Below are 222,741 nucleotides of genomic sequence, written 5' to 3' on the forward strand. Positions count from 1 at the left end.
AGTTTATGTAGTAGGATGAGGGTGAATGATACCCACAGAAGTTCCAAAATGCCTTGGAAATGCATTTCTTGGCATATTATGTTTGTTTTCCTATAATTAATAAATTATGCATCCTATCAAACATTGACAGCTCCATGTGTGTCAAATTTTGAAGCCACTTCCTAAAACATTTAGCACCTTTTAGGAGTTAGATTTAATGCCAGGTTGGTTAACAAATGCTATCCTGTGCAGTGATTTGGGTAGTCCCCCTTTCTCCAAGTGCTAGTGTAGCAAAAATATGAACATAAATGTACAAATGGTTCCTTGGAGAACAGTAGCTGCCTAATTTCTTTGTCTGCAATGACATCACAATTCTAAAGGAAAAAAATACTATTGATGGGAACTTCTCCCCCACCTGCCATAAAGCAACTCCGTACTTAAGTGTTAATAGGCTTACTTCTGACTTCAAAAGGGAAATAAGGCCTGGGTAGGGATCACTTCTTCCACCATCAAAATGCAGTAATCTGGGAAGTAGAACATGCTAGCTATTTAACAGTGCAAAACAGCTGTGTCCAGGAAGTGAAGAATTTCACCATAAGCAATTGAAACTGCAGGGACTTAGTCCTAGACACCCTTTAAAATTATTCTTGTTTTCCAGGGTAGACTCCACTGAGCCATACTGACTGTTCTAGAGAGAAGGAAAAACTTTCATGCTGCACAATGGCAAATGAAAGGGGCTAGGACTCTAGATTGGCAGAGCCTACCCTAGTTACTAGAAGTGGAACGTGGCTAGGACACCTATACTACAGCTCATCCCATAAGACTTTGGCTGCAAGTGCTGTTCTTGGTGAGGTGTAATACAGAGAACCCCCTACATGCCACTCCAGGGGCCTGGTTCAGCACTGACTCAGGTAAAGGTGTGTGCCACTGCTGAATCATCACTGCTTTCTGCAGCACCAAAGAATCCTCTCATGTGAGCACTGACCTCATCTGACCTTCAGGGGGCAAGACCTGATGGAATCACTTACTTTAACCTGTTTCCATGTATAGATGTACAAACCAAAAGAGGAGATGGAAATGGAGAACTGCTTCCATGGTAAATAAGAATGTGTTCTTATTTAGCAGGAGATAGCAACAATAACTGTCTTCCTGTGTAAAGTTTTTATTTCCTTTCTAGATGCTGATTATAAACTTACTCTTAGCTCTGGCAGAGAAAACAGCATGACTGTAAGCTTCACAATCACAGGTGAGACCATCTTGCAGTCTGCCATCAAGGAGCTGCTGTACTTGAAAATAAATGTCCAATATAAATATAAAAGCTTTAGCTCTGATTCAAGACTGATGTAAATCGTGAGTTATTCCACTAAAGCTAATGGAGCTAGAGACAGCTGTAAGCAGATTGTGACTAAGGCCTTGGCTACATTTGTGAGTTACAGTGCAATAAGGGCGCCCCGGCTCACTACCCATCCACACTGGCAAGGCAAGTAGAGCACTTTGGCTCCGCGGCTACAGCGCTGCTGGTACTCCACCTCGGCGAGTGGGATAATGTTTGCTGCGCCCTCGCTGGAGCGCCACGGCGCCAGTGTGGAAGAGGTGTTGCATTACTGTGCTCTGATCAGCCTCCAGAAATGTCCCATAATCCCCTTAAGTCAAGTGGCTGCTCTTGTCATTGTTTGGAATCGGCTGTAGGAATGCCCGTTGAAAGCTCCATTTCTGACAGCTGGCTGCTTATCTCCTCTGAGACAAAGCAACCATTAGTGTGGCATGGTGTGTATGTGAGAAAGCGAGGCGGGGGGAGGAGGGTCTGCTGCTGTCTGAACTTACAAGACGACATGCTCTCAAAAAAACACTCTCTCTTTCCCCCCTATCTATACAACTCACTCCACGCTCCCCCCCCCCTTGAAAAGCACATTATAGCCACTTGCATGCTTGGATAGCTGCCCATAATGCATGGCTCCCAATGCCGCTGCAAGTGCCGCAAATGTGGCCACGCCAGCGCGCTTGCAGCTGTTAGTGTGGACAGACTGCAGCGCTTTCCCTACTGCGCTCGCCGAAGGCTGGTTTAACTCAAAGTATGCTACAGCTGCAAGTATAGCCATGCCCTTAGAAAGTCAGTGCTGAAAGCAAACGGGAGGGCAGTTCATTGAGATGAAAAAGGGCTTCTGGGGAGGGTAGAGGTTCTGCACCCAGAACAATGAAAGGGTAGAAAGGCACTTTTTATTCACAGGTGGCTGGCTGTCCAGCCAAGTTCCTGCCTGACTTGTTTATGTTGTGTTAGTGCTACAGCTGTGCTAGATGAGGTTTTTTTTTTAACAATTTGTGAATAAAGAAAGGACCAGGATTGCAAAAAAAACATGCTGACATTCTGTGAAAACACGCCCAGGCCTCGCAGAGAGCAATCCAGAACTGGTGTTAGATCAGACTTTTCAATCTGCAAGTGATTTGACCATAAAGCACTCATTTCCCCATCTGCTGCTCTTACTGACACAGAAGCATACTACTCTGTAAGGAAGTTTCAGAGTAACAGCCGTGTTAGTCTGTATTCGCAAAAAGAACAGGAGTATTTGTGGCACCTTAGAGACTAACCAATTTATCTGAGCATAAGCTTTCGTGAGCTACAGCTCACTCCATCGGATGCATACTGTGGAAAATACAGAAGAGGTTTTATACACACAAAGCATGAAAAAATGGGTGTTTATCACTACAAAAGGTTTTCTCTTCCCCCCACCCTACTCTCCTGCTGGTAATAGCTTATCTAAAGTGATCGCTCTCCTTACAATGTGTATGATAATCAAGGTGGGCCATTTCCAGCACAAATCCAGGGTTTAACAAGAACGTCTGAGGAACGGTGGGGGAGGGAGGGCACGGAGGAATAAGCAAGGGGAAATAGGCTTGAATAGAGACTGGGAATGGTTGAGTTTTTCTAAAAAGTAACCTAAGTTAATTGTATACAATTTGCAAATTAATTCCAATTCAGCAATCTTTCAGAGTCTGTTTTCGAAGTTTTTTTGTTGAAGGATAGTCACTTTGTGATCAGAAATCAAGTGACCAGAGAAATTGAAGTGTTCTCCAACTAGTTTATGAATGTTATAATTCTTGACATCTGATTTGTGTCCATTTATTCTTTTACGTAGAGACTGTCCAGTTTGACCAATGTACATGGCAGAGGGGCACTGCTGGCACATGATGGCATATATCACATTGGTGGATGTGCAGGTGAACGAGCCTCTGATAGTGTGGCTGATGTTATTAGGCCCTGTGATGGTGTCCCCTGAATAGATATGTGGGCACAGTTGGCAATGGGCTTTGTAGCAAGGATAGGTTCTTGGGTTAGTGGTTCTGTTGCGTGGTATGTGGTTGCTGGTGAGTATTTGCTTCAGGTTGGGGGGCTATCTGTAGGCAAGGACTGGCCTGTCTCCCAAGATCTGTGAGAGTGTTGGGTCATCCTTCAGGATAGGTTGTAGAAGTGTCATTCTTGCTGACTTCAGTGGTGCTACTCAGTACAAGGAAGGGTGGCACAGTTGATGAGGGGTGCTTTTTTCTGTATTGTCTGTAAAATGACACCCAACCCTTGTCCCCTGCCTGTTTGCTGCAAGGCTATTTCTTTTAGCTACCCCCCCCCCCCTTTTATTTAACTAGAGGTGTGGGGGGGGGCAGGGGGGAGATGCTGAACTCCCACCTTTTGTCTATTATCTTTGTCCACCTAAGCCCTTTTAATGCACCTCTCACACTGTTATCTAGGAAATATCAGCCCTGTATTTTAAAACCAGGGGCATTTTTTCCTGTTCTCGTCTCTTGCCTCTTCCTAGATTTACACTCTTCTCTGTTCTTCAGTCTCCTTTAGCTCATCATCCCATTCCCCAGTGTCTTCCTACCCCCTTCTTTGTTTCCTTCTCATGTTCTGGGAGTGTTGCCAATACTGCTTTGAAACAATCTATGATCCCAGTTTTACTTCATGCAGAGCACTAATCAGAGGGAGTGAAAGGTACTAAACAATATTGGACCAGGAGACGCCACTTCTGAAATGCGAGATACAGCAGCTCAATGTAGTGAAGCCCCAGGAGTTAGAGAGATCATATGAGTCACGTGAGATTGCATGGAAACCTTTTGAAGAATGCAGAGGAAATGCTGAAAGCTAAAACACTGCCGTCTCCTAGTGCCATACACTGTGATGTTGGAGCATTGCACTTCGATTAGATGGATTTAACTCTCAGAGAAGTGATCTGAGGATAAATGTACTCCTACATTTGTGAGGAACAACTAAAGACTTCTTCCTATACCATCTTCTATTCTCTCACTTCCCTTCTTCACCACATTAAAGTACAAACTGGCATCAGAAAAGAAGGCTTGGCCCGAGATATTTTTAAATGGGAGCCTTGATGTCAACAGGCGCTACCGGGTGCTCAGACTTCATGACACAAGTCACTTATTTAGGCCCCTAAATACAGAATTAGAGACAACTTTAGGCTCCCATTTTTTGTCTTGGTCTTATTCCCTGAACACAGTGAAACCAGTCTTGAGAGACCACTCAAGAGATTGACACAGATCTGCTGTTTCATTAGGGTGACCCTTCATCAAAGTGGAGTAGGACTTTCTAAGCTCTGGCTGAACCACAAGTTACAAGGAATCAACTGGTAAAATTCTCTGGCCTATGTTACGATCATAATGGCCATTTTTGCCTTTAAAAATCTATAAATCCATTAACTATTCTCAGCATGCTTAGGGCTGCTTCTTAAGCTAAAGGTTGCTCAATAAGGGCTGTCTTTTGTACTAGTTTCTCTGTAATTAGTGAACATGTTATTTTATCAGTAAAATCTTGCCTTTATTAAATAGATTTTAGTTACTCATGAGAACATAAGAATGGCCATACTGGGTCAGACGAAAGGTCCATCCAGCCCAGTATCCTGTCTACCGACAGTGGCCAATGCCAGGTGCCCCAGAGGGAGTGAACCGAATAGGTAATGACCTAGTGATCTCTCTCCTGCCATCCATCTCCACCCTCTGAAAACAGAGGCTAGGGACAAGAGCATTCCTTACCGATCCTGGCTAATAGCCATTAATGGACTTCACCTTCAGGAATTTATCCAGTTCTCTTTTAAACCCTGTTATAGTCCTAGCCTTCACAACCTCCTCAGGCAAGTAGTTTCACAGGTTGACTGTGCACTGAGTGAAGAACTACTTTCTTTTATTTGTTTTAGTCCTCTAAATAAGGACAGGGAATGCTCTGTGGATTAACTATCCTGAAACTGCTTCTGAAGGCAGGATCTATTAGCCTCGCCTTTCCACATGGAACTGATTTACCCTAGTTTTTGGGCCCTTCCAAGTGAATTATAATAAATCACCAGAACCGGATGGTATACATTCCAAAGTTCTGAAAGGGCTAAAGGAAGAAGTCACTGAGCTCCTACCAAAGATGTGCACAATTTATTATTTAACACAGCTATGCTACAGGAAGAGAGGAGGGTCACCATCATTGCACCCATCTTTTAAAAAGACATGGAAGGTGACCATAGGAATTACAGATCAGTAAGGTGTCCGTCCCCCGGACCAGGATCAGTACTTGTGAGAATGCTTAAAAGACACTCAAAGTACCTAAATGTGTACAATATGTTCAGACTAATAGGGAGTGTGTATGGGCCAGTCATGCCTCTCTCATCATTCTGAATTCTTTGAAAAAGATTATTTAAAAAAGGAGATAAAATTTGTTTACACTTTCCAAGGATTTTAAGTAACAACTTCCCTAACAAGAGGCTGCAAGGAAATTTGGTAACTATGGTTTGAGTTCCAGTCCATCAATTAAAAACTGTTTAATAAAGGAAAGGAATGGGGCAGTCAATGGCCAATTCTCAGCACAGAAAGAGGTTACTAATAGTATGTCAAGGATTGGCCATGTAAGCAACAATAGGACAGCGGAAATTCAATGCAGATTAATATTAGCTATTTCATATTAAAGGGCGCAATTGAAGCTACCTATTCACATTTGGTAGAATGTGTAGATGTGCCTTTGTTAGTTGTAATCCCTCAGGAAAGGGACCGCTCTGTCACTGTGGGCAGATCAGTTACAGTTAGGAAAACTTAAAAAGTTCAGGTGAGATCCTCAACCCCACTCTTGGCATTTTATGCTAGGTAAAAAGTCTGGAGCCTCATAAAGGGCCCTAAAAGACCCACAGCTGGTTTGGGGAGGAATCTCCCACCGTTGGCACTGTAGAGAAAGCCATAAGGGCTCCCTCTGAGGGCCCCCTTGCAAACCCTTGTGTAGGTGGCATGCTTGTCCGCAATCAGGGCCTGCAGCAAAGGGGGTATCCTGGTAACCTCACAAGCACAGCTGAGCTGCAGCAGGGCGCCTGACTGGTTGCACTGCTTGATTGGTTGGAAAAGTCAGCAGATGGGCTCTTAAGCCCACCAGGAACAGTTCACCAGCTGCTTAAAGCACTTGCTCAAGGTTGTGATAGCTCCTGTGTCCACCTTGGTCCCAGCCCTGCTCCTGCCTTTCCTCACTTCAGGTAACCCAAATCTGAACCTGGGCTCCAAATCTTAGCACCCTTGGCTCTGGCATCTACAGCTACTGACTTCTGTTCTAACCACTAGGTATGACTCCTGCTCCTACGACTAGGCATGAATGTCCATATCCCGGTCATGACGGAGAGTTGTCAGGTTAGAGTTACAGCATACAACAGTGAAGAGATTCTGGGCACCGCTGGGGCCACAAGAGCATACCTGGGAGGCTGCCATAACAGACAAGCCTCCAGAGCTATGCGATTTATGCTGGAGGCCCCAGCACAGTCTAGGATCAGGAGGACACAAAGGTAGCTTAAAGCCACCTTAGGGCCCCGCACCCATTCCCCATGGCTGCCTCTTAAGGTATCTCTGCACAGCTGCTAGGAGTGAGCCTCGCAGCCCAGGCTGACAGACACTAGCATGTGAAAAATCACAATGTGAGTATTCTGGCTTGGCCAGGAGCTCAGAGGCCAAGGTCTACACAGCAAGACCTACAGAGCTCTTTTTACAGCACGGATCTCATGTTCTCTTCAACCAAATTCTAAATTCTTTACAATGGAAAAACAGACACATCCCTCCAGGCACCTACCCACAGGGACTCAACTTTTTTCTTTTGTTACACGTAGCATCATCAACAGCCATAGGACAGACTCATGCAGGCCTTTCTACCTCCTACATAGGATAGTCCTGGTAGAACCATACTGGTATGACGCATGTGTACTATAGAAACAATGTAGTGAAACCTTCTGAACTCAGATGTGGGACTAGAACGCACTTCTGGATCTAGAAACATCCTTATCTCCCAAAATGGGAACCCTGAAAGTGTGTGTTACTTGTAGCTACATGAAGGGTTTCGAAAATATTAGCCACTATTTTAACAGTAAGATTTTGGGACACTTTAGTGAAATAGAAAAACCCATCTGTAATACAATAAAACAGCCAAACACTAAACTTGGCTAGTGAGCAGAATAAAAAGCGCATCTATACTTAAATCACACTATGTGCAGTATGAGTAATTGGTGTGTCAGAAATATTCTAACAAGCCAAACTGGTTGTTCAAATATAATAATAAAATAATATAAAAACAGTATAAAAATACAGTATTTCCTCTGTCATCCTCTGTCCTCATCCACTCCTCCCCTCCCTTTTTCTGCACTCAGGATAACTGGACAGCTCTTTAAAATAAGTCGTATTGACGTAGTTAACATTGTTTTCTATAGCTCTGTGGTTTTAACTTGTTCTTGTTCATTTATGTTAATTTCACTCTGCCACCTGCCTCTGATTTCACCATGTATGTTTCCTTATAGATTCAATTAAGTTAAATGGCTATAGTGTAATTTGACCCCTCCTTTTCATTTATATGGCTAATTCAGTCCACATCATTCTGATTTACGGGCCAAGTCCTGCAGTGATAACTGGGCCTAACTATTTACCCTAATTGTGAGCTCAACTGTAAAAGGATATGTGAAAGCTCATACGATGTCACAGTAACCCATAATAACAAATGTTGATGGGAAAAGGTACAAAATGGAGATGGACTCAACTAATCCAAACAAAGAGGCCTACTGACATAACTCAAGGACTGTTAAGATCATGCCTGGGAAACAAGAAAAGTATGGGATCAAATCAGTGAGCCAAAATTTGTATGTGGGAAACCAGATCTAACCGGCAGGCACATGAATGAGGGGATGGGATATTCTATCCACCATTCCCTTAGTGGGTCCTTAAGGAAAGAGACTTTGGAGAGAAAAATTGGCTACTGGAGTGAGCTTCACCATTGTGGTTGCCACCTCAGTGGGACCCCAGACCTTCTGCATCCTAATCCTGAGAGATGTCCTAACCAGAGACAAGGACTCGGATAAAACAGCACCACCTCTGCTGGCTCCAGCTGAATCCCAACCACCACCTGAGATGAAATGGGATCAGACTTCAAACAAAACAAAATAAGCAACAAGAACAGCTCTAGGTCTAAGTTCCCTCTAAGTTGCATGGCCGTGCAGCAGGCTATCAAGGGCTGCGCAGGCAGGGAGGGGCGCCTCTCCCCCGGCCATGGGCTGCTGTGGCAAGAGAGGGCTGGGGAGAGTCCTTCCCCCACCCCCCTGCAGGCCTGGGGCAGCCTGCAGCCCAAACCCTTCATCTCTGGCCCCACCCCAGACCCCTCACCCCCAGCCTGAGCCCTCACCCTTTACCCCAACCCTCTGCCCCAGCCTGAGCCCCCTCCCACACCACAAACCCTCATCCCCAGTCCCACCCCAAAGCCTGCACCCCAGCCAGAGCCCTCACCCCCACCCCACCACCTCTGCCACACATCACCTCTATATTGGTGCACATAGCAAAATTCATTCTGCACATGGACGTTAAAAATTAGAGGGAACGTTGCAGAGTCCAGGCCATTTCAAGTAACACCTCCCCACACACAAAAGGAAACTTAGATGGTATCAAAGATGGAAGGTACGAATGCTGTCAAACAAGGGGTTTCCTCCCCTTAAAAACTTGCCAGCTCGAGGGAAAGGGAACAAGGGATGGTTTTTAAACAAAAGCCTTATTCAATACATTTCAAATGCTGTAACTGATTTTCCTTTTCTTTATCTTTAATAAAAGATTAAAAGGATTTTTAATGGTGTTTGTGCCAGGTGTTAAGCAGGCTGAGGTCTCTATACTAAGCCCTGAACCTTTTTTAATGCTGGATAGTGACTGAGTTATGTTAACACCTTTGGCCCATTCACTCCACCTAAATTAATACAACAGTCCTCAGCTGGTATAACCTGGAGTAGCTTGACTTACTACACTGATTTATACCCACTGAGGATCTGGCCCCACGTGTCACTTCAAACCACTGAGTAGAAGTAGTCAGCTTGTTATACCATTGTTCAGAGGTGGGATCACCTCAGATCTAAACTGTTATAGTTCAGCATCCATTTTATAAGCTTCTTCCAAATGTACAGAAATAGTAGCTAATTACTACAGTCAGTATGTAAACAGCATCTTTTAAGCTGATATACTCTCTTCTCCCCACCCTGTCCCCACTAATGTAAATGAAGACCTATAACTCTGCCCTATGCTCTCCCTGCCACTGGGTTTACAGAAACTCCTGCATGTCAAGTCCATGGTGAGGGCTCTGTAAGTTGGGAAGAGGCAGAAGTACCGTATTGCATCACTATGTAAAAAGGAAACCAGAAAAACAGGTATAACTTGAATTTAAAACCAATGTGTACGTTGAATTGGCCACAGGTAAACTGGAAAAATAAATATTGACATTTAACAACAAAAGAAAGTAACTGTGTATGATAGCACTGATTGCTACATACTGAATCCCCAGTCCAAAGCAATCTTCCCTCTGGGTTGGTCTCACAGTTTCAAGGTAACTGAACCTGTATCTCCCCCTGCCTCTGTGGTCCACTGCAGGAGTGCCCAGATGGGTGAGAGCTGGAGACCTGTCTCTGGGCAGGTACCCTTGTCCCAGTCACTTCTGACCAGGGGTTTCAAGGCGGCACAGCTCCCTGCCTTACACTGTGATGTCCCTAGCAAACCAGTCTGCCTCAAGGCCAGCACCCGTGCCTTGCTTTCTCTCTGAGGGCTATGACTAGGGCCCTACCAAATTCATGGCCATGAAAAATGCGTCATGGATCATGAAATCTGGTCTTTTGTATTCTTTTTCCCTATACTATACCGATTTCATGGGGGGAGACCAGCATTTCTCAAACTGGGGGTCCTGACCCAAAAGAGAGACGAAGCTGGGTCAAAAGATTATTTTTGGGGGGGGGTCGCAGCATTGCCACCTTTACCTCTGCACTGACTTCAGAGCTGGGTGGCCGGAGAGTGGCAGCTGCTGACTGAGGGCCCAGCTCTGCAGGCAGCAGCGCAGAAGTAAGGGTGGCAATACCATACCATGCCAGCCTTACTTCTGTGCTGCTGCTGGCAATGGCTCTGCCTTCAGAGTTCGGCTCCCAGCCAGCAGCTGCCTCCCTCCTGCTGCCCAGCTCTGAAGGCAGTGCCGCTGCCAGCAGCATTGCAGAAGTAAGGGTAGCAGTACCACAATACTCCGCAATAATCTTGTGACCAGCCCACATACACAACTCCTTTTTGGGTCAGGACCCCTACACCTACACCACCATGAAATTTCAGATTTAAATAGCTGAAATCATGAAATTTATGATTTTTAAAATCCTGTGGCCATGAAATTGATCAAAATGGACTGTGAATTTGGTAGAGTCCTAGCTATGACCAGCATACTGCCAGCAGTTACAAGTTAACACACAGCTCCTTTTAAGCAAGCACATTAATCCTTAAGGAATCATAGAATCATAGAATATCAGGGTTGGAAGGGACCCCAGAAGGTCATCTAGTCCAACCCCCTGCTCGAAGCAGGACCAATTCCCAGTTAAATCATCCCAGCCAGGGCTTTGTCAAGCCTGACCTTAAAAACCTCTAAGGAAGGAGATTCTACCACCTCCCTAGGTAACGCATTCCAGTGTTTCACCACCCTCATAGTGAAAAAGCTTTTCCTAATATCCAATCTAAACCTCCCCCCCTGCAACTTGAGACCATTACTCCTCGTTCTGTCATCTGCTACCATTGAGAACAGTCTAGAGCCATCCTCTTTGGAACCCCCTTTCAGGTAGTTGAAAGCAGCTATCAAATCCCCCCTCATTCTTCTCTTCTGCAGGCTAAACAATCCCAGCTCCCTCAGCCTCTCCTCATAAGTCATGTGTTCTAGACCCCTAATCATTTTTGTTGCCCTTCGCTGGACTCTCTCCAATTTATCCACATCCTTCTTGTAGTGTGGGGCCCAAAACTGGACACAGTACTCCAGATGAGGCCTCACCAATGTCGAATAGAGGGGAACGATCACGTCCCTCGATCTGCTCGTTATACCCCTACTTATACATCCCAAAATGCCATTGGCCTTCTTGGCAACAAGGGCACACTGCTGACTCATATCCAGCTTCTCATCCACTGTCACCCCTAGGTCCTTTTCCGCAGAACTGCTGCCTAGCCATTCGGCCCGTAGTCTGTAGCGGTGCATTGGATTCTTCCGTCCTAAGTGCAGGACCCTGCACTTATCCTTATTGAACCTCATCAGATTCCTTTTGGCCCAATCCTCCAATTTGTCTAGGTCCTTCTGTATCCTATCCCTCCCCTCCAGCGTATCTACCACTCCTCCCAGTTTAGTATCATCCACAAATTTGCTGAGAGTGCAATCTACACCATCCTCCAGATCATTTATGAAGATATTGAACAAAACCGGCCCCAGGACCGACCCCTGGGGCACTCCACTTGACACCGGCTGCCAACTAGACATGGAGCCATTGATCACTACCCGTTGAGCCCGACAATCTAGCCAGCTTTCTACCCACCTTGTAGTGCATTCATCCAGCCCATACTTCCTTAACTTGCTGACAAGAATACTGTGGGAGACCGTGTCAAAAGCTTTGCTAAAGTCAAGAAACAATACATCCACTGCTTTCCCTTCATCCACAGAACCAGTAATCTCATCATAAAAGGCGATTAGATTAGTCAGGCATGACCTTCCCTTGGTGAATCCATGCTGGCTGTTCCTGATCACTTTCCTCTCATGCAAGTGCTTCAGGATTGATTCTTTGAGGACCTGCTCCATGATTTTTCCAGGGACTGAGGTGAGGCTAACTGGCCTGTAGTTCCCAGGATCCTCCTTCTTCCCTTTTTTAAAGAAGATTTTTTAAAGATTTTTTTAAAGAAGATGAAAAAACATTCCAGAGAAAACATAATAAAAACAATACCTAGATTTAATCATACCCTAAACATGCCAGGAGTTATCCATCAGTGTTGTGAGACAAAAGTCTTTCCAACCCTTCCACCATGCCTGGGGGCCCCTGCCAAACCAAAAAGTCTTGCCTATTTGTGGGATCAAAAAGGAGTCCCTGAGTCAGTTTAAATGCAGCCTTTTTTCTGCCAAAAGCCCTTTTTTTGCCTTTTATCCCTGGAAAAACCCATTTTAACCAGTACGTGCAAGCTTCCCCAGGGGGTAGTACCTCTTTGGAGGGTTACAACTTATCTGATTCCCCTTAAATCACACAATCACAGCTGTTTTTAGTTCCTGGAGGAGTTGTGGCAACCCACCCACTATGAAGTTGCACACGTCTGGTCCACAGTGTTACACAAACTTAATACAATTTGGCCCCCAAAGATATCATGGGATTGCAATATCTGACTCCATTAGTTCATCATGATATTAATGGTACTAGTTGGAAATTCCATCTGTCAGGTAAGATATAGCTTTTAAGTCCTGGACATAGCAATCCATAAAGATTCCATGGCACTTTTTATAAGAAATGAGGCAGTGGGTCATATACATAGTACATGGGTAGTGGGAAATAATGGCACCTAGTTCATAGGTGTATGCAGATTCCTTCCCTGTACAGTGTAGAATGTTGCTATTGGTAGTTAACTGTTGTATTCCACCACACAGTAGTGCTTATCAGTGTTGCCCATAATGCTGTTTATAAAGTGGTTTTAAAGCACATTGGGATCCTTCTGAATTTAAGTTAAAGTAATTGAAAATATTGTGGGTTTCCCCCCTCCCCTTCTTCTTCCCAATAAGACTCATGGCCAAAGTGCTCCAGCAGGGAGGAATTCTTTTTCTGTATCCTCCAAAAAATAAATATAAGCACTGAGCTCATGCATTCCTTGGCATTAAGCCTGGTTCTTTTGAAGTTTAGTCCTTTTCTCTATAAATCTATTGACTAAAGGGTTGATTTTAATAGTGCATGTCAGCATCTACTATTTTGAGCACACATCTTCTGCATATGCATCTACAAGGGATTTTTGCACAGAATGCATGTGGCTAGATAGATGGCCATCTAGCCACCCGTCCACAAAAATCCCCAAATTTACTGTAGGCGAGCTGTAAGTGTGCAAGAAAAAAATGTGTGCATGAAGTGAGACTCTATTTTTTAAAAATCAGACCCCATAAATCATGTGTGTATATTTCAGCACACACAGTATAGGATCAGCTAACTGAAGAAAATACAACCAAAAAAAATACTACAACAGTAAAGTAAATAGAAAACCAGCATTGAAAATGTCTCTTTCACTTAAAAGTGTTCATTCTCCTCTTGATTTTCTTGAATCACATCCACTAATCTTGATTCACTGAAGCTCAGTGGGAGATATTTTCTGAATGCACACTCACTTGGAGAGGAGACTATAACTCAATGGGCTTTAAATAAACGAACATAAATGGGAGCTATTTATGTGAAGAATGAGAGCTTCATTCCCATCCCACTCAATTTTAAATGTCTCTTTAAGGACTTATCTGTTCCTTCTTTGCAATGCGAGTTCTGCATGGTCTATTATAGGGCAAGAGAACTGGATACCTGTATAATTAAGATTTATTTCCGAAGCATATCTGGAAGAATCTGAGGCAAACATTTTCTCAAGAACTAAACCTTATTGCATCACAAAAATTCTGCCTCTGTAGGATGTCTTGCTTTGACTTTACTCCCGCTGCACCCTCACTACTCTTTTTCCTCTCTCTTTTTTTTTAAATATATCCATGAGTTGTCAAGTCTGAAAGATAATTTAAAAAAAAAAGTTAACTACTTCTTTTGATTAGTTCTTTGCATTGTAATCTGCTTCCTGCACTACTCTTGACATTTTCCAGACTGCACCTTTCTCTGGCTACTTAGCTAGCAAGGGTACCTTAATTGACAGGGCAATGTGCAGATTCTGAACAGTCAGTAAATGTCTCTACTTCCCAAAATATGGAAATTCAGTAGTTTAACCTAGGAGTAGAGGAATTGCTATAGTGCATCAGGCCAATGGTCCATCTAGTCCAACATCCCATCTCTGAAAACGGTAAGTAACAGATGCTACCGAGGAAAGTGCAAAACCCATAATGGAGAATTCTGGCACAATCTTCTCTTAGAATTTTCTTCTGATTGGTTGGTTCTTGGAGAAAAAAAAATGACCACCTCCAACCACCACCACTGGGGCAATCCATTAGACACTACTGCACCTGCCTTTTTGTACTAGGGGTGTTCACGGTCTATCAGAAAAAGAGCCCCATTCAATAAAAGTGCCAATTTAAATACTGTGTCTTTGTGTGTGAAGATCAAGCAATTCACTTTAAAGCTGGTGATTCTCTTTCACTTGGAGCTAAGTATTTAGTTTTTTCTTTAGAGTGCTTTGGAAAACTAGGCACGAAGCAGTGGAAAAAATTCTCCTCACTCTCTACTCCCTGTGGCTTCCAAGTCCTTTGAACATAACAGGCACACCTACAGCTAATTATAAACATGCCAGTCTGGATATTCAAACAAACAACCAACAAAATCTGGTTGTCCAGTCACTATTACTGCCTAAATAAACACAGTCTGGCTAATGCCAGCTCATCTGCACATAATTTTGGGATGAAGAAAGGCAAGTTTTAAAACAGCTGCTGTTACTGAAAATAGTCTTTTAATAGAAAAAGGGCTGCATCTGTGAGGGGAGTGAGCCTGCTTCTCCCTCTCAAGTACTGTACACACAGAGTTAAAAATATACGGACAAAGAGGTGAAAGAGAAAAACTACAATGGCAGTATTTCTTATTAGTAATGGTATCAAATAGCTAGCATTCTACCAGAGCATATCATAGCCATTTCTAGTAAAAGCTCCAAGCTTGAATCCAAAAACAGATAAACCACAGATCCAGTACTTGAATCTGGAACCAGACAGGCCTCTAAGCCAGTCTGACTCTGGAGCCAAATGGCTTCCTATCCAACCATCTTTAGCAACTGAACCTGAAGTGCTTATTCACATGAGTAGGCCATCAACAGCCTGCAGAATTGGGCCTTTAGGCCCTGATTCAAAAATGTAGTCAGTGGGACTACTCATGTGCTTGAAGTTAGGCACCTGCTTAAGTACCTTATTGAACTGGGGCCTCACCCTGTTTTACTATCCACAAAAGTTATTTGAGCGAAGTGCAATATTAATATGAATTACCTAGATCAGTGTTTCTCAACCAGTGGGTTGTGATCCCTCAGGGGTTCACAAAAAGCAGGGGTGGGGGTGGTCATGAAGAGCTGAAAATGTTGTCATAATCAAAAGCAAAGAAAATCTTGCTCCCCACCCAGACAGCTCACCTTTACCTTGCAAGATCAAGTATGCTCTGTCAGTCTCTTGAAATGGGCATGCACACACACTATACAGCTTTAGCACTATAAACATTTTTTACTCTTACTTTTATAGCAAATGTAAGATGATTGTGACCACTGACTTCAAATGAGGGATTATCAACCTAGAAGATTTGAGAAACAGTGACCTAGATTAAACTGTATTAGACTGCAACTATAACAAAGTAACAGATATTTTCTGCACAGAAAGTCCTGTGTACAACTAAAACAACTGTAACCAGATGGAAAAGAAATGACTTTTCCTCACTTTCATTGCAAATTAATATATTTCAGAAGAGGTTTCATTTTTTTAAATACAGCTAATTTCAGTGTAAAATTTTGGTCAGTTTCTTTAGCCTAGAAAATTAAGATACATAGTTTTGTGTATTGGCAGTCTGGTTATTCATTCTCTTGCAATGTCCTATTCAGGAACAGCTGTTCTGCCTCATTTCCTCCCCAGCTGACTAAAGGCAAAAGTTCTGGGAAAAGGAAAACATTTCAGTGATATTGTGGGCACATAGTTTTCTGATTGAATTCTTAATCATATGGCCATAAACCCATTCTAGGAAATGCTCCAGCACTTGATCACTGATGTTTAATTTCAAAGTTCAAAAGAATTGTCACTACTCCTAACTGAGTAAAGCTTGATTCAAACTACAATCTAGTTTGCTATTTTTATTTTAAACATTAAAGCATCTTTTTTTGTATTAGCAAAGGCTATTTAATAGTGCATATACAGATGGTCAAGGCTCATGGCCCGGCAGCGTTACAATACTACTACTGTTAGTCCAGGATGTGGCACTCACACAGCTCTGCCACGCCAGTCCACCAGAATGCTAACCAAGGCTCCCTACTATTCCAGCATGAGCCCCCAGGCTCTCTCTAACTCTGCTAATTCCTGCACTGCTGCTGTTCCACTTCTGGGCCTCTCATAAGCTTCCTGATATACCTACAAAGCAACGTATGCATGAAGAACAGCAAGCTTGACTGTTTTGATTGGCTGTTTTGTCTCCAGTGGCTCTGCAACAGATCCTGATGAACCTCTGCTGCTACAGGGTTGAAATCATTATAATGCACAGGGTGCTTCAGAGGTGCACAGTGAAGGGGTATGGAAATCTGAACCAAAGTGAAGAATGACCCAGAGGAACATGTACTGTAAATTACAGTTTCTCTTGGGCAGCTTTGCTTTAAACACCCATTGGTTTTTCAGCTGAGATAATAGCGGTATTGCCCACAGTAGCTGAAGAACTGTGTTTAAAATCCTGTTGAAACACAGTCCAAACCTGTCTGCAGCAAAACTGATCTGGAAACAAAGGTGAGTAAACAGGGACGGGGAGGGTGAACTGTGTTTTTAAAAGCATGCAAAGATTATTATTTTTTAAATGCGTTGAAACAGTTTGTTAAAAGGAGCTAAAGAAAGCTCTCTCTCTCTCTCTCACACACACACACACACACACACACACACACACGGATGAGAGAGAGAGAGAGACTCCTGTAAAACTGCTCATCTGTTCTCTCTCAGCCTGAGATTCCCTCTGTGCCAGCTACACCTGAAGCTGCCACCTAGCTGGTGATGCTCTCTACATCTATTCCCTCGTAGCTAGCAAGGGTGCTGGTAAACGATGGTGAAAAGAGGGTGGGTGGGGGTAACTGCCAGGGGAAGGAGGAATGATGGAGAACCACAAAAAGGGGCTGAAGAAGAGCCAACATAAGTGGACTGAGGTGGAAGGAGGGGAGCTATCTATAAGGGAAGGTTGAAGAAAAGAAGGCCACCAAGAATGGAAGATGAACCGAGGAGAATAAGGCATTGAGGAGCAGGGATGGTGTGGCATGGATGAGAATGGACACTTTGGGATGAGGGAAAGGGAGCATTTCTAAGATGGAGAACATTTCCCTTGAATATGGAACCCAGTCATGTGCGACAACACCCATATACAAACTGGGCCACAGTCAAAGATAGCTGGTGTCAGAATGTCAATTAGAAGGCAAACTTCATACCACAGTGTTTTCATTACATTACATGAAAAATGGATTTACATACAGTGCATAAGACAAGGTTTGTGTTATTCAGATATTCTGATTTTGTATCCTATAAAATAAAAAAAAGTAAACCTTTGCAAACCGTTCCAGTATATATTTTAACAAACTGTCCAGCTTTCTTCAGCACTTTTCTCTATTAAGCAGCTTATGCTAGTTGCTCTCTTAGCAATGTAAGATTCCACTGTAGTTGCCTTTGAACACAAAGTCTATTTGAAGGACACACTACTTTTTCAATGACCAAAAAAAACATGCCATCCCACCCACGAACAAAGTATCCATCAAGTGAGAGAATGTGTTAATGGAGAACTGCTCAGAATGTGAGCTCCCTTAAAGAGACTAATGCCTTTCCAAAACATGAAGTAAGACTCCCATAAAAACAGATTTATAGACCATGCTCAACTGTATTGCACAGCTAAATTGTTTCCAATACTCCATCTTCACCTGCCTCTGCTTTTACATTTTGTTCTCTGAACCTGATTTGTTGTGCTTAAAAGAAAGTGTATTGTTACCACCCCAGTCCTATGCCAGGCAAGTATTTTCTTTAACAATTCAGATATTGAGCTCTCTGTTAATAATCCTGACTGGTGTCTTCATGTCACTAATGTTTTCTACTGCATATTGCAAGTACAAATGAATTACAACCACAGGTACTATTGAATCTCTGACATGTCATTGTCCTCCAAGTGACAGTACACTCCTAATGATGTATGGGAAGAGTTTAATCATGAGAACAGGATGCTCTAGCAATCATTCCTTGAAGGCAACAGACACATTTATACATAAGTGAATGATACAGCACCAGATTTACAAAAGAGCATGTTACCTATAAATCAACCTTCCCTCATCATCTAGGATACTGAATTATTAGGCAACTCTGATCCCACATGCGAGACTGCTGCCACTTAATCATAACTAGGGAAAAAAGATCATGGGGAAAGATGACAAAGATGGAAATAGATTCTTGGCCTGCCTGTCTCCCTACAAAAAACCCATGGTAAGAAAAATGTCCCTGTTCTGTTTAGGATGTGAAATGTTCATACTATTCAGTGCATTTCTTACATCCAGTGAAAACAAACTTTGAGCTGCACTTGTATATCCTCTCATCCTGGTCACTGACATACCCCACAAAGCATTTAATTTGAGTGACTTCCTATAGGTTAGCTCTCACTCATTCACCTAATCTTACATACTGTCCCAAGAATCCTAATCCAGACACAATGCCAAATTTAACACTGAAACCTACTGTTTCCACCAGATCCCATTACCATTTTCTTTCTTGAAGGGGCCCCATAAACTTAAATGTGATTTTTTTTTGTCTTTTTCTTTTAACTATTGCTACTAAGGTCTGGTCTACACTAAAGACCTATACTGGTATAACTACATTGCTCAGGTTGGGCCATGTGTACACTAGAGACCTTACAGCGGCACAATTGTATCAATGCAGCTGCACCACTGTAAGAGTGCTCGTGTAGCTGTTTTATCCCAAAAGGAGAGATCTCTCCCATTAACATCATAAAACCACCTTAACAAATGGCAGCCGCCGCGGCCGGTGCTTGGGGAAGGACAAACACCAAAGGAGGTTCCCAGTAAGTGGCTATTATTTTGGGAAGGAAGTTATTCAGTGTGGACTCTTGGAGCGAGGAAGATTAGGGCTGCATGCACGCCTAGATGCGGAATAGGGCGTTGATGTGCTCTCTCACTTCGCAGTAATCGGCCTCCAGGATCTCTTCAAAGGTTTCATCCAGAACTTGGACAATGCGCTTGGGCAGGCTTCTCGAGAGAGCCACTGTGGTCCTTGTCCCAGTCAGGCTAATTTGTCTTCGCCACGGTGCAGTGAGGGGCGGGGGGACCACTGCTGCAGAAAGGCAAGCTGCATATGGACCAGGGCGGAAGCCGCATTGCAGTAGAAGACCCTCCCTTGATTCCCAGGTCACCCACAGCAGTGAGATATCTTCCAGGACGAACTCCCATGGAAAATGTGGGTACAGTGTTCAGTATAGAGGCTCCCTGCCACTGTTGGCTCTCCCCAAGGCACAGAAACCCAGAGGACAGTACAGCTGTGAAACAATCAGTCACGCTTGACCCTGTGCTTACTCCCATTTTGGGCCTCCCGTGGGTTATGTGCGCTTGCTTTGGGATGGGCAAATTATGCTATTGTGTAGACTGTGCTTGCCCTTAAGTACAGGGGAATCATTGCTCCGTCTGGTGTCAACAATGCTGCCTCTGTTAAGTGTTACATTTTGCCTTTACAAATGCAACCTTGAGATCTCAGCCATCCGTGTTATCACTGGCCGAAAGACTCCGAAGAATCAGAAAGAGGCCACATAGAAGCAAGGAAGACATGTTGCATGAAGTAATGCATCATTCAAGTAATGAAAATCAAAAAGTGCAGGAGTGGTGGGACAGTAAAAGGAGGATCCGCCAGCAGAATGAGGAACGCCAGCACAAAAGCGTGGAGCTCCTGCAGCAAAGCACAGATCGGCTGATAAGAATCATGGAGCACCAAGCGGACTCTATCCAGGCACTCGTAGCCATGCAGGCAGAGCACTACTGTGCCTGCGCCCACCCCCACCACCCTTGTCCTAAAACTCTTTCCCTTGTGCCCCCACGTCACCTCCAACCCACTTTCCCCAATATCTGGGTTCTTATCACCACCAGCTGCCTCCAACACCTGCAGCTTCACCACCCAGCCCTGAAAACTACGACTCTTACCCGCTGTACTCAACCCCCATCACCATGCAGTATAGCCACCCTGAAGTGCAACACTCATTGCACAGCACTCCAGACAGGAAGGCTGAATATGAGAACAGGACATACGCAAATCTGTGATTGACCGTTCCCCACTGCACCACCTAGCCCTTTCTGTTTCCCAAGCAGTTGTGTTTCTTTTCAATAAATGGATTGTTTGGCTTTGAAAACATTCTTTATTATTGCATAAAGTAAAAGATACCTTAGCCCAGGAAAGAAACAGGCACTGCAAGTCAGCGTAGCAAATACAGATTCCTACTAACATTGGAATCACTGCACTTCACTCCCATGCAGGGCACCAGACATAACTGGTGGCTTTCAGCCTCAAATTGCTCCCTCAAGGCATCCCTAATCCTTGCAGCCCCACGCTGGGCCCCTCTAATAGCCCTGCTCTCTGGCTGTTCAAATTCAGCCTCCAGGTGTTGAACCTCCGTGCCTGAGTGAATCGTTCACTCTTCCCTTCTCAAATGTTATGGCAGGTATAGCACACAGATATAGCCACAGGGATGCGGTCATTGGCCAGGTCCAGCTTCCCATACAGAGAGCACCAGTGGCCCTTTAAACGGCCAAAAGCACACTCCCCAGTCATTCTGCACCGGCTCAGCCTGTTGTTGAACTGCTCCTTGCTGCTGTCAAGGTTCCCTGTATAGGGTTCCATGAGCCACAGCATTAAAGGGTAAGCGGGATCTCCAAGGCTCACAATGGGCATTTTGACTTCCCCTACGGTGATCTTCTGGTCTGAGAAAGAAGTCCCGGCTTGCAGCTTCCTGAACAGGCCAGTGTTCTAAAAGATGTGTATGTCATGCACCTTTCCAGGCCAGCCTGTGTTAATGTCAATGAAACGCCCACGGTGATCCACAAGTGCCTGGAGAACCATAGAGAAATACCCCTTCCGATTAACGTATTCTGAGGCTAGGTGGGCTGGTGCCAGAATTGGAATGTGTGTGCCATCTATCGCCCCTCTGCAGTTAGGGAAACCCATTTGCGCAAAGCCATCCACAATGTCATACATGTTACCCAGAGTCATGGTTCTTCTGAGCAGGATGCGATTAATGGCCCTGCAAACTTGCATCAACATGATTCCAGTGGTCAACTTTCCCACTCCAAACTGATTAGCGACCGATCGATAGCTGTCTGGATTTACCAGCTTCCAGATTATAATAGCCACCCACTTCTCCACCGTCAGGAGAGCTCTCAATCTCGTGTCCTTGTGCTGCAGAGTGGGGGTGAGCTCCTCACACAGTCCCATGAAAGTGGTTTTTCTCATCCGAAAGTTCTGCAGCCACTGCTCGTCATCCCAGAATTGCATGACAATGTGATCCCACCACTCAGTACTTGTTTCCCAAGCCCAAAAGCGGCGTTCCATGGTAGTGAGCATGTCCGTGAATGCCACAAGCAAACTCTTGTCATGTGTGTTACTTGAGGGCTCCGATCATGATATCGGCTCACTATCAGTTTAGATCTTAAGGAGTAACTCGACTGTGACATGCTGGCGAGACTCATCAACATACTCCTCAGCAGTTCAGGCTCCAGTCCCGCAGACCGAAAGGGAAGACAGAGCGCGCAGTACAAAAAACGTTGAAAGATGGTGCCAAATGTGGCAGAAGCACAGGGATTGCTGGGATGCAAACCGATGCATCACGGGGTATTGGGACAGGACCCAGAATGCCCCCCCCCCTTCCCACAAGCCACAGTGCCGGAATGGGAAGATGTGCTCTGTGGGATAGCTGCCCATAATGCACCGCTCTTTATGCCACTGCAAATGTGGCCACGTCAGTGCGCTTGCAGCTGTCAGTGTGGACAGACTGCAGCGCTTTCCCTACTGTGCTCTACGAAGACGGGTTTAACTCAAAGCGCTCTACATCTGCAAGCGTAGCCATGCCCTATGTCTGCGGGAGAAGCTCTCCTTCCAACATCGTGCTGTGCACACTACCACTTATGCTGGTGAAATTTATGCTACTCAGGGGTGTGGTTTTTTTCACACCCCTGAGCACCATAAATTTTACTGATAAAAATGGTAGAGTAGACATGGCCTTAGAGTTCTATAAACAGATTTCTTTTTTTTGAAGTTTGTTGAAGTTGAACTCCATGAGACTGTATTTACACTGTGTGTCCATAAAGGGACTAGCACACTGGAGTCTTGACTAATGTCCCCAGGCATTAATAAAAAGCAAATAATAGGCAGCATTTTGTGTTTCATTGTTTCCCTGAATACTTAAATTGGGGTTCATCCACACTACAACTACAGCCACAATTGTTTTGTAACTGGTTAGAAGCACAGTCACCTCAACTGAGGTTAAGTAACCTACTTCTGTTTGTTTCCACATAGCCAGCAAAGCTGTGTTTGCATATTTGCATATCCACCCACACCTGCCTTGCTATCTGTTTGTATTAATTGCATTCTGGGAAAATCTGGCAGCTCTCTTTTAATGACTCAATAAGGAAATATCGGAGGAACACTGCACTACTAGAAAGCGAAGGAGGTTCCTGGATAAAGCTAGGCAAATAATGGGATTTTTTTTTTTAAGTAATTGGCAATTTTAAAAAGTTCTTTAAAAAGTTATTTTGAATCAATCAAAATTTTTGGAAAACTGAAAAGTAAAAGCAAAACAAAACCACACACACATTTTGGGCTGAATAAAACTGTAGATTTCAAACTTTTTAATAAATCAAAGGAACTTTTGAAACAAATTTGTTTTCCAAATGAACAATTTTGCAAAATCAACAAATTTGTAAAAAACAGTTCATTGTCACCGAATCTGCATTTTTCTCCAAAAAAAGTTTCATCTTAATTTTTTTGCCAAGCTCTATTCCTGGACATTGTTAGAAGAAACAAGAGAATTATTAATTATAAAATAACATACATGTATATAGCATCTTTCAGCCCAAAGCATTTTACAAACTAGGGGTCAGAGCTGGCATTCACTTTGAGTGTGCAAAGAATTCTAGTATCTACTTACATAAATATAAGTCACCTGACCACTGAACTGCAGCCACTTCTGGAGAAAAATAGGGGAGCTGTTTAATAAGGCTACACAACTGTTTAGAACAGGAAGTGAGAAGCAATACAAGAAAACTGCCTGGGAAAATTTACCATTGTTGTTTGCAGCATAGTAGCGGTGTTGGTCCCAGGATATTAGAAAGACAAGATTTTATTGGACCAACTAAAAATTAAAAATATTTTACCTCACCCACCTTGTCTCTCTTGAGAAATTTAGGCAGGCGGGAGCTTGACTTCCACCAGTGCAGCTAGGACCATCCCAGGTTCTCAATGGTAAAGGTGTGTTTAATGGATACAAGGTTGGCTAGGATAGATGTTCTGTCTGTACCAATATGAAAAGTTCCCTATTGCGTGGATTGGCATTCGGCATATTTTCATGTGATATGTTGTTAGGATTTTTAATCACTCCTTAGCTTACCTTGTAAATTATTTTATGCCCTCTCGTTATTAGTTCACGTTTATACAACACTTTGGGCGCCCCACTTGAAAGACACTAGATAAGAGTGCGGTATTGGTTGCTGTCCGTCAGGGATGCAGCACGCGGTGCAGTGTGGTGAGAAGTTTTGCTTGTTGGGATCCAGATCTGATCTGTGTCAAAGTTTCGGAGTCTCTGGATCGTGCCTGTCTCATTAGCTCCCCAAGCATGAGCCTGGAACTGCCACTTCACTTCTCCAAGTCAGGCGGGTGCCGGCTGTGGGACGGCTCTCCTCGCCTTGTTTTCTTAGTCTGGGAGCAGCGCAGCAGCTGCCTCCTCCCCGCGGAGCTGCGATTCCAACCCCGCCCTTCCCGCGGGGCGGGAGACAGACGGGCAATGGCTTTTACCTGTCCCGGAGCGGGAGGAGCCGCCGCCGCTGGAGAAGGGAGGAACCAAGTCAACGCCTAGTTTACACGGGACCGGCGCCGCGGGGAGCGCGAGAAAGCGAGGCGCAGCGGGCGGCCGCTGGAGCCAAGGACGCTCCGGCAATCCAGCCAGGTCACCCTTCGCCTGGGGGAGGGCTGCAAGGAGCCGGGGCGGCGCTGCGTTGGCGGGGAGGGGAGAAGGAAACAGCGGCACTTTCTGTTTCCCCGCCGAGTTGCTGGAGACTTTTTCGGGGCTGGAAGCTCGCGGCGAGCCTGGTGCGCCCCCGGCTCCCCTTCGTGTGGGGGCGGCTCTGAGCCCGGCGAGGGGAGACGCGGCGGTGCTTTCTCTGCCCCCAGCCCACTCGGTGACTTTGGGGCGGTACTGCAGGGAGCCGTGTCTCTCCTGGACCCCAGGGAGGTCCCCGGAAGGGGGGAAGCGGCGGCGCTTTCTCTGCTGCCCGCTCCCCGTTGTGGGTGCCTCGGTTTTTGGCGGGGAGCGGGTCCGTTCCCCTGGCACCTCCTGCGCCTTGCTCCCCATGGCCAGCCGCCCCCATGGCTCCGACCAAAGGGCTGCGGCTGCTCTGGAAGCAGGAGCCGGCTCCAAGCGCCCTGCTGGAGGCGCGCAGCCGCCGCGACTGTCTGCTGCTGGAGGCCGGCACCGTGGCCACCCTCAGTAAGTGCCTCTGGCGGGCAGGGCGCGGGGCGGGTTCATGCCGGCACAGACCAGCATCGAAGGGCTAAGCGTCCAGAGCCAGATTTCCAAAGAGCTCAGCTCCCAGTTAGGCACCAAACTAAGGGCAGATTTTCTAATGTGCTCAGGGTGTCCCGGGCTGGATCTGCCCTGGGCTGGGCTGGGCTGTTGTTATCAGGATCCCCTACACGCCTGAAAGTTTGGCCTGCTCTGCAGAGGGCTAAGGCTCTGACAATTACACCTGTCGGGGGGCTGGTGCCTCCTCCCCACTGCGGGACAGTAAGGCCAGGGAGACACAAGACTTCCCCTTCCTCCCCCTCACTGTAATTACTGTTGGCACAGCCTCATCTGCAGTATCAACAGTAGGGGTACTAGTGTAGAGGTGGGCCCAGAGCCTTAAAGCTCCTAGGCGTTACTCAGAGATCAGCACTGTAATGCCTAACCCCAGCTGCCTGGCCACCTGGTGAAACTTTCAGCCCCAAATTAGGTGTTCAGGTTCCCCATATTAGTGACTCTGAACCTTTCCAGACTATAGTTGTCTTGTGTACCCCTAAGTTGCACCTCATTTAAAAACTACTGGCTTACAAAATCAGACATAAAAATACAAAAGTCTCACAGCACACTATTACTGAAAAATTGCTTACTTTCTCATTTTTACCATATAATTATAAAATAAATCGGAATGTAGATTTTGTACTTATATTTCAGTGTACAGTTTATAGAGCAGTATAAACAAATCATCGTATGAAATTTGTTTGTACTGACTTTGCTAGTGCATTTTATGTAGTCTGTTGTAAAACTAGGCAAATATCTAGATGAGTTGATGTACCCCCAGAGATACAAGTACCCCACGTTGAGAACCACTGCCCCATACAGTGCATGGAGAGAGGGAGGTGCTCAGGGAAGGGACTTTCAGAAGCTGGCCACCTACTGAGTTCTGGGAGCCACCTGAAGCTAACCAGGAATGAAATGCAGAGGAAAGGGGAGGAAGAGCGTAGGTACCTAAGTGGCTGGCATGGTGCACCTGGCTAACAGGCCAGAGGTAGGCACCTTCTGCCACTTGGGATCGTTAGCGACCACCCCTTCCTGAAGTTAGGTACAGAAACCAGGTCTACTGCTTAGGTAGTCTATGTCCTAGCAGCCAAAACCATCTGTGTGTGTCTGTCTCCTGCTCAGGCATCACACCTTTCTCATACTCACCCTACATTTCCTTGTGTTCCAGCTGGCTTTTTTGCAGATCTAGTGTTATCCCTGCACCTTTCAGTAGTCTGTCTCTAGCTCTCCTGCAGCAGGTTCTGATGGGCATCTGATGTTAGATAGAACCCAGCTCAGAGTACACCTGCATGATCAGGCCTCACTGGCAAGATAAGCATTCCCCTGCCTAGTTTGAGACTGCCACCTCTGGGGCTTTGGCTTGAGCTAGGGCTCTGAGCAGCTTGTTAGCTGTGGGTCAGCTCAACATTTAGGGGACAGTGCAAATACTGACCGTTGGAAACTTAAGCACCTAGGGCATTTTGGCCCCTGTGGGGTAAGGTCAGTGCTTAATTTGTACCAGGGCTGAGCCCTGGCACCTCTAGGCTTGGCAGTTCGTAGCCCCAGCACCTCTGGGCTTGCTGTGTCATTTATGAATGTAAAAAAAATTGTTTGAGCCCCAGCATCTCTTTCATTACAAATTAAGCACTGGATAGAGTGAATGAGAGCTTTTGGAACATCACAGGCACCTAAGTGGAGAATTTAGGTGTTGAAAGAGGTAGGGAGGTGCCTGCGGATATGGGCCCAGGTTGCCAGGAGTCACCTGCATATTAACCATTGTGTTTTCTAGAGAATGCATTGTTAAAATGTGGATAGCCTGTATACACCAGTGCTCCCATTGTTGTTACCAGCAACGGGGCTGCACTGCTTTCTACCAATAATGGAAAATGTAAGGAGGGAAAAAAGACAAGGTTCCAGAGTAAAGGGAAGGGTTTCTGAGTACATTCAGAAAATTCACATTGGTGTAACTACATCAAGGAAGCTACATCTGGTGCAAACCATTAAGGTAGACATGTGGTATCAGTTCAAAGTAGAGTTTACACTAATGTGATTTACTTCAGTTTGTTACCAGATTAATCTACTTCAAAGAAAGCCCTGCTTTGAACTAGAGCAGTTTGTGGTTTGTACTGTATGTAGTTAGGCTGGTGTGAATTTCCTTAATGAGGACAGGGCCCAAATACTATCTAATTGGAGTGTAAGAGGCTCATTTTAGAACTGAGGGTTCTAGGTTCAACCCTTGCCAATGGCCCAGGTGTCATAGCCTCAGCAAACATTTCTGTACCCATGTATTATACATCCTGTGTAGGTAGGTTTTGACAGTTAACCTATTTTAATGCAACATTAAGGTTGCAAACTGGTCACAACAAGGTCAGGCAACTGAGAGGTCAAAGTTCAATAGCAATGTTAACTTTGATCTTGTTGCACATATAGTATTTTTGGTTATGAGGCTGTTAAGTCTATAACAGTTAGGTCCTGTACCTGAAGTTGGATCTGTGTGAACATATCACTGTGGCATGTTAATCTGTATCCACAAAAACAACGAGGAATCTGGTGGCACCTTAAAGACTAACATATTTATTTGGGCATAAGCTTTCGTGGGTAAAAAGATCCACTTCTTCAGATGCGTGGAGTGAAAATTACAGATACAGGCAAAAATATATTGGCACATGAAGAGAAGGGAGTTACTGGTTCTCCACTTGTAAGGTGTTGACAAGGCCAATACAGTCAGGGTGGATGTGGTCCACTCCCAATAATGGATGAGGAGGCGTCAATACCAAGAGAGTGAAAATTGCTTTTGTAGTGAGCCAGCCACTCCCAGTCCCTATTCAAACCCAAATTAATGGTGTTAAGTTTGCAAATGAATTGTAGCTCTGCAGTTTCTCTTTGAAGTCTGTTTTTGAAGTTTTTTTGTTGAAGGATGGCTACTTTTAAATCAGTTATTGAATGTCCAGGGAGATTGAAGTGTTCTCCTACTGGCTTTTGTATATTACCATTCCTGATGTCTGATTTGTGTCCATTTATTCTTTTACATAGAGACTGTCTGGTTGGGCCAATGTACATGGCAGAGGGGCATTGCTGGCACATGATTGCATTAGTATCACATTAGTATCACATTGTCACGGTGGAGCACCCATTATTTTCATTGTGGCTCTGTCCAGGAATAGAAGTCCACATACACAGGGCAACTTACAGCCTTAGACTGTAAATTCTTTGGGGTGAGAACTGTGTAATATATGCTTTGTACAGTGCTAAGCACATTGTCAGCACTTAACAAATAATAATGTGCATTACCATACAATGTATGTGATGTGACTGAGTTCATGTTATAAACGTTAAGATTTTTATCATTCTTTGATAATTTAGAACTGGTTGGGGGAAAAAAAGTCTTTTTTTCTGTGGAAAATTTGGACTTTTTGGCAAAAAAATTGAAACATTTCAGTCAAAAACAAAATACTATTATTCTGAAATGTTGTGGTGCCTCATGGGAGTTGCAGTTCAAGTGTCTTATACTCCCATTCTTCTGTATAAGATGGGCTTTCTGATTGGACTACATCTCTCATAATGCAGCATGGTCTCCTTTCGTGGTGAGGTGATGCCTCATAGGAGTTCCATAACCGGGGTGCATCATGGGAGATGAAGTCCTGCTGGGAGCCTGGCCCATAGAAGAGAATGGGGACATGAGGAAACTGAACTTCAACTTCCATGGTGCACTATGGAAACACATCCAAATTGAAATATTAACGTTTTCAATACGTTTTTGTGCATTCTTTTTTTAATTAAAAAAACCTAAATTTTCTGTGAAAAGCAGACACATCAGGAAAAATTTGTTTAATGGAGAATTTTTGGCTAGTCCTACTGCTGCTGATTTGTTATTGCCTCACTCTATTGGAATATTTACATCAAAGGATACTTTATTTCTTGTGGGGTTCACTGCTGAATTTTTTTGTGTGTTTCAGATTTACAGCCTGAAGTTACGTTACCTTTGGCTTGGTTATCTAATTTCCCTATCCTTAAAGGAAGATAAAAACAAAACCAAAAAATACCTGTGGCACTATAGAGTTGTGCAATTGTACTTTTGTGCAACTTCATATGGGTTTAAACTTCCATGTTCTTTAGAGACAAAAACCTACGCCTGCAACACTGATGTGCAACTCTATAGAGAAATATCCTCTTATATACATAAAATGGTGAGAAATTCTTTGCTGAACATGGCAAAAATAAATGTCAATCCCTAATAATTTTATTTAAAAATATTTTTTCATAGTTATCAAGCAACCATTAGTCATTGAGGACTAGGGCCAGGGGACATTTGAAGTTGGTTGTTTTTTTTTTTGAGGGGGAGGGTGTCAGTTCCTTTGTTTATTATGCACAAAAAGAGGCTCATACTTTATTCTTTTCCCATTTAAAAATATATATATATATTTTCCCTTCCCCACCACTATTAGTTAAAATGGCAGAATGGAATGATAGCAAGTATGGAAACAGGGATTTTACAAGCAAAAAATTTAAAACAAAACTAGAAACTGATCTAAGCCCAATGTTTCAAGTTTGTAAATCTTTGGCCACCTCATAACTTAGAACATCTTTGTTTTGTACAATGAAAAACTTAAAATCACATTCAGAGCAAATGACTGGACACTCTTTTTCCCCTTGCAAGCCTCTGAATTAATCAAAATTACAATTTCCGTTGTCCTTGTGTCTGTCTGTATTTCTAGTGTGTTGTACTGCATACAATGTCTTTTTCATATTTCCAGATAAAAAATATAATAAAATGGAGTTAAGATTGGCATACATATCTGTAATGGGAAAGGCTCTATGAGGCTGTTGTAATTATCTCCAAAGCCAACATTACAAGCCAAGGAAATTTAGAGTTAAATTTAATTTAAAAGATATATTTAGATATGGAAATGCATCTATAGCATTCAAACAACCTTAACTCCTCCCTATAGTGATGCCACGTAATAGCCAGACAATTATGGTTAGTGCATAATAAATAGTGTTTGTAGTCCTAGATTAGATTAAATTGATATTTAAACATACATTTGATTTTTAATTGTTTTCCTTATGGTGTCCCCATGGGGTGAAGTTAAGGTTGTTTGGGTGCATTAACAGTGCATTTTGAAAGAGGGCATTTTGCCAGTGGCAGCCCTACAGCTTCAGTCTCATTTTAGAACAATGGAAGAGGGCAGCCATTTTGAAAGAGAACAGTTCTTCATGGAATTCACATTAGAAGAACATTAAGCGTTAGCCTCTGCTGAAGAAGCAACTTTCACTTATGAAGAATAGTGGGGAAAATTATTATTATGAAAAACAAATCTCTCAAAGATTGCAGGTTGGAGAACATAGAGGCAAACACTGTCCCTGCCTTGAGGACCATACAATCTGTGAAAATGCGCAACATACTAAGGCCCCAGAGCTGCAAACATATAGGCATGTGCTTAACTTTATTACTATGACTGAATCCAGTGAAATGATGTCAATGGGACTACCTGCAGTAATAAAGTTATGCTAATACATAAGTATTTGCAGGATTGGAGTCAAAGGATGTGAGACAAGGGTAAAATTCAGTTTGCAACCTCTTTGGGGCAGAGACTGCCACTTATTATATGTTTGTACAGTGCCTAGCACAATGGGGGCCCACCTGCTTTTGGCCTTTAGATGCTACTGCAATACAAATGCTTAATAATCATAGGTTTCAGAGTAGCAGCCGTGTTAGTCTGTATTCGCAAAAAGAAAAGGAGTACTTGTGGCACCTTAGAGACTAACAAATTTATTTGAGCATAAGCTTTCATGAGCTACAGCTCACTTCATCAGATGCATTCAGTGGAAAATAGACTCCATTGAATGCATCCAGTGAAGTAATCTGTAGCTCACGAAAGCTTATGCTCAAATAAATTTGTTAGTCTCTAAGGTGCCACAAGTACTCCTTTTCTTTTTAATAATCATAATAATTACACATTTTATATACATCTGCTATTTTAAAACTAATTTTCTTTGTAATTGTACATACAGTTCTTTCCCTAGCTGCTCTTAGTAGTCAAACAAATAATGCACAAACTATTTGACTGCTGTACGTTGATTAACATGTAATTTGAACATGTTTTATATTTACTAAAATACAGAAAAGAACCCACAGTGTGATCCATTTTTCTCTCCTGCGGAGATAATTATATGGCAAAGTTCAAAACTGTGTTTGCATTCTTAAAACTTTGTTTGCATTCTTAAATGTCAAATTATCCTTTTATTTTTGGAATCTTTTGTAGTCTGTTGGAACATGTTCTATATAAGCACTGATGCATTGCATTGTGTGGGCAAATTGTTGAATACATGTTTTGTGCACTTGAGGGTGAAGCTTATTAGTGATGAATGTAGTCTATAGGATTCATATTTGTTCTACATTAGAAAACTATGCTAATTATGCATAAATTGTTCCTGATGGGCTAGGTCTACATGTCCTAGCAAGTTAGATATTAAAATAATATATTGCCATGTTAAGATAACTAAGCCACCACAGTCACAGGTGTTTTATGACTTGAATGTTACACAACAGTTGGCCTTAAGTTCATCAGAGGAGTTTCAGAGCGGGCTTTTGCTATGTATGCTGCCATGTTTACCAATAGACTAACTCATGCTACACGTTACACAATGTGTTTTCGTTATTCTATTACCAGACTTTTGTTGGGATGTTAAATTAAAAAGTATATACTATGGGGTGTGTGGGTGTGTGTGTGTAAATCAGCTTGCTAGAATGTGAATATTTCCAGTATAATACAGAAGCCCTAGGAACTAACCTCTCTGAAGTGCTATTCCTAGGGCTTCTTTTTGGAGTGATAATGTTTAGTTTCTAGAAAATTGCTAAATCTGATTTTTGTTAATTTAACATCCTAATGCACTGGCAGCAATCCTGGCCCAAAACCTCATTTTGTAAAGTGATAACATTTTCCTTGACCTACATGGTATTACAAAATAGACCCTGATTGCTGAAAGCCTGTGTGGAAGGAAGTCAAAGCTGATCTAGCAAGACTGCATGTGGGATAGGAAGATTTTTAGTGGAAAAAAATAATAATTTTGTTTGTTGGAACTGGTAGAAGGGGAGTATGTGTAATGTCTTTTGGTCTGTTTGGTGAGGGTGGCAGAAAAAAGTCGGAATCAGCTTAGTCCCTCTAAATCTACCCTATTTACAGGATGCCGCGAAGCACAGTCCTAGGTAAAAAGAAAAGGAGTACTTGTGGCACCTTAGAGACTAACTACAAGGTGCCACAAGTACTCCTTTTCTTTTTGCGAATACAGACTAACACGGCTGTTACTCTGAGTCCTAGGTAATATACTGACTGTATTGTTTCTCACAGTGTGATGACACATGATCGGGTTCCTCTTTGTTTTGCTTCTTGTTGAAAAGTTCTCACCTTTCTCTGGTTAGTAGGAGAAGCACAGGTGAGGTGAACAAGCTGCTGCTGCCTTCACCTCAGCACAGCTATGATCCTGAAAATGCCGACCCCTGTTATAGAGCAGGGGTCAGCAACCTTTCAGAAGCGGTGTGCCGAGTCTTCATTTATTCACTTTAATTTAAGGTTTCACGTGCCAGTAATACATTTTAACGTTTTTTAGAAGGTCTCTCTCTATAAGTCTGTATATTATATAACTAAACTATTGTCGTATGTAAAGTAAACAAGGTTTTCAAAATGTTTAAGAAGCTTCATTTAAAATTAAATTAAAATGCTGATCTTATGCCACCGGCCCGCTCAGTCTGCTGCCAATCTGGGGTTCCGTTCACCTAGGCTGGCAGCAGGCTGAGTGGGGCCTGCGGCTGGGACCCCAGACTGGCAGTGGGCTGAGCCGCTCAGCCCACTGCCGGTCTGGGTTTCTGTCCGCTGGCTCCTGACATCCAGGGTCCCGGCTGCCGGCCCCGCGCAGCCCACTGCCAGTCTGGGATCCCGGCCCTGCCCACATAGAGTGGATACCTACCTTCTAGCCATTCTCTTCCTCTCTCTCTGCACTGAGCTGAGGGTGGGAGTGCACTGAGCACAGGGCTGGGGGTGAAGGAGCAGGCTGGGGGTTGGGGTGTAGGGTCTGGCCAGGAGCTAGAATGAGGGAGGGGGCTCAGGGTTGGGGCAGGAGGTTTGGGTGTGGAGCGCTTACCTGGGCAGCTCCTGTTTGGTGCTCAGGGTGGGGGTGGGAATGTGGGGGGGGGTGCAAGAGTCGGGGGATGGGGGCATGTGAGGAGGGTGCAGGAGTCAGGGCTGGGGGGCTGGATATTTGTGGGGGGGGTGCCAGAGTCAGGGCTGGAGTTGTGGAGGGGTGCAGGGGTCAGGACAGAGGGCTGGGTGTGTGTGTGGGGGGTTCAGGGGTGAGGGCAGAGGGCTGGGAGTGTGTGGGGGTGCAGGGGTCAGGGCAGAGGGGTGGGGGTGTGGGCTGGGGTCTTGGGGGTGCTCCCAGCCCCCTGCCCAGAGCAGCTCACGGCAGGGGGCTGGAGGGAATATGCCAATTCAAACCCCTTCCCCAAGGCTCTCCCCCTCTGTGGCAAGGGCCGCCAGCTGATCGGCAGCAGGGAGGGAGAGAAGGAGGGGGAAGAGGTAGGGGGAAGGGGAAGCTTGCCTGCCCTGCAAGAGGTGAGCAGTGGGTGGGGGGTGGAGAAGAGCAGCAGCGTGCCATTAAAAATTGGCTCGCGTGCTGTCTTTGGCATGCGTGCCATAGGTTGCCGACCCCTGTTATAAAGTTTACACACACGAGTGCATAGAGTAAGCAGGTATGTAAGTGTTTGCAGGATCAGGACCTAAGTAGGCAGAGGGAGGAGCTAGATCCTGCCACTGGGTGCCAGGCTCTCTTCTTCCTGCTCTTTTCTTGAAAAGCCACTTGCCTCTATGTCAGCCAATGTTTTTAGGTGTACCCAGCACCCACCCCAATTTAGCTGCAGGGACTGTGGTCTCTCTCTGCCTTCTTCCTACTGAGGCACTTATAAAAGTACCAGTAACTGGGGTTTCATACATTTAAGTCCCAATTCTGCTCCCACGGCCTCCTCTAAACCAGAACAAAATTGTACTTACTGGTGCAGAAGTGAATAGTGTATGTACAAACACTGATAGGAAAGATAATCTTGTATAAACACTAGTGGGTAGCTTCATTAAGGCGTGGTAATTACTAGAAGCATTGTCTGGTTCTTGTAACAGTGATTACAAAATAGATGACTACAGTATGTATTTGGAAACTACCCTTGCTCATCCATCCAGATGAGTAGGAAGCTTCCTGGGTGAGTTCCAGCAACTGCTGGAGCATGTAAGTTTTCATTTAAAAAAAAAAAAGTCTCTCCTATTGGTTGCAAAGAAAGGTTTCCAAATGTGAACAGAGTATAACCCAGTGCTGTGTTGTTTTCTACATTTGCAAGCAAACAGCTCCAGGTACCTCTGCTGGTTGGGGCTTTTGCAAGCTGCTGTAGTGTGAAACGGACTCCTCAGTACCCCATGAGCAACAAGGAAACCAGCATGTATCATGTCAGTTTGTTGCTACTCAGGAAAGCTTTCAATACTTAGCATTGGACCAGCGAGAGAGATGCAATTGCAAATATGTTATTCAACAGATGCCAGGGAAACTTATCAAATAATGTAGTCCTGCGGTTCTCAAACTGAGGGGTCGGGACCCCAAAGTGGGTCACAACCCCGTTTTAATGGGGTCACCAGGGCTGGCGTTAGACTTGCTGGGCCCAGGACTGAAGCCTAAGCCCAAGCCCCACCACCCGGGGCCAAAACCAAAGCCCATGGGCTTTAGCCCTGGGCAGCGAGGCTTAGGTTACAGGCCCCCACCGCCTGGGGCTGAAGCCCTTTGGCTTTGCCCCCCCCTCCCCCCAGGGCGGTGGGGCTCAGGCTTTGGCCCCCCTGCTCGGGGCAGTGGGGCTCGGGCAAGCTCAAGCTTCAGTCCCCTCTCCTGGGGTCGTGTAGTAATTTTTGTTGTCAGAAGGGGGTTGCAGTGCAATGAAGATTGAGAACCACTGGCACTCAACTAACATTTTTTGCTGCTATTAGAGCCCTAGTGGAAAGTTACTTTTAAAAAAGTAAAAAGTTGACTAATAATTGTATAATTTAAATACAGTACATTGCTGTTTTATTCCTTTAAATTGCCAGAGGTCTGGTTTGGGGTTTCAAAAAGGGTTAATTTAAACATAACTTTATATTATAAGCAGAACTGGTAGTTGCCATCTTATGCATTGATACTTCTCATCCTTAATAAAGAAAGGAATTGAAGCTAGAATGTTTAGGGTGTTATGTGATCTAGTGAAAGTGGAAAAATGGTGCTTGAAAGATTACTTTCAGGTTGAATATTATATCAGATGTAAAGCACAAACATCGTTCCCTGTGTTGCTCAATGATACCTTAGGGTTTTACAACTAAAAAAATTTTAAAGTTCTACAGTAGTTTCACTACTTGGACTGTTTACTCTTTGTGCTTCATCCAGCTTGGACATCCATAGACACGTTAATCTCACTTTTGTTTTTAGACATTCACATTCTGGTTCTAATTCTCGTGCCCAAGCATGAGTTGCAAACACTACAGGGCAATGTTTCAATCCAGACAAAAACTCCTGGCTTTGTGTACATTTATTTTACATTTCATTAAAACATTCCTATTAATTTATGTTTTATAAATGCTTTTTCTAAAATAATAAAACCTAAATGTTGGGCCTAAACTGTCTGATCGTGTCCCTTTAACATTGCTGTTTGGTACCCGAGCTGGGTGAACATACTATTATCTGTGCAGCTCAGCAGCATGGTTGTTGCTGACCTCAGTTGATGGGAGTGCCCCTCCCCAGGGCTCTTGTAACAGTAACGTGTCAAAGTCTAGCTCAGACAGAATTCTTTCTAGGGCTTCCCATTGCACAGAGGGAGCACATCCAGTACTGCATCGCTTCAGGAGGGCTGCATGCTACCTCTCGCACTCTGGTCTGGTTCTGCAGGCTGGCTTGAAGTGGGCAAAGGGTAGGCCATGCCAGGGGACACACAGACTGAACAGTTCCTACTCTCCCCTGAACACAGCGATTGTAATTGTGACTGGCCTTTATACCTTGCAGAGGGGAAAGACTCGTAGTGCCCTACCCCTGCACTGCATAAAGGCCAGTCACAATCTGGCCCAGTGACAGAATCCTGTTTCGGAGTAGCACTTGTTGAACCCACTGATGGGAATGCACTGCTAGTGTAAGCAGGCATAACCCAGTTGAAATCAGCAGAGCAGAGCCTATGTATATCAGGGTACGTCTACGCTGCAAAAAAAAAAAAAAAAGGCAGCCGGTGGCAGTGAATCTCAGAGCTGAGTCAGCTGGCTTAAGCTCATGGGGCTTATGCTACAGGTCTAAAAACAGACGTATAGATACTTGGGCTGGAGCCTGGGCTCTGGGATGTGTGTGTCTCGGAGCCTGGGCACCAGTCGGAGCAGGGACATCCACACTGCTATCTTTAGACCCGTGGTGCTAGTCCAAGTCGGTTGAACCAGGATCTTTTGCAGTGTAGATATACCTTTAGTGCCCAGTGAATTAGGCCCAGTGACTAATTTGCTATTCACTTTGATACCATCTGGCTTAATTCAAATTCAGTCTATACCCCTTTCTCCACTCAAAAAATAGTAAACCAAACACCGTTTTGATTTTGGACCGCGCACTTACTCAGGGCTTGTCTACGGTAATATGACAGGTTTCAGAGTAGCAGCCGTGTTAGTCTGTACTCACAAAAAGAAAAGGAGGACTAGCAGCACCTTAAAGACTAACCAATTTATTTGAGCATAAGCTTTCTTGAGCTACAGCTCACTTCATCGGTTGCATCTGATGCAGTGAGCTGTAGCTCACGAAAGCTTATGCTCAAATAAATTGGTTAGTCTCTAAGGTGCCGCTAGTCCTCCTTTTCTTTTACAGTAACAGTGCTGCAGCTGAACCGGTGCACCTGTGCCGCTGTAGCACGTAGTGAAGACACTACATACTTAGCTTAGCTACCGCCTCGGGGAGGTGGAGTACCTATGTTGGCGGGAGAAGCCCTTCCATTGACGTAGCTGTGTGCACTGGGGGGGGGGGGGGGTTAGGGCAGTATAACTACATTGCATGGGGTGTGGATTTTCCACACCCCTGAGCGATGCAGTTATACCAACATAAGTTGGTAGCGTAGACCAAGCCTTAGACTGTAATGTCTTTAGGGCGGGGGCTGCCTCTTTATCATGAGTTTGTACAATGCCCAGCACCGTGGGGATGGGGCCTCTAGACTCTACCACCCAGTACATATCGTAATTTGGCACAAAGACTCAATCTGTACAGACCTGTGGACTTTCCCACCCTCCAGATTTGTATAGCCCCCATGTCATCAACTACAGCTGTGTTTGGCATGTTGTTAGTTACTGTGTTCAGAGGCAACTATAAACGTGCAAGGTTCAATTCTGGGCTGCATCTCCAAGGGACGCAGCACAGAAAATGCAGCCTTGGGATGGAGGGATGGGCAAATGCGGCTTGATGCTACATTTGTGCCCTTTGGATTCGGAGTTCCTCCAGGGGACACAATGGTGCCCAGCAAAAATTAAAGCAGCCCCCAGCTGATATAATTTATGCCAACTCACCCTGGGTTGCCTGTAGATTGCAGCACAGCCTAGAATCCTCATAGTGCCATGTCCTGTGCCCAGCCCTGCCCCAGACACACTCCCTGTGCCAAGTCTTGTGAGGGGAGCAGCATAGGGCCATTTCTGGAGCCCCTATGTTGTACCTCCTCTGGGTGGATTCTCCCCCAGACTCTGATGGCCCATTAATGACCCCTGTACACTGCTAGGGCAGCATGTAGGGGCTGGAGCAGGGGAGAAAACATGTCTGCAGCTCAGTACTTTGAGGAGAATCACTAGAAAAACTCCTGATAAGTTAAATGGTAACATTTTATTAAGAAAGCTAGGCCACCAGCAGGTCTGTACCATACAGCCCATGAGAATAGCTCATGCCTTGGGTCTTCTCTCAGTGAGAAGGCAGCCAAAGCAGCTCACATTTAGCTAATTGGGAGATGTCAACACACAGTCTACCTTCCGCAGTCCATCTCCTGTTCATTGACCTGCTAAGCTAAGGCCTAGTCTACACTAGAAGAGGTTTGTTAGTATAGCTATACTGGCTACATCAGCAAACCCACACAGGGTAGTGTAGATGCAACTTATATCAGCGGAAAAGGGGGTTTTGCAGGTATAGCTTTCTCAGGTTCTGTGAATGAAACAAGCCATGCTGCCAAAAGCACTTGTCACTGGTATAACTGCCTACACTAAGGCTGTTGCCAGTATAGAAATGTCATGAAAAATCACCCCTTTGACCAACATTACAATACCAACAAAAGTTTCTAGTGTAGATCGGGCCTAAATGACGGGATATATCTGCAGCACTGTATGCAAAACCAAGCTAGTCCAGGCTTAACATCTGATGCTTGCTGAAACTTCCATCTCTGTTCCAAGCTCTGTTAATATGCGCGCAGTGTGTTGGCTCGCCTTGCCAATTTTTGTGGCTTTTCTACACACGGCAACATCAGCTGCTGCTTGCCATGAGCTGCACGTGGTGTCATATTTATGTATTGCTTAATCTCACATTGATACACATACTGTACACTTCAGTCTTTAGTTTAGATCATGCCCTTAAAATAATGTTGATGTCGCACATTCCGGTCCCTGGTTCTTGAAGAAATATCTCCATTCTCCCTGCTGCCTCTTGTGTCTAGCCTGCAAATTTGTTAATCTGACCTCCACCCCCATCAGTTTGTTATCTCAATCTCTTTAGCTATTTCTGTTATCCTTTCTTTTAGTGAAGGGTCCTGAAGGTTGCAGTGTTCGGGGCAAGGATTTTTCTTCTATCATAAAGTGTGCTTCTGCTGCCATTAGTAAAGGAGGAAAACGGTTTTCTGCCCCTTCTTCATTTCTTTATGATCTATAAAGATGGCCTGAGAAGATTTACTCCAGATTTACACTGATGTAACTAAGATCAGAATAGGTTCTCTTGTTTACTCTGTTGTAAATTTACACTGACTTGCTCTTTTGCCAAATAGTTTTGACTTCAATAAAATACATTTTTTGACTCTCAAAAACTCATTTTTGCCATGCTGCCTATATTGAATCTTGTTGCCTTGTATAAAAAAAAATCCCGGTTTGTTGTTCCCCTTCCATGTCCTCTGTCTGTCTTCAGTCTGACTGTGAGATTGTTGGGGCAGGGATGGTCCCTTCTCATATGTCTGGAAAATGCCTAGCATGTGTGAGTGCTATTCAAACAAATAATTTTTTTTAACAGCTCTGGTCTTAGGACTGTATGAATTAATCGTTTGTGTTTTTATTCTGATAGTGATAGGCCATTTGCTGGTGTCTGCACCATGTGTTAGTAGATGCAACAATTAATTAATGATCTGTGGATTTACAACTGGCACCTCTCTCTTTCCTTTGTGTGGTGTTTGAACAGGCGTGTTTGTACCTTTTAACACTCAGTCTTTTATGGGGATGTTCCATTAACTTTTAAATAGCTTCCTAGTTTAACACTGTAAACCCCACATACTTATTCATGTGTTATCTAATTGTCTTGTTTGTTGAGTGAGATCTCCTGGGAGGGTTTGGTACAGGACTATACCAGTCTGAAAACTGAATTGGGTAACTAAGGCTTGCTGCCTTTTTATTGTGTTTCTTCTCAGCTCCTGAAGAAAAGGAGGTAATTAAAGGGCAATATGAAAAGCTCATGGATGCCTATGGCTGCTTGGGAGAGCTCCGGCTAAAATGTGGTAAGTAGCTTTGACGATGAGGACAGTTGTTAGATGCCCATGCCCAAACAAACTTCGTTTAATCCCAGTGACCAGAGAGTTGCCTGATTTCTGTCAGTTTTGGAAGACATTTGGGCTCTTGCCCAATATAACCATTTTATTGATAGGTTTATTGATGCAAACATATTTTTTATAAGCTGTGCATTGGGTTAAAAGCACACTGTAAAATATTATCTTAAGAGTTTTTAGGTTAAGTATTTTACGTTCCTTTGTTTCATGAGACCCTCTTAACAGCTTTCAGAGGGGTAGCTGTGTTAGTCTGTATCAGTAAAAACAACGAGGAGTCCTTGTGGCACCTTAGAGACTAACACATTTATTTGGGCATAAGCTTTCGTGGGCTATAACCCACTTCATCAGATGCAAGGAGTGGAAAATACAGTAAGCAGGTATAAATATACAGCATATGAAAGATGGGAGTTGCTTTACCAAGTGGGGGGGGGTCAGTGCTAACAAGGCCAATTCAATTAGGGTGGATGTGGCCATTCCAACAGTTGACAAGAAGGGGTGAATATCAACACGGGAAATTACTTTTTGTAGTGCTAATATGAGGCCAGTTCAATCAACGCAGATGTGGCCCATTCCCAGCAGTTCACGAGGAGGCATGAGAATCAACAAAGGGAAAATTTATTTTTGTAGCCTCGTTAGCACTGACCCCCCACTTGGTAAGGCAACTTCCGTCTTTTCATGTGCTGTATATTTATACCTGCTTACTGTATTTTCCACTCCATGCATGTGATGAAGTGGGTTATAGCCCACAAAAGCTTATGCCCAAATAAATGTTTTAGTCTCTAAGGTACCATAAGCACTCCTCGTTGTTTTTTGTTAACAGCTTGCTGTTTTTCCTACCACTTTTGTATAATACAAATATTGATTTTTCCCCTCCCCTCCTTTTGTTTTGAATTGAGCTAGTTTCAATAATGGCTCTTATGATTACTAAGGGCCCAGTTGTGCAAACGCCAAAGTACATGAATGACTTTACTCACATGAAAAGCCAAATTAACTTCAAAGAGCCTTCTTGCATGCATGAGTGTTTTCTGAATCAGCCCCATAACTTCAAGTAACACACTGCAGAATATCATTATGCATCAGCATTGTTGTTAATTTTCATATGCTTTCAGGAATCTTGAATTAGCAAAGAAGTTGCTGCTACTCTCTACAACAGGAACATAAAATGAATTTTTGTAGTGCTATAGAGAACAGAGCCAAATGACACTGATTTGAGGGCGCTCAGTACCTTGCAGAATTGGGCCCAATAAAATACATTTCAGTTCACTGCTTAAGGTGGTTTTTAAACCAAATATTTAAGTAAATTTTAGTGCTTGTAAAATGTGCCTCATTTACAGCTTCAGAGACTGAAATTCTCCATGTATAAAGCCGGTAATAGCTGTACAGACTTCCCCACACTGCTCTGGCAATGAGCCTTTACCTTGACTTGGAGGTGTGAGACTACTACTTTTCCATTCCGCATCTACTCAGTCCTTGGCCTCTTTAATGAACCTGCCAACAGGGATAACAAACATAGTAATGGCTGTACACTAGGAATCATATAAGATTATGTACTTAGGCTTTGTCTACATTAGCACTTTTGTCAGCAAACGTTTTGTCAGTTAGGGGTGTGAAAAAACACCCCCCCCCCGACCAACATAAGTTTCACCAACAAAAGCGCCGGTGTGGACAGCTCTATGTTGGCAGCAGAGTGTCTCCTGCTGACACAGCTACCGCTGCTCTTTGGGGGTGGTTTAATTATGTCGGTGGGAGAGCTCTTTCCTGCTGGCATAGAGTGGCTACACAGGAGACCTTACAGTGGTGTTGTGCAGACATAGCCTAGCTCATTACATATAGGGCACTGAACAGCTGTTAGGAGGTAATGACTTCCATCTACTACAATTTGGGATGGATTTGAAGTAGTTACTTACAGATGAACACTCTATATCACGGTGTAAATCTGCAGATCTATCTCACTACTTGAAACAAGAAGGGGATTTTTTGTTTGGTTTGTTCAGTTTCTTGTGGGGTAGTTGAGTAATTCTGTTAAACTGAATGTCAGTTTTGTTCATGCACTTGAAAATAAAATAGATAGTGTATGGTCCATTTTTCTTGGCACATAGAACTATGTTTCCTGAGAGCAGTTCAATTAAATCTGTTGTTGTGATAGTTAAGGGATGTGGCGAATAAATACGAGCAGTTCAAACCACAGCTATAGCTAGTTCCCTCTTTGCAGAGGGAAACTAAATCAATCACAGGTGGCACCTCAGTCCCTCCTGTTCTCTGCCTGTGACACACAACAGTTCAGTTGTCTGAAGTCACTAAGCTCAAGAGAGGTGTATCTGGATAAAGTTCTGTGATACACTACGATACAGAGTAGGTCACACTAGATCGGGGTGGGCAACCTATGGCCCACGGGCCACATCCAGCCCTCCTGCTGGTTTAATCTGGCCCTCGAGCTCCTGCTGGGGAGCGGGGTCTGGGGCTTGCGTTGCTTCCGCGCTCCAGCCGGGGAGCAGGGTCAGAGACTGCTCTATGCACACATGGTGAGGCTCCCGGAAACAGCATGTCCCCCTTCCGGTTCCTATGTTTAGGGGCAGCCAGGGGGCTCCATGCCCTGCCCCCGCCCCAAGCGCCACCCCCACAGCTCCCATTGGCTGGGAACTACAGCTAATGGGAGCTGCAGGGGTGGCGCCTGCAGGTGGGGCAGCACGCAGAGCCGCCTGGCCGCACCTCCACATAGGAGTCAGAGGGGGGACATGCCACTGCTTCCAGGAGCTGCTTGAGATAAGCACTGCTCGGAGCCTACATTCCTGACCCCCTCCCATGCCCCAAACCCCTGCCCCAGGCTTGATCCCTCTCCCGCACCCCAACCCGATGCCTCAGCCCGGAAATCCCTCCCTCACCCTGAACTCCTCATTTCTGCCCTCCCCGAGTCTGCACCCCCAGCCAGAGCCCTCACCCACTCCTGTATCCCAACCCCAATTTCGTGAACATTCATGGCCCACCGTACAATTTCCATACCCAGATGTGGCCCTCAGGCCAAAAAGTTTGCCCATCCCTGGACTAGATGACGTAGTAATCCCTTCCTGCCTTAAAAATCTGTGAACTCTATGAACTCTATGAAGTCCCTGTAACCTTCATATTAAATCTTGTATTAATAATAATTTTATAGGGGATAAACATATGGCAGCTGTGTGTTATAACCTATTTTTCGTTTCTTCAGACTTTTGCTGCTATGTTTCCCCACATCTATTTATTTATTTTTTGAGAAAATCTAGTTATTTCTGGTGACCATGACCTAAGAAAATTCCCCCTGTCGAGCTCTGCCAGTGCATCTCTCTTGTCCCAATTTTACCTCTATACTGTTCCTGTTCAGAGCCACTTCTGAAGGGAGGCTGCCAAAAATTCTGTTAATGTCTTGATAATAAGGACCAGCTGCAAGTTATATTTGCATAGTTCTCTTAACTGAAAAGCCACAGAGGGCTGTACTTAAATAGAACAGACCAAAGGTTCCCAGACTATTGGAAAAAGGCAAATATAGTGCCCATATTTAAAAAAGGGAAGAAAGAGAACCCGGGGAACTATAGACCAGTCAACCTCACTTCAGTCACCAGCAAAATCATGGAGCAGATCCTCAAAGAATCCATTTTGAAGCACTTGGAGGAGAGAGAGGTGATCAGGAACTGTCAACATGGACTCACCAAGGGCAAGTCATGCCTGACCAACCTGATTGCCTTCTATGATGAGATAACTGGCTCTGTGGATATGGGGGAAAGCGGTGGATGTGATATATCTTGACTTTAGCAAAGCTTTTGATACGGTCTCCCACAGTATTCTTGCCAGCAAGTTAAAGAAGTATGGACTGGATAAATGGACTATAAGGTGGATAGAAAGCTGGCTAGATTGTTGGGCTCAATGGGTAATGATCAATGGCTCGATATCTATTTGGCAGCCGGTATCAAGCGGAGTGCCCCAGGGATCAGTCCTGGGGCCGGTTTTGTTCAACATCTTTATTAATGATCTGGATGATGGGATGAATTGAACCCTCAGCAAGTTCTCAGATGACACTAAGCTGGGGGGAGAGGTAGATACACTGGAGGGTAGGGATAGGGTCCAGAGTGACCTAGACAAATTGGAGGATTGGGCTAAAAGGAATCTGATGAGGTTCAACAAGGACAAGTGCAGAGTCCTGAACTTAGGAAGGAAGAATTCCATGCACCGCTACAGGCTGGGGACTGACTGGCTAAGCAGCAGTTCTGCAGAAAAGGACCTGGGGATTACAGTGGATGAGAAACTGGATATGAGTCAGCAGTGAGCCCTTGTTCCCAAGAAGGCCAACGGCATATTGGGCTGTATTAGTAAGAGCATTGCCAGCAGATCGAGGGAAGTGATGATTCCCCTCTATTCGGCACTGCTGAGGCCACACCTGGAGTATTGTGTCCAGTTTTGGTCCCCCCACTACAGAAGGGATGTGGACAAATTGGAGAGAGTCCAGTGGAGGGCAACGAAAATGATTAGGGGGCTGGGGCACATGACTTAAGAGGAGAAGCTGAGGAAACTGGGATTATTTAGTCTGCAGAAGAGAAGAGTAAGGGGGGATTATCTGAAAGGGGGTTCCAAAGAGGATGGAGCTAAGCTATTCTCAGTGGTGGCAGATGACAGAACAAGAAGCAATGATCTCAAGTTGCAGAGGGGGAGGTCTAGGTTGGATATTAGGAAACACTATTTCACTAGGAGGGTGGTGAAGCACTGGATTGGGTTACGTAGGAAGGTGGTGGAATTTCCATTCTTAGAGGTTTTTAAAGCTTGGCTTGACAAAGCCCTGACTGGGATAATTTAGTTGGTGTTGGTCCTGCTTTGAGCAGGGGATTGGACTAGATGCCTTCCTGAGGTCTCTTCCAACCCTAATATTCTATGATTTTATGATTCCCAAACATTTCCCAGGGCAGATTTCAGCTAGAGAGAGAAAATGTCATTTGCGCACCTGCTCTTTCATTGGTGGTTGGGGGACCATTTTTCTCTGGTCCCAAATACGTGACTTGCCTTCCTTCTCATTCACAATCCCTACAGCAGTTGTTTCCATGGAAAAAGTGACACTAGGAAGATATTTAATGTTTCCAGCTGCTAAAATGCATTAAAAGAAGTGAAAAATACAAGGAGAGCAGCGCAATGCAACCAGCCAGCTCTCTGCAGCGCACCAGTGGTTTGCAGACCACAGTTCAGGAACCTATGGAATAGGCAGTGACAGAGTGGTCTGTTTGACCAGTTGGTCACTATTTGGATTTCATAGAATATCAGGGTTGGAAGGGACCTCAGGAAATCATCTAGTTCAACCCCCTGCTCAAAGCAGGACCAATCCCCAATTTTTGGCCCAGGTCGCTAAATGGCCCCCTCAAGGATTGAACTCACAACCCTGGGTTTAGGAAGCTAATGCTCAAACCAACTATGGGAGATGTACAAGCAAATCAGCACCTTTTGTGAGTGCTAAATTAGCCAAAAATATTTTGAAGATACACTCTTTTGTGTATGCCTTTGGAGAGTATTTGCCAAGCTGAGAAACAGTCTCTTGTAGGAAATATAAAATGTGTCTGGGAGCTCTCCGGGCAATGAATTAACCTGTAAATACTAGCACTTAGGGATCAGTGTAGTCTTGAGTCTCCTTGTCTGCAGAAGTTTAGTGTACTCCATTTCCACCTGCCAAGGAGAGGAGAATAGAGGCTGCTTTTTACATTGCCTTGCCTTTGCACAGGAATGCTGATGGACTTTATGAAGCTGCTCACAAGGTTAATGTTTCCCAGAAGTGACAGCATTCACTTGTGTGCATTTACGTCAATTTGGATGACTCACTAGATTCCCCGTTTTCTTTTTGTTTGGGAGGAGTTGTAATAGCATTAACAGCTGAAGGTTTCTGTGCTGTGCTTCAGCCAAGGTTTTGCTTCTCAAGGCAGGTTTAGCAGTGATGTTTATTTTAAGCAGTATGCTAAAGCTGGGTTTATGGTATTGTACAGCACACTGTTCAGATGCAGTAGTGCCAGTAAAAGATGTGTACTGTATAAGGTAAATTCTGGACACTACAAACTATGGGGGTTGCTTTATTTGATGAAATAACAGATTTCTCTTCTGAGAAACATTCTCTGTGTATGGGTATGTATACATATGTTAAAATATAAGTGAGAGATATTCACAGGCACAAAGGGCAGATAGGTGCCCAGCTTCCATTTGCCTTTAAAAATTGCCTCCTTAAAGTCTAGCGTCATTGCTTAGAGGGACGAAGAAATGTTTTGTGGTTAAAACACTGGGTTGGGATTTGGGAGATCAAGTTCTAGTTGTGACCAGCACAGACTTTGCTTGTTCTCTGAGCCTCAACTCCCTGTCTGTAAAATGGGGATAATAGTACTTCACAGAGAAGGGGTGAGGATATGTGTGTTGATGACAATGAGGCACTTGGCTACCATAGGTCTGGGAGCCATATAAATAGATTATGGGTCTATTACAGGAGTGGATGGGTAAGATTCTGTGGCCTGCAATGTGCAGGAGGTCAGACACTAGATGATCATGATGGTCCCTTCTGGCCTCAAAGTCTGTAAGTCTGAGGAGGGTTTTTTATTTAAAAATTTAATTTAAATTCAGTACCCATAAAAATGGAGATTAATAGAACCCTCAATACAGATAGTTGCTGTATAAATTGTCAGCAAAGATAGCTTGATGAAGCCCAGTGGACAACCGCAGTTCAGAAAAGAAAATGGCATACTTGGTGCAATAACATAAGGCGAGAAAAAAAATTCTGAAAAATACTGTATTTTATCGAGCAGAGATACATGTTTTCATTAGGAGTCCGGTGTCCAGCTTTGGTCACCTTACCTTGAAATATAGCAGAGACTGAATTAGGAGGAGATGGTTGGGTTGTGGATTTTCATATAACGAGAGTGAAAAACCATGAGTGATTTCACTTGCAAAAGGAAAGAGAAAGGAGTAGATTGAGGTATTCACAACAATGTGAATTGAAAATTGACTAGTTTCTCCTTTTTACTGTATTTCATAATAGAAAGCTTTGAAACCTATGACACACTGTGGGAGAAAATGAATAACAAGAGGCATATATACGCAGGTTTAATACAGCAGCCACATTTATTGTTATCAGCGATGTTCCAGAATTATGCTTCCTGGTGGTATCCTCGCTGAACTTTGGTCAAGGCAGCTGATTTCATAGGCATCGCACAAAAAGTATAAAAGTTAATTTTGTCTTATTGTCTTGCTGAATGTTCTCCCAGACTCACCCTCCCACACACAGCCTGGTAAGTGGGGCATTCAGCACATATTTCTGCGAATAGCTGAGTTTTCCCATTTGCTGTAAAGTTCCTCTTTAAAGCCAACTATGATTATTATGGTTCACCACTGGGCTACATAATGATCTCAGTTACTATACATCAAATTTACACCAGGATAACTGTGTTCAGAATTTATCTCATTATCCCTGAAAGGATTGTTTTCTTGTATTTGCTCTAGTGAAATGGAAAGTGCACTCCTCCATCTTTCTCAAATATATTTATTTTCTATATCTGACTTTGAGGCATCCGATTCTGGCCATCGTGGGAGACAAGATACCAGACTAGACTGGGCAGGGTCTGATCCATTATGGCTGCTTCTGGGTTCCTAAACACCTTTTAGCACTGTAGTGATGAAAATGTCATTCTACAAGTGCGTTGTAAAGGCTGGAATGAAGCAGGAATGTAGATTTTACCCCACTTGTAAAGTAAATTCTAATTTTTGTTTAAAAAGCAATTTAAGTGAAGATTCAGGGTTTCTAAGGTGAGAGCTACTTTAAAAGGTCCACTGCTGGCATTGTTGCTTGTGCAAGTGTGAAGTGCATATTAAGACCTTGAGCTCTTTGATTACTCTTTAAGGTTTCCTTTTCTGGATTTCTTTAAATTGTTTCTTTTCTGCTCGCTCTGTGCATCAAGCACTCTGTAGCTCTTTAAGCAGTATGTAATATGCTTTCTTCTGCTGCCCTGGGATATTGATATAAAGGAAACTTTAACCATATTTTTCCTCTTTCTTCCACCTTATTTGCATTCGTTTCTCATCTAAGATTTTTTGGTTTGAGAAATAGGGCTGGATTTTGGCCTGTCCCTCCACAGTGTGCAAGGAACCTCCTGGCCACAAATGAAGGCTGGCCACAGTTAGAGTACATGTAGTCCCCTGAGTGCAAGGTTTGCTTCTGACTAGCACTGCTAGCAAATGAAAACTGCAGGGAATTGATTCTGGGTTAATTTTTCTTCTGATCTTAAAGGAATACTGTCTACCTTCTTCTAATCTTAAAGCCAGTTACATTTGGTAAAGCAACAAATGTCTATGTCTCATCTGCGGTAGTTTTTTAATTCTGCTGCTTGTGTATTCAGTAAAACAAGCATAAATCTTCTGACTGCTGTTCAGCTCCTCCTAAGAGTTGGATCCTCGCGCATGTGCACATTGCTGATGCAGCAAGATGGATCAAAAATGAAACAAATCATGTAGTGTTGATTGATTTATATGAATATGGTAGTTCACATTATTTACACTTTTTTTCAATCAAAGTTTTATTTGGAATCCCAAGGGATGCAACATTAAAATATTATGACAGAAATAAAATGGATAGAAAGCTACACATGTGAAAAGTTAAGGCTAGTGAGGCTAACACTATTCCTCTATTTTGAAAATAAAAAATTGGGGGAAGTACCATATGGACCTAGGGGGATGTCAGTGTGTGTCTTATTTTCATTTCTCTCCCCTCATGATTACAGTATCTGCTGTATATCTTTTTCTCCGTGTAAGTTCCATGGCTTAAAGCCATTCTCTCTCTGCTGGCAAAATATCAGCATTAATGCCAATCTGTGGCTCAGGAAAATTTGTAAACCATGATCCCGTGAGAATCCCGGGTTGTCGTCAGTTCACATACTGTAGGAAATAGTTTGCCATGTGACAAACTGATTTTATTTTATTTTTTTCAAAGAGGAAGCTTTCTGTGGCCTTTTCTTTTGTGGAGACTTACTGCATAATACAAGTGAAATTGTTTAGAGCCTAGGAAACCCTCCTGTAAAATCTTGTTCGTTAAATGCTTTATTTCCACCCAAAAAGAAAAGGAGTACTTGTGGCACCTTAGAGGCTAACCAATTTATTTGAGCATAAGCTTTCGTGAGCTACAGCTCACTTCATCGGATGCATACTGTGGAAAGTGTAGAAGATCTTTTTATACGCACAAAGCATGAAAAAGTACCTCCCCCCACCCCACTCTCCTGCTGGTAATAGCTTATCTAAAGTGATCACTCTCCTCACAATGTGCATGATAATCAAGTTGGGCCATTTCCAGCACAAATCCAGGTCCCCCACACTCCTGTTGGTAATAGCTTATCTAAAGTGACCACTCTCCTTACAATGTGTATGATAATCAAGGTGGGCCATTTCCAGCACAAATCCAGGGTTTAACAAGAACGTCTTGGGGGGGGGGGTATGAAAAAACAAGGGGAAATAGGCCACTCCCAGTCTCTATTCAAGCCTAAGTTAATTGTAGCCAACTTGCAAATGAATTCCAATTCAACAGTCTCTCGCTGGAGTCTGGATTTGAAGTGTTTTTGTTGTAATATCGCAACTTTCATGTCTGTAATCGCGTGACCAGAGAGATTGAAGTGTTCCCCGACTGGTTTATGAATGTTATAATTCTTGACATCTGATTTGTGTCCATTTATTCTTTTACATAGAGACTGTCCAGTTTGACCAATGTACATGGCAGAGGGGCATTGCTGGCACATGATGGCATATATCACATTGGTGGATGTGCAGGTGAATGAGCCTCTGATAGTGTGGCTGATGTTGTTAGGCCCTGTGATGGTGTCCCCTGAATAGATATGTGGGCACAGTTGGCAACGGGCTTTGTTGCAAGGATAGGTTCCTGGGTTAGTGGTTCTGTTGTGTGGTATGTGGTTGCTGGTGAGTATTTGCTTCAGGTTGGGGGGCTGTCTGTAGGCAAGGACTGGCCTGTCTCCCAAGATTTGTGAGAGTGTTGGGTCATCCTTCAGGATAGGTTATAGATCCTTAATAATGCGTTGGAGGGGTTTTAGTTGGGGGCTGAAGGTGACGGCTAGTGGCGTTCTGTTATTTTCTTTGTTAGGCCTGTCCTGTAGTAGAACTGAGTTCTGGGAACTCTTCTGGCTCTATCAATCTGTTTCTTCACTTCTGCAGGTGGGTATTGTAGTTGTAAGAATGCTTGATGGAGATCTTGTAGGTGTTTGTCTCTGTCTGAGGGGTTGGAGCAAATGCGGTTGTATTGCATAGATTGGCTGTAGACAATGGATCGTGTGGTGTGGTCAGGGTGAAAGCTGGAGGCACGTAGGTAGGAATAGTGGTCAGTAGGTTTCCGGTATAGGGTGGTTTTTATGTGACCATCGTTTATTAGCACTGTAGTGTCCAGGAAGTGGATCTCTTGTGTGGACTGGACCAGGCTGAGGTTGATGGTGGGATGGAAATTGTTGAAATCATGGTGGAATTCCTCAAGGGCTTCTTTTCCATGGGTCCAGATGATGAAGATGTCATCAATGTAGCGCAAGTAGAGTAGGGCATTAGGGGACGAGAGCTGAGGAAGCGTTGTTCTAAATCAGCCATAAAAATGTTGGCATACTGTGAGGCCATGCGGGTACCCATAGCAGTGCCGCTGATTTGAAGGTATACATTGTCCCCAAATGTAAAATAGTTATGGGTAAGGACAAAGTCACAAAGTTCAGTCACCAGGTTAGCCAGGACATTATCGGGGATAGTGTTCTTGACGGCTTGTAGTCCATCTTTGTGTGGAATGTTGGTGTAGAGGACTTCTACATCCATAGTGGCCAGGATGGTGTTATCAGGAAGATCACCGATGGATTTAGTTTCCTCAGGAAGTCAGTGGTGTCTCGAAGGTAGCTGGGAGTGCTGGTAGCATAGGGCCTGAGGAGGGAGTCTACATAGCCAGACAATCCTGTTGTCAGGTTGCCAATGCCTGAGATGATGGGGCACCCAGGGTTTCCAGGTTTATGGATCTTGGGTAGCAGATAGAATATCCCAGGTCGGGGTTCCAGGGGTGTGTCTGTGCGGATTTGATCTTGTGCTTTTTCAGGGAGTTTCTTGAGCGAATGTTGTAGTTTCTTTTGGTAACCCTCAGTGGGATCAGAGGGTAATGGCTTGTAGAAAGCGGTGTTGGAGAGCTGCCGAGCAGCCTCTTGTTCATATTCCGACCTATTCATGATGACAACGGCACCTCCTTTGTCAGCCTTTTTGATTATGATGTCAGAGTTGTTTCTGAGGCTGTGGGTGACATTGTGTTCTGCACGGCTGAGGTTATGGGGCAAGTGATGCTGCTTTTCCACAATTTCAGCCCGTGCACGTCAGCGGAAGCACTCTATGTAGAAGTCCAGTCTGCTGTCTCGACCTTCAGGAGGAGTCCACCTAGAATCCTTCTTTTTGTAGTGATGGTAGGGAGGTCTCTGTGGATTAGTATGTTGTTCAGAGGTATGTTAGAAATATTCCTTGAGTCGGAGACGTCCAAAATAGGATTCTTGGTCACCACAGAACTGTATCATGTTTGTGGGGGTGGAGGGGCAGAAGGAGAGGCCCCGAGATAGGACAGCTGCTTCTGCTGGGCTAAGAGTATAGTTGGATAGGTTAACAATATTGCTGGGTGGGTTGAGGGAACCATTGCTGTGGCCCCTTGTGGCATGTAGTAGTTTAGAAAGTTTAGTGTCCTTTTTCTTTTGTAGAGAAGCAAAGTGTGTGTTGTAAATGGCTTGTCTAGTTTTAGTAAAGTCCAGCCACAAGGAAGTTTGTGTGGAAGTCTGTTTTTTTATGAGAGTATCCATTTTTGAGAGCTCATTCTTAATCTTTCCCTGTTTGCTGTAGAGGATGTTGATCAGGTGGTTCCGCAGTTTCTCTGAGAGCGTGTGGCACAAGCTGTCAGCATAGTCTGTGTGGTATGTCAATTGTAATGGATTTTTTACCTTCAGTCCTTTTGGTACGATGCCCATCTGTTTGCATTTGGAAAGGAAGATGATGTCTGTCTGTATCTGTACAAGTTTTTTCATGCAGTTGATAGATTTCCACTCCATACGGCTGTTACTCTGTCTTTTACTTGCCAGTGTAGACAAAGCCTAAGGCCGAAACCCTGAAAAGACTTGTGTGTGCTTGATTTTAAGTATGTGGGTAGTCCCATTGCTTCAGTGAAACTATTCCTGTCCTTAAAGTTAAGCACATACATAAGTCTTTGTAGGATCAGAGCCCAAAAGCTGAGTAGTTATTCTCACATTAAAGCAACTATTTTAAAAAAAAAAAAAAGGCCCGGAGGGGTGGGGGTGGCAGGGTGGTTACTTGAAGTGATATATACCAGAAGAGGAATCACATTTAAAAAAAAAAAAATTTTAGCTGGAAATAAATAAAGTTGGATTTTGATTTATTGCTGGCTTCAGAATGAGATATACTAATAGTTGTTATAATCAGACTTGTATGGCCTGTCTGCTCCTGTTAAGTACGGTAACTAGAGGGGTTGGCCCTGCAGCTGGTAATGCTGCTATTGCCACACAAAATGGTATTTCAAACAGCATGCTTGGGTAAATAAAGCTTTTGTTTTATTCTCTGGGACTGTGTTTTCAGTCCAACAAAATGTCTAAGTGAAATGACGAATGGACATAGTTCAGTCTAGGCTCGCATCACAAATGCAGCAGATGTAATTAGAGACCGCTTTGGGGAGGGGAAATTGGCAGCCTGTGCTTGGGGAAAGGCCCAGGAGTGAGATAACACGGGGAGCAAGTTTTCTTAGAACTGAGAGAAGAGCATTTCCAAGGCTAAGCTGAAAGTGTTGGCAAAGAAGGAAAGGGGTGGAGCGAGTAAGGAGGAAGCTGCATCAAAATGTTCATGACCAGATGCTAAACAGCACATGCATATATATAATATATATATTGCGCGCACACAGAAAATGTAATGAGTGTGGGAAACTAGCTGGTGACCCACCAAGCATCTGAACCCTGAAAAAGAAGAGTTGAATGTTTTTTTTTAAGGGTGGAAAGTACAGTAAGTCTGTCTCTGAGGGCTTGGTTTTTCATGAATGGAGACTATCTGGTGGTTTTGAGGCTTGAAAGAGACATGATTTACAGTTTGAGAATGGTATTATATTGATAACATTCTTATTATTGTGCATGTTTCTGAAAGCTTGAGATGCGAGATCTTCACCTCCGCACTGTCCCCTGTACCTCACATAAAAGGGCCAGAGTGGCCTAGGACTGTCAAAGCTCCACCTCCATCTGGTGAGGATTCCCCTAGGATAGGCTTTGTGAGACAGCCTTAAGGCTGCCTCCTGCGGACCCCTTTGCAAGCTCTGGTGTAGGTGGCATGTTGGAGGGTCAGGGCCACAGCACTGGAGAGTCTGGAGTGTGCTGTGGCCCATAATGTAGCCTTGAGAGGCTGCTGTAAATTAGAGAGGCCTTCAGGGCTGCCTAAGAGGGTATGTCTACAGAGCTCGTGGCAGAGCGACCCTCCAGCCTGGGACGACAGACTTGGGCCTGCAGGGCTAGCTGTGCAGACCGCACTTCTAAGTTCCAGATTTCACTCTGATGCCTAGGGCAGGGTGGGGTGGGGCGGGGTGGGGTGTGAGCTCAGCCTGCTCTCAAACCCAGGCTGGGACCCCGGCAGGCAGCAGCGTGCCGTTAAAAATCCTGCCCACCCCAGCCTGCTCTTCTCTGCTCCCCATGGGGGCAGGGTGAAGAAGCTTGGTCCTGCCAGCTGCTGCTGCAGGGCAGGCAAGCTCCTCCCTCCCCCGCCTCTTCCCCCAGTGTGCTGGGTTCCTGCCCCTTCTCTCCCTCCCTGCTGCCGATCAGCTGACGGCCCTTGCACGGGAGGGGGAGCTGCTCCAGGGAGGAGGCGGAGAAGAGGTGGGGAACGGGGGTGGAATCAGGGCATATCCCCTCCAGCCCCCTGCCGTGAGCTGCTCTGGGCAGGGGGCTGGGAGCACCCCCAAGACCCTAGCCCACAGCCCCAGCCCTCTGCCCTGACCCCTGCACCCCCCTCATACGCCCCCAGCCCTCTGTCCTGACCCCTGCACCCCCCTCATACATACCCAGCCCCCACATGCCCTGACTCCTGCACCCCCACACATACCCAGCCCTCCATACCTGACTCTTGCACCCCCCACATTCCAACCCCCACCCTGAGCACCAAATGGGAGCTCCTGCAAACCCCCCCCATTCCCATCTGCAGCCCTCACCAAATGGGAGCTGCCCAGGTAAGCACTCCACACCCAAAGCTCCTACCCCAAACTGAGCCCCCTCCCTCATTCTAGCTCCTGGCCAGACCCTACACCCCAACCCCCAGCCTGCTCCTTCATCCCCAGCCCTGTGCTCAGTGCACTCCCAACCTCAGCTCAGTGCAGAGAGAGGAAGAGAATGGGCTAGAACCAGGGAGAAGGTAGGTATCCACTCTATGTGGGCAGGGCCAGGATCCCAGACTGGCAACGGGCTGAGCGGGGCCAGCAGCTGGGACCCTAGCTGGCAGGAGCTGGCAGACAGAACCCCAGACCGGCAGTGGGCTGAGCCGCTCAGCCCGCTGCCGGTCTGGAGTTCTGGCTGCCTGCCCATTGACAGCCAGGGTCCCGGCCGCAGGCCTCGCTCAGCCTGCTGCTGGCCTAGGTAAACAGAACCCCAGGCTGGCAGCGGGCTGAGCGGGCCGGTGGCGTAAGATCAGTATTTTAATTTAATTTTAAATGAAGCTTCTTAAACATTTTGAAAACCTTGTTTACTTTACATACAACAATAGTTTAGTTATATAATATAGAGAGAGACCTTCTAAAAAAAAACATTAAAATGTATTACTGGCACGCAAAACCTTAAATTAAAGTGAATAAATGAAGACTCGGCACACCGCTTCTGAAAGGTTGCTGACCCCTGCTCTAATACCTTTAAAGTTAACAGAGAAGCCTTACAGTAGAGAGTGCTTAAACTGCATATCATGGGCCTGCTCTGGCTCTTATTGCAGTCCATGGCAAAATCACTAGGCCATGTCTAGACTAGGAAAATAGGATATTCACAAACATGATTTTAAACAGGACATCACACCTATTGTAGACAGGGCAAGTAATGTTTAAAAATATGTTAGCTGATTTTGGTCAACCCTAGGCTCCCATCTAGTGTGACTATGACCAGCTAATGACCTGTCTTCTAGACACAGTGCTTCAATGGGAACAGGATGAGGCCCTTCCCAAACATCTGGGGCCCTAGGGTAGAGGTTGCACATCTCAGGTGCTTTCCTATTTAAAAAAAAAATAGGCTAATATCTCTGGCAAAGAAATAGTAAAGTATCTTGGGTTAGATTCTGTTAGGGTGAGAAGATAGCAAGTGTGAGAAATCAGGAGGGGAGGTAATAGGTTGCCTGTAGAAGACAAAGCCTCTAATTTTGGGATATCTGGTCACCTTAGATTCTGTGCTATACATCTAAAGCTCACAGCTGTGGGGCGCTATTGTGGCTTTAAGCCATCTTTGCACCCTTCCAATCCTGGTGGCTCCACAGGGTGGAGCATTGCTTGGCATAATTTTGGGCATGTCCACGCAGCCCATGGTAGCAGCAAGCCTCTCATCTTGCCTCTCTAATATTCTGGGACTGACGTGGTTACACCACCACTTCATACAACTTTAAAGATAAGTCTGAAGCACCTGGTGTTGACTGTCAGAGCGTCTCCCCTCACATGGTCAGATGTTTCAGTAACAATGAGCTGTTCACAATGCACCCTGCTATGGGTTTGTTTGGTTTTTTTTAAGTACTATTAGATTTGAACTTAATTTTTCCTAGTCTGACACTGCCTTTCCCTTCAATCCCTTCTGGCTATGATCCCTATAAAAAAGATTAGGATCCCAGCAGCCAGTGAAAACTTTTGCATGAGATCCTGTTTTAGATCTAAAATCCCTTTTGTCTCAGCATTCCTATTGTCACAATTCAGGGCAACTGTCCCTCGAGTGTTTTCTCTAGGCTCCCGGCTCCTTGGCCACCACCTCTCTTGGGCAGAAACCTGAATCTCTCTCCCTCCTGATCAGGGGTTTTGCAGACTGGGTTTTCAGAGTTCCTGCTGATGCTTGATATCCCCAGCAAGCCAGACTGCCTAAACAGGCCAGCATCTGTGCTTTGATTTCTCTTTAAAGGCTATGAACAACTGCAATTGCCAGCAGTCACAAATTGCCATACCGTTCTTAATAAGCAGGCATATTTATTCTTAAGGTGAAAGCATTATAGAGAAAACATATAAAAACATAGAAGTTTGTAGACGCATGCTAAAGCTTACCAGAAGTCAACCATCAGTCTTATGGGGCCTCAAAGCCCTTCCAACTTTTTCCCAAAAAGAACTGGGGACTCCCCTGGACAGAAGATCTTGTCCATTTGCTGGATCAGAAAGAAGTCTCTGAGTCAGCTTAAACTCAGACCTTTTATCCAAAAGTCCTTTCTTTGTCTTTTGGTCTCTGGAGAATCCAGTTTGAACGAGTGTATGTGAGCATCTTCAAGTGATGGTGGTACTTTGGAGGATTGACTACCTGAGTGAATTTGCCTAATCACCCCACACTGTTCTTAGTTCCTGAAGGAGCTGTGGTCATCCTCCCCCATGGTATTCTATACAGTCCCTGGCCCACAATGATACATAAACTTAATACAGTAAGATCACCCAAAGATATTGGCAGAAATTGCCATATCTGTCACACCCACCAGGCAGCCATCAGTTTGTCAGGGCCACCTCCCTCATGCTGAAACTGACTAGAACAATTTGTGTTTATTTGTGTATATTTGTGTTTCTTTACAGGATCACTTAATGCTGCCCCCAAACTCCTCACTGTGGGCCAGATCCTCTGCTGATGTAAATCAGCATAGCTCTGTTGACTTCAGAGGCGCTACACTGATTTACACCAGGTGAGGACCTGGCTCATAGTCTGTAAGCAACCCAGAACAAGGAATATTTTTCTGGATCCTCTCTATTAGATGCCACAGAATAGTGTGTGATCAAGTGTGGTTCACCATTAAGCTAATTGATGTAATCTCCTCGTTTTAATCCTTTATGCATAGTCAGTTACAAAGTAAGTGGGAATAAAATATAGGGTTATTACCATTTCTAACACTCAAAGCTGTAGTACTAGCTAAGAAAACATAACATATGTGCTTAACAACCCCTTCCCCACACACACACAAGAATGGGAACATGGTGTACCCTTGTTAACAGAAAGAAACACTATGAAAATAACTTTTTATAAATAACCATCTACTTTGGCCTTTATTGTGAACTAAACTCTGCAGAACAGCATGAGTAGATTCAGACAGTCTCGTGCTTCATGCTGAAGTCCCACACAAATGTTCTGGGCTCCCCAAATATCCCTCTTAAGGCAGGTTTTCTCACCTGATCTGATGTCTGAAAGTAAGAGTCGTGGGGAGTTTAAGTGCTCAAGGCCTTTTTATCGAAAGCCTGATTCCCTACTGCTGACTTATGTCTATGCTACAGAGTTTTGTAGACAAAGGTTATGCCGATGTACAGCCACCACTTTAATTAAACTGCTGTTGCACGTCCACACTATGCTCCTTGTGTCGGTGGAGCGCATCCACATTAGGAGCTGTTGCATCTACACAGAGACCAGTGCATTGTGGTAACTATCCCACTGTGCAACTGGCTGCAGGGTGCGTTGCGGAGGGTTTCCAATGTTTCATGGGCAGGTACAGCATCACATGATGCAAGTTTCTCAATCCCATTGTTCCATGGGCATCCTACTACGTTGCCAGCTGCTTTTCAACTGAAGTGTGTATGGGGAGGAGGAAGGAGGAGAGTGTGTGACAGGGAGTGTGTGTCGGGCGTATCAGGAGAGAGACAGAGACAGATTGTATGTTGGGGGAGTGTGTATGTGAGAGAGACAGAGTTCTTGTTGGGGGAGAGTGGGTGTGTTGGCATGCTGTCTTTTTAAGTTCAGACAGCAATCAATCCTGAGGCAGGGGTAAGGGGACACCCCCACACATGTCAGCCTCCTCCTCCCATCCTGGCTCAGCACAGCAGTCCCTCCCCCCTTCTCCCCGGGTAGTAGCAACCTGCCGGCCGCTGTGTTCCTAGTGCAGGGGAGAGCAGGATTCCAAGTTGCTCTTTGCTGCCAGAGCGGCACACTTAGCTGTCAGAACTTACCAAAGCTTTGAAAGGGGAGGGGTGCATGCCTGCAGGGCAGCCAAGCTCAAAATAGTGAGCAGAGTGGTCATGGCGGGCATTATGGGATACTGGGGAAGGCCAGTTAAGTTAACATAATGAACGGCAGCATCTACACTGACGCTTTGTTGCTTTAACTTTGCCACCAAAAGCTTTGTGCCTCTCGTCGAGGTGGTTTTATTTTGTCAGCAAAACAGGAGAGTTTTGCCGACAAAAGTAGCATTGTAGCGCGTACACCTCCACTGTGTTATCGGCAAAAGCTGCCTTTTGCAGACAAAACTGTGTAGGGTAGACAAGGCCTCAATCTTTCTGTACATTAACCCAGTGATGAGCTGCCAAAATCTTAACAACAGGTTCCCTCCTCGCCCCATCCAACCCCCCTGCGTTCCTTGACGCCCCCCTCAGGACACCTGCCCCATCCACCCCCCCTCCCCTGTCCTCTGACTGCCCCTGGAACCGGGCAGGAGGGTCTCGTGGGCCACCGTAGTGGGTGCCCACCCCACCCCTAAGAGCTAGAGGCACCTGCTGGGGGGCGAGGTGAGGTGCTTACCTGGGGCAGCTCCCAGGAAGCATCCGGCAGGTCCCTCTGGCTCCTAGGGGCAAGGGAGCGTAGCTAGGGCAGGGAGCAGGGGGAGTGGCCGCTCCCCCACTGATCACATCAAAAGTGGCGCCTTAGGTGCTGACTCCCTGGGTGCTCCAGGGCTAGAGCACCCACCGGCAGCTCCCCGCCCCGCGCCTGGCCCCCGCTCGCCACCGCCCCTGAATGCACCGCCCTGCCCTGCTTCTCCACCCCGCCCCCCCCGGCTTCCCGCAAATCAGCCGTTCAGCAGGAAGCCGGGGAGGGCTGAGAAGCAGGTGGCGGCTTCCTGCTCAGGCCGAGGGAGGCGGAGGTGAGCTGGGGCGAGGAGCGGTTCCCCTGTGTGCCCTCCCCACCGGGTTACCTGCTACGGCGCGGGCAGCTCTCCTCGCGCCCCTCTGCCCCAGCTCACCTCCGCCTCCCTGGGCCTGAGCGGAAGCCGCCGCCTGCTTCTCAGCCTGCCCCAGCTTCCCGCGCAAACAGCTGATTCACGGGAAGCTGGGGGGGGGCGGAGAAGCAGAGCGGGGCAGCGCGTTCAGGGGAGGAGGCGGAGCAGAGGTGAGCTGGGGGGGGGGGCAGAGAGCTGCCGATGGGTGCTCTGCACTCACCAAATTTTCCCCTTGGGTGTTCCAGGGCTGGAGCACCCACTTTTGGCTGGTTAAATTTAGAAGCCCTTTTAGAACCGGTTGTCCCTCGCGGAACAACCGGTTCTAAAAGGGCTTCTAAATTTAACAACCGGTTCTAGCAAACCGGCTCCAGCTCACCACTGCATTAACCTATTGCATTCATGCTAATTGGAACAAAAGCCTTCAGGAGCCTTGTATGAGTAAACGGGACACTGTTCTGCCAGCATGGGTGATGTTTGCATTTTATTACTCTGTTTGAGCTAAAAAGCTTCAATGTAACTGATGTTTTATCGCAGGGTTTCACCTGAAACAAATGCATTGCACACTAAGAAAACTGCCTGCCGTGCAAGGGTGAAATTTGCCCCTGTGCGGTGAACCAGCACCAGGGCCAGTCCCACTTAAACCCTCAAAATAGGCTTTGTCCTGGGCTCATGCACAGGGCCAGCTTTCACGATAACAGAGGGAAGAGTAGAAAAGTTTACGGTCTGTGAAATGTTTCAGAGCAACAGGCGTGTTAGTCTGTATTCGCAAAAAGAAAAGGAGCACTTGTGGCACCTTAGAGATGCTCAAATAAATTGGTTGGTCTGTGAAATGTTGCTGCTTCTTAAATGTGTGTCATAACTACATTGTCTTTTTAACTTAACTTATCCTTATAGATATTGTGATCTCATGTTAGCCACACACAGCATAGGTTTTATTTCCTCTGAAGCAAGAGATACTGATGGCTGGAGGCAGGACAGCAGACATGACAGATTGCTGGGCTGATTTGGAATGGCATAGCTTGTGTTTCTATATAATTCTTATGTAACTGTCACCTTCTAGGTAACATGCGGCTGCATTTTCTGGTCCTGGTGACAGGCTGTACATCGGTGGGAAAAATCCTGGATGCTGAAGTTTACAAAATCACCGCAACAGATTTCTGTCCCCTCCAGGAAGAAACCAAGGAAGAGGATCGTGTTAATGCCCTTAAGAAAATCCTGAACTCTGGGATGTTCTATTTCTCCTGGCCAAATGCAGGCTCAAACTTTGACCTGACAGTGCGGGCCCAGAAGCAGGGTGATAACAACTATGAATCTGGTAACTCCTTCTTCTGGTTAGTACTGCACGTTATCTCCAAGTCTTTAGTTAAGCATGGCTTCCCTCTCAATCTCCTATAACCCTGGAGAAAAATAAAGCTATAGATTTAAACTTAAATACGTTTTGCTTAACTAACATTTTACTTTACAGGGCATGTGCTCTGGCAGATTCATGGTCAATCAGGGTTGAGCCACTAACATCTAGCTTATTTATGTAATCTAGCTGCAAAAGCAAATTTAATAATTGGAGTTTCTGGTTTTTCTAGAAAGAAAAAATATATTTGCTATATTTACTGCATACAGTATAAATACATTTCTTTATATGTGATAAGTAGTTTACTTCCCAAGGCTTTTTTTTTTTTTTAATTATTTGTTTAACAAGCATCGTTAATGTGGTAAAAACCTATACTTGTGCTCATACATCACTTCTGCTGCATTATGTGTTATTTCCTAATTCTTGTGGGTTTAAAGTCTCTAAATTAACATTGCAGTAATGTACCCTAGTTTTTACATTGCAAATATCTATGTTAATCAATTAATTTGTAATTAAAACTGTAATCAAACCATTGCACATACACTAACTCCTCTGGTATGTTGATGTGCACTTATTTTATTTACTGAGTAACACAGTTTTAAAAACAAAGTAAAAATATGTCTCACTGCAGCAAAGATTGGTTGAATGGAAAAAAATACATAGAAACGAGGATCCTTCCTATGTGGGCCTGCTGCAGAGGGAGTTCAGTTTGTTTATCCTACCAGTTTTGATAGGGTACTCCAAACCTCCTCATCCAGTATGTTTTTTTTTTTAATGGTAGGAAGTCCCATAGGAAGCTAAACTGTACTGGAAATAAATAAGAAGTTATATAATGCATGTGAAAAGTAATACTTTGGCAGAATTACGCTGATAGTGTGAAATACTTCTTGTGGCCGGCAGTAGGTAAATATCAATAGCTGAACAGGGTTGTAACAGATGATTAACAGATAAGGCAGAGGAATTCAATTTGGTAAATAATCTCTCCAGCTGGGATGGGATTTCACCTGATAAGTGGTGTTTAGTTCAGAATAGTGCAATATAAAACCCAGTTTCAACTGTGCTGTGTGTGCCTTCCTCATGGAACAGCTGACACAGCAAACCAGCTGTGTTCCAACAGAATTAAACTGCCAAATTAGAGGTCTATCTTTAATATAGAAATAGTACAATATATACAGTTGTTAAAGGCTTTCTTTTGATAGTTTGCTCTCAGAAGATACATATTTGAATTCAGTGGCACATCTGCTTTCTGTATCCATCTATTGTGTCTCGCTAGATTAATCTTAGTTTATGTGGAAGCCCTATGCTTTTATATGTTGTCTAACATAAGATCCCTTGTATTTCTAATATGAATATGTGAAACATTATGTATAATGTGAAATTTAAAAAAAAACCCAAGATAGGCCACTAGCATGGAAAATTTCATCCCCAATTTCCAAAGTTTGGGAAAAAAATAAAAACAGCTGAAAAAAGGTTCTTATAACAGTGTCAGGCAACCTTAACTGTAGGCAGTGCCATCTGATTTTCTTCTTACATGGAGATATGGAAGGAATGAGGAAAATGTAATTCTTTTGTAGCTGTTTTTTAGCTGTGCTATATAAAAATAGTAGAACAATTCTTCACCTTTTTCAAATTCTTTGCTTCGCAAAGCGCAAATCTTTAGTAGAATTCCACTGGTATAGTAACTGTAATAGGGAATTGCTGATGTCTGATGGAAGTACGTTGGAGAAACTATGCATGCCTCTCAGACCTGGTCACAGACTGGCTTGCTTTAAAAAAAAACAAAAAACCACAAAGGTAATACTTCCATTGTAAACCATGCAGAACTCAGTTTGTAACAGTTCCTTTCACTTTTAGGCCTGGTCTATGCTGGGAAAACTTCCTTCAAAATTCCAACAGATTTTAAAAAGAGTTCTGCTAAACCAGTTTTAAAACCTGTTGGAACTATAGTGTAGACCAGGTTCCAGGCAGCACTGCCTGAACGAGTTAGTTGGACAACACTGTAATTTAGGTAAGAGCCTTTTAATGACCACCAGCATGTTTCCAGAGATCAGAAAATTGGGAAAGGTGAGATTTGCATATGAACTTGTATGGCCGGGGCAAAGTCTTCTGGACACATGGGCAAAAGTATGGTGGCTGTCACACTGTTAAAATCTCCCAGTTTCTGTGAATTATGGCCTTCACCAGGATTGCCATCTATTAATTATTAGTTTCAGATAAAGTGAGGTGCAATAAAAAAGGAATAACCTCCTATTATAAGCTTTAATTAGTGAACAATGTGGGGTACAACTTGTTTCTCTCTCTCATTTTTTGAGTAAATGAATCTATGCTCTGTTGAATCTTGCAGGAACCAATTGCTGCATGTGCCCTTTAAACACAACCAGGTGAGCTGCTCCGACTGGCTGCTAAAAGTGATCTGTGGCATAGTGGACATCCACACGGTTTATGCCTCTCACAAGAAGGCGAAGGTCTGCCTCATTTCCCGGATCAGTTGCGAACGAGCTGGGGCCAGGTTTCACATTCGAGGGGTCAGTGATGATGGACACGTATCTAATTTTGTTGAGACAGAGCAGGTAAATGACTGAATGGATCCTATGATACTAAATAATTCAGTACATCAGTGTATAATTGGGGAATCGTTTACGGCAAGAATCAGAGGAGCTCGGCAAATGCTTTCTGCATGCAATGTTTTAAGATGCTGTTATGCATGAAGTGTCTCTTCACTCTCGCTCATTAAGCTCCTACGCAATCAGTTCTCCTTCTGTACTTCTAGCTTCTTGGGCACTCGTAACTTATGTTTTTGATTTATTTCCCACTGTGGAAGCTCTAGCTCCCCAGGCTTCTGTCAAATTATAAATGTGCATTTTTCAGTGGATTCAGAAATTCCTGTCTTGAGCAACAATCACTCATGAGCAAAATCAACACATAAACCACCATTTCTCAAACTGGGGTCCGTGGACCCCTGCGGGTCCACAAGGGTACTCCAGGGGGCCTGCCGGCCCCGCTGATCAACTATTCTACCTCCCTCCCTCAACTCCTCCCCTTCCCTTCCAGTGCCTCCTGCACTCTGGGGAGCAGTTGTTCAGTGGCTTGCGGGAGGTGGGGGAGGAGCAGGGATGGGCTGTGCTCAGGGAAGGGGGCAGAATCATGTCTGGGGCCGCTGGCCCCGCCGATCCACTCCTCCCCCTCCATCCCTCAACTCCTCCCCCTCCCTCCCAGTGCCTCCTGCACGCTTGGGAACGTCTGTTCAGCGGCATTCAGGAGGCGTCTGGAGGGAGGGAAGGAGCAGAGAGGGGGCGTGCTTGAGGGAGGGGGCAGAAAGAGGAGGGGCAGGGGTGGATTGGGGGCAGGAAGAGGTGGGCCGGGGGTGGGGCCTTGGGGGAAGGGGTGGAGTGGGGGCAGGATCTGGGGCTGAGCGGGGGGGGGCTTGGGGGGGGGGGTCCACAAATTTTTTTAAATCAAAATGAGGGTCCTGGGGTTGCTAAAGTTTGGGAACCATTGACATAAGCCACAAGGTTCTCAATGGCACCAAGTATTTAATCAATCAAGAGGCCAGTGCTTCATCACAAGAAGAAGGTTTTTAAAATACAGTTGTTATAAAATGACTGTGAATTTTGCTCTGAAAATAAAATCTTTTTTTTAAAGCACTTTTCTTCTAAAGTACGACTGATTCCCCATGCAAGAGAAGGTGGGAGAAAAGCTAGAGTGACCAGATAGCAAATGTGAAAAATCAGGACAGAGGTTGAGGAGTAATAGGCACCCATATAAGAAAAAGCCCCAAATATCGAGACTGTCCCTATAAAATTGGGATATCTGGTCATCCTAAAAAAATCAGAAGTTCTTTTGAAAGCTCATGTAACTTTATTCCACGCTTTTTTTTTTTTGCCTTTTTTTTTTTTAAAAGTCTGTTTTGTTAGGTCTAGACTACACTAGAAAAGATTTGCTGGTACAGACACTGCTTCTACTGGCAAAAATGTGTTGTAACCAGTACAGTTTACACTAGCTCACGAAACAAAATCAGCTGTGCCAGCAAAAGCATTTTTTCCCCCCAGTGTAACTGTGTCTATACTAGGGCTTTTGCTGGCATAAAAATGTCATAAAAATAACATCCCTAGCCAACATTATTATACTTTCAAATGTTTCTAGTGTGGACCTGGCCTTAATCTCCTTAAGAGGAAAGGGGTCTTGTGGTGAAGACACATGATAACATCGATTTTTTCATGTTCTGTGTGTATATAAATCTCCTCACTGTATTTTCCACTGAATGCATCCGATGAAGTGAGCTGTAGCTCATGAAAGCTCATGCTCAAATAAATTGGTTAGTCTCTAAGGTGCCACAAGTACTCCTTTTCTTTTTGCGAAGACTTCCTTTGTGACCCTAAGCAGGTCACTTAGCCGTGGATCCTGCAAGCACTTACCTGCATAAGTAGTCCCAGGACAATGTGCATGCACATGGTTAATTTATGGATAAGTGTTTTCAGGGTAGCGTCATAATTTTTTGTGTCACAATTTTTCCATCTGTAAAAAGGGATACTAACAACTTCCTACCCCCCAGGACTTTTGCAAGGCTAAATTAATATGTTGTCAGCATTCAGATACCATAATAATCTCCAGAATATAATAAGGGAAAGGTTCTGGAGCTTTGAAATGCAATGCACTAGTCAGAAGGAAGATGCATGACAAAGAAACCAGAAAGTGGGTGAGAGATTAAAAAATTCCTCCAGCCAACTAAGTAGAGCAAAGAGGACAAAGAGAGAAGCTGTCATCTGGTCAGTGGCCAGGAGGCAAATTCCAGTACATCCCCATTGGGATAGACTTGGCTTTGCATATGGGGTGTGGTTTGATAAGAGGGGATAAAGCAGGACTTTAGGCTTCAGGTTTGCCCAGCAGAAAGGTGGAAACCCTAATTCCAACTGGTGCTGATAACAAACACGAGGGTGAAATGTGTTTAATTTGATCTGGGTCCCTAAATTAACATGACAAAGCTAAATAATAGAGAGACAAGGTGGGTGAGGTAATATCTTTTACTGGACCAACGTATGTTGGTGAAAGAGACAAGCTTTCAAACTTGTCTTTTTCAGAACATGAAGAAAGCTTTGAAAGCTGATCTCTAATATCCTGAGACCAACACAGCTACAACTGCAAAGCAAACAAGGAAAGGCAGTCATATGTTTACTGCTGGGTTTGTTACATTTAAAATAAACAAAAAGCACTGGACCCTGAAGAACCTGAGACCTCCTATGTCTGCTGAAATGAGCACTTTCGTATTCAGCTATAGCCTCTCTTTCCTTTTTGGAAGCTACTCCCAGCCAAAAGAACGATAGTTTTAAACAAATGCAGATTTTAATGTTCACAAAGAGGTACATCTATATGGGAGAACAGAGATAAATGAGAAGGCCATAACTTCCAGCATACAAAACATCACCTCTAAACTTGGTCAACAGTTTTCAACGTTTTGAGGAGCAAATATACAAAACTCTGCCCTCAAAGCTTGAGAATCTATTTTTTGAAGATTGGAATTTTGGTGCCTAGTCCATTGGAAAACATATCTGTTGGAGCGCACAGATTTGTGCACATGTAGGTGAAATTTACCCCTGGGCAGAGGGAACAGAAAAAAGAGAAAGATGTCACTATGTTCGCCTTCTAAAGCAATATATAATCCCCGGAAACCATACCAAGTATAGTATAGTACCTCCTCACCCAAATAAGTGTGGGATGCTTTGATCTTCTTGTAAAGGAAGGAAAGTTAGATGTTGAGATGGGTAGCCAACCTTTCTTAGGTCAGCCCCAAATTCGCAGTGCTACCTCCTAGGTTCAGTTGCTAGTCCTGTATACAATTACTGTTTCTCAGTATGCCAGCCATTTGGGTCCACGGTTCCTTAGCTTATTTGATTATACTCTTGCAAGCTGGAAATGATTAACATAAAAATATAATGCCCATTGCATCACAGAAAAAGTGGGGTTCAGCCCCCGATGGAATGGCAAAATGTTGATAGATTGCTGACAGTTGAATGGGACAGGGGTTTGTCAGGAGCCGTGCAGCCTTCATGGGGCCTGCTGTACTTCTCTTCCAGTTCAGCAAGTCGTCATCTAAGAGTGGGAAGACTAAAGGTTTTTGAGTGATTCGGAACTGGAAGAGGCAAAGCCAAAGCAGGGAGGAAATGAGTACAGGGTGACTCAAGGACTTGGAAGATCAATAACTATAGGAGTGCTCTGCTGTTTATAAGGAAGAAAAAAATGTTCACTTTGTCATTGGTAATAGGTATAATTTTTGTCAGGCTAACTGTCCTACGAAAACAAAGTGAGAACTAAACATCAAGATACGTGAGGTCCAGTTCAAGCTGGCATCCACTTACCATTAGGAAGTAAAAGCCCTAAATTAAACTCTCTTCTGCTTTCACAGTAGACTACTGACTAATCAGCTATGAGGTAATATCTTGGCCATCTGTAATTAGAATAACATTTTGTTTCCATTTGCAGCAGCCTGTACAGTACTGGCATGCTGGCTCTGTGCTTCATGAATAAATATCACCCCAGGATTCTGAAAAGGCCAGACTCTCTTCCCCCTTTACAAAGCTTTAATTCTAATATTTTTCTGTTTTAAGAAGAAGAAACAATTAGCCTTCTCTCCAGGCAGTTCTTTAATGCGTAGATGGGATTCTTTTGTCTCCCACTGAGTTAGCCTTGTGGCATTTCAGCTCTGCAATGAGTCATTTTTTGTGGGCTCACTGAACTGCGGTGACTCATTGTGCAGAAAAGGAGTGGGGGAGCTAAATATCTCACTTTAGTTTTTTCTTTTCAAAATCGGGCCACCAGTCAATCTTTTAGTTACTTGGTCATTTAGTTTAATCACTTTACAAGAAAGATAAAAGCCGTTAGGCTGACACAGCAGAAGTAGAGGGTGAGGGGCATTGTGAAAAAGCCTTCTGAAAGTGTGCACTTGAACCACTGTAGCCAGCATTTTGTAAAAAAAGGGGCACCTCTTCCTACTCACAATGCTGTAAATAACCTTTTGAGAAGGGTTTGAAATGATACTTTGTTCCCCAGAAGGGGCCTAAATAACATGTTTTCGCTTTGTTCACAATGTTTCATATAGCAAGGAAAAAAGTAAGACATCTTTCTGATGGATTTCTACTGAGAACAAAAGTTAACTTGATTCAACGTTCCCCCCATTCCTTTCTTTTCTCCAGATTGTACTGAAGAAGCAAGTATGCTTTCCTTATTTAGATTATGTGCTTGTCAGTGTTAACATTTCATTTTTCTCCTCCTTCTCCGCATTTGTCTTCCAGGGAACTGTCAACTCTTGAGCGGACCTCTTTTTTCCCCCCAGTATTAAATTCTTGGTGTATGATTTTGGCTGCTTTTAAGCAAAAAGAATGATCAAAAAGATTAATTAGTGTGTGTGTGGGGGTTGTTTTTTGTTTTCCCCTATACGGTAGAACCTCAGAATTACGAACGCCTAGGGAATGGAGGTTGTTCATAACTCTGAAATGTTCATAACCCTGAACAAAACGTTATGGTTGTTCTTTCAGAAGTTTACAACTGAACATTGACTTAATACAGCTTTGAAACTTTACTATGCAGAAGAAAAATGCTGTGTTTAACAAAGTACTGTACTGTATTAGCTTTATTTATGTATTTATTTATTTATTTTATTTATTGGGTCTCTTCTGCTGCCTGATCACGCACTCTGGTTCCAAATGGAGGTGTCTGTGGTTGACTGGTCCATAAATGACTGGTCTGTGGTTCATAACTCTGAGGTTCTACTGTGTATGTGTGTGTGTATATATATGTATGTATATATATATATAATCTGTTACATGGTGTATTTAAAATTGAAATTTTACAGACCATAAAAGAAAATAGGATCTTTTTCAATTAACCTTCCCTTCCCTATTTTAAGAAAAATAGTGTTGGACCCCAATTCAGAAAAGCTTTGCAGTTTCATGACAGCAATTACAGTAGCGCTTGATTGCTGCCCTGAATAGGAATGGATTTAAGCACATGCTTACGTTCCTTCCTGAATTGAGGCCTTAATATTTAGAAATGTGAATAGCTGTGTATGGGTCCTACTATTTTTTCCAGAGAAATTTTCATCAGGATTTTCTTTTTTGGCATCCTGATTATCCTTGTCAGAATCTGCTTTTTGAAAACTGTTACGGCCCTTCCCCAAAATGGTAGTCCAGATTTAGGCCTCATCTAAGTTTGTGGCTTAAAGACAGCGGTGGGCCTGATTCTATAATGGAATCCACACAGGTGGCTCCTCATTCCTTCACAGAGTCCTACTGACTTCAACAGCACTCTACTTGGGCATAGGATTCTGCCTGTGTTTACAGGATCAGGGCTGTGATTTGTTCTAGTCTGTGTGGCAGGGACCGAAGTGGGGTCTAATCATGTTAAAAAACCATTTTTCTTCTCCTGATCTTTGCCTGTTACAGAGCGGCAAGATGGCAGTTCTGAGACTTTATTGCAAAATTTAGAGAAAACTGCTTTTTTCAATGACCTGGCATGACTGTGAACTCCCAGTTGTCTAGGACAGTGGTTCTCAAACTGTGGTCCGCGAGCTCCATTCAGGTGGTCCGCGAATAGTTCCCTCTAAGGTGCATGCCTGGGCAGCCGCACGTGAGAGAATGAAGGGCCACCCACCTAATTTGTGTAGCCGTGCCGGTGAGGCTCCACTAATTAGATGCGTGGACCCTGGAGAAGATGCAAATGTAAGATGAGGTGGTGGCCTTGGGAGGAATAAGGTGTAGGTGGGAGGGGGCAGTGGGGTGAGAAGAGGGGGTGAGGGGAAGTTGGGATGTGCAGGTCTGCAGCAGCCAGAGAAAGATGTGACTTTCCGCAGCTGCTGGGGAGAGACACCCCCACCCCTTCCCAGCCTCAGCTCTGTGGCAGGTTAGAGACTCCCCTACCCTTCCTAGCCCCAGCTTGTGGGCTGCTACGTCAGGGGAGAGAGGGCACATCCATCGCATTAGAAAGGTAAGACTACTGATATTAAAATGAATTGTGTGCTTTTATTTATAGAACAAAAAGTTAATTATTATTAAGTTTTTTTTATGTAGCCCATTTTTCCAAAGCGCTTTACAATAGTTAGCTAATGGTAGAAACAACATTTGGAAAAATCATTAAGTGGTCCCTGAGACCCTCAGCAATTTTCAAGTGGTCCGTGAAAAAAAAAGTTTGAGAACCACTGGTCTAGGAGGAGTTAACGTAGGTGCAGTAATCTAGGAGGAAGTGCCCTTTTGAATGGCATGGCATGGCATGATCTTGATCCTAATCCACTTGGATGAATACTAGCCTCCTAGGAGTAGATTAGTCTGACTGTTCATATGTTCATAGATTCCAACGCTAGAAAGCTCCTTGTGATGATCTAGTCTGACCTCCTGTATAGCGCAGGCCATAAATCTTCCCCAAAATAATTCCTAGAGCAGATCTCCTAGAAAAATTTCCAATCTTGATTTAAAAACTGCTAGTGCTGGAGAAACCTCCACAACCCTTGGTCAGTTGTTCCAGTGGTTAATTACTCTCACTATTTAAGAATTGTGCCTTATTTCCAGTCTGAATTTGTCCATCTTCAGCTTCCAGCCACTGGATTGTGATATATCTTTCTCTGAAGAGCCCATTTTCAAATATTTTTCCCCATGTAGATACGTATACATTGTAATCAAATCACCCTTTAACCTTCCCTTTGCTAGGCTAAATAGATTGAGCTTATTTAGTCTGTCATTCTAAGGCATGCTGTCTAATCCTTTAATCATTCTTGTGGCTCTTCTTTGCACCCTCTCCAATTTATCAAAACCCTTCTTGAATTGTGGTCACCAGAACTGAACACAGTATTCCAGCACTGGGTGCACCAGTGCCAAATATGGAGGTAAAATGACCTCTCTACTCCTATTAGAGATTCTCCTGTTGATGCATCCAAGGATCACACTAGCCCTTTTTCTCAGCATTGCACCAGGAACTCATGCACAGCTGATTATCCACCACTATCCACAGAATTGTACTATATATGTGATACTGTATGTATATGATCTCCTTCTATAAGAGCTTTGTCTGTGTATGACATAATGTAGCTTTAACATTTCATTTCAAGTTATGCTGATAACTGACTCATCCCATTTGTCAGCAGGTGACTGTTCTTAAAATCATAAATGAGTCAAGATCCGACTCCAGAATTTCTTAGATTGTAGGCCAGATTCTGAGCTGGTGAGAGTCAGCATTGTTCTGCTAGTGTCAATGGAGCTACACCAGTTTACACCAGCTGAGAATCAGGCCTGCTCTGTCTGACTTTATTTTCACAGATGATTAGAGAGGTCATTGAGTCATTTAATTTTTATGACTGGCCTGCTCAGTGAGGAAAAGAAAGAGGCGAGGATGGGGTTACTTACTTCTCATGTTGCAGCCCCTTCACATTACACCAAGTACTTCCTAGGGCAGAAACAGAAGGAGAACAGCATCAATCTTAGTTTTTTATAGAGCACCTGTCACCATGGTAACCAAGCATTGCCCACAATTAAGAGCATTGACTGAAAAGCCATTTTGAACAAGTGTGTGTTACATCATGACCTGAACTCCATCAGGCTAAGCTTGGTTCTGATACTGTCTCCTTTTGTGTCCTTGATGAAGTCACTTAACCTCTCTCTCAGCAAAATGGGGATAATAATAGACACGTACCTACCTCCCAAAAGTGTTGCGAGTGTTTGTCAGTGATATATGTAAAAATAATATTTTCACCTGTTCATCTCAAAGCACTTTACAAAAGAGGTAATTTTACAGATGGGAAAGCTGAGGCACAGGGCTTCAGTGATTTTCCCGTGGTCACCCAGCAGGCCAGGGGCAGAGCCAGGAATAGAACCTCATTATAGTCGTGTGGTAACTGGTTTCCCGTTGCCTAAACCTCTTTCTTATGCAGCCTCTTTCTTGGCACCTGCTGTTCATCCCATTTTGGAACTACTGCCAAGCTGCTAGCTGATAAGCTAAATGATAGAGTGTGACCAAAAAAAAGGCACCTGAATGAGCTGACTGATACCATTCATCTGCTGGGCTTTGGAAGGCTCATTGTGATGTACAAGAAAACTGAGACTTGTATTATATGTCACAAATGCAAAAGGCTCAGGATTCCATTGCTAAGTATAGGCCAGGGCAGTGAAGTTGGCTTTACACTCTTGCCCTGTGGTAATACTATGTATGAACATACATCCTTTTACACTAGGCTCATTGAAAATATAATACTTTTGGAGGTAGGTTTAGAGGGGAGGATGGGGTACATCCTTTGTGCGTCTAATTGTCAGCTTTGCTGCAAGATTAGTTTACTAGCATTGTTCACAGAGATAAATACAAAGGGTGGGAGAGAGTGCTGGCTGGGGAGAAAAGAGGACTGGAAAGATTTTACTATAAACATCCTAGATAAGAAATAGTGCACATAATCTTATTCCCCGCCCATCTCAAAATAGGAGCGGAAAAGCTGAAGGTTTCACACACATTTTATTGGCCACATTGACCAGACAAAATGTGTGGTCAAAGAAAATAGTTTAATAGAGCAGCAGATAAGCTCATCCCACACCTGGCATTTAACCATCACTGGTCACATGGAGTGATGACATCTCCATAATTAAAATTCTATGAAAGAGAAAGTGGCCTGTCTCAGTCTGTCCACCAGCGTAGCTAGTTCATCTTCAGTGTGAGGGAAATCTCTGTCATACAAGCATCTGTGCCTTAAATTCTCTTTTATTACCAGTGAGTAGCAAATTAAACCTAGTGAGTTGGCATGAAAGCAAACAAGGCATGATTTTGTTTCCATTTCTGTGAGGTCAGGAATACTGACAGAGATTGAGATAAAGATAAACTGAGATCCACCATTCGCCTTTTCTTCAGTATTTGTATCTTAACTTGTGTTGTCTGATTGAGGAGTGAGAACAGTACTTTTCACTGAAGAATCTCTTTTCCTTTATGTTGTTGCTGCAGACAATTTATTTGGACGATGACATCTCTTCCTTTGTTCAAATCAGAGGCTCCGTCCCACTGTTTTGGGAGCAACCAGGGCTTCAGGTAAATATAATGAAAAATCAAGTGGCCTGTCACTAGCGCTACTAAAAGTTGCATAGGATTTGTTTATTAATGGTATTCATTCACTAGGAGACTTGCTCTGTGAAGTACTGAACTCTTTCGACTCTGTTTCTATTTGTGGGAAAGTTAAGCTGTTTTTAAACGGAATAGGCAAATATCTATCCAGTGATTAGTTTTTGAAGATTAATATTTTAAGTGCTCAGATAACTCCAGAGAAGAGTTAATAATTTATTTACACAGATGTTTCTTAATAATGTTTTTTTTACTTCATCCAGAATAACCTTTCCATCTGAAATGCCAGTTTGGCATGGTGTCTTAGTCCCCCATAGTATAGGTGAGGGCTCCAGTGCAGGAGCTGTATGATTTTAAAATAAATATAATTGGTATATGGGTGTATTCAATAGATTTCATAGATGCATAGGCTGGAAGGGACCATGAGCTAAGGCCGGAAGAGACCACGATGATCATCTAGTCTAGCTTCCTGCATGCCACAGGCCAGAGAATTTTACCAAGTGTTTCCTGCATCAACTCCAATAACTTACATAACAATTTGAAAGTTAAAATGTGTTTATGATTATTTGTATTATCGTAGCACCTCGGAACCCCAGTCCTGAATCAGCACCCTGCTGTGCTAGGTGCTGCACACAGAACAGAATGACAGTCCCTGCCCCAAAGAGCTTGCAGACTAAGACAAGAAATGGTTACAGAAAGACCAATGGGGGAGTGCAAGGAAACAATGAGACCATACTGATCAGCATGACAGGCAGTGATCTCAGCAGCCCAGCAGCTTAACAGTTGTGCACAGTTAGATGCTATACACCAGGGGTGGGCAAACTATGGCCCGGGGCCGCATCCAGCCCCTCAGACATTTTAATCCGGCCCTCGAGCTCCTGCCGGGGAGCGGGGCCCAGGGCTTGCCCCACTCCACGCATGCCATGGCTCCGCACGCCTCCTGGAAGCAGCAGCATGTCCCCCTTCTGTCTCCTACGTGTAGGGACAGTAAGTGGGCTCCACACACTGCCCCTGCCCCAAGCACCGCCCCTGACGCTCCCATTGGCCAGCAACCGCGGCCAATGGGAGCTGTAGGGCCAGCAACCTGCGGACGGGGCAGTGTGCAGAGCTGCCTGGCCGTGCCTCCACGTAGGAACTGGAGAGGAGACATACCGCTGCTTCTGGGAGCTGCTTGAGGTAAGCACTGCCCGGAGCCTGCACCCATGACCCCTTCCAGCACCCCTGCCCCAGCCCCAGCCCTGATCACCTTCCTGCTCTCCGAACCCCTCAGTCCCACCCTCCTACACCCCAGGTCTGCACCGCCAGCTGGAGCCCTCACCCTCCCACCCGCACCCCTGCCCCAGCCCAGAGCCCCCTCCCGAACCCTGAACTCCTCATTTCTGGCCCCACCCCAGAACCCGCACCCCAGCCCCCAACTTTGTGAGAATTCATGGCCTGACAAACAATTTCCATACCCAGATGTGGCCCTCGGGCCCAAAAAGTTTGCCCACCTCTGCTATACATCCCCATAATTTTCAAAATCTCATTTCCAAAATTCTTTTGTTTAGAGTAGCTGTGTGATCCAGCATTGTGCGTCAGTATTTAAAAGAGATGAATGTCATCTAAATACAATGAAGAATAAAACAAACACACAAAACACCTCCCTACAAATGATATTGACATTTTGGGCCAGAACCTACCTGCAGTCGTCATGCCAAACGCACACCGGCCGCACTGAGCTTGACCATAGAATTTAACTCTACAAGTCCAATCCTAGAACACATTTTCCACATGGGCCGCTTCCTGAAGCAACTATTTTGTTTTTAAACCCGTTTCCACCCAACCATTTATACTGGCCACACTTTCAATGAGATGTCATTGAAAAGCTCAAGCAAGAGGCAGCCTGGTATTTTCACATTGTCAGAATAGAGGGAAAAAAACAATTTAAGTATGTACATAATATGTAATAAGAATAAGTTATCTTTTTAATATTCTATAATAATGTCTGAGACTGATTTAAATGCCTCAGGTTTGCTTGGATATGAATTATGACAGTTCTATATTGCTTTGTATATTCTAAAACCTGGAGATTATCCCTGAATTTAGTGCTTATGGCCTTTTTTAATACAGAATTTTTTCTCTCTCTAAGAAGGAAATGGCACACATTTGTGCTCATTCAGGGCTGGATTGTGCAACCTTTACTTGCATATGTGAGCACTTACTCATCGGAGCATTCATTCACTCCTTGTGTACGTGTGCTGGCGCCAAAGTGAGGAAGGGTTGCCCTTATGTAGAAAGAAATACAGATTAAATGCTGACAAACAGTTAACCAAAGAAGATTTTTGAAAATTCTGATTGGGTCTTTTAGAGGATTCAGATATTCATTGGAAAAAATACAATAAATATATATATATTCAGCTGCACTAAATAGAAATACCAGTACTTATAAATTATTTAAACCTACTGCTATTGTTAGTGTTAAAACTCCCACTGACATAAGTGATACAGGATGTAGCCCATAATCCTTTATATTTAGAAAGCACCGTGCAAGTATTATCCAATTAATCTAAAAAACAAAAGATCGAACTAGTCAGTCCACAGTCTCGCCATAGAATTGGTGGATATGCAGTGCCTCCTGATTACTTACAGGGGTAAGGAGGATTGAGCACAGAGCACGCTCCTGTGGTGCAGTGAGATTTTTGCTAGAGTATTGTCCAGGATAGAGAATTTGTTTGGCCATAAATAAGGGCGTAGGTGTTCCATTAACAAATGTTAATTATTCATTATTTTTCATTGTAATTGAAAATGTTGTTTTCTAATAAAAGCTGTAGCTAAGCTTTTTGTACTAAGTGCATTATGCGTATGGGTGTATGTAATCTGTTCGGGGTGTCTGGGTGCTAATAAACAGACATTTTCTTTGAGGGAAATAGACATCTAATGATTCAGGATTTCAGCAGCTTAGAGAATTACTTCATAATATTTCTTCTGTTTTTTTTTTTTTTTTAGGTTGGTTCCCATCATCTGAGACTTAACAGAGGCCTAGAAGCAAATGCTCCTGCTTTTGACAGGTAGGCTTCACTAGACTCTGTCAGTAACACATCAGCTAAGCATGTAACCATGATTTCACAGCGGTATTCCGTCCCAGCGAACCAGAGCTGTTAGAGAAGGAAAGCACTTATTAGATCATCTAGTCCATCGCCCTTGCTTTTGCACAATTATTCCCTACGGTATGGTTTTAGTGCTTTGTCCTTTCTAGTTTTGGTGGAAATTGAATCAAAATGATCTCAGCCTATTTCTGAAGGAGTTATGAAATTCTGAATACTGTGCAAAAAAGTGCCATGTAACCACTTGCAAGTCAAAAACGAGAAATTTACATTTGGAAATAGCCTCTCCATACTCTTTCTTCTTCTCCTTTTGTCCCAACCAAATAGAAGCTAAATGCAAACCCCGTTGCCTTCTGAGTTTATTTTTCTCCCTGTTTTTCTATGACTGGAGCTTGTTGCTGCAGAGTAACAGCAGCAGCCCATTCTCCGCCCCCCCCCGTGAGATGCTCTCCTGGTAACATTCTTTTGCTCCGACCCAGAGGAATGGATCTAACCCCATCAGACTCTGCAACTCTGCTGGAAGCTATCCAAATATCCAAAATCCATACATTAATGTGGGTCTTCTGAGTGCATGATCATCAAGTGGGGAAAACCCTGCAGTTCTTTGGGAGCAAATTCATATTGGGAGCTTTGTCTGAGAGAGGATTTGACCTCTGATGAATTACCACACCCTAGTCTGCCTTCGGCATGTGATTTTAAGTGATAAATCAAAATTTATATTCAAGTTACATGTCTATTTTAATAGGCCGCAGTATTTTCTTGATTTCACTTATTGCAGCTTTTAGTGGAGATGATTATTATCGATCACTTTGTAGCACCTCAGGACTCCGGTCAGGGATTAGGGTCCTATTATTCTAGACTCGCTACTAAGAAGTGATGGTGGGGACTCTGCCCCAGGATCTTACTGTTTTCTGGTTCCTGTGGTAGTCTACTCTGGGAAGTCTCTGCCTGCCACTTTCCCTGAACTGCCTTCACGTTGGAGGGTTTCACTAAGCAGAGAGGGAACCCACATAAGGTAATATTGAGGATGCATAATCCACGAAAGGTTGAGGGGAAACTGTGATGCAGATTATGACCCCACTACCCCATCTAACCCCAAACCCTGTTCTCCCTACCCCAGAGCAACCACAGAGAATATGTGAACACTGCAGCATGGCGTGCGCCTCCAAACCCAGGTAGACAGACTCGTGCTAGTGGGGCTCAAGCAGTATGCTAAAAATAGCAGTGTGGATGTTGTGGCTTCAGCAGAAACTGAGGCTAACAACCCAAGGGCTTGAGAGCCTGAGCTGCCGTCTGAGCTGCACTGTCCCCACTGTGGTTTTTAGCTCACTAGCTCAAGCTGAGCTAGCGCAAGTCTGTCTGTCTGGGCTGGGAGGCTCTCTCCCGGCTACAGTGTAGACATACCCCTGAGTGGCTTCCTCATGGTAGAGTGAAGTGGGAGAATGGCTTGGATCTAGCTCCTCTCTTACTTGTGTACATCACAGCCCAGTTGCCAGATCAGAATTGCATGAGACAGTCCAGCCCAAACTAAATTTTTAAAGGATTGTGTTAAGAGCGTTTCTGGTAAGGGGCAATTGAACATTCATACAGAAAAATTCACTGAAGCCTGTAAAGTCACTGCAGCCTTTTCATGTGTTTTGGCATGGCCACAGTCTGTTAATTTTTCACAGCTCACACCTTGACATCTTGAAAAGACACTGGGAGCAGTGAATACAAATGTCCTGTTTTAGCATCTGTTTCTGATAAATCCCAATGCAGGGCTCACATGAAAGGTTTTGGATTCGCCTTTTTATATGTTTGTTTTTAAAACATCCTACTTCCTTTTTTTTAAGTGGACTTGAGGGCATTTTGGTGTAACTATTAAGTTCACAGTAGGGGCACTTTGATGCCCTTTATCACAAATCTGGAGGGGAAAAAATGAAAAGTCACATTCTTAGTCCATAAATAGGCTCCAATGCTTCAATTGGAGCTTTGCTGAGACCCACTGAATTCAAAGGGGCTGGCTGGCTGTGTGGAGCAAGGTTCTGCCTGCACAGATCCAAGTGTAGGATCGGGGTTGTAAGATAGCACCAGCATCTTTGGCTGTTTTTCTTTCAGGAAAGCCTGCCAATTTTTTTTGTCTTTTACAGGGCACATTATTTCTTGTTCATGGGACTCATCAATGCAGCCTATGACATGTACTTGCCAGTTAGAGAGACAGTAACCTTTTAACAACACTATCGCCAGGCCATGCAAGCACTGGCAGCACAAGCAAGCTTTTCATTAGTGCTGTGTTAGCGTGCGTTTAATACCTGGCCTTTGCTTTAGTGCTTTAGCAGCTTTAACTGCTGCAGGGTTTCTTACGTTTGGACCTTTCAAGGCTCTTGCTGAGCTTGTTTAACTCCTATAATAAACACACACATACACCCAAACAATATACACACATGTGTTGAGGGGAGAATTTATGCCCATGTATCTACCTACCTAAGATCTGACTCTTAACCACCAACCTGCCTGCTAAAAACATACAAGTGGAATGCGAATAGTTTTACAAACCTGAATTATGTAGCAGCTCAGAAATAATTGATCGGTGTGGCTGATGACATTTATCTGGCAATGACTCATTTGCTGACCTTGGGTCTGGAATCCCAGACCATAGCTGACTCTCTAAGCACTTGTCTACACTGCCTGGGAGATCAACAAGTGGCAATCGACGGTCGATTTAGCGGGTGTAGACCCGCTAAATCAACCGCAGATCGCTCTCCCGTTGACTCTTAATCGAGAAGAGTAGCGGGAGTTGACGGGAGAGCATCTCACGTCAACATCGCATAGTGTGGACCCTGCGGTAAGTAGATCTGAGCTACATTGATTTGAGTTATGCTATTCACATAACTCAAATTGCATAGCTTAGATTGAATTTCCCCTGTAGTGTAGACAAGGCCTAAGGGTTCAGTCCTGCAAGATGCTGAGCGATTCCTGGAGGTGCTTAGTCCTCTCAACTCCCATTGGCTTTGCTCAGTCCTTGCAGTTACAGGGCCATAAAAAGGCCGCATACGTAGGACTGTATGAAAACTAACAATGTTATTGATCATCTGAGCTCTGTATCCTTGTCCTACCTCTCCAGTCTTTACACTCAATAAAAGTAAAGTATCATTCCAGTTATTAATTCCACAGTTACTATGATGACAGAAAATGAGGGCCCTATAAAGCAGTTCTTTACTGTAAAAGCTGACTAAAAGGAAGCTAAGATATATTTGTGGAGCTACTGCTGTTGAAACCTTCAAGCAGCCAGCGACCTCTTCTGCAAGTGTTTTGGAAAGGGTGGCTGGTACGTGATATATATTAAACTAGATTGTACTGCTGCTGCTACTGTTGCAGGCATATGATGCTTCTGAAAGAGCAATATGGAAAACAAGTGATTGTTAACCTGTTGGGAAGCAGAGGAGGAGAGGAGGTGCTCAACAGAGCTTTCAAGGTAAAAACAATAACAACAACTTTTGTTAAATTGCTGAGCGTCAGAGTCCTGCTTCTTCAAGAGGGAAAATCACTTGAGATCGGCCTCAGGGCACCTGATCTGAAGAAGTTAGTCCAGGAAACTGCACTGCCTATATTGCATCTTTCTCTTTGTGTGTAATATTTCCTGAATGGATGATCAGGCTGTCTTTTTCCTTACTTCTTCAAATTGTATTCACTTTTTCTTTACTAACCTCTCAAGAGAATTAGGGTAAATATTCAAAAGCACCGAAATGCCATTTCAAAAGTGATGTAGTCACTTAGGGCCTGATTTTTAATGGTAGTTAGGCACTTAAAATTGCAGCAAGGCAACTAGTAGGGTTTTCAGAAGTACTTAGCCACCTAAGTCCCAGAGTTAACTCATAAGTGCTCTCAGTTTCCCTATCTGTAAATTGGAAATAATGATTATTTACTCCCCTTTATAAAGTACTTTGAGATCTATAATTAAGAGCTGAATATTGCTACTCTAAAATTACAGTCTTCTCACAAATGTCAAGATAGAACTACAGGAATCTAAAACTGACATCCCTGGTGAATTCTTACTTAGATTATTTTAGGTAGTGCATATGCAATATCCACATTCTTGAAGATATTATCCTCACCATTTATAGAATCCTAGAACTGGAAGGACCTCGAGAGGTCATCTAGTCCAGTCCCCTGCACTCATGGCAGGACTAACTATTATCTTATTAACAGTTTATGGGTGCAAAAATAACGTCTTCCTTATTTTATATGAGATCCATCTTTCTCTAGACAAGTTCTTTACAATTATCTACATTGTTTGTTATGATCATAGAACAGGAAATTGGTTACTAAATCAGAATTTAGTGCATCTGTCATATAAAGATTGTATGCATTTGTTCATTTGTTTTAAATAAAGGGTTGGGTTGATTTCCATTTTTTTTAAACTGTATGTCAGACTAACAGAATTGTAAGTGAATTATTGTGAAGGTGAAAGGATCTGCATTGACAGCACTGGATACTGAAATTCTGTATTTATCCAAAACAGAGACCCGTTGGGCATTTTCATTATATTTGTTTCTTCATAAATAAATGGTTAGGAGGGATGTGCTATCAGTGTTTAACTTGGTGCATTTCAGAATACTCAAATTAAAAATTACAGGCAGTATAAGTAATGGGACCCTCATTTCCCTTTTGTCATAAGCTTATCTCCTTGCTTCTCTATCTTCCACTATCCACTTTAATTTCCCATCTTCCTTCCTTCCCTTCCCTTCCCTTTCATTTCTTCCCTCAGTCTTAAAGTTTTATTTAAATCACTTTAAAATATGTTCATTGCAGTTGCTGCTAGTTTCCTTTGATCTGAGTAGGATGGTCTCCAATATCATTAGTATATGCAGAAAAATCTTTTTTTTCTTTTCTGTTTGTTTGTTTTTTAATTCAGTACCATGCCTCTGAATTTCCACCATTACTTGGTAGCAGAAGATGAAATTCAGTATTTTTCCCAATGATTTTGCAAGCATTTCTTAACCACTATAACAGACTGCAATTATGTTTGTACTAAAAACAAAGCCACAGTGTATGGGGTGCAATACTTTTGACAATGGTTTGCACTGAGGTAGTAGTGAGATATCATTCCCAAGAATACTACCAGTACAGTCAAATGTAAATGTACAAACTGAAATGTGGACAGTTACCAGAGAAACAGATGTGTGTTTGAGTAGCAGCCTTGTTAGTCTGTATCCGTAAAAAGAAAAGGAGTACTTGTGGCACCTTAGAGACTAACAAATTTATTAGTGTGTTTGACTCTGATAACAGTACAATGAAATACACCTCTTCACTAAACTACATACAATACCTTTTGTCTTTGTCTATGCAGGGAAGTTTTAATGGTTATACTGATATAGTTATAGCCCTGTGGAGACATTCTTAGTTTGGTATCAGAGCATTTTTTTGTTTTGTTTGTTTGTTTTTCAGTTTAGTTTAAATCCCTTCTCAAGCAACATAAGCAACATGGAAAAAAGGCACTCATGAACTGGAATAAGAGTGTCCATTCTGGGGAAAAGGCCATAAATATTCAGAGTTAAAGCTATTCTCACTACTTCATGGGTTTGTGATAGAATTCTGAAAAGTGCATGATGTATGTTAATAAAATATAAGATGATCGTACATACATCATGTGCAGTCATATGAGGAATGAGGAAAGTATCATGCTTTATCTTTATCACTAACATTATTTCATTGTATGCTTTTGGTTTGTAACGTCTTAAATTTTTTTTGCTCTAAAAGCTAGACTGTTGAGGCCATATAGGTACTTATGTGCACAGTTGCTTGTGTTACACACTCATAACCAGCTTACGCTTATATTTTACAGCTACAACTTAGGTTCCCACATAGGAAAATTTGGCCCTAACAGTCCAATTTACTCTTGGAAAGTAAAAAACAAGGAACTTGCATTAGAAAAGCATACAACAAAATAATGTACTTCCCTCTAGACTTCTCTATATGAAAGCCATGATTAAAGTTTATCAACAGTATAAGGCATGCAGATATTGATATCTGGGCTGTAGAAGTAAGTAGAATTTGCTTTCCTTCTTCCCTTTTCAAACAGAAATTGCTGTGGGCCTCTTCCCATGCTGCAGACACACCCATGATTAATTTTGACTACCATCAGCTTGCAAAAGGTGGGAAAATAGAGAAGCTGGAGAATTTGTTGAGGCCTCAGCTAAAGTTGCATTGGGATGAATTTGGCATCTTCACAAAGGGCAAGAATGTACCTGCCCGGTGAGTGTCCCTGCCCCTTTATCACTTTCCATACACAAATCATGCCATCTACTGAACCAAGTTCATCACTTTGTTTGGAGACTGCTGTAGCTTTCTGTGCTATTTATGTTTTAAAAACATGTTGGTTCAAAGTTTCAAGTAGCCTCCATTTGTACACATGGGCTTGTGCAAATATTTTTCTGTGTCCAGAAGACAGAGGCCATTTGAAAATTTAGACCCCGGTCCATTTTATTTTACTACTTGTAGTTCTGATTCACAAATTCAGTTAACTTTGTGAGGCTCTCTCTCTTGGAATCATTTTAATTAGGTGACACAATACCAGATCCATCTCAGGTTTGTTTTTCCTCATAGAGTATAAATATCCTGTTCACAGACTTAGTTTAGCTTTTATAAAACTTGTTGAGCTACTGTGGTAGAAAGAGTCCATCTTTCTACTATAGGTCCAACTATAAGTATTTGTAGCAAGTGATGCTGAAAATATTGATTTGTTGGCTGTGCTGATAGATTTTGTTAATGGAAGTGCCTGTTGTGTACAAGAGGATCTGAGAGTGAGCTGATAAATAACATTTAGCCTTCCTGTAAATAACCACTATAATTTTAGGAGGAAGGAGAAAGAAACTATTTTGATAGTACATTGAAAAGAGCAGATATTTCATTGCTTGTTTAGCGTCTGTATTGGGATGCTTCTTCATGACCACTAACAACATTTATAGTTATGCAAGATAACAAGTATAATCAAATGTCATGCTTCAGGGTGGAAGCTGATTTACTGGGTTCAGGAAGGAATCTTCCCTCCCTCCCGCAGTTACAGCACTGTACCTGTCTCTGGGTGGTGTATAGTTTTGTTTGTTTTTGGTTTTTACATTCCTTTCAAGCATCAGATACTGGACACTGGTGTACGATAATGGACTACATGGACCAATGAGTCCATCATATAGAATCATAGAAACCCCAACGGCTGGGGCAGGACCAAGTAAATCTCATAGACTTTAAGGTCAGAAGGGACCATTATGATCGTCTAGTCTGACTTCCTGCACAATGCAGGCCACAGAATCTCACCCACCCACTCCTGTAACAAACCCCTAACCTATGTCTGAGCTATTGAAGTCCTCAACTCGTGTTTTAAAGACATCAAGGTGCAGAGAATCCTCCAGCAAGTGACCCGTGAACCCACGCTGCAGAGGAAGGCAGAAAACCCCCAGGGCCTCTACCAATCTGCCCTGGAGGAAAATTCCTTCCCGACCCCAAATATGGCGATCAGCTAAACCCTGAGCATGTGGGCAAGACTCACCAGCCAGACACCCAGGAAAGAATTCTCTGTAGTACCTCAGATCCCACCCTATCTTGTGTCCCATCACCGACCATTAGGCATATTTACCGCTAATAGTCAAAGATCAATTAATTGTCAAAATTAGGCTATCCCATCATACCATCCCCTCCATAAACTTATCAAGCTTAGTCTTGAAGCCTGATATGTCTCTTGCCTCCACTGCTCCCCTTGGAAGGCTGTTCCAGAACTTCACTCCTCTGATGGTTAGAAACCTTCATCTTCATGATTTAGTAGGGGATTGGTCCTGCTTTGAGCAGGGGGTTGGACTAGATGACCTCCTGAGGTCCCTTCCGACCCTGATATTCTATGATTCTATGATCTAATTTCAAGTCTAAACCTAGACCATCCCAAACAGGTGTTTGTCCAACCTGTTCTTAAAAACCTCCAGAGGTGGGGATACCAAAACCTCCCTTAGAGGCCTTTTGCAGAGCTTAACAATCCTTATAGTTAGAAAGTTTTCCTAATACCTAACCTAAATCTCCCGTGCTGCAGATTTAGCCCATTACTTCTTGTCCTACATTCAGTGGACATGGAGAACAATCGATCAGTGGCCTCTTTATAACAGCCCTTAACATATTTGATGACTATTATCAGGTCCCCTCTGTCTTCTTTGTTCAGAATTAAACATGCCATTTTTTTTTTCCTTTTTCCTCGTAGGTCAGGTTTCCAAACCTTTTATCATTTTTGTTGCTCTTCTCTGGACTCTCTCCAGTTTGTGCACATCTTTCCTAAAATAGAACTGGACACAATAGTCCAGCTGAGCCCTCACCAGTGCTGAGTAGAGCGAGACAGTTTCCTCCCTACAATACTCCTGTTTATACACCCCAGAATGACATGTGCCTTTTTCACAACTGCATCACATTGCTGACTCTCATGCAATTTGTGATCCCCTATAACCCCCAGATCCTTTTCAGTAGTATTGCCATGTAGCCAGTTATTCCCCATTTTGTAAGCTGTATATTTGATTTTTTCCTTCCTAAGTGAACTACTTTGAATTTGTCTTTATTGAATTTAATCTTGCTGAATTCAGACCAATTCTCTAATTTGTCCAGGTCTTTTTGAATTCCAGTCCTGCCCTCCAGAGTGCCTGCAACCCCACCCAGCTTGGTGTGATAAACAAGCATCCTCAGATTTTATAAGCATACACTCTCGGTCCATTATTCAAGTCATTTTGAAAACATTGAATAGTACCAGACCCAAGATTGCCCCCCCACCCCACCCCCAGCGGGACCTGACTAGATATGCCCTCTCAGTTTTACAGCGAACCATTGACAACTGTTCTTTGAGTATGGTCTTTCAACCAATTGTGCACCCACCTTATGGTAATTTCAGCTAGACTGTGTTTCCCTAGTTTGCTTATGAGAATGCTGTGTGGGACTGAGTCAAAAGCCTTACTAAAATCAACATATATCACATCTACTGCTTCCTCCCTAACCATTAGGCCTGTAACCCTGGCAAAGAAGGAAATTAGGTTGGTCTGACATGATTTGTTCTCGACAAATCCATGATTGCTATTCATTATAACCTTGTTATCCTCCAGGTGCTTACAAATTGAGTGTTTAATAATTTATTCCAATATCTTTCCAGGAATCAAAGTTAGGCTGACTGGTCTATAATTCCCGGGTCCTCTTTGTTCCCCTTTTTAAAAATAGGTACTATGTTTGCCCTTCTACCAGTCCTCTGGGACCTCATCCCTCCTCCAGGAGTTTCAAAGATAATTGCTAACAGTTCTGAGATTGCTTTCCCCTGCCAAATTTACCACCAGGCCTTAACTAGTTCTCCAGTTTCTTGACCCTGGAAAATTGCTTGTGCATGTTGTCAAGCTGTCTAGAGTAGCTCACAAACATGAATACCAACCTCAGGGCAGACTGTTACAAACCAGGGCACAAACCCCAAACTGGTTGTGTGTTCTATAATTAGATTTCACCAACCAAGTGTCAAGTGAGAACTCCTCAAGCACTATAACAGCTTTAACATGGAGTCACAGACAGTGCCCTTGGGTGTTTCAGTTGAGCTTAACGCATAGGCAAGCTTGTCTTTGTGACAGATAATCCAAAAACACCAAAAACCACAATAATATTCAGTTTACTCCCAGTCCCAAAGGACAAGTCACTTACCCCAGGTCAATTTCACTTCAGATCTCTCAGGAAAGACAGCACTTGTAGCTAATCCTATAATAAACTAAAGAATTATTAACTAGGAAAAAGAAATGAGTGTCATTTACAAGGTTAAAGCAGGTAAACACACACACAAATGAGTTACAGTTTTAGGTTCCAAAGATAATAGAAGCTTCTATAATAAGCAAGCTCTATATGTCCTTTAGGGCTAATCCAAGCTAAACAGCCAGTGATCCCTTTCTTATGCTTAGAAGTCTTGCCCTCTCCCTGATGTCCAAGCAGCATAAGATAAGAATTTCTTCTTGACAGGGATTTTTATTCCCTTCCGCCAGAGCTCAAGCTGATGGGATAAATTAGTGCACATCTCCTCTTCATGGGTGTAGGAGGAGCAATCAACAAAGTCTTTTGTCCCCTGATGTTCGACAGTGGCTCCTCTGGAGAGGAGATGACACCTCTTTGTGATAAACAAGCATTTCACACTTAGTAGTGCTTCTCTCCTGACTGTGGGGGTTTAAGGTTTTAAAGCAAATACTCTTGTAGTTACAGACCAAACACTTAAATATTACCGTGTAACATGGGATACAGATGTCTTAAGTGAGATTAAAGTCTGAACGCATTTTTATAAATCTAATACCTTTTTTTAGCAATACTAACACACAGGTCAGCCAGACAGGTTTTCAGTGAGGCCTAGGGCCTTGGAGTGAGCTAACACCTGGTCTGCAAGCATCGCACATATAATTGCAGGTGTGGTTTTGCAGGCACAGTTGGGTACTTGAAATAAATTGAGCAGGCAAGCGTTTTGCACCTACAAAATGTGGGTGGAAAAATCCAGGCTGAGTGTTTGAAAATCTGGTCTTATCTACCTGTGGATCAAATGCCATTTTTATTGACTTTCTAACTTAAATGTTTCTGATGATAAAAGAAAACAATAGTTTATCAGTAACAACTGGATGTGGAGGCTCCTAATAACCTGCTGTATCTCTCTCTATTCTTTTTTTGGTTATTGAAGTCTGCAGACAGGTACCTTGCGAATGAATTGCCTGGACTGTCTTGATCGTACAAATAGCGTACAGTCCTTCATTGCACTTGAGGTGAGTTCATTAATGGTCTTGCATACACATACACACGCACTCTGCTTGTATTTTGTGCTTTACCAGAAAGGGCAAGAGGGAGGTCTCCTAGCTCTGTCTTTCCATCATTAAGATACTTGCATTAGTTTAACTATAGAATGATGGCTGGGTGAAATTTCTTACAAGAGGTGCGGGGGGGAAATGAAATATGAAAAGTCGCTTTTCCTCACCTCTCTTTCTGTCTTCACTCCAGGTTCTGCACACTCAGTTAGAAAGCCTAGGGTTGAACTCAAAGTCTATTGTTGACCGCTTTGTGGAGTCCTACAAGGCAATGTGGACTCTCAATGGTCACAATCTAAGTAAAGTGTTTACAGGCAGTCGTGCCCTGGAGGGGAAAGCCAAGGTAAAGGAGAATATCAGAGCTGCTTATTCATGAGTGACTTTAAAGGAAGTCTACACTATCACTGCAAAGGTCACTTGTGTTGAACATTTTTGCCTAATGCAGGTAGGGAAGCTCAAGGATGGAGCCCGCGCTGTGTCACGCACCATTCAGTCAAATTTCTTTGACAGTGTGAAGCAGGAAGCCATCAAGTTGCTACTCATGGGTGATTTCTTCAGCGAGGAACATGCAGACAAAGGAAGGATGCTTATGGACAGCACAGCTCTGCTGGGTAAGTCAGATGTAAATCTATCTTCTTTGTCTTGTGTTCGCTTCCAGATGTTCTAGATGACCAGTTGCATTCTTTTGAAGAGTCTAGAAATAAACAGAAGTTGCACAAAGGCATTGATGTATAGAGGCAATGCTTTCAAGTCACCACAGCATGTGCTTGAATTCCACTATTTTTATTTCCCAAAATATTCAATTAAACTTCTGCATAGGTTGACTCATTCACTGATGATAATCTGTGCTGATGGAAGTTGTTGTCTACTGTTTAGAAGAGTGGATTAGAAGTCTGAATTTCTGCGGGTTTTTTTCCAGCTTTGTCCCTGACTCACTCTTTGACCATGGGCAATTGTCTTGAGACCAGATTTTTTTTACAAACTGGCCCCTCTTTTTGTGCCTGCAATTTCTGGATTCTTTAGGCCATTTAGGTGTCTAAATATCTGACTGCACGTGCAAATCAGTTACTTAAATGCTGAAATTATCTAAATTGCTCCTGCAAATAATGGTGGTCAAAAAATTACACTCTTAATTATTTGCACCCACCAAAAAAAAAAAGAGAGAGGAAGTCTGATTAAAGCAAGGCTAAAATGGGGACCAATCAGGAATAATCAAGATGGTGGGGTCTTATGTGGAGTCCTGGCCATATCAGAATATAGATCCAAATTCATGATAGTTTTTCAGAATTAGTGTATAACAGTATGCACCAAAAAAATCTAATGGGTCTTGGGTTTGGTTCTTAAATTGTGACACAACCATCATTTTGTGGGCCAAGCTGAAAATCTCAAGAAAGACCAATCTCAAACCGTATTATTCAGTCATTATTAGGGAAAGGATTAGAAAATTCTAGTAACATATATTTTGAATATATTTTCTTCAAGTTTGTCACTGTGAAAGTCCTGTTTTCCCTTCCCCTCCACTAGTACAACTCATTTCAGTGACTGCACCCAGTTACCAGGAAAGAAATTGGTGGCATCATTTTCACTTACACAGTTATTGTTATTTCCACTGGAATTACTTTTTTAGTTATTGCACTGATGCCAGTAAGGTAACTATCATTATTTTACAGTAAGTCTACATGTCACTGACGTAGTACCATTTATTCCACTGCAGCAAATTGTTTTTACTTTCTCTGTCCATCAGTGACTCCCAGTATTTTGAAGGCCATGTCAGAGCGTCAGTTTGAATTCACGTGCTTCAAGCGGATTCGTGTTGCCATGGGGACCTGGAATGTAAATGGAGGCAAACAATTTAGAAGCAACATCCTTGGTACCAGTGAGTTAACAGACTGGCTGCTGGATTCTCCCAAGCTCTCTGGGGTTTCTGAATTTCAGGGTAAGACTTTGAGTGGTAGTGTATCTGTTTTAAAATAAACATCTCAGAGAGGTGATTAAGAAAAAGCAGAAAGCATACAGGGAGTGGAAGATGGGAGGGATCAGCAAGGAAAGCTACCTTATTGAGGTCAGAACATGTAGAGATAAAGTGAGACAGGCTAAAAGTCAAGTAGAGTTGGACCTTGCAAAGGGAATTAAAACCAATAGTAAAAGGTTCTATAGCCATATAAATAAGAAGAAAACAAAGAAAGAAGAAGTGGGACCGCTAAACACTGAGGATGGAGTGGAGGTCAAGGATAATCTAGGCATGGCTCAATATCTAACCAAATACTTTGCCTCAGTCTTTAATAAGGCTAAAGAGGATCTCAGGGATAATGGTAGCATGACAAATGGGAATGAGGATATGGAGGTAGATATTACCATATATGAGGTAGAAGCGAAACTCAAACAGCGTAATGGGACTAAATCGGGGCGCCCAGATAATCTTCATCCAAGAATATTAAAGGAATTGGCACCCAAAATTGCAAGCCCATTAGCAAGAATTTTTAATGAATCTGTAAACTCAGGGGTTGTACCATATGATTGGAGAATTGCTAACATTGTTCCTATTTTTAAGAAAGGGAAAAAAAGTGATCCGGGTAACTACAGGCCTGTTATTTTGACATCTGTAGTATGCAAAGTCTTGGAAAAAATTTTGAAGGAGAAAGTAGTTAAGGACATTGAAGTCAATGGTAAATGGGACAAAATACAACATGGTTTTACAAAAGGTTGATCGTGCCAAACCAACCTGATCTCCTTCTTTGAGAAAGTAACAGATTTTTTAGACAAAGGAAACTCAGTGGATCTAATTTACCTAGATTTCAGTAAGGCGTTTGATACCGTGCCACATGGGGAATTATTAGTTAAATTGGAAAAGATGGGGATCAATAGGAAAATTGAAAGGAGGATAAGGAATTGGTTAAAGGGGAGACTACAACGGGACCTACTGAAAGGTGAACTGTCCTGCTGGAGGGAGGTTACCAGTGGAGTTCCTCAAGGATCAGTTTTGGGACCAATCTTATTTAATCTTTTTATTACTGATCTCGGCACAAAAAGTGGGAGTGTGCTAATAAAGTTTGCGGATGATACAAAGCTGGGAGTTATTGCCAATTTAGAGAAGGACTGGGATATCATACAGGAGGATCTGGATGACCTTGTAAACTGGAGTAATAGTAATAGGATGAAATTTAATAGTGAGAAGTGTAAGGTTATGCATTTAGGGATTAATAACAAGAATTTTAGTTATAAGATGGGGACGCATCAATTAGAAGTAAAGGAGAAGGACCTTGGAGTATTGGTTGATCATAGGATGACTATGAGCTGCCAATGTGATATGGCCGTGAAAAAAGCTAATGCGGTCTTGGGATGCATCAGGAGAGGTATTTCCAGTAGAGATAAGGAGGTTTTAGTACCGTTATACAAGGCACTGGTGAGACCTCATCTGGAATAGTGTGTGCAGTTCTGGTCTCCCATGTTTAAGAAGGATGAATTCAAACTGGAACAGGTACAGAGAAGGGCTACTAGGATGATCCGAGGATTGGAAAACTTGTCTTATGAAAGGAGACTCAAGGAGCTTGGCTTGTTTAGCCTAACTATAAAAGAAGGTTGAGGGGAGATATGATTGCTCTCTATAAATATATCAGAGGGATAAATACCGGAGAGGGAGAGGAATTATTTAAGCTTAGTATCAATGTGGACACAAGAACAAATGGATATAAACTGGTCATTGGGAAGTTTAGACTTGAAATTAGACGAAGGTTTCTAACCATCAGAGGAGTGAAGTTTTGGAATAGCCTTCCAAGGGAAGCAGTAGGGGCAAAAGATCTATCTGGCTTTAAGATTAAACTCGATAAGTTTATGGAGGAGATGATATGATGGGATAACATGATTTTGGTAATTAATTGATCTTTAAATATTCATGGTAAATAGGCCCAATGGCCTGTGATGGGATGTTAGATGGGGTGGGATCTGAGTTACCCAGGAAAGAATTTTCTGTAGTATCTGGCTGGTGAATCTTGCCCGTATGCTCAGGGTTTAGCTGATCGCCATATTTGGGATCGGGAAGGAATTTTCCTCCGGGGCAGATTGGAAGAGGCCCTGGAGATTTTTCACCTTCCTCTGTAGCATGGGGCACGGGTCACTTGCTGGAGGATTCTCTGCTCCTTGAAGTCTTTAAACCACGATTTGAGGACTTCAATAGCTCAGACATAGGTGAGAGGTTTTTCGCAGGAGTGGGTGGGTGAGATTCTGTGGCCTGCATTGTGCAGGAGGTCAGACTAGATGATCATAATGGTCCCTTCTGACCTTAGCATCTATGAAACTATGAATCTATTATTTGTTAGTGTCGAATGGAACTGCCAAGTAGTTTAGGTCCCATATTTGGCCATTCATATATCATCTGGTGGGGAATTCTAAGTGGCTGATTCTGCTCCCACTTGGCCTTATACTGCACCCCTTCACAAGCCTTGGTGTAGCAGTCCATAGGTGGGGCTGGGAAGGCTGCTATAAGTTAGAGAAACCCTCAGGGCTGCACTAACTGATGCTGACGAGTGTTTTGGCCCTTACAGCATCCCAGAATCCAGAGTGTGTGAAGGTGGCATAAAATCACCTCACCCTGAGGTGGCCTTCTGCACTGAATCTCTCACCAGACAGCACAAAATCTGTCCCTAAATATCAGTTTTATTCATGCTCCTCCATTCCTCCCCTTGTGTTTCAATCTCATTGGGAGTTAGGTGCCTAGGTGCCTTTAGAAATTCCACTAGGTATCTATCTGCATCTTTTGACATCTAAATATCTTTAAAAGTCTGGCCTTTAGGCACCTCTGAAAATGTTACACTTAATCCTTTAGTGTTTATAAAGCACTCCGAGACCCCCAGACAAAAGGAATTGTATACAGTAAGGGTAACATTTTATTACATTACATCATTACAAAGCAGGGTCATTTTTTTTAGTAGTGTGTCAAACTGTTGTGTTTGTGGCTTGTTTGAACTGGCTGCTGACTTTCCAGTTTACAAAACAGGGCTTGTGATTGTAACTGACTTACAGATTTTCCTAAAGAAAACAGCAAAGATAGTGTTCTGTCCTTCAGAAATGAAGTGGTTCTAAAATTACTGCTTGTCCTTCACTTTCCCTGTTACAGCGTAATACATAATCCTTTGCAGGCATTGCTGAGATATTCCTGTGCGTAGCACACAAATAAATTCCATGTATCCCTGGCTGTCTCACGTGAGCATTACTTCTCTTGAGCCCATACTACTGTAGTCTCAGAAGGCCCAGGAAGTAGGAGATTAACAACGTTATGCTGTATGTGTTCTGTTCATGCACATTAGACATACTTACTGACAATGAAGTCAGGCGCCTCATGCAGTCAGCTGTTTTAATAATCTACATTAATGGCTAAATTTTCAAAAATGGGTGTCAAAATTATGCATGTAAAATATGCAGTTACTATTTTTGCATGTGCACTTTTCTGCTTTTCTTATTCTTAATTTGTGAGCAAACCTGATTTAGGCTCCTACAGTATTCTTCTGTATAGCCCTAAGGGCTGAGTGAAGTTCTTGTTGTCTGGTGAATAATAATGAAAACCCTTTAGATGTAAGGCAAACCTGGTGAACAAGCAGATGTAGATGTAGTTTTGTGCCGCCCCATGAGAGATCAGTGTCTGATTGTCTGAGTCCTCTCCAAGGAGCATGCTCACACCTAGGTGGGTTGCCCATCAGTGACACCTCCCCCCAACTCCTGTACCAGTTGGTCTAAGGAGCACTGTTGTCAAGACACATTTCTTCACTGGTAAGCGGCTACAATCCGTGGTGTATGTTGTTGAAGAAGACAGGGAAGAAAGTTAGCAAGGAACCTCCAAGACTTCCTCAAAGTAGTGGAAAATCTTACTTGGGGGCATGGGTGGGGAGGAAGAAACATGCTGGTAGTGGACAATAGTTGCAGCTAGATAAATTCTGTGTCAAAAACAGACGTTGAGATATTGGACCGCATACTGGGTATGAGATTTCAATGTGACTGGATGGGATGGGGCAAACCATTGTGACTTTTGGGTTTTGTACACAGTGGCATCATATCTTAAATCTGGGAAGAGAGGATCTCCCTCTAAACAACATTGCTGAGGCCACACCTAGAATAAAATGCTTTGTTCTGGGCTCCTTCCTACCAGAAAGATGCAGACAACCAGAAGGAGACAAGCAGAAAAATGATAAAAGGAACTGCAAGGGTTGCTTTCTAAAGATAGAAACTGAACTGTCCTGCTGGAGGGAGGAAGAGTATATAAAAGAGCTATAATTATATAACTTGGCAGAGGATGCACAAAATTAACTATAGGACGTCTCTTTTTCTAATTTCTGTCAAGTATGCAAATGATTAAACGAAACAACAAATAAAGTGGTAAGTCTTGAATGACTTTTGTTCCTCTATACGCAGATGATGAAAGCTGCCCTGCTGACATGTTTGCTGTGGGATTTGAAGAGATGGTGGAATTAAATGCAGGGAATATTGTAAATACCAGGTAGGTGAAAACAGAGCTGTGCTTTGTACATTCACCTGCATATAGTCACTCTGTGTGGGAATGTGTTTGTCATTAACAAATGCCAAGGTTACCAGCCCAAATGTGCACTCTCTCATTTTTATACAATGCATATCATTGAGCTTTCTAAGCCAATGCAGGGCCCTACTTTAGCACTGTGCTCTCAGTATCCTTGTCTGATGCTGAAATGTTAAACTGTCAAAGTCTCTACACACAACTGAAATGTATGTGTGGAATTTTACAATGTGAGCAATATCTCTCTGTGTTTAAGTATTTATGTATGTGTATTCATAAAGGTACTGCTAGGGTAGGAAGTAGAGGTAAGGAATGAACTTTTCTTGTCCGTGCATGTAAAAAAATTTGTTCCTTGACAGGCTGGAGGAGGACTCAAGGGGAAAGGGGCAAAAACAACCAAGGAATGTAGCGTTTCACTGCTGATTCTTCTAGCTTAACATTGAGATATCATCTTTAGGAATAGCAAAGCTACAGTAGTATGTAGCATGGTTGGTGGGTCAGTATTCATCTGCATGTATCAGTGGATCTTTAGGACAAGAAAAATAAGGAGGTCTACAAGGTCAAATCTATGCAGAACATGGCTGCCCAACCATCACTTGAGAGTAGCAGTGCATTCAATATTGAGCACATGTAGCCGGTCACCTCCTAAGCAGTTAAAGTCCATTTAGCTCTCACCTTACTGCCCTCTGCCTCGTGTTGCAAGAGCAGGGGAAAGAGACATTGCAAAGAAAGAGGCTTCAACATGATTTTTATTATTTCGTTTCTGTTCAATTCATTCAGTGTTTGTTTTTGTTCCAGTACAACTAATAGGAAGATGTGGGGGGAGCAGCTTCAGAAAGCAGTTTCCAGGACTCACCGGTACATTCTGCTGACATCGGCACAGCTTGTTGGCGTTTGTCTCTTCATCTTTGTACGACCTTATCACGTCCCCTTCATTAGGTACGAGGGTGTCATGTTTTCACAAAGGGTTTCCTGTGGCCTGGAGTTGGGAGCAGGGAAAGCAGGCCTGGATTAATCAATGTGCACACAGTGCAGTCGAACCAGTGCCGCCATTTCAGTGGGGGGCCTGACTCTAGGGGTACCAACTATACACACACACACACACACACACACACACACACACACACACACACACACACACACACACACACACACACACCCCATGGGCCAGGAAGGAGTTGGAGGGAGGACTCTGCCAGCATGCTGTGGCAAGAACTAGTGGGATGGAGTGGGGAGCCGGGCCAGCCCTGTGGGACAGGAACTGCTGCTAGCTGAGTGCAGGGTGAGTTCACTCTCTAACAGCCCCTCCAGGGCCTCTCACTCCCTCAGGGCAGAACCTGACCGCCCCCCCCCCCCCACACACACACAGATTGTCCCACCCTCTGGGGCAGTACCTGACCCTCATCCCAAGGCTTCCTAACCTATAGGAGAAGGAAAGGTGGGGGACACCTAAATGCCATAGTTCACAGGGCCCCAAAGTTCTTCAGTCTAGCCCTGAGGTGAAGGCCTGGTTTTTGCTGAGAATTCCTGCTGCAGAAATGTGTTCTTCATTTCGTGTAAGCTCATTAACCCGTACAATTGTAAACGTGAGGTTGGGCTAGGGATAGAGATAAAAATTCCTGTTAAAAACAGAATTTCATTGGCTAACAAATTCTTCAGACATGAGAAGTAATAATTTTACTTTATTTCTTTATTTGAAATAAAATCAATAGAAACGAGCAAGTTAGGACATCTGTACAGTATTTTACAACGTAAGCTGTACTGATGCCAAACTGGGCAAAAGGAGAAGACTCCCATCAAAAATAGACCAAGGAGGAGATATTTTCAAAAGCACAAATTGGAGTCCGGCAACTTGCTCCCTTTGACTTTCACTAGGAGCGAGCCATCTAATTGTCGAGGGCACCTTTATAAATTTCTCCCCGCTGAGCTTCCCTGCACCCATCCCCAACACAGACAAAAGCTGGAGAAAAGATATAGGCCTAATGCAGTTCCTAGAACCAACAGGGGAAGCAAATCCTAGAGTCAAGATCTCTCCTCTGAGAAGATCATTCCTTTGATAGAGGAAGGGAGCGTGGGTTCAAGTCTCTACTTTGCCACAAGCTTCCTGTGTCACCTTGGGCAAGTCACTTTCTCTCTGTGACTCAGTTGCCCTTCTGTAGAATGGGAATAGTAGTACTGGCCTACCTCACGGAGGCGCTGTGAGGACAAATGCATTAAAGATTGTGTGACGTTGAGGTGCTGTGGTAATGGGGATTGTATAAGATCCTTAGATAGACTGTCCTGCCGTCAGTCCCCAGGATGAAATCCTGGCCCCATTGAAGACCATGGCAAAACTTCCATTGACTTTAGTTGGGCCAAGATTTCACCTCAGATTTTTAACTACAGTAACCATTAAGAGCACCTTCCCCAATTGTTGTAGTAGCACAAAGGGAGAGGAGCAGTCTCTGAGGCACCCAGGAACCCAGCCATATGTAGATCCCTACCAACACCTTGACTTGCACCCTAAAGGAAATAGAAAGCCAACCTCGCCATTGCAGAACTATCATAATATTCTCCCTGTGGCCAACACTGCCAAACAGGTAGCTAGTGGCACTCTGCACCAGCTGCAGCTTTGGAGTGTTCTTCAGGGGTAGTCTCATGGAGAGAGCGCTGTAGCAATACAACCTGGAGTTGCAAGGTCCAGATCTGAGATAAAAGGCAGATTCACCTGGGAAAGAATATGCTTTTGGCCACTGATGACATCTGAGATCCAGGAGCAATCAGGGCTGCAAAGTACACTAAAATCCAAAAACTCTTGGGCTAGAGAGTGGATAATCTTGTTGGTCGTAAGATGAGAAAACTCTCCTACCGTATATTTATGCTGCTTCTGCCACCAGGACTCCTTTCTTCTCTAGATTTAGCTTCAGCGAGCTTACTGTCATTAAGTCTCCATTTCAACCAAGCGCTGTGGAACCAAATAGACTACAGCATCTGGGCCTAAATTGACAGAGACAGAGTTGTGTGACCTCTGTGTACAGTAGTGATAACAGGGGAACCCAAACTAGCTCCCTGTCTACCTCAACAGACTCACATACACATTGGGTAGGGTGGATAACAGAACAGAGCCTGCATGAAAGTGCCTGTGCAGTGGAATGAAGCATGCCTACGGATATGCAGGTGGGAGCGGAGTAATTGGCCAGAACTACACACTGGCATCTCCCAGAGAAGACTAGAACAATATCATCCACCCCATACCAAATGCACTGCTGGGTCACTAAAACCTTCGAGAGTTTCAAACCCTGCTGGGCTATCTTACTTTCTCTTTCACTAGTCAAATATCCACCATGAAGGTCCATGCCGTCTTCATGTCGTACCTAGCTCTGCAGTCAGACTAATGGAATCCAGGTAACACTAGTGTTCCCTTACTGCAGCCTTCTGCGTTCTAAAGGGAAAAGACTAAATTCCTGAATTTATTTTATTTATTTTTTATTTTTTTTAACTAACCTGTCTGATAAAAGTAGTCCAAAGAAGGAGAATAACTTTTACTAGGTGAAATTTGAGTACTCCAGCTTGAATAAAAAGGGATCAATAGCAGAATTACTCTACAGATTGGTTTCAGAGTAACAGCCGTGTTAGTCGGTATTCGCAAAAAGAAAAGGAGTACTTGTGGCACCTTAGAGACTTACCAATTTATTTGAGCGTGAGCTTTCGTGAGCTACAGCTCACTTCATCGGATGCATACCGTGGAAACTGCAGAAGACATTATATACACACAGAGACCATGAAACAATACCTCCTCCCGCCCCACTGTCCTGCTGGTAAGAGCTTATCTAAAGTGATCATCAAGTTGGGCCATTTCCAGCACAAATCCAGGTTTTCTCACCCCCCCTCCCCCCCCCCCAAACTCACTCTCCTGCTGGTAATAGCCCATCCAAAGTGACCACTCTCTTCACAATGTGTATGATAATCAAGGTGGGCCATTTCCTGCACAAATCCAGGTTTTCTCACCCCCCCCCCACCCCCATACACACACAAATTCACTCTCCTGCTGGTAATAGCTTATCTAAAGTGATCATCAAGTTGGGCCATTTCTAGCACAAATCCAGGTTTTCTTACCCTCCGTCCCCCCCCCCACACACACACACAAACTCACTCTCCAGGGGGTGAGAGAACCTGGATTTGCACAGGAAATGGCCCACCTTGATTATCATACACATTGTGAAGAGAGTGGTCACTTTGGATGGGCTATTACCAGCAGGAGAGTGAGAACCTGGATTTGTGCTGGAAATGGCCCAACTTGATGATCACTTTAGATAAGCTATTACCAGCAGGACAGTGGGGCGGGAGAAGGTATTGTTTCATATTCTCTGTGTGTATATAATGTCTTCTGCAGTTTCCACGGTATACATCCGATGAAGTGAGCTGTAGCTCACGAAAGCTTATGCTCAGATAAATTGGTTAGTCTCTAAGGTGCCACAAGTACTCCTTTTCTTTCTACAGATTGGTTCTATTGCAACTGTCAACCTGTTAGCACTCAGATATACAACAGTGGGCCATTGAAAGTCCTGAAAGGTTTTGATTTTAATAAGTGGCTGAGTTTCGTTATTTAATATTAATGAGCTGCTACAGGATACATGGACACAGCCAATCCTAGTCACGTGATTTTGTAGTTTAAAAATAAAAAAGAAAAATCCAGAAAAGGACAACAAAAATCATCAGAGGCAGAGAAAGATTTCTATGCTAAGGGAGATTAAAAGGTTAGACTAGTGTAAAGAGGAGATTAATAAAATGGGGTGTGATTGAAGTATATATCACAATGAATGGGTCAAGGAACTCAGAGGCTCAGGATACTATGAGGCTGTCTCACCACAACCTTTCCTATAACCTTAACCAAGAATGGAGGATTAGATTCCAGTTAATAGTTGTATAGGTTGGCACATCAATGGATGGCTTCTTAGAGCAGAGACAGAACACATGATTCCTTAAAATGGTCAAAACTCTCTGAGAAGGTGTTGATGTTCCCCATCAGCCAACCCAGGACCTAGTATTTCCCCACTGGCCTTCACCAGCCAGGAAAGAGAAGCAAAGCACGGGTTGTGGTATGAAATTGCCCCAACACCTCTAGAACCTCCAAGAATGTGTGTAACCAAAAGTCAACAAAGACTTAACGTTTGTCCCCTCCAGATATTGCCCTGCATCAACGGACACAAATATTCTAATCCAGTGCTCATGATTTTATGTACAAAGTAACTGGAAATTTTCTCAATAGGAAGGATTCACACAGGACTGGGGCAATTACAATTATGATCTCACTATTTGCTTATCTGAAAAGACAGGCGTGCATTATTCTCAAAATAGACTGGCTATCTGGGAGTAATTACTCTGCTAACAGGTGGTTTGTTTTGCCAAGTTGTAATATAATGTAAAACAATGATATGTTAATTGCTAAGATGTAATTAATAATATGGATGCAACAGGCAATTTGTTATCAAAACTGATGCCATTTCAGTGCTCAAGGTCTGAGTATTTGTTTCTAACAATCAACTAGTATGATAAATACAGATTTTATAATCTGTATGCTTTGATATTTGCATTGATACACCAGAGATGTGGCCCGCTCTCCACTACAAAAGTTGCATTTCATGGTATGGAAATGCCACTTCAGTAGATAACCAGCTGTTAGCAGATTCATGTCAGCAGAATGGAAAATAAAAGGGAGTAAAAAGTGACCCTTAATTATTGTCACTACTTCAAAGGAATTTTTTTGATAAAGACAAACATCAAAAGTAAACCTCATATAAGTTACAAAAGGTACAGAAATGTTTTCATGCAAAGAATGCTGAATAGTTTGGAAAGGATGCCAAGAGGGGTGGCCCAAGGACAAAGTTATTTCACTTGATTGTTTTATTACTGTATTGTTGTTTTTTAACTGGTAATCTGAAACATTAGAACATCTATACCGCCAATAGTAATGTTGCAGCAAAAGACCCTAAGAGATCCATTGACCAACATGAATCTCTGCTCATTCATGGATTTAATAACTGGAGGGAAAATAAAAGCATCATTCTAAATAAGATGGGGTTTTCCTTTCCACTTTCCAGTAATGACTGACTGATTTTTTTTTTCTCTCCCCCCAACCCCCACCTTTTTTTTTTTTTTTTTTTTTTTTTTGGTCCAGGGATGTAGCAATAGACACAGTGAAAACCGGGATGGGAGGGAAAGCTGGGAATAAAGGTGCAGTAGGCATCCGTTTCCAGTTCCACAGTACCAGTTTTTGCTTCATATGCAGTCACTTGACAGCTGGTCAGTCTCAAGTGAAAGAGAGGAATGAAGATTATAAAGAGATTACACAGAAACTCAGCTTCCCAATGGTAAGTATTTAGGATGTCTCAGACAGAAATGTTGTGAATGGGAGTGAAAATTATATCCTTAAATTTTTAATTGTGAGAGTCAGTAGCAATCTATACTACCTGGCAGGTCAGCACGGGAGGCAATTCAAAGTCATAGAGTATTCACACAAAAGAACTTAATAAAAAAGAAAGTAAGGTTGAAAGCTTATTTCCATGGAGACCAGCTAACCCAAAAACAAACAATACTTTCTTTACAAAAATTCTACACCTTTAAATAACCCAGATGTGAGAATGCCTGAACGTGAACAATGAAGGGATATAACCAGTTTCCCACCATCATAATGTTTCATCACTCACTATCACACCCACCTGATTCACAGATTGAAAACTTTATGCATTGTGGACCAGTTTGCCAAGATTACGCTTTAAGAACCAGGTGTGGTGGCATCACACAGACAGTAATGGCTCCCTGGTTCTCTGCTCAGACCCAGAACAGTTTAGTTCACCCTGGGGCTGCTCTAATTTGAATTAGTTAGCAAGAGTCCCTAAAAAGACCATTTTCTATCAGAGCATACCCAGAGTGTGTCATACTCCAGCTACTCCTTCTCTTTGATTGTGACATGCCACAACTTCTCAGTCTCCTGCACACAGCCTACATGCCTCCTGCTTTTCTTCATCCTTTCTCCCTACACTTCCCCTAGAGTCTCATTTCCCAAGAAGACCAAGCACAATTAATTTTTATCTTTATCAGAATGTGGCGCAAACAGACATTCTGAGATCCCTTTCCTCTGTATTTATATCAGATATGATATCTTTTGGATGGTATTCTGTTGATCACCTCTCAGTTGTCTCTGTTTAAGGCCATCAAGTGGCCCTGTAGGTTTTTTGTGGCTTTGTTCCTGTGCTTGCCTTAATGGTGTTGGCCGCGTTAGATTTCCACAGCTGCCATTTCTTTCAGACTTCTCCAGAGAGCCTGTAAGCCAGGGAACGAAAGGACCAGTTTATGATGTGTTCATTTATTTTGTTAAGTCAGCAAAGAATGGCATTTAGGTTGAAGAGCATAAAATTTAACTCCCTGTTGTTTCCAGGGTTTACAGGCTTGACACATATAGCATATTAATCAGTTTCCATTTATGTTAGAAATAATAGTCCCAGTATTGAAGACCTGCATAGAATATTCATTCTAAATGGCCATAAAATCATGCGTATAGCAGTCCTTACTTCCAATAGCTCATTAACTATTTTATATCCTGTAAGTTTACTATATTGGTGTATACTTTGTGTGTGTGTAATATATATTAACAGTGCCCTCTAGTGATGCTAGAGATACAGGTCTGAAGTGTTTCCTTTATGAATCCCTGTGTTCAGAGGTTTAGAGCTTATTTTTTGAAAGTGCAGTTATCTGTAGCATAACACATGAAGCTTAAATATTGGAGTGAATCTCTGTTAATAATATTATTACTTTACATTTACAGAAATGTGCTATGCAGTTGTAGGGGCAAATTTTCAGCCTGGTCTTGACTGAAGCCTCTGTTTTTGCGGGTGCATACAATAGCAAGAGCATTTTGTGGCTGCAGTTTAGATCATGCAGGCATATAAGTCCTTGACTGTGCCAGAATTAAGATATCTAAATTATGGATGTAAAATTGTGACTAAATAACTGTGGGATGCAGAAAGAAATGTAGAGACCACTTTTTTAGTCTGCACTGGATTTAGCAATTAAAACCTCGTAAACAAGTCCAAAATATAGTATTCGAGGGAGACTGAGTTTTAAAACTCAGTTGATTAAAATGTATCATTTTAAACTATGTCTTAAATTCTGTATCTTCTAACCAGGGGAGGAATGTGTTCTCACATGACTATGTGTTCTGGTGTGGCGATTTTAACTATCGCATTGATCTGACATATGAAGAAGTCTTTTATTTTCTTAAACGACAAGACTGGAAAAGACTCCTGGAATTTGATCAACTACAGCAGCAGAAATCCAGTGGAAAAGTAAGGGGATTTATCCCATTTGCTCCAAATTTAAAATAGCCATTTTCCAGAACACCCATATTTTGATCCAAACTAATTGCCTTTAAGTAAGAATGAAAATGAGGGCATTTTCAGAAATGCGTTTCTATGGGTATGTTCATTTAAAAAAAAATCAAAGTGTGATTATATTAATAAAAGTGAATATGTGACTATGAAACCTTCATAAGCAGGAATTAGCTGATTGAAGAAATGATATTTATTTTAATAGATTTTTAAAGACTTTCATGAAGGCACTATTCATTTTGGACCAACATATAAATATGACGTTGGCTCAGAGGCTTATGATACAAGCGATAAGTGCAGAACCCCTGCTTGGACTGACCGAGTGCTTTGGTGGAGAAAGAAGCTTTCATTTGATAAAACAGGTGCGTAGGGTCTTTCTCATTTTTGCATTTCTCATTTTAAATAATGATGCCTGGCAGTCAGATCTCACTGGATCCAAGGGATGGAATTTGGTCTAGTGGTTAGAGAAGAAGGTGGACAGTCTGGGATTCTAGGTTCTATACCTGGATCTGGCCTTTAGTCTGGGTGAAACTGTGATTACCTTACTCATGGTGGTACTCCCTTTGGTTTCAGTGGGACTGCTTTCATGAACATAGAAGTCACATTTGAAACCTGATCAAGTCACTTAGCTACAGCCTACTCCTGCTCCTGTTGTTACTGATTTCAATAAGGATCTGAGCCTTGTGCCTTGGTTTCCTCAGATGTTATTAGGGAATGATAATACTGAACGTTGTGAGGTTTTATTAATTCATACTTGTAAAATGCTTTGAGATCGTTGAATGGAAAGTGCTACGGAAGTGCAGTGCATTACTTTATCTGTAAGTTAAAAGCTATAAAATACTAGGACAGTTTTTTAAAAAAAAAACAACTTTTTGCCGCCAGAGCCATATTTCCATACCAGCCTCTGAATCTGCATGTCATCCATTAGTATGTGTAAAAACTGCACTTACGCATGCAAAGTGAAGAGTTACATGAGAAATTACCTGATCCATGCATACAAATGTGACTTTACCTCTTAAGATACAAGGGTCATCCCGTGGACTGCCTCAGTATAAATACCATGAAGGAAAGTGAGGGTTTCCAGAGAGGATGTCAATGTAACATAAATAATCTCATATTGATTTTAAAATCTGATGGTGTAGTAAAAAGAGGATCATGACCAGTAAATAGAGGCATGAGCTTACAAAGCAATAAAACCATAGAAGGGATGAGATGCAGGGGATAACAATAGGTGAACTTCAGTTTGTGTGAGAAATAAGCTCAAATATTGGTAGGGCTGCAGTTCTTCTAAGCCAATAGGGTCCTACACACAGGAATAGAGGGGTTTGTGTTGCTGTAGATAATCGAAATATCCCAGATGAATAACCAAGAAGAAAATAACACTTGGATGGGAGGATAAAAGTGCTGGTATCTCCTCCCTACACTTCTCACAGTTAGCAGAGGCACCCTCTCTCCACTTCTGGCTGCTCAATAATTGACCCAATTTTTTTTCCCCTTCCACCTTGTAGACCACAGTTAGCCTAAAAATCCTCCCTTAAGAATCTACCTCTCACCCTTTCCATTTTTTTCACGTTTCTACAACTTTTGTCATTTTTTCATGTTTGTAGCAGGTCTGCCATTGTTCTAAATGCATGCAGAAGTTGAATAACTCTCCTCATATTTCCCAACTGCTTTATGATTGTTGCAGACTATCCAGTAATTCCATTGCATCTTTTCAGCTAAAAAAATATCCCCAGCTATTCAATAAATTTCCCTTTCTCTCTCAATTCTTCTTTCAAGTGGCTCCAGAGAGGACTTCAGCTGGCTGAGCAGACATTGTAGATGGGATGATCTAGCAGGGCTGCAAGAGCCCACCATATATCAGAAGAAAGTAGCAAATAAATGAAACCTCTTTCTCCTGTACTTACAGACCTTCCAGAGCTAGCCCAAGTGGTAACACAGCTAGGAGATCCATCTTCTCCCCCTCCCCATTTTCTGCCTTTGAGCCCCACCCAATCCTTCTGGTTCCATTCTCCACCTATAAACTCCACTACCCCTTCTGATTTGGTGGCAAAGCTTCTTCTCTTTCTCTCTCTCTCTCTCTCTCTCTACTGCTGATCTGCCGAATAGTCCAACTTCCATTTCTGTTCTATACAGTGGAGGATACTGGGGCCAGAGAGCTGTTTGCAGGGGAGACATTCCTTGCAGGTTGTTTACAATTCAGTTCCTAGATCAAAGGGAAGAGATGTATAGCTAGTATGAGGCAGCCAGGAGAAGTGATCATGTCCCACAGTAACTCATCTTGAGCTCTGGAGATGAGAAATAACCCTTCTCCCCAGGCCTAGCAATGCTTCCCTCCATTTCTTCATGTTTCTGAGTGCAGCACAGGGCCTCCCCTAGCATAAAGGGAGAGTCCAGAGTGGCACTAGCTGGTAAGGAAGCAACAATCTATACTACACTCTTATCCCAGATTTGAACACTTCCTGTCACCCAGAAAAACCATGTGGAAAGCAGAGAAGCTAGAGCCATACAGGATTTCCTCTGTCTGGTCTCTTTAACTGCATGTGGTTATTTCAAAATATAGGTGTTTTCAGGCTGGAGAAAAATGCTATACTTTAATGTGACGTTGTGTGATGCTAAATTATATAGGTCTCTGAAAAGTTATTGGTTTGCATTTTGTCTTGTTCTAATGATCTGTGCTATCGATTGCACTTCTTTTTACATTTTGTTTTCTATTAGGAAATTCAAGGTCTAGAGGGATATAAGCCATCCTTTAGATGGAGTGCTTCAGGAACAATGTGTTTTGGTGAAAACCACAGTTCTGTGAAATGCAAATGGTTAAAATAGTTTAAATTATTATTACAAGTCTATGAACTTTAATGCTCTTTTGTGCTGTATAGCTGGAGAGATCAATCTCCTAGATAGTGATCTGAGTGCCGAAACAAAAGTCAAACACACTTGGACTCCTGGTGCCCTGATGTATTATGGAAGAGCGGAGCTGCAGGCATCTGATCACAGGTAATGTCCTAGCTTAGATTATCTTTCTCTGATTACATTGAGGCTCACTGAAGTATATATTCAATGGAAGGGCCAAGAATGATTGTTAATGGATGCTACATGCTTATTCTCTGTTCAGCCCTTTGACATTTAACCCCATCATGGTTCTAAACCAAAGGGTGGCAATGCCCGTGGGCCTTGTATTAATTTTCCTCTGTACTATGATATCAGCAAGGGCTGGACAAGATGCAGAGGCAAGGGCTGGATGATTTGATGCCTCTCCTCATTCATTTCTGACTGCTCAAACCAATTAAAGGTGCAGCATTGACAGGCACCACCCAGTCTTCTGCTAGAATGAAGGCAGCTGAGATGTGTTGCCTTAGCGGCATAAACTGTGTGTGTAGAGCTGGGGTGTGTGAATGTTAATGAGCTTCTCTGAGATGCAAACACATTAAGCCTCCCCACTTACGGAGAAAGGGGAAGAGAACAAAATCAAAAGCTGAGACAGCCACGTTGATTATAGATCTTCTCCCTAAAGAAAAATTATACAGATTAACTTTCTTTGCTCACTGTTATTGTTTCACTTGTTCTGAAAATGAATGCTATGAGTGCTTTGATAAATGTATCTCAAAAGCTTGTCTGTTTTCAAAATAGCTTCTGTAATTATCCTGGGGTGCTCTATGGAAATGCTGTTTTGTTTCTTACGGTAGAGTTCAGTGAATCACAAAAGTGCTTTTCACAGCATTGTTACTCTGTAGCATTGCTACACCTTTCTCCAGCAATGAAAGAACATGCTTCTCACAAACAAACCATTTCTCTATGTCAAGGCACTAGCCCATTCGCACTGACACTACTGGCTCCTGCAGCTAACAGTGTAATTGCCACAATCATTATAAAATGCAACATTTGAAGCAAGGCTTCTTTTACCTTGGCTCCCAGTTATAGCAACCACCACTGCAGTAACCATGTTTCAACAACACCTGTTAGTTACACTCAGTAGGTTGGGTTTTCCAGGATGTGCTATAAAAAGAAACTCCAGTGTATCTCTTCTAACATCCAGCAACGTACTAAGCAACAACAGTGTTTTCAGAAATAGTTAACGCTTCCTATAGAGGGTTGTTTTAATTTCTGTCTCCCCTTCATCTCAACCGTCAGTCTTTTTGTTCAGTCTGGTAGTGCGTATTACAGAACCAGCTGTAGTGCAGATAGCGGGTAGCAATGACAAGAGCTTAGATATGCAAGTGTCCAATGAGTGCCTTCAATACATCTGCAAGTACAATCCTGAGGGTGCAGATTGCATCTACAGAGGCCGAGCCTCAGCCCTTTGGACAGCGTGCCCCTATTTATGTAGACCTGACACACACAGAGAGCTAACACATAAGAGATGGTTCATAACTACTTAGAAAATCATTGTCTGTGCTACACAAACATGTTGCACACTTAAGGGTACATTGTCCTCTCACTGTTTGTCCTGGGCAAAAGAACTAGAAGTCAAGAAGAAAAACTGCTTTATCTTGGGCACCCTGTGTGAATTCGGGCAAACCACTTAACCTCACTATGCCTCTTGGGAAATAACACTTCCCTGTTTCATAGAGGTGTTGGGAAACAATTTATTAATATAAGTAAAGCACTCTGAGATCTTGGGATGGAAGGTCCTATGGAAGTGCCAAGTATTATATTCGTATTATTATTATGTTTGCTACTACAGTATATTATCACCACTATCTTTCACTAAATGTAGTGGTGGTAAATCTGTGAGACCCTATATGAGGGAGTAGACAGAGTAATAAATTAGGAGTCCGGACTCCGGGGTTCTGTTGCCCGCTGTGCTGCTTACTCATTATGTGGCCTTGGGCCCACTACTCAACTTCTCTCTCTCTCTCTCTCTCTCTGGGGATGTCTACGCTGCCACTGGGAGCGTGCTTCCCAGCTTGGGTAGATAGGCATGCACTAGCTCTGCTCCAGCTAATACATGAAAAATTGCAACATAGCTGGGGTTAGCACAGGTGGCAGCTCGGGCTAGCCATCTGAGTACAAACCCGGCCAGACCCCATCGGTATGTATTTGGGTAGTTAGCCCAAGCTGCTACCCCAGCTACACTACTATTTTTTAGCATACTAGCTCTAGCAGAGCTAACACGTCTGTCTACCTGAGCAGGGACACATGTTCCCAGCTGCCGTGTAGACATACCCTATGTGTAAAATGGGTATTACAGTTATTTACTTCAAAGGGGTATTGTTAGGCTTAATTAAAATATCTGCAAAGTGCTGTGAGATCCCGGGATGAAAGGTGCTTCAGAAATACATCTAAAAATAGATTCTTGCTTTCAGACAACCAATCTTTTGCATGTCCTATTATTTGAGGGTGATTTTAGATAACATGAAAGCAATGTTTGTGTGTGTGTGTAAAATCTAGGCCCGTGTTAGCTATTGTAGAAGTGGAAGTCCAGGAAGTTAACGTGGCTGCTCGCGAAAGCGTTTTCCAGGAAGTGTCATCCTTCCAGGGACCATTGGATGCCACCGTAATGGTAAATCTCCAGTCACCAACCCCTGAAGAGAAAAACGAATTTCCCGAGGACTTGCGGACTGAGCTTATGCAAATATTTGAGAATTATGGCACCATTGTTCTTGTCAGGTAAATGTTGATTTCTTGACACGTGCAATCTATTTTTTTTAAAAATCCTAATTAAAATGCATTAACTGTGTGGAATACGAATAACCGTTTTAGACTGTAACATATTGCATTCGGATTGCATTAATGATTAGAAATTATTAGCACTTATGTTTTATTTCTCTCTATCCGACTAAAGAAATATCCTAACAGGTTCCTTGGCTATGTCGGGGAGAAGGGTATGCAGTGCTCCAGGTCAGAGGCTTCGCCCTGAGTGTGCCTCCTGGGGCCAGCTCTTCACCTTGCTCAGGCTCAGCCCTTTTATCCTCATGCATTGGGTGTTGCCTCAATTTGCAGTACTTCTAATTTGTGCCTCCCATTCCTGTGACTGAGAGAGTCTGCCTTCCTTGGCAATCTTTCACACCCATTTGGCTCTCCTGAGTGACTCCACCTCTTTTGGATTTAAGAGCCTCTAGCCTATCCTTGGGGGCTCAGGCTCTTTTGTCATTCCTGGACCTACTGAGTGCGAGGGAGGGTGTTTCGTTCTAAGCCCTGTTGGAGGAGTTTTGTTTCCTTCCAGCTGAGTTATTTTGGGCCTCCTGGTAGCTATGGTACTTCTGTGTTGAAGAAAACAAGCACAGCTTGGCATTATCTGATTTACATTACCATGAGTGGAAGAAAACAACAGCATCAAAAGTACCTGTCCAAAGTGGGAAAAGGGCTAGCAGAACCGAGTGTGCCACTGAAATGGGAGTGATGTTAGACTGTTCCGCTGGGGCATACATCTGAAGTCGTGCCTGGCCACAAAATGCTGCTATGCCTGCTGCTTCCTCCTGGAATCTAACTTCTTTGTGGCAGTAGTTGTGACTTGACAGCAAGACCAACAAATCAATTACGAGGCATTTGACCTACTTATTTCAGGAGATTGTTTTGCTAAATACTGTCAGCTTGGCTCTCTCTATTTAGCCCTGCATACTACTAAGTAGGGGATATGGGTTCAGGAGCAGCCCTAGGACCCCACCACCGCATGGTTTATGAAGGTTTGGAGCATTCCGTGGCTGCTGAGAGGAGCATGAAGGAAATGTGCTTTGCTTTTTTCACACCCCTTTGCAGCTTGCTGTAGGACAGAGTAGTAGCCTTTGAGGAGGTTGTGTGCCCTCTGAGAGGCAGCTTTCGTGCAGAGTTCACACAGAGCAGATGAAGCGGGTACATGGAAGGGGAGAGGTATGTTACACGGGGATGGGGAAAATACTGTGGATGCAGGAAGGTGTGCAACATTTTCTTAACCTTTGTTCAGAGGGATGAACTGTTGCTTTGAGGACAACCCCAGTAGCATCCACTCTGGTGGGGCCACATGAGGGAGGATGGGTGGTGAGGGAGAGTCAGTGCTGGGATGCTTGGTCCCACCTGTCACAAAAACACTTGTTAGTAATTGTGTTATTGAAAGAGCTAAATGAAAAATTGCACAATTACTATAGTCACCATTTAGTCCTACTATTTCCTTGTGGACAGCAAACTGTACAGTTGTCTCGTCTCTCTGTTCTTACTAGGATCAATCGAGGTCAGATGATGGTAACATTTGCAGACAGCAGGTCAGCTCTCAGTGTTCTGGATATGGATGGTAGCAAGGTAAAACCATCTCCGGTTTATTTTAGTGAATGCACACCAAACTTTTCAAAAATGGGTAGCTTAGGTTAGATACCTAAGTCCATATCTAGGCACCTGAATCTATGGCCTGATTTTTCAAAGAAGCTGAATACCCACAATGATCACTTCTAAGGCCTGGCCATATAAGGAAGGCAGGTATTGCTTCTTCAGGAGCTTCTAAACAGAGCTCTGGAACTGGAACATGCGTAATGGTGCCAACATGTGCAGTAATGCAAAATGTATCAGCAGCTAAGGTTCTACTCTGCTTTAAGGTATGTTTCTCACATGGATCAACAGTCATGTTTGTTCGTTTGGGGAGGCAATTTGGGGCCTGCTTTATGGTTAGATATCAGGCTACTAGAGCGCTGGTGTGATTTTTCAAAATGCCTAAGTCAGTGATTCTCAACCAAGGGTACACGTACTGCTCTATGTATTATACACTAAAATATAAGTACAATATTTACATTCCAATTGAATTATATGGCAAAAATGGGAACGTAAGCAATTTTTCAGTCACGGTGTGCTGTGACACTTGTATTTCTATGTCTGATTTTGTTAACAAGTAGTTTTAAGTGAGGTGAAACTTAGGGTACGCAAGACAAATCAGACTCTTGAAAGGGGTACAGTATTCTGGAAAGGCTGAGAGCCACTGGCCTAAGTGATTTACGAGTACATATCCCATATGCTCTTAAGTCACTAAGGCACTTTTGAAAATACCACCCCTAATTATTATGATTATCATTTTAAAAATTATACAGCATAATTGCTGTGATATTTTACCATTTCTCTCCAAAAGCAAATGATTGTTGAGTGCAGAATTGAGTAACCAAGAACTACAAGGCTAATTTCAGTATGAAAACTTTGAAGAAAGGAAGCCGCAACATAAACAAGCCCAATAAGAGCAGCAGAGTTGTTCAGTCAATACCTGGAGTATTGTTACATCCAAAGGATTAATTCTGGGGTTTTTTTTCCCCGTGATGGTACTAGGAAGAGTATTTCCTTATCACTGAACTTCTGAAATGAACCTGATGCCATCTAGATTTCTGAAGCATTTGTCAGATGGAACATCTGCATTTACTAGCCTATTGGGGCACCATTCTCATTTTCTTAACAAAGGGAAAACAATTCTTTCATGACTCTAGGTCAAAGGCAGAGCAGTGAATATCCGGCCTAAGACTAAGGATTGGCTGAAGGGCTTTCAGGAGGAAATTGCTCGAAAACGGGAGAGCATTGCACCCATGTCACCCACCGCAAACTCCTGTCTGCTGGAGGAAAACTTTGATTTTTCAAGTTTGGACTATGAATCAGAAGGTTAGTAGCACAACTCTAGGCTGAACTATGAGAATTTGCGTTGTTCACTGTGGGCAGAGGGTAGATATCTGCATGTGATCACTATCTTAGTTTGTAATAAAACAATTCTTAGAAACAGGTTTGTGAACAGAGCCCTGATCTGGCACTGTGAACTACTCAGGTAGACCCCAGTTCTCATGCAGAGCCCCATTGACTATCAACTATCCGTACCTGCTCAGTAATAAAAAAATACACTATCACAGTCATAATACATTAAAATGATCTATATCAGGGTTTCTCAAACTGGGGGTCCCAACCCAAAAGGGAGTTGCAAGGCTATTGTAGGGGGGTCGTGAGATCACAACAATGTCGCTGGGGGAAAGAGGAGTTGTGGGGGATACAGCAGCCACTGCTCTCTGGCCACCTAGTTCTGAAGGCAGCACCATCATTAGCAGCAGCACGGAAGTAAGGGTGGCAGTACCATACCATGCCATGCCATCCTTACTTCTCTGCTGCTGTTGACAGCGGCGCTGCCTTCAGAGCTGGGCACCTGGCCAGCAGCTGCCACTCTCCAGCCACCCAGCTCTGAAGACAGCGCCAGCAGCGGTGCAGATATAAGGGTAGCGACGCCATGAGTATGCACCTATGAGTATGTACCATAATTTGCTATCACTTTTTTGGGGGGTGGGGGGTCATCACAGCCTGAAATATTTTCAAAGGGGTTCCAGCAAAAAAAGTTTGAGAACGCCTGATCAAAAAAGCAATCCTAAAACACATGGAATCAACAAAAATGTTGCCTAACAAAATAACCTGTATAGAAAATGGGAGCGAGAAGAGAACGTGTTTTCTGACAATGTCTGTCTGCATTTTCAAATGTTTTGTTTCAGGTGATATACTAGATGATGAGGATGATTATTTGGATGACATGCTGCCTCAGCACCCGGTAGCAGAGATGACAGAAGGCTTACCTGAGGGTCCTGAATATTTTACGGTTGCACCCACAGTAACTTCAAGCAAATCTCCACTGCTTACTGGAGGAAAGCCACATCCATATAAAGGTAAGTTACATGGCTTCTTTAAAGGAAGGCCTTAAAGCTTGTTTCCTTTTGCATCTCTTGGCTGTTTGTTGTGTTCACATGTTCTCTCTTGGCTTATACGTAGATTGTAAGTTTTGCAGGACAGGGACCAGATTTTTATTCTGGTTCATAAGAGTGCCTTGTGCAGAGGGGCCTAGGATCCATGACTGGAGCTTCTGAATGCTACTGCCATACAAAAAATAAATAAGTAATTAAGCGTAACCCTGCCTTAACGCTGTTCTGTTCAGGGTAGGGTAGTTGTGCCTAAGTGTGTATGTATTACAAATCATAGGAAATAGCAGTAATTCTCCTTATCTATCTCGCATCACATAGCACCAGCGCACACAATGCAGAGTTGTCCTTACTTTATGTTCTTGTCAGTGAGGCCTCGTCCGTGAAGTCAATTGAAAGACTCCCATTGACTTCGATGGACTTTAATTCAGGCTTTAAAACCATAGGCATTGGTGGCAGTGGAATCTGAACTCTCCGGAAACTTGCCGGTGAATTACTTCAAACGAGTTCCTATTACGACCAAGACTAAGAGTTTGCTTTACCCCTCTGTGCTCTGATTTTACTTATTTTTGGCAATTTTGAGGTTCGGGCACCCTCTGACTTAAACAATGTTGCTTTGAAAAACTTGCCAGTTGCTTAAAATTATTATACAATGTTAATCTCAGTATCTACAGCGTTCCCTCTCCTTAGTATTGGGATTCCCTAAGGAATACTGCAGATACTGAGGTAACATGGTATAGTTATCTCAGCAACTGCCAGGTTGCCTTAGCAGTTAACCATGCTTAACGCTACAATTTTATCACGGAGGTCATGGAATCCATGACTTCTGAAGACCCCATGACTTTAGCCTGCAGGCAGCTGGGAGCTGCAGGGTCCCGCTGCCACCTGGGACAGCCAGAAGTTGCAGGGTATCCCTGACACGCCAGAAGTTTTACCGACGAAAGTGCAGTGTAGACAAAGCCTCAGTTAACCAGCTCTTGTTTTCAAATCACAGGTGCCTGTCTCCTGACACTCCAGTCTTGATCCATCTCTGCCGTAATTCTCAAATGCAAAACTCTCTTGTTTGTTTTTTCCCTGAAATTTCCCCCTAGATGATGCTGACCTAGCTGAATTAAAGCAGGAGCTGGAATTAGGTGTGGGGCTTCGCCATCGGTCTCCAAGCAGATCTCTGTCTGTTCCTGACAGGCCTCGCCCGCCTCAGCCACCCCAGAGACCTCCCCCTCCAGGTAAAATTTCAGTTTCTTTTTAAATGTTGTCCCATGTCAGCTGGACTCTGTTGCCACCCTATTGTTTCTAGTAATAACAAACAGGTAAATACCTATGCCTGTTTAAATCCCCATCACCTGCTGTTTCAGTCAGGCACAGTGTTCGCCTTCATTTCTTTCCCTAAACTCTTGTGGTGTTAAACAACTGCTGTGTTTCACTCCAGCAGTGGCTGCATTTCAGTGATGGGTGAAGTGGTTCTTTGAAATAGTTTGGGATGAAAGGTACTCTAGTAATGAAAGTCCTTTCTCCACTTCAGTGGAGTTATAATAGTTCGTGTATGTCTCACATCCACCCAACAGCAAAGGGGGAGAATTTGCAAATAACTGATGCTTTGGTACAGTAAAAGACACCAGTGTTTAATCTCCCTGAGTCTTTTCTTTTTAATACTCAAAGCATTTTATTACCATTTTTTTGTTTATTCGGTTTAATTTTTTATGCAATATTCCCTTGAAAAGTTTAAACAAAATATTTGGTCTGATTTTCATCCCTTCCCATTAGATGGTTACCTCACATACGTACGCACTGCCCACATTTGGGATAGCACTGAGGAAAATAGAGCTGTTTTTCTTCATTTGATGGATAGTTTGACCTCAGCCACGGCATAGATTTCTGAGGGTGAAGTGATGGTATTCAAAGCTCTACTCACTTGGGATGCCAAAATGAGAGGCCAGTCATGTCAGATTGTTCAGATTCACTCATAGACTCTAAGATGAGAAGGGGCCATTATGATCTTCTGGTCTGAACTCCTGCATAGATCACAGGCATTCGACTTTCATGCAGCACATATGCTCCAGAGTGCAACTAGAAATTCTCTTTTAGAAATACATTCAGTTCTTCAGCATTGTCCTTCCTTTCTTATGTTTCTTTGATCAGAAATGAATAGTTAACAACATTGCCATTGAAATAGTCATAGCTGGGCTGCAGTATTAATGCCCAATTGAGATTATTATTATTATTTATTATTAACAAACACTGCACAGGCTCTTGCATTTGAAAACTCATTCTTATTTCCCTTGCAGCTGGAGTATCTGTCAAAAAATCTCCATCCGATGGTTCCATCTCCTCAGGAGGTCACTCCCTGTGCTCCATCCTGCAGACGGCAAAGCTTCTCCCAGGGGCGCCTCAGCAACCAGTGAGTCCCTCAGCAGCACTGCACCACACAATTAACTAAAAAGGGGACCAGGTGCTAATTAGAGTCTCAACCCACCAGCCAGCAGATGCGATTTACGTCAGGAGTGCTGAGCAAAGCAGTAAGGATACAGTCACCCTGTAATTACCCAGGATCAGTAACTGGGGGGGCATAATCAGAACAGAGTATGTGTTAGGCAAGTGTGTATATGTACATATAGACACAGGGAGACTTACTTTAATAAATAATGGCTGCCTCACAACTTGAAAATGAATAAACTACAGCTATTTAACAAATTTCCCCTTTGAACTTGTCAGCTTTGCCTGCCTGCTACATTCTAGATTTACTTACTTTAGCTCTCTGCCAATGGCTCTTTTTCAATGCCAAATCCTAATATTCAGCATCCTCTAGACCAGTGTTTCTCAACGACTGATCCATGACTGGTGCCAGTCCCTGAGATCTCCCTGACACAATTTAGGAAGGCAGCCAGCTGGTCACTGGTATTAGAAAGGTTGAGAAGGACTGCTCTAGACAGGCCCCAGGATCCATCTAAATCAGCCTATAGAGTGGTGTCACCATAGCTCCTGGCGTCCTTCCCCCATTTCCGAGGGAATATTATCTGCATATAGCTCCCAAGTCTTACAGGTAGGGATTCTGCACAGGTCTGAGCTGGAACTACAGAGTTGAAACAACCATGCTCTAGTATTTGGCTACAGGGCCAGCAGGCCCACAATCATTTGATACTAAGGGCAGGTCTACACTGGAAGCAGTACCTCAGCGCCACTGTACTGCGTCTGGTGAAGACATGCTAAGCCGATGGGAGAGCGCTCTCCCATCAGCATAACGACTCCACCTCCACGAGAGGTGGAAGCTATGTCAGCCGGAGAGTGCCTCCTGCCGACATAGCTTGGTGTGGACCGTGCTCAGGTCTCTGTAACTTGCGTCACTCGGGGGGTGATGTGTCTTTTTCACACTCTTGAGTGGCATAAATTCGATCAACTTAAGCTTTAGGGTTAGGGTTGGAGGACCCGCCCTAAGGCTATGTGTAGATTGAAACGGCTACAGTGGCAGAGCCGCAGCTGCACTGCTGCAGTGCGTCAGTGTAGCCGCTCACTGCAGCGACAGGAGGGGCTCCATGGACGTAGCACTGTCTACACTAGGAGGTAGGTCAGCTTAACTGTGCCACTCGGGGCAGTGGGTATTTCACGCCGCTGGGTCAACCCAGCTTTTTAGTATAGGCCTGGTCTAAGATTGAGGGGGTTGAAGGCTGTGCTGTGCTCCTATGTCAGCCACTGCTTTGATGGCCTCTGTCCAGTGCAGAGTGTATACGTGAAGTGCACACGAGAGACCAGCACGCCCATAGCTGGCACCTTCAATGGAGAGGCCCAGAGCTGAATAGACTTGAGGATTAGACTCTCCTTCCTCACACAGAGGACCCCCTTACTAGTCAAGAGGAGGCACATTAATGGGACCCTGTGGGGATCTTTGCACTGCTGTTCCCTGTGCTGTACTTTCAGACTTGGCTTGGGGCTGTAACTGGGGGCTTTTATGGAAAGTAAAGTTACATACAAATGCTGTGAAAATATTTCCCTCTCCCCCCGTCAGACAAGAGACAGGTAATGAGATCAATTGGGGCAGCTACAGCCAGTAGCAAAGATATGATAGCTGCCAAAGAAAAATTAAAATAAAGCCATTTTGAAATATTAGTAGATTGTTAAATGGCAGCCAGTGCAGTTCTGTGGAGACAGGTGCATGAATCGCTGGAAGTGATTACACCGGTACAGCGTACAGCCTGTGGGTTAAAGGGTTTCACAGGAAAAGCCTTTTCCTTCAGAATTACTCACTCACCTACTCTTTTCCCCCTTTTCTTGTTGTAAGCCTAAAGCCCGGACTGGAATAAGTAAGCCTTATAACGTCAAGCAGATCAAAACCACCACAGCTCAGGAAGCGGAGGAAGCTATTAGATGTCTGATGGAAGCAAAAGGCGGTAAGCAGAGCTTTCCAATGGAGTTTTAAAATCTCCAAATAAAGAAAATGTAGGTGCATTTCATCCTCCCTGACCATAACCTAAATAAGACATGTATTACCTTTAAAACGCTCCTGTTAACCTTACTACAACCTTGGGGGGTCCTGCAAGATTTTTCTTTGAATGTTTTCTGTCAGCTTGGATACCATTAGCCTTTTTGTTTCAAGATTACTTAATTTCTGTCTTTTAAAGGGTCCCCATAAAATAAGTCATATTTTAAAATATGTCCTTGCTGTTCCTGTTACTAAGAACATCATAGATTATGGTACTCGACTGTACTCTGAGAAAGACAGATGTCACCTTCCTTCTCAACATATCTGTTCCCTCTGTGACTCCAGAGGGGTAGCTGCTTGCTTTAGTAACAACAATGTTCGCTTCCGCAGATAGCAGGGCGGAGCCTACACAGCACCAGTAGAGTGAGCTGGATTCTATCCAGGCTCACACATCAGCAACAGAATCGTTAACTAAATTACAAATGCAGAGTCTTTATTGTTGATGAAGCATGAACCAGAAACATTTCAGCTTTACTCTCACATCCCAGCCCAAGTTTATAGGGCTGGCAATTAGAAAAAAAAAATTTTTTTCATTCGTAAAACTGAGTAAATGTAATCTGGAATCACTGAGAGAACAACCCTGGAATGCCATTTTTATATTTGCTCTTCAGAGCCCATTTGCACATTAAAGGAGAAAGAATGGGTGAAATCAAGTTTACTTTGCACTAGTTTATTACTGTTTACTTTTTATATTTCGCTTGGCTAAGAAAACTAGGCTGGTCAGTTTCATTTTAGGATTCTCATGCTCTAGTAACACCTAGCTCTTCTACAGCATTTTTCATCCATAGAACCCAAAGTGCTTTACAAAGGAGATTAGTATCATCATCCCTATTTTACAAATGAGGAATATTTGGCATGGAGAGGTCATCCAGCAGGCCAGTGGCAGAGTTTGGAATTTAACCCATCTCTCCCAAGTTCCCTCCATTGACCTATCACCTAGGTCACACACTAGCACAATGCTTCTGTGTTTGGGTTAGAAGTAATGCTGGCAAGGAGTATAATGAATATGCAATGACTAGTTTTCATAAAATTAAAGACATTCTAATGATACATTTTTGGTGAAATTCTGTATTTATTTCTAAAACCTTCATCTTCAACCTGAATGCTGTCCCTGTACGATAATGGGCAAAAGCATTTTGGAAAACAAGACCACAAAGGAAAGAGATCTTTGAGCTACGCTTCAGACAGATTCAAACAATGGTTGTTTTTGCATTTCAGGAACACAAGAGAATGCTCTGAAGCTTGCTCCAGTAAGAACCCAAACATTCACCCAGCCTGACTCCCTTCCCAGCATCACAAAGTCAGCATCATTTCAGGGATCACAATCAGGACCAGTGCTCGTGCCCCATCGCCCTCCACCCAAAGTTCCAACCATAAAGAAGCCGGTGCCCCAGCAAAGAACTGGAGTCAAATCAGAAAATGTAAGATAGCCACAGCAGCTATTCATTTTGCAGAGTGTTTTAGCAGAGGGGGCAAGTTGTTAAACAATTCACATGAAGTTCTATCAACTGGCTCAAGCATCTGTTTGAGCTCTTCTGTCCTGTAAGTGTCTTTGCATATAGCAGTTACTGTGGCCTATATGCACAGTAAATGAACATCAAGTAGAGGAAATCATTATCTCCCATTTTGACAAAGTTATCACTAAACTTAGCTATCCATATTCAGCTCTTTAACTTCCCGCTGTGATGGTCCATCCTCCTAGTGGTTTTTGCCCTCCTCTGAACTCCTATCTTGGCTACATGTTTCTGAATTGTCAAGAACTGAACACAGAATTCCAGATATTCTCCCAAATCTGCCTCTTATGCATCCTAAACTTGAGATAATTCATTGTGAACTTGGATCTGGTTTAGTGACTACTCTCAACCCGAAGTTTCTGCATTTTTGCTCTACTAATCACACTACATCACCACAGTGTAGGTTTCCTTCAGTAAGATAGAAGGAAACAGTCTGCTAAAATGCTGAGAATTTAGCCTCCTGGGCAAATGCAGAAATTCCATTTTAATTGTTCTTATCTCCATCCAAAGCCCTTAGTTCAAACTGAAGTCAAAGTTGATTGGAAATTGTGTTTTAGATTTTTTTTAAAAATATTTACTTAGGACAACATTTGTTGCTTTTTTAGAGGAAAAAAAACAAAATCCCCCAAAGTCCATCCAATCAGTTTTGTTCATATCTGCTAACAATTGTCCCTTCTGAACCGAGAATCTGTAGGTCAGGCTTTGAACCAAAAATAATGTATTTATGAAGTTACAAATCACAAAGTTGGTTCATTTGAGTCACCAGAGCCCTTGGTGCCAGCTACACTACTCTAGCATGTGCCATTTAAACAGCACTTATTAACATGAACAAAACATACCTGAAAACTCACAGGAGCAATGGCCTGCCACAACCAATAAATCGTAAAACAGGGTCTCCAGGGAGGCAGGAGCCCAGTGGTTAGGGTTCTAGCCAGACACTTGGCTCTCCCACAAACTCTGTGTGACCTTGGGCAGTCACATAGCCTCAGTTCCCCATCTGTCAAATGGGGATAGTAGTGCTTGCCTACCTCACAGCAGTGTTGTAAGGATAAATACGTTAACGATTGTGGTGCTCATATAGTACAGTACAGTAATGCAGGCTAAGTACCATAAATATGCGCTTTCATATTCTTCCTCTGTGACCGCCTTTGCCAGACAGTTCTTCCCTAAAGGTTAGTCTTTAGGGTCTCCATCCTACCTCGCTCTGAAAGGGCACTTACTATATCCCCTCAGGCAGTTTGCACAGCCTTCCACTGCGCAGAACCACAAAGGAAAAAGAAAGAGAAGTAAACCAAACAGCCCCACCTTTGTTTCCCTATATTTAACTCACGCCCATCATCCACGTACTCCTGAAAGATCTCAAAATAGAAAGGCTGCAGTTATTGAACAGTATAGGATCTGAAAGTTCATATACTTGTTTGTCCACAGCAGACTCAGAGTATGTGTCTGCACTAGAGGGGTGTAAATTCTAGCGCACATTAGTATATTGTACACTGATTGTCCCATGGGACCCAGCTAGCGCACAGTAAAAGTTCCCTAGTGAGTGCTGACATAGGGGACTGCATTAACACACACTGGGGAACTTCTAGTGCGCACCAGCAGGGTCCATACGGGCCAGTTACTGCACAACAACCTACTGCGCATTAAAATTTACACCCTTCTGGTGCAGACTGATGTACAATGTAGACAAGTCCTAATGTGATGTTTCCCCCATCTGGAAGTGAGTTTAGAAGGGAGCTCAGTACCTCAAAAAACCCTTCCACCTCTTCCATCACCCCCCCCCCCCAAAAAAAAGAGAAAGATCTCTAGACATAAATGAAAGGGGGATTGCCCTGTATTCAATGTAAGATGCATTTTCTGAGCATATAAAAAGACTGGGTTTGCATAGTTTTATACTAAGGGAGACTAGCCAGGAGTTCATGTGGTTTCACTCAGAAGTACTAAGAATAGGAGATTGGGAATAATAGTTACATCAAGCTAATTAGCTAGCACTAATTTAATCTGGGCCCAAAATACATTGATCTATGGGCTCTTCATGCAAATGTGCCTGGTTAGTGATCCAGGCCATGCAGTTTAAGCATATTGGGCTAAAATGCAACAGGAATGACCTTTTGCTTCCCTTACCAGGGAGGGAGGAATCCATATGGCCAGGAATTTATAATGGCAGGGATGGGGACCACAGTGGCACTAGTAACGTAACAACACCTTTAAAAATGTATGCAATTTCACATTTTTTCCCGGTTAACCTTTTCTGCTTAGGCAAGGTTTTTTTAAGTGGAATATGAGGCATTAAGGAAGAATGCAAAATTCCACATTATGGTACAAATCCTGGCCACAGTAAGACATGAATGCAGTTTTTGGGGTAGCTGAAGCTAATTGTCCTTCAGCCTCATGTATCACAAGGCACACAAGCCTAATGCCCCATTAATGCAATCCCTGTCATCCCTTATCGTTTCAATATTATTACAGCAGCAGGAAAATGTAACAGTAAAAGAACTCCTCAGAACTGTGGTGGCTGGAGATTTGACCCCACACATAATTCTAAAGTGGAAAGGCAAATGGTCACAAAAGGATGTCTTTTTAACACAGGGAGTGAAGGGCAGGGCTGATTTAAAGCTGTTACTCTCATGCCTTCACTTTCCACTTCCTCATCTCATTCAGTGATTCCACCAACTTCTTTCAATAATGCACCCAACACAATTCACATCCTCTTTATCCCACCTATTGTTTGAGCGTTTTCCCATCTGGATGGGCAGAGCTAGTGCAGTGGCCGAGTCTAAATCTAAAACACCGCTCTGACTCGTATTCCTTTTGTTCCCCTCTCTGTGTGTGTGTGTCTGGAAGAGCAGCTTGACCAGCAGCCCGTCCGCTTTCACATTGGATTGTCCGAGTCCTGCCTTGAAACCAAAGCCATTACCAGTCCCACTAGGATCACCCCCATTCCTAAGCCGAGAACAACGCCGCCCGGGAAAGCTCCTGAGAGAAGAAGCAGCAGCGATAGGCAGCCGCCCAGCCTAGGCATTTCAGAGGAAAGTGCGGTGGCCCTGCAGAACTCCTTTGCCCCAAAGGTTCCACCACGAAGGAAGAAGTCTGCTCCTGCTGCCCTTCACCAGCAGGTGCTTCAGAGCAGTAACAGTCTGCTTCTTAGTGGCTTAACATTCAATTCCAACAACAACAATAGTCCTTCTGAGTACAACCCTACAACACAGGACTCTGACATCCTCCCCCTTTCTCCCGGAGACTCTGATCTTTCAGCTCCAACATCCACTGCCAGCCCAGACAGCAGTGGCACTAAGCACTTGACACCAACTGCTTTGGACTTTTTTGCTGACCTTCAAGGCCCTCCTACCCCAGACATCCAGCAGCCACAGCTGTTAGCCACCAATTCACTAACAGAGAGCGTCAATCTCTTGGACCTGGACACAGATATTTCCTTTCCTTTTTCCACACCAGCAACAACTAGCCCAACACACACTCCGAGCAATTTGAAACTCCCCAGCCCAAAAGATTTTAGTCACTGGGTTACTTTTAGTGATGATGAAGTCAACAGTACATTATCAGAGGGAGTCAGCAAACTGCTGGTCTTAGAGGAAAACAAAAATACCTGGATGGACAGAAATGCTAACTTAGAGTTGTGAGATTTTTTTTTCCTTGATTTTTTTCTTTTTTCCGCTACAGAAATCTAATTACTGTACAAGATAAAAATCTGCTTTGAATACAGAGTTGTAGAAGTGTGGCAAGGCCACATTTTATTTTTGTGTTTAAAAAAATTCTAGTATGATCTGGGAGCAAAATACAAGACATCAGGCAATACTGTACAACTTGCAAAAAAAAATCTTTAGTCTAAATTATTTCCCTTTTTCTAATCCATCTGAAAAGTAAAATGATATTTCAGGTACAGAGTATTCTTTAAAAGTATGTAAAGATGCATGAAGAAAACAAGAACAAAGTTTATAGGTATAATTTTTTATATAAAACAGTTTTTAACATTTAAAGACTTGTCTACATGGTAAAATTTAGCAGCAGAACTACAGCAGTATAATTATACTACTACACTAATTCTGAGGGAATAGTGTTCCCAAGGGGAATTATCCTGGAATAACTTTAGCAGTATAATTACACCACTATAATTCTGCTGGTAAATATGCTGTAGACAACTCCTATGCTGCATCTCTTTCATTTGATTTACAACTAGCTGCAGGTTCTGTAATCTCCTGGTATTAGCCTGGAGTCTAAATTCCTCAATCCTTGGCCATTATTGTTAAGTAAGAGGGGCAGAGGACGTTACGGATTAGGTGCTCTCTATTTTGTTGAACATGCTTGTTTTTAATCTCAATCATGCAACTGCACACTGATGATATGATGGGCCCCTTACCAGCGTGTGTGATACTAATAATGATACACTTACAAAAATTATTCTAGAAACTCACGTTTTCTTTCAATGCATCGTCTCCTTTACGTTCAGATTTAACTGATTCTGTTCTGGTCAACGCAACCTAATGCTAAATGACTTGCTATCCCGTTAAAAGGCACATGGACGATGACGGTCTATAACTTTGGAAGGGACAGCGCAGGCAACCTGCTAGTAAACATTCCAATTGTCTGTGTACTGTATGTATAGTCATGATCGACTCCAGTGGAAGTACACACGATGTTTGACCACTACTCCAACCTTTACTCCCCTCAGTTTCTTTGCAAGGAAGTTCATGTTCATGCTTAGCTACTAATGAAATAATAAATGCAGATGAGCAAAGGCTGTCTGTACACTTACATGAATGCTACACTGGTCCAGCAGGACTCAGCAAGAGCAAGGGTAGCAGAATCTAGCCTTAGAGTGGAAAGGTGGTTTACTAACTAATTTCTGCCCACTGATGATAAAGGTGTGTGCTGGCCCCTGGAAAGTATATAGATGCACCTTACTTATTCACCTGTGCTGGACACTTGTTACCAGTTTAGCAGGTGTAAGGCAATTAAAGCACTATATACCATTTGGAAATGAACCTGTAGCACCTAAAGCAGGGGGACAGGCAAATCTGAGAAACAGTGTGACAGTACCATTTGTCAAGAATTATATTCCATGAAGAAAATGGTAAAGGGAGACAGTTAACTTTTTATTTAAGGGAGCTACTAATGGGGAAGTGAGAGGAAACCAGAAAATAAGGCAAGGAGCAAACTTAGAAGTGGAATGCTCTGTGCAGACTTGTCTCCCCAGATAATGGCAGATTACTGAGGCAATGAGTAGAACTAAAGGACATCAAGATTTCAGTGGGAGGGAGAGGATGGGGGTAGCAAAAAAACCTTTAAGAAAATGCTATTACTTATGCAACTGTTTTGTAAAAGACAGGCTGTAAAACTAACTAATTCCATGAGCATGAAAGAGTTTTGTCAAACTAAATACAGAATTTGCCATGGTCCTCTGCTTGTTAGGATCAACTCTGAAGGAAAATACTGATATGACAGTGATGGATGCTGTGTAACAGCACATAGCAGTATGACTGGGCTGCAGCTAGACCAACAGTGCATCTGAGATTAGGGTAACTAAAATGCACTCAACTTTAGCTTATTCGATACAAGTCTTTGCAAACACTTGAATGGTTTAATGCCTAAAGATACAATATCATGGTCCATGTTTCAGAAATAATAGTCTGGGGAAAGCATCTTGAACAGGGACTTTCCCTGGATACTCTTCAAACAAATAGTCCTGCAACTGCTGCTTTACTTTCCTCCTTATATTTAGGTAGCGCTCTGGTAGGGCATCATAAGCTACAGGACCAGTGTTTCTAGTGGAACTACAGTGCAGTTAACATGCAGGTCTCTCAAAATGCTACAGCTGATGTCATCATTGCAAAGTCACCTCTGCATTTGCCAACCACTTTAGCATTTATGCTTCTCAACCCAAGATTTAGCTAAAGGGAAGATAGCCTTGATTTCAAATGAGGCTTTTTAGTGTGCGCTAGCTACACATTACCTGTGCTAAATTTGTGAAGCATTTAGATGGTCTATGGAAAGCAGGCAATTAAAAGTTATTACACGCATGTTTCAGTTCAGGCTCAATAACTTATAAATGGAATGAAGCCCCTTTTTGGATAATTACTAAAATGATGCTAACATTTTTAAGCAATTGGGGAAAATCCAGGGTCTTGTATTTAAACTAGACCTATTTTGTGCTTAAATTGTAAATAATGTCAATTAAATGTCTTTTCTACAAACCTTTAATTGGCTTAATTCTCTTCTCAGGTGCCTAGGTTATTTGGGACCTCGGCCAAGTTCAGTTCTATTACTATCCAGCTCGCTCAAGCCGTCTCATCTCTACTGCTGAATTCTAAGCAAAAAAAGACAGTCTGTATAAAAGTAATGTTGCCCGTAGATCTAAGCTCTTCGCTCTCCTGCTCCATGCACATTTCTTTAGTAGTAGAGAGGCTAGAGATAGTTTTGAAGTGCTCAGTTCCACAAAGGTGAGCCACTCTGAAAGAGGCTGGCTAGTTAGTTCCCTAGCCCATCACAACCCCCAGCCTCCTTTAAAAAAAGAAAAGCAACAGTGGCTATTTATGGACATAGTTCACCATAAATCATTAAGGGCTGTAAAAAATAAAATACGTTTAGTACCGTATCCAACATTCTGTGCAACAAAGAATTGAACAGCCCTGGGACAGCTAATTTATGTTAATGAAAGAGTTAGCAGGAAAGCCAGTTGAAGTGGATTTATACATGTCAACTACAACTTGTTTAATTACTCCACTTTACTAAGTGGCCTTCAGCACTAACTATATCTTTTTTCTGCGTAAGCGAGTGGTGACCCGTGCATTAAAATGAGAATCCCTCCAGCAAACAGGCTTCATACAGTCAGTGATGGCATATACTATTCTAGCAAAACAAATCAAGGAGAAAGAATGGGTTGATTGAAAAGGTGGATGATGAACTTGACGTGGCAACTAACCAGGTTCTCAGATGATCCCCAAACAAGCCAATCATCGAGGTAAGGGAAAACATGGACCCCATTCTTCCTTAAACAGGCTGCCACCACTGCCACACATTTAGTGAGCACATGAGGAGCTGTTGAGCGGCCAAAGAGGAGAACCATATACTAATAATGGCAGCCCCCTATGACAAAACTAAGGAATTTCCTGTGGCTGGGGAGCACCACCACATGGAAGTATGCATCCAAAAAATCAAGGGCAACAAACCAACCTTGTGATCTAGGGAGGGGAGGATCAATGTTACGATAACCACACAGAATCTTGCTTGATGAATTTGGTGCATGAATGAAGGTCCAGTATAGGTCTCAGCCCTCCCTTTGGCTTGGGGATCAGAAAGTAGCAGAAGTAAAAACCCACCCTTGAAACTGTAGAGATCCTTTCTCTATAGTGCACAGAGCCCAAACTTCCTGGACGTGCACAGCCGCATGAGATTGGTCACTGAAAAGAGATGAGTCAGGAGAATGAGAAGGGACAGAACAGAATTGGATCAAATATCCCAGTCCCACAGTACGTAGGACCCACTTCTCTAAGGTTTTCACCTCCTAAGACCTGAGGAAATGAGATAGTCTGTCCCCAAAATGGGCAGGGATGGAAAGATCACTTCTGTTTGCATCCCTGCCCTTGAAGTCAAAGGGTTGCTTTCCTACAGTAGGTTGAGTGGAAGACAATTGCTTAGAGAATTAGCCTACTTCTTTTGAGGTTTCTGTCTTCTTCTGAAGGGGTCACACTGTCTTGGAGGATAGAAGGGCTACTCTAGTCCTGGTTGGCTAGTCTCTGGAGCGAGGCAGCAGAGTAAATTTTCCTCCCTAACAAGTCCAATCTCTTTAGCTCTTTTTACTTCAGGATCAAGTTAAATTTCCCAAGGCCCTGGGTGTGAGAACACCATTTGGAGCCTTTGGATGGTATGTTTATCTATATGTTTAGCTGTCAGGGCTAGCCAGGCTGGGGTCAGCCACAAAGCTTTCACTGGCTGTAACAAAGCATAATTAATCAGGAGGGCAGTCCTTCCTGGAGTTGTTGCCTGAAGAATATCCAGCAATTTATGCATTTTTTTTTCCTTGCACCAGTTCAGTGTGTACACTCAGAGTTGAAGCTATTCTCTGCAGTGAGTCCTGATAGGACTTAAAATCTGCTGCACGGGGAGAAAAGGAACCTGGAATGACTGAGTCATTCAGAGAGGGCAAGGACGGAAGTGCTGGATCCAATGGCATGTCTCAGGGAGAGGCAGATACTCTGGCAGACTGCTGACTTTTCAGCACTCCCAAGTAGGCAGCAAGAAATCGGCACAAAAGGTCCCCTACCCAGATCCTGTGTATGGCAGAGCAGAGAACTAGGTCAAAAACATCTCACACTAGGGCTCTTTTTCTATGATTTTGAAGCCCAACGCTGACAGAATTAAAATGGAACAGCACAAGAATTTATTTATCTTTTTGATTAAAACGAAATTAAACTGCCACTGTCTCCTTTACATAAGATACCATACCAGAGATCAATAGATTAGGTGATGCTTCTCTTTCTCACACAGCACTCTGTTTCCTGCATTTGTTATCAATTGATGCCAACAGGTAAAAAGTGAATTAAACTAGAGGAATGTCTGGGCCTATTAAACAGAAAGGCAAGCAGCATAAACTGGTCCATCAATCAAAACAATATCTTGAATTATTCACGTGTTCTTACTTGGGTTCAAACTCCCAAACATGGATAGCAGATGTGTACTCTGAGACAGCCATTTGTTTCCCTATGCTATTATAGAAAAAGATCATCATCTGGGTTTATTGTTTTTGGTCCTTAGTGTACCATATGTACATTCGTCTCAATCATAGCAACCTTTCTTGGCGAAGAAGTGAACCATGGGACCCTTCATAGCCCATCCATGCTGCTTCAGAAGAGTAGCTACAGGATACCTGAAGCCTTTCCTCCACTGCATTCCCATCGCCTACTGGTCAAATCATCAGAGGAATTACATACATGTAGTCAATAAGTCAAAGTGAATCACAGCAGCCTTTCACCTTTTATTGCCAGATTTCTGGGTCTGTGGTTGAGTCTGTATATATTTTGAATGCATTTCAGATATAGACAATGTAGATTTCCAAGTAGAAGATGTATTCAAAGCCACTTGGACAGCTGATTTTATTATGAATATTGTGGCTGTAGTTCTGGAGGCCTGCCACCAGTTTCAGTGGAAAGACTCTGTTGCATTACACTCTGAGGGAGAAGCAAGCAAGGATGATCAAGACTCAACTTCCCAGTTCTCTTGCTAAAGCATCTTGAATAAACTTTACAGTATATTGGTATAGGAAAGTATCTTTTTTCTTTGGCTTGCATATATTCAGATGATTAACCTCCACTGGAATTAGGTCTCCTATGCCTAAATCTGGAGGAGGGGGGGGAAAAAAGTGTAGATTAAGAAAAAGCTCTTGCATTAACAATTAAAGTCACCCAAAACCAACCCCTCCAGAGCTGCTATTTATTCATTTTGTCTTAAACTAGGTTGTTTTTAAATGTGCTAAAAGCATTATCAACACAATGACATAGTGCATAAGCAGATGCAGCTTTAGACGGATTCTACAAAGGGATCCACTTGGACAGACCCTTAGACCCAGCAGAGTTCCACTGACTTCAGTGGGATTCCACAAATATGTAAGTGTCTGCCCATATGGATCCCTTTGCAGGACCAGGGCTTTAGAAAACATCTTCCTTCCCATATAATTTTCCCTTTTTGATTTAGGCATCAGCACCCAGCTTAGTCAATAAGGAGAACATTACAAACATATGCTTTATCTACTGAACACATCATTTAATGTCATTGGGTTAAATCCTGGCCCTATTGAAGTCAAAATATCTGCATTTTGAAAAAGTCTAAAAGACTGCAGAAGGTTTTTACTCATAATTAAATGAACTCTTTTATAAAAACTGTGATTTTAGAGTTTTTAAAACTGGGCTGGATTGGACATCAAACATGGACTACAGTATAAAGAGTTTCCCCAAGAAAGGGAAAAACCCATCACTTAAGTGTACAATATAGGTGCTCTACTCCCAGCAAATTTAGTTACACTGAGGCTAGTCATGGTGTTTAGGTATCCCTTATAGCTAATCCTGATCACTTTAGTGAAAGTTCTAGTTAAGGTTATGCTGAGTCTTCTATTCTAATCCCATGTGCATATGTTAACAACTTTCTGAGCAATTCTTTGTTTTGCCTGAAGTTTTCCATATTTGGTCATCCAAAAGGATGCTATAGTAGTGTGGTGGGTTTGTATGAGAGACTGAGCATTGAACCAAATAGGAAATATAGGCCATGTGAACACCATGAGTGAGATCTCTACTGTAAGAGCTTGAGTGCAGTGATCTCCCACCTTTAAAATAAGGAGAGGACCCTGTTAGATGCATAAGAACAACCTTTGCCACACTGCTCTATAAGTAATATGCTCAGATATGCACTGCGTTCTCACTGATTTCAATAGGAGGGTCACATGTTTGTACTTAGAAATGTATCCAAGGTCAAAATCTGGTCAAAAGTTTAAACAAAAGGAACCATCAATGGTTTTTCATACAATATCCCCTATTTATTTATCTTTCCAGATATTTCTATTACAGTATCTGCATTATCTATCCCCCTACATCAATATGTGAAAAAAAAAAATAGCTAATTGACATACTTGCTGAGTCCACAGGTACCACATGAAGTTTCACCATGCTACCTATATGCGTTGGTAAGGTTTCTGCAAAACTCAAGACTGGAAATTTCTTATCTTTAGCAAATGAAAGAAAATCATCATTCAGTTCTTTAAGGGCAGGAGAATCTGAAGGAGAAAAAGAAATACTGTATGTTGTGTAAAAATTGTGTTAACTCATTTTCAGAAAATAAAAATTTATCTTCAATATTTTATCTTGTAAGAAATGTTTTGGCAAAACTATAACTCCAGTAAAAACAGCAGCACGTCCATTGTAAGACCCTGTTTTCAGGTGTTTGACAGCAGCCCAGAATATGCCACGCTAACTGTATCATTTAATCCTACATGGCCGGGGATTTGATTACAAGGTATGCTACAGAGGAGTCACATACTGCACTATTACATTTCTGAACAGCTGAGACTATTCTTCCGTAAACTTGCCCACAGCTTTATCCTCTTCTACAAACAGTTAAGTACAGCAGTTATTCTGTCAATTTAACTGACAGCCTTAGAAAGATAAAAAAGAGTTTTGCTGTTTTTATCTTGCATTTTCAGATGGGAGTGACAAAAATCATAAACAGAAACTCCTATGCTAAGTGGCTACAAAGTGAGCATACCTGTGCTGAGTTCCTTAACCTCCACAGAAGGAAAGAGAAGATATTTAGCATTCATTGAGTATTCAGCCAGCTGGGAGCCATGGTGAGGTACACTGTAAAATATGATTCCTCGGGTGTTGTTTACAATTTTATCCATTTCTGGGTTCTTGGAAGCATCCACCAACATCTTTTTAACTAGAAGACCTGGCAACAAAAATATTAATTTATGCAGGGAACTAAATAATTGTGAGAATAATGTTCATATTACAATACATACAAATCAGATCATCATATTCTTTCCTCAACTAATTAGGTCTACTCTTCTACTTTGAAAAATATGTAGAAGTAGAAAACTATAATGAGGCAGGAAATGTAAACTGTTACTTTTTAGTGTCAAATCCAATATTCCAAACTTATTTGGTTTCATTTAAACAGTGATGTTCACTAAAGATCCAACATGGAGACAATTTAGCCTACAGGTTCCCAATTACATGACCTTCCTTACAATCTCAGCTAAATCATTCATTCATTCATTCTGTGCCCTTCCCCAACATAGTACAAAGAGATAACAATATAGTTTATTAATAAATTGGTTATGCAATGCAGTATAGTTACTAAAGTAAAACATCAGTTTTATATTTTCAGACCACATTTTGCAAACTTTTGGGTTCGATCTGAACTGTGGTTGTTCAGGCTAATTTAGCTACTCATTTTAAAGCATAATGGCAGATAATACATCGCTAATCTGTACAGCATAAGCAAAGTACTTACCCCCCATGCTATGTGATACCCATACCAGAGGTCTGTCTCCAACACCAGCAGCTCTAAGCTTGTTAAGAAGCTCATTGCTCCTATAAGCAATAGATTTCCTGCAGAAGAAAGAGATGCAATGCGGAAGGCAAACATATTAAAGGGCAATCTCATGCTGGCGTGGAGTTTCAGTACATCAGTATTATGAAAAGGGAATTAGGCAGATAACTCATGTTTGACCTGATCATGCAAGTTACTGAACACAGTCAGCTATTACCATCTTCACTGTGAATTGAGGACACCAAACACCTTGTAGGACTGGGCCCACTAGGAACAACAGGAGCTCAGGGACAGAGATAATGAACATTTTCTGGAAGCACAGGAGTTTTCCTTTAGTTTTGGCATTTAGAATTAGCTCTAAATGTCTCGTTATGCTTTGGGATTTTAAACAGCTTCGTTTTCATATAAAAATATTTTTCTTTTCAAAGCATCAGAGTGTAATGAATTCTATTCTCTTGTGAAGCAAACAAGGTCTGACAAGCAAATACTTTGCTAAATTGCGCTTAAAGTATGGAGCAATGCACTGATAATGCTAAAGCTGAAACCTGGGTTCTGAACAAATAAGTCTGATCTACCTATAATTTCTAAAATAATACATATTGATACTTTGTTCTTCTATTACACTTTCCAGCCAATAATCTCATAGTTAAAAGAGTGGTAAAGCATAATCTTCTCCATTTTGAAGATGGAGAAGTTGAGGTACAGAAAAGGTAAATGACTTGCCAAAGGTCAACAAGTCTGTAGCAGAGCAAGACCATCTACTGATTCCCAGTCCCATGCTTTAAACCATATCACCTTCCTTCCTCATAGCAGAAGGAAAGTTGAGCAAAGAGGACCACAGGACAAGATAAGAACTCGGAGAATTAAATGAGCAGCAGAAATATCAGGATACTCTGATACTACAGTGCAAAGATCTAAACAACAGCCACATTTAAAAAGCCTTATACAATCAATTCTCAGAATGGATGTTAAAGATCACTCTGCTATAATACCTGTGAAAAGAGATTCAAATGTATCTTTTCAATTGAACTAAATCTTTAAGACAGTTGCAGGGATTTGCTCCTTCTGAGAATCAAGTCCAAAATGGCACGTGGGATTTCACAGCTACATGGAGACTCTGTTGTCCCACACGTCCATGACACTTTAAATGACAGCACTATAAGCTCACTTTTAAAAGGTCAGCTAGCGTATCTATGAATAATAATGCAAGGCTTATAATTCTACTGCTGCATCTTTCTTGATACTCTTAAGAAATCCTCCTTCATAGCTTTCCTTTTTCAGCATCCATATGGAACTGCAAAATGACCAAATATAGTATGCTCAGGTGATCTTTATTCTGCGGACAAAAATTACTATAATACTTGTTGAGAAATATATTTTTTCCTCTTTCTAACTCCTTTCCACTTCCATAACTCTGATTGGACACAGTAAGAAACAGAGGTACCTGTCTACACAGATTTTTGCTGTTATTGAACTGTATTGTTTTGTTTCAACTAATTTCAAAGAAGTAGGTGAGATTGTTATTGTTTCCCTAATGGAGTGGATTACATATGCTTCCTTTATTGGAATAATTGTATCAATTTGCTAAATACCAAGAAATAGAAGGAGCAAAGAGTGGGGAGAAAAAACAATAAGAATTGTGCCCCCTAATTTTCTATACTGTGATGAAAGTTTTCCCCTACTATGCAATATAAATCCTTTGGGCCCTGATCCTGTAAACACTTAATTTTAAGCACACAAGTAGTCCCCTAGGCATAACTTTGGGCCTACTCGCCCGCTTCAAATTAAGCTCATGCATAAATGTTTGCAGGATTGAGACCTATGGCCTCATCCAAAGTCCATTAAAGTCAATGGAGAGACTCCTGTTGACTTCAATGGGCTTTGGAACATACCCCTAGTCTGTACTACTGTTTTTTCTTTTAGAAAACCCTGTTGAGTTGGAGGTGCTGTTCAAATGAGACACATAACAGAAATCCTCATCGCTTGCGGTCAATAAAGATCCCACAACACTTTTGGCAAACATGTCCTGACAAATACCAACTTGAGTTTCATCTGAATGGGGTCTCTTTCACTTCCTGTCCAAAACTATTATACAGCCACTATATTTTATCTGCCACAGAATTGTATCTCTCTCTTTTCAGGGATTTATAACTCTTGAATAAAAATTATCTCCAGGCCAAAACGAGGCATATAAAGTCTTAATCGGAAGATTGTTTTGTTGTGCATTTGGAGAATTGTTTGTCTGAAGTTAAGAAATCCCCCACCCCACAAATAAATCTATTCAGGCCAGTCTCTAGAGTTCTTCACACATTTCTCCTTAATGCAAAGCTGAATGAACCACAAGAATTTAGAAAGACACCACAAGCACCTACCCAGGCAGTAGGGAAATCAAGTGTGCACGCTGTTGCTGAGGAACAGATGGTAAGAGGTTTTTTCAAACCCAAATCTCCTCCACAGCAGCACATGACAGGAAAAATAAGATCACCTGCTCCTGACTATAAGATCCTATATGATAACTGTATAGCTTTTTCTCTCCTCCCCAATTTACATGCACTTCATTTGTTACCTGTGGTCCTCAATAGGGCACTTTGTTTTCCAGTCACTCAGGTGGGTGTCATACTCCACAGATACAATTCTAAGCGAAGGACAGTCTGAGGCTAGCCATGTCTAAATTAAATATAAAATCAAAACAAAGGAGCATACTTGAATTTACATTATACCAGTTGGTTCTCAAACATCAAAATCAAGACCAGCAATCTGCTGTAAGATTGATAGTTAATTAGAAGAAAAATAAAAAAACCCTATTAAATAAAGTGCAGTTATGGACAGAAAACTGACTGAAATGTAAAAAGGATACCCTTCTGAAAATATTTGCTGCTGGTGTTCCTTTATGTCCTAGCTACTTACTTTAAACGACAAAACAGTTTTTACTACTGTTAGCACATCACAAAGCTACCAAAACGATGGGAGAGTGAGTTGGATTCGGTTTTGACTCATGCATTATTGACAAAATCGTTGAGGTGGCTTTTTTTAAGAGCACTAGGAGAGCTCTCTCCCAGCACTGCGCTGCAACCACACAAGGCATGATAAAGCGCTGCCAAGGCAGTGCTTTAGTGGTGCCAGAGTAGACTAGCCCCTATTCTTCTATAGACTGGAAAACAGGCATGCAGATTAAGGAAACCGCCCAAAGCCACAAAGGGAGAGAGGGAGTGCCAGAGATAGAATGAGGACTCAGGCTTCTGGCTCCTTCTCCTGTGTGACACAGAAAATCAATTAGATTAAAAATGGAACCCTGAACTACCATTTTTATAGAGTTACTTTTCTGATTACATTATGCTATAAAATACACAACACCAAACGAGATTTCTTTAAGGCCCTTGTTACTGATTTACTGATAAAACTTCAACAGCAAACACTACAAAGCTTTAGTTAATCAGCAATCAGTTTATTTATAAACATACAGTATACTTGCAAAAAATCTGGAATTTTGTGGACTTTTTTTGGGTCTCCGAATAGCAAATAAAAAAGGCAAGGAGGGTGAACAGATATCTACTAGGCAACCAAATTCTAGCCCAATCCTAAAAGGAATACTAGAAAGAGGTGTGGCGGATACTGCGTCCTCTTTTATTGGAGGGAACAAGGATATCAGAGGGGCTAACATTAAGGGGAAATCCCACACCAAGAACAATCTGTTCAGAAATGTAACTCGTTGACAAACATTTACTAGTAAGTAAGTGCTACTTGCGGACTTGGATTAGAAGTAATCTAGATTAAAACCAGGCAGTTGCTAAGATCATAAGAACAGCCATACCGGGTCAGACCGATAGTCCATCTAGCCCAGTATCCTGTCTTCCGACAGTAGCCAATGCCAGGTGCTTCAGAGGGAATGAACAGAACAGGTAATCATCAAGTGATCCATCTCCTGTCGCCCATTCCCACCTTCTGGCAAACAGAGGCTAGGGACACCATCCCTGTCCAATTTGGCTAATAGCCATTGATGGGCCTATCCTCCATGAACTTATCTAGTTCTTTTCTGAACCCTGTTATAGTCTTGGCCTTCACGACATCCTCTGGAAAAGAGTACAACAGGTTGACTATGTGTTGTGTGACTCTAGGTCTCTTCCATTTTCCTCTCCACAATGCTCACTGAAGAAGAAACAATAATCTGATGGGAATTAGTTATTGTCTCCCTACCTTTGGCCAGCATTCACTGTAAATCTCTTCCCCTTCAGAAGCCTTTACATCCAAAGGCTGATTAATGTCTTGTTGTCGCCAGGTTTTAAATGCTGCTCCCAAAAGACCATGAATAAAAAGGACGTCTGCTTTAATGGGCTGACTGATATTGGAAAGAATTTTAAAAAGAAGTAGGGTACATATTTTAATACATTAAAATTTACATTTACATAAGCCATTTCATCCTGAACCATCCCAAAGTGCTTTTTAAAAAATAAAACCTGCACAATATATCTATGTTACGGAGACCATCACATGTAGTATACACAATAAAATGTAAACTGAGGAACCACACAGAATACAGTGGGCTAGGGAAAGGGGAGGGAGTTCAAGTGGTCCATACAAGATAACATTAAATGCATCCAAGCCATCTGCAGTAGGACTGCTGCTATTGGAGGTATGCAGACCCAACAAGAGGCTAGTGGCACATCAACGGACCACAGACAGATACATTTTCAACTTATAAAATGGCTGGAAAACTGAACCAACACCATTCCCTTCATACTGCATCCAAAGGAACAGTGAAATTCCCATGGAATGTTCACCATGCCGGAACACTGTGAGTAATGCAATTATGTGATTTACTAAGGAACAGAGGGAGGGAAGGCGAACCTAAACCCCATGGCAGACACATGCAGGAATATTAAATGAGGGAGGAACCCATAGCCAATGAGGGAAGTACCAGGAGGCTCATTGCTGAATCTCACCTCTGCAATAAGAAAGTTTCCCTTTGCTAACTCCAATTTACACCCAGCCAATACCAAGAAACTGAAGGATAGAGGTATCCCTGGTACTACACTGAGACACTGTAATAGATTTTGCCACTATCAAGGTGGCAGAGTGTATCTGTCCCTTCCAGACACCCAAAAGGAGCTGCTCACCAAGTGGGCCAAAGAGTATTTTACTGGTATGTTTGGAGACAGTAAAATCCCTACAAATTTTGCAAGAGCAAGTGAAAAACAAAGTGCACCTTTAAGATGCTGCTTCCTACAAAGCACCATCTTAACTATGCCCCCATAGGTACAGTAATAGGAAATGGGAACATCATAGTACCTTACCCTCTGTAATAAAAAATGCCAGTCTCTTTGCCCACTACAACTCTAAATCAGGATTTCTATTCATACAATCCAACAGAACTTTCCAGGTGGCCTGTGCAATGGCATTAATAGAAGGAGTAGTTGCTGCTAGTTGAGGTTGACACCTGCTTCTCCTCCTTGTTTCCAGCTGCACAAGCACAATTACATGTTTTATTAACAATACTCTAGGGGATTTCCTACAATTACTTTCCTGCATTTTTGCCAAATGTTCCTTGCTTTCAAAAGAACAATTATCCACATGGTGCTGGCATCCCAACAGGGCTGAGTTGCATGTGAAGCAATACCTTAAATGTGCATATATTGATTTTTGTAAATTTGCGTTTGTTTTCCCTTGTAACACTCACATTCTTTTCAGGGAGATATGACCAGACTTTCACTGAGTATTTCCTAGTGTCTTAACATTTGAGTTTAAGATGTGGAAGTCCTACATTCCAGACGGACAGGCAAAGCAGACAGCACTGTTGTGCAGCAGCAACTTTAACTCCACCTTCACAAATTTTTTTTAAGTGAATAATAGAAGATGTAGCACGTGCTAGAGTAAGGACCCTCCTCTTTACCTGCTACGGTACTGTGGATGTAAAACATATACGCCATCTGGATACTTTTCCTGCACTGTCTCTCTGTCCAGATTAGCCAGGGCTCTGGATGCATGTGAAGACTGAATGACATGAGGAGACTTCATTGCTTCAGCTAGTATGGAAACCCAACCTAGTTTAAAAATAAAACAAAACACATCTCGCATTGGCTGTTAATTACTAAGAAACTATTATCTGAACTACAATTGCAGAATGGCTTTTCTCATTTAAAATGATGTTTGCCAAAATAATTGTAGGAGCATAAGAATTGCAATGCTAGAACAAAACCTATTTCAATCCAGGTATCTTGCCTCAGACTGTTGCCAGTGCTGGATGGTAGCACCTGTGTAATGTACTGAACTGTGCCAAAAATATTCCACAGTGATGTGGTACACAATTAATCTCAGACTCCAGCTGGTGATCAGTTTATGATTTGCAGCAAGAGCTCTCTCTCAAGAAAAAGAGTGTGTATCCCTCTTCAATTTCTCCCATCACCCAAAAGGAAGAGAGAGGGGGAAAGGAGCAAAGGAATAAATCCCCAAATCCCTCAAGCAGTCAAGATGTGAGAAAGGTAGAGAAAAGAAATGGCACCTCCCCAGTAGCCCAGTAGAATAAGAGACCTCCAAAATCTGATGGGCAGGGAGAAGAAGGAGAAAGAAAGACAAAGAGTGAATTGTAGTGGGCAAAGACACTGGCCCTTTTCTCTTATCCACCCTGTTAACCATTTAATGGGGACAAACAGGTAGTCTTCTCAGTTCTGGACTGCCAGGACCCTGTAGCTCTTCTATGGAGTTCTCTTTAAAATTTTGTACATCCTTTGAAATGTATGCCGCAGAAAGCATTAAAGGATTGTGAATATCTGTTCTCTAACAATCTCTTCCTCCATTCTCAAGGATTGAGCAGGGATTCTCACAGAAATAGAAGGAAGGATTTCACAACATAAAGAATTCCACAATCCCCAGGTGCATGTTGGGGCATAAACTCCAAAGGGAGCCTGTTAAAAGAGGCAGAGCAGCAAGACCAAGTAGAAGTTACTAGATCTACTTCAAAATGAGGAAACTGATGGACTGGCCTGTTCACTCCAGACGGCAGAGAAACAGACCTACTTGGCTTCCTTACAAGAAGAAATCACAGCCAATAACGAAATCTAGGAACTATTGGGTAGATAGAGTTTGTGAGGAGGAGCCCCAAGAAATTCATGAAAACATCTCAATTCTGATGTTTAGCTGAACTAAGTCCAAATTCTGAACCTTCATCAATGATTTATAATGACTCTGACTGTAGGGATGAGGCACATTGGCTGCACAGAGTAGGCAAGTTTGCAGTAACACTGACCATGCTGCTTTGGGCTGTAAATGAATAGGACTTCTGCCTCCAGCACTACTGATCTGGTGTATTTTACAAAAGTAAATTTAGAATATAAATATTGCATCAAGATTGCTTTCTTTTTACCTGCACGTACTATGGATGAATGAAGATGTTCATCCAAAGCCATATTGCCAATGATGCGAATTATGTTCCTTTGTATTTTCGCAGAATCGTTACGAAGCTGGTATATCCTCTGTAGTAGCTGCAGGCCTCCATTTGCTTCAATTTTATCACAATGAGTAGAAACCTAGCATTTTACAGTAAATTCAGTGATACTAAGTGGAAGTCATGCAAACATCGACATCTGCAAAAGCTTCCTGAGAAGCTCTCAATACATACAATCTCCATTAAAGGTACTATGTACTATATCCACATCCTACACAGAAATTCTTACTTAATCTAGGATTTGTTTTTATGTTATGCTTAAATCTTTCCATTTAACAATTGAAGAAATTGAAGAACTATGAAATACTTATTTTTATTGAATGCCACAAACTCAGAAAGGGAGTCAAAAATTTTAGCTTGTGAACTGCACAATCATTACAACTTGACAGCCCAGTATTGGGAAGGTGCTGAGTACCTCCACTTTTCTCCCACTGAAGTTAATGGGACTGGAGGATGCTTGACACCTTGCAGGATCAGATCCTAAGACCACAATTCTCTATAACACAACTGCCCACTTTTTCTAAAGCATTGTGTAAACTGAGGCCACTTATTCTGCACACGTACCTGCTAGAACACTCTCTTATAATCCTTTTTCATTAAAAAAGGTAACATTATTCTAAATAGTGCTTCTGTCATTACAGATCTTCATGGCAGCAACAGAAACCAATGTAGGCAGATGACCGCACATTTATGAGCCATACTGTGGACTACTGCTGTTGAATAGATGCTGGTGACATGAAAGTTTCTATTACAGTGATGAGTACTGTGCTATGGCTGAGTACTGTGCTCTTTGCCCTTCCCTACCACACATTTAGCTTAGTGGATTTTTTTCAATATGTATTTATTCAACTTCTGATTTTGGGGCTTCTATGATCTACCTGCAGTCTTTCTTGTGCAATTAATATTGTTATGGCAAGTGTCACCAGGTGATGCTGTTACACATTGTCTTCCACTTTCTTTTTCTGAGTGTGCAAGTAAATGTTCAATGTTGGGAAGACATGCTGTATTGTTGTTAGTTTTTGTTATGCAAGGTTCTGTGTAGAGGCAATGATCCTTGGGAGAAAGTGCTGCAGCTCTCTGATCAGAGTTAATGCATAATACAGAGTTGCTCTCTGCAAAGTCCACCTTAGTCTTAGACTGAGGGCTTGTCTACAGGGCACTGGCAAAATGCACTAGAGGGGTGTGATTTGTTAAGTGCTCTAATTGCCCCATATAGGCCCTGCTACATTAATGCAAACTAAGTAGCTTTTAGAACACACCAAGCGTTAGTGCACTTTACCCCTCTGGCGTGCTTTGCTGTGTAGACAAGCGCGGATATTCCTGAAAGAAGGGACTGCCTGTATGACCATCTCTGTTCCAGGACTGATGTGTGTGTGTGTGTAAATAAAACAAGTTACTCTTAAAATATAAGACTCCACATAACTGATATCTCCTCCACTGAGGAGTTGACATGTACAGCCTTCGACAGCTGTTACCTCTATGCAGGGTAGGGACACTGGCGTCAGAAGACGGAACAACAACAGAGTAGTAGAGGAATATTTCACAAGGGCCTCCTCATAAAGTTTATCCCTGACTATTCCCTGGTGCTGGTGGGGGTGTGCCCCACTGTGAAATGAACTTTTGGGCCTGCCACCAAAACTGGAAGATCTATGCTACCCCAGGCACCTCCCCCACTCTTTGCCATAGATGCCCTGGGGAACTCCTTAAAAGGGAATCTCCATCACTGAAGGAGAATATCCATGGTTGTAGTGGGAGACAATGATAGATCCTGTGGACAGTCCCCACAAACCTCCCACTCATACGTGTATTCCAATCCTGTGAACAGGACCTCAGCAGGTTTTGGGAAGAAAACAGTATCGGGAAGGTTGTGAAGGCAGCTCCCCCCTACCCCATCCCACATATGCACAAGGCAAGATCAGAAAGGGAAGTTTATCGATACAGCTGTTCAATTATAGCTGTATATATGGATTACCTTGGAATGTTGCACTAAAGCTTGTAAACAGAAGAGTTCTACTGTCTCTGAAGGGACTTTACTCAAAGTCTCGCAATAAGGAAGCCCATTTCCTCCAAAACACCACAAGCCCCCCTGAAATAAGAATCAACAACAAGCAAATCAAATCTCAAATGGCTAAATAAGAAGCATGGTTCTAATTTTTTTTTTAAAAAGCGAAGCATGCAACAGCCTGTAAAGCTGTTATACCACGTGCTCTTATGTGTATTACATAAAAATATCCCTATATGTTCTGAAATATTCTAATATTTATAAAGGAAAAAAAAAATAAAACAGCCCATTAGATCAGTAGCTTTTATAGAAAACAGTCACTTACCTGTACAGTAACTGTTGTTCTTCAATATGCATTGTGCACATATACATCCCACTGTGGGTGTCTGTACGCTCAATCCACTTGAGCTAGAGACTTTTGCAATCAGTACCACTAGGAACCCCTGCTCTTCTGCTGCACTAAACGGAGAGCATAAAAGGGGGGTGTTCATTGCCCCCCCTTTCCATTTCTTCTCTCCACTGTCTATCTAAAGTCCTCAGCAGCAAGGAAGGTGGGAGGGTCACGGAATGTATGTGTGCACAACACATCTCAAAGAGCAACAGTTCCCGTACGGGTAAATAACCAGCGGTGCTGGAACAATTCTTATAGTGGGGGTGCTGAGAGCCATTGAACCAAACTGTAAACCCTGTATACGAGGGAAACCACTTCAAGCCACAGCACCCCCCTCACCCCTAGTTTCAACACTTATGTTGATTGTGCACATATACATTACTCTGTAGGTGACTCACCAGCAGTTTCCTTACAGGTGGTTGGACTTCAGATTATTTGAAAAGAGACTGGAATACCAATTTGGCAAAGCTGACATCAGCTCAGGAGGCTTGAGAACTGGCATAATGTCTGGAAAAAGGCTTGTACACTAACTAAGACTAAGCTAATGCTCGACAACTATGTACAGTAATTTTTTTTAGCTTCAGTTCACCAGCTTTAAAGAGCAAAAGGGAGCTCCACCTCCCACCCCGGGAGGCGAGAAAGAACTGAGATGGAGGCAACAGACACACTCCTTTTATGCCCTCAGCTCAGCACATAGGCACTAGCACTGCCTAGTGACACTGCTGGCAAAATCTCCAACTTCAGTGCGTTGGGCGCACAGTGGGGTTGCCAACCCTCCGGGTTTCGCCGGGAGTCTCCCGAAATCAGGCTCTACCTCCCGGAGGCTCCTGAAGCCAAACTGGGAGATTTTAGGCTACTAAAAGTCCAGTGGTGCAGCGGGGATAAGGCAGGCTCCCTGTTTTAGCACGCTGCAGCAGCCAGATGTCCATGCAGCCCCTAGGGAGAGGGAAGGCCAAGGGGGCCCCGTGTACTGCCACCGCCCCAAGCACCAACTCCACAGCTCCCATTGGCCAGAACTGTGCTGGCTGCTTCTGGGAGCGGCACGGGGCCACAACAGACGCCTGCCTTAGCCCCACTGCACCACCGACCAGGAGCCTCCCAAGGTAAGCGCAGCCCAGCCGGAGCCCGCTTCCCCTTCTGCACCTCGACCCCCTGCCCCAGCCCTGAGCCCCCTCCAGCACCCAAACTCCCTCCCAGAGCTTGCACCCCCTCCCGCACCCCAACCCTCTGCCCCAGGCTCCGTCCAGAGCCCCCTCCAACACTCTGAACCCCTCGGCCCCAGCCCAGAGCCCGCACCCCAAACCCCTGCCCCAGCCCAGTGAAAGTGAGAGAGAGAAAACCCCAGAGGGAGGGGGGGGTGGAGTGAGTGGGGTGGAGCCTCTGAGAAGGGGCAGGGCCTCAGGGAAGGGGCAGGACAGGGGGCAGGGCAAAGGTGTTTGGGTTTCTGTGATTAGACAGTTGGCAACCCTAACCTACAGTGAAATGTATATGTGCGAATCACTCAAAGGAGAGCCTATTAACTACAGAAAGTATAATAAAGCGGGGAAACACTGCAGGTTTTTCATTTTTCAACAATACCATTCCTGCCCCAGGTCTCATTTTTACAACAACCTGTTCAGTTGCAAAAACAGGAAGGGAGGAGGAAACAAGCTCTCCCTCATCTTTGCATAACCCCACAAACAGTCTCAGTCCTAGTGGAGCAGGAGCAGCATGGGGTGTGGAAAGGGAAAGCTTCACCCACTCTAATATTATAAAATTAATAAATTATACCTTAAATAAATAAATATTTTTAAAAAAGAGAGAATGTTCTGTATAATTCCATCCTGGAGTTAAGAGCTCACCCTTTTTGCAGCTAGAGTCTGACTGCTTTCTCTTAAAGCCAGAGATGTGAAGTACTGGACACACTGCTCAAGATCAGTCTGAGGTAAAGATACCAATAACAATCGGAGCTCATCTTCGATAGCATAATCCTATAACAAATAAACACACGTACTTGTTAACACTCTCCAAAGTAACACAGCAGTAAATTATGTGAAAATAAACAAAGATTTGGAACAACAGAAATTGTTACATGAAGTAATGCTGTAAACTGAAAGGCCTGGTTTGAGTGCTCTACAACCTAAGCTAAAGTTTGTGGAGCACTTTGAAGATGTATAGCCCTATAAAATGACAGGTTATTATTATTGGTAAGCAAATTTTTCAATGAAAGTCAGCTTTAAATTTCTAGGTTTAGGAGTTTATTTTATTTCAATGAGGTCTGGAAGAATAAAAATGTGGCCTGTGTTAGAGAAATGAATTGGAGCTTAGAGCAGAAAAGCACCAGGGCATACAACAAGAAAGCTTGAAACTTGGCCCTCAGTTGCTTGATAATCACCACAAAAATAATGGTGCAGATTAAGACTATATGGTTTCATCATCCAGCTACAAAAATAATAGCATTATTAAGAAATTAAATGATGGCATTAAAGATAGAAATAAAATAGTTAACACTTGTATATTTCTTTATCTTTGAAGTATTTGTACAAATATTCATTAAGAAATCCACAAAACATCCCTGTCAAGTAGATGGGGATGGGAAAACAGGTACAGTGAGGTTAAGTCATTTGCCTAAGGCCACATACTAAGGATCAGAAGAAATGCAAGTTAATAGTCGGAATACAATTTCTGGAGCTAGTGACTCATGAATATCTTGCTGATACTGCCTCCATCTGCAGCCTTGGTCTTGGACAATTCTAACCTGTCTGGCTTATTTTCTTCATCTATTAAATGCAGAGAAGGGAAAATTACCTACCAGGAAATCAGCCTCTCTGAACATATCATTTGATCTGATTCTCCTTCTTGGATCCTGTGCTTCTGGAGATAGACATGGGGGAACTTTCCTTGCTTCCAAATTATTTTGTTCTTTTATGGCACTGGTAGATGGATATGCATAGACCAACAGTTGCAGCTGGAATGTATTACTTTAATTTCTCAATGAGTAGGATGCAAAGACCTCCCTAACCTGTATATACGGATATCCACCCAGTGATTACACAGCAGGAATAGTAAAAATATACATATCTGCACCACAGTATGCCTCAAGCCTGAGAGGTTCAACTATTTGGAAATAGTTAGACCCATGGTCATATCATGTTGGACTGATTTAATCAAAGTAATTCAAGTCCAGGGTGCAAAAAAAAAAACAATGATGTTTTTAAAAACAAAATAATAATAAAAATTGGATTTTTTTAAATTTAAATTGGATTTTTTTATAACATGCTTTTTGAGGAAATAACCTATCTAAAGATAGAGCTATAATATATCTTAATTAAAACAAAGGTATCTCATCATGGAATAGGGATTATAAATTCTAATTCTATAGAATGAGACAATATATTCATGTAATGTTTACAAAAAGTTTTGTAAATGAGTTTCAATAGTTCATGGATTAGGGACCCAATCTTCCAGGGGCTTCTGTATAGATTATTTAGGTTAATCTTTCTATCTACGCAATAGGACTCAGTGCTCAGACTAGACGATACCATCAGCGATGCTTAGTTTTGCAGTTCTCAAACACTGGATTTGTGTCTCCAGAGATAATATGCTTGTTAATAGCAAAAGTGATTTTAAATAAATAAATAATGTATAGAGGTGAGAAATAACAGACTTCAACCCTATTGTCCCTCTGCAAATTTGTGTACACAGAGTCAATCCCTGACCTCTCTCTAAAAGTGCAAAGTTTCAAAAAGTTCAATGAATAGAAGATTGTTGGGGGCGAAATAGATCTGGACAAGGAGAAGAAGTCTGGAGAGAAATGTGAGAAGGGAGGGACAGGCAGTAGAAACAAAAGTGAAACTGTTTGAGCAGTATATTCCAGAAGTCTTGAGGTCTTTCTGAGTGTAGCCTTCATTGATTTGAGATCTACCATACCATTAGGGTGATCAGATGTCCCAATTTTATAGGGACAGTCCCGATTTTTGGATCTTTTTTTTTTAAATATAGGCTCCTATTACCCCGCACCCCCATCCCAATTTTTCACATTTGCTGTCTGGTCACCCCACATACCATTCTCTCACTAGAAGGGAAAAACGATAATGGCAGCAGGCCGCAAGAGAGAGACTCAGTTTGGGAATAAGAACCATTCAAGAAATGTTTGTTTGCTGATGATGTTTTAAAGAAAGTCACACCAGTGAACTGGTGGAAGTCACTTAAGCACTTGGATTCAGAGACTGTTGAAGTGATAATCTCACTTTTAAACTGCAGTAGCTTCTTCTGCAGGTGTAGAAAGAATATTTTCTTCCTTTGGACTAATTCATTCCAAATTGAGAAATCGTTTGGGACCTGAAAAAGCAGGAAAGCTTGTTTTTCTTTTCCAGATTATGAACAAACAGGAAAATGAAGGTGAAGACGACTGAGTTAGTTGCAGAAGCCAATATTTTAAGTTTCTCATGTTGACCTGGCTGACATAGTCTATTTAATTTTGGGCTGTTTTTTAAAAAATATTTCATTTAACTATTTTAGTTAAAACAATTTTAACAAAAACAAACCTGATTTTAAAAAACTTGAATGTTTAAATTCAAAAATTCATATGTTTGTTTTGTTAAAATATTAGATGTTTGCTATTGAAGAAAAAAATCCAGAATACATAATGTTGTTGTTTTAGTTAAATAAAACTATTTGAATGTCTGTATGGTGATGTTTTCCTCCTAATTCAACATGGCAAGAAAATACTCCAAATATTAATGATTAACCTGTTGAATTGGAGATAGTTCACCTACCAGTGACTTCATAAATATCTGCTTCAATTACCTTTGGTAAATGAAATAACCAAACAATCATTCATTTTCTGATATAGCTGTAAAACTAATCTGAAAAGTTTTCAAAATAAAACACTTTAAAAATGTATAGTGTGTACTTTCTAAAAATGAAACCTCCATCTCTCTCTGAGTTGTGAAGAATATGTATTCAAGTTATACCAACCAACAAGAATGCACTTTTATATAGAAATCCATGATTAAATCGAGTCTTCCTGACTAGTGATTGATTTAAATCAATTTGATTTAAATCAAATCCACTCTGTTCAAGTCACTGATTTTAATTATGCTTTAAATCAGCAAGCAAGAAACCTTGATTTAAATAATGGATTTCAATTGTGTTGTTCATGTGTACTTAGTTATTTTCTAAACAAAGGTTAATTCTCATTAGTTGGTAATGATTAATAGATTGATTTGTAACTAAATATAGCCTTTCACTAAATTTGCTGTTTCTTTTTGCTAACCAGGGTACACTAGATCTATATACATGTATTTTAGCAATTATATAGCTTAACGTACATTTAATTCAGTCTCCTTTTTGTATTACATTAGAAAATGCTGAGTGATGCATTTCTTATTTACTAGATCAGAGGTGGGCAAACTACCGCCTGCGGGCCACATCCGGCCCGCGGGACCCTCCTGCCCGGCACTGTATTTTTTTTATTAACTAAAGCTACTTTAAAAGTAGTGAATAAATGAGAAAGTTATTTTCAAAGCATGATCTGCATTTAAAGCTAACTGATTTATTAAACAAAGGATGTATTAACTGCAGTTTATGAATGAACTGATTGTTTCTGGCCACGATGATCAGGTTTGCAGTCCCTCTGCATCTCACTGTGATTTCCCCAGAAAGTCTGACCAGGGTCTAGCACCTGTGGTTAACCTTTCTTAAGGGGCTACAACAATATATACCAGTTACCAACCAGCCTTCACAAAGCAAAATACATTTATTCTTAGGGTAAAAGCGTTACAGAGACAACATATGAAAAACAATAAACATTCCTATATGCATGCTAAAAGTTATCATAGATCACCCATGAGTCTCATGGGGCCCTAGCTGCCCAAAATCTTTCCAAACCTTCCACAAGGGTTGGGCCCCACCTTCGACAGAAGGTCCTGTCCATTTCCCAAATCAAAAGAAAGCCCTGTGTTGGTTTAAACCCACCTTTTTTATACCAAAAGCCCTTTCTTTGTCTGTTGGTCTCTGGAAAATCCATTTAGAGCCACTATATGCAAGCCACCACAGCAGGTGGTATGTCTCTGGAGTTGTTTGCAGTTTCAGGGACTAGCCTTAGTCACCCCACACTGTTTTTAGTTCCTGTAGGAGTTGTGGTAATCCTCCTCTACCTACCCTCCCCGACCCAAGCTGCCTACAATCCCTGGCCCACAATGATACATATTACATAAGCCATTCATAAACAAAGTACAATAGGGTCTCAAAGATACTGCATGCAGCTGCAATATCTGTCACAAACTGAAGTAGCTGAATAAATTGAAATGAAGAAAATATTCTCTCTACACTTGCAAAAGAGGCTACTGCTGTTAAAAGATGGTTTACCACCTCATCAAACTCTGGTTCCAAGTGCTTAGCCAGACGCTTCCCTTAGTTCAGTGGTCTGACTTCCTTAAAAATTTGACAGCAAACATGTACTGCTTTAAATTATTTTAACAGATTGTAAGAGGTTTAGGCCTCAATACAGATTGTCAATTTCAAAGTGAATTTTAAATGTGTTTTTTAAATAAAATTGTATGTAATTTTTAAAAATCTGATTTAAATAACAAAATCCATTTTTTAATTTTTAAAAAATTCAATTTTTATTCACGCTGGTCATATCACATTCCAAGGGTGATAAACTTGACAGTGAAAAGCTACAGAATATCACTGCTAGATGCCATATCTAATTTTGCAAGTCTTGAGGCTAAGAATGGACATGTTGCCCATGATAAGGATTCTTATTAGATTTACAAAAATCCTTTACAGGTGCCCAGCCCTGGGCCCATTCCATATATTAAATACAGAATACAATTTACAAGGACTGCTCAACACACCTTGACACATAAATAAATACCAACCAGTTAATATGAGAATAAAATAAAAGCAAACCCCTCCAGCACCAAGTTCAGCCCTACTCAAATGTGTGGGAGGACGATGGCCTTTACAGCATGCCCAAATGGTTAACAAATCCAGGCTGAAAGAGCTGATTGTTGGTAGGAGCACCAGGGAAGGGACAGCTGGGAGAACTGCATCTAAAGCATCCCAAGGACCTGTAAAAATCCGTGTGGTTTGGGAAGTTAAGATGTGACCTGAGATTGTTCTGACTGTGAAATGTTTGCTTAGCTCATTATTTCCCTGATTCTTAGTGACAGTGTTGACATGCAGTGCGTTTCATCATCAGCCTAAACTCTAACTTAATGAAGGTTCTAATGTAGGATTTAGCCCTGGTCCACACTACAAAGTTGAGTTGGTATAACTGTCAATAAGGGGTGTGGAAACAGTTATACTGACCTAACTACCAGTGTAGACAGCACTATGTCAACAGGAGGGCATCTCTGTCAACATAGCTACCACCTCACAGGGAGGTGGAATAACTATGCAGATGAGAGAAGCTCTCCTGTCAACAGAGGTAGCATCTTCACTTAGTGCTACAGGAGCACAGCTGCAGCGCTGGAAGTGCAGACAAGCCCTTAACTGTACTATACTACAAGTGCTGGGGGGAGCGGGGGCAGGCGGAATGGCAATAATTATAAATAAAATTAGGAGTAGGAGTAGTCCAGCTCACCTCAAAACACTGCTGAGACTTTTCTGTCACCAAAAGTGACGAGATTCAACTAATACCCACATTTTCATTTACTTACATCTTTTACTTTTGGTAAGTGAGGTGGTGGCAGAAAAAAACGAAGATCAATATCCTTGGATCGGGCCAAACCAATCAGAGTCTTCTGATCACAGGCTTGGGCAACCGTCCTATATTGATAATCTGTAGTAAGAGAACTTAGATGTTATGGCCAAAACTAGCCTTGAATATTTCACTTAATTTTAGTTGTGATTTCCATAGTACTTTGTAAATATGAATACAAATAGAACAATATTACTGCAATCCATGTAACTAAGACACAAGTTTTCCATGATTCTATAGTCACAAACTCTAAAAGTGGAAAAAGAAACTGGTTGTCAGATCAACACAAAACAAAAATGACATTTTAACTGCATGTATTAATTAATCCTTTTAGGCCAGAGCGTGACACTGTAATAAAGAATTTCAGACACTAGCCAATCATATGTGATAGCAAGTGCTTAGAGTTAGTGCTTTGAAAGGAAAATAAAAATCACAAACCAAGGCTATGCTTGCACTCAGGCCTGTGGTCTTGGTTCAGACAAAACTCTGAAATCTGAAAGATTTTTGAATAGTGTTATGCTACATATACTATTTTTAGAAATATAGCATCTTAGACCCTGGCGGTGCAAAGACTTACACACAAAAAACTACATTTAATGAACATTATTTAAGGTGTCCAAGTCAAGCACCCGAAAGTTAGGAAATGCCAGAATTAAACTAGCCGATGCAACCTTCAGAATGCGTATGCATTTTGATACTGTTTTTAATTACATAATCATATACTATTTTTTCCATAGGACCCCCGCCTCATTCAGTGCACAGACAGTGCTCACTTAATGAGCAGCTATTCATTATTTTGTTTTATCCTCATTGTTCAATTTATGACCCCCAGGCCTTTTTGACCAGTGTGCAGTAAACCACTGTTCGGAAGACAGAATTATTAATTTCCTTATGAAGTTTTCTATGACGCTCATCACTATACTATCTGAGTACTTCACAAACATTAATCTATCATCAAAAACTCCTGGGAAGTAAGGGAGTATTACCTCCAGTGTATAGAAGGGGAGTTGAGGCACAGAGAAATAAAGATCAAAAGTATCTACTAATTTTAGGTGCCCAATATAAAACACCTAGGATCTGATTTTTCACATTATTTAGCAATACATAATCACTAAATATGTTCAAACCACAGCACTCTTTGACTTCAGTGGCAGCTCTGAGCACTCAGCACTTTTGCAAATCAGACCATAAGGTTTCAAATCAGGCACCCAGAACATGAGGAACACACAATCAATGACCATCTGTGAAACATTTGGTTTAAACCACTTGCTTAGCATCATGTAGGCACTCTGTGACACGGGAATTCTTTAGGGCAGCATTCAACTGCCTTAACCACGAAATGGTCCTATCTCTTCCTGTAATCATTCACTAAACTACGGCATATCTTTTGGAAAATATTCAGTCAATGCCAATAAACAAGATGATGGCTTAATCCAGCTCTCTGCAATAGAGGGGGATAAAATCAAAGCAATTTAAGACTATCGAGAAAAAAAAAACCCACAATCCACAGATCTGTGCCCTAAATATGAATAACCAACATTGGAGCCAGTTTTAGAAAGAAAAGAAAATGCTGAAGAGAGCTGGCAGATCCCAGTCCCAGAAAGCAGCCTCCGGGGGAGAAAATCTTGCAACAAAATCCAGTGCCATCAGCCCGCAGAACATATTAAAAATGACTCTGCAAGCTTGAAGATGTTGAACTAGACCCTCGTTATCCTGTGAGGAGTCCGTGAATGAGTATAACGAGATTTTTTTAAAATTAATTAAAACTATACTACTGTGGCTGGGGGCAGAAGAAATGCAGTTGCCATTTTGGAAAGGACAGACAAGCAAAAGGGAAGTGTGGCAGCAGCCATGTTGAGAGAGGTCCAACAATCAAGGAGGAAAGACAAGAACATTTAGATATCTGGAAAAGGAAAAATCCTGTAATACAGAGATAAAAATCCCACAAAACAAAGACAGCCACAAAAGACAGTAACTGTCCTCCCTCAGATAAACTATTGAGATGGTAGAGAAGCACCAGTCACTAAGGCTGAACTGAAGGACATGCTGTTAGATGTCAAAAAGATTAATAAGGAGTTGAGAGAAGAGTTCCAAGCTTATATTAAGGATACAAAAAATGAACAGAGATTAAAGAGAAAATATTAGATGCGAAAACAGGATTAAATGAGCAACTGGACATTACCGATCTAGATGAAAGAATCCAAATAATTGAAAAAAAGAGAAAAAGAAATAGAATTACAGCTGTAGGACACGGAGAACTGAGAATGCAGGAATAATAAGGATAAAAGGTATTCCAGAGGAAACTGAAGAGAGAAACCTGCTGGACATGTTGGCTGATATTTTCCATTACATATTAAAACTGAGCAATACAGATTGCATTCATACTGAGAAGGCTCACAAATCCCTATTCCCCAGGACCCCAGTAGGCACCAGACCAAAAGATGTGATTGTCTATCTACAGTACTATCAAGAAAAGGATAAAATACTGAGGGCAATGAGGGAGAGAGCTGAACCGCTGATGTTTCTTAACCAGCCGTGACCCTAAAAACATCCCTATACAAAAAGGCAAGGGGCTTCCTGGTATCTACTAATGAGTTTCAGCTGGCCTGACCAGCTCAGTGTATCCAAACTCAGTACTGTTATAATCTGTATCTAAAAGGTGTCACGTAATACATCATTCGAAAACTAATAACTGACTGATCATTAATATTCTTGTGTGATGTATGTAAGGCCGACCCACAAAGGACTTTAAACCAGTCATGTCAAGCAAATTGATAACAGGTTTTATCCAGACAAAGGCAAGAGGCCAACACCACAAACCAGGTATAACACTAGTAAGCCAAGCGCCAGATCCTGCACATGGAAAGCAAATGATCAGGATGCGAGAGATCAAAGACTTTGGTAAGTGCATTCCTCCCCCTCACCACCATGAAGAAGGAATCTGGATAGGAACTCTTGCTGTCAGCTTGGTTCCTGTGAGAAGAAGCAAGAAATATGGACACAAGGAAAAATTCTTCATTTCTGGGCTTTTGGGGTTCTAATAAGGCAAACAAGGAGGCGAAGATCCCCAGAGTTATTCTGGGTAGCCGTGAAAGACTTTTGGGAAACTGGAAGAAAACTGTATCTCTGCTACTTTTTGAAATTATAGACTGTGACTAACCTGTACATATATTTTTATCTGCTTTAACCTCTCAATAACTCATTTATTTTTCTTAGTTTACGATCAGCAATGAATTGGCTATCAGCAGTGTTTCCAGTGTAAGATCTGGGATGCAAGTCAACCCGCATGAGCAACAGATCTCTTGGGATTGGGTATAACCTGAATATTTTATGATTTTTGGTGTAAGTGACCAATTATCACTTAGTCCATCTTGTCTGGGTGGCAAAATAGACTGGAGTGTTTAAGGGGAGTCTGTGATTCCATTATAAGACTATTGCAATATCTTGGGAGTTCACATTTGGTATTGGGTTAGTGAAATCTAATTATAGAATATAGTGGCACCAGTTTGGAGTGTCTGTCCTGCTTTGGACAGTCTACCCTGAGGTAGGCACTCACAGTTGTGAGCCATTCCAGACAGCATGATATCAGACATACACAAATTCAACGGGCTATTCATTCGTATCAGAAGTTGCAGGGAGAGATGATTTGCATTGTAAAATCCAAGGTCCCAGAGGAAGTCTGATGGAACAGTGAACTGAACAAAAATCTCCCAGGTCCCAGGCTAGTGTCCCAACTACCACAACATCCTTCCTAATTATCACTCACAGATATATTGTTTACTTTTCATATTGAGATGAAAGCAGCATGACACTGTCTTTGACACACTGGGCTCAATCTCCACTTCTTGCAATAGCCACTGATGGCTGCCATGTCTTGGTTCAGGTTGACCTCAACCTTTTTGACATTTCTGTTTCTTGAAGGTAGGCAGAGATTGGAGGATTTTCAATGTTCAAAAACGTTGTGGCAAGAACAGATTCCTGAGGGTGTATGTTCTTCTGGATCCTCCAAGTGCTCAGTTTATTTTCCAGCATCGCTTGTAGCTTTCTGTTTCAAAGCATCTTTTCTGTAGACCTAACAACCCATCAAGGTAATATCTTTGACATCGGTATCATCATGCTTTCATCTCAATCACATGAACACTTCATGAGAACTCAACATCTTCTTGAATGGAGAATGATTGGCACAATATCCGAAGTCAGTATATCTAGGAGTAAGTTTAACTTGCACACTTGCCTATCAGGACCACCTTACCAAGGTAGCTCAGAAGATTAAGAGCAGAAAGGGTCTCTTATATAAACTTGCAAGCACAAACTGGGGTGCTAATGTGCAGACACTGCACAGCTCGGCATTAGCTCTCTACTACTCAGATGGAGAATACTGTGCTTCTGAGTGATTAGACCCACCCCACACAAAGCTAGTTGATGTACAATTGAATCAAATGATGAGAATAACAACAGGACTATGAGACCAACACACACCAAATGGGTACCAGTCCTTTCTAATATCCTGCCTCCTAACATCAAGTGTTCTAGTGCAGCAAAGAATCTCCTTTGACAAAACCCCAGAGATACTACCACTGCCAATTTTCAAAGACATATAGGAGGCGCCTTGTCACCATCTCATTTGTAGAAGACTAATCTGGACTACATTACTGAGCATGTCCATGGCGGTCAAACTGTGGTGAGCAAAAGGGGAACATGCTGCTCTCTCTGTAAGAAACTCCCTCCTCAGGGTGGGACTCAGCTTGATGAGATTTTGCCTGGCTTTGAGCTGCCACGCCACCACTGTTGCAAGCTCAACCATTTCAGATGTGGGCTGGTGAGGTGTGTGGCAAATGACCACACCTGGAGACTCAGGAACAGCCCTCTGCATAGCTGCAGATGCACGCTTACTGAATGATTGCTATCTTGTGATGGTCTGTCAGGAGGACTTTCCAGACTCATACTTCTGACCCCAAAGTTACAAAATGGCTAAACTATGTGTGATGTTAACTAAGCCCTTTTGACATTTTTCTTTTTTCTGACATACACCTCTGTTTTATTTCCAGACTTTATATTTTGTATTTTGAACTTTTTTCCAATCTTTATTGTACCACTTGTACATTTGCTAATATAATAATAATGTGCATATGTGAAAGTGAATCTTTATTTACTTACTTTCTTTATTCTATTTTGTTTTCCAAACTTACCAAACATCTGTTTGTTATTCAGACATAGAACCACAAGTGAGGTCTGACATTTTAACATTCAGCAATTTGAGTTATATATGTATAAATAAGGCTGTACGAAAGTGGTGATTTTTGGTTCAAAAGTTGCAGCCACAGTTTTTTAAAGTTATAATTTTGGTGCAGAGCCAAATTTGAGTGCACCAAGTTCCAGTGCCACTCACTCAAATTTGGGCAGGGCACCACTCTGTCATGACTGCAGGGATGCTGGGCCAAATCTGAGTGACTGGCATTGCGACCTCATGAACAAGTGGCATTGCAACACTACTCAAATTTGTGGCAACTATAAAAAGTTACAGTATGTGTTAGAAGTTGTGGTTTCCACAACAAGATAGTGGCCCGCAATTTTTGGACACCCTTACGTATAAAAAGAATTCAGGGGAAAGTATATTATATTCCCAGTTCACACAACTCAAACACAGCTGAACAGATCTTCAAACTTTAAAAGTAAACTTGAGCTTTGGGCTATGATCAGAAAGACAGTAACAGTCCCAAAAGGAGAATTTATGGGGAAAAAAAACTGAGTGAATAAAAACAAGGTATTAAGTCAAGATGCAAACTTAACATTTTATTATTGAAAAATGCTAAAATAGAAACGAAAATAAAGTCACCCAGTGCATCCTTTGCTGAAACGCAACCATCTCTGGGACTATGCATGACAGATCTACAGACTGGACACTTTAGTAATTGATTTTAAGTGCTGTTCCAGTCTTTCCTCAGTAGTAGTATTTGAATCCTTTTAAAGTGCATCTTCTACCCAGAGAGAAATAAATCAACAGGAGAAGATTGGAAAAGGATGCTGTACTTAATATAAGATTTTAAGTAAAATGGCTATCCTACTTTGATAAACTGTTCATAATCTCACTCTTTTTTGCGTTCTCAGTTAATTCACTTTGCTTTGAGTTGTCAACCTAAGTGCTGAAAAAGAGATACCTGATTGGCCTGGAGGTCATGTGCTAGATTCTTCCCTCTACTTGAGCTTTGGCATTGTAGCTGTATCTGTGGACATGGTAGAACTAAATGTACTGACAACACAAGCAGGTGTACGTTCCTCTAGTTCCCCAGCAAAAAATCGGAAAGCACATTTTTTTCAGGAGTACTATATGCTGTACATGCACCAGATATAGTATGACACTTCCCTTGCTATCCCCCAATATATCTGGATGTACAGGATTAGCTTCCATGGCCATAAGCATACTAAAAAAAAACCCTCAGAGCTCCCAAAATTCTACCACTAAAAGAAAGATTTTGGAGTGCAGAAGTGAAGGATAGAAGCATATGTTTTAGCATGGGTACCATGGCAAAGAATCCACTGATACCTGCCAAGCAATTCTACCGCATTTGCCAGAAATTGAGCTCTGAAAAAATAAGAACAGGAACCCTGGGATTTTCTAAGTATAAACATAATGTAAAGAATCTAAATAACAAAACTGAGCTTTTATTCTGCAAAGGGTAAACACAAGAAGCAAAAGCTCCTTTAACATAAAAGAATGTCAGCTATAATTTATAATACAGGAACATGAAGCTAAACTGGCCTTAAAAGAAAAGTTCTCTTAATTAAGTGTGGGGGAGGTTTCTACCTTTCTCTGAATTCACACAGACATTAAAAAGATACTTTAGGGTAGAACGAACGTTTTAGGATGATAATAGCATGAAAAATCTTTCACCTCCAGGCTGCCACATCAAATCTAGACCAAATTGGTAGTAACCCTTAATTGTTACTATCCAACAGCTCTTAAGTGGTCTTCATGAATTGTGTTTGATAGCCTGTTGTGGTGGCAGCTTGATGATGTCCATTTGTCCACTAGGGACAGGACTGAGGCTATCTTGTTGGTAGTCCCAACACACAGGTCAAAGAACTAAAAGATACAGAAACTAAGCTACCCTCTCTTGTCTAGATGAGGTCAAGGTTGAGGTACATCGGTGGGGCAGCATAGGGAAGCCTGCACTGCAGTCACACATGCTCTATCTGTTTTGTGCATATGTACACATAACTGTGTTTTGTGCATATGTTTCGTGCATATTGTGCCTTTAATCAGCAATAAATTAAAATTTAAATAAAAAAGTTTGAAAACCATTTTCAGAAAGAATATTTGCCTTCTCCTTTGGCTACCATCCCCTTTTCATGTTAGCATTTGCCAATGAACATAGAGCAGTTAAATGAGATTTTGTCATGTTTCAAAGATTGGTTAGGTTGTCACAGCATACATTACCATGCCAGTGACCACTCTCTGCCAGCTGCTGCACCGCCTGCAGTCGAATGGTTCTGTCTTCTGATTGACTTCTCTTCAAGAGGACCCACAAGGCACATTCATTATCTTCTGTAAATGTACTAAAATGTTCTTTATAAAAAAAAAAATCACATAAATATAATGTTAAAATTAATAAGCATTTCTCTTTCATAGTCACCTTCTTATTATCAACCAAAAATACTATTTCCTGGAATATTAATATGACTTAATAACCATTTATGGAACAATCATTTAATAAGTGCTACAATATCAAAAAATTGGTAACAGATCAGTAAACTGGAAGCAACATAATCTTCAGAAGACCATGGCTAAAATCCTGATCCTACTGAAATCAGTGGGAGTTTGTTTTCATTTAATTTAATAGGGCCAGGATTTCACCTCATCTTTTTATACTTTATATAGAGTGTTCAAACTGAGGATCTCAAAATGCTTTATTTATATTTAAGAACTGATCCTGTATAGTGCTTACCAACCATAACTGCCATTGGCTTCAGTGGGAGTTGGAGGTGATCAGCAACTCCAAGGATCTGGGCCTTAATCTACTGAATCACACTCACAACAGCTCTGTGAGGTACATATTATACCCATTTGGCAGATGGGTAAATGAGGGCAAAGAGAAAGTTATTTGCCCAACATGTCACATCAAGTTGATTGCAGAATCAGGAACTGAACCTTTGAGTCCTGACACCAAGTCCTGTGCTCTATCACACACACATACCTATTACGAAGAGGTTTCATTCCTTTCAATTAACACTAACAAAAATCCTGCTGAAGAGTGTCACACACTCACACCTAGTTCCTATAATGAAAAATCTTCCAGGACTTCTTCACCAAACAATGCTTTTGGCATCACAAAAGTCTTAAGCTTCAAATCAATTCTGAAAGAGGATGCAGAATTCTGTCCTAGCATGTGTCTAACATTTGTTATAAAAACATAATGCATATAACTTTCCTTTGAACAAACTGTTTGTAAAACTGGCATGAAATATTACAAACATGTAGGAATATTATAACTACAAACTAGTATCAGATACATAAGAAAAATGCTTCTATTTTCTAAAGGTAATAGATTTGTTCTTTTCTAAACATGAATATTAATCACAGACAAGCCAACATTTCCACTCTTAATACCTACCATCAAAAGGTCTCCGGAGAATTTTAGCTTCAGTTTCTAGTATTTTCCTCACTACTTTATGAAGTTCTTTTCTTGCCTTGTATAGGATTCCTATGAAAATATTATAGGCTTATTCAAGGTTGATCAGGGAATTGTTGTAGTATTATGCCCAGGAACCAACAATCTTAAAGGTTTTAAAAGAATCTCTTCAAACAGTTACTATAGGAAAATATTGTACATTTCTCTCTTTTGTATTTTAGGTTATTCTCTTTACATAGGTATGCTTCCCACTAAGGTCAAAAGAAAAATTAATGCACATATAAATAAGACAAAAGACTGTCATTTTTTTTCTTTAACTTGGAGGAGTGGCTTAAAGTCTCAGGCTCAGGTTTGAAATAACCAGTTTCCATGAAACCATAAATTCAAGTTACAGCAGAATTAAACTTAAACCTTTATCCTTTCAGAGTAGGCATTTTATTGTGTGTGGGTCTTTCAGATGAGGACTTGAGGTCCTATTGTCTCTGCCTGGACATTAAAGACCCTCCGGCACTTTTCACAAAAATAGTGATTTGTTACCAAAGCTTCTTTACACACTCACTGGCACGCTGCATGATTTGTGTTTATTCCAACCTACAACCAAGAGCTGCCTGCATGTCAGTGTTGCTGTAACTAAAATATTTAGTTTTATATTCCCTTTAATATAGTAGATCCATATTATTTTGCCTCTCATATTACTATATGAGAACTAATAGAAAAAGGAAATTCTTCCAAGTCTGTTATGCAATATTTCTATGGACTGAGATTAAGACTGTCAATCTCTACGTCGACAATGACACCATTCATGTTCACCACTTAAAATGTAAAAGAATAAAACCAATGTGTGCAGGAGGAGAGAGATAGCTTTACCAGTCTAAAATTGTATTTATTTAAACAGCCTGTTAAGTTCTGAAGCAGTTGCCCAACTTTTCAGTTAGAAAGATGCTTTATTTAAAGGACGACAGGGTTTTAGTTTTTTTGAAATAATTTTTTTTTGCAAATTACATTCAAAAAGATAAAAAGCTCAACTAACATTTTCTATATTAGAGAATTATAATAACTTCATAGTGCTTTTTATTTATGAGATAACAATCATATTCTGAGCCACAAACTCTGAGGCCAAATAATATGGATAAGGTATAAAAGCACAGAAGTGGTTTTGTTACAAGATTAGATCAGTACTCTAACACTTAGGTTATACAAGAGATGAAGCAACTCCAGTTCCATTTTCCTAATAAGAATGATAACAAGGCTGTTCTCAAGGGTCCATGAAACAATGTCAGTTTAAGTGATCAGCAGTTATACATATGTGTCAGATGACGCTCAAAAAAATAAAGGGAGGACAATGAATAGATAATCATCTTTACCATTTGCCTCTGGAAGAGGGAAAATTGAATTCATACCTTGTGCGATGCAAGATAGCACAGCTGAACAGTATTCAGCACCGACAGTTGCATTTATTACTGTCGAGATCCTCACCCACACTCCAGCCCCTGTGTGCCATGTCAAAGAGCCAGAGAGGCATATAAGAGCCCTAAAAGCTCTGTACCCAGATGGGGCAGGAATCCCTAGGTACAAGCACTGTCAAAAACGGCAGTGAGGCTGCCACCTCCAAGGACCCCTTTGTAAGCCAGGGTGAAGGGCATGTGCTGGGGTGGGAGGGGATCTGCCAAGGGTGGGACTGCAGCATGTGGGGCCGTGGAGATTCCAGGTAGCCCTGGGAGGCTGCTGTGATTTAGACACGTTCCAAGGGCGGTCTACATTATGTCAGGGGCCCTGTAGCAGCCTAGGATCAGAAGTGCACAAGGGTGGTTTAATGTCACCTTATCTCTGTCCCACACTGGGCTATGATTCAATAGAAGAATCTCACATTATGTTTATTATGGGACCACGCAGCGTGACCAAATTCTTTTTAGTTCTCTTTTACCATCCCAGTGACTCACGCATTGTTTGAAAAGCTGCTCTCTTAGTTCTGTCTCTCAGCACACAATCTTACATAGCTTACCTTGACATTCACTGGGATCTAAAGAAACTGTATGTACATAAATATAGGACTTCAGTTTCTCTTGCTGTACAACGTGAGTATCAAGTGTCAGTAACTTCTTTAGGGCCAGAACTTCATATGTAATAAATACGAAACCTCTTAAGAAAAAGAAAAGAAAATGGAATATAAATACTGTATTAGTCAAAGAGTTTAAGGCAGAAGGGACCACCATATCATCTAGAAATACAAATGCAAAGAATGAAGACGACAAATATAGGTTGAAAACTGTTTTAAGGTAAATCATCATTTGCTCTATAGAGAATATATTTTATCAAATACAATATACGCATTTGATCTTCTTTGTAATCAAGTGTTTGACATGTTGCAGGGACCAGTATAGTGTCTCAAATAATCAGGGCAAAGAAAGAGAAGTGATCTTAATGGACAGTACCTCAAAATATGCAAAGATGTTCAGTTATCATTTTAAACTTAAGGTACTTCATGTTTAAAGATTATTTAGCAAGATCCTTTTTTGGGAAGTGACATAACTTCAGATATAAATAAAAGATATAAATTAGATGAGTAATTGTTAGTTACAACTTACCCGAGAATAAGTGATCCAGTTAATTTTGAAATTTTTCCTTAAACAAACAAAAAACACCCAAAGTCAAACAAACTGTGTGCATACAAATTGTTATTAAAAAGTTAAGGCATTTGATCAGTTCTGGATACTGTACGTCAAAGATTATAAAAATGTTAAAGAGGAATAGAGCAGGCTTTTCACGCTCATTTTTCTGTTTCTGACTCCATGTTTTCAGTAGTTGAAAACTAATGATAGATTTTACATTCGACATTCTTCCCCTCTAGTTTTAAATTACAAAACCCCTGCTCTCACAGCTAAATAAACTAATAAATCTTTTGTTACTGACAGTATATCAGCAGCAGGTGATCAACAATATGGCTTGTACTGAACAGTTGCCATAAACTATGAAGAAGATTCCTCCTTTAAATAAATAATTTCATTGAGATCTCTGCTGTGTGGGGGTGAATACAGGAATATACATGCTCTTATCTGTTAAGCCTTGCAAAGGTGTCTCATAGGTTTTCTTTACAGAAATTCAGTCAAATCTCATTCATCTAAACAGGACAGCTGACACAGTATTTGGCACTTATAGTGCTTTACACTTTAATTCTAAGGACACTGGCCAGGACTAAGGCATCTTATACCTGGACAAGGTGAACCTGTTTTTGGATTCCATTGGAGCCAATCGAGAGAGTCTGTCACAACTGAGAGGAGCGAATCCCAATACGACATCTCTCATCCTCTCAAGAATAAATTTCCTTGGGAGACTTGCCCCACCTCCTACTCCACCAGGTTCTGCCCTTGCAGGGAAGTAGCATGGAGCAGGCTTCTCAAAGATTTCTGGTATGAAAACAAGAAGCAGCTACATGCCAGAAAAGTTACTGACAGGGAAGGTAAAACAGGCATGAAACACGAAGTCTGCTATCTATCAAGAATGGAAGTATCCAGTCTTCAATGCTGGGGCAGAGAGATTAAGAATCCAGAGGGCTCTTCTTCTAGAGGGAAAGCAGAAGGAAGGTAGAGAGTAAGAAAGAAGAATGGTAGGCCTACTGCCAGCAGGCAGGCAGGAAAAGAAAACAGAAGCTACGTTTACTCAAATGTTGCCCCTTGCTTTAAGAATCTCAGGATAAGTTTGTTCCTATGGTTCTAAGGTGAAAAAACCTTATTGAACGAGGTCAATTTATGGCAGCTTAATGAGATGGTAATTTTTTGGAGACTGCCATTTTGTGTTCTAAACATCTTTCGGGTTTTTTTTCCCCCAAATAAATTACGTTTCTAGCCTTTCTGGTTGTGAAGCTTATCCTTTGTGATATGAAGCATTAACCAGTGCAGAGCTGTCTGTCTGAGCAATGCTAGCTACTCCACTCATGTCAGTGAAGTGTTGACGCTGACGCATAATAATTATATTTTAAATGACAGCTCTGTTTGCCAAGGTCAGTGATGGCAATACTCTGGAGGTATGGGAGAGAGACTGAAAACATGAACATATCATCTCCAAGTCTTTTGGGGTTACAAATGGTATGTAGACCTTCCCAATATCATCTTGTGAAGTCCAATCCATAATTTAAATACACAGCTTACTGTAGCAACACAGTCATTTTTATGAGCTCTTCAAGTTGATATTTACAGAATTCACTTACTGATATCTTTCCACAGCAGATCACTTTTTGTGATTGGACCAGAAGTTCCTATTCTTCTGCAGCAAAATACACAATAAGCAGCCAACGACATTCTGTAGACATACAAACAAAAATTATTAATTTAGGTAATATAATTAAAAACCTGCAGCAAATTTCTGTGTCTTTTGCCCTCAAGATTAGAAAAGCATTATTCATTTATACTGAATACTAAAGTGACAGACAGCTAGAAACTAAGAAATCCATAAATTACTGCATTTGGTAGCTTACATTCAGTGCTAAAAGTTTAACACAGTGCTTTATAAAACAGTGTGTTGCAATTGATTTTACTGTGCATATTTTTCAAACTACCTCTCTCCTCTAGTAAGTCTCCTTTGCTGCATCTTAGTAGCTATTCATTAAGTACCATATAGTTCCACAACTCCATAAAGTCATTACTCTGTATCATACATGCCTTTCAACCACCAATATGTAATAATCTCATTGTTCTTAATGTTCAGAATTTAATTTGTTTTAGGAAATTGATCTATACAACCATCTGCTCGATGGGGCTTTCAACAACAAACATTTACATCTTTGAAAGATATATTTCACAGAAACTGTTAGAAGTCTTCTGCTGTTAAAAGAGTTATGATCAAGTCAACAGTTTTCACATGAAGGTCACAATGTTCAAGGTAATCGTGAATCTGAATAGAGTCCATGAGGAGCCCACACTGCACTGACCCTGCAGCACCAGCTCCTGTCCTGTGGGGCTCAGTCCAGGTCCTGGCTCTGGGTGTTGCAACACCTCTCAGGTTTGGCCCTTCCGTAGATGGAAATGGAAGGGTGACTTGGCCACATTTGATTAGCACTGCAACCTAGCTGCACATAGGGTCACAACAGCACTCCAGAGCGGCACATCCACCTTTCTGTAGACGGAAACAGAGGGGTGGATGCACCAAACCTGAGTGGTGCTGCAACCACATGTGATAGGTTGCAGCACCCAGAGTGGGGAGCTGGGCCCAGCTCCATGGGACAGGAGCTGCTAATGCGGGCTGAAGGTAGGGTGTCTCCAGAGATAACATGCTTGTTAACAGCAAATATACTTTTAAATAAATAATATATAGAGGTGAGAAACAACAGACCTCAGCCCTACTGTCCCTCTGCAAATTTGTGCTCACAGAGTCAATCCTTTAACTCTCTCTAAAAGTGCAAAGTTTCAAAAAGTTCAATGAATTCTTCGGGGCAGAATAGATCTGGACAAGGGGAAGAAGTCTGGAGAGAAATGTGAGAAGGGAGGGACAGGCAGTAAAAGCAAAAGTGAAACTGTTTGAGCAGCATATTCCAAAAGTCTTGAGGTCTTTCTGAGTGTAGCCTTCTTTGATTTGAGATCTACCATACCATTCACTCATGAGAAGGGAAAACCGATAATGGCAACAGGCCGTAAAAGAGACCCAGTTTGGGAATAAGAACCGTTCAAGAAATGTATGTTTGCTGATGATGTTTTAAAGAAAGTCACACCAGTGAACTGATGGAAGTCAATTAAGCACTTGGATTCAGAGACTGTTGAAGTGATAATCTCACTTTTAACAGCAGTAGCTTCTTCTGCAGGTGTAGAAAGAATATTTTCTTCCTTTGGACTAATTCATTCCAAATTGAGAAATAGTTTGGGACCTGAAAAAGCAGGAAAGCTTGTTTTTCTTTTCCAGATTATGAACAAACAGGAAAATGAAGGTGAAGACGACTGAGTTAGTTGCAGAAGCCAATATTTTAAGTTTCTCATGTTGACCTGGCTGACATAGTATATTTAATTTTTGCGGGTTTTTTAAAATATTTCATTTAACTATTTTAGTTAAAACAATTTTAAAAAAACAAACCTGATTTTAAAAAACTTGAATGTTTAACTAAATTCACAAAAAGAAAAGGAGTACTTGTGGCACCTTAGAGACTAACCAGTTTATTAGAGCATAAGCTTTCGTGAGCTACAGCTCACTTCATCAGATGCATATCGTGGAAACTGCAGCAGACTTTATATATACACAGAGAATATGAACCAATACCTCCTCCCACCCCACTGTCCTGCTGGTAATAGCTTATCTAAAGCTTTATCTAAAGCTTATCTTTAGATAAGCTATTACCAGCAGGACAGTGGGGTGGGAGGAGGTATTGGTTCATATTCTCTGTGTATATATAAAGTCTGCTGCAGTTTCCACGATATGCATCTGATGAAGTGAGCTGTAGCTCACGAAAGCTTATGCTCTAATAAATTGGTTAGTCTCTAAGGTGCCACAAGTACTCCTTTTCTTTTTGCGAATACAGACTAACACGGCTGTTACTCTGAAACCTAACTAAATTCAAAAATTCATATGCTTGTTTTGTTAAAATATTATGTTTGCTGTTGAAGAAAAAAATGCAGAATACATAACACTGTTGTTTTAGTTAAATAAAACAATTTAAATGTCTGTCTGCTGATGTTCTCCTCCTAATTCAGCATGGCAAGAAAACACTCCAAATATTAATGATTAACCTGTTGAATTGGAGATAGTTCATCTCCCCATGACTTCATAAATATCTACTTCAATTACCTTTGGTAAATGAAATAACCAAACAATCATTCATTTTTTGATATAGCTGTAAAACTAATCTGAAAAGCTTTCAAAATAAATCACTTTAAAAATGTATAGTGTGTACCTTCTAAAAATGAAACCTCCATCTCTCTCTGAGTTGTGAAGAATATGTATTAAGGTTATAACAACCAACAAGAATGCACTTTTATGTAGAAATCCATGATTAAATCAAGTCTTCCCAACTAGTGATTTAAATCAAATCCACCCTGGTTTCTGGCCAATGGGAGCTGGGTGGGGAGTGGGGGGGTGGGGGTGTCTGCAGGCAAGTGTCGCACAGAGCCCGACCTGTTGCTGGCTGCTTCAGGGGTGCAGCGCGGTCCACAGGCAGGAAGCCTGATTCTGCATACCGGCTGCGCGGCTGACTGGGAGGTAAGTCTGTGCCAGAGGTAAGTCTGTGCCCCAACCCCATGCCCCAGCCCTGAGACCCCCCCAAACCTGGAACCCCTTTCTGCACAACAAACCACTCATCCCCGGCACCACCCCAGAGCCTGCACCACCATCCCAGAGTCCTGACCCCTCCCGCATCCAAACCCCCTGCCCCAGCCCTGAGCCCCCTCCCACACCCTGAACCCCTCATCTATCTATCAGTGAGTCTATCACTGTGGTATCCGAGTGCCTCACAAATATGTGACATACGTAACTACCATTATCCCCATTTACACATGGGGAACTGAGGCTTAGATAGCCACATTAAAATTTTCTCAAATATATAGGGCTAGTCTACACTACCACGCTACACTGGCGCAGCTGAACCGATGCAGCTGCGCCACTGTAGCATATCTAGTGAAGATGGGCTATGCTGACAGGAGAGCACTCTCCCATCGGCATAATTACTCTACCTCAACTAGAGGCAGAAGATATGTCAGCGGAAGAGTGTTTGCTGCCTACAGAGCGTGATGTGGACATCACTTTAAGTCGATGTAACATGCATCGCTCAGGAGGGTGGCTTTTTCCACACCCGTGAACGACATAAGTTACATCGACTTAAGCGGTAGTGTAGACAAGCCCATAGGGTTATCTCTTACTCCTCAAGTAGTACCACTGAAGTCAGTGCCACTACTCAAGAAATTAGGTGCTATTCAATGTAAGTAAGGGAATCACAATCTCGCCCAAAGTGATAAAGTGACTTGCTCAAGTAAGTGTCAGAACCGAGAACTGAACCAAGATCTCCTAAGTCCCTGTCTAATGCCTTAAGCTCCAAACCATTTTTCTTATGTACAAATGTGGTACACAGTTCTCTTAAACTGTAATAACGTTCCCTTGTTACCTCCAGAGAAAGAATAATATTGTCTCACCGGGCCTGAATCGCCATGCACTACCCTTCTCCCCTAGTCCGTTGGAGCGATTTAATACTGCTTCTAGCAGAGTTAACTCCTGTGCAGATCTAAACTTGGAAATCCAATGGTATTTGAGTAGCTTCTGCACAGCTCCACTCTATTCTTCACACAAATTTTGAAGAAAACTTCAAATGAAGTGCAATAGTGTCAGTGACACAGAATTTGACTATTATTGGCTGTATTTGATGCAACAATAAGAGATGTGTATTCAGATTCTCTTTCATGTCTTAAATCTCATGCGGAAATCTCAGGATATAACACTAATTAAGATACATGAGAAGCATCACATATTGGGGGAAGCTGATTGTGTTCCCCCTACAGATGTCCCCTTTATGGTCATAAAGGGTCTAAGTGTTACAGAGTAAGTGTTACTCCTTCTACATATAATTTATATGGGACCAATTGCACTAATATCAGGGAAGAGACCAAGATTTAACTGCATTGTCCCAGCAGATATTCACTTGGAGGACAGAATTAACCTCCTTAAAATTAAAATAACTCCAAGATTTGATAATTTTTTTCAACATTTGCAAATTACAATACCAATAAAAATTAGAATATTATTCTACCAACTAAGTCTGAAGTAACACTAGGGCTCTGGGCAGTCTAACTGTTATTTTCAGACATGGATTCAAGAAGAGGCAAAGTGCTGTTGGCTAAATTAACTAATTATCATCTACATGGGGCTCAGAATCAGATCTGGCACAGAAACCTTATAAGAAGAGATGTATTGGTCAATAAAACTTTATTAAAAACTATCTTAAAGTAACTATCTTATTTCACTGACTGCCCAGCATGTGTCTTATTAGGATTAAACAAACAAATACACTCACAACCATTGGAAAACCAGAAGACAGAGTTAAGGTTGCAGTTCTCAGACAAGATGATGGAAGGCAAGTAGTTGAGGTTCAGAAGTTCGAACTGATGAGTTGAAGGCTGAATGACTTCATTACTTACTTTCCTTGGTTTTTTTGGTTCGTGTTGGTGGCATATGCAACCTAGCAACCTTAACCAAAAGTTTAAGGTGTTTTTTGTGGGGGAATTCTATATCCATATATAAAAAGCATAATTGAAGATTGAGATATGGCACATCCCCTGCAGGGAGTGGAATGAATCATTATGGAAAATATAATCAAGTTGTTCAGAAAGATTTAAAAAATGATTAATGAGAAATTGGTTGAATGGTTAATAGTCAAAAACTGTGTACAGATTCCTACATAGTATGTATATCGTATATACTATAAAAATTAACAAAATATTATAAAAATATCAAAAACTGTGTACAGGTTCCTACATAATATGTTCATATCCAGTTTCACAAGGAAGTGATGGGAATCCAGAAGAGATGTGTTGCCAATCATATTATATGTGGCACTTTTTACACAAGTGTGATTGTTCTGTGTGCATTACAGTTTGAATTTTGGTAATCAAATGGGTTCAAATGGATCCAATAAGACAAGAGACCCAATGGAGTCAATACATGGGAAGATCCGGCAATCCACTATCACACAATGGAAAACCACTCTGACTTTTGATCACAACAGTAATCAAATATATATATATATAAACTAATACGGAGCACTTTATGGCAAATCCTAATAGATGTTCAGAGTCTTTCCAGAATATTTGGAATATGTTTCTTCCAATGTAGTGATGGATTCCATAAGAATACTAAGGTAGATTCCAAACCTAGGATTATTGATAATACAGATATGGTATGCTACCTTAAAATATAAACAAAACAAAAATTATAATATGCCACTAGGTACACTGCGGTAACAACACAGATTTATTATTTTATTACAGGAAAGAACATAACGTAAGAATAGCCATACTGGGTCAGACCAAAGGTCCATCTAGCTAAGTATCCTGTCTTCTGACAGTGGCCAATCCCAGGTGCCCCAGAGGGAATGAACAGAACAGGTAATTATCAAGTCATCCATACCCTGTCACCCATTCCCAACTTCTGGCAGACAGAGGCTAGGGACACCATCCCTGCCCCCGCTGGCTAATAGCCATTGCTGGACCTATCCTCCATGAATGTATCTAGTTCTTTTTTGAACCCTGTTATAGCCTTGGTCTTCACAACATCCTCTGGCAGAGTTCCACAGGTTGACTGTATCATTATTGAATGATTATTGAAGACATTGTTGAAGACATTAATTTCTAAAATGCATTTAAAAAACAAATGAGTACTATCAAACATCTGTTCAACAATTAACTAATTATATTGGGAATATAAAAGTGCCTTTTAAATAAACAAGTGTCAAATTAATTCACCATATGACCACAGTTCTTACTAACTCAAAATGACAAACTAATGCATGCACACATTGACAGCACTCCCATATGAAAGGTCTTTATGGGCCTGATCTTGAGGGACGCTGAGCACCCGTAACTCCCAGTTAATTTAAAGTAATCTCCAAAGGGAAAAAAATAAAAATGGGCTTGTGCCCTTTTTTTGTATTTGTTAGTTTCTGATTAATACTGTTCCACTTCTTCCAAGAAAAAGAGGCAGTTGCTTGATGTGATGAGTTGGGGAGTCTTATCTGTACAAATTCTAATAATATGGAGTTGTTGCTATGAAAATTGTTATACCTCTATAGGGATTTCAACACTGCTGGCAAGACCCTGTCACATCTTCCCCAGACCAGCAACAATGGAGAGTCGTCAATCTTAATAATTATACTCTGACCGCACAATAATTATGATAAGGAGGGTTCCCAAATTAGGAAATGAGTTCTCTCCAACTTCCCTCAGCACAGGGCTGGAGAATGGAAGTTCCTGAAGCAGGACAAAGAGACAGATGACAAAAGCAGGTTATAAAAGTCGCACCAGGTCAAGACTTGTATAAACATAGGAAGTTGTGAGGGGAAGAGGATGAATCATAGAATCATAGAATATCAGGGTTGGAAGGGACCCCTGAAGGTCATCTAGTCCAACCCCCCGCTCGAAGCAGGACCAATTCCCAGTTAAATCATCCCAGCCAGGGCTTTGTCAAGCCTGACCTTAAAAACCTCTAAGGAAGGAGATTCTACCACCTCCCTAGGTAACGCATTCCAGTGTTTCACCACCCTCTTAGTGAAAAAGTTTTTCCTAATATCCAATCTAAACCTCCCCCACTGCAACTTGAGACCATTACTCCTCGTTCTGTCATCTGCTACCACTGAGAACAGTCTAGAGCCATCCTTTCAGGTAGTTGAAAGCAGCTATCAAATCCCCCCTCATTCTTCTCTTCTGCAGGCTAAACAATCCCAGCTCCCTCAGCCTCTCCTCATAAGTCATGTGTTCTAGACCCCTAATCATTTTTGTTGCCCTTCGCTGGACTCTCTCCAATTTATCCACATCCTTCTTGTAGTGTGGGGCCCAAAACTGGACACAGTACTCCAGATGAGGCCTCACCAATGTCGAATAGAGGGGAACGATCACGTCCCTCGATCTGCTTGCTATGCCCCTACTTATACATCCCAAAATGCCATTGGCCTTCTTGGCAACAAGGGCACACTGCTGACTCATATCCAGCTTCTCGTCCACTGTCACCCCTAGGTCCTTTTCCGCAGAACTGCTGCCTAGCCATTCGGTCCCTAGTCTGTAGCGGTGCATTGGATTCTTCCATCCTAAGTGCAGGACCCTGCACTTATCCTTATTGAACCTCATCAGATTTCTTTTGGCCCAATCCTCCAATTTGTCTAGGTCCTTCTGTATCCTATCCCAACCAAGGTCAGAGAAGGCATGATGGAGAGAGAAGGCCCAGTGTTTCAGACTATAAACCATGCACTGGAACAGAAAGACTCTAGATAGTCCCAAGGGACTCTGACCTAACCCCAAAGAATACTCTGAAGTGGTGAGAAAACTGAGGCAGGGAATTATATGAAGGGTTTATTATTTTTGCAAAGATCTGTATATGTCTCATGCTATTAAAGAGCAGAATTGTGAGTCCCGTGGAAAGTCTGTATGTGTTGTGTGCCACACCTTACCACATGGTCCTTGAAGAGGTAAACCAGAAGGCTCACACCTTCAGGTGGAGACATAGGAGAGGGTGTGTTTAAACAACAGGAGGATTGCCCTGGTTCTAGGGGCTGCACAGGGGGCCATGTGGTCGCAGCTTTCAGGAGGGGATCCTAGATAGAAGCTCTGCACCTCAAGTGCGTGCCTACAGATCCCAAGACATGGACCGTGCCTTGCCTCTGTTAAGACTGCAAATGCTTAAAATACTTGAGGATCCAGCAGCTAGGTAACCTCACAGCAGTCTGGCAAGCAGCCAGGAAGGGGACACTCAACTGGACCTGTGACACTTGGTTCCTTCCCTTCAGCTCCCGCAATGAAGCTTGGGTCTTCTGTTCCCAGAAAAACCTCTATAGTCCTGTCTATGCTAAGGAGGCTTTAGAAAAATTTCCTAGCATTACTAATATCAACTTAATTCAGCCATAGCATAGATAACAGCAGCAGCCAGCAGGCTATTTCCTCAGCACTGTGATATCTAATCCTGCACAAAATAAGCCTAAACTGGTGGAGGAAGGGGCAGAGTGAAGGCACTTTGTCTATATGAGCATACTCGGGTACAAGCTGAGCAGCAAATCTGGAGAGGGCAGGTGATTTTGCATGCCCCCCTCCAAGTTGCCTCTGACAAGGTGCTGAAAAGATGGCTGGCAGCTGGCACACTGTCTACACTACAGTTCTCAACATTGCTAACACCAGCTCCTCTAAACCAGAGTATGCATTCGCTTGATACAGGGCAGACAAGGCCTACGCTGACTGGAGAACTAGTGACAGGATGTCACAAGACTCAAGAGAATGAAAACTGAGCAAAATGAGAGTATCTATAAACTCTTCACCATAGGTAGAACATGCTACTTGAGTGGTTATTAAGAATTAAGTGGTTAAGAAAAAGATGCACTGCATTATGAAAGGTATTGCCTTTTTGTTGGGTCTCTCGAGACACGATCAAGTTTATGGTCTAATCCTACTTTCAGAAAGATTTTTATAATACCACTTGATCATAGTCTGTAATTGCAGTAAGCACAGTTAATCTGTAAAAGAAAACACTGCAGTTCCCCACAAGCATCAGAAATTTCATTTGAAAACACAAGGCTAAAGTCAATGTCATTCCTTTGTCTTCAGTGGGCCTTGTATCAGTCCCCTAAGGGGCAATATTGCGTAAGAGCTCAGAAGAACAAGACAGACAAGGTGGGTGAGGCAATATCTTTAATTGAACGAACTTCTGTAGGTGAGAGAGAGAAGCTTTTGAGTTCCACAGAACTCTTCTTCAAGCAGAAGAATAAGTGGTTACTCTAGGCAGGAGAACAGATCTGTCTCCAACCCAAAAGTGTAGTTAGCATTCTGCCTGTTTTCAGCACAGGGTTTAGGGCTGTCAACTGTTGGAATTTAGGACAAACATGATATTATGATAAGACAACACTCCCTTTGCCAAAGTTATTTGGGGTCCTGACAGTTTTCCACTAAAATCAGGAGAATCCCAGAATCTCTGGGATCATGCTCTTGGGCTGCAGGGAGGAAGAAGTATTAGTCTCAGACAGTTTTATAGCTATGAAACATCCAGATGTCACAACGACAAAGAGGGAACAACCAGACACTTTAAAGATGCCATGCAAAGGGCTGGGGGGGAGATGGGGGTTATGCCTTTTTACTTCTTTAAAACATGTTAATGAAATCTAAACGATTATTTTTATTTATGCTTTTTCCCCACCTCTTCTTCACATTATTCCTCTGAGACTCTACAATGGCCAGAAAACTAGCAAAGCAGCAGACAAGAGTCAATGGAGTGAAAGCTGAGCAACTCAGAGGGGAAGTGATTTTTAGTTAGGGTACTCAGGACTGGTTATTTTTGTTGCCTTCATTAAGTGCTATTTACCTCTCTCTCTATTGTGAAAACTACAGTAACTATTTATTCTTATCCTTTGGCTCCTATCTTTTTAACCAGGGCCTACCCTTATCCCACAACTGCTTACTTTGCTTAAGAGCCTTTGGTAAAGTACCTTGTCAAAGGTTTTCTGAAAGTCCAGTTACACTACATCCACTGGATCACCCTTGTCCACATGCCTGCTGATACCCTCAAAGAATGCTAATAAATTGGTGAGGCATGAGTCCCTTTTCCAAAAGCCAGGCTGACTCCCAACATACTATGTTCTTCTATGTGTCGAATAATTCTGTTCTAGTTCCAACCAAGTTGCCTGGTTCTGAAGTGAGGCTTACCGGCCTGTAATCGCCAAGATCGCCCCGGGAGCCCATTGCAAAAACTTCATTGAGCTTCTCCACCACAGCCTTGTCTTCCTTGAGTGCTCCCTCGGCACCTGGATCGTCCAGCGGCCCCACTGACAGTTTGGCAGGCTTCCCGCTGCTGTTGCAGTTTACAGTTTTGTTTGCTGTTAGTTTTAATCTTTTTTTCTAGTTGCTCTTCCCATTGTTTTCCGGCCTGTCTCATGACACCTCCCCACGATCCTGCCCGGCCCCCCCTGCGGTCCCCCCCCAGCACAGGGGCTGCCAGAGTCGCTCCCCTCACGTGAATGGGCCAACAGCCCCGCCCCCAGGCTCGCTCAGCCCCCACTCCCGTTACCTACCCCGCTCCCGGGCCGCCGCCGCCGCCGCCGCCGCCTCTGCCTCTCTCTCCCAGCTCCTGACAGCTGTCCGCGACGTACCCGTGTGTCGTCAACACGCAAGGAGGCCCTCACCCAATCCCCGTTTAGCGCCAGGGGCGGGGCAGGAAGAGAGCCGTGCCCGGCCGCGCCTGCGCACGGCCGCTGTGGCGTCGTCGACGCTCAATCTCCTGAGAACCCGCGCGGCTGTCGGGCTCGCAGCCCGTTGCTCCGTCGTCAGGGAAACCGCAGGTCGGTGGCGGGGGGCGAGCGAATGGGAGCGGGCGTCACTCACCACCGCTGCTGCCGCCCCCTCGCGCAGTGGAGCCCCGCCCCCTCCCGGGGCTTGGGCGGCTGCCGCGCCGTGCGCAGCCCCGTAGAGCTCACCGGCCCCCCGCCTCCGCGCCCCCCCCCCCCCCACCCACCAGGGCCCTCCTGAGCCGGCCCGCTGCCCTGCGGCTGCAACCGACAGACCCGCCCGCTGCGCAGCATGGGGCTCGTCTGCGGGGAGCGGTAACGGGGGCGGGGGGGGGGGGCTTTGTACAGCCACTCCCCTGCGGGACGCTCGCTGGTGCCCGCAGGCCCTGCTGGTGCGCGCTCGGGGTTCCCTGGGGCGCTGCAGTGGCGTCGTGCTGGTGGCGGGGGCACCGCGTTGCCGCGCACCAGCAAACGTTGCAGAGAGACTGCTCGTTGCAGTGTATACCGCTGTGATGGGTAATATACAGAGAATGTACATTACTTGGTACAGTATATACTAAAAGAGCTCCAACCTCTCCCCCCCCCAATTTTTGGGGGGGCAAATCTTTGTAAAACGTAAACTGCTAAAAATAAACCCTGACATTAAATTAATAACCCCCCCCCAAAAAAAAAACAACCCCAGAAGCACTACTTACGATATTGCAAATCGGTAGGGGCTTGGCTACACTTACATTGTATAGCGCTCTAACTTGCTGGCTCAGGGGTGTGAAAAATCACCCCCCTGAGCGCAGCAAGCCAGAGCACTTTAAAGTGCTGGTATAGACAGGCTCTGAGCGCTAGGAGGTGGATTACCAGGAGCGACCACACTCGCACTTCAAAGCATTGCTGCGGGAGCACTCCTGCGACAGCGCTTTGAAGTTTCCAGTGTAGCCCTGCCTTATGTGTATTCTTTGTATGACTCATTTAAATAATCTCTGTAATTCTTTATAAGCTGGACAATATTAGTAACTACTACGTTTGTTCCATTACTGTAACACATGAAACCGCCTCCTCCTCCTCATTTGTGGTATTGTAGAAAATGTATATATTGAAAATGTGACAATATCTTCTCTAAGACTAAGATTAATATGTAGACTAGGGTTTATTAATGTATGTAGGTTTTTGTTTACATTTTCATGTCATTGTCACAAATTTTACAGTGACTTAAAAGTATACAGGGCCAAATTTTAATGGTCACTTTGGTCAGTAAAAAGCTGTAACATGATTTTTCCCCCTTTTTTTCAGTTTCTCGCTGGTTACAAGCAGAACCCAAAGCAAGATCTGTTTTCATTATCTGCCACATCTGGGCTTTCTAAGTGTGTTGAGAAGATGGTGAATGTCCTGAAGGGTGTCCTTATAGAATGGTTAGTAGTTAAGCTGAATTTCAACTGAACACGTTTCTTATTTGTTTAGTGCCTAAAACATCCTAGACACTTTACGGAACATGTAGAAGCCTCACTCCCTTCATCTTTTCTCCCCCTTCTCTCCCACTGAATAGAAGTCCTGCACAAATTCTGCTTAGACCACTCTGCAACTGTTTGCAGTTTATAATCTAGAAAATTGAATTTTATTTAGTCTGTAAATTATTGCTTTCTATACAGTAAATGTATACCATATAATCTAAACTGTTGCCATTAAATTCTAACTTAAGGGCCAGACCCTCAATTATCCCCAAAATATAGACAACACAAGTCAGGGTTTGACATCCACTTCATGGCCATGATCCTGATTATACTCCATACATGCCTTCTACTGTGTGTTATGTTATACTTAAAATTTATACCAGCATAACTGTTGTGGTCAAGAATGGGGAAAAAATCCACACCTCTAGAGACATAGCTATGATGAGAAAACATAAAGTGTAGATGCAGCCAAGCTGACAGAAGAGTGTTGTTGGTAGGGGAGGTAGTGTTTCTGTGCCAGCAGGAAAAACTCCTTTTGGTATACCCTGCATCCGCACTGGGATCTGTAGTATAGTAGTTCTAGACCACTGTCAGGACAGTCCCAGGGTGATCCTCCCTGGGCTACTTAGTTTTTGTGGCCAGAGTTCACAATGATAAGGTGTGAAGTGTTCACAGTGCTTCTGAGGATTTGTCCCTAAGGGCCTGATACTGCACCCATTTAAGTGAGTGGGAGTGTTGCCTTTGAGAGAATTTGTCCTTAAGTAACCAAGACAGCCAAAAACTGTTAGTGTTTTGTGAAGTTAAATATGGTGACCCAATATTAGAAAGCCGTGAGCCATAGCTATACTGTAAAATAATAAGTAGCATACTGCACTGTGTTAACAAATATCTTCAGGCTGCTTCATGGAATTATTCCAACACTTGCTACATTCTCTCCTTTTAACTCTTTCCAGTAGTATTTCAAACTGTTCTTGCTTTTTTGTTAAAGTATTTGTTCTATATGTACTTAAACTCTAGTCTCTGAAAGAACTGTTTTCCTTAGGAGTAAAAATCTGATCAGCAGGAGAAGGTGAAAGGGTGGGAACAGAGGAAAGACATGTGGAAGACATAGCAAGGGGAAGGTCTTTCAACCAAAATGTAGTGCTGATCCCTATAATATAGTTATTTCTGCTTTCAAACAAATCAGGCAAAGAGATTGTTATAGTTTTAGTGACGACTAATAAAACAGAAAAGTCAGAAAATTGAGGTTAGTGACCATGTAATTCAATTGTCTTGAGCTATTATGGTAAACTATGCCAACAGGTTTATCTTCCGCTAACAGGCCATGTCAGGAAGTTAGAGTCTCAGACAAATGGGAGCAAAACATTTAAAAATAATGTTTGTCTTTTATATAGACACTCTTAGCATTTGCTTGTCTATTCACACTTTAGTTCCATGCTAACAGCCCTGCCTAATATTAATGTGGAAAAAGCATGAGAGTAGCATAGCAGCTGCTAGTGGGACTTGTCTGCATTCCAGTCCTGTACGTGTTCATTGTCAGGCTCCCAGCACCCAGCTGCTCTCAGGTGTGACAGGTATGAAGATCCCATCACTTAGCTGCTTTTATAAATATTTTTAAGTCCAAGATGGACTTTGAACCTACAGCAGTGGTTCTCAAACTGTGGGTCGGGACCCCAAAGTGGGTCGCAACCCCCTTTGAATGGGGTCACCATTCAAGGGTTGGCTTAGGGCTTCATCCCTGGGTGGTAGGGTTCAGGTTGCAGGCCCGCTGCTTGGGGCTGAAGCTCTTGAGCAGTGGGTCTCAAAATTTTTTTACTGGCGACTCCTTTCACACAGCAAGCCTCTGAGTATGACCCCCCCTAATAAATTAAACAAACATACTTTTTTATATATTTAACATCATTATAAATGCTGGAGGCAAGCAGGGTTTGGGGTGAAGGTTGAAAGCTCGCGACCCACATGCAGTAACCTCGTGACCTCCTGAGGAGTCCCGACCCTCTGTTTGAGAACCCCTGCTCTTGAGCTTCAGCTTTGGCCCCCCTGCCCAGATCACTGAAGCTTAGGCTTTGGCCCTCCCACCTAGGGCAGTGGGGCTTGGGCAGGCTCAGGCTTCAGTCCCCCCTCCTGGGGTCGTGAAGTAATTTTTGTTGTCAGAAGGGGGTCATGGTGCAGTGAAGTGAGAACACCTGACCTACAGTATTTACTGTGCTACGAACCAGTCCCCATCCACTGTTTCCACAAAGCTAGCTGGACAAGCTTTGCCAGTTGCTGTCTTGCTGCTCACAGCCAGCTCAGGGAGTATGCATGGAATTCTGTGCTAGCAGAAGTCATAGAACTGTTGTAAGGGAATCTAATTCCTTAATATTTTTTCAAATTAATTTTTTAGAACTTGTGAAAGGTGCCAGATGGACAGCACTGGAAACTGAAGTCATCAGTTAAAAACAAAAATGTTTGAATTTTGTATCTATAAACAGATCAAAGGAAAATTTGGCAAGGCACTGCAGTTGCAAGTTTCCCCACCCTTTTAATGTGCATGCTAAGCCCTGTTCCAGAAGGACCACATCAAGGATTAGAATATAGTTAAGTCTTCATGTACTAAATGGGTAAAGCCCTTCTGCTATAACCAGGGTGGATTTGATTTTAATCAATTGATTTCAATCATGATTTTAATCACTATAGTCAGGAAGACTCTGTTTAATCTGTTTTCTACATAAAAGTGCATTCTTGTTGATTATAACCTTAATGCATATTCTTCACATCTCAGAGATAGATGTAAGTTTCATTTTTAGAAGATACACACTATACATTTTTAAACAGTGATTTATTTTGAAAACTTTTCAGATTAGTTTTACAGCTACATCAGAAAATAATTGGTTATTTCATTTATTAAAGGTAACTGAAGCAGATATTTATGAAGCCATTGGGAGTGAACTATCATTAATATTTGGAGGATTTTCTTGCCATGCTGTAGTAGGAGGAGAACATCACCAGGCAGACATTTAAATTGTTTTGTTTTTTTTAGTTAAATAAATGTTAAGTATTCTGGATTTTTTTCTACAAACAGCAAACATATAATATTTTAACAAAACAAGCATATGTCCCTCGCTTCTCACATTTATCGCCAGTCTTCTTTTCCTTGTCCAGATCTATTCTTCCCCCAACAATCTTCTATTCATTGAACTTTTTGAAACTTTGCACTTTTAGAGAGACGTAAGGGATTACTCTGTGTACACAAATTTGCAGAGGGACAATAGGGGTGAGGTCTGTTATTTCTCACCTCTGTTATTTCTATAAAAATTTTTTTGCTGTTAACAAGTATGTTACGTCTGGAGACATATATCCACAGTTTGAGAACGGCAAAATTAAGCATCTCTGATGGTATCTTCTAGACAAATCTAAAAAGATTAACCTAAATAATCTATACAGAAGCCTCTGGAATCCCATAAGATTGGGTCCCTAATCTATGAACTTTTGGAACTCATTTACAAAAAACTTTTCTTAAGTATAACATGAATATATTGTCTCATGCTATAGAATTAGAATTTATAATCCCTATTCCATGATGAGGTATCTTTGAGCTATAATGTATCTTAATTAAAACTATCTTTAGATAGGTTTTTTCCTGCCTCAAAAAGCATTTTATCAAAAAAATCCAATTTAAAGAATTGGATTTTTTTTTTTTTTTAAAAATCATTGATTTTTATCCACCCTGGCTAGAACTGCCAGAAGGGCTCCAATTAATGCCAGTTGTGTTGGTTGTGTGTTGATGTGGACATATGTCCCATGAGATCTGGCCTGAGACTTCTAATATTGTACCAATAAAATAAAAACCAGCAGGATCTTATTAAAGGGAAAAAGGCAAAACACCACATTTATTGTGAATACAGAAAGAATCATAGTAAGCAGTTAGTTATAGCTATAACATTCCATTCAATCTCATATTTATTCACACATTCATTCATACAAACACACACACACACACACACACAGGTTCTGCAAGGTTGTTATCATAGTTACCAGCCTTAGAGTTGCTCATGCCAAGCCACTGGCCAGGTGGCCTGGACATGAGGAGGGAGCAGGGCCTTGTCAGATGCTCATCTGATGCTCCTGGAAGTTGGTTTGCAGAATCAGACCCCAATGTTCTCACTTTTTAGAGTCTATTTTTATAGGAATTTCTTCCTATGCCAGTCTATGGGAATTGCTTCATCATGCTGTTGCTGAATCAATCAGCAGATAGCACATTCCTGACGGCTCCAAGATGTTATCTTGTTCTTTGGTTCTCCCATTCTTGAGGCTGTTGGGTGGATTCCAGTCTGCCCTCCGGGTGGGGTCCTCTGGTTATTTCCACTTGACGCCTTCTTCAGCCGATGGACACTGGATTCTTAGGCTGGCACCTCCCTGATCATTCAGTTATTATCCACACCAAGCATCCATCCACATACATCCTCTATCTCTATTTTAATCACAATGGTTAATACAACAAAAGGGTGGGGAGTCTCTGGGTGCTGTTTCTGTTGTTAGAGTATTGCTTTGAGTCTCTCTCTCTTGTGAATTGCTTTGAGAATAGACTCTGTCTTAGAATGTACTAACACAATTAGCAGCTTGCAAGTTTCACACATAGAGGGAGAGAAACAGTACCAAAAACCAAGAGACCTCTTAATTAGTAATACCCTGGAATTTAAACTCTGGGGAATCAAACTCATTTGTGATTTTAATACAGAACTTCTTTAATATGATCCAACACTAACTCATTTCCAACAGATCACTAAACACAAGCAAGCAAATGCTAATAATTATCTGGCACTAGCAGTTTGGATCGGTAACCTGCCGTTGGATGAAGTTCAAAAGGAAGACAACTGGTTATGGAGGAATGATAAATAATATATAAAGAAGCACTTTAGAAGGGTATTCAATTTTTCCACCCTCTATTTTATATAATCTTAGATTTCTTTCCGGACATGCCAGTGCAAATGAGTGTAACCTCTTTAGATGAGCTTTAAGTTAGAGGCTTTTTCACTTTTTTGGCTTCAAAATTAATCTGTATCTTGCAAACTTCTTCCTCACTCCAGTCATGTGTCTATGTGTTTGAGGCCAATATCTAAAAGGATTTCTACACTGTGTAAAAAGTTTACCTTCATTTTGTGGTACACAGTTCACCCAAATGTGTGGGTTGTTTTGTTTCCTCCCATAGAAGGTCTTGTAAATATGGTAACTGGTACTAATATCGATTGCAGAACTTGCTAAATCTTATTACCTCCTTTCTGTCAGATAATATAATTTCTAATATAAATAATGGTTTCTACTAAAAGATTCTGAGCCCCTTAGTTCTGGACATCTACTGTTCCAGCATTGACTACTGCACCAGAACATTCCAGCTGCCAGAATCCAGAGATTAGTTTACAAGTGCATGATTTCACTGAAGAACGCTTTTCCTGACTTGTGTAAAATATATTAAATAAGTGCTGTGTTCCACTGATTTATTTATATATTCCTGTCAAGTCTAAACTGCTAAATATATCAGTGGAACACAGCACTTATTAAAAGTCTAATTTTAAATTATCTGGTCACTTTGTAATGTGGTTATTATAAAGATTGCCCTTCTGATGATGATACCTACACCTCAGCTCAATAAATACTGTTTATCACTGATCCTTTAGCTACTCGCATTTAAATAAAACCTGAGAGCCCCAGAGGAGCTAGGTAAGGGGTCTAGATAAGGTATTGAGAAATTAACTTTCAAACACTACCAAAAAACCCACAAAGTTTTGGAAAATACAAAGTATTGGATAATTAAGGATTTACTGAGAAACTCTTAAATTCCATTGTGTTTCAGGTACAATACTATTTCATGCCATACTGTACTTAGGGCCCTTCATTTTTAGTTTTTATAGAAAAATTCTCAGGTTTTACAAAGGCTATTATACAGTTTTTACCCCTTGTCATCCAAATTTTGGACCACTCAAGTATATGAAAAAAATGGATTATGTTCAGAAAATCAAATACACATTGGGTAAATGTTTATGCTAATAATTAAGTGTAAATGCAAGGCTGTTAAAGACAGTGTAGTGCAAGGCACATGCATATGTACAGTTCATAAAATAAACCACAGAATTAAATTGCTGTTACTTTCAATACTCTTACTTTTCTCTATTTTTTGCTTTTTTTTTCTTGTCCTCCCATCACCCAGTATTAATCTGATATTTACTTGGACAACTGTGAAGTTACTTTTTTGTGCTGCTTTTCATCCATGTTTTTAATTTTTGTAACAAACACCAAAATTCCCAGAAATTTTTAAACAAAATCAAAACTGAAAGCAAAGGGCCTTGGCTATGTCTATACTATTTATAGCTAAATCAGGCTAGAACAAGAATATGTAAACTGAGGATATTAAGTGTTCAGCAAAGACAAATGAACCTTAAACTCATTGTTCATGTTTTACTGAGAACGTATTTTATAATACCAATATAATCACTAAGTATTCTCTGCAAGTCAGGCAACCAGTTTTCTTCCTCCTGGGCTCTTTTAGCTGGTCACAGTTTAATTTGTGAAAAACTCCAAAAGGGGCACTATTACTTAAGAATAACTTTTAGAAAAGCCTTTCTAAGATGATGGATATAGGCAACAAAGAACTTTTGAAAATGAGGATGCTGCTTAGGAAGCAGTTTTCACGTTCCATTATTCCAAAGTTGTTTTACTTACTGCTGTGTTGCTGTATTGCGTCATATGGCAGTAATATGGATTCTGGTGCATGTTTGTCTCTACAGTGATCCAGCCATGAAGCAGTTCCTGCTGTACTTGGATGAGTCAAATGCCCTGGGGAAGAAGTTCATCATACAAGACCTGGATGAAACACATGTCTTTGTGTTAGCTGAGTTGGTTAACTTCCTCCAGGAGAGAGTGGGCGAGTTAATGGACCAGAACTCTTTTCCTATAACACAAAAGTAAAAAGACTAGATAGCGAATTGACTATTCCGAAATTGCAAGCAACACACAGGGAATCAAGAGTTTTATTGTTCATTCTCTGCGTGACTGATTAGGGAGTCTTAGAGAGAAGACTAACACTTTTGTTACTATAACAAAATGGATTGTTTCCATAGACTAAATACTTTTGAATTGGCTTTTTGCCATTTTGGGGGAGACTTGAAAGACAGGATACCTTTCAGAGTTTGCTAGTCTGAAGGATTTTCTGATGCTTAGGGGTTTTTTGTTTATTTTCTTAAATACCATGTGTTCCTTTAGCCTCTTCTTCCATTTCTTTTCTTGTCAAATTACATTATTTTAAAACAGGGGGTAATGGTTTATTTATCAGCATTTCCTTAGAATATTGTGTGGATTTCACATTCCTGCAGTTGAGATTAGAGCAGATTATAGTATGATTGACTCTGATTAAACCATCTGTATTAAAATGTTACTTTGTGTGACTGATAACATCCTAAGTAAATTGAGTGCATGATGATATGGAGTACTTAGCTTTTATTTTTAAAATATTTGATGTACCAAAATAAATAAAATGTTTTCCCCTCAGTTTGTTAAATGTTGTTTACCAATTAATCATTTGCTAGCACAGCCTTGAGACAGTTACCTAATTCATAGTTCTGTATTTTTTAATTAAAATATTTGTATGGAAAAACAAAATACACCAATGATTATTAGATTTAAATGGTTGCTGAACTGAATACCAGCAACAACAAATGAGGAGAAATGTGCCTGTAAATGGTGGTCAAATAGCACTTGAACATGTAGCAAATTCTCTAAAATAAAGTGCATAAATAGGAGGTTAAATAAGCAGTCTGTCTACTTAAGACTACGGTGGAAGCTGACATTCCTTAAACTGAAGAGAAAACTGTTTTCAATTACTGTGAAACTTCTGTTTGAATTCATAAGCCACCATTTCAGATCTTAGCTTATTCAGCAAGTTAAGCTGCTGTGTTAACATATATCCATGAAACACATGTCATACGTGGAACCCACCAACAAATAAAGTAGTATAAAATATTGAGCAACAGAGAGAGGTTTATCGTCAGTTTTATCATGAGTTTTTCCCCCTGAGCAGGATAGCAAATGACAATGTAATGAGACTTATAAATGACCATTTGCAAATGCAAAAAAAGTGAGATACTACTGCCAAAAGATAGACTTCAGGACCCTGGGAGCTAGGGTAAAGGGGTCAGGGCACAGGTGATGGTCTCATCCATCCTCCTGGTTGAGGGTAAGGGCCCAGGAAGGGACATGCACATCTTGAAGATGAATGCATAGTTCCACACACCGAAGGACTTTGGCTTCCTCAACTATGGGATTGTATTCTGGGAAGGTGTGCAGGGAAGAGATGGGAGCCCATCTGATTTAAAAAGAGAGGGAGCATCTTCACAAATCAAATTCGTGAGGTGGACTTTAAACTAAGTTCAGAGGGTGCAGGTGACAGAAGCCCATAGGTAAGTATAAAAAAGGCAGCCTAACAGAGAATTAGATATTGGTGGGAGGACTTGGAAAATTACCATAGGGTCATAGGAGCAATAAGAGAAATCAGTGGGAGAATTTGCTCAGCATTTGTATTGTTGCTACACAAATGCAGTGAGTATGGGGAATAGACAGGAAGAACTATGGTTTAATTGGTATCACAGAGAGCTGGTGGGGTAAGTCTCATGACTGGAATATTGATAGAGGTATAGCTTGTTCGGGAAGGACAGGCAGAGTAAAAAGGGAGGTGGTGTTGCATTATGCGTCAAGAATATATACACTTGTTCTGAGGTCCAGAAGGAGGTGGGAGGCAGACTAGTTGAGAGTCTCTGGGTAAAGATAAAAGGGATTTAAAAAAAAAACAAAAATGGTGAGTTCATGGTAGAGGTCTACTATAGACCACCAACTCAGGAAGAAGAGGTGGATGAGTCTTTTCTAGAACAAAAAACAGAAATATCTAACACACAAGTCCTGGTCACAATGGGGGACTTTAACTATCCGGACTTCTGTTGGAAAGTAACACACCAAAATAAACTTCCAATAAGTTCTTGGAATCTATAGGGGAAAACTTTTAGTTCCAGAAAGTAGAGGAAGTAATCAGAGGAACAGCCATTTTAGAATTGATTCTGACCAACAGGGATGAATTGGTAGCAAATCTGAATTTGGAAGGCAATCATGAAGTGCTAGATTTCAGGATTCTAAAGGAAGGAGTGAGAGCAGAAGAATAAGCATAGTGGATTTAAAAACAAAACAAAACAGACTTAGAACTGGTAGGTAAGGTCCCATGGGAAGAAAAATCTAAGGGATAAAGGAGTTCAGGAGAGTTGGCAGTTTCTCAAGGAGACAATACTAAAGGCACAGCTTCCAACTATCCTGATGCAAAGAAAAGATCAGAATAATAGAGGCCAATCTGGCTCCATCAGGAGCTCTTTAATATCCTGAAAAATCAAAAAGGAGCCCTACAAAAAGCCAGAACGTGGACAAATTGCTAAAGAGGCGTACAAAAGAATAGCACAAGCACGTAGGAACAAAATCAAAAAGACTAAGGCACAAAATGAATATCACCTAGCAAGGGACATAAAAGGTAATAGGCTCAGACTTTAAGGCCAGAAAGGGCCATCATGATCATCTGGTCTGACCTGCGTCTCCCAGGCTGCAGAACCTCACCCACCCACTCCTGGAGCAGATATGTGATCTCTGGCTGAAGTTACAGAAGTCCTCAAGACTTGATGTAAAGACTTCAAGTTACAGAGAATCCACCATTTACTCTAATTCAAACCAGCAAGTGACTCATGCCCCACACAGCAGAGGAAAGTAAAAAAAAAAAAAAAAAAAGGGTCTCTGCCACGCTGACTTGGGAGAAAATTCCTTTCCAACCCCATAGGGAACAATTAGACCCCGAGCATGTGGGGGAGACCCACCAGCCAGACACCTGGGAAAGAATTATCTGCAATAACGGAGAGCCCTCCCCATCTAGTGTCCCATCACCATATGTTTGAGATATTTACTAACAGCAGTTGTGGATAGTTCCACATGCCATTGTAGACAATCTCATTTTACCATCCCCTCTATACATTTATCAAGCTCAGACTTGAAACAAGTTAGTTTTTTTGCCCCCGCTGCTCCCCTTGGGAGGCTGTTCCAAAACCACTCCTCTGATGGTTAAAAGCTTGTGTCTAATTTCAAGCCTAAACTTGTTGATGGCCAGTTTATATCCATTTGTTCTTGTGTCAACATTGGCCCTTAACATAAAAAACAACTCTCCCTTTGACACAGGGTTTACTACTCACCACTGGGTCACCTCATTGTGGCTCATGGGAAGATTAGCTCTCAACCAGTCTGACGACCCCTCCTCTCATTGTTTGCCTTGTGGTCTCTCTCTGTGGACTTTTGCTTGCTTGCTTTTCATGGCTTGGACCTCCAGTGAAATTGCTATAGTTTTCCCTTCCAGTTTATCAAAGTCCTTCTAGACAAACAGTCTCAAGCAGTCTTCTGTTCCACTGCCTAGACTGTGCCACTTCCCCAGTGGCTGGTAGGGGAACCCAGGCCCACCCTCTGCTCCAGGTTCCAGCCCAGGGACCCTATAACTAGCAACCATGGTACGCAATCCCAAACCCTGTTGCTGTTTCTGTGAGCTCCTTCCTACTATTTTTCTCTAGCTCTGCCCCCACCTCCCGGTTACCAGTGGAGCTTCTTCAGCTCCGTCTGACTATTTTACCCCCTCTTCAGTTCTTGCTAGAGTCTGTATTCCCACACAGGATCCCAGGGCTTACTCCTTGTCTCTTGCCAACTCCCCTTATTTCTAGGGAGTGACTGCAGAGTTCCTTCCTGCAGCCCCTCTTGCACACGACTTCCTGGTTTTATACTATCTCAGTCTTCCCCTGCCCAGCTGGGCTTCATCATCAGTTAGACCTCATCAGCCCTGACTCTTCTTCAGGTTCAGCCTGTCATGAGTTTGTGATTCTCTGCACCTCAAAGTAGCACCCTGGAACCCCCATATTCACCATAGTGATATGATTATATTTTGTATACCTTATGAAATATCATTTTAAAAGTTTTGATCGGTTGAACATTAATATCCTGTTAGATTGTATGTAATATCATGGTATGTGAAGTTATGGAGTATTGCTATATGTGTTACTGAAATATGTTGTGAGGTTGGGAACACCCACAACCAGGCTTTCAGGTACAACAAAGGAGTAGCCATCGATAGCCAAATGACGTTAATGGCGCATCAAGAAAATAATCCACTATCCCAGAGACTCCTTAGAGAACGCACATATGCAGTGAAGACTGCTTAACCAATGGGGACTGTCCAGGGGCAGCAGGTTTATAGAAATTTTGGTGGTGCCCAGAGCCCACCCCCCCCAAACTCCGCCCCCCACCTGCCTAAGGATCTGGGCTGGAGTTTGGGTGCAGGGTGCAGGCTCTGGGTTGGGGCAGGGGTGCAGGAGGGGGTGAGGAGTGCAGGCTCTGGGATGGCGTTTGGGTGTAGGCTCTGGGCTGGGGCAAGGGGTGGGGATGCAGGAGGGGGTGAGGGGTGCAGGCTCTGGGAGGAAGTGCGGGAATGGGAGGGGGTGTGGAGGGAGGGGGTGCAGGCTCTGGGAGGGAGTTTGGGGGTGGGAGGAGGTGTGTGGGAAAGGGGTGGAGGTACAGGCTCTGGGAGGGGGTGGTGGGGTGCAGCGCTTACCTGGGGCTCCTAGGCAGGGTGGGCCAGGGGACCTCTGTGTGCTGCTGCCCCCAGGCACTGCCCCCGCAGCTTCCTATTGTTGCAGGGGGGCTTGGGGTGGGACACAGACCAACCCCACCAAGGGGCCACAGGGAGGGGCTGGCAGCCACATGGAGTGAGCAGGCAGGAAGCCGCTCAGCTCCACTGCGCTGCTGGTGGTGAGTGGGGGCCCCGGGCTGTTTTAAATGTCCTGGGGGATGCGGGGGAGGGGCGCCTGGGGGCGGAAGGCAGGGCCGAGGGAGAGACCAGTGCTGGAGCCAGGCCTGTGGTGCCCAGGCACCACGGGCCCATAGAACTCACCACCCATGGGACTGTCTGGTTCGCATGTCACAGCAAAGATCTTTCCTGCAAGCTGGAAGAAGGTATAAAACAGGGAAAGCAACATCATCACTTGGCCTCTTCCCCCACCCCATGACTCAACACCTGGAAGAATGTCTGGAGGACGAAGATTTTGAACTGGGGAAGTTTGGTCCAAGGCTGGAAAGAGAGTCCAATCTGTGTATTAAGGAACTGTAACCTGCTTGTAATATCTCTCAGGGTGAGAAAAGCTGTTGGATTCTACTCTAAGTTAGACTAAAAATTTAGGAGTTAGAATGCATGTTTACTTTTTATTTTCTCAAGATAACTATCTCTGACCTTTATGCCCACCACTTATAATCACTTAAAATCTATCTTTCTGTAGTTAATAAACTTATTTCAATGTTTTCCCTCCCTACTCAGGTGCAGTCCATCCCATGAGAATAGTCCTCTGTCGATGAGTGCCTGCCAGTGGTCAAACATCCCAAAGCCCTCCTTATAGCTCCACTTCCTAAGCCGTCTGTTGATTATCATAATCTTTTCTTATCTTAGCTCTCCTCCTCTGGTAACAGATAGAATTCCACTGAAGATCACCTGAGCCTCCATTTCTTTAAGCGCCTTCCCCACCTGGCATAGTCTTCCTTGATGCATCCCAGTGAGAATCTAGCAGTATCATTTATTCATACGTGAAGGACAGTCAGTGGATTCTTTTTTGCTTCCATTAGGATCCTCTTCAGCCTCAGGTCCACATCCTATATTTTAGCTCCCGGCAGACAACACATTCTTCTTTTCTCTAGATCAGCTCTGATGATGGACCTCTCTGTTCTTAGTAGGGGATCCCCAATCACATAGACCTGACTCTTCCTGAGTGTTGGTGCAATTCTCTGGCCTTCTTCCTTCTGTTATTTCTGGCTGTAAGTCTTCTTGCCTTCTGATCTCACTTGCAATCTTCTGCAAATCACCTCTGTCCTCCTGGGGAACTGAACTCTGGCTGTCTCTATTGACTCTTCCCCTCTTCTTGTAGGACTAGCCACTCTTCTCTTCTTTCTTGCCCTCCCATCTTCTGTAATTGCCTGCCTCTCCCCTTCATTTTCCAACTCAGCAAACTTATTCTTCAGCTCTGTTTCTCCTTTGCTAGCTGGTCTTTTCCTCTTAAAGAGGTTCTTTCATTCATCTTTCTCTTGCTTCTAATGTTTTTAAAGTGTAGGTCCTCTACTTAATGGGGAAGAAGAGCTAATAACTGATGACATCAAGAAAACCGAGGTGTTTCATGCCTATTTTGTGTTAAAAGAAAAGGAGTACTTGTGGCACCTTAGAGACTAACCAATTTATTTGAGCATAAGCTTTCGTGAGCTACAGCTCACTTCATCGGATGCATACTGTGGAAACTGCAGAAGACATTATATACACAGAGACCATGAAACAATACCTCCTCCCACCCCACTCTCCTGCTGGTAATAGCTTATCTAAAGTGATCACTCTCCTTACAATGTGTATGATAATCAAGTTGGGCCATTTCCAGCACAAATCCAGGTTTTCTCACCCTCCGTCCCGCCACACACAAACTCACTCTCCTGCTGGTAATAGCCCATCCAAAGTGACCACTCTCTTTACAATGTGTATGATAATCAAGGTGGGCCATTTCCAGTACAAATCCAGGTTTTCTCACCACCCCCCACACACAAACTCACTCTCCTGCTGGTAATAGCTTATCCAAAGTGACCACTCTCCTTACAATGTGTATGAAAATCAAGGTGGGCCATTTCCAGCACAAATCCAGGTTTTCTCACCCCCCCACCCCCATACACACACAAATTCACTCTCCTGCTGGTAACAGCCCATCCAAAGCGACCACTCTCCCCACAATGTGCACGATAATCAAGGTGGGCCATTTCCAGCACAAATCCAGGTCTTCTCCCCCCTCCCCCAAACTCACTCTCCTGCTGGTAATAGCTCATCCAAACTGACCACTCTCCTTACAATGTGTATGATAATCAAGGTGGGCCATTTCCAGCATAAATCCAAGTTTAACCAGAATGTCTGAGGTGGGGGGGGAGGAAAAAACAAGGGGAAAGCAGTAGATGTGATGTATCTTGATTTTAGTAAGGCTTTTGACAGTCCCACATAACATTCTCATAAGCATACTAGGAAAATGTGATCTAGATAAAATTACTATAAGATGGGGCACAACTGTTTGAAAGACCAGACTCAAAGTGTAGTTATCCATGGTTCACTGTCAAAGCGGGAGTGCCTGTTTAATGGGTTTCCACCGGGGTAAGTCCTTAGTCCAGTACTATTCAATATTTTAACTACTGACTTGGAAAATGGAGTGGGGTGTATGGTTATAAAATTTGCAGATGACACCAACCTGGGAGAGACTGCAAGCAATTTGGAGGACAGAATTCGAATTCAAAATGACAAATTGGCAAACTGGTGTGAATTGAACAAGAAGAAATTCAATAAAGACAAGTTCCAAGTACGTCACTTAGGAAGGAAAAATCAAATTTACAGCTACAAAATGGGGAATAACAACATGGTAGTACTGCTGAAAAGGATCTGGGAGCTATTATGGATCACAAACAATAGTGTGAGTCAACAATGTGATGCTGTTACAAAAAAGGCTAATATCATTGTGGGGGTGTATGAACAGCAATGTCATATGTAAGACACAGGAGGTAATTGTCTCACTCTAGGTGGCACTATTAAGGCCTCAGATGGAGTATTGTGTCCAATTCTGGGTATCATATTTTAGGAAAGAGGTGGACAAATTGGAAAGAGTCCAGAGGACGGCAACAAAAATGATAAAATGTTTAGAGTAGCTGACTTATGAGGAAAGATTAAAAAAACTGGGCATGTTTTGTCTTGAGAAAAGACTGAGGAGGGACCTGATAACAGTCTTCAAATATGTTAAGAGGATGGTGATCAGTTGTTCTCCATGTCCTCTGAAGATAGGACAAGAAGTAATGAGCTTAATCTGCAGCAAGGGAGATTTAGGTTAGTGTGAGGGGGAGGGTCCCCTCAAGTCCCCTACAAATCCACTTTCAAGTCCTTATATCATCTTTCTTTCTTTCTTTCCAGCTCCCCAGTAGACACCCAAGGGAGTTTTTGAAGCAAACAAAAAAGTCCTCCCCCATCTTTCTTGCCTAAGTGGAGAGGAAAGTCCATAGGAAAATAAAAAGAGAAGCAGGGGTGACTTGGAACTCATGCAGTCTTCCTGGGTCAGCCCGTTTGGTTTAGTCTAAATGGAGTACCTCCAGCCCCCTCCTCAGGGGGAGTACTGCTCTGAGGCTGGGTCATGCAGCTTCAGGAATGGCAAGGCTTGTTACTTTCTACCTCTCAGAGAGCTTGTCTCCATTGTCGGGGGAGGGCAGTCTTTTTCCTGTGACAGGTTTTCCCTTTTAAGCTCCCCTCTCCTACCCTTCAAGCAGAACAAGCCGTGCAGGTGTACTTCGTTGGTGTTGCACAGGTCCAGAGGAGCTTCTTAGTCTCCTCTCAGTCAGTGTGTGGGCGTGTCCTCTCACAGTTAGATATTAGGGGGGAAAAATTAACGATATGAGTAGTTAAACTCTGGAATAGGCTTCCAAGGAAGGTTATAGAGTAGTAGCCATGTTAGTCTGTATCCGCAAAAAGAAAAGGAGTACTTGTGGCACCTTAGAGACTAACACATTTATTTGAGCATAAGCTTTTGTGATCTACAGCTCACTTTATTGGATGCATGCAGTGGAAAATACAGTGTGGGGATTTATATACACAGAGAACATGAAACAATGGGTGTTACCTTACACACTGTAACAAGAGTGATCAGGTATGGTGAGCTATTACCAGCAGGAGAGTGGGGGGAAAAAGCCTTTTGTAGTGATAATCAAGGTGGGCCATTTCCAGCAGTTGACAAGAACGTGTGAGGAACAGTGGCGGGGGTGGGGGTGTGGAAATAAACAAGGGGAAATAGTTTTACTTTGTGTAATGACACATGCACTCCCAGTCTTTATTCAAGCCTAAGTTAATTGTATCCAGTTTGCAAATTCATTCCAATTCAGCAGTCTCTCTTTGGAGTCTGTTTTTGAAGGTTTTTTGTTGAAGAATTGCCACTTTTAGGTTTGTAATCGAGTGACCAGAGAGATTGAAGTGTTCTTCGACTGGTTTTTGAATGTTATAATTCTTGATATCTGATTTGTGTCCATTTATTCTTTAACGTAGAGACTGTCCGGTTTGGCCAATGTACATGGCAGAGGGGCATTGCTGGCACATAATGGCATATATCACATTGGTAGATGTGCAGGTGAACGAGCTTCTGATAGTGTGGCTGATGTGATTAGGCCCTATGATGGTGTCCCTTGAATAGATATGTGGACACAGTTGGCAACGGGCTTTGTTGCAAGGATAGGTTCCTGGGTTAGTGTTTTTGTTGTGTAGTGTGTGGTTGCTGGTGAGTATTTGCTTCAGGTTGGGGGCCTGTCTGTAAGCAAGGACTGACCTGTCTCCCAAGATCTGTGAGAGTGTTGGATCATATTAAAGAAGTTCTGTATTAAAATCACAAATGAGTTTGATTCCCCAGAGTTTAAATTCCAGGGTATTACTAATTAAGAGGTCTCTTGGTTTTTGGTACTGTTTCTCTCCCTCTATATGTGAAACTTGCAAGCTGCTAACTGTGTTAGTACATTCTAAGACAGAGTCTATTCTCAAAGCAATTCACAAGAGAGAGAGACTCAAAGCAATACTCTAACAACAGAAACAGCACCCAGAGACTCCCCACCCTTTTGTTGTATTAACAATTGTGATTAAAATAGAGATAGAGGATGTATGTGGATGGATGCTTGGTGTGGATAATAACTGAATGATCAGGGAGGTGCCAGCCTAAGAATCCAGTGTCCATCGGCTGAAGAAGGCGTCAAGTGGAAATAACCAGAGGACCCCCCGGAGGGCAGACTGGAATCCACCCAACAGCCTCAAGGATGGGAGAACCAAAGAACAAGATAACATCTTGGAGCCGTCAGGAATGTGCTATCTGCTGATTGATTCAGCAACAGCATGATGAAGCAATTCCCATCGACTGGCATAGGAAGAAATTCCTATAAAAATAGACTCTAAAAAGTGAGAACTTTGGGGGGTCTGATTCTGCAAACCAACTTCCAGGAGCATCAGATGAGCATCTGACAAGGCCCTGCTCCCTCCTCATGTCCAGGCCACCTGGCCAGTGGCTTGGCATGAGCAACTCTAAGGCTGGTAACTATGATAACAACCTTGCAGAACCTGTGTGTGTGGGTGTGTATGTGTGTGGGTGTGTGTTTGTATGAATGAATGTGTGAATAAATATGAGATTGAATGGAATGTTATAGCTATAACTAACTGCTTACTATGATTCTTTCTGTATTCACAATAAATGTGGTATTTTGCCTTTTTCCCTTTAATAAGATCCTGCTGGTTTTTATTTTATTGGTACAACAAGAGTGATGGGTCGTCCTTCAGGATAGGTTGTAGATCCTTGATGATGCGTTGGAGAGGTTTTAGTCGGGGGCTGAAGGTGATGGCTAGTGGTGTTCTGTTATTTTCTTTGTTGGGCCTGTCCTGTAGTAAGTAACTTCTGGGTACGTTGGCCAAACTGGACAGTCTCTATGTAAAAGAATAAATGGACACAAATCAGATGTCAAGAATTGTAATATTCAAAAACCAGTCGGAGAACACTTCAATCTCTTTGTTCACTCGATTACAGACCTAAAAGTGGCAATTCTTCAACAAAAAAACTTCAAAAACAGACTCCAATGAGAGACTACTGAATTGGAATTAATTTGCAAAGTGGATACAATTAACTTAGGCTTGAATAAAGACTGGGAGTGGATGTGTCATGACACAAAGTAAAACTATTTCCCCATGTTTATTTCTCCCCCTCACTCCCCCCACTGTTCCTCACACATTCTTGTCAGCTGCTGGAAATGGCCCACCTTGATTATCACTACAAAAGGTTTTTCTCCACCCTCCGCCTCCGGCTCTGCTGCTGGTAATAGCTCACCTTACCTGATCACTCTGGTTACAGTGTGTATGGTAACACCCATTGTTTCATGTTCTCTATGTATATAAATCTCCCCACTGTATTTTCTACTGCATGCATCCGATGAAGTGAGCTGTAGCTCACGAAAGCTTATGCTCAAATAAATTTGTTAGTCTCTAAGGTGCCACAAGTCTCTAAGGTGCCTTTCCTTTTTAAGGAAGGTTATGGAATTCCCATTGTTGTAGGTTTTTAAAAACAGGTTGGACAAACACCTGTCAGGGATGGTCTAGGTTTACTTGGTCCTTCCTCAGTGCAGGGCTGCACTTGATTAGTTTTTGAGGTTCCTTCCAGCCCTACATCTCTATGATTCAATGAGATTTGCTCGGGGATGATTGCTTCTCAAAATCCTCTCTCCAAGTTAAGGGCAATGTCAGCTCCCAGGATCTGTTAGAAAAATGCGTGGAAGGTTTTTTTATAGAAACCCTATGATTTTTTTGCCTTTTCTCTTTTGTTTTTCCAATGAATGTCAGATTAATTTAGGTTTTGTTCCAGGTACCAGCCCACTCCAAATTAAAATTCCACATAAAGGTTCTTGAACGAAGAGCTGCAAAAAAGGCACTTTTGTACTTGTGTGGACAAGCCAGTATAAGTCTGGCTAGCCAGTTCATCAGTGGTACTAACAGATTAATAGGACTGTCTAGGAGGCACCAAGAATTTCAGGTTTCTCTCCGAGTCAAGCTTGTGGTTCCTCTGATCAGAGAAATATTTCACTTCTCTGAAGGTTGCTCATATTGTGTGAAAAATAGATCTATTTGGTGGTGGACTGTGAAGAAATTCAGTTCTCTAAGAGCCTGGACTCTCTTCCCTGCACTGTTTCAATTCCCAGTGAACAAGCACCAGTTCTCCACCCGGGATCTTTTGGCTTCTCCGCTGCATGCAGAACTCCTCAGCTTTTGTCCCTTACTCTGCCAATTGGATGCTGCCTCAGTTTTGAGCTCAAAGACCCGTCTGCACATCTTTTCTTCCTTCCCTGACTGGATGGTTAAAAAATAAATTGAGTTTAAAAAGAAAAAGTAAATGCTTTCCTTTTGTCCCCGTCATGAACAAGAATTCCATGGATCGCAGATATGTCTATCTTCATGGAGAGAAGAATTCAGGTTCCTAGCCTCCTGTCTTGAGATCCATTTCTTCACTTGAATCTTCAAGCTAGCCCTGATAACCTGACATGTAAAATTTATTCCCGCAATGCATGAATATTTTGGATAATTAGTAAGAGGCTCTTAAAATCCAGAAGTTCTTCCACATCTCTTTCCTTTGATACAGTCTGGAAGAAATTCTACCATGCATGCATGTAGGGAGAGTTCATTTAAATCTGCCAAGTGCTGTTTCACTAAAATCCAGGATTGTTTTCCAACAAGGATTTTGATCACCCTCTGTTTAAATGATTCTGGACAGCCTCTCATTAAGCCCCTCTGTACGTCGAGGCTGAATTTAGTTGTAAATTCTTTGTAATTTTCCTTTTGAGTCTTTGAAGAACTTCTGCAGTTCCTGGCTTTTTGTGATGTTTAACTGTACAAACTTGTATTGCATTAACTTGCTGCTTACATTTAATATAGGCAAAGAAATTCAGAGGGGCAAAAAGGGAAAGACACAACAATTTGGTTTTCAGCTTTTACAAGCATTGAGTTTTTACGGACTTTGCCCCAAAATCTTTGCTGAGCAAACACATTTCTTGATCTGGATCTTTAAAGCTGGAAGTCCTCCTAACCCTGCAAACATCAGTTCAGCGCTCCTCTCACAATCTGGCCAGGTTTACCTGAATCTATGCAACATTAATAAACTACTTAAACCTCAATAAAGGCAAAAGCTACAGCTCAGTGCTTGGCCCAACCCAGTTGCATGGAGGAGATGAGGAATCCCTTCCTGGCCCTGTCAGAGCCACTCTGTAAAGCCCACTTTAAAGGCTGAAGCAGGCTTTCCTGGCTCCCCCCTGCTGGGGGCAGGGAGATGGAAGGATCCATTTAGCACAGGATTAGATCATGCCCCATCTCCTAAGCACTGTTACGCAGGGAGCTGATGTGGAGCAGGTCTGCACTCATTGTGGGTGTACTCTCTGCATTCATTTCCAACCCCACCCTGTGAAGCAGAGCAATGCTAGTTCCACTGTCTGGAGGACCTATAGGTCTGGAATTGGCCTTAAATCTTCAGGGTGATTTAAATCGCTATAAAACCTTATGCCTAGTCTGCATTAGAAAAGGCTATAGTTTTGTTAGCCAATGCTGTAGACCAGTGCTTCTCAAGCTATCTGTTGTGGGGGACCAGCAATTTTTTTTTTCCAATGTGCACACAGACCGGCAGCCGATGGCTCGCGGACCCGCACCAGTCCGCCGACCACCACTTTGAGTAATGCTGCTGTAGAAGGCTCATTAACCTCGATATGTGGCCCAGCCACCACTAGATGGGAACAAAGTGCCATCCTTAGTGGGTATGGGCTATGCTACCTGTGTGACACAGCTACAATTTTGAGAGCAGTATCTGTTAGTAGTTTATAGTTTGCACATTTAAACTTGCACCTGAGACAGTCAAGAGTCTCTCACCTCCCAAGTTGCAAGTGTATCTGTTTATTGTACACCTGATATAGAGCATATGGAGCTAGGGAAGCTAATAGGAAACCTCAAGACAACTCAAAAATTCTGCACTTTCATTGGTCAATTGTGCTTCTTCAAATACAATATAAGCAAAACCCCATCTATTTAGAAAGTGCCCTGGGCCCAAATTTTAACGAATATTTAGGTGTTGCTCTGCAAAGCCTTACAAGGCCTAAGTGATTTAATTGTTTGAGTCTTGTTTTCATAAGGGACTAAGTCAATTTTGAAAATGGGACTTAGTCATCTAAATCACTTAGGCCTTGCAGTGATAAGCAAAGTAACACCAAATACCTCTAAAAATTTGGGCCTTTGTCCATTAGAGAAATACCGGTTACAGGTACAGTAAGGGGGTGTTGGGGGGAAGCGGCTAATCAATTGCAAGGAGAGATTTTAGGATTAAAAAACCTAACGTCTGTACTAAAAAACTCATAGGGCAGGTGTACACTACAGAATTACTTGGGTAACCCTACGTCACTCAGGGGTGTGAAAAATCCACACTCCTGAGCAATGTAGTTATACATAGCTACCACCTCTCAAGGGGGTGGATTAACTACATCGACAGAGAACTCTCATTAAAGTGCTACAGCTGCATCGGTCAGCTGTCCCATTACAGTTTAAAGTGTGGACCTGCCCACAGAAATAGCAGTCTTTTAAGTCTCTGGATCATAGGAACACTAGTGCCATACCATAACTGTTCACCATGATCCATACAGCTAGCTGTAATCGGATTTCTGCAACGGAGAAGGTATATATTATCTTATTATAGGAAAAGATATGAACCACATTGGTACTTAGCGTGATTAATGCAGAACTGAAATTCCCAAATGCTGTATTCAAAAGCATATACACTAAATGAGACTGGTGAAAACATTTCAAGGCTACTCAGCTGAAGGCTTTGTTTTTTCTCCTGTGGTGTTATCATCCATTAGCCTATCATCAACACAGCAGTATGCATTTGCTGCCAAGAAAAAAGCTGAATGCACACATAGGATAGCCTGCTTTTGTTATAGAAAGCTAATTAGAAGAGGATTGTTTGATTTCAAATATAGCAGATTGACCCCTTTTGTGTATGGTTGTTAGTACATTTTGCTCCTTTGTATCATTTGAAGAGGACATGAGGTACACATTTCAATCATATATCAACAGCTTTGTGATAGAGGTTGCCAGAAATTCCTCTTTATCCAAAATCGTTTTGTGCTTTGAGTAAGGACCTCAGCATAGAATTTTAAAAATGACTTAACAAATCCAGAGTAGGGATGTGTTTGATCTCATATTGGCATTTGGCTTGTACACAAATCTTTTCATTTGATATGCACAATCTGGCTGATTGTGATCCTAATATGAATAAGAAATAGACCCATCCATGATCATAGACTATTAGCAGAGACAGGTTTCAGAGTAGCAGCTGTGTTAGTCTGTATTCGCAAAAAGAAAAGGAGTACTAGTGGTTAGTCTCTAAGGTGCCACTAGTACTCTTTTTCTATTAGCAGAGAGGTAACCTATACTACCCTTCAACTAGCATACCAAATTTACTCAAAAAGAAAAGGAGGACTTGTGGCACCTTAGAGACTAACCAATTTATTTGAGCATGAGCTTTCGTGAGCTACAGTGCCTTGCTGAACATGAGTAATTTGACAAGCAGGAAACATTAGTTATATATCTTCATCATGTTGGTAAGAGTGTCCAAGGAGATTTTGTGCCTGGGCTGGTAAATTTAAATACATGTTTTGCAGAGCTTAATTATATACAAATATTAAACACACTGACAAATCCACCACACTTACTTTGTTCAAAACTTTTAAAAAAATGAACATGGAAAATGTACAAAAGTAGCAACATGAAAGCGTCTTACTCAAAGCACATTCCTGTTGAACTCTGTATGTGGAGTTGTTAGTCTCCTTAATCCCTTACCTGCCCTGGTCCCATGCTGAATTCCCTCGGTCACTTGTTGTGTATTCCTTTATCATACAGCAGGGGTTCCCAACCTTCTTTAGCTGGAGCTGGGCTGGTGATGGGTGCCCTTACATATGTCTTCCTGTTATGTCCTGGCACAGATGCCATAGTCTCTCCTTTTTACTCTCCATATTTTCACTTCCCCTTTCCTGTCCTCAATTTAACTTGTCATCTTTTTGCTTTCTTATTCTTTTTTGCTCATTTACTTTTTATGTAGACTTTTCTCCTCCCCTCTGTTCCCCGCCTTCCACTCCAGTAGTTCTGATCTTCCTCCCCATTTCTCCACTTACCCAGAATACTACATACAGGTAGGGAGCATTCAGTGATGTGCTATCAACATTTCAACCAGGGGCTCCTCCAAAAGTGTTCTGCCTCTTCTGGCAATACTTGAGACATTTTCTGGTTCTAGGGTTCTTCCCTCAAATAAACGATTAATTCCATACTCTTCAGAAATACCCATGAATTCCATACTCTTCCTCCACCAAAAATTCATCACTTCTATCTTCTTCCTCACAGCTCCACTAATCCCCCCCACCCCCTCATACTTTGATCCACTGTGTTTCCTTCTCCAGCACATCATAGAGGTCCCTATATCTATAAAGGTCCCTATATCATAGGGGTCCCTATATCCTTACAGAAACAGTAGTAGCAACTGTGAGTTCTTTGGCATCCATGGACAGAAGTGGTAACAGGCAGGTGGCCTGTGGGCCAGTGATGTGATGTCAGTTAGGGGCTCCCACAAAACATTTTCCCTTTGCTTGTGAAAAATCCTTGCTTGCATATCAAGGTTTTGTGCACTTTCAAGAGAAGAGGGGTGATTAGTTCAGGGACCTATTCATGGATTTTCCCATCTAAAGAAAAACATTCTCTTATAATCTAGGAAAGAGGCAGCATCAGTGGGCAAACAAATGTGTATTTAATTGCATTTGGGGGAAATGTCTATAGTTTGTTCCTGAAAACTATATTGATACTAAAGAGCAGTGTACAGCCCATGTTATTGAATGTGTGTATGTATGTATATTGAAAGGTGTTTGCCAGTGCTAATCTCCCCCAGGAGTTTGTTTAAAACACATGATATCTGAGTGATGCAACCTAATGAATTCCAATGTCAAGAAAAGGTGCTCTTTGGATTAATTGTTAAGCACCATCGGGATAAAAATGACTTTTGTTAAGGATGGTTTAGCAATATTCAGAGGAGGAGGATTACCCCAACTCTCCTTATAATTTGGTGGCAGAGTGTTACAAAGGGCCTCTGCAAGACCTTTTCAGCTATCACTATGCTGCTTCTCGCACTACCAACTACTGTTACAAGTTTGAATAGTTGCGGCAGCCCACATATCCTTTTTGCTCACTGAAAACATTTGTACAGATTTTTTTTTCTGAGTGCTGAGTTCTAAAGGCCTTTATGTTTGAAGAGCTAGGGGGAAACCGACAATTTGCCCTGATACATCATATTAAAGAATTGTCATTAGACTTTTGATATCTCAAAATTAGGCAGGATTGTGTATTAATTAAAGTTTCCACTAATTACATGCTAAAATGCAGTAGATCAAGAAGACATCAGTTAGATTTTCTCCTCACAGGATAAATTAGAGAAAATGTTGGAAGCAACGTCTACCTGAAGTAACAGAACTGCTAGGCAAACTGAAATAATTCCGCTTCACATTCCCTGTGGGCAAGGCAAATTTCTACATACAAATGCATTCGGTTTCTTCCTTTCTTTCATCGTAGTGATAGAGTTCTGCTGATCTATGTGTTTTGAATATTAAGTTCTTGCACTGGTTCTCATGCAGTTATTCAATATGACAAAAAGGTTTTACACACTGCAGTTTGATGGAAAACAGTTCCTAAGGGGAAACGTGGTCTTGGATAGTCCTTAAAATAAGACAGAGGTGAGCACATTTAAAATATTTGTAAAGGCCTCTTAGGTTTTGTAAAAGCTATGTTGATTGCTAGCCAGTTTGTCCCACCCTATGAATGAAGATATACTGTACAGTATTGTATATATTATTACATATAACACACTTTATTAAAGCATGCTGAAGGTGTTATTGACTCCCATGTGTTTAGATCCACAGCATATAGATCTGTCATGTGAGCTAACAGCATAATTGATAGTACAAGTAGGTTGTCATCCTCTGTTTGACCCAGCAGCTGACTGCAGAGGAATGGTGAGTGAGAGGATGCATTTGATTTTTCTCTAGACTATTCAGCTGTCAATACATGTGTCAAGCTTTCCTGAAGTGGCTCAAGGGCATGAGTACCAACCTCCGTACAGACTGTTAATAACCAGGGCACAAGCCCCAAATCGACTGTGAGTTCTATACTTAGATTACACCAACCAATATCAAATGTAAACTCCTCTGGCACTATAACAGCCTAACCCTGGAGTCAGAAACAGTCCCCTGGATACTCCCATCTATCCTGTCAGCCAGGGAAGCTTGCCTTTGTGATAGATGGTCCCTTTCACCAAAAATCACAATAATATTCAGGTTACTCCCAGGCCCAAAGGACCAATCATTTATCCCAGGTCAATTGCACCCTACATGCCACACCAAAGACAATGCTTGTAGCTAATCCTATAATAAACTATCTAAAGATTTATTAAAAAGAAAATGAGTTATTTAGAAAGGTTAAAGCCGGTGAACATATATACACACAGATGAGTTACAATCTAAAGCTTCAAAAGGTAATAGAAGTCTCTATAATAAGCAAGCTCTATATGTTCTTTAGGGTTAAACCAGGCTATGCACTGGGGATTACTTTCTTATGCCTAGAAAACCTTGCCCCTTGGAGTCCAAGCAGTACAGAGATACAGTTCCTCCTTGTTAGGAGGTTAATTCCCTTCCCCCTTCTGCACTGAGCTTCAAACACAGCTGATGGGAGGAATTCACTTGCATGACTCATCTTCATGGGATAGGGAGAGTAAATAACTAAGGGCATGTCTAGACTACAAACTTGCCGACTCAAGTTACATTGGCATACAGCCGCTGCAGTTGGTTCATCACTTGTGCACATTCATACTTGGCTCCCTGTGTCTGATGTGTGCATACTCACCAAGAGTTCTTATATTGCCACAGAGTGCAGTGCACTATGGATCCCACTCTGCAGTTCACCACAGTCCAGGGCACTGTCTTTTGGGAAGTTTTGGCAATGCAGGATGGGACCAAAACAACTCATGCAGATGTGACTAGGAGCATGGGGTCAACTTCCCAGTTTGCCACTATCTCCATCCCATAATGTAATCTGTATCCCATAATTTTCACACTTTTTTTTTCCAAAATCCCACGTGGCCCTCCTTGCTGTTCGCCATCTCTGACAGAAATATAGAGCCTGCACAACTCTGCACTATTGTCATGTGCCACTATCTCCATCCCATAATGTAATCTGTATCCCATAATTTTCACACTTTTTTTTTCCAAAATCCCACGTGGCCCTCCTTGCTGTTCGCCATCTCTGACAGAAATATAGAGCCTGCACAACTCTGCACTATTGTCATGCGCCTTGCAAGCACTGGATGCACAATCCTCCAGTATTTGTGGAGCTGCAAAAAGACCCAGATGAGTGGGGAACAGGACAATTCCTGGGAGGACAGATTGCTGTGGGACATAGTGAGAACCAATTCAAGGTTGTTGGGGTGTTCATGGAGCTGCTGCAGATGGCGGAGTGTCTCTTCTGGGCCCGAGAAACAAGCACTGACTAGGGGGAATCTCATCGTAATGCAGGTTTGGGATGATGAGCAGTGGCTGCAGAACTTTTGGATGTGCAAGGCCACATTCCTGGATCTGTGTGCCGAGCTCGCCCCACGAACCCCCTAGGCAGGAACACAAAAATGAGAGCTGCACTGACAGTGGAGAAGTGAGTGGTAATCACACTGTGGAAACTTGCAACGCCAGATTGCTACCGGTCAGTCGGGAATCAACTTGAGTCAGGAAATCCACCACAGGGGCCATTGTGATGCAAGTGTGCAGGGCCATTAGTCACCTCCTGCTACACAGGGCTGTGACTCTCAGCAATATGCAGGACATAGTGGATGGATTTGCAGCAAGGGGTTCCTGAACTGCAGTGGACCAATAGAGAGCACGCATATCCCTATTTTGGCACCAGACCACCTTGACGCTACTCTTCTGTGGTTATGCACGCACCAGTGGGTCACCAGGGACATTTCACCAATATCAGTATTGGCTGGTCAGGGAAGGTGCATGACACTTGCCTTTTTAAGAACATAGGACTGTTCAGAAATCTACAAGGAGGGATATTCTTTCCTGACCAGCGGATTACCATTGGGAATGTTGAAATGCATAGCGGATCTGGAAGCCCCAGCCTACCCCTGGCTCCCCGGCTCATGAAGCTATACACCGTACCAAGGAATGATTCACCCACCGGCTCAGCAGGTGCAGAATGACAGTTGAATGTGGTGTTGGTCTTTTGAAGGATCGCTGGCACTGTTTACTCACAAGATTGGACTTCAGAGAGAAAAATATCCCCATGGTTATAGCTGCTGCTGTGTCCTGCATAATATCTATGAAGAAAAGGGGGGAAAGTTTCCATCAGGGTGCAGGACAGAGGTGGAACGGATGCAGGGGTATAAGTAACTTGAAGTTCTTGCCGGTACAGTCGTATTGCAACCCCCCTTCCCATCTCCACTCCTACACACTTAACTTCATGGATCCCTTTGCATGACTATGATACAGTAGCTGTCTACTAGCTTATTCTAAAGTATTGGTAGTAGCTTTAAAGGTACGTCTACACAGCCATGTTAAACCACTGCTGCGGCGCTGCTTTAACATGGCTGTGTAGTCACAGTTCCCGTGCTGGGGCAGAGCTTTCCCAGTGCTGTAATAAAACCAGCTCCGCCAGGGAAATAGCTCCCAGCGCGGGTGCACTGTCTACACTGCCACTTTGCAGCTCTGGAGTGTGAAAAAACACACCCCTCCCCCGCAGGCGATGCAAGTTTCAGCGCTATTCCCCTCGCGGAGATGGTTTTATTACAGCGCTGGGAGAGCTTTCTCCGAGCGCGGGAGCCGCGACTACAAAGCCACGTTAAAGCAGTGCCACGGCAGTGCTTTAACCTCAGCTATGTGGACGTACCCTTTTGTGGATGACTTTCAGCTTCTCCATTTGTTGCTGTTCTTTTTGACTGGCAATCCCCCATTTCCTCACTTTTACGTTTAAACATCCCCGTTAGTGTGTGAGATGGGCAGAGGCCTGTCACAGACCAGCAAACAGCAGCAAGCCCCCTCCCACCTCCCCCCCGGCCCCCAGTGAGAAAGAGGCGTAAGATGGAGAAATTTCACCCAGGGTGCCAGCTGCTTCGGAACGCAGCTCGCGCGCTGCTAAGCCCCACACCTTGTTGTCCTCTCCCCACCCCCACTGCTAGCTCCTGCCTCTGGCACCCCACAGCTGCCTGCAACAGGGACTGCGGCAGAGACTCCCCCAAAGAGCCTGGGCACAGGAGAAGGAAGGAGGGTCCCTGGCAGGGGTGAAAGTAACTGAGGCCACTTACTGGTATGGGGCGGGGCGGCTCTGGCCCCGGGAAGGGGCGGGGCCGTGGGTGGAAGGGGCGGGGCTGGGGGGGTCAGCATCCCCCAGCCAGCCCTTCCAGTCTGGCTGGCCCGCACCGTTCAGGGCTCTTGTGTTGATTTAAAGGGCCCAGGGCTCCGGATGCTGTTGCTGCCGTAGCGGCAGCGACATCTGGAGCCCCAGACCCTTTTAAATCACTGGCCCCAGGGCAGCTGCTCCCTTTGCCCCCCCTCCATCGGCAGCTGGGGGGCCAAAAGGGGCAGGAACGTTAAAGCGCTGCAGGGTCCTTTGCTGCCGCTGCTCTTTAACATTGCTGCCCCTTTCCCCCCGTCGGTGGCCCGGCCGGTACGGACCCTACCAGCACGGTCACCGACAGGGCAGGCAAAAGGGGCAGGGACATTAAAGCGCTGCCACGGGTTCTTACCGGTATGCAGTACCAGCCCTTACCGGCTCCCTTTCACCCCTAGTCCCTGGCTCTGGTTCTCCCTGATTGCAGCCAAGTGAGCTCTGCCTCCCGCAGCTGGCTGAATAATGGATGAACCCAAGGTCTGGAAGCAGAGCGCAAAGCCACCCCTCCATCCTGCAACGTGCACACAACACTCACTCCCCAAGCTGCCTCGTCCCCCAAGGGTCCGCGCGTGTGGATCTGCATGCTGGAGAGCAGGTGGCCCGCAGGAGAACCAGCCCAAGAGCGAACCAGGTGGGGAGCAAGGGGTTTTCTGCACAATCACACTCCTGGGTCCTGCTCACATTGTGCTCCTTAGACCCCCCATCAGCCTGCCGCCTTTCAGCTCCACTAATCTCCAAGGTCAACTCTGATTCCCCTCCAAATACGCTTAGGGGTGGTTGGTTTGCTTGCAGAGAGGGGTGTTTGTTGCAATCCATTTTGCCTTCATGGATTACACAACACTGGTCCCCTTCCAGCAACATCTCTGCTCCGGTGAGTCATTCCTTCTCAGTGAAGGCTGAATTATGTAGTGTGTGATTCTGCAATCATCTACATTTAATTACATTGTTTCAACTGCGGGGACAGTCACACCGGGTGTGTTCTACTGTAAATTGCATGCCTGACACAACAGACTTGACCAATAAGAAGCCAGCGGTTACCACGATGGCACTCAAAAGCTAAAGTTCGGAATCACGTGAACATCTTCCACCTGACAAGAAGTAAAAACTGAAAACTGAAGGGGAGCATTTTGTTTCTAGAGAATGTAAAATATATGTAATTCAAGCGATAAATCTGATTTTTTGTTATTACTACAACCTACTACAACCTAGCCTATTTTACCCATTTGTACTGAATGCTTTGGCCACTTTCTTACGGGTAAGCCATACCGGCTTACTTTCATCTCTGAGAGGATGTCTGCTGAATTTGAGCAGATAGATATGAGGGCTATTAGAAGAGCTCAGGGTGGAAACATACAGCTCAGGGATGCTGTGAAAGACCATTTTACCAGTGAGTCAGAGTAGTGTGTGTTGTTGTAGTGTGTTCTACCTGGTCCTGCTCTTTTGGGGCCTGGTAGGAATCGGTGATGATTGATGTACATGTAGGAATATAACATCACCAATGCACCTATTAATTTTGTTTGTGAATGATCCTCTGAGTAGTTTAACACTGTGCAATAATAGGTAATTGGTTGCTTTCAGAACTGCTGATCACTCAGCAGCATATGTTGTGAACTAATAAAGATGAATTATGTTCCAAATACAGTTATTGATTTTATTGCTGAATAAATTTCAAAACAAAGGGCAATTTTAAAATAAATACATTTGCAAAACACGTTGTGGTTATAATATAGTTGTGCTTTCACCTTTCATCTCCATTAACAGATTGTGTATATCCTTGTTGTGTTGCCTTAGGGGCAGAGATGAAGGCATATTTTGTCAGCTGAGCTCAGTCAATGACCTTGACATCAGAGCCAGAGCTAGGCTGTGAGTTTGCATTATCACTCTTTAGATGGATTCTTTTTAGGAATGTGAAAGGACATCCACATTAGTGAGAAGGAGAGGAGAAAGATCATTCCAAATGAATGAAGTCTTTTATCTAATGCAAATCCTGAGTGTAGCCTCTTCTGCAAGCTACTAGTCAAATATTTCAATGCAAGTATTAATTACATATTGAGATTAGCTATTTAAGAAGCTTTTCTTTTAAATTTTAGAGCCTCAGCTTTCGCTCCCTTTTAGTATTTGTGACACACAGTTTATAGGGTTAATTTAACAGTCTTTACATGGGATAAGGGACAACTTAACTGTATTGTCCATAGGGGTGAAATTCACCCCCATGCAGAGGCCGAGTCCAAGGCCCATGCACCACTGAAAACAGGACTAAAGTAATGCACAGGCTTTGTGCTGGCCCTTTGCATAGGCATGAATTTCATCCTGGGGGCCCAGTCCTGCAAGGTGCTGACCAGCTCCTGTGAGGTGCTGAACATCCTGAGCTCTCACTGATTTCAATCTGAATTGAAGGCACTCTGCGCCTTGCAAGAAGCCCATTGCAGAACTGGGACCTAAAAAGGACATGCATTTGAGTTATGTTTCATTTATTGCTAGCTACATTTATCAATATCAAGCAGGCTTCTGTGTTCATTCTGGTGCATACTGTGAAACAAAGGAGCGTGCTATTGTTTTTTAAAGTTTACTGTACTGTTGGATAGGTTTATAAATATAACCTTCATTAACACAATTTTTAATCAAGATAAAATGAGAGAATTATTCAGTCCATTAACATATAAGAGGAAAATGCTGAACAGGAGAATGGGGAAGGTAAATAATGAAAGCAAACTCAACCAATCTAAATGTAAAGGGTCCAGGAGATGGTGGGGTGGTGGTGGTGGCAAGGAAATAGGAAATATGGCTGTGCTTTTATACAAAGGCAGTGTTACCAGCTCTCATGATTTTATTGCTCTTCCAGTGACATTTGGCGTTTTTCGTCAAGCCCTAGCTCCTAGAGTCAAGTGACTTTGTTGAATTTTTGCTTTCATTAAAAAAAAAGGTAAGCTGCTAGTCTTTGTACTTGTGGAGACAAGCTTGAGTGCACTCTAAAGGCCCAGAAACCGGAAGGTAAATAAAAAGAACCACCCCACATACATTTAAAAAAAACACTCATAATTTTTTGACCCATTTCATGATTTTTTAATCTTCAGGGTTGGCAATACTGAAATAATGACCCCTATGTTCCCTTTCTGTATTGAAATTTGTGGAAGGAGGACCCACTGGCTAATTCCTAGTCAGTTCCCCTGCCCCCAAGTTCAACAGCCAGCTAGTAGAGGGCTCCAGAATCCCTCCAGCACAGGGAAGGGAAGTGATATCCAGAGGGCAGAGGGGACCAACCTGTCTCTAGAATGAGCTGGAGGCTGCATGACAGAGGGAGGAACAGGTTGGAGGGAGCAGGCTGGGAGCTGGCTGTGGAGAGAAGGCTGGGCAGCTTGGGAGCTGGGCCAAAAGGTTGAGGGCTGGGCTGGGGAGTAGCCAGTTTGCTGTCAGGAGGCCAGTGGTAGCCACAGCTCATGGACACTTGGGAATGGTCTGAGAAGAGGACAGCCATGTGAATGGGCCTGAACAAGATTACAGCTAACAGAAAAGAGGACTGAGCTCAGGCCGGGGGATCTGCAGGCCAGTGTGTGATTGCCTCTCGGAGAGGAGTGGCCTGGAAGCTGTATCCCCTGCCACCAGGTCTGAAGAGCCCAGCCCAGCCTCTGTACCCTGGTACTAGATTCCCTTAGAGGCTGATTTAGGAACTGTTGTTTTGTTCGTTAAATGAACTGCAGCTTGGGTACCTGCATTGTTTATTTCTGGAAGCCCTAATAAGGTAGCCTTTGTTAATTCATTGAGATCTGTGAATGTCTAGGGGACCCACCAAGGGCTAGAGCCAATACAGCCCAGTGCTTGGAGCACCTATAGCACTTGACTCTGAGTTTGTGGTACACCCAGCATGCTACCGGACCTCAGTAAGGACTGGGGTACTCTCATATGCAAAATGACACCCTGCAGTGAGGTTGCTTACATGAACAAGTCAAAAAGCCTATGACTTCTCCTAACTTCACCATCCACAGCATCATCATTTGGAAAGGTGAGGACCCAGCAGCAGTACTAAAGGGACAGTGACCTCAAAATTATGAGATGGCCAGAAATCCATGAGAAAATACATCAGGGAGTGACCTCCAGATCTGAGGTCAAATGTGTAGTCCCACTTCTGTACATTTGTCTTGGTAGCTATGCTACCACTGGCTGCCTTGAAGAATGCATGCATGTGACCTCTCCAATGGATGTGTGTGTGTGTGTCTGTGAGACAAAGAATTTAGCAAGAGTTAATGTTGTTCTGTATAGAGTCATATTACTTTTTCATGTAACCAGGCACTCTACCCCCTACTGGAAATGAGTGGATCAGGATTAGGGGGCTGGGTTGGGAGGTGAGCCATAAGAAGCAATTTTTCTTAAAGTGCCATCCTACTCTGGAAAGGAACTGTAAAAATGGTGCCTCTTAATCAACAGATCTGTTCTGGGTATTCAGAGTCCTGTGTTCTGACTTTAATGATGAAAGCAAGTTTTTACAGCTTTTTTGCTTCTCTTAACCCTGCAGAACCACTTCAACTAAGAAATGAGCAGGCTGAATTTTGTTCCTTATTGTGCATTACAAGAATTTTGTGCTATGAATTGAAGACAGTGGGGTTTCATGTTGTTACTGAGAGCATATTTTGGCCTTTATTACTGGTGATGATACAGAAGAAGGAATAAGCCCACCTTGACTCTCAGATTCCAGATTGAGTTTGCGGGGCTGGCAGTGAGAAAAAAGTCATTTAGATAGATATTTAAACTATTTGTGTTGTATTTTAACAACATCATCAATATGACATTGACAATACAACTATCACAGAATTTTATCTCTAGGGAGGGGGTTACGGGTTTGGCGCATTTGGTCGCAACCAAAGGATAGTCAGGCCATTTTAAAAAAGGACGACATGAAGGAAGAAAATCAATCTGCAGTTCATAATTCAAGGCCAGATTCTAATATTGTTACTTACATTAGCTAGTACCCTACTCCATAACTAGTCCCAATGAAGTCAGGGAGACTAGCCCTGGAGTGAGGTGCTCTGCAACTTGAATAAGACTCAAGAGGATCAGAATCTGGCCTTCAATGGCTATTTCATAATTCAGTGATGCTGACAAGGCCTACAGGTATAGCACAGGCCCCAAAGGAGGAACACAAGAGAAATAGAAGTCAGGGAAAATCATCATGATTTGGAAACAAATTTCTTTCCAAAAATAACAGCCATTGTCTTCAGTTTGAGGACTTAGCCATACATGAGCTAACATCAAGCTTGGGTGGGATTTAAACTTAGCATCAGGCTATTTGAGAAGTAAGGACTAAATGATAGGAGTAAAACATAATGTGAAGCTCTTTCCCCATTATAAAGGGACACTAACTTTGGAAGAGAATTCAGATTTCACCTTTCTTTGTTTTAAATCAATTTGGGTGCAGAACTGAATGGCCAAACAATTTGAAGGCAGGCCAGTAAGGGGAGCTCTTACCAAAATTTAAAACTAAACTTTTAAAAGCTGCCACAGCATAGTTAATGTTTGCGTCACAGATCTATCATGCTTTGGAACATACATATCTTTTCATCTTTGGCTCTGCATGACCATGAAAACAAATATTCGTACTTCACAGTATCCTTCTAAAAAGATGTTTGCAGCAGCTCATTTTTGGGCCAGATACCCAGAACCCTAGAATTTGTTAGATGATTGACTAGTGTTATTTCTTTTTATATGGGGGTCCAGGTGCTGGGCAGCACTTGGGTTTTGATTTTTCACCCTACACTTTGAAACAGGCCTGGAGATTAGAGCAGCATTCCATTTTGGGACATCGAGTAGTTCAGGCGGCACCCACTATGGCCCCACCAATTCTCAACCCACTCCTACTTTTAGGGGTGTAATTAACAATGGAAGAGTAACTGGAAAAGGATGCTGGGGAGAAATATAACATCTAACATTGCATTTGACTATGTGATAAGTAAGCCTACATGCCAGTAGGGTTGTGTTAGCCCCATTAAACCAGTTTGTCCCTAAATCTGAGCCACATGCTATCCTGCTGCAGACTGGAAGCTAAAACATGCATCCCAACTCCATGAGTTAACACTTACAGGAAAGGGGTGTGGTTAATTAACCAAGTGGACACACAGGATCCGGGAGGCATTCCAAGTACAGACCTAGGCTTCTCCTTGTGGAGAACTCTTCTCTCCTAATAAAACCATCAGAGCTCCGCACCTCTCCAACAGCCTGGTTCCTTTAGGAGATGTTCTGCCATTTGTTATGTCTGGTGGGTCTGCTCCCCTAACCTCCCCAACACCTGGTGGGGGTGGGGTACATTTCAGGAGGGCAACTATAATTGCTTCAATGAGCAGTGACTCCCCTGCAGATTTCTCCTTGGAAATTCACAGTCTTAAGGGGGTGCATGCCACTTAGGGGGGCTGCTCCCCAACACACACAAGCTTATGCAGTCACTGAGGAAGGGAGATGTATGCAGTAGAAGTGCATCTCCTTCTCTATTGCACATAGCAGTGTTTTTCAGCTTCATTTTCTTTCCCTCTGCACTGTGCAGTAAAAGCAAACATCTGATTCCACATATGCCTGGAATGTTGCTAGTACTACTCAGAAGTGGGCCATGAAGAAAACCCACCACAAACAAATCAAAACCAAAAAGGAAATAGCTTTCCTATCCCTCCTGAAGTAAAGATAAAATCAACCATATTCCCCCAAACAAAGCTAAAATCAACCAACCAGGTAAGTTAAATGAACACTTGAAATTTAGTCTTTTTTTTTCTTTTTAAAGTTCCAGATACTAAATCTTCCCCAGAGCCCCTCTGCCACTTTTAGTGATTCTATAATAACATTTTCCTATTAAAAAAAAATGTTTTTCTCCCCTGTGTTGGTGTGTGAAGGACTCACACAAACAAAAGAGGAAACTTAGTAACTCTGCAGGGGAAACAGTGAAGCTACCAACAAAGTGCTGTCAAGTTTCCAAAGTAAACAGAATGGAAATATAGAATAATATTGTTTCTCTCAAAGCTTTTGTAACCCTGGATGTTACCTGCAACAACTCTGGAAGAAATGTTATTTTCAAGTTGAGTGTCTCTTTAATAAAGAGATACAGGCACATACATACACATGCTGGATTGTGCTCATACATACAAGAAAAAAATTGGTTAGTCTCTAAGGTGCCACAAGTACTCCTTTTCTTTTTGCGAACCCTTCTTGGGTAACTGATCAGCCATAAGACAAGTGTGCCTCAGAAAAACCATGACACACAAAATATCTCGAGGAGTGTAGCTCAAAGGAGTTGGCTCTCACAGCTATACTGCTGTTCACTTCACCAATACAGCTACAGATGACCCAGGGGCAAATTGCAAAATACCCTTCAGGGTCACAGGTGCTGACTTTCATTTTTTCAGGTGGGTGCTCCACCCCTGCTCCGCCCTGAGGCCCTGTCCCCACTCCACTCCCTCTCCTGAGGCTCCTCCCTCGCTCCACCTCTTCCTGCCCCTGCTCCACCCCAGCCCCTGAGCGCCTTCTGCCCTCCACCGAACAGCTGATTGGTGGGTGGCTGATGGGTGCTGAGCACCCACTATTTTTTTTCCATGAGTGCTCCAGCCCCAGCACACCCATGAAGTTGGTGCTTATGTTCAGGGTTTTGCTTGCCTTAGCAGTTGTGAGCAGGGCACTCACAGATATGGAGGTGTTGTTACAAATGTGTGTGATGGTGGTTTAGCTGGCACCATATCTGTATCATTTGGCTAGTGAATTAAACACATAAATCACTACAGTTTATAAAGAAAGAGGACTCTGATTGATAACTTTTCCTATTCTTTTTATTCTGAAAATGTAGTTATGATGTGTATGTGGGGGAGAATCAGGCCCAAGGCCTTAGATCAGTGTTTCCCAAACTTGGGATGCCGCTTGTCCAGGTAAAGCGGGCCGGGCCGGTTTGTTGACCTGCCACATCTGCAGGTTCGGCTAATCGCAGCTCCCACTGTCCGCGGTTCGCCGCTCCAGGCCAATGGGGGCTGCGGGAAGCGGCAGCTGGTACGTCCCTCGGCCTGCGCCATTTCCCGCAGCCCCCATTAGCCTGCAGCAGCGAACTGTGGCCAGTGGGAGCCGTGATCGGCCAAACCTGCGGCCACGGCAGGTAAACAAACTGGCCTGGCCCGCCAGGGGCTTTCTCTGAACAAGCGGTGTCCCAAGGTTGGGAAACACTGCCTTAGATGATAAGCAAAAAGGTACAGAGTCATTCATGTCTTGATCAAGATCTGAACAAATCTGTATCCTTTTACTTATCCGAAGAACTGGGGCTGATTCTGATCCCACTTACACTAGTGTAAGTCAGGAAGAACACCTCGGAAGTCAAGAGAGTAATAGCTATGACACCACTTTAAAATGAGAGGAGAATCTGGCCTATTCAGTTCCGCCTCCTCCTCATCTTCATGGTGAATCCCAAAGGACCGTGGCCTCCTTGCAGATAAAGAGCTATCTCTAGCTAGGTCCGTAAGGTGATGTGGCTGGATATTCAGTTTAGGTCCATCACTGGTGATCTTATTGCACCACTGAAGCTTTTGGTAGCCATGTGATTGCCAGTTGCATAGCAACATTTCTTGGTAAATACATTTCGGAATCAGTTGGTCTTCGATCCTAATAATATGTCCATACCAAGCAAGCCTCTTCCAGTTCCTCACAGGGTATTTGAAATAGGCCCTGATCAGTCAAAAGTCACTTTAATCAACACACAAAGTTACTGTGGCTGAATCTTTGAGTTAGCTAAACATATAACAAAATCAGGGAAGGGAATAGAAAGGACTGATGCCGCAAGAACTGTTGAGAGTAACTATAAGAACCAGTATACAAGCAATTAATCTAAAACACTTAGGTAGAATTTTGACAAGTGGAATATTTTTGTATACAGGGTACCATTGTTATACGAAATATATAACCAAAGCAAGCAACGGAAACAACTTGAGAGGCATGGTGTAGTGATTTGAGCCCAATACAAACAGTCAGAAATTTCAGAGATTTAAGCCTAACATTGATACATTATCTTTATGGCCTCAGACCAGTCGCTTAGGCCAAAATTTTCAAAAGCGTTCACCAATTTTGGAGCCCCCAACTTGAGACACATAGGACATGATTTTCAGAAGTGCTGAGCACCTGCTGCTCCCATGGACTTCAGTTGGAATTGTGGGTACTTGGCATCTCTACAAATCAGACCCCTGGTGTTGCAATTTGGGTACCTAGAAACTGATGCCCCCCAAATTGGTGGATACTTTCCAAGCTTTTGTCCATATCTTCTTTGTCGTAGTTTCCCCATCTGTAAAATTGGAATGATATTTACCTACATTGCAGGCGTGTAGCAGTGATTCATTAGCTTATGTTTATCAAGTGCTATATCAGCTCTCGTTACTTTAAGAAAATATATGTCTTAATGCTTATTATATGTCACTGAAGAGGTAAATGCAACTCCCTTATAAATATTGTTATCCTTTATGTGCAGTACTAAGTGATTGATTATTTAAATAAAGCAATCATATAATATATGTTACATAACAATGTTAAGAGCACAGATAAAAATGCTAGTTATTAGTTTGGATTTCTTACAGATGGTGATGATGCACCAAGAAAAATCACTAAACAGTCTAAAACACACAAAGCAGATATTAAGAAATAAAAGTAAGGATCTTGCTCTTAAATGCTGACCTTATTACCAAGGGCAGTGCTTACTACTGTGAGCTGTTCTATTGCGACAATTTACAGTTAAGCCCCACATTTGCAGTTGTTTGTAAAATGTAGTTTGTTCTCTCTGGAGAGAAAATGTCAAAATCTCTGTCCCTTTTGTTGTTATGGGAAGTCACACAGCTTAAACAATAATTATGGAAATCTGTTGGTTTTGTACATGAAAATGATCTTTCAGTGTTAGGATCTCTTTACTTATTTAAAAAACAAAACCAAAAACAAGTATCTTTTTAGGTTAAAGTGAGGCAGTATAATCTAGTGATGAGAGCACTAGACTGGAAGTCAAGAGACACAGGTTCTATTCCTGAATCAGCTACTGGCCTGCTGTGTGACTTCAGGCAAGTCATTTCACCTCTCTGTCCCTCAGTTTCCCCTCTGTAAAGGGGGATAAGACTATTTACTTTCCTTTGTCATGTGCTTTGAGATCTACAGGCGAAAAGTGGTATATAACAAGCTAAGTATTATTAGGATTAAAATAACTGAAAAGCATGCTCAAAAGCATACTAAGAATTCTAAAAATAGATCACTTGTTCCAAAGGGATTACAAATCAGTGTGAAATGTTTCTCAGAGTATTATTTCAACGCCAATATCTGCAGGGGGTTTCAGTGTTATCTGGATCTAAAGGAATAGCAATATCATGCATGCATTTTTTTTTAATTTAACTGTTTGAGCTGGATCCTGCTCCCATTTAAGTCACTGGGAAAACATTCAATGCTTTGATAAGAGAAGGATTGAGCTCTTTCTTTGTATTTTCTCTGAAGAAAGGAAAAGCAATGTGTCTCTGTCCTCGCTGAAATGAAAGCATCCTCTTGATAACAAATAATTAAATGCTCTGGTTCTTCATAACAGACATATGAAAATACTGCATATAAATAGCAGAAGTCAATCCTAAAAGACCTGTTTGTAGAAGACCTTGCTAACACTGTGTCACATGCATTTATAACAAACTCATGCCTGTCAATCAAACACACTCTTGTGCATGCGTGACACCACATCCTAATCACGGTTCTGATTGACAGCGCAGAAGTATAACAGGAACAGTTATTAAATAAGCCTCAATTAAAAGAAGGAATTTGTTCCCTAGACCCAGTCTTTCCAAGCTAGCTGGGACTAGGAGCCCTGCAGAGGTAGCATCTCTTCCAATTAAGATGGAATCTGGAGGAACATTTCTCATCAACCACAGGGATTATAGCCATAACATAGATTTAAAGGTGGTGGGGTTTTTGAGGAGGGGCAAATGTGAGGAATCAGGGCACTAGGAGGGACAATCAGGACTCATATCTGGGTATTCTTTCATTTGTTTCTAAAACAGGATACTAATAATCAGTGCATGACCCAAACTGGGCAGATACGAAGACTAAATGCTCTGGTGAGGTGCAGATAGCCATATTATTATCCTCATTACATTTTGTTAATAGCACAATTCAAGAAATAGGTTTATGTGGGAAGACTTGCACTTCCTACAGCATGCTTTTAGGTTTTCAAATTAAGATGCTGTATCAGTGCAAAATATTATTATTCTTAGGTGGGTGAGAAGACTTAAATATTTGACTTTGTGCCTCATAAGACCCCCAGAGTATGCAGGGATCCTGATATAATTATATGATTGCTTAAGTGTACAGGTTTTTATGTGAATGATCAAGAAAATACATTTCATATGATAACTTGTAGACCTCCATATTAGAAAACACAACAAACATGCAGTATTGTAATGCAAGGAGTATTCATTTGGGGTTCTGGTGGCAAACCACTTCCAAGGTTTTAGACAGCAGAACAGCCCTGTTAGACTGAAACTTTGATTTGCTTGATGATTTATCTCTTATGCTTTCATATTCTTTAGTGTCTCCCTCTTTATTTTTGCATTTGAGTATTGCCTCCACTGCAGTTTGGGCAAAAGTTTCACTTAACGTTTTGCTTTGCAGCCCTCTTGCCTGAATGGCTCTTGAGATCACACTTGGATATGATAAGAGGTTTTGCAAAATCTATAAATATGGTATGGGTCTCTGTAGACCTATTCTAAAAAAGACACAAGTTTAGCACAACCATTACAGCACTTGTCCTAAAAGCCTAAGGACCCTGGTACTTTTCCAACCAATAGCCACTATTTATTTTAATGTTACAAAATGGGTTCTATTGAAACAGAGTGTTAGTTATGATTTTATTATTGCTATTTTTATATTGCAGGAGATCCAAAGCCCCCAGTGGGATCAAGGCCCTGCTTTATACAAACGCAGAGTAAGAAATGGACGTGAAGCACCTACGATCAGACTAGACAAAAACAGAGTAATGAGGCAGAGCGAAGGGTGGGGAGCAGCATGGGTACAAACAAATTGATCAAGATGGGAGCACGATGGGGCAGGAGGGGTTGAGTGAGAAAGAGGAAGAGTGACAAAAAGGCAGGGAGGGGAATGTGAAGCCCTGAAGGACTGGGAAATGGGACAAAGGAAGAAGTGGGAAGGGGATACGCAGGGCAGGGAGAGTGAGGCTGTCACCAGAATGTCAGCAAGGGAAGAGACTAGGGCAAACAGCCAATCAACTGGAAGGGGCAAAGGGCACCAGCTAGGCCTCTTTCTGCCCTGCTGCTCCCCTCAACTATTGCTGGCGAAGTACACCTGCTCCTAGGGGCCAGCACCAGGAAGCCTATTCTACTTCTCTCACCCTTCCCTCCACCCATGTATTGGGGAAGTTGCTGGGCCTGCAGCACCTGGAGCGAGGTGTCCAGTTTGTCCATGTGCATTAATACCAAATAACTCACTAATTAGCTAACCTCTCTCAGGTGTACAGACCAAGATATCAGGAGAAAGACGTCAGAGAGGAAAAAATGTAGAGTTAGGGTGTCAAACTTGTAAAAATATTATGCAAGATAATCAGCCATTACAAAAGGTTTTGAAAGGCTGGGAACGTAGACAGAAGGGTGGGGGAAGCTCCTAGCCCACCAGATTTCACATTGTGGGACAGCCCATGTTCAATATGCCATCCTAGTACTGTCCTGAAAGGTGAATGGCTTGTGCCTTTTGTTACTCAGTTATGATATCTAAAGATGGTCTCACTCATTTTCTGCTTTTTTTTTTAACTTGAGAAATTCTAGGAATACCCTGCTTTGACTTCCTGTTCTTTCTGGAGAACCCTCTAGAGGTCTAGAGAACTAGACTGGAATAATGACCTTACTACAGGCTGACACTCAATCTGCAGCCTTCCCAGCCCTCAGCTGCAGGGTAATGGATGTTGAGTCAGACTTGGTTTAAACCTCTTTGCTTGTTTGTTTTTGTTAAAACCAGTTTAACTCTGACTCTACCAGGTTTTGACACAAACAAAATCAGAACTGGTAGGCGCTACTCAGTGTAAGGGTATCAGAATCTGGTCCCAAAAGGGGATTAAACAGAGGTAGGGATTCTCCCTTATGCTGTGTAAAGAGGTCATGAAAGTCCCAGATCTGCTGCGGGAGAATTCCCTCAGCGCTGGAACCAAGCAAGACAACCACAGTTTCTCAAAAAAACCTCTTCAAGTCGTGGCATAGGGTATATGCTCGGAACAGCAGGGGGTAGGGCCACAGAACAACCCTGGGCAGCTCTGCCATCCTTAGGCAGCTTGGATAGGTATCTATAAGTTAGGCAGCCCACTGAGGGTCTGTGTTCCCTCAAAGAGAAACAAGAATTGCAAATAGACCCCTTTCCCCAACCCATGAGTTTTATCCTGGTCTTCTAAGGGGCTCAGAACAAAATCTCAGGCAGAATGTAATTCAACATCCCGTTTCCCCTCTACTGAGGCTGGGAGCCAGCAGCTCAGGTTTCTGGTTATTATGACAGTACCTGCTCAGTCCTCGAAGAGGTCATCTGCAAAAAGCACAAGAATCAAGACCTGCTCATTCTGTTATTAAAAAAAAAGAAGAAAAGAAAACCAGCAGGAAACCAGCCTGTTTAAAAACAAAAGCATTGAGGCAATTTGTAATACCTCATAAACAAGCAAAAATGGGTACAAAGATTTTCCTTTGCAGTGCCCCTTTAGCCTGAATCAAGAGCAAATCATTTTTTCTATTACACATAAATAAACAAATAATTTTAATCCTTTATACTTTTTAAAAATAAAATTTGCTGAGATTTCTGATGCTAAGGTCCCCAATTCTTGCAAACATTTAGGCATGTATAACTTTATGCATTTTAGTAGTCCCACTGAAATCAAGTCAAATTACTTTGCATAACTGGGGCCTAAGTGTAGCCATAGCTAGATGACAATGTTGAACTTGTTTCCTTCAACTGCTTTTGAGTTATTTAACCACAACAAGAAATCATGGCATTTTGAAAGTGGGAAAGAGTGTCTTTTTTGCACTCATAACTCAAGAAAGGATTTATCTTAATCATCTGAACCAGTTTAGCTCCATCTTAAATGAAATCACCTTTGGGCTAAGATAAAGCCTGGAAGCTCTATCCCCAAACAGGACATTTTGGAGAAAGATATGAATGAAATCCGGGATGGGGGTGGAAGTTAGAATGGAGCCTTAATTGTAGCGTTCACTGTGAGAAGGAAAATAAACCTGAGGTTAGAGTCTCAAAGGACACCCCTCCATCGGAATGCATCCGATGAAGTGAGCTGTAGCTCACGAAAACTTATGCTCAAATAAATTTGATAGTCTCTAAGGTGCCACAAGTACTCCTTTTCTTTTTGCAAATACAGACTAACACGGCTGCTACTCTGAAACCCTCCATTACTGTCTGACATGGGACAAAAAGGTCAGTCTGCAATCTCTGTATTAGGTAAAAACAACAGGAGTACTTGTGGCACCTTAGAGACTAACAAATTTATTAGAGCATACGTTTTCTAATAAATTTGTTAGTCTCTAGGGTGCCACAAGTACTCCTGTTCTTTTCGCGGATACAGACTAACATGGCTGCTACTCTAAACCTATATTAGGTAAGAGATTTCACCTATAAAATCAAATTTTCATTGGAAAAAAGACCACATACAGCTCTGAGCTCAGGTTGATTCCTGCAAACTCACCCTGTTGCCTTTTGAAACAGACCCATTACCTGCATTTGGAGGGTGAGCAGGACCTGTGTTCTGGTCTCCATCCTGAGAGGACTAATCTGGTGTTTTAGAAATGAGCAATGGGGAGAGCAAGAGAGAGAGAGAGAGTGAACGGGGAAGCAAACACTAAAGGTAAAAGAAGAACTGAGGAAAAAGGCCAAGTCTGAAATTAAAAATGCCTTGAGGAGAGAGAGAGGGTCAGAGAGAAAAGAGAAATGTCCCAGCTATGAAGAGGGTGAGTGGGAACTATAAAGAGGATGCTGATTCTTATTTTAATATTCTTTTTTGAAAAGAAAACAATTGCACATGCAAAAAATGCACTCACAACTGCAGGGGTGCTGGAACAATGTTTATAGTGGGTGTGCTGCTGATGGAAACTATGTATTTGGTGTTTGTTATTACTACATCAAGCCAGGGGGGTGTGGCAGCACACCCAGCACCCCTAGTTCCAGCACTACTGCACAACTGCACTTGTGCAATAATCTGCTTGTAATCTGCTTGTAATCTGCTGTCATGCCCTGTTATAGTAACTGCACTCTCACAGGGTGAGCTGGCCCCTGTGACTAGATTCCTTCTCAAAGTGTGAGGGCCATGTGATGAGGGAGCGTGTGAGTGAGAACCAGGCCTGCTGGGAAATATGAGAGTAGCCTGCGTACAGTCAGGAGGGGAGGTTCAAAGGTGTGTGATGGCTGTTTGGGTAAGTTATGCTGCGGCAGTGGAGTAGAGAGCACAAAGCTGGGAGTGAGTGCTTCAGCATCCAAGCTTGGGAATAGCAAAGAAGCCTAGACAGGCAAGTTGGAAAGGGGTTCCTACCTTGGGGAAGCCACAAGATGGCTGCCATAGGAAAAGACAGGACGAGAACTTGGGTGGCTAAGGATGTGTCTACGCAGCAAGCTGGAGGTGTAAATTCCAGTTTGAGGAGACATACTCACTCTAGCTCTGATCCACCTAGCATGCCAAAAGTAGTGCAGCTGTGTCAGGAGAGGCTAGCTACCCCACATACACACCTGTCCAAGATGCTAGGTACATACTCAGGGGTGATAGCACCAACACAGCTACACTATTTTTAGCATGTTAGTGGATCAGAGTTAGCAAAGGTATGTCACCTTAAGCTGGAATTTACACTTCCAGCTCAAAGGCAGACACACAATAGATTGGGTAGTCCAATAATACAGGATCCTAGGGCTGGTGGCCAGTAGTGGAGGGAGGACGTGGGAACTCCCTTGTGCTGCCACCTTGCGAGGTGGGGCAGCAGCCCTGTTAAAAAGAGGAAAGAATTATTTGGATCCCAGGAGGGCTGGGAAACTGTAGCCTGGGGAAAGGTGACGGTTTGTAGTCCCTGGAGAGAGGGCAAGAGGAACAGGCCCTTGATGGAGGACTGGGATGCCTGTTGACAAGGGGCAGGATAAATTGTGTTAACTTCATTTTGGTCTTTGTTTGGGACTTCTATTTATGCTCTGAAAAGGGTGAACTCTATTACTTAGCTGGGACATTAAATCACCTCAGTGCCAGCAAAGCACTGAAGATTCTAGCATAGGAGCACCAGAGGGGCCTATTAGTCTAGGATGGAGAAGCCAAGAGATGGGTAAATTGAGGCAGTGGCAGAATGAGATTCCAGACCAGGTAAACCACTGCTACACGCCCAAACAAATGAAGGCAGGCAACTGCATGCACAAGTGTTCTAAACACTAAAAAGGTACATATCCCTGTTCCCTCTGAGTTGGATTTTGAGCAGATTTTATGAGATGTGGTGGCTGAGTGATTAAGGTGCTGGGCTACAATGCTGAAGGTCAACATTTGCATCTTGCTTGATCTTGCATTAAAAGGCCATTTCCCGTTCACCCAGCTGCAAAATTGGTACCTGATCCCTTGGGTTAGGGCAAAGGAGGTTGGATGTGATACTGGCCATATCACTTTCTTGTTTACTGTAGCTATGAAACTGACATGCATGAACTATGTCAGCTTGATGAGCCATTGGCTCAGGGGAACTTTGACTTGTTCTGTGTGCAAGGAGATCTCTGCCTTTTGTGTGTGGCCCACATAAAGGCCAGGCATAGCTGTAGTCCCTGCCTTTAGGAGGATATTGCCCACGTTCCAAACCAGCCCACAAAATGACTAAAGTGACTATGCTGCACTCCCTTAAATGCATGTAGCAGTGGATGCATTCCAACTGCATACTGGGGAGCTCTACGAGGCATTCTGTTTCCCTAGGGCTGAGCTCCTCCTAGAGTTTCCTCTGAGGCAGTATCGCTTCACGCTGTCCCTGTGCCAACTATGGCTTAAAGACACAATTAAGCCCTAAATGACTTTTGTAGAAGCCAGCATTTACTTTGTTGCCTCCAGCATGTAATCATAGTCCATGCAATAACTGTGGTCATGTCACCTTGTGTTTATGCTCCTGTCAGCTCTCCCCAGCTAAGCAATGTTGGGGTGGGTCAGTATTTAGACAAGAGACTGCCAAGAAACAGCTAAATAAGGCTGAAATTTGTGATGTTGACTCAATACATGGCATTCTTCCCTCTGAGTCATCGCTGAACCAATGTGTTAGGCTGGTGAAAAGGACACTAGTACTGGAGGTGCTCTCCTGAGGGTAAAAAGGAAAACAAAAGTCCTGACCAAAAGTGTTCATTGAAGATCACAGCATCCTTTTTGGAAGGGTAGGTAGGGTGTTACCTAATGTGTCTTTGACCTTAAAATCACAACATTATGATTGCTGAAATTTAGCTTATAAAACTATAACATTTTATGAATAACTTTTTCACTCCAGAGTTTGATTCAGGTAACTGATAAAAATGATGATGAGCTTAAAAGAAACTTGCTGAAACATATCTAAAATAGCTTTAATATGAGGCATAAACCAAATAATGATGGCGTGGTATGAAGATTTTATTGATACTCATTTGAGGTAATCTACTCAACTAATTTGTGGCTTCGTCAACTCTGAGAAATTTTTCAATGCCAAACCCGTGACAATAAAACTTTTAGACCACACTGCTCTATCAATTAGTAAATCATTATCTGAGGTCAGAATTATTGCACTGGAGAAAGGGATTAATTACAGAGTCTAGGGAGGAAAGGGGAAGTCAGTATTCTCTTGGGTTTTCTCTAGCTCTTATTATTTATTTTTAACTTTAAAATATGTTTTGCGTGTGAATTATGTGCTCATTAAATGTACCTGTGTGACAACCCTCAAGACACACAAGTCTCCAGTTTAGCCACAAAACAGGTGCAACAAAGGCAGTACTAGTACAAGGTTCTTTTACCAACTTCACAATGTTTCCGCAACGGTGACCTGGCTTTGTGCTTACAGAATGAGGGAGCAGTGTCGCTCTCTAGTGACTGGCCTACAGAACAGTTTAGAGACCACGCTGGTACCAGCTAACACAGGCTGCTACTTCAGGTTTTTGCTCAAGTGGTAGAGCCTTGTAATGTGGAAACTGAAGGACCCGGCTTCTTATTCCAGCTGCACTCTATGGAGTGATTTTATCTGTTTTGCAACAGGGATTTATTACATAGATTGTAAAGTCAGAAGGAACCATTGTGACCATCTAGCCAAGTGGTGCTCAAACTTTTCCTGTAGCGCCCCCCTTACCAGTAATGGAATCTGTCTGTGGCCCTCCCTCCATTACTGCACAGTTGGCTCAGTAGAGAAGCTTGGGCTGATGGCAGAGCTGGGGGCAGAACGGCAGTTGGAGAAGGAGCTGGGCTAGAGGCAGAGCTGGGCTGGGGGCAGAGCAGGGGGTGGAATGAAGCTGAGGCTGGGCTGGAGCTGGGCTGGGGGCAGAGCGGGACTAGGTGGCACTCCCATCCTGCCCTCCTTGGGGGCTAGATTGGCCCTCGTCACGCAGCCCCCTGAATGTTCCTCCACACCCCACTGGGGGGAGCTTGCCCCAGTTTGGGGATCACTGATCTGGTCCGACCTCCTGTATAACACAGGTCATAAGATTTCTCCAAAATAATTCTTGTTGAACTAGAGCATATCTTTTTAGAAAAAAAACATCTTGATTTAAACATTTCTGGTGATGGAGAATCCACTCCAGACCTTGAAAAATTGTTCCACTTGTTAATTACCTTAACTGTTAAAAATTTTAGACTTATTTCTGGTCTGAATTGTCTAGCTTCAGCTTCCAGTCATTGGATCTTGTTATATGTTTGTCTTCGAGATTGAAAAGCCCTCTATTATCAAATTTCTGTTCCCCAGGTAGGTACTCAGAGAATGATGAAGTCACCCTTAACTTTCTCTTTGTTAAATAATAGATTGAGCTCCTTGAATCCATCACTATAAAGCATGTTTTCCCATCCTTTAATCATTCTCCTGGATCTTCTCTAAATCCTTTCCAATTTCCCAACATCCCTCTTGAACTGTGGACACCAAAATTGGACACAGTATTCCAGAAGCAGTCAGAACAGTGCCAAATACAGAGGTAATACAATCTCCTACTTCAGGGGTTCTCAACCTTTTTCTTTCTGAGGCCCCCTGCAACATGTTATAAAAATTCTATGGCCCACCTGTGCCACAACAACTGGTTTTCTATATATGCAGTAGATTAAAAGCCGGGGCTGGCATTAGGGCGTAGCAAGCAGGGCAATTGCCCAGAGTCCCATGACACAGGGGTCCCCGCAAAGCTAAGTTGCTCAGTCTTTGGCTTTCAGCCCCAGGTGGCAGGGCTTGGGCTTTGGCTTTCTGCTCTGTGCCCCAGAGAGTCTATTGCTAGCCCTGATCTCTGGTTTATTTTGGCGGACCCCCTGGAACCTGCTGGCAGGCCCCCCGAGGGGCCCTGGACTCCTGGTTGAGAACCGCTGTCCTACTTGATACTCCCATTTATACATCCAAGGATCACACTTGCTCTGTTAGCTATAGTTTTTCACTGGAAGCTCATGTTCAGCTGATTATTCACCATGACACCCAAGTCCCTTTCAAAGTCGCTGCATTCCAGGACAGAGTCCCCCATCCCGTAAGCATGGTCTGCAATCTTTGTTCGTAGATGTATGTATCTAGTTTAGTGGTTCTCAAATGTATTTGATTGCGCTCCCCTTCTTTGTGTCTCTCGTCAGTTTTGTGTCCCCCTGTAGCGAGGCAGTGTGACTCCCTGCTGCCCGGGAGAGGGTCGAGCCCCTCCAGCCACCAGTGTGGGCGGAGCCAGGAAGCCCCTCAGAGGGACAGGCGGCGACCCGGAAGTAGAAAGGCGCGACCTGGAAGTATAAAGGCAGGCCTTCAGAGCCCATTAGAGGACTAGCCGCCGGGGAGGCCAGATGTAGCCAGCCTAGCTTGCGACTGGGAAAACCCCACAGCCCCAGGTCCACACCAAGACTGGCCAGACCTGCGCCGCGCCAGCTCTCCAGGGGAGTTACCAGGCTGGTTGCTTGTCCACTGCCCCGAGGAGCCCATGGTGCTGGACCCGTTGGAGAACACAGCCGGGACCCAGGTACTAGAAGGAGGGGAGTTAGGAAGCAGCCCGGGGGCAGCTGACCCTAGTCTGGCTGTAACTCTGCCAGGACCCATGTCAGTGTGTTGCAGTCAAGATCCCCGCTGACGCAGCAGCGGGTTGTTTGCTGCTGCTAGGGCCCTGGGCTGGGATGCAGTGGAGTGGGTGGGCCTGTGTCCCCCACCCCCCCCTTGCCACCCAACTAATGGGCAGCAGTCTCCCCCTCTTCCAGGTCCTTAGAGGCCTGGGCTAATTCACACCTGCTGTGTTGCTCAGCCCTTCCCTGAGCTACTGACTATTTGGTGCCCCGCCCTGACTCAAGGCCCGGACCTATGGTGCTCTGTCCAGCCACTGGAGTCAACCTTGGCAGCCCTTGCGGTAACTGGACTAATTCCCCAAAGTACTTGTGTGTAGCAAGCTGGTGTGGCTCTCTTCTGCCCTAGAGAGGGTTGAGCCCTGGCTTAGCCCCTTTACACCCCTACCCCCCCCAAAGTACATATTCCACTGCCTAGCTCTGAAGGTAGAGTGGAGAGCAATGGCTGCTGGCCAGGCACCCAGCTCTGAAAGCAGAGCCATGCTAGCAGCAGCACAGAAGTAAGGGTGGCAATATCAAAATTGCCCATGGCCGCCTCCTGGTGAGGGATCGAAAGAAGGGGAAAATGCGAGCCCCAGCTTGGTCTGCCTCCTGGTGAGGGATCTGTGGGGAGGAGAGCCCGAGCCTGGGCAGCAGGGCTCTGGTTGTCAGCTCCTGGATGGCGGGGCTCCGGCTGTCCCATTTATCCCATGTCCCCACCTCCCAGGTTTGCACGACCCTTCAGCACAAGCCCCAGCCACCTGGTCCTGATCACTAGAGCTTTTTTAAAAAAAAAAAGGGCACAAAGCTTGCGCCTCCCTTGACACATTCCAGCACCTCCCTTGGGAGATCTGCCCCATAGCTTGAGAACCACTGATCTAGATGTATTTGGCCGTATTAAAACATATATTATTTGCTTGTGGTCAGTTTACCAAATAATCCAGCTCACTCTGTATCCGTGATCTGTCCTCTTCATTATTTACCACTCCCCCAGTCTGTGTCATCTGCACACTTGACAATGGTGGCTTTCATGAAGTGTGTATCTTGGAGGCCACCAACTCATTTCACAGAAGCCAATGAACAGCTACCAAATAGTAACAACTTTTGGTAATGGTTAAGCATCCAGCTACAACTGCTTCAAAAAAACAATTGAGGAAAGGCACCTGTTTACAGCACAGTTGTCCCCTGACCTGGTTAGTGTAGTATTGAGAGGACCTAAATGTGTAGTATTGAGAGGACCTAATTGTTTTGCAAACCAGGTTAGAACCTTATTCTTTTTGGTAAGGATTTCTATGATGTTTGTCACTGTAGCATTGGACAATCCAACATGCCTTAATGAATGAAACTTTATGGTACCTCGTAAACTAGGACAGTATTATTCCTGATGCCTATTGCACAAAAAGACTAAGTGATTTTCCCCAGGGAGTACAAGTATTTTGCAGCACACCGAGGAACATAACCCTAATCTCCTGCTAACAAGCACAGTTCTTCAATCACAGTACTATTCTTCCTCCTTTAGCAAGAGCTAAGGCTTTAGCCTATGTGGTAGTAAATCTCAAGCACAGGAAGTATGTCCTAATCAAAACTAGATTTTTTTTTTTTTTGGTTCTGTTCTTAAGATAACGATCTATGACTAGCTCAAATACATACCACAGCTGGCATTAGTTCTGGAACTCTCTGGCTATTTGGCTAAATCTCAGAAAGGTGGGAATTCAGGTCCCTTGCTCTAATATTGCCTTGCTTTCTGGTTGCCTAGCTATTCTAGAACTCTGCAATTGGGGTGTACACTCTCCTAGGATTCTCTCTCAGCATTGCTTTCCTGGTTAGCTGACTATCATGAAGAGAAACAACTGTAGCATTTCAGTCAGTGATACACAGACTGAGGCTCACGAGGCACAAGTGGCTCTTTAATGTGTCTCCTGTGGTTGTTTGCAGCACATAGTAAAACAGTGTTTAATTATTATCCAATCAGGATACTTTCATTATTAACCAATTGTAGTTGATATAATACTTGGTCATTTTGCTGTAAGAATTTTATTTTTATTTATATATAGTGAAAGGGTGTGTGTGTGTGTGTGTGTGTGTGTAAAAATATGTATAAATAAATTCACACTACTGTGGCTCTTTTGGGTAATGTTGATTGCTAATTTGGATCCTGAACCACGGAGGCCTGAGCATCACTTAGATAGGTAGCCTCTCTCTCTCTCTCATTACAATTTGTTCTTCCCTCTCTTCAGCAAGGAAGTATTTAGCGCCTTTCTATGTTCTGGCTTTTTCTTGATCACCTCTGAGGAAGGGGCATATGCTCATAGCCTGGTTTCAGCAAATAGTTCAGATTCTGTCTACTACACTATATGTTTCAAACCTGTTGTTACTAAGCCTCCTGCTTTTGTAGCAAAGAGGAGCCGTAACCTGGACACCAACTGCTGTCCTCGAGATGAAAGGCCCGGTGTCCCATTGCCAACTTTATTCTTAAGTACAAAGGGTTATCTTCCACAGTCATAATTTGTGGCGTTTCTGACTCACAAGAGATAAGGGAAATAACCCATATTTCACAATCAAAATATTGATGAACTTGGATACATCCTGAGGGAGGGAGATTGTCCATGAAGGGTGTGTCCAGCAGAAGAGCTGTTTACCTTTGCCTCTATACTGTGACCTTTTTGTCTTTGGGGAGGGAGGTTTGGAGAGAAACTGCTCACAGACCTTTTCTCAAACGTTCCCCAAAAAAGTAGTTTCCAACTCTCTGGGTAACTGTAGCAGGCTACAACACAACCAGTCAGGGCGTTCCACTCAGGGCTTGTTTTCACTACTGCGTTATATGGGCACAGCTGCATCGATGTAGCATATCTGGGGAAGATGCACTATGCTGATGGGAGAGTGCTCTCCCATTGATATAATTACTCCACCTCAACAAGGGGCGGAAGCTACGTCAGTGGGAGATGCTGTCTTGCCAGCATAGCGGGTTTTAGACGCTGCTTTAAGTTGATGATGTAACTTACGTTGCTCAGGGGGTGGCTTTTTCACGGTGATGTTAGTTACATTGACTTACGCGGTAGCTTAGAC

At 42.7% G+C, this 222,741-nt stretch overlaps 3 protein-coding genes across 20 annotated transcripts; 2 read left to right on the forward strand and 1 right to left on the reverse strand.

The window, feature by feature from the left end:
• The first annotated feature begins 24,074 nt into the window (after positions 1–24,074).
• Positions 24,075–127,793, forward strand: SYNJ2 (synaptojanin 2). Of its 6 annotated transcripts, none has more exons than XR_012158101.1 (28): positions 24,075–24,908; positions 39,619–39,705; positions 59,960–60,230; positions 62,592–62,817; positions 72,209–72,292; positions 75,308–75,369; positions 78,763–78,859; positions 81,467–81,639; positions 86,096–86,177; positions 86,410–86,559; positions 86,662–86,827; positions 87,961–88,152; positions 92,619–92,703; positions 93,535–93,675; positions 98,894–99,086; positions 100,902–101,060; positions 101,308–101,464; positions 103,982–104,099; positions 106,494–106,712; positions 108,239–108,317; positions 109,478–109,646; positions 110,513–110,683; positions 111,805–111,939; positions 112,999–113,111; positions 114,987–115,095; positions 116,406–116,608; positions 122,939–123,677; positions 127,718–127,793. XR_012158101.1 is itself a non-coding variant. In XM_073337777.1 (28 exons), the coding sequence occupies exons 1-28, from the start codon at positions 24,788–24,790 to the stop codon at positions 123,512–123,514; spliced, it is 3,903 nt and encodes a 1,300-aa protein (XP_073193878.1). In that variant the 5' UTR covers positions 24,075–24,787; the 3' UTR covers positions 123,515–127,321. The 6 variants fall into 6 exon arrangements, 5 of the variants coding, with proteins under 5 accessions (XP_073193878.1, XP_073193877.1, XP_073193874.1 ...); XM_073337777.1 differs by lacking the exon at positions 127,718–127,793 and having other exon boundaries at positions 122,939–123,052; positions 123,488–127,321; XM_073337776.1 differs by lacking the exon at positions 127,718–127,793 and having other exon boundaries at positions 122,939–127,321.
• Positions 123,086–169,855, reverse strand: SERAC1 (serine active site containing 1). Of its 10 annotated transcripts, none has more exons than XM_073337783.1 (19): positions 169,629–169,855; positions 165,649–165,834; positions 163,884–164,145; positions 159,111–159,202; positions 157,492–157,528; positions 156,909–157,045; positions 154,889–154,978; positions 153,715–153,843; positions 146,236–146,357; positions 140,428–140,556; positions 138,166–138,279; positions 136,113–136,275; positions 134,643–134,793; positions 132,950–133,091; positions 131,322–131,422; positions 128,717–128,814; positions 127,967–128,149; positions 127,335–127,478; positions 123,086–126,052 (listed from the first exon to the last, which is right to left on the reverse strand). In XM_073337783.1, the coding sequence occupies exons 4-19, from the start codon at positions 159,199–159,201 to the stop codon at positions 125,916–125,918; spliced, it is 1,968 nt and encodes a 655-aa protein (XP_073193884.1). In that variant the 5' UTR covers position 159,202; positions 163,884–164,145; positions 165,649–165,834; positions 169,629–169,855; the 3' UTR covers positions 123,086–125,915. The 10 variants fall into 10 exon arrangements, with proteins under 10 accessions (XP_073193884.1, XP_073193881.1, XP_073193880.1 ...); XM_073337780.1 differs by lacking the exon at positions 169,629–169,855 and adding an exon at positions 169,264–169,513 and having other exon boundaries at positions 163,884–164,056; XM_073337779.1 differs by lacking the exon at positions 169,629–169,855 and adding an exon at positions 169,264–169,513.
• GTF2H5 (general transcription factor IIH subunit 5) lies at positions 169,770–178,918 on the forward strand. 4 transcript variants are annotated; one of them, XM_073337789.1, is made up of 3 exons: positions 169,770–169,895; positions 171,126–171,244; positions 178,048–178,918. In XM_073337789.1, exons 2-3 carry the CDS (start codon positions 171,210–171,212, stop codon positions 178,226–178,228), a joined length of 216 nt encoding a protein of 71 aa, XP_073193890.1. In that variant the 5' UTR covers positions 169,770–169,895; positions 171,126–171,209; the 3' UTR covers positions 178,229–178,918. The 4 variants fall into 4 exon arrangements, with proteins under 4 accessions (XP_073193890.1, XP_073193894.1, XP_073193891.1 ...); XM_073337793.1 differs by lacking the exon at positions 169,770–169,895 and adding an exon at positions 169,968–170,156; XM_073337790.1 differs by lacking the exon at positions 169,770–169,895 and adding an exon at positions 170,178–170,385.
• Positions 178,919–222,741: the final 43,823 nt, after the last annotated feature.

The sequence above is a fragment of the Lepidochelys kempii genome, chromosome 3, assembly GCF_965140265.1.
Source record: "Lepidochelys kempii isolate rLepKem1 chromosome 3, rLepKem1.hap2, whole genome shotgun sequence".
NCBI lineage: Eukaryota > Metazoa > Chordata > Testudines > Cheloniidae > Lepidochelys > Lepidochelys kempii.

Bases quoted from the DNA above. Each gene is read 5' to 3' on its own strand.
- SYNJ2 (XM_073337773.1), top strand. From the start codon at position 24,788: ATGGCTCCGACCAAAGGGCTGCGGCTGCTCTGGAAGCAGGAGCCGGCT. The intron at 24,909-39,618 runs GTAAGTGCCTCT...GTTTCTTCTCAG, and splicing joins CGGCACCGTGGCCACCCTCA to CTCCTGAAGAAAAGGAGGTA. The intron at 109,647-110,512 runs GTTAGTAGCACA...GTTTTGTTTCAG, and splicing joins TTTGGACTATGAATCAGAAG to GTGATATACTAGATGATGAG.
- SERAC1 (XM_073337778.1), bottom strand. From the start codon at position 169,313: ATGAAGTTTTTGCAATGGGCTCCCGGGGCGATCTTGGCGATTACAGGC. The intron at 153,844-154,888 runs GTAGGTATTAAG...TTTTTTATAAAG, and splicing joins TCTCCGGAGACCTTTTGATG to AACATTTTAGTACATTTACA. The intron at 128,150-128,716 runs GTAAGTACTTTG...TTTTGTTGCCAG, and splicing joins GGTATCACATAGCATGGGGG to GTCTTCTAGTTAAAAAGATG.
- GTF2H5 (XM_073337789.1), top strand. From the start codon at position 171,210: ATGGTGAATGTCCTGAAGGGTGTCCTTATAGAATG. The intron at 171,245-178,047 runs GTTAGTAGTTAA...TTGTCTCTACAG, and splicing joins AAGGGTGTCCTTATAGAATG to TGATCCAGCCATGAAGCAGT.